At 44.3% G+C, this 255,916-nt stretch overlaps 2 protein-coding genes and 2 long non-coding RNA genes across 51 annotated transcripts; 1 reads left to right on the top strand and 3 right to left on the bottom strand.

The window, feature by feature from the left end:
* Nucleotides 1-12,463: 12,463 nt before the first annotated feature.
* RBM44 (RNA binding motif protein 44) lies at nucleotides 12,464-56,921 on the bottom strand. 4 transcript variants are annotated; one of them, XM_021924192.2, is made up of 16 exons: nucleotides 56,456-56,921; nucleotides 41,488-41,578; nucleotides 36,585-38,194; nucleotides 36,259-36,317; nucleotides 34,880-35,041; nucleotides 33,953-34,136; nucleotides 33,842-33,864; nucleotides 33,380-33,476; nucleotides 31,677-31,791; nucleotides 30,821-30,949; nucleotides 27,913-27,992; nucleotides 27,735-27,808; nucleotides 25,735-26,020; nucleotides 21,055-21,200; nucleotides 20,770-20,915; nucleotides 12,464-13,413 (listed from the first exon to the last, which is right to left on the bottom strand). In XM_021924192.2, exons 2-15 carry the CDS (start codon nucleotides 41,558-41,560, stop codon nucleotides 20,792-20,794), a joined length of 3,162 nt encoding a protein of 1,053 aa, XP_021779884.1. In that variant the 5' UTR covers nucleotides 41,561-41,578; nucleotides 56,456-56,921; the 3' UTR covers nucleotides 12,464-13,413; nucleotides 20,770-20,791. The 4 variants fall into 4 exon arrangements, with proteins under 4 accessions (XP_021779884.1, XP_021779885.1, XP_031507496.1 ...); XM_021924193.2 differs by having other exon boundaries at nucleotides 33,380-33,464; XM_031651636.1 differs by having other exon boundaries at nucleotides 56,427-56,507.
* A 9,065-nt stretch (nucleotides 56,922-65,986) lies between these two features.
* Nucleotides 65,987-233,652, bottom strand: LRRFIP1 (LRR binding FLII interacting protein 1). 45 transcript variants are annotated; one of them, XR_002516323.2, is made up of 27 exons: nucleotides 233,494-233,604; nucleotides 146,269-146,355; nucleotides 140,226-140,243; nucleotides 136,393-136,440; nucleotides 134,630-134,674; nucleotides 133,386-133,436; nucleotides 130,615-130,653; nucleotides 125,955-126,014; nucleotides 124,024-124,086; nucleotides 121,799-121,876; nucleotides 120,391-120,435; nucleotides 118,900-118,965; nucleotides 115,016-115,093; nucleotides 105,427-105,462; nucleotides 104,509-104,634; nucleotides 102,563-102,634; nucleotides 100,353-100,523; nucleotides 97,684-97,776; nucleotides 96,332-96,424; nucleotides 95,070-95,162; nucleotides 93,684-93,825; nucleotides 84,098-91,307; nucleotides 83,924-83,973; nucleotides 81,737-81,854; nucleotides 80,983-81,062; nucleotides 79,341-79,445; nucleotides 66,159-67,053 (listed from the first exon to the last, which is right to left on the bottom strand). XR_002516323.2 is itself a non-coding variant. In XM_009183441.4 (26 exons), exons 1-26 carry the CDS (start codon nucleotides 233,587-233,589, stop codon nucleotides 66,943-66,945), a joined length of 2,064 nt encoding a protein of 687 aa, XP_009181705.1. In that variant the 5' UTR covers nucleotides 233,590-233,614; the 3' UTR covers nucleotides 65,987-66,942. The 45 variants fall into 45 exon arrangements, 5 of the variants coding, with proteins under 5 accessions (XP_009181705.1, XP_003908191.1, XP_009181706.1 ...); XR_002516324.2 differs by lacking the exon at nucleotides 233,494-233,604 and adding an exon at nucleotides 162,741-163,101; XM_009183441.4 differs by lacking the exon at nucleotides 84,098-91,307 and having other exon boundaries at nucleotides 65,987-67,053; nucleotides 233,494-233,614.
* LOC116269218 lies at nucleotides 108,947-111,088 on the top strand. Its single transcript, XR_004176677.1, has 3 exons — nucleotides 108,947-109,016; nucleotides 110,484-110,602; nucleotides 111,004-111,088. It is a non-coding gene; the product is annotated as an uncharacterized LOC116269218 (long non-coding RNA).
* Nucleotides 156,799-161,420, bottom strand: LOC110740957. The gene is made up of 2 exons (XR_002516365.2): nucleotides 159,804-161,420; nucleotides 156,799-157,342 (listed from the first exon to the last, which is right to left on the bottom strand). It is a non-coding gene; the product is annotated as an uncharacterized LOC110740957 (long non-coding RNA).
* Nucleotides 233,653-255,916: the final 22,264 nt, after the last annotated feature.

Genomic DNA, 255,916 nt, shown 5'->3' with positions numbered 1-255,916 from the left:
ACTTGCAAGTAGCTGAGAACAGCAGTTGCGTATCTCCCTATTCCCCCAAGAAACAAAACTAACAAAAAAGAAGTGAAAAATAAATTCTATATAAAACTGTCCTCAGCATTACTTGGAGAATTCTCCAACTGCAAAGGAACTGAGTAATAAGGAAAATCCCACTGAATCCCAGTACACAACTTGCACTCCTATACTACCCTCAGCCAGCCGCATGCTTAGTGTGAGCAAAGGCAGACTGAGAAAAATCGTGGAGCCAAGAGGGAGGGCGATGAACAGGCCTAAGGGTGATATGAAACAGTCTCCAGAAAGACGAACTCTTAACACTCTAGACATGAAAATTGAAAAGCACCCCAATACCATAGAGACAAACAAGAAAGTCCATCCAGAGCTACTGCAGAAAGCCGGGACATGAAATGTCACACATACAGACTGAAGGAACCCCCAACCTCTAGGAGACTATATTACAAATGTGTAACATAGCCACCCTGAGTGGATCAGGAATAAAAGACATAACCTAAGCACATTTAGACAGAAGAGCAAAAGACAAAAGAACTGTACACAAATGATATACTCCAGTTAGTAAATCTGTTTCTCACAGGGCCATGGTTTAGCAATGATTTTACGTGTATAGTAGGATTGATCAAATAAATAAATAAACAGTGAATAACGTGAGCCAGTTTTCTCACTATTGGTCTAAGGTAGAAATAAGGGACAGAAATTCAAAGTATCAGTATGAACACACACACATATAAGGTGCTGATGACTAGCTGTAAAAATACAGGGACAAATATAGGTGTGTCTATTTGCTTGGATTAACACACACACACATATTTCCCAGCTATATCTACTGAGCGCCTAAGACCAACTCCAACAGCAACAAGCAAACCTACTGACCAGGTCTTCGTTTCTAAATACTATTCTCCAATAAAAGGAAACAGCTTGTTGAAGTGGTGGAGTCCAGTGCTGGGGCAGGGAATGTACAAGATGAGCCAAAAATATCCTGAGATGCCAGAAAATAAGAACTTAAAAAAGAATGGCTTTTTCAAAAGGACACAGACCCCAACCTGAAGAAGCTCCTAATGGCTAACGCTGGAAAAATGTGAGCAACAAAGTAAGAAAAGAATAGTATTATAATGCACAGAACAAAATAAACATCAAGTGCATACTGATATAAAACACTGAATAAACAGAGAAGGTGTGGCTCCTCCTTACAGAAAAATTCCAAGTAATAAATATAGAAGGGATGAGAGACATACAAAAATCATCATTAAGCAAACACCACAAGAGTAACTGTTTCAGCCAAGATCTGATGAATACTAGAACCAGTGAGCAAATGTTTCAGGAGCAGCATATTTGTATACTCTCAAAGAGCTCCCTCAATTACAAAGGAAAACCATTAACCTCATAGTGCAGGAACCCAGCAGAAGTCACCTTAACAAAGTGATCAAGGATAACATCACCTGTAAAAGATACTATCCCCAGGTATGATGTACTAAGAAAGAGATGTTATTTCCGTGGTACTCATAAAAACGTATAGCTCAATCTAATCATGAGAAAACATCAGATAAATCCAAATGAAGAGGTAATCTACAAAATAATTAATACTCATCAAATGTCAAGATAAAACAATTCACTACCACGACAATAGTCATGAAACTCAAGAAAACACTGAGGAACTGTCACAGATGAAGGATGGAGGATGAAGAAAACACAACAACTAAATGCAAGTGGGCTACTGGATTGGATCCTAAAACAGAAAAAGAATATTAGGAAGAAAATTGGTAAAAATGAGTAAGATTTGTGGTTAATAGTATTGCACCAATGTTAATTTCCTAGTTTTGATAATTTTACTATGGTTACAGGAGTTGTTAACATTAGGGGAAGCACAATGAAGGGCAGACATTAACTTCCTATGGTATTTTTTGCAACTTTTCTGTAAGTCTAAAACTATTTTAGACTTACTTAAGACTTATATAGACTATATTTTAGACTAAATGAAAAGATCATATATACCTAACTTACTAGCAATAAAACTATTGCTAAATAAAAAGGTCAAATAAGCAGTCATATACCCAACTCTTAACATTGCCTGTGCCCCTACTTCCCAGTAATTCTTAGTGAACGCTGGAACCATTCCTAATTACTCAGGATATGTGTGTGAGAGAGGCATAAACGAATCCTTCACATCTGAAGCATCTGATAGTGTTGGCAGCATTTTAGAAAGTCAAAGCTAGTGACCTTACTGTGAATGTGTTTCTAAATTTTGTATGTATACATATATATCTGCATATGTTTATGTATACAAACATAATTAAAGTCTGTATAACAAAGCCTTTGTATTATAAAATGAGGGAAAAATGCCTCCTGCTTATTCTGCTTCTCTCTGGAGAATCAGGTTTCCTGTTCTCTGGCTGCCCTTCACTTCATGGGTGTTTGTGGAGCCCAGGCCCATCATCTAGGCTTGCCTAATCAGAGTCCTCCCCGGGGTTTTGCTGGAGTTACACGATTTTTTTCTAGAATTAGTAACTCAAAGAATTACATAAATTAGATAAACCTAGATAAACCTGTTAGTGGCCATCTTTGCCCTCATGTGTGAAGAGCCCGATGCCAACCCAGAAGAAAGCATATCCAGCTTCACCTGAATACATTTCTGCAGTATTCAACTATGTAAGTTCATTTCCATTTTCTTATACTTTTGCTAGTTTACGTTTCTATCATTTGTAATTAAGTGTCCCCTGACTAGCAAGCCGACCTATGGCCTGCCTTATTTTAATAAATACTGAGGCAGGTTACAGACATCAATAGAAGAGGAATAAAAATAAATTAAGAAAGTAGAATGAAGTAAAACGAGATTATTACAACGAAGTCAGGGTAAGGTTACTAACAAAGATGCATCATGACACACTGCTAGATGACAGCACTACCAGCAGCAGCAGCAAACCTTGACTGTGCCAAACACCGTGGTAAATGCTTCACTCTAGGCCTGTGCAGTAAAGCTTTAAAGAAAGCCCTTCAGAGCCTGCATTCTTAAATAGCAGATATTAAAGATGAGCCAAGCTGGGCATAGTAGCTCATGCCTGTAATCCTAGCACTTTGTGAGGCTGAGGCAGGTGGATCACTTGAGGTCAGGAGTTTGAAACCAGCCTAGTCAATGGGGTGAAACCCCGTTTCTACTAAAAAAAAAAAGGCTGGGCATGATGGCTCACGCCTGTATACTAGCACTTTGGGAGGCCAAGGCAGGTGGATCACCTCAGGAGTTCGAGACCAGCCTGGCCAACATGGCGAAACCCCATCTCTACTAAAAATACAAAAATTAAATGGATGTGGTGGTGCATGCCCGTAATTACATCCTAGCTACTCAGGAGGCTGAGGCAGGAGAATCGCTTGAACCCAGGAGGCAGAGGTTGCAATGAGCCAAGATCATGCCACTGCACTCCAACCTGGGCATCAGAGTGAGACTCCATCTCACACACACACACACAAAAAACAAAAAAAAACAAACAATTAGCTGAGTATAGTGGTGAACGCCTGTAATCCCAGCTACTTGGGAGGCTGAGGCAGAATTACTGGAACCCGGGAGGTGGAGGTTGCAGTGAGCCAAGATTGCACCACTGCACTCGAGCCTGAGTGACAGAGCAAGACTCCGTCTCAAAAAAAGAAGTCTGACAGAACTCACTAGACTAAAATCAGGGTTTCAGCAAAGCTGTATTCCTTCTGGAGGCTCTAGGGAGCCCATTTCCCACCTTTTCCAGCTTCTGGGGGCTGTCCACTGGCTCTCAGTCCCTTGTTCTGTCTTCCAAGCCAGCAGGAGTGTGTTGAGTTCTCACAATGCCATTTCTCTGGTTCTCTCTTCTGCCTCCTCTACCACTTTTAAGGACTCATGTAATTAGATTGAGCCCAGCCAGATAATCCAGGAGAAGGTCCTAATCTTAAAGTCGGCTAATTAATAATGTTACTTGCATCTGCAGCCTTACTTCCCTTTGTCATGTACAACACATCACAGGATCCAGATGACAACAGGACATTTTAGGTCATTGTTCTGCCCACATGTTAAAACATGTTACTACTACATGCCACATATGTCAATGGTCAATACTGAAAAAGCAGTACTTAAGCCCATATATAGATATTACTGGTTGAGATCTCTTTTTTAAGAGAGAAATTACTTGTTATATTGAGCTTCTGAGTCACACATATTATCTCTCCTTTGACCAGTATAGATTGGCATCAGGCAGAGCCAACTGGGAATTTTTAGTTCCACTGTTTTTGCTGATTATCTTATGGTATTTACAACTTTTCAAATCTCTGGTTATCTCCAAACATACTAATTATCTATATATTCTAGTTGATATAGCTAAGTGCTCTTTGGTATCTAATACAACAGCGTGAAAGAAAAATGGTTTTGAGCACTAATGTATGTTAAATTATCTAAATTTTTGCTAGTGAAAATATATGAAAACTTGGACAATTTGACCAGTCTTTTAAAATTCTACAATAATTTTATCCAATTATCTAACATCAAGTTAGAGATTTTACAGAATAAGATAAACAGAGATTTTTCACTTGAGTTTCCAAAAGATTCATGAAAAATAACTCAACTTTCTAAATTTAACTAGGGAATCTTCGTAACAGCTGTCAATTTACTGGTCACAGCTGAAAGCCCTTTAATTTACAAAAGCTGCCTGATTTTACCTTTAGATTTTGGATAGGACTTTACTTCAAAAAACCTGAAGGTTAGAATTACTTTCCTCCCCATCCTACCACGCTGAGATGTTGCCCAGGATAGAGTTCAGTGGCATGATCTCAGCTCACTGCAACCTCCTCCTCCTGGGTTCAAGTGATTCTCCCACCTCAGCCTCCAAAGTAGCTGGGATTACAGGTGCATGCCGCCATGCCCGGCTAATTTTTGTATTTTTAGTAGAGAGGAGGTTTCACCATGTTGGCCAGGTTGGTCTCGAATTCCTGACCTCGTGATCTGCCCACCTCAGCCTCCCCAAAGTGCTGGGATTACAGGTGTGAGCCACCGTGCCTGGTGCTGAAAATTAGATTTCAAGTGACTCTATATTTTCCCCAAATCAAAGGCAGTAATTTTGTCTCTATGTATTCTAGAATGGAATTCTACTTCATCATTCCTCTGAGAAACAAACGATTAGAGATATGCTTCTTATTTCTAGGAGTATGTTGAAAATAACACCTATTCCATGTTGCTGCTTTATTCAATGCTAACTCTGAATGTAGCCTTTTAATATAAATAACCATATAATTAACATACAGGAAAAATCTCCACAATTTTAGTAAAATTTAATTAGTAAAATTAGGATTTTAGTAATTTAATTAGTAAAACTAGGATTTTACTAATTTGTTATATGGCTAAAGCCAATGATTTTCATGTTTCATTAAATATAGTCCTTTTAAATTATTGTTATTTTTACTTTCTGGAACCCAATTCCTGGTAGACATTTGGAATGGATCTGATAACTGGAGACAAATTAATATATGAAATAAAACTTTATTCTCAAATATATTAAATTCTTTTATAAATCCCATAAAAGAGGAAACATTTGAAATCCAGTATTTTGATGTATCGCCTTACCATTCATGTATATCCCAGGTCAACACTGGTAGGTTACTTTATACTTGGAAAATGCCAGACAGAGGTTCCAAGATGGCCGAATAGGAACAGCTCCAGTCTGCAGCTTCCAGCATGAGTAATGCAGAAGACTTCCAGCATGAGTAATGCATTTCCAACTGAGGTACTGCGTTCATCTCACTGGGGCTTGTAAGACAGTGGATGCAGCCCATGGAGCAGGGCAGGGCATCACCTCACCCAGGAAGTGCAAGGGGTTGGGGAATTCCCTTTTCTAGCAAAGGGAAGCCATGACAGATGGTACCTGGAAAATTGGGACACTCTAACCCTAATACTGTGCTTTTCCAAAGGCTTTAGCAAATGGCACACCAGGAGATTATATCCTGCGCCTGGCTTGGAGGGTCCCACACCCACGGAGCCTCGCTCACTGCTAGCACAGCAGTCTGAGATTGAACTGCCAGGTGGCAGCGAGGCTGGGGGAGGGACATCCGCCATTGCTGAGGCTTGAGTAGGTAAACAAAGCAACTGGGAAGCTCGAACTGGGCAGAGCCCAGTGCAGCTCAAGGAGGCCTGCCTGCCTCTGTAGACTCCACCTCTGGGGGCAGGGCATAGCTGAACAAAAGGCAGCAGAAACTTCTGCAGACTTAAACGTCCCTGTCTGACAGCTTTGAAGAGAGTAGTGGTTCTGAAAATGGACAGACTGCCTCCTCAAGTGGGTCCCTGACCCCCAGGTAGCCTAACTGGGAGACACCTCCCGGTAGGGGCTGACTGACACCTCATACGGCCGGGTGCTCCTTGAGACGAAGCTTCCAGAGACAGGATCAGGCAACAATATTTGCCGTTGTGCAATATTTGCTGTTCTGCAGCGTCCACTGGTGATACCCAGGCAAAGAGGGCCTGGAGTGGACCTCCAGCAAACTCCAACAGACCTGTAGCTGAAGGTCCTGACTGTTACAAGGAAAACTAACAAACAGAAAGGACATCCACACCAAAACCCCATCTGTATATCACCATCATCAAAGACCAAAGGTAGATAAAACCACAAAGATGGGGAGAAACCAGAGCAGAAAAGCTGAAATTTCTAAAAATCAGAGTGCCTCTTCTCCTCCAAAGGAATGCAGCTCCTCACCAGCAACAGAAGAAACCTGGACAGAGAACGACTTTGATGAGGTGAGAGAAGGCTTCAGACAATCGGTAATAACGAAATTCTCTGAGCTAAAGGAGGATGTTTGAACCCATCGCAAAGAAGCTAAAAACCTTGAAAAAAGATTAGATGAATGGCTAACTAGAATAAACAGTGTAGAGAAGTCTTTAAGTGATCTGATGGAGCTGAAAACCATAGCACAAGAACTACGTGACACATGCACAGGCTTCAGTAGCTGATATGATCAAGTAGAAGAAGGGATATCAGTGATTGAAGATCAAATGAATGAAATGAAGCGAGAAGAGAAGTTTAGAGAAAAAAGAGTAAAAAGAAATGAACAAAGCCTCCAAGAAATATGGGACTATGTGAAAAGACCAAATCTACGTCTGATTGGTGTACCTGAAAGTGACGGGGAGAATGGAACCAAGTTGGAAGACACTCTTCGGGTATTATCCAGAACTTCCCCAACCTAGTGAGGCAGGCCAACATTCAAGTTCAGGAAATACAGAGACCACCACAAAGATACTCCTTGAGAAGAGCAACTCCAAGACACATAATTGTCAGATTCACCAAAGTTGAAATGAAGGAAAAAATGTTAAGGGCAGCCAGAGAGAAAGGTCAGATTACCCACAAAGGGAAGCCCATCAGATTAACAGCGGATCTCTCGGCAGAAACTCTACAAGCCAGAAGAGAGTGGGGGCCAATATTCAACATTCTTAAAGAAAAGAATTTTAAACCAAGAATTTCATATCCAGCCAAACTAAGGTTCATATGTGAAGGAGAAATAAAATCCTTTACAGACAAATGCTGAGAGATTTTGTCACCACCAGGTCTGCCTTACAAGAGCTCCTGAAGGAAGGACTAAACATGGAAAGGAACAACTGGTACCAGCCACTGCAAAACCATGCCAAATTGTAAAGACCATCGATGCTAGGAAGAAACTGCATCAACTAATGAGCAAAATAACCAGCTAATATCATAAAGACAGGATCAAGTTCACACATAACAATATTAACCTTAAATGTAAATGGGCTAAATGTTCCAATTAAAAGACACAGACTGGCAAATTGGATAAAGAGTCAAGACCCATCAGTGTGCTGTATTCAGGAGACCCATCTCACATGCAGAGACACACATAGGCTCAAAATAAAGGGATGGAGGAAGATCTACCAAGCAAATGGAAAACAACAAAAAAAAGCAGGGGTTGCAATCCTGGTCTCTGATAAAACCGGCTTTAAACCATCAAAGATCAAAAGAGACAAAGAAAGCCATTACATAATGGTAAACGGATCAATTCAACAAGAGCTAACTATACTAAATGTATATGTACCCAATACAGGAGCACCCAGATTCATAGAGCAAGTCCTTAGAGACCTACAAAGAGACTGAGACTCCCATACAATAATAATGGGAGACTTTAACACCCCACTGTCAACATTAGACAGATCAACGAGACAGAAAGTTAACAAGGATATCCAGGAATTGAACTGAGCTCTGCACCAAGTGGACCTAATAGACATCTACAGAACTCTCCACCCCAAATCAACAGAATATACATTCTTCTCAGCACCATATCACATTTATTCCAAAACTGACCACATAGTTGGAAGTAAAGCACTCTTCAGCAAATGTAAAAGAATGGAAATTATAACAAACTGTCTCTCAGACCACAGTGCAATCAAACTAGAACTCAGGATTAAGAAACTCACTCAAAACCGTTCAACTACATGGAAACTGAACAAGTTGCTCCTGAATGACTATTGGATACATAACGAAATGAAGGCAGAAATAAAGATGTTCTTTGAAACCAATGAGAACAAAGACACAACATACCAGAATCTCTGGAACACATTTAAAGCAGTATGTAGAGGGAAATTTATAGCACTAAATACCCACAAGATAAAGCAGAAAAAATATAAAATTGACACCCTAAACATCACAATTAAAAGAACTAGAGAAGCAACAGCAAACACATTCAAAATGCCTTTTAGCAGAAGGCAAGACATAACTAAGATCAGAGCAGAACTGAAGGAGACAGAGACAAAAAAAACCCTTCAAAAAATCAATGAATCCAGGAGCTGGTTTTTTGAAAAGATCAACAAAATTGATAGACCACTAGCAAGACTAATAAAGAAGAAAAGAGAGAAGAATCAAATAGACACAACAAAAAATGATAAAGGGGATATCACCACCAATCCCACAGAAATACAAACTACCATGAGAGAATACTACAAACACCTCTACACAAATAAACTAGAAAATCTAGAAGAAACGGATAAATTCCTGGACACATACACCCTTCCAAGACTAAACCAGGAAGAAGTTGAATCACTGAATAGACCAATAACAAGATATGAAATTGAGACAATAATTAATAGCCTACCAACCAAAAAAGTCCAGGACCAGACAGATTCACAGTTGAATTCTACCAGAGGTACAAAGAGGAGCTGGTACCATTCCTTCTGAAACTATCCCAATCAATAGAAAAAGACAGAATCCTCCCTAATTCATTTTTATGAGGCCAACATCATCCTGATACCAAAGCCTGGCAGAGACATAACAAAAAAAGAGAATTTTAGACCAATATCCCTGATGAACATCAATGCAAAAATCCTCAGTAAAATACTGGCAAACTGAATCTAGCAGCACATCAAAAAGTTTATCCACCACGATCAAGTTGGCTTCATCCCTGGAATGCAAGGCTGGTTCAACATACACAAATCAATAAATGTAATCCATCATATAAACAGAACCAAATACAAAAACCACATGATTATCTCAATAGATGCAGAAAAGGCCTTTGACAAAATTCAACAGCTTTTCATGCTAAAAACTCTCAATAAACTAGGTATTGATGGGACGTATCTCAAAATAGTAAAAGCTATTTATGACAAACCCACAGCCAGTATCATACTGAATGGGCGAAAACTGGAAGCATTCCCTTTGAAAACTGGCATAAGACTGGGATGCCCTCTCACACCACTCCTATTCAACAGTGTTGGAAGTTCTGGCCAGGGCAATCAGGTAAGAGAAATAAATAAAGGGTTTTCAATTAGGAAAAGAGGAAGTCGAATTGTCCCTGTTTGCAGATGATATGATTGTATATTTAGAAAACCCCATCGTCTCAGCCCAAAATCTCCTTAAGCTGATAAGCAACTTCAGCAAAGTCTCAGGATACAAAATTAATGTGCAAAAATCACACGCATTTTTATATACCAATAACAGACAGAGAGCCAAATCATGAGTGAACTCCCATTCACAATTGCTTCAAAGAGAATAAAATACCTAGGAATCCAACTTACAAGGGATGTGAAGGACCTCTTCAAGGAGAACTACAAATCACTGCTCAACGAAATAAAAGAGGACACAAACAAATGGAAGAACATTCCATGCTCATGGATAGGAAGAATCAATATTGTGAAAATGGCCATACTGCCCAAGGTAATTTATAGATTCAATGCCATGCCCATCAAGCTACCAATGACTTTCTTCACAGAATTAGAAAAAACTATTTTAAAGTTCATATGGAACCAAAAAAGAGCCCACATTGCCAAGACAATCCTAAGTAAAAAGAACAAAGCTGGAGGCATCACGCTACCTGACTTCAAACTATACTACAAGGCTACAGTAATCAAAACAACATAGTACTGGTACCAAAACAAGAGATATAGACCAATGGAACAGAATAGAGCCCTTGGAAATAATACCACACATCTACAACCATCTGATCTTTGACAAACCTGACAAAAACAAGAAATGGGGAAAGGATTCCCTATTTAGTAAATGGTGCTGGGAAAACTGGCTAGCCATATGTAGAAAGCTGAAACTGGATTCCTTCCTTATACCATATGCAAAAATTAATTCAAGATGGATTAAAGACTTAAATGTTAGACCTAAAACCATAAAAACCCTAGAAGAAAACCTAGGCAATACCATTCAGGACATAGGCATGGGCAAGGACTTCATGACTAAACACCAAAAGCAATGGCAACAAAAGCCAAAACTGACAAATGGGGTCTAATTAAACTAAAGAGCTTCTGCACAGCAAAAGAAACTACCATCAGAGCGAACAGGCAACCTACAGAATGGGAGAAAATTTTTACAATCTACCCATCTGACAAAGGGCTGATATCCAGAATCTACAAAGAACTTAAACACATTTACAAGAAAAAATCAAACAACCCCATCAAAAAGTGGGTAAAGGATATGAACAGACCCTTCTCAAAAGAAGACATTTATGCGGCCAAGAGGCACATGAAAAAATGCTTATTATCACTGGCCATCAGAGAAGTGCAAATCAAAACCACAATGAGATACCATCTCACACCAGTTAGAATGGCAATTATTAAAAAGTCAGGAAACAACAGGTGCTGGAGAGGATGTGGAGAAATAGGAACGCTTTTACACTGTTGGTGGGACTGTAAACTAGTTCAACCATTGTGGAAGACAGTGTGGTGATTCCTCAAGGATCTAGAACTAGAAACACCATTTGACCCAGCCATCCCATTATTGGGCATATACCCAAAGGATTACAAATCAAGCTGCTATAAAGATACATGCACACATATGTTTATTGCAGCACTATTCACAATAGCAAAGACTTGGAACCAACCCAAATGTCCATCAATGGTAGACTGGATTAAGAAAATGTGGCACATATACACCATAGAATACTATGCAGCCATAAAAAAGGATGAGTTCGTGTCCTTTGTAGTGACATGGATGAAGCTGGAAACCATCATTCTGAGCAAACTATTGCAAGGACAGAAAACCAAACACCTCATGTTCTCACTCATAGGTGGGAACTGAACAATGAGAACACTTGGACACAGGGTGGGGAACATCACACACCGGGGCCTATGGTGGGGTGGGGGGAGGGGGGGAAGGATAGCATTAGGAGATATACCCAATGTAAACGATGAGTTAATGGGTGCAGCACACCAACATGGCACATGTATACATATGTAACAAACCTGCACATTGTGCACATGTAGCCTAGAACTGAAAGTATATATATATAAGTGTGTGTGTGTGTGTGTATATATATATATAGAGAGAGAGAGAGAGAGTGGTATGGCACTATTCACAACAGCCAAGACACGGAATTAACCTAGATGTCCAACAACAGATGAATGGATACATAAAATGTGGTACATATACACAATGGAATAAAAAAGAATGAAACCTGTCATTTGTGGCAATAGATGGAACTGGCAGACATTATGTTAAGTGAAATAAGCCAGGAACAGAAAGTTAAACACTGTATGTTCTTACTCACGTGGAAGTTAAAGAAAAGTTGATATCATAGAAATAAAAGGTAGAACAAAGGATACTAAAGACTGGGAAGGGGAAGATAGGGAGAGATTTGTGGGAGAGATTTGTGTAAGGATACAAAATCACAGCTACATAGGAGGAATGAGTTCTAGTGTTCTGTACCACTATAGGATGGCTATAATAAATAACATATGATATAATTTCAAATAGCTACAAGTAGGATATTGAATGTTCCCAAGACAAACAAAGGATAAATGCTTGAATTGATAAATATGCTAACTACTCTGATTTGATTACAATACATTATATATATGAAAACATTACTATATGCCCCATGAATATGTACAACTACTATTTGGCAATTAAAATAAATAAAATAAAATAAATAAAGAATATTTGTTATTCTGGGAAAAAAAATGCCACTGAACCCAAAGAAAGCATTAAATTGACAGTGGTACTACAGATTAGATGCCTTTATTAAATATAAATACATCAAATATAAACGTTAAATGGCTAATTTTTAATCAAGTAACACCAACTAAACATTGAATGTTATAAACGTTTAAAACATTTAAAGAAAATGCAGACTTAAATGTTAACCTTACTATTAATAAAAATGCAACTTAAATATTATATTACTTTCAAAAAGTAAGCAATTAAAGAACCATCTATTCTATATTTCTATCAGATAAGGCATAAAATTAGCCTTTGAAAATTGTTGTAACAATACAACAGAACTTTTCACAAAATGAATGCAAGCACTATAGGGAACATTTAAATTTAAGTACCAAAGCACATACAAGTTTACCCTTCCCAGCGAAAATGGCTAACGCACCTGAATGTTTTATACTGAAGTCATAAAAATGCATGAAATGTATCATGACGTAATTTAATTATCTTGGAAGCCTGAAAGTATACACATTCCAAAATGTTGTATGATTCTGAATGTACCTATACAGTTTATCTGTTATCCTATAATCCAATATAAGAGTCTTAAGATAAAGTTCAGGTAAATTACCTTTTTTTATGTATGGAAATCATTTCACAAACATTGATATAACAACAAACCTCTTTCTTGGTCAGTATATTTTAAAAGTGACTAATAAAGGTTTTTAAAATGGACAAGACCATTTCTTTAGATCCCAAATACACACCTTGATGTTCTAAACAACAAGATTGAAATAAAAAATTTTAAAACTTATTAAAATTATATTTTAACTTTAAACAAACAGAGATCTTAATATTGTATAGACAACTGCTGCTCGATTTTAAAGGAGGGCTATGAAGTAGAATATTTTAACAGCTTAGCCCATTTACACAACCTAATTACATCATCTTGTTATTACTGCTTTTTCCTAAGTGCTGTAGAACATTCTCTGAAGGAGGAGACACACTATCCAAGGAAGTTCTAGAATCAAAAGAAAGGAGAAATCAACAATGATTGTTGAGTATCTTTTGTTAAATACATTCCTAGGCCCTTGTTTTTAATGGTACTATAATATCTTTTAACAAATTTCATTTTTCTTACATCATGGATAGTGAGAATTGCAATTAATTTTTGTGTACTGTCTTTGTATCTAGCAATCATTTTAACTCTAATATTTCTTTCACATGCCTCTAATTTTATTTTGATAAAGAAAAATAAGATATTTTATTTTAAACTTCTATTTTAGTTTCAGGGGCATATGTGCAGGTTCATTATATATAGATAATTTACATGTTGTGGGGTTTAGCATATAGATTATTTCATCATCCAGTTAATAAGCGTGGTACCAGACAGGTAGTTTTTTGATCCTCACCATCCTCCTACCATCTACCCTTAAGTAGGCTCCAGTGTCTGCTGTTCCCTTCTTTGTCCATATGTACTCAAAGTTTAGCTCCCATTTATAAATGAGAACACGTGGTATTTGATTTTCTGTTTTTGCATTAGTTTGCTTGATAATGGCCTCCAGCTTCATCCATACTGCTGCAAAGCACATCATTTCGTTCTTTTTTATGGCTGCATAGTACTCCATAGTGTATACATACACTTCTCTTTATCCAGTCTACCACTGATGAGCATTTAGGTTGATTTCATGTCTCTGCTATTGTGAATAGTGCTGTGATAAATATACACATGCATGTATCTTTATGGTACAATGATTTACATTTCTTTGGGCATATATTCAACAATGGGATTGCTGGCCCGAATGGTAGTTCTGTTTTAAATTCTTTGAGGAATTACCAAACTGCTTTCCACAATGACTGACCTAATTTACATTTCCACCAACAGTGCATAGGCATTCCCTTTTCTCTACAACCTTGTCAGCATCTGTTATTTTTTGACTTTATTTAATAATAGCCATTCTGACTGGTATAAGATGGTGTCTTGTGGTTTTGACTTGCATTTCTCCAATGATTAGTGATACTGAGCATTTTTTCATATGCTTGTTGGCCAGGTGAATGTATTCTTTTGAGAAATGTCTGTTCACGTCCTTCACCCATTTTTTAATGGGTTTTTTTTTTCCCTGTTAAGTTCCTTACAGATTCTGGATATTAGACTTTTGTCAGATGCACAGTTTGCAAATATTTTCTCATATTCTGTGGGTTATCTGTTTACTCTGTTGACCGTTTCTTTTGCTGTGCACAAGTTCTTTAGTTTAATTAGGTCCCACTTGTCAATTTTTGTTTTTCTTGTAATTGCTTTTGGCATCTTCATCATGAAATCTTGGCCAGAATGTAATTGTCCTACTGTCCAGAATGGTAATTCTTAGGTTTTTCTTCAAGGGTTTTTATAAGTCTTAGACTGTACATTTAAGTCTTTAATCCATGTTGAGTTGATTTTTGTATATGGTGTAAGGAAGGGGTCTAGTTTCAGTCTTCTGCATATGGCTAACCAGTTTTCCCAGCACCATTTATTGAATATAGGGAGTCCTTTCTCCATTGCCTGTTTTTGTTGACTTTGTTGAAGATCAGATTGTTGTAAGTGTGCATTATTTTCTGAGTTTTCTATTCTGTTCCATTGGTTTGTGTGCCTGTTTTATTTATTTATGAGATAGTCTTGCTCTATCACCCAAGCTGGAGTGCAGTGGCGTAATCTCAGCTCACTGCAACTTCTGCCTCCTAGGCTCAAGGGATCCTTCACTTCAGCCTCCTGAGTAGCTAGGACAATAGGTATGTGCTATCATGCTTGGCTAATTTTCATATTTTTTGTGGAGATGGGGTTTTACCATGTTTCCCAGGCTGGTTTTGAATTCCTGGCCTCAAGTGATTTGCCTGCCTCTGCCTCCCAAAATGTTGGGATTAGTGGCGTGAGCCACCTCCTCCCCAGCCTATTCTGGGTATTAACCCCTTATCAGATATATGATTTATAAATATTTTCTCAATCTATGGGCTTCCTTTTCACTCTTTCGATAGTGTCCTTTGATGTTCAAGTTTTTGATTTTGATGAAGTCTAATATATGTATCTTTTCTTTTGTTGTCCATGCTTTTGTTGCCATATCCAAATCAGTGCTAAATCCAATGCTGCGAAAGTTTTCCACTGTTTTCTTCTAAGAGTTTTATAATTTTAACTCATGTTCAAGTTGTTGATTCATTTTAGTTGATTTTCGGATATGGTGTAAGGCAAAGGTCCAACTTCATTTTCCATATGCTTTTGAAAATTGTTCTTTTAGGGCCTGGGCACAGTAGCTCATGCCTGTAATCCTAGCATTTTGGGAGGCCGAGGCAGATGGATCACGAGGTGAAGAGATCAAGACCATCCTGGCCAACATGGTGAAATCCCGTCTCTACTAAAAATACAAAAATTAGCTGGGTGTGGTGGCGGATGCCTGTAGTCTCAGCTACTTGGGAGGCTGAGGCAGGAGAATCGCTTGAATCCGGGAGGCAGAGGTTGCAGCGAGCTGAGATCGTGCCACTGTACTCCAGCCTGGGCGACTAAGCGAGACTCCATCTCAAAACAAAAAACAAAAAACAAAAACAACCAACCTCCCCCCCCACAAAAAATTGTTCTTTTAGTAATTGCCCCCAAATTTACAACATGGATTCTTTGTTCTGATATCAACTGGCATATGTGTAGAAAAATAATTAATGTAGCAGTCCTGAGACTGCCATCCTTAGAAAGACCTGCTTGCAAGGTTGGCCCCTGGCTGGTATCTAGGAACTTGGGATTTTGGGGTGGGGGTTCCCACCATTTCCAGAAGTGATGAGTGCCTCATTATACTAAAACTGCTATACAAAGTGTGGTTTATGCTGAATTGCTGCTCCCTGACAGCCTGGAGCTACAGTATGTGCTAGGCAGAGGGCAACTACATGACCAACCCCCAGTAAAATCCTTGGGCACTGAGTCTTCAATGAGTTTCCCTGGTAGACAACATTTTATAGGTGTCACAATTCATTGAAATTAAGCACATCTTGTGTGATTCCACTGGAAGAGGACTCTTGGAAGCTTGTTTCCTCCAGACTTCACCTTATGTACCTTTTCCCTTTGCTGATTTTGCTTCATATTTTGTTGCCGTAATAAATCATAGCCATGAACACATCTATGTCCTGAGTTACGTGAGTCCTCCTAGCATATAATGAAGCTTGGGTGGTCTTGAGTACCCCCAACACAGAGCATCTTACTCTCTTCCCAAACTGCAAAGTGTTTAGAATAGTAAGAATACTTAATCCCCTCTCAACTTATGTATTAGTATTATCATGTATTTTAATTACATTAGAACCTATAAAAATCATTATTTTTGTTTTCTACCGCCAATATTGATTGAGACCTACCACATATTTACTCTTCGTTGATCTTCATTTCTCCTGTACCTCTGACCTTTCATTTAAAATCACTTTTTTCCCAGAGAACATTCTGGTATTTTCTTTAGAGTAGGGCTTCTTCTAAAGTAACAAATTATCTTAGTTTTTAAAATTTGCATGATAATTAGTTATTTTACATTTATTTTTGAAGGCTCTTTTCCTGGGTCTAGAGCTTTGGGCTTGGAGAATTATTTGGTGACTTCTGTTGAGTGGGAGTCAGCTGTGAATCTAACTGTTGCACTCTTAAGGTAAACTTTATCCCTCCAGCTGCTTTATAGTTCTTTTAGGCTTTAATTTTTCAAGCAGTTTTTCTCTGATGTACTCATGTCATGCTGAAGGCTGGAGTGGCTGTGGCAACTTCTTAAAATAAGACAACGATGAAGTTTGCTGCATCAACTGACTCTTTCATTCACAAAAGATTTCTCTGTAGCTTGAGATTCTGTATGATAGCATTTTACCCAGATTAGAACTTCTTTCAAAATTGGAGTCAATTTCCTTAAACTTTTTTTTAAAACACCGAATGGGTACTTAATCCCCTCAAACTTTGCCACTGCTTTATCACCTAAGTTTATGTACTATTCCAAATCCTTTGTTGTTATTTCAACAATGTTCACAGCATATTCACCAGTAGTAGACTGCATCTCAAGAAAGCGTTTTCTGGGCTGGGCACAGTGGCTTACACCTGTAATCCCAGCACTTTCGGAGGCTGAGTGGGAGAATTGCTTGAGGCCAGAAGTTTGAGACCAGCCTGGGAAAAATAACAAGATCCCATTTCTACAAAAATAACAAATAATAAAAAAAGAAAGTACTTTCTTTGCTCATCCATAACAAGGAACTTCTCATCCATTCAAATTTTATCATGAGGTTGCAGCAATTCAGTCATATCTTCAGGCTCCACTTCTAATTTGAATTGTCTTGCTATGTCTACCACATCAGCAGTTACTTCCTCCACTGAAGTCTTGAACCCCTTAAAGTCATCCATGAGTTGGATTCAGCTTTTTCTAAACTCTTGTGAATGTTGATATTTTTACCTCCTCTCATGAATAATACATATTCTTAATGGCATCTAGAATGGTGACTCCTTTCCATAAAGTTTTCAATTTACTTTGTCCAGATCCATTACAGAATCAGCTATGGCAGCTATAACCTTATGAAATGTATTTCTTAAATATTTAAGACTTGAGTCAAAATTACTCCTTGATCCATGGGCTGCAGAATGGATGTTGTGTTAGCAGGCATTAAAAAAACCCATTAATTTCCTTCTACATCTCCATCAGAGTTCTTGGTGACTAAGTGCGTTGTCAATAAGCAATAATATTTTGAAAGAAATCTTTTTTTTCTGAGTAGTAGGTCTCAATGGTGAGCTTAAAAGATTCAGTAAACCAGCCTGGGTAACATGGTAAGACCCCATCTCTAGAAAAAAAAAAAATTATCCTGGCATGGTGGTATGTGCCTGTAAACCCAGCTACTGAGGGAGGCTGAGTCAGGAGGACTGCTTGAGTCCAGGGGTTCAGTAAACTATGCTACAGGCTAGGCTCAGTGGGTCATGCCTGTAATCCCTAGCACTTTGGGAGGCTAATGTGGGAGAATTGCTTAAGGCCAGGAATATGAGACCAGCCTGGGCAACATAGGTGAGACCCTGTCTCTACAAAGAGTTTAATTTTTTTTTTTTTTTTGAGATGGAGTCTTGCTCTGTCGCCAGGCTGGAGTACAGTGGTGCGATCTCAGCTCACTGCAATCTCTGCCTCCCAGGTTCAAGTGATTCTCTTGCCTCAGCCTCCCGAGTAGCTGGGACTACAGGCGCCCGCCACCATGCCGAGCTAATTTTTGTATTTTTAGTAGAGACAGGATTTCACCATGTTGGCCAGGATGGTCTCGATCTCTTGATCCGTCTGCCTCGGCCTCCCGAAGTGCTGGGATTACAGGTGTGAGCCACTGTGCTCGGCCGAAAGGTTGAAATTTAAAAAGAAAGTAGCAGGGCGTGGTGGCGTGCACCTACTGTAGTTCTAGCACTTAGGAGACTGAGGCAGGAGGATCTTTTGAGTCTAGGAGTTTAGGGTTGCAGTGAGCTATGATTGTGTCACTGCACTCCAGCCTGGGTGACTGCAAGACCCTATCTCTAAAAAAAGAACAAAACCCAAAAAACCTCCATGCTATAAACAGATGTGTTGTCATCCAGGCTTTGTTGTTCCATTCATAGAGTGGAGGCATAGTAGATTTAGTGTTAATTCCTAAGGGCCCTTAGATTTTCAGAATGGTAAATGAGCATCAGCTTGAACTTAAAGTCAACAGCTGCATTAGCCCCTAACAAGAGAGCCTGCCTGTCCTTTGAAACTAGGAATTGACTTTTCCTCTCAAGCTGTGAAAGTCCCAGATGGCATCTACTTTCAGTAGATGGCTGTTTCTTCTACACTGAAAATCTGCTGTTTAGTGTGGCTACCGTCATCAATTATCTAACCTAGATCTTCTGGGCATCTTGCTACAGCTTCTCCATCAGCATTTGCTGCTTCACATTGTACTTTTGTTACAAAGACGACTTCTTAGAATGATACATTAGACTTTGGGGACTGGAAGAAAGGGTGGGAGTGAGGTGAAGGATAGAAGACTACACGTTGGGTATAGTGTACACTGCTCAGGGCTTGGGTGATGGGTGCACCAAAATCTCAGGAAAAAAAAAAAATAGATGGCTTATTTCTTTAAACCTCATGAACTAACCTAACCTTCTGTTAGCTTCACACTTTCCTTCCTCAGCTTCCTCTCCTCTCTCATCACCTTCAAATAATGGAAAAGAGGTCCTTGCTCTGATTAGGCTTTGGCTTAAGGCAACGTTGTGGCTGCTATGATCTTCTATATAGACTACTAAAATTTTCACCATATTGGCAATAAGGTTGTTTCACTTTGTTATCATTCTTGTGTCCACTGGAGTAGCGTTTGTAATCTCCATCAAGAACTTTTCCTCATTGGCTTCACAACAATGAACCACGTGGCTAACTGGTACAAAAGGCCTAGTTTTCAGCCTGTCTTGGCTTTTGACATGCCTTCCTCACTAAGCTTAATCATTTCTAGCTTTCGATTTAAAGTGAGCATGTGACTCTTTCTTTCACTGGAATACTAACAGGTCATTGTAGGGTTATCAGTTGGCCTAATTTCAGTATTGTGTCTCAAGGAATAGGGAGGACCAAAGAGAGGGAAAGAGATGGGGAAACAGCCTATGAATAGAGTGATCAGAACACACACATTTATAAAAGTTGCTGTTTTATATGGGTGCAGTTCAAAGTCCCCAAAAATAATTACAATACTAACCAAAGATCACTGATCACAATCACCATAACAGGCGTCATAAAAGAGTTTGAAATGTTGTATGAATTACCAAAATGTGACACAAAGTGGGTACACATTGTTGGAAAGTGGCGCTGATAGACTTGCTTGATGCAGGGTTGCCACAAACCTTCGATATGTAAAAATTGCAGTATCTGCGACTACTGAGGGTAGATAATACAAGACAATGCAGCTTCCATCTTGCTCTCTCTCTCTTGCTTAGGGGAAGCCAGCTGCCATGATGCAAAGACAGTTGAAGAGCCTTATGGAAGAGCCTGTGTGGTGAGGAACTGAGGCCTCTTGCCAACAGACATGTGAATGAGCCTCCTGAGAAGCAGATCCTCTGGTCTCAGTGAAGCCTCTGAATGACTACAGTCCAGGCCAACATCTTGACTACAACATGAAAAACCCTGAGCTAAAACCACCTGACTAAGTCACTCCTGAATCCTGATCTGCAAAATGTGAGTTTATGAGTGTTGTTTAAGCCAGTCAATTTTAGGGTAATTAGTTTTGCATTAGTAGTTAATTACAGTATGCTTGTTTTAAAACTTCATGTTATTTTGTGATATTATTATTTTAAATTTTTTTATGTAAAAATAAAACGAAATCAATAGCTTATAAATTTTAAGTAATATTCAAATATGAAAGAATATGGTTGTTTTACCTCTTTATTGTTTTTTGAATTCCTAACTGGAAGCAGAGTTTTTCAGAAGAGATGAAGTCATCTCCACGATAGTATTAATAGATAAGCCATTCAGAAAACCTTTATGTCTCATTCTCACTTCCTGAAGCGCATTTATAATATGGTCTCTATGCAAAAGGAAAACATACATGAGTATTTATTTGTCTTTTCCAAAAGAACACATTCTGAATATATCTAAGTTATTAACTTGAACTGTATTTTTACACAAAAGTTTTAAACCAGTTAAAATATAATTTTGGTTATTACCTGCTGACTTCTGGATGCAGTTCAGCCAGTTTCTTTATGATCTTGGTAAAGCTACGAAGGTTCAATGTATTTGGAGGTATGAATTGAACAGGTGTATCAGGTAATAATTTAGCAGATTCAATCTGCTTACAATTCTTCTTGACACCCTAAATAAGCATTTAAAAAGTTTTCTTAAAATCAGTAAGGACCATTACATAAAGACAATACAACTTATTCAATAACAATATATTTGAAAATTAAAATAATAAAATAAAAACTCCTTAAAAGTTTACTTTAACTTGGGATTATTTGTATCAATTGCATTTACTTGGGCTGTGTTTCAGGGCCATATACTACAAAACACACCCAACATTTTTTCTTTCTGATAAAGTATACGAGGTTATGTCTAAATAAGCCTTTCTCAACCAGATTTCTCATCTGAACCATAGAACACAGAAAATGATGTAACTACTTTCTCAATTCTCCCAAAGATAGGATATAACTAGTTTCATTTTAGATACACAGGAGAGAGATTCATTCATTAAATAAACGTTTTAGGCTTAGGGCATTAAGGCTTAATTCTCTTAACCAACCTAAAAAAGGCTACACAGTAATTAGAGATATTTTACATCATATTTACTATATGCTGTATGTAATGAATACAAACTGTATGCCCAGAAGTGCAGTATATGCTGCGTGGGAAAAACTATAGTGATATAAAACAGAGCCCTCTCCATTTGCGAAGAGACAAAATTGAAATGACCAATTAGTTACTGTTAACAATGCAAGTAGGCTATAAATTGTAGAAAACCACTGTAAATACCATAAGAGTTCAACAAAGGAAGGATTCAGACTTTAAAGCCTTGATGAAGTCAGGGCAAGACACATAATATACTGGACCTTTTACATCAGAACATTATATCTTTCACTTGCTTGTTTATTGCCTCAACTCCCTCACTAGATTTAAGCTCCTTAAGAGCACAGATTTTTGTCTGTTTTGTTCATTGTTGCTTTCCCAGTGCCTAGAATAGTGTACACAGTTGGTATGTAATAACTATTTGTTTAATAAATAAAAAGTCCGGGATACAATAGTTTAAGTGACAGTTGAAGTAAGTGCTCTCCAAGAAAGAATATGCTCTCCAAGAAAGAAGTCAAATTATTGGTAAGTAATAACAACAACAGCTAATGTTTTCTGGGTACATCTACCAAGGTAGGCACTGTTCTAAAAATTTTCCTGTGGTAAGCTCATTTAAACTCATCAACATTTGTGAGGTAATGGCTCTTATCTCCATTTTACGATAAGGAAGCTCAGAAATGGAAAGGTTAGGTTGCTTTTCCAGAGTCACATGGTGAGTAAGTGGCAGAGCCAGGTTATGAATCTAAGAGTGTTTATTAATCACTATGATTCTGCTTCTCATTGTAGATAATCAGTATTTTCTAAATGAATGAATAGAATAAATAAATGTGGAGAATCAGAAAAAGAACAATGGAACAAGAAATTGCCAGAAATGAAAGAGAACTTGGAGTATAGTTTAACAAAGATGGTTACAGGAACTTCCTGATCCACATACTCCTACCAATAGACCGTATGGCCCTCTTTATAACATCCCTCTCCCAACCCCATGGCCCACTGCCACAGCTGACAGGATCAAGAGTGTTGCTGCCTGAGCTAATGAACATCAAAATCACAGCCTGGATCAATTCAATTTCCTGTCTAAAGCAATTCAATTTCCTGAATTAGCAGTGTGTGGTGGCTCACGCCTGCAATCCCAGCACTTTGGGAGGCCAAGGTGGAAGGATCACTTGAGGACGGGAGTTTGGGACCAGCCTGGGCAACACAGCACGACCTGGTCTCTACAGAAAAATACAAAAATTAGCTGGACATGATGACACACCTGCAGTCCCAGCTACTTGGGAAGCTGAGGTGGGAGGATTGCTTGAGCCCAGGACTTTGAGGCTACAGTGAGCTGTGGTTGTGCCACTGCACCCCAGCCTGGTGACAGAGTGAGACCCTGTCTCAGGGAAAAAAAAAAAAAGACTGAAATTAGAACATGAAGCAAATGAATTAATCAGATCACAGGGACTTGAATTGAACATGTAGAGTTAGAATCAAGCAAAACAAAGCCAAATGGGGGAAGAAAGCAGTCATGAGCAGAGAAAAGCAGTGTGTAGAGAAAGGGGAATAAGGAGAATAAGCACACGGAGAGCAGAGGCAGGAGACCACATGTGCTACACAAGGAGGAAAGCGAGAGCCACAGATCCCACACCTACAGCTCAGGGCCACACACAGCTTCGCTGCACTTTGTTTCCTTCCTTCCTGCTGTAGATTGAGGCTATGTACCAAGTAAATCAATCCCACACATGAAGGGTCACTGAGATGAAAGGAAAAGTTTCAAGAAAGGGATGAACAGTGTCAAACAGGCAAAGTAGTCAAGAGGAAGGCAGATGAGGGAAAGACAAATAAAAGGTCACTAGTGCCTTATGAAAAGGGCCGTTTAGGTAAAATTTTAGAGACTGAAGTCAGATTATCAGGACAACAGAGAAGAAAAGAAACAGACATTGAATATAACCTACTTGATTGAGAACTTTGGCAATAAAAACATAGGACAGGCTGGGTGTGGTGGCTCAGGCCAGTAATCCCAGCATTTTGGGAGGTCGAGGCGAGCAGATGACTTGAGGTCAGGAATTCAAGATGAGCCTGGCCAACATGGTGAAACCAAATCTGTACTAAAAACACAAAAAAATTAGCCAGGCAAGGTAGTAGGTTCCTATAATCCCAGCTACTCAGGAGGCAGAGGAAGGAGAATTGCTTGAACCCAGGAGGCAGAGGTTGCAGTGAACTGAGATTGCACCACTGCACTCCAGCCTGGGCGACAGAGTGAGACTCTGTCTCAAACAAACAAAACAAAACAAAACAAAAAAACAAAAACAAAAAACTCCCCAAAAACAAAACAAAAAAAACCATAGGACAAATAAGGATGGTAAAGTTAGAGGAATGCAAAGTCAAGTGAAAATCCTGTCAGGATTAGGAAGGGCTGTGCCTGACTTTGAGTAGAGGCTAAGGTCTGTGAGTGGAAGTGGAGTTGCTAATGGTATAGAAAAGGAATGTGGTAACTCCAGGAATGAGGAAAGGACTGGATAAAGGACACAGTTAGAAGAGATCCCTTTCTCTTATTAAGGGAAAAAATTATATTCATTTATTCAACAAGTATTGATTCTTGTGCTGATCTATGGATTCAAAATAATCCCAGCAAAAATCCAAGTAGGATTTTTTTTTTGTGTGTAGATAGGTGAATTATAAAAGTATACAGCAAGGCGAAGAGACTAAATAGCCACAATAACTCTGAAAAAGAATAAAGTTAGAGGACTCATTCTACCTGATTTCAAAACTTACTATGAGGCTACAGTAATGAAGGCAGTGTACTACGGGTGGAAAGAGACAAAACAGTTCAACAAAACAGTTCCAGTCTAGAAATAGACTCACACAAACATGGTCAATTGATTTTTGACCAAGGTGCAAAGGTAATTCAACAGAAATAGGATCATCTTTTCCACAAATGATGCTGGAACTATTCCATATGCAAAACAGAAACAAATGCAAATAAACAATAACTACCTCAACAAATACTAGAAACAATATATAAAAATTAACTGAAAATCTCTGTGACCTTGGATTATGCTAAGATTTCTTAGCTACAACACTAAAAGCATACATTATAAATAAAAAAATTAATAAATTATACTTCATAAATACTAAAATATCCCTATTCTGAGAAAGACACTGTTAACGGAATGAAAAGACAAGGCACAAAGTGAGAAAAATTATTTGCAAATCGCCTATCTGGTAAAGGACTCAAAATCAGAATATTAAAACACCAAAATTCAGTAATAAAATAAACTGAATAAAAATGGACACAACATGAGCAGGAATAAAATGTCAACATACACAACAACATGGATCAATCTCAAATGCATTCAGTGAAAGAAGCCAGGCTAACAGGGCTACATAGTATAATTTCATTTATATAATGTTCTGAAAAAGGTCAAGTTTTAAGAATAAGAAACAGATCAGAGCACCAGGTAATTTTTTGGAATGATGGAACTGTTCTGAATCTTGATTATGGTGGTGCTGATTTGCCTATATGCATTTGTCTAAAGCTACAGGCACCAAAAAGTATTGAATTTTACTGTATGTAAATTAAAAAAAAAAAACATATGGAACACCTATGGGATTCCAGGCAATTTGCTGAGCAGTGGAGAGAAAAGACTGAACGAGGCAAACTTTACCACTTTTCACAGGGTGTTTACCTCAGTAACAGAGACATGAGAATATATGAAAATAAAATGACTACACTTTATGGTTTTAACAATTATGAGATAAGGTTAGCTGTGAAAGAAAAATCAAGATGAAATTATAATTAGTTACTTATAGAGTAGTAATAAAAAGACAGTGAAGGATTGGCAAAGAGCCTAGTTAAAATGAGTTTTTCGTTAGCTCGGTCTACAAAGATCTAGATTTCCCCCCAGGAACAACTGGAGTTGTACAAAACCAGGTTAGGGTGGATTCAAGGTTAAAAAAAATTCAGATTAATGCTGTCATTCCCATTTCAAGACTGCATATTGAAGTTATTTATTCTACAAAGCTACTTACAGCAATATGACATACAAAGACCATCTAAGGGATCTATCAAAAACACTAACCTGGTTGGAAGGGAAAACCTCACTGTCTTGCTCAGATCCCAGCTGCCGTGGTCTAGTTCTGGGCAATCTAGAAATGGAGAAGGCTGAGTGGATTTCTTTGTTGGTGCTTTTCTCTAAATTATTCGAACTAATTCTATTCCCATTTTTGGAGGAAAGTGGTGATGTATATTCTCCAAGAATTTTAACAGGCCGCACATTTACTGACTTTCCATTTATTTCTATCCCATTCATTTCTTTCACAGCTATCTTTGCATCGCTGTTTTTTGTAAAAGTAAGAGATGCATATCTAAAACATAAAAGCAGAAAACCAAAAGGTTGTTAATGACTTCAAATTACATCAAACTTAATTTTGTAACTACGGACACAAATACATTTTTCACAAGAATAACTGCTTTTAAAAATAAAAAGGTTGCTGTACTTACCTTGGGATTAGGAAGAATATTTATTTAGGATAACTAAATAAAAACCAAGTTAAAGATGGGAAATAGAAGAAGAGTATTTCTTACACATTATCTCCTATTAATTTTATATTAAAATCTAATGTAAAATATGTGCAAAGCTAATATATGATAGAGTTGCCGAGATTAGTGGTCTGGGGACATCTGATTATCCATAACTAAAAAACCTTAAAACTAATCCCTATGTATAAACATAAACTTCAGATAACTTAAAGGCTTAAATGTGAGAGGCAAAATTTTAAATATTTAGCAGAATATGCAACAGTGTATCTTTATGACCTTGTAGTGGGGAAATATACAGACAAAAACAAAGAGTTGGAAAATCTAATCAGAATTTTAATTATATACACAAGAAAGTTGGGCAATAGCTATTCCTATAAAAGCATCAGCCCTAGACAGTGTCAATGGAAGGATATACACCAAATCCTGGGAAGAGTGGCTGTTTTCAAATGATGAGACTATGGATACATTTTTATAAACTCCTTGTATTTTTGCATTTAACTGTATTTTCTAAATTTCTACACAGAATGCAAAATACTTCAAGTAAGAAAAAAACCATAGTTCTTAAAAAGTATTCAACAAGATACTAAAAGAGTCTTTCACATGAAGTAATGCTCCTAAGATTACAATACTACTTTAATGAAATGTATTAACATCATATCAACAGGTCAAATAATTACAGCTAAACAATTATCTTACAATTATATGACTTCATTTAAGACACACATTTTTAATAAATTGCAACCCCAACTACAAATAGGATCCTTTTCTTAACTGATAAAAATTTTATATCTGAAATAAACAGCTATCACTTTTAATGATAAAACAGTAAAAAAAATTCCATTAAGCTATGGCCATTGTTATTTAATACTTTTGAATCATCTGGCAATGTCACAAAACAGAAAGTAGCAACATACATACTCAAAGTAACTATATGTAAATGAGGTAGCTGTCTACCTAAAATATATTGAGTGTCAACTAAAAAGTAATTGAAATCAGAAATAGTAAAATGAAACACAATTTTCTGAGCACCTACTATGTGCCAGGCTTTATTCCTAGTGTTTCACATATTTTACTTGTAATAGTTTCACAGCAATGTTGTGAAGGTAGTATTATTATGCTCACTTTATATACAAAGAGGCTGAGGTACAGAAAGGTTAAGTAACTTGCCTAAATTTATTAACCAAGTTGTTGACAGAGCCAGGAATTGAACCAATGTTATCTATTTCTGGAAGCTGTTCTTTTACCTAATGTGCTCTACTTCCCTAAGTAATGGCATGTAGCAAGATAAAGCATACAAAAATCAATAACCCTCCTGTATACCATTAACAAGTTACAAAGTATAATGAAAAAAAAGATCTGGTTAAGAACAGTATCAACTCAAGACTGCAGCTATTTGTCCATGTGTCCCCTTTCCTGGCCTGTGAAACCCTGTGAGAATAGCCCTTGACTTTGTCACCACTGTGGCTGATATCTGGTATAGAACCTTTGGCAAACAGCAGACACACAATAATGCACATTGATTAAAGTTGGGAAACACACCTGTAATTAGTAGAAGAATCATAAATTGAAATTTCAGAAACTTGGTATTTTTGGAAATGAGACCTTAAATCGGCCTAAAAGAAGAGAAATAAAAGTTTGTGAAGGGTAGAAAAGTACAACAAAATATGAACAACTAATAAATTTGAAAATGAAGCTCAAAAAAATAATCCTGGTATACCTCAGATACTGAAGGGCAGAGGCCACCAACATGTATCAAATAACCTTTATCTCTTTGTGAGGGTTCAACATTCTTCATTTCTGCTTAGAGAAAAACATGTAACAGAAATGATCCTTATTGTACTGATATGTTTCAGAGAAAATGTGAACGCTGTTACATATTTTATGCTTCCTTTTTACTAACCCAAAGTTTATTATAAAGTTATCAGCAACCATCAGCACTTCTAGACTGAGGACTAATAGCCTGCCGTAAAGATTTCTGGGCCTTAATCACATCATCTTAAAAACTAAAGAGGTTGGGTTAGTTAAGTCTCTTGTAGCTCAAAAATGGACAAATTACATCTAAACAAAGTAATCAATTACTGTAATTGTTGTTCCTCAGTATCCCTGGGGGACTGGTTCTCAGACCCCAAGGATGCTCAAGTCCCTTATGTAAAATGGTATAGTATTTGCACATAACCTACACATATCCTTCCGTATACTTTAAATCATCTCTAGATTAGTTATAATACCTAATAAAATGTAAATACTATGTAAATATTTGTTATACTGTATTGTTTAGGTAATGAGACTCCTAAAAAGTCTGTACATGTTTCGTACAGGCTTCTAAAAAATATTCTCAATCTGCAGTTGTCTTTCATTTGTCTTTGGTTCAGAGAAGTGCTATCTAGAACACTGGACACACACAGGATTTTAACTCCCTAGTGTTAATGCTGGCTAGAGCTAGTGGTCTGAGAGCTCTCATTATGCAAATTCCCTTGCTGGGGAAACATCACGCCAAGAAAACCTTTTAACTGGACAAGCAAGGATCAATAGCAGGTATTATAATATATAGCTTGTAATAATGGTAAGGGCACACAAGAAAAAAAGCAGGGAGACAACTTGAGTTAGAAAGCATGATTTTCCAAACTACAAATACTAGGATTAGGGATAAATTTTTTTCTTGATAAAAAATTTCAAAATTCTTAGAGTACATTTTCATAGTCTCTATTGTGAAGAGAACTTGAAACAAAAAAGGATCCACTGAATAGAGATTCAAATTACTAGCAAATCCCATACCTGGCACATAGGGAGAACACAAATATTTGCTGAATGAATCCTTAAAGTAGCTTTTATTTATATGCTTTATAATTTTTATATAGTAATAGGCGATATGGAAATTTTATTTTTCTCATTAAATAATAATATATAAGAGTAGCCTAACACTTATCCAGTGTTTCTGGTGCTCCAGGCAATATGGCAAGCACTTTATACACATCATCTCATGTAATTCTCACAACCACGCCACAAGGTAGCTATTATTATTTTCATTTTGCAGATAAGGAGGCTGAGGTCTCAGGAGTTTAGGTCACAAATATAGTAAATGGTGGTGCTGGAATCCAGGCACAGTTTGTCGTCGTTAGGTAATAATACCCAACGTTCATTAACTTATTTCATTTGTTAACCTCTTTGAATCATGATGTATTCTATAGAGAAAATAGCAAAACCACCTACCTTTATATTTTTACATTGGAGGAGGGAATAATGAGCTACAGTATAGTAAAAAAGGGTAAATAAGAATCAGAAGACATACATTATACCCATCACCTCACCTTTCACTACTTCAACACAAAATAGCTAATGAACATCCAATGGGCTGCATGCCGTACCTGGCACTGGAGATAGGGAGTAAACAAAACATATAAAAATCCCTGAGCTCACTGAGCTAATGAGAGGATGAGAAGGCAGTCAATATATCAGGTAAGCAAACCATACAGTGTTGTGATAAGTGACATGAAGAAAACTAATGCAAGGGAAGAAAAAACAGAATAAAACTAGATGATATGGGGCTGGGTGCAGTGGCTCACGCCTGTAATCTCAGCACTTCAGGAGGCTGAGGTGGGTGGATCACTTGAGGTCAGGAGTTCAAGATCAGCCTGGCCAACTTGGTGAAACCCTGTTGCTACTAAAAATACAAAAATTAGCCAGGTGTGGCGGTGGGCACCTGTAAGCTGAGGCAGGAGAATCACTTGAACCCGGGAGGTGAAGGGGTGCAGTGAGCCAAGATAGTGCCACTGCACTCCAGTCTGGGGTGACAGAGACTCTGTTTCAAAAAACAAACGACAACAAAACCCCAAAAATAGATGATATAAAGCTATTTACTTTAAATTGCACGTGTGTATTAAATATATACATAAGAAAATGCATAAAAATAGTCATTAAAATATTCATAGTGGTTATTGCAGGTTGGAGAAACCAGTTAATTTTAATTTTCCTATATTTTAAAATGTTATTTAAAAAACCATAATAAGCATTATTTAGACAAGCAGGAAAAAAACAATAAAACCAATGCTGATATGGAAAACAAAAGAAAAATCCATAGAAGATACAAAAAAAAATAAGGAAAGGTAGCATAAACTTACCTAGAAATGATAGAAGGGCAATAATCACAGGTACTAGAGAAAACTATAACTATTCTAAGCAATTAAGGACTATCTAAAAATGAAAACATCCCTAAAATTATTGAAATAAGAGAAAGCAAATAGTTTTCATCATTAACACCAATTTGATAGATTAGTACTGGCTGCCTGGTGGTAACTGGGAAGCTGGTTTTATTCACCAGGTACCCACGCCTGGAAAGAGGAAAACGATGCCCTGCAGGAGTGCTGATGTTGGCCTTGAGCAAGAGAAAGAATGCGGGTATCTACCTGTTAACTAAATCTTGGATTTAAGCTTTTAGCAGTTTTTTTCCTCTTTAAAAAACTGACCTCCAACTGAACCATTTCCTCATTTTTTTATTTATAAAGAAAAGCCAAAACAGGAATAAAATATTAGAACAACTCAGTTGCCCATCACAACACAGAAGCAGGTAAGCACTATTTTACAAATAATCTAGGTTAGGATTTCTCAGTAAATTCTTGAGAACCAACCTAGTGTAAGATCCAAATTCCATCTGTCTTGTTCTATTTGATTTTCTTGTGTTCCTGAGATGTCAACTCCTGTCAGGTTCTCTTTAGCATCAGACCAGTCTTCACTCATCTCTTGGTAATGTCTGCAGTCTAAGACATTAAACACAATGAGCTATGAATGACATATAATGTCCAACACACTGAAAAGTTATCTAAAAACCATGGATGAATCAGCATGATGATGACTACTAGAGTTTTATGTATAAATCTAAAGATAAATATTAGCAAAATAAGAGAACCAAGCACAAAGATTCTCTGAGGAGATTTTCAGTAGTCCTTGAATAAAAAGTTGCTTTCAGTCTGAGTGATCTGTTTCCTAGTTTTCCTTTAATTAAAACACTATTCCCAGCTTATTGAAACCCTTAATTTTCAGCATTTTGAATTGTCCTTTAGTGAAAAAGACATATTATCTTTATATATGCAATAACATGAAACATCTTTGAAAGAATTAAGCTGCATTGCAGCTCTTTATTTCATTACAATTAAATTAATAATCTTTTGGAATGATCACAATCTCTTTTCGTGTGCTAAAAATGCACAATTTAGAGATACAAATTAGATATAACAGAGAATTTTCATACTAAAAACATGAACCAAAAGAATAAGAGTCCATATAATTATTTAGCATTGTCAGCTATATTAGGCAACCTTAAAGATGTCAAATAGCAATAAGAACATATTTGACATTTATAATCAGAATGATGCCTTTCTGTCAATTAAGAATATTTATTTTTCTTTAATGAATAAACACTACCAATACTTTAAACCTTATTTTGTTTTCCAGCAACTATACAAGATAACACATTTTTATACTAACCTTTATCATCAAGTTTCAGTTGACTAAAGTCTGCATTTATATCACCATTTTTAAAGTCATCTTTTTTGGGTGATATGTTTTGTGTAGCACGACTATTGTCAGATGATAAAGACATCTGAGGATTAAGATAACAAAAACAACAATAAATAAGAGCAAATAATTATTATGCTCTTACTATGTGACAGGTACTCTTCACTGGCATTATTCAGCCCTTACAGTAATGAGGGCTATGAAAGCAAAGCATTATCAACTTGACCTGACATGTGAGAAAACAGAATCTAAGTAACTTGTTGCTTCATGTTACACAGTTAACAAGAATTACAATTTGAATCCAGTCTGTGTATAATGACTGTGCTAACACTACTATCTGGCAAAGTGTGGCATACACACGAGAAGTAATCGAGATAATTTTTGGAGGTATATATATATACACACAAGTATTTATCACATTAACCTTTAACAGTTATATATTTAATTTAGTGTATGCCTATGTATATCTTTTATTTATAAGTAGTAGTATTTCTTTCCTATATGTAATAGTTATTATTTACATTTAAATTTATGTAAAAAGGAGAATCATTTAAAGACAAAGTAATATTATAGGTAATACAGGGCTATGGTAAATTGTGAAGATGGTACATGAGTAGCTGAAATTTAGAAACACAGTATACTGAGTTTCATGCATTACCAGTTAATTTAATGAGACAGGAATTAAAACATAATCCCAACTTAAAATAAATATTGTTTTGTAGCTAAAACCAAGATTATAAAGAACGACATCTTCATCTTGTTCTTTAAAAAATAATTTATTGTTCCCTCTAAATAAACAGGTTATACCATTCCTACCATTAAATACATAAAAATCTAGTTTTTGACCTGTTAATTCTTTGTGGATAACTGAGATTTTTTTAAAAAAGAATTTAACAATGGAATAGACAATGTTAAAGTAATTTAATTTTACTCAATCAAGTATTTGACTTTTAACTTTGGAATTCATCTTGGGGGATTAATATTACTCAAATAAAGAAAATCTCAGAGTTAAAACCAAAGTCAGAAAAGCAGACTAAACCCCAGCCTTCCTATTCCATTGCCTCCTTGCTCAATAATGGAATATAACCAATGTTTCCGTAACACTTTGTAATTTTCAGAGTGTTCTTACACAGATTAAATATTCCTTCTCGGTTGTCATCTGACAAACATTTTCTTGGGGGAACGAGAGAATAAGAAAACCTATGACAGGCATTTAAAAATGATTTTCATCATTTCAGTAAAGAAGAAATTATAACTTTACCCTGTCTAAAATGACTGAATTATTACTTTATCTCATGAGATGAAGGTACAAAATGTTAGTTTTAATTGAACTGGCTTAACATGATTATGGCACTAAATTATAGTTTGCCTAGGACAGTCCAGGTTTATACTGACTGTCGTAGAGAATTACCATTACGCTCTTTCAACTGCAAAAGTCTTCTGGCGTGGTGTAAATTATATGGTCACCCTACTCAACATATACGGTTAACATCTGTTTGATCAGGATTTGACATAAATATATCATTATAATCAGTTATATCCATCAAATAGTAGTACACAAAGTAAGCCAGCTGAGTGAAAAGAAGGATGTCAGGGTTTCTGAAAATTATGGTTTACTTTACTTAAACCACACAATTAAAGGTTTACATTGATGAACTTTCAAGGACCCTTACTTGAGAGATTGTCTTTTTTAGGTTCGAAGAAACATCAAAATCTTGAGTCCTCTGATCATCTCGTTCAGCATCTGCTTCTGAAAAGCTAAAAGGAACACTTCAGAAGAAAAACCATCTAATGTTTGACAGCAGAGTAAGGTGACTATAGTTAACTACAATGTATATTTCAAAGTAGCTAAAAGAGAGGACTTGAAATGTTCCTAACACATAGAAATGACAAATACACAAGGTGATGGATATCCTGAATATCGACTTGATTAGTATACATTCTATGCATGTAACAAAATATTACATGTACCCCATAAATTTGTACAATATTAAATATCAAGAAAAAAGATAAACACTTCAATAAAACATTTATCAATGTTCTAAATAGGGAACAAAACAGAAAGTTTAAAGTTAACTGAATTAAGCAAGTTTTAGGATCTAATGAATTATAAATCAGATGAAACCATAACTCACACATGTGTTTCTTTTTTCATTAGCTGGAAAGAGAAAAGGAAAAAAATCTTTGTTTAAAATGTTTTGTCTAAATGAAGTAAAATTTTTAATTTCTAAAACATATATACATACCCTGGAAGCAAAAGTAGAGAAGGTAGATAATAATTTTGATTCTACTGACAGTGGGGGCAGCTCTTCCAGTGGTATGCCTTTGTGTATTTTTTCTTTCAAAGTCACATATCTAACTTTTAAGTCCCCCAAAAGAGACAGTAGTGCTGATCCCACTTCCTTCTTAGCAGAATTACTTGATAAATTCCTGTTCAAAAGTTGAGTGCACAAAACTAAATTATTTCGGCCCAAGTCATCCATTTAACACTAATATTATATTATACACTTGGTTCTTGAACTCCTGGGCTCAAGCAATCCTCCTGTCTCCGCCTCACAAGTTGCTAGGACTACATGTATGCCACAATGCCCAGCTAGTTTGTAAAACAATGTATTGTAGGGATGGCGGGGGGGGGGGGGTCTCATTATGTTGCCCACATTGGTCTTGAACTCTTGGCCTTAAGTGATTCTCCTGCCTCAGCCTCCCAAAGTGCTGGGATTACAGGCACAAGCCACCTTGCTCAACCCCACTTGGTTCTAATTTTACTAGAACTCTAAATATTTTCTTTTAAATGTTGAGTAAAAGAAAAAAATGAACCACAGTAAATGTGTTTTTCTAAGGGCAGTACAAACAACTGTCGATACATAAGCCAGAGAAAGTGTGGTAGCATGTCATGCAAAACCCTCTAACTTCATCCTTACTTGAACTTTATAAAGAAACAACAAATCTATGTTTTCCCTGGATTTGTCATGCCAACCATGCCTGTGGCCCCTCCATGAAACTCAAGGATTCTATTACCCTTAGGCTAACTAACAAACCCAGTAACAATCTACTCCTTACTTTACTCTTCAAAAATGAAAATTAAAGAAACTGTCTAGAATAAACTTAAAGCTAGTGACAAATTCCTAAGAAAAAACAGATTTAAAATTAATAAACACATATTTAATCCTTCCCTATTTTCCATTACAAGTTTGTAAATATCACAACAATGGCGACGACACATCTGATAGTGAACATTTAAAAGGTGCAGCTCTGCGTTTATGGCTCTCTGCATTATTTTCTGACAGCACATTGATGGCAAATCCTTCTCCGTATCTTTAAAAAGTTGAACTTCCCTTTAAAAATAAAAGATAGGATCAGGTAAGATTCCAAACATTTTTCTATAGTAATAACATGCCTCCAGAAACAGATTTTAAATTTTTTATATTTCCTTGTCAAGTTTAAATCAATTTATACTGAGGTTGAAGAGGCTGTAGGAATATATAACAACTTCAGAAAACAAGAAGTTAAAGCTTAATATATTCATTCTAGAAGTCCAGGAAGTAAACAATTCTCAGATTCATACTTTCAATACCAAAAAAGGAAGTATGAATTTGAGAATTGTTTATTCTGGAGAATTGCTCATTCTGGATAAAGTCATTTTGGTAATGACCTTATTTATACAGAACCAATGGATTTTTTTCAACCTAAATCAAACTTTGGCCAAGATTTTTTAAAGTTATAAGTATTTTTGATGAAACTTATTCTTAAAACATATTATCTTTTTAATAGAAAATAATTTACATATTTCTTAATAATTAAGGATCATTAACATAAGTAAATATTTTGCAGTACTATTATATCAAAAAGCCCCAAGTCACTGTTTTTTTGAGTATTAGTAGTTTTTGGAGGTCTTCTCTTATTACTAATTGCCACTTCTAGCTATTCTCAATAGTTTTGCTTCTAGAAACCAATTATTCTATTTAATTTTATAGAACTGAAACACCAGATTAAACATTAGAAGAATGAGTAACAAGTGAAGGAAAAAGTAAATGACCTCAGAGTATGATAACTAATTTGGCTTATCTTAGACTTTCCCTGTTTCTCTCCCTCCCACTTCCTGGTTCTCCACTGTGTTCTGAATTACAAGAGTATCTAATAAATGCAAAGCAAATTACACAATGAGTTAAAATCAAGATTAAAATGCTCCTGTGAAAGTAGTTATTTACTTCTCCAAATAAATGACATATTCCAAAGGTGCTAGTTTGTTTTGGTCTACAGGCGAATAAAATGAAAGGAAATGGAAAATTAAATCAGTATGGATTTGGGTTGAACAAGTAAAGATTAGATGCCACAAGTTTCTGAAGAAATTGAGACTGAAATCTCAGTAAGCGAAGAGCTTTAATATTCTATATTGTTTTAATATTTATTTGAAGGCAAACGGTTGAAACAGATGATTTCTTGAAGTCCATTTTAGCTATTATTCTATATGGGTAAGCATGCTATACAGAAAGCAAATACTATTTTGATTTTTTCTTCCAGATGTATCTGTAAGCATATATATATGATGTACCTCTCAGGATGTTTCTTTAGGTCTGTGATACCACATGGTTTTCTTAATTCCAGAAAATCCTGAAAATATGATTTAAAATTAAATTTAAAAAAACATATGTTACATCTGAAATTCCAAACTAGTAAAATGTATAATTCAATTTCTAATGGACTTTGTGGGAGAAGCTGCCATGAGAGGAGGATAGAACTGGTGGTAATTTACAAACCTTTCCCCTCATCTAGCATTTTCTCACAAAAGCCCTAATTCAACAAACCAAAAACATTTACGTTAGCATACACTGTCTCTTTATAAAGTCTAAATTTTATTATTACTCATATTGATTTTACCTTATTTAGAAAATTTCCATTAGGTTTTAAACTGTCAACTGAGGGAGATTTTCCTGATCCTTTTGTCATAGCCATCTGTGTATCTATACAATCTTCACTGTATGACCAATCTGTACTACAAGCCACACTTTTTTGTTTCTCATTTTGCCATTCATCAGGTCGTTTTTTATTCATCATTGTTATATCTGTGTTGCTTGATGTAGATACTACAGAAGGTCTTGCACTCGTTGCCCTGCTGGTTGTGAAACAAGCCCTAAAATCAGTGCTAACATCCACTGTCTGATTAATTGTGACTGTACAACTTGCTGCATCTGTCAGTGAGTTAGTACATGTTCCTTCTGTATTGTGAAAGCATGTTTTCTTTGTGGTACTGCTATGAGCAACTTTTAGGCAAGTATTATCTTCTATTGCCTGATTATTTCTCACTGCAATCTTCGGTAGCATAGCAGAAAAATCTAAGGCTGAGTCAGGGGTGTTTTGTAGGCTTTCATAATGTGAATATCCACAGGCAGAAATTATTGAATCATCAAAAACAGAGGTCCAGGAAGTTTGACAATCTTTACAGGGTTGGGGTAATGTCTCTAAAGCTTTATCCTGTGGTAATGTGCTAGGATTTTCAAGGTGCAGTAATATTTTGTTCTCAGCAATTTTATTTCCACAAAAATCTTTACTTTCATTTATTTGAGATTTCATGTGTTCAGTATAAGTTTTCATTTTTAATACTTTTTGAGGGCTCAAGGAACCACTCTTAGATTGAGATTCCTGGTTTCCTGGAGAATTGCTTCTTAGTACACTGCCATCAAATACAGTGTGGTACACTGAACTTGTCTCTTTTTCCTTACACTTTTCATGCTTTAGGTCATGATATTCTCTTAACATAACAGAATTCTGAAATTTGGAGACATGAAGTGACTCTTCTTGTCCATAAACATCAAATGAATCTGAAGAGATGATAGAACCACTTCCCGAGTTAACATGATTATCTTCTACATTGCTAGCACATTTAACTTCATAACCCAAATTTCGTAATTCAACAACTTCTGGATTAGATATACCTAATGTTTTTGTTTGGTCAAAAGATAAGTGGTTACTTATGTATTCTTGTTCTTCAGCACTGTGATATTCCTGCTGTGAGTCTTCATCTGTATCATGCTTTTGTGTATCTTCAGCACTTTCTCTATAATTAGCATCTGAAATATTGTAGATTCTTTCCAAGCCAACAGTCTTATCTTGATGTTCCAAAATATCAAAAAACACCTCCTCTTTTTTCTGCACTTCAAGATCTAACTCTGAACTTAAAGAAATAAGACTTTCCTTCTTTAGTTTTGACTCTGGGTAATGTATAGAATATGTTTCATTCAAGAAAGCATAGTCAGTACTGTCTTCAAGTTCACTTGACTGAAAATGAGTACTCTCTGTGTTAGTATCTTGACTCACTGAAAAAAATGGCTCTAATAAATCCATCTTGTCAATATTGTTGATTTCTTTATTATTAGCTCTTTGCTCTAGTGTTGAAGAATCCCAGTCATCATCAGGAAAAGTCAATTTGACTTCATCACAACCATTGGAGGATAATAACAAATTTTCTTTCTTTGGATTTGAAGGTTTATCTGATTAAAAAAAGGATAAAAACATTAACAGCAACATCATAGAATCTAAACACTAGAAAAACCTTAGACATGATCTGGTTTAAGCTCTTCCCAATGCAGAATTACTTTTTACATCTTCCATGACAAATATCCCTTTTAGTAGCAGCTAAAAACTGAACCATTTCCTCCCAAACACATATGTTGAAGGCCAGACCCATGTGTTGGAAATGGGGACTTTGAGAGGTCATTAGGTTTAGATGTGGTCATGAGGGCAAGACCCTAATTATAGGATTAGTGTCCTTTCAAGAAGAGACCAAAAGAGCTTGCTTCCCCCTTCTCTCATGTGAGGACACAGCAAGAAGGCAGCCATCTACAAGCTAGGCAGACACCCCTCACCAGAACCTGACCATGCTGGCACCTTGATCTCAGACTTCCAGCCTCCAGAACTAACAGAAAATAAGTGCCTGTTGTTTAACCCACTCACTGTATGGTATTTTGTTATGGCAGCCTGATCTAAGACAACAGCTAAGATTTTCTTGAATTCTTTCCATGGCAAGGAATTTACTGTTTATAGGGCAGCCACTGTTTGTAAAATGGTCTAATAAGAAACTTTTTTTCTTATAAATTTATTTAATAAATCTTTGGATGCTTCCTAGTGCTAGCCCTAGGCACTGTAAAAACAAAGGAAAAGAAGACACAGATGCTGTCCCCAAGTGCTTATGGTTTTCATAGGGTCATAAGATAAGCACACAAAAATGTAATTTTAAAACAGTGCTGACAGAGTTGTGTTGATGGAGCAGGTAAATTTTTGAAAAAAAGGGAAGCAGACTTCAGAAAAATTTTGTATTTCAAACGTGTTTTGAAACAAAATAGACAAAATTATTTTAGGTAAATCCAACACAAGTACAATCAGCTGTGTGAAAGAACATGGCATTTTCAGGAAATTGTAAGACAGCTTGTCTGTAGTAAAAGAACTCTTATGAGTGTGACAGGAATTATGAACTGAAAAAGGCCTTTTATGATGTGCTAAGAAGTTTGGCTCTTATTCTAAGACAACAAAAGACCACTGAAAACTCATTAAAGGGTAGTAATGTGACTGGAATTAAGTTGTGGTCATTCCTGGCAATAGAAAGACTAAAAACTTGAAAGAGGAGAATAAAGGCAGGTATCAAAAGTGTACAGAAGTGGAACTAAAGAAGAGACTGGCACGAAAGTTCCACAACTGACATGTCTTGGTGGCCAATTAGAGATGACAGTAACAGGAAGAGAGAGAGAGCAGTGGTTTTCAAAAGATTTTTTTTTTGACTAAGACCATAATCGGAATTACATTTTATATCATGACCCAGTACACACATACGTATATGTATGTGTATTAAAACAAAAATTTTACCCATGTCCAGTGTATTCTGGTATTTTCTATTTTATTCTATTCCATTTCTTTAAAAAAAAAGTTGATCACAATCAGCTAAACTGATGTTATGACTTACCAATTGGCCAATAAATACCTACTTAAATAGCACTCAAAGATAATGCTTACATGTTTACAACTTGGTACTATAGTTGAATGGGAATATTCAGGGCCAAAGAGATAGGGACTGCATGAAGTGCAGGTTTAGAAGGTAGAGAGGAAAAATGAGGAGGAGGATAAGGATAATGAATTCAATTCTGGTCAAGTAGAGACCCAGATGTGAATTGTCTGTCCAGTAAGCTGTTATAAATACGTGGTTGGAGATGACAGAGTTGTTTAGAAGTCTTTTATACATTCTAGATACTAATTCCTTGTTGTTGTTTTTTTTACATTTGTAACATAACTGAATTTTCCTAGCTTATTGCTTGTCTTTTATTTTTTAAAAATTATTTTAAGAGACAGAGTCTTGCTGTGTTGCCTGGGTGCTAGACTTGCATCAAACAATCTTCCTGCCTCAGCCACCCAAGTAGCTTGCCTGGCTTTAACTTTTTATAGTATCTTGTCATATCAGAATTTTCCAGGTTATTTAGTTAAATGAATCAGTCTTCTGTAACTTCTGGGTTTTGTGTCTTTGGTCTTCTCTACCAAGTAATTATAAAAATATTCTCCTATAATTTAATCTAATTGTGTGTGTGTAGGTGGGGTGGAGATTAACACTTAGTCTTTTTACACTACACAGAGTATTATTTTTCTCTTTAGCATAGGTAGGACTCTAACTTAACTTTCTTCCAAAATGAATGGTCAATTTGTCCTAATACCATTTGCCAAATAATCCACTGTTTTCCTTCTGAGCTGAAACAACACCTTTATCATATTCTGAAGTCTTCCTGTTTCTGTTTCAAGATTTTCTAAGAATTTGTTTCTATTTATTCCATTCCATTAACCTATTATCTTTTTGTATGACTGTATTACTGTTTTAATTATTATAGTATCACAGGTTATTTTTATATCTGGTAAGTTTTTTCCTGTATTTTAAAATTTATTTTACATTCTCTCCAACAGATTTTTTAAAGTTTATTTTTTGGGGACCATTTTGAATTGCATAAAATATCCTATTGGGATTTACTGAGATAGAGAACCATTATCATGTCCAATCTCCAGCAGCCTTTCCCTAGATTTCCAACATTTAATGTATGAATACAAAGTATACTGTTTATTCCATTAGGGTTCATGACTGACATCTTCATTGTATAACTTTATCATTTTAAAATGACCCTCTTAATCTTTTCTGCATTGATTATGCTCTTTATTACTATCACCCCAAATTTTTAAGTTAATTTGTTTAACTTGTTCATCGTTTTATCCTAAACTTTTCTTTTGTTTTAAATATGTCTCATGAACAACATAGAGTTTTTGTTTTAATCTAGAATATATATATCTTAATAGTTTAAGCTACATATAGTCATAAGCACATAAAGTTTAGTCATCTTGCTTTTTAGACTCTTGCCGTTTCTTATTTTCTTTCTCCCGTGACCCAAGAAAAATACATTTCAGATTTATGGGAAGAAGAAAACATACACAACTTGGGCAGTAGAAGTCAACCTGCGCACTTTCTGCTTATCACCCTGAAGGCAACTATACCTGTCAGCAGTTCCTGAAAGGCTGGCTGGACAGAAATCCTTTCTTCCTGCTCACTTTCCCTTTCCTAAAGATAGGTCCTGCCTAGACTGCCCTGATCCACCAAAAATCACCTGAGTCAATTTGGCAAGTTAAAAACATACTGAGGTCTTACCACCTTAGAGGGAGGAAGAGTTAAAAAGCAGCAACCTGAAGGGCAAACTGTCTGGCACAACACATTTAACACCCTTCCCCACCAAGAATAAGGGTAAGTGGCCTAGACTCTTACCTTTTTGGAGGTTGCCTCCATTACTGTGGTAGCCTTTACCAGATGCTGTCTCCACCACTGCAGTGGCCTGCATCACTCAAAGATATATAATCTAGAAAAGGTATAAATATTGAACTATTATTATATTTAAAAAGCATAAATTGACAACTACATGAAGGACAGAAAAGATATGTTCTTTTAAAATTTCCAAGGAACATTTTTAAAAAAACCAATGTGTTAGGTCACTAAAAGAAGTTTAAATATAAAAAATAGAGTCTTAAAACCAAAACATCACCCCATTTATGTCAAACCTAGATAAAAAGTTTCCAAGATAATTGGTACACTTACTAAAAACCAATGACGTGGCAAATCCATACAATGGAAAATCTTTCAGCAACAGAAAGAAATAAACTATTGATAGATGTTACCTTATGGGTTAATATCAAAAACATGCTGCATGAAAGAAACTAGATAAAAGAGATCACCTATTGTGTGATTCCATTCAAGTAAAACATCCACAGAAAGCAAATGTGTATAGAGAAAGTATACTAGTAGCTGCCTGGGATAGGCAGCTAGACGGGAAGAGAGATTAGCTATAAATGGGCATGGGGGATAAAAATGTTCTAAGATGGGTTTATGATGGGATGGTTGCAACACTTGATAAGGCTATTAAAAATCACTGAAATGAGTAAAATATAACTCAACAAAACTGTTTTAAAAAGGTAATAATGATGATTTTTTATTGATACATATTAGATGTATATATTTTGGGGGTACATGCGAAAATGACTCTGAACCCAGCTGCCACATGAAGCAGCCCAAGCTAATTACTGGTAGAACACCCCAATGGACACATGAATGATCCCAGAGGCAACAAGCAGAAGGAAGTCAGCCAACTCACAAAATCATTTTGAGCCTCTGTCCCCTACTTATCGTCACTGTCCATACCCCTAAAAGCTGAGTTGTCTACAGCAGAATTCTGGTAATCAAGTGTTATGAAGGTTCCTGATGAGTTTTTTTTAAAAAAAAAAAGGAATTCATTGTGTTTTAACTCTGAATTATTTCAATCACTGATCCTGAAAGAAATCATCTAAATGTACTCTCTCTGTTCTATAAGGAGAAGATATTAAAAAGCAGATCTCATGTCATGGAGACAGCCTTGTATCCTGACTTTGTCACTTAGTAAGCTGTGTGGACTTTGATAATTAAAATAAATTAATGACAATAAGAACACAGACTACCAAAATCTACAGGACATGGTCAAAGTTATATCCAAAAGAAGTCACAACTTTAGATGCTTATTATTACATAAAGCTAGAAATAAATGAACACTCAACTCTCAAGAATCTAGAAAAGATTAAAAATAAGCCAAAAAAGTTGAAAATATAATTAGTTAAGACAAAAACAGAAGTGATCACTTTAAAAACAGTAAAAATGGTAACTAAAATCGATAGCTATTCTTTTAAAAGACTAATAAAAGTAGGTAAATAACAGCTGGCCGCAGTGTCTCACACCTGTAATCCCAGCACTCTGGGAGGCTGAGGTGGGTGGATTGCATGAGCTCAGGAGTTTGAGACTAGGCTGGGCAATGTGGTGAATGAGACCTTGTCTCCACTAAAAATACAAATAATTAGCTGGGTGTGGTGGCGTGTGCCTGTAGTCCCAATTATGTGGGAGGCTGAGGCACGAGAATTACTTGAACCCGGCAGATGGAGGTTGCAGTGAGCTAAGATTGCACTACTGCACTCCAGCCTGGGTGACAACGTGAGACTCCAAAAAAAAAAAAAGTAGATAAAAGACAAGACAAATCTTGTTAAGAGAAGACTGAAACAAAAATGAGCATTGAGAAAAGGAGCATTTTAGCAAGCAATAAAGAGGTACTTTTAAAAATTGAGAATGCCATGTACGCCACTGAAGGATAATTTTAAAATTTAACAAAAATAGGCAATTTTCTAGGAAATTTTTATTTTAAAAAAGACTCAGAAGCAGGTGAACAGAGTATCAACATGAAAAAAAATGAAAAGGCCATCAAAGATACATCTTATATCAATTCCTATCAAACCACAGAGCAAAGAGAAATGGTGGCTGGGCACGGTGGCTCATGCCTGTAACACCAGCACTTTTGGAGGCTAAGGTGGGGAGATTACTTGAGGCCAGGAAGTTTGAGACCAGCCTGGGTAACATGGCAAAACCCTGACTCTACAAAAAATGCAAAAATTAGCCAGGCATGGTGGCGTGCCCCTGTAGTCCCAGCTACTTAGGAGGTTGGGGTGAGAGGATTGCTTGAGCCTGGCAGGTTGAGGTCCAGCGTGAGCTATGATCATGCCACTGCACTCCTGTCTGGGCAACTGGAAACCCAGTATTAAGGAAAAAAAAAAAGAAACAGTAATTCCTCAAAAATTAACACAAGAAATAAAGCATCGAACAGATAAAGGAATACTGATTTTTGTGGATATGTATTTGTATGTGAGGAGGAGAGGTTTATATGTTAAATAAGGTAGTCCAGGTGAAACTGAGGGGTTAATTTGATCAGGTCTGCCTGCCCTGTTTGCCTTTGGTAGCTTTCGTCTTGTCATTTTTTTTCTTTTCTTATGAAGCTGAAGGCTGCAGAAGCTGAAGGCTGTGACATTCAAACTTAACCTTCCCTGGCTACTTTATAGATAATGTTCAAAGGTCACCACAGTAACGGTTGCTCGGTTTTTCAGAAACTTGGGCCAGCTTCTGTCCAATTCAAACTGGTCGAGACAACGGATCCTTCAACTGGGCCAGTGCAAATACCTGAGAGGTGGCCTTTTGATGCTGGAGGGTCAAAAATGCCACCCTCAGATCCTCCTAAGCATCCTATGAAATGCCATGAACTCTGGCTAGGTTTGTGCAGAATAAACCTGTTACTTCCTTTTTACTCCATGCCAATTACCTTTCCTCATGCCTTAGACCACTCTACTTCCCTAACCCATAAATATCCCTAAGCCTTATCTTCTTCAGGGAGGCAGATTCGAGAGCTCTTCTCCCTCCCTCCTCCTTGCTCAATGCCCTTGCAAAAAAATTTTTCTCTTTTGCAAAATTCATGTTACAGTGATTGATTTACTGTGCATAGGCATAATGGATCTGGAGCTGGCCAGTAATGAAGGAATACTTCTCTGATAAGGTGAGACTTGGAAAATAAACTGAAAGAGAAGAAAAGAACCATGCAGATACCTAGCCAGTCAGGATGTGATAGCTGGGACCACAGTGACTGCAATAGAGGAGATAAAAAGTGATTAGATACTGGATCTACTGAGGTTCAAACCAAGAGGATTTGTCTTTGTTAAAATGAATGCACATTGTAAGAGAAACAGGTATCTATTTGACATTCAAATGGAGATATAAAGGTCTGGAGATCAGCAAAATTACCTACAGCTGCATTGAGCAGCAGCCACACGTGGCTATTAAACACTTGAAATCTGGTTAATCTGAATTGAGATGTTTTGTAGTGTAAAACACACACCAGATTTCAGAAACTTCATATGAAAAACATATAATATCTCATTAACATTTTATTTGATTACATGTTGAAATATTTTTTATATACTGGGTTAAATAAAACATTAAAAATAACTTCACCTCTTTCTGCCTTTTTAAAAAATAATAAAGGGGCTGGAGTATTATCATGAAGGTTTGCCATTTTTGATTTATTCTTCAGTCAAAAGGTTTTTTTGTTTTGTTTAAAGAGAAGGGGTTTGCTCTTTTACCCAGGCTGGAGTGCAGTCGCACAATCACAGCTCACTGCAGCCCCGAACTCCTGGGTTAAAGTAATCCTCCCACCCCAGCCAGCCTCCTGAGTAGCTGGGATTACAGGCATGAGCCACTGTGTGTGGCTACTAGAAAATTTCAAATCACATATATTGCTTGTATTGCATTTCTGCTGAATAGCACTGACCTAGTTAGTGATACAAATTCGGGAATCATCAGAATAGAGATTTAAATCTATGAACTTGAATGTAATTACCTACTGCTTGAATATAGAAACAGGCAGAGTAGAGACTCAAGAATTAGGTGCTTAGGCATTCCAAAGTTGAAAAAGGTTGAAGAGATAAAGAGGAGCCAACAAAGGAGAGTGAGAAGGAGCAATATGTGTGGTAGGAGAAAGACCAGTAGATGCAGATATGGAATATTGAAAGATGCCTTTCTTGAGTAGACTCACAAGTAAAAGAAAGAACTAGAGACATTAAGTATACACATTTCATTCAAATTTCTTGCTGTAAAAGGAAACAAAGGAAGGAGATAGTCGGGGGGTCAAGAAAAAATTTTAAAAAATAATTAGAACCAAGAAAAAGATTAAACAAAATGATAAACTCAGGAAAATTATTTCAAACAAAGAGGTAATAGACCTAATGCATAAAGTACTCCTGCAAACTAGTAATATACCAAAAGAAAAGTATATGAAAGTTATGTTTGGACAATTCATAAGACTTGAGTCAACTATATTAAAAAGATATAAACTAGTTACTGTCAAAAATGCAAATTAAAATGGATGGATTCTTGATTATCAAATTGGTAGAGACTGATCATACACTGTATTATTAAGGGTCATGAAATGGACATTCATATATAATGAGAACTGAAATTCTTCCAACCTTCTGAAAGATGATTTGGCAATGTTGGGTACATATTCCTTGACCTAGAAATGATTTTTCTAGGACTATTCCTATGGAAAAAAGCTGACATATATGTTTGATGATACGCACAATTATGTTCACTGAAGAATTATTTTTTAGTAACAAATTTTAAAACAGCCAAGGAGATTGCATCAAAAAGTATAGCGTTTTAATATAATGGAATACCTATCATGCAGCTTATAAAAACAAGAGAGGTAGATTTTTATTTATAATATGGAAAATGTTTATAAAATACTGGGGATTTCTAGAAGTAGTTTCCTTTATAAGACTCCAGTTGAACTTATTTAGACCTTTTCACTGTATCTGTCACATCTCTTGCCTTGCTTCTGTATTTTTTCCATCCTTTTGTCTCTCCATGCTTCAGTCTGGATAGTTTAACCTTCTATTTCACAAATTCTTTCTATAGTTCTAATTTTGATGTGAAACCCATTCATTGAGTTCCTAATTGACTTGAAATTTTTTAGTTCTAGAATTTTTACCTAGTTTTTTTTTTTTTTTTTTTTTCTGTTATGCTTTTTTGGCGGGGAGAGGGTGAGGGGACAGGGCCTTGCTCTGTCACCCAGGCTGGAGTGCAGTGGGGCGACCATGGCTCACTGCAGTCTTGACCTCCCAGGCTCAAGTGATCCTCTCACCTCAGTTTCCCTAGTAGCTAGGTGCAAGCCACCATGCCCAGCTAATCTTTGTGTTTTTTGTAGAGATGGGGTTTTGCCATCTCTGGCTGGTCTTGAACTCCTCGACTCCAGTGATCTACCCGCCTCAACCTCCCAAAGTGCTAGGATTACAGGCCTGAGCCACTGCACTCGGCCCTGTAATGCCATTTTTAATGCATGATTTGTAGTAAAACTTTTAACATTAGCTGTTCTCTTCTGAAAGACAGTAAATAGTCATTTTACAGTCTGTATTTAGTAACTCCAGTAACTGGAATCTCTGTGGATCTGTTTGTATTGTCTATTATTGTTTTCTGGCTCATTATGTCTTGTCATTTTGGATGTCTGGTGATGTTTTAATTATGTTCTAGAACTATATTTGGTAAGTTGTATATATAAATAATTTGAACCCTAAAATGGTGTTATTGTCCCTCAAAGAGAACTTGTTTGCTACTTCTAGGTGCCATAGGGAATTAGTAATCTGGAATCTCTTTAACTGAAATTTGAGATATTCTAGGCTGCACAGAAAAGTATAGTCTGAGGAAGGGCTGGTTTACTTTAATTGTAAGGCACAGCCCTCTAGGATCCTAAGCACATTGGATCCCAAGCCAAATAATCTATTCCTTGGGTCTCACCTCTGATCACCTGAAGACTCTGACTCTTGTCCTCTTACTGCCCTAAGGCTGTCAAAAGCACAGCCTATCCTCTCATTTCTTTTAAATTCACAAATATTTTCAGGGCAAAAGTTGTTTGTAATGCTAGGCTTACTTCTTAAGGTTCCCATTCTTTCGCAAATTGTGACCTGGTAACTTCTTATCTGACGAGTTCTCAGATGCTTTTGAGAAGATTTTAAAAAATATTTTTCCGGGACTGGGCACAGTGGCTCAGGCCTGTAATCCCAGCACTTTGAGAGGCCAAGGTGGCGGATCACTTGAAGTTAGGAGTTTGAGACCAGCTTGGTCAACATGGTGAAATGTCTCTACTAAAAATATAAAAAATTAGCCAGGTGTGGTGGCAGGTGCCTGTAATCTCAGCTTCTAGGGAGGCTGAGGCAGGAGAATCACTTGAACCTGGGAGGTAGAGGTTGCAGTGAGCCAAGATTGCACCACTGCACTCCATCCTGAGCAACAGAGCAAGACTCCATCTCAATTTTTTTTTTCCCCTAGGTGTTTAAATTGCCTTCAGTGAGTAAGAGGCCTGCATTACTTAGCCTGTCATTATCCTTATTATTAAAAATTTAAATGAAGTTCTTACATGACACAAGTGAAATCTCTTGATTTAAAGACAAACTATTAAAATGATACATTTATCTACTTATAAATGAAAATACGCAGTTTTAGAGAATTTATGAAAAAGATAATCTTATAAAATTGAGAAATCTTAAAAAGTAGATATTGTGGCAGTGACAGTGGGACTTACTAAACTCCCTGTATCTACCCCCACCCATTTTCAAAACTCCTTGCCAGGTGGGCAACTTCTGAGCAGAATGCTCTGGGTAGAAGAAATATACATTAAGGTCAAAGCATGTGATAGCTTCATCAGCAGTTTGTAACTACAAATACACATATTAGTGTTTGACAAGTCTTAAGGAGGGAGTCCCCCTGCAGATTTCTGGAGCTTTTCTTCTATATATCTCCCTTCTCTCAGGAACACTGTCCTGCAATTTCTAACTGCTTTAACCTTTCTGAACTCCAATCTCTAGCTCAACTCAGGGAGACTTCTGCTGTGCTTGAAGTCCTTGTTCTTTTTCCATGGTATGCAATGTGCTTCCAGGCAGGAAGCCAGGCTATAATCATAGGACTCACGCTGGGTGTTTCCTTTCTCTCAGAAATCACAGTCCTACACTGTGTCATATAATAGTTTTCTCACACAGGTTCTATGTTAAGAAACTAGAAAAAGCAGGAATATTAAGCCCAAAGAAAGTAGGATGGAAACAATAAAAGAGGAGAAGTAAACAAAATAGATGAATAGATAAAAGTTAATAAAACCAGAAACTGTTTCTTTAAAAAGACTGACAAAATTTATAACCCTTCTTATGCCTTTCTTAGACTTACCTAAGAAAAAGAGACAACACAAAATACCAATGTCATGAATAATAAAGGAACATTACTATGGGATCTACAGCCATTAAAATGACAGAGGATATAATAAACAACTTTATCTGCCAAATTCTACAACTCAGATGGACATACTTCCTTGAAAACCACCTTCCAAAATGAATACAAGAAGAAATAAATAAGGCTGATGTCAAGAAGAGTATTTCCTAGGTTGTCTTCTAAGATTTTTATAGTTTATGGTCTTACTTTTGTTGTTGTTGTTGTTTTTAATTTTTTTGAGACAGGGTCTTGCTCTGTCACCCAGGCTGGAGTGCAGTGGTGCCATCAGAGCTCACTGCAGCCTTGACCTCCCAGGCTCAAGTGATCCTCCCACCTTAGCACTCCCCCACACACCCCCTTGAGTAGCTGGGACTACAGGTGCACAATACCATGCCTGGCTAATTTTAAAATTCTCTGTAGAGGCAGGGTCTCCCTATGTTGTCCAGGCTGGTCTCAAACTCCTGGGCCCAAGCAGTCCTCCCGCCATGGCCTCCCAAAGTGCTAGGGTTACAGGCTTGAGCCACTGCACCTGGCCTTGAGGTCTTACATTTAAATCTTTGATTCATTTTCAGTTAATTTTGGTATATGGTGAAAGGTAGATGTCTATCTCCAATCTTCTGCATATGACTAGACAGTTATTCCAGCACCATTTATTTGAATAAGGGAGTCCTTCTCCCATTGCTTTGGCTCTTCAGGCTCTTTCTTGGTTCCATATGAATTTAGAATAGTTTTTTTCTAATTGTGTGAAAATAATATTGGTAGTTTCATAGGAATAGTGTTAAATCTGTAGATTGATTTGGGGAGTATGGCCATTTTTACAATATCTATTCTTTTTATCCATGAGCATGGATTTCATTTATTTGTGTTGTCTGATTTCTTTCAGCAGTGCTTTACAGTACTCCTTGTAGAGATCCTTCACCTCCCTGGTAAGCTGTATTCATAGGCATTTCATTTTCTTTGTGACTACTGTAAGTGGATTGAGTTCTTGATTCCACTCTCAGCCTTGTCATTGTTGGTGTATATAAATGCTACTGGTTTTTGTACATTGATATATCCTGAAACTTTGCTGAAGTTGTTTATCAGATCTAGGAGCTTTTAGGCAGAGACTATGGGGTTTTCTAGGTACAGAATCATACAGTCTGCAAACAGAGACAGTTTGACTTCCTCTCTTCCTATTTGGATGCCTTTTATTTCTTTCTCTTGCTCAATTGCTCTGGCGAGGACTACAATGAAGAAGAGTGGTGAAAGTGAGCATCCTTGTCTTGTTCCAGTTCTCAGGAGGAATAGTTCGAGCTTCTGCCCGTTCAGTATAATGTTGGCTGTGGGTTTGCCTTGGCAAAGAATGTGTAAGTCCCCAAAAGCAATTGCAGGAAAAAAAAAAAAAAGACAAGTGGGACCTAATTAAACTAAAGAGCTTATGCATAGCAAAAGAAACTATTAACAGAGTAAACAGACAACCTGCAAAATGGGGGAAGATATTTGCAAATTATGCATCTGCTATCTATAGATTCTGGCCTAATATCCAGAATCTATAGGGAATTTAAACAAATCAGTAAGTGAAAAACAACTTTATTAAAAAATGGTCAAAGGACATAAACAGACACATCTCAAGAGAAAACATATGAGCAGCTAACAAATATTTAAAAATGCTCAGCATCACTAATCAGAGAAATGCAAATCAAAACCACAATGTAATACCATCTCACACCAGCCAGAATGGCTATTATGAAAAAGTCAAAAAACAACAGATGCTGGCAAGGCTGTGGAGAAAAGGGAACTGTTGGTGGGAATGTAAATTAGTCCAGCTACTGTGGAAAACAGTCTGGAGATTTCTCAACTTAAAACAGAGCTACCATTCGACCCAGCAATCCCATTACTAGGTATATACTAACAGGAAAATAAATCATTCTACCAAAAAGACACATGCACTTGTACATTCATCACTGTGCTATTCACAATAGCAAAGACAGAATCAACCCAGTGCCCATCAGTGGTAGACTGGATAAAGAAAATGTGGTATTCGTCAGGCATGGTGGCGTACGCCTATAATCCCAGCACTTTGGGAGGCTGAGGAGGGTGCATCGCCTGAGGTCAGGAGTTTGAGACCAGCCTAGCCAATATGGTGAAACCCTGTCTCTACTAAAAATACAAAAATTAGCTGGGCATGGTGGCACACGCTTGCAGTCCCAGCTACTTGGGAGGCTGAGGCAGGAGAACCCCAGAAGTTGCAGTCAGCCCAGATTGCTCCACTGCACCCCAGCCTCGGTGACAAAGCAAGACTCTGTCTCAAAAAAAAGAAAAAAGAAAAAAAAGTCTAAGGCATATTCAATAAATGGTACTGGCACAAGTAGATTTCTACAATCTAGATTTTTACCTGGAGGGGAAAAAATGCCTGGACCCACACCACATCACACACAACAATAAAAGGGAGATTAATCATATTTTTAAATGTGAAAACCAAATTTATAATGCTTCTCAAAACACAACAGAATATATTCATGACTTTGGAATAGGCAAAGATTTCTTAGAACACAAAAGGTGTTAATTTAAAAGTTGTTGATTGGGATTCTGCAAAATTAAGAAACTTCTCCTCATCAAAAGACATTACTTAAAAAATGGAAACACAAGCCAAAGACTGGAATAAAGTATTCACAATCCATATATCCAAAAGAAGATGCTTATTCAGATTACATAAATAACGTGTACAAACAGATTTTTTAAATTGCTTATAGGTATGAAAACATGCTCAACATCATTAGTCATCAGGGAAATGCAAATTTAAACAACCACAGTACCACTTTGCATTCATTAGAATGGCTTAAAATTTGTGTGCGTGTGTGTGTCTCTCTGTCACCCAGAGAGAGAGAGTGTGTGTGTGTGTGTGTGTGTCTCGCTCTGTCGCTCAGGCTGGAGTGCAGTGGTGTGATCTTGGCTCACTGCAACCCCTACCTCCCAGGTCAAAGTGATTCTCCTGCCTCAGCCTCCTTTGTAGCTAGGACTACAGGCGCGCACCACCACACACAGCTAATTTTTGTATTTTTAGTGCAGATGGGGTTTCACCATGTTGGCCAGGTTGGTCTTAAACTCCTGACCTCAAGTGATCCACTTGGGTCCTGAACTCCTGAGCTCAAGCGATCTACCCGCCTTGGCCTCCCAAAGTGCTGGGATTACAGGCATGAGCCACTGCACCTGGCCAAAATGGCTTTTAAAAAGAGTGCTAACACCAGATATTGGTGAGGATGTGGACAAACTAGAATTCTTAAACATTGCTTGAGGGAATACAAATTGTTAAAACCATTTGGAAACTGGGCAATTTCTAATGATGTTAGATAATGTCTACCCTATTACCAAGCAATTACACTTCCAGTTTCAGGGATGAATACCTTTATTTGGAGAAACATTCTTCAATACATTATTCAATAATTACTGAGCCTGTGTTTTCTAAGTTACATGTTAAGTGTTGAGGACAAAGAGGTGATCAGTCACTGGCTCTATGAAGCACAACAGGCATACAATTTCCAAGAGGGGGATGCATGCACATAAATCTTCTATAAATTTAGAGTACGTTTTCCCAAACTTACCTGATATAAGAATCACTTGGGGCGCTCATTAAAAATATAGATTCAACAGCCTAATTTGGGGCTCAGAAACAATACTTGAGGACAACAGTCTACAACCTTTTTGGTACCAGACACCAGTTTTGTGTAAGATAATTTTTCCACGGACCGGAGGATTGGAGGTAGGGTAGTGGCTTTGAGCTGAAACTGTTCTACCTCAGATCATCAGGCATTAGTTAGATTCTCATAGGTAGCACGCAACCTAGATCCCTCACATGCACAGTTCACAACAGGGTTTGAGTTCCTATGAGAATCTAATGCTGCTGCTGATCTGACAGGAGGCAGAGCTCAGGCTGGGGGTTGGGAACCCCTGCCCTAAGAAATTCCTACAGTCTGGATATTTTGAGAAACACAAGGTGCTATGGGAAATATTCAAGACTTAACCTAGTCTAAGGATTAGTGAAGGCTTTTCAGAGAGTTACTTAACCTCAGATCTGAATGATGAGTAAGAGCTAGCCATTGGGGGTAGGACTCCTTTAGTATTGATTTTGACTGAAAGGATAAAATGTAACATGCTCAAAAATGTATTTGGAGTTTTTCAAACTGCTAGTTGTTTTTAAAAAGCAATTAATTTTATGTTCAAATCCTTGCTAGAAAAAAGGATAAAAAGAAATTAAAAACTAAAATTCTGACCAAGAAAAATATAACCTGTACCTACTTTGGGATTCACAAAGTTAAATAAGACAATTAGGGGTTAAATAAGACAGTTACATAGACAATAATTGTATAGCATGGTTGCATTAATAAAGGTAAGGGCCGGGCGCGGTGGCTCACGCCTGTAATCCCAGCACTTTGGGAGGCCGAGGCGGGCGGATCACGAGGTCAGGAGATCAAGACCATCCTGGCTAACACGGTGAAACCCCGTCTCTACTAAAAATGCAAAAAATTAGCCGGGCGAGGCGGCTAGTCCCAGCTACTCGGGACTGAGGCGTGAATGGCGTGAACCCGGGAGGCGGAGCTTGCAGTGAGCCGAGATCGCGCCACTGCACTCCAGCCTGGGCGACTAAGCGAGACTCTGTCTCAAACAAATAAATAAATAAATAAATAAAGGTAAGGAAAAACTTATCAAAAAAGTAAATGATGGTCAAGTAGGGGCTAGCCAGGCTAAGAAGCAGGAAAGGGCATAGAGCATCCCAATGTAAAAGGAGAAATAAGGAATGGCTCCAAGATGAGTCATTCCTTCTTCTTAGATGATAACTAGAGTTATTATGTATGAAAATGAACTAGTCTGGCCAGGTGCAGTGGCTCACACTTGTAATCCCAGCACTATAGGAGGCCGAGGCAGGCAGATTGCTTGAGCTCAGGAGTTCCAGACCAGCCTAGGCAACATGGTGAAACCTGTCTCTAACAAAAATATAAGAAATTAGTTGGGCATGGTGGTGCAAGCCTGTGTTCCCAGCTACTTGGGAAGCTGAAGTGGGAGGATCACTTGAACCCAGGAGATGGAGGTTGCAGTGGGCCAAGATAATTCAAACACATATATATTTGATACATCTGATTGTTCAAAATATTGTATATATATATATATATCTAGATCAGGGTCTCACTCTGTTGCCCAGGCTGGAGGCTGGAGTGCTATGGCAGCAACACAGCTCACGGCAGTCTCAACCTCCCTGGGGGGTTCAGGTGATCCTTCCACCTCAGCCTCCCGAGTGGCTGAACTACAGGCATGCACCACCATGCCTGGATAACTTTTTTGTAGAGACAGGGCTTCACCATGCTGCCTAGGATGGTCTCCTCGCTCATGGGATCCACCTACCTCAGTCTTCCAAAGTGTTGGGATTATAGGCATGAACCACTGCACCCAGCCAGCTCTTCATATTCTTAAAAAGTATTGAGAACCCTGGCTGGGCACGGTGGCTCACGCCTGTAATCCCAACACTTTGGGAGGCTGAGGTGGGTGGATTACTTGAGGTCAGGAGTTTGAGACCAGTCTGGCCAACATGGTGAAACCCTGTCTCTACTAAAAATACAAAAAATTAGCTGGGTGTAGTAGTGGGTGCCTGTAATCCCAGCTACTCAGGAGGCTGAGCCAGGAGAATCACTTGAATCCGGGAGGCAGAGGTTGCAGTGAGCCAAGATCACGTCATTGCACTCCAGCCTGGGTAACAAGAGTGAAACTCTGTCTCAAAAAAAAAAAAAAAATTGAGAGTCCCAAGGAGTATTTTTTTTATTTGGGTAATATCCATCAATACTTACCATATTACAAATTAAAGCAACATTTTCAAATATTTATTAATTTATTCTTAGAAAGTACATTCATTACTTAAGTAAAGTTTTAAATTAAAAACACATTTTCAAAAAATTGGTGAGAAAAGCAACACTATTTCAAGCTGGATTCTCATTCACATCTGATTCTACACTCAAATCTGCATTTACTGAAATCTGCAGTGTGTTGCAAGCTTCATTCTTAAATATGAAGACACCCAAAGTTAAAAACGTTTGCCAAAGAGAAAATTGTAGTATAACGAAAGTACTTGTAGATCATGTATGCCCTAGAGGTCTATTATCTAGAATATAGAAAAAACTCTTACAACTGAACAATAAAAAGGCAAACAACCCAATATTAAGAATGAGCAAATGACTTGACAAAGAGGATATAAAAATAGCCAATAAACACATGAAAATATGCTCAATTTATCAAGAGTCATGGGGGAAATGCAAATCAAAACCAAAAGATATCACTTCACACCCACTAGGATGACAGTAACAGTTAACAGTAACAGTGTTGAGCAGGTCATGGAGAAATCAGAACCCTCATCCATTGCTGGTGGGAATGTAACACGGGGCAGCCACTCTGGAGAAGTATGGCAGTTCCTCAGAAAGTTAAACACAAGATAACCACATGATCCAGCAACTCTACTCCTAGGTACATGCCCATTTTTATTATTTTCTTTTAGTTCTCACTTACCAAACTATTTCCTCCAGTGCACCAAACTCCAGGGAATGGTATCGCCAGAACTCAGCCAGAAATCACAGGACTCGCCCTTGACACCTACCTCCCTTATCCCTGAGGTCTTGTCAATTTTAACTCCTGACTCTCACAACTATGCAGGCAATCATCTCACATCTGGCCAGAATCATCTTTCTAAAATGCTTATCGAATCAGTTACGCTCCTGCTTAAAACTCAGCAACGGACTGTCACTGTTTTCAGACAGATTAAAATCTGAATAAGCCCTGTAAAACCCAACAATGGTCCTCTGTGTTAACCTGGGCACTTTGTGTCTTCCAGATACACCCTCCTTTCCTTTTCCTTAAAAAGTCAGGCCCTGGCCGGGCGCGGTGGCTCACGCCTGTAATCCCAGCACTTTGGGAGGCCGAGGCGGGTGGATCACGAGGTCAGGAGATCGAGACCAAACCCCTAAAAATACAAAAAGTCTCTACTAAAAATACAAAAAGTCAGGTCCTGTTCGTTCTCTCGCCTGCCCACTCCCCACCCCACCTTTAATTCACGCTCAACTTCAGATCCCATCTTAAATACGCGCTTCTTAAGGAAATGGTCCTGGCCCCTCACGCTAGGTCAGGAGCTGGTGCCTCCTCCAGGGCGTCCGACGCGTCCTCAAGGGCACACACGCCTGAGTACAGAATGCACCTCGCGTCCCCCTGTCGCTAGAGTCCCCGCCACGCAGCAGAGGCTCCACCAGTCTCCGCGGCAAGAATAAGCATACGCGCGAATTTCTAGCTTTCCCCAGGGACATAACCGCGTTTGAGTGACCGACCCCCCGCGACTTCCTTCGAGACCGACTTTTGCGGTGCCGGCACTCCAGTGCCGCCCGAGGAACGCGCCAGTCCCCAGCCCGCCTAGCTGGCCTCGCCTACACCGCCGTTCGGAGTCCCCGCGTGCCTCAGCGGGACGGGCCTCGCCGCCGGGACCGGCCACACGCGGGGTTCGCCATCCCCAACCGCTCAAGCCCATGGCCTCGCTGGCCTCGCCGCCCGACCTGCCGCCCCGCGTCTCTGTCCGTCGCACCTCGGAGCCGCTAGATAGCTACCGCCGCTGCCCTCTCCAAGGGCCGGTGCCCCGCTCTCTGCAGCCGCCTCCGAGCCAGTGGCGTCACCAGCGCAGCCGCGGCGCCTGCCGGGTAACGGTCCCCGGCGGCCCGCCCACCGCCTGTTGGTCAGTATGAAAAGCGCGGCACTGTGATTGGCCCAGCCTGTGGGCGCGAAAGCGCGGGAAGGAGGCCGCGTACTTGAATATTGCATGACGTAGAAGAGATTGTGGGCGTCTGGCTTGGAGCGCAGAGCGCCCTCGAGACTTTCCCGCTTTGCAGCCTGAAACCCTCTTCTGGACCGTGCAGCTCTGCAAAGCCACCATATGAAAATACTTGGAAGCGCTGCTTCTGCCAGCAGAGGCCGGACTGCCCCTCGTTTGGGTCTGGTGCAGGCCGAGTCCTCCGCCCTCCGTGGTGGGACGGGGCCCGGCCTCCTTGCCGAACTGTTTCCCAGGCCGCATGGTCCCTCCTGGTGTTTGGCTTGTCCTCTGCCCATCTTCTGGAAATGCCGTTAGCAGGGTCGGGCCGCGGCTAGGATGAGGCCAGTGAGGCATTTGTCACGGGCACAGGAGTTTAGAGGCTGCCAAAATCGCAGCAATCAAGATAAATAATATTTTAATGCAGTCTCTAAAAAAGGTCAAGAGTAATGAAAAAATTCAGTCCTATTTTTTTCCTTTCACATCAGACTCTTAAAATGGCTCCACAGGGTACATTGTTACTGGTCCTGTCTTTATTTAAAATTTGAATATTCCAGGCCGGGTGCGGTGGCTCACGCCTGTAATCCCAGCACTTTAGGAGGCCAAGGCAGGCGGATCACCTGAAGTCAGGAGTTCAAAACCAGCCTGGCCAACATGGTGAAACCCTGTCTCTACTAAAAATACAAAAATTACCCGGGCGTGGTGGTGGACGCCTGTGATCCCAGCTACTCAGGAGGCTGAGGCAGGAGAGTCGCTTGAACCCAGGAGGTGGAGGTTGCAGTGAGCTGAGATCACCCCGTTGCACTCCAGCCTGGATGACGACAGAGCGAGACTCCATCTCAAAATAAATAAAATTAAATTAGATTTGAATATTTTATTATGGATTTTTTGCATTAATTTCGATTTTTTGAAAGACTGCATTAAAATATTAGATTACTGAGTTTTTGCATCCCACCCTCCCCCCCCCCATATTTTGTGCTTGGTGTCATCCCTGATAGGGAATTTAAACCTGTACAAAATGATACAGTCCTGAAGGGGTGGGGACAGGATAGCGCTGCAGATGACTTCATTTGCTTATTAGTCTAAACATGCACTTGATTGTTGAGCCATGGGGGACTTTGGATAGGTGGCAGATAGAGGAGGGGCTCTGAAACTGCACCTACCCCCAAGTTGTCCCCTCAAATGAGGCTGCAGCCTCTGAAATGCACTTCATTCATTCATTCATTCATTCATTCTGCAGATTGCTCTTGGCCTGCCAGGGGCCAGGGGCTGAGGGTGCAGGGGTGGACAGTGGACCGTGAGCATGGATCTTGAGATGATGTAATACACTTATTGCAAATCTTGCCGTTACCGAAAGTGCTTTCAAGTGTCTTTTAAAGTGATATGGCCTATCCTTTTACGTGGATTTCATTTGGAAGTCCCTATATCATTTGAAGTTCACACCAGTGGCTGGAGAGGGCAGCCACGGCAGCAGCAGGCCAGAGCTGCTGATGAGATTATGAGGTCTGGCCTCTGTTATAGAAAGGGGTTCAGACTGAGGCTCACATTAGGAGGCTGGACACTCTCCCCTGGGCTGTTGGGCAGATGGCATCTAGAGCAGGACTGGGCCATGGTGACCCTGGAAGGGGTGGCTCTGGAAGTGTGTCCGTGGGCCATCAGCCCTGATGTCAAGACAGCTGGAAACCACATTCTACTCTAGGCCCTTGGTGTTTCTCCTTTGACTGCTCCAGCACTGTTAGAATTTTGAGAAATTCCTCTGCTGAACAGACATTTGCCAAATGCTTATTTCACTGTTGGTCTCTTCTCCACCCTGTGAGTGGGTACAACACAGAAAGAGTCAAATCTTTCATATGTCAACCTTTTAAACCATCAAAGACAGTGCTCATGCCCCTTAGGGAGGATTATTGGGATTCGGGGAATAGAGATGAGATGTTGTGTTATGAGTGGACAGGCTGAGCACAGATATCACATGTGTCACCAGGCTACAGAAGAGGTAAGCTGTGCTGGACAGTGATGCTGTGCTTACAGGCAAGCCACCGAGCAGGTGGCAGGAGGGGCTGCCGCGTGTTGGCAGGGAGGCGGGTTGAAGGGCAAATGGGCTGTTTGCATGGGACACACCAAGCCTCCTGCTACTGCAAGGGGAAGAAACATTCCCACTTAAGTGACCTCAGCTGTTTTTGTGTAACTGTGGGATCCAGTGTCCTTGTTTTGCCTTCCTCTAGGCTCTTTGAGGTGTTTAGTTTTGTTTTTTGAGACAGCCTTATTCTGTTGCCCAGGCTGGAGTGCAGTGGCACAATCTCAGATCAATGCAACCTCCGCCTCCCAAGTTCAAGCGATTCTCCTGCCTTAGCCTCCCAGTAGCTGGGATTACAGGTGCCTGCCACCACACTCAGCTAATTTTTGTATTTTTAATAGAGATGGGGTTCCACCATGTTGGTCAGGCTGGTCTCAAACTCCTGACCTCAAGTGATCCACCCGCTTCGGCCTCCCAAAGTGCTGGGATTACTGGCTTGAGCCACCACGCCTGGCCCACTTGAGTTTTTTTGACACTGTCTCCAGATACTCCCCATTGGCCCTATGGCATGGGACCCTTGCTCCTCTTGGTCCGAGTTTCCTGTGTCTGTGTATGGAGCTAGTGGTTCTGCCTTTTCTGCCAGGGAGCTCTACCACGTTTGGACTTAAGTAATTGATTTGGGGATTATATTGTTTTGATGTGAAATTTTACATTTGTATTAAATCCATCAGTCTCTTTGTCTTTATTTTCAGTGATATTAGAGATTCTTACTCCAGCTCAAGTTCAGAATAATCATATTCAAACCAGTTTTTGTTTGTTTTTGAGACATGGTCTTACTCTGTCACCCAGACTGGAGTGCAGTGGCACGATCTCGGCTCACTGCAACCTCCGTCTCCTAGGTTCAAGCCATTCTCCTGCCTCAGCCTTTCGAGTAGCTGGGATTACAGGCTTGCACCATCACACCCATCTATCCTTTTTAGAGATGGGGTTTTGCCATGTTGGCTAGGCTGGTCTCGAACTCCTAACCTCAAGTGATCTGCCTGCTTTGGCCTCCCAAAGTGCTGGGATTACAGATGTGAGCCACCATGCCCAGTCACGCAATAACTTTGATTTGTGCCTTTTATGATTTGATTTTTTACACTTAATTTTTTCCTTATCACTTTGAAATATTTTAACATTATTAAAGTCACATGTGTTTAATGTAGAAAATGCAGAAAAGGGTGAAAAAGAAAATAGAAATCTCCTATAATCCTGTTTCTCACAGAGCCTCACTGTGGCCGTTTTCGAGGAGCTGTCTATAGAGAGAAACCATGGAGCTGCTCTCCCACATGGACTGTGATGCCTTTAGACATTTTTAACCTCTCTATTCAGGAGCCGTTAGAATTTCTTATTCCGCAAACACCTACTGAGGTCTTGCTCTGCATCAGGCAGGCCATGGAATGAAAAGCTTACGGCAGTTCTTGAAGAACGTACAGTCTAACTGATACCACACAACTTACTGGGGGCTAAAATGTGTGGAACAGACAGGATGCAGAAAAGGGCGCTGTGTTTGTGGAGCAGTCTCAATAGCATGGAAGCCACACCCTGGGAATCCTCAGGGAGTGCAGAAAATAACGCAGAGCAGAGCAGCTGGGCCCTTTTGAGCAAGGCGGGGTTGCCCCATTGCAGGGACCTGTCTATCCTTGCACCTTTGTAACACTGAAAATACCTGGCAGAGGCCCCCTCAACTGTTGTTTTATCAAAGTCATCTAGTCTGGTTGCAATTTTTTTTTTTAAACTTCCAGGTGAATATTAGAATAATTTTGTTGTTTGCCGGGCATGGTGGCTCATGCCTGTAATCCCAGCACTTTTGGATGAGACAGGAGGGTTGCTTGAGGCCAGGAGTTTGAGGCTGCAGTGAGTTCCGTGTACTGCAGTACACACCACTGCACTCCAGCCTGAGCGAGAGTGAGATCTTTCTTTTCTTATAAAAAAGAAAGAAAAAAAACCCAATAATTTTGTGAGATTACCTCCCCAAAAATCTCAAAGGGGTTCTCATAAGAAATGTATTAAATCTGGTGCGGCGCAGTGGCTCATGCCTGTAATCCCAGCACTTTGGGAGGCCGAGGCAGGCGGATCACAAGGTCAAGAGATCGAGACCAACCTGGCTAACATGGCGAAACCCCTTCTCTACTAAAAATACAAAAAATTAGCCAGGTGTGGTGGCGGGCACCTGTAGTCCCAGCTACTCAGGAGGCTGAGGCAGGAGAATGGCATGAACCTGGGAGGTAGAGCTTGCAGTGAGCCAAGATTGCACCACTGCACTCCAGCCTGGGCAACATAGCGAGACTCGTCTCAAAAAATAAAAATAAATAAATAAATAAATAAAATAAAATAAAAAATAATAGACAAGAAATGTGCTAAATAAATATGAAAGTTTTATGTTTATGATATTTATTCTTACCATACATCTTTCTCCATTTTTTTTGTCTTGTATCTCAGCAGAAGGTATAAATTTCCTCATGTAGGTTCTTCTGTTTCTTAGGATTATTATTATTGCTTCCGTTTGTCGGGGAGGCTTTTTTTGCGTAGGTTTTTTTTTTTCCCCCGTCTCACTCTGTCCCCCAGGCTGGAGTGCAGTGGCGCAATCTCGGCTCACTACAAGCTCCGCCTCCCAGGTTCAGCCTCCCAAGTAGCTGGGACTACAGGTGCCAGCCACCACGCCCAGCTAATTCGTTGTATTTTTAATAGAGATGGGGTTTCACCATGTTAGTCAGGATGGTCTCGATCTCCTGACCTCGTGATCCACCCGCCTTGGCCTCCCAAAGTGCTGGGATTACAGGCGTGAGCCACTGTGCCTGGCCTTTTGTATGGTTTTTGTTTGCGATTATGAGATCCTAATGAACTAATCTTTAGTTAGATAGATTTCTAAATCTAACTGGTAAGTTTTGATACATAGGAAAGCTATTGATTTCTGAACATTAATCACATATCCTAGTATTTTAAGGAATTCTCATTACATCATCTGTAGTTTTGCAATTGACTACAAACAATACATATGTTGCCAGTTTTCCAATATTATATCTTATTACTATTTTGTGTTTTGCTGTGCTGTCTGAAACTTTACAGTAGTGCTAAACTTAAGGGCTTCAAGGCATCTTTTTTTCTTCCAGATTTAAATGTAAATGTGTCAATTTGCTGTTTTTCTACCAAATGTGATGTTAACTGTTTGAGATAGTATTTTTAACAATATTGCAGAACTACCCTTCTATTTCTGTCTACTTTGTCTTTATGAAATCTTTTCGGGATCTATAGTTTCCCATCTATATTGATAAGTAAGGCTGGGCTTCAGCAGTAGTAGACCATCAAAACTCTTCCTGTTCTTCACCCTGTCCCCAGCCCCCATAAACATATTAATAAGTTTGGTCAAAAACATGCTGAAGGCTATGACCAACCAAATCAATAACATAATGATTATATTATTCTCATTTATGAAAGTTTGTGAATCAACCCTTCTGCTTCTACCTTCATATATTTGGATAAACCAGCTCCTGAGAGTGGAGAACATAGAGCTCTGAAAGTAGGAAAAGTGGTAGAACAAAGAAATCTTGATGAAGAGGGTAAGGCATGAGTAGTTCAGTGAATGAAGCTATAGTTTTGCTTGTCGTCTTGAAACATAGTGGCCACACCTAAAGAACAGCTGAAGACCCTCCTGGGTTTGTCCTCTTAAGCAGACATGTGCCTCATATGCCATCTGCAACTTCCAGGGCTTTCTGTAGTGAGAGGAGAATAGAATTTTGCTCCCTGGACTGTAAACAACATTGTGGGGAAGGATAGCGGGGGTGCACCTGGAGGCAGGCTTGGGAGTAGGGACTCAGGCTAGGAGTGTATATGCCTGTGCCTGACCTTGAGGCTAGAAGTGCATTTCCTAATGTGTTCTGCAGAGCCCTGATCCCAGAAGGCTCTGTGAAGAAACGGGTTCCATGTTCAAAGTTTGTGAAATGTTATCTAATCTGTCTCCCTGTTAAGGAATCCCAATGACAGATGCTTCTCAACGAGTAAACTCATCACCTGTTTAACTGTTACCACAGGCTATTTACTTAGAACCCCTCCTAACATTCCTAGAAATTCGTGGTTCATGATAAAACATGTTGGGAAACACATGACTGACAGTCACGACAACGAAGACAAACCATCAGCTATCTCCTCCTGAGCATCGTGTACCAGGTAGTGTTGTAAGCACTGAGCCATGGTGCTGAGCAAGACAGACACGGCTCCTGACACCACAGTGCAGTAGAGTGGTTACAACCAGGGCCAAAATAATATTAATGTAGGACCCTCCATTGTGCCCCCTTTATTTATTTTCTTTTCTTTCTTCATCTTTTTTTTTTTTTTTTTGACAGGGTCTTGCTCTGTCCAGTCTGGAGTGCAGTGGTAATCATTGCTTGCTGTAACCTCTAACCCCTGGGCTCAAACCATCCTCCTGCCTCAGCCTCCCAAGTAGTGTGTGCCACCTGCCCAGCTAATATTTTTAGTCTCCTCTTTTATAAAATGGAGGTATAAGAGTACCCACTTCAATGAGTTATTGCAAAGAACAAAAATGATTATAGTTGGAGAGGGGGTAGTGACATAATCAGGTTTTTTACAAGTGAGTTTCATGGGTTGGAAGTGTGAACAAGATTGAAACTGGGAAGACCAGGGAGGACGGGTTACTAATGATGATGGCCTGGTCCAGGGGCAATGGCGATGGTAATGGGAAAAGGACAGAGAGTGGAGGGGCGATGAGGGAGAGGAAAGGGCCAACAGAACACTGAGGCTTCTGACCAGGCTGGTGGCGTGAATGAAGGTGCACTTGTATTACTGAGGATCTGGGGAAGAGGAGCATGCTTGTGGGGGCAGGTGGGAGGGAGGCACTGAGTTCAGTTTATGTCAGAAACCTTGGCTTTGTAAGCTGCACTGGTTTTGTATTTTTACACTCTCTATTGCCTTTTGCATCTCTTAGTATGTAACCCTTTGCCATCATCCTCAGTCCCCTTTCCTGGCCTCTCCTCCTCTAATCCCTTTTAGATTGTTCTAGGTGCTTCCTGTGCCCTCTACTTAGTTACACCCTCCCCCTAAGAAAGTCTAGTCTCAAGATTTGAAAGTTGCGTCTTTGCTGGCGACTCCTAATCTACATCTCCAACCTGGTTCTATTCCCTGAGTTCCACACTCAGTTCCCTACCATTGACCATGGAGCTTCCGTTCCAGCAGGGGACGAGAGGCAGTAAAGAAAAATTTATTGTATGTTAGACAGCGCTAAGGTGAGAAAAACACATCAAGAAAGGGGACAAGAATTGTTGAAAGATTGGAATTTTATTGTATTTTATTGAGGCAGTCTCACTCCGTTGCCCAGGCTGGATTTTGGATAATGAAAGGTACTATGAAAAAAGTTGAAAGCAGCTAGTGGGATAGAGAGCGAGCTAAGGTACGTGTGGTCAAGAGTGTGTACGTTTGGGGAATTTGCTGCTTTAGCTGTCTGGTTAAGAAAGGCTTCACAGAGTGACATTTAAGCTAACACCTGAGGATGAAAAAGTCCTGGCCATTTGAATGTCTAGAGCAGCACTGTCCAATAGAAACATAATATGAGCCATATATGTAATTTTAAATTTTCTAATACCTATATTTAAAAAAATAAACAGATGAAATTCATTTTAACAATACACTGTATTTAACCCAATATATCTAAATTATCGTTTTGCCATGTAATACACATTTAAAAATTGTTAATAAGATATTTTATGTTCTTTTTTTTAATAGCAAATTTTCAAGTCAGTATATACTTTATATTTACAGCATATTTCAATTCAGGCAAAGTTTTCATCATAAATACTTGATCTGTGTTACTATTTCATAAAATTAAATAGAATACCAAAAAATCATTTTTTTTTTCTTTTTTTTTTTTTGAGACAGAGTCTTGCTCTGTCACTGGCTGGAGTGCAATGGCGTGATCTTGGCTCACTGCAACCTCCGCCTCCTGGGTGTTGGGAAAAGCCCACGGTGCAGGGGACAGCCACCCCAGCCACCAAGAACGACCCAGCTCCAGACGACCGTCGTCCTGAGGCTGAGAAATGCTAGGTTGCAAGGATGAAAAAAGCCAGCAACAATTTCCATTAGCTACATCTGCAAAAAAAAAATTTTATTCTACTAAATAAATTTAAAAATCGTGTTCCAGCTTCCTCTGGATTAGGAAGTGTGTGTAACATTGGTTTGCTGTTTCCAAAAGAATTGGTGGGAAAGGTAGAGACTGAAGGCTTGACTTCCTCAGAGCCACTGATAGGGAAAACGCCATCTTCTCAGGGCAGTGAGACACCTGGGAATCGATGCCTTGCAGCCCTGTACTTACCAGCTGGGAGACTTCTGGCCAGTTCACCTTCCTGAACCCTGGTTCCCTCATCTGTAATGTGGATTTAATAACAGCATCTACCTCATAGAATTTCTGTGCAAATGAAATGAGTGGAAATATGTGAAAATTACGAGTGAAAAATACCTAAAAGCGTCAGCATGCTGCCGAGCATGTCTGCGTGCTGTGCGCGTGTTTGCTACTGGTGTTATTCGTGAGTGACATAGACATTTTCCCGGTTAAACATGTTTGTATTCAGATGTTGTGGAAGAAACCTGAAGGATGGGACAATGAACTGAACATCTCCCCTTTGCTGATGGGCCCAGCATGGTCAGGACAGGGTCCCCGAGGGGCTTCGTCCAGCTTCCTTCCTCCTTCCTGTTCATACAGCGCCTGGGTGTGCAGTGTGGGTCTCCCAGTGGTGCCCACCTGCCAGCACGTTTTGCTTACCTGTCCTTACCCTTGGTTTCCTACTTGCCAGTGTTGGCCCCCAGCCTCCTATAACTTGTCTGCCTCCCAATGGGCAGTGGCAAATATCCTCTGCACAAGGAGATACAAAAATCTGTGTATTTTAATAGAGATTGCATCTCTTTCTTAATGGAACGCAGCTGTGTATATCCTGGATCCATACAGTTCTGGGGGATGGACGCTGGTGACTCCTAGCATTACTCTGGGAGTGTTTTCTTAATTATACACCCTGAACTCACAACCCTCACTCCAGCATTCTCCGTGCGTTAAGACTAGATTAGATATGGTTTTGGATGATACTGATGTGGTTTCCACTTGATAATGTCCGGAAAAGCTGGCTGGCTTCACCAGCCATATTTGAAATACAACATATATGAACAGTCACTAAAAATCAGCAGGTAGCTAAACGTTTTTACTTTTGTCCTTGATGATATCGCCATCATCTCTACCGTTACCTCCTTCTTCACTTCACTTTTTAAGTGCACTCATTCTGTGAAAACACCTTTTTTTAAAAAAAATAGGGAAAGAAAAATGAATTGATTTGATATTCTTAAAAAATAAAAAAAAGACCCAAAATATACAGAACCGTTAATATGAAATTAAAGATCTTCTTTCTCAGTGGAAAAAAATTAAAACCACATTGCTGAAGTCTCTCAACATTTCACTTTTAATTTTTCTAATAGTACATTCTTTAAAAGAAGTTAACAACTTCAATTCCAAATATAAGGATTAAATAATGCAAATGAAAAGCTGTCATTTTCAGTGAAGCTTTGCCTAATTACCCTGGAAAAAAGTATTCCTATGACTGAACTGATGCAAAAATCCCTTAGAAAATCTTCATTTGTTGCCTGTAAAGAGTCTTCTTAAGGTCACTTTTACTACTAGACTGCCCCCTTGTTTCCAGTGAAAGAGTTTTGCTTGGTAATGGCTTGTGGTTCCACAGTGTTTTTGTGTTATGAAAAGCGTAGACTAAGAGATACTACTGAAGTCGCTCAAATTGTAGATTCTGCCATGAAAGGAAGTCCCAACACTGTAACATTTCCCCTTAATCTTCAGCAAGACACATGAAAAAAAAAAGAACTCAAGTCCCAACTGAATCTTTACTTTGATCACCATTTCCAGTGGCATTCAGAGGCTGCTGTGCGGTCAGACACAGAGCTCCCTCGAGGCCCCCATGTGCTTATGAAGTACCTGCAGGTTCTGAGCGTCGGCCCCAGCCCGGGCCAGGGGTCTGCACACAGAGGCACCTGGTGGCTGCTGGGGCTTCCTCGGGTGAGCCATGGCACGGGAGCCCCTAAGTGCTAAGCTTGCCACGGTCGTCTTCTCTCAGAAGGCAGGGGAAGAAGCAGCGCTCCCAGACAGGACAGAGAAAAGCCTATGAAACAATGCTCTCCAGTCACCAACCAGTTGCCTGTTCAGAGCTGGAATTTACTGCTGGGACAACAGTGCACTCCGATTTGCTTTCATTTTTTCCAGACGCTTCACTAAGTGGCCGTTGCTCACCTCGAGCTCTTCTGTTTTATCCAATGCAGAGCGGAGCTGGGAACAGAGGAAAAAGCAATGAGCTTTGAGGAACTTGTTTCCTCCAAACATAACAGGGTTTTGTGTTACCAAAATTCCAATCCTACTGAAAAATAAAATAACTTGGACCCTGGTCACTCATGATGCCCTTCCTCTGAAACAACTGGACTCCAGAGAGGGAACACTCCTGGGGATCCTGATGATTTTTTCTTTTTTTTGAGACGGAGTCTTGCTGTGTCACCAGGCTGGAGGGCAGTGGCCCAATTTTGGCTCACTGCAACCTCTGCCTCCCGGGTTCAAGCGATTCCCCTGCCTCAGCCTCCTGGGACTATAGGTATGCACCACCACGCTCAGCTAATTTTTTGTATTTTAGTAGAGTGGGGTTTCACCATGTTGGCCAGGCTGGTCTCAGTCTCCTGACCTTGTGATCTGCCCACCTTGGCCTCCCAAAGTGCTGGGATTACAGGCATGAGCCACCACGCTCAGCGCCCCACGCCTCCCCCCCCTCTTTTTTTTTTTTGAGACAAAGTCTCACTCTGTTGCCCAGGCCAGAGTACAATGGTGTGATCTTGGCTCACTGCAACCTCCGTCTCCTGGGTTCAAACAATTCTCTTGTCTCAGCCTCCCGAGTAGCTGAGACTACAGGTGCACACCACCACACCCAGCTAATTTTTTGTATTTTTAGTAGAGACTGGGTTTCACCATGTTGGTCAGGCTGGTCTGATCTACCCACCTTGACCTCCCAAAGTGCTGGGATTACAGGCATGAGCCACCACGCCCAGTGGGGATTCCGATGGTTTCACAAAAGGTAAGTGAGGCATGAGGTAAACAAACACAAACAACAAGAGCTGAGCCTGGACTGCATGGAGGAGGTGGTCCCCATAGCCCTGGCAGCCAGAGTCCAAGGCAGGAATGCCTGAGGCCAAGATGGCCACATCTGGGAGCCAGGGCCATGGAGCCTGAGAGTCAGGCAGAAGACAAGCTATAGAAGTCACATTAGCAGGACATCATCTGGCCCCACAGGCAGCATGGCAGAGTGGGGGTGCCCTAAGCTGGGAGAACATGGTTTTGCGGGGGTCACAAGAACAGGGTCTACAGCTTTGCTTTCAACCCAAAACACTCAAGGAAGGTTGTCTGGTTCCTGGGACAGAAGTCCCGCCCCCATCTCACCAGCAGAGGCAGAAGCAAGCCCTTTTTGCAGGAGGTTTCCACAAGTTAAGCCTGGAGTATTCCTACAAATTAAAATCACGCATAAGCTCACAAAACACTAAGGTGACAAACCATTTGAGTGAGAGTCAACAGAAGCAATAAATGACAGAATTAGACCCCCAAAGACTGAGCATGTTTCAATCATCAGATATAGAAAATAGAACAGCTGTGTATGAAATATTTAAAGAATAAGAATACAATTTAAAAAGAGGGCATACATGAACATGCAGCAAGAAACTATCAACAATGAAGATACTTTTTTTAAAAAAAGGTGAACTGGATAATCTTTGCAAAAACTTTAGGCATTACGCAACAGAGAGAGGTAAGGAGATAGAAAATATGAAAGAGAGATGGTTAAAAAATGTGGAGACAATGAGAATTTCTAACATCCTCTGATTAGAGTTCCAGAGGGGAAAGTGGAGAGACTAAAAAAGAGGAATTATTTAAAGAGTTAATGGTTGAATATTTTCCAAAATAAATTTTTAAAAAGACTTCATAGATCCAAGAAACACTATATATCTCAAGCAGAAAGATTCCAATAAACCACATCTAACAGTAAAACCATAGAAAATCGAAGACAAAGAACCTGAAAGAAACTAGAGAAGAAAAAAAAAAAAGGTCCCCTACAAAGGACCCACCGTTAAAACAACAGCTTTTTCAACAGCTCAATGGAAGCCAGCAGATGGTGGCATAATGGCTAAAATCATTTGAGGAAAATGACCACCACACAGAATTGCATGTCCCTCAACACTACTGTCCAAGAACAAGGATGAAACAAAAACATGTATAAACAAAAACAGGGAGTTCACCACCAAGAAGTCTGCTCTAAAAGAATTTCTACAGTAAGTACTTCATGGAGGAGGAAAATGATTCTAGTAAGTCTGAGACACTAATATGACAGACATATAAAATGGCCAATATGTAGTTATGTCAAACAAACATGGGCAATATAAAACAACAAAAACAACACAACAATAGTATTATCTGAGAAGAGGGATTTATGAAGGTCAAAAGTATTTATGTGTGGATGTACATATATACATACACACACATATACACATATGTGTGAGTGTGTGCATGTCAGGCAGGAGAGTGAAGCTAAGGTGCTCAAAAGTCCTTCTATTTTACAGGAGGGGAGTAAAGATAGTGTTCAACTTTAATTTTTTTAAGTTAAATAAGAATACCCAATATGTGATCACTGAAAAGAATAGAAATTGAATATAAAGTTTATATTTGGAGAGAGAAAGAGGACACACAAAAGACAGGACAAATGGTTATCCGCAGTCAGATGGTGAAAACAAGTCCAAATATACCAATAACAATGGACTAAAGGCTCTATTAAGACGGGCAGATCACGAGGTCAGGAGATCGAGACCATCCTGGCTAACACGGCGAAACCCCATCTCTACTAAAAAATACAAAAAAAACGAGCCGGGCGAGGTGGCAAGCGCCGGTAGTCCCAGCTACTCTGGAGGCTGAGGCAGGAGAATGGCGTAAACCTGGGAGGCGGAGCTTGCAGTGAGCTGAGATCAGGCCACTGCACTCCAGCCTGGGCAACTGAGCGAGACTCCATCTCAAAAAAAAAAAAAAAAAGATACGCAGTTTTCAGATTCAATTAAAAACCACCGCCACCTAGCTATGTGCATCTAAAAGAGATCATCTAAAGCATGACAACACAGGGAAGACTGGAAGCCAAGGGATGGAAAAATCAGAAGTGGACAAATATTAACCAAAAGAAAGCTGATGCAGCCACGTGAATACCTGACAAGGTCAACAGCAGCAGGGACCAAAAGGGTCACTACAAAATGACAAAAAGTTTAACTCATCAAGAAGATATCAGAATTTTAAACACCTAGTATCAATAGCCTCAAAATATATAGGAGAAATAGGGAGAATGAGAGAAATCCACCCTGATCTTATGGAAGAGCTTGACAAGTCTCTATCAGCTACTGAGAACTTAAGCAGACAAAAGAAATCAGATCTGGGCCGGGCGCGGTGGCTCAAGCCTGTAATCCCAGCACTTTGGGAGGCCGAGATGGGAGATCCGAGGTCAGGAGATCGAGATCATCCTAAGCTAGCCACAGGAGGTGAAACCCGACCTACTAAGAGAGAAATACAAAATAGCCGGGGAAGTGAGGTGGCAGGCGCCTGTAGTCCCAGCTACTCGGGAGGCGAGGCGGAGGGCCGTGAACCAGGGTGAGCTTGCAGTGAGCTGAGATCGGCCACTGCACGCACTCCAGCCAGCGCCAGACTCCGTCATCAAAAAAAGAAATCAGATCTGAATACACACTTCACAAGTTTGATCAGTGGACGTATACAGAATTTTGCGTCCATAAATCAGAGACTATACATTCTTCCTAAGCAAATCTGAGACATTTAATTTACAAAAGCGAATCATGTATTGGCCATTAAGCAAGTATTGACAAATTTCAAAGACCAGATATAACAGGAACGATGTTCTCTGACCATAGCAAAATTAAGCTAGAAAGTTAAATGGTCAGGGCCTGGTGGCTCACGCCTGTAATCCCAGCACTTTGGGAGGCCAAGGCGGGTGGATCACCTGAGGTCAGGTCAGGAGTTCAAGACCAGCCTGGCCAACATGGTGAAACCTTGTCTCTACTAAAAATATAAAAATTAGCTGGGCATGGTGGCAGGCACCTGTAATCCCAGCTACTTGGGAGGCTGAGGCAGGAGAATCGCTTAAACCTGGGAGGTGGAGGTTGCAGTGAGCCAAGATTGTGCCACTGCACTCCAGCTTGGGCAACAGAGTGAGACTCTGTGTCAAAAAAAAAAAAAAAGAAAGGAAAAAAAAAAAGTTAAATGAAAAAATTTTACATTTTAAAAAAGTAAAGGAGGGGGGTGCCTAAGATGGCCAAATAGGAACAGCTCCATCCTCCAGCTCCCAGCATGAGCGACACAGAAGATGGGTGATTTCTGCATTTTCAACTGAGGTACCAGGTTCATCTCACTGGGGCGTGTCGGACAGTCTATGTTGGTCAGTGGGTGCAGCCTGACCAGTGAGAGCTGAAGCAGGGCGAGGCATCGCCTCACCTGGGAAGCACAAGGCAGAAAGGAATTCCTTTTCCTAGCCAAGGGAAACTGAGACATACAACACCTGGAAAATCGGCTATGAAGAGAGCAGTGGTTCTCCCAGCACAGAGGCTGAGATCTGAGAACAGACAGACTGCCTGCTCAAGTGGGTCCCTGACCCCTGAGTAGCCTAACTGGGAGACATCCCCCACTAGGTGCAGACCAACACCTCACACCTCACATGGCTGGGTACACCTCTGAGACGAAGCTTCTGCCAGAGCAAGAATCAGACAGCAACACTCGCTGTTCAGCAATATTCTATCTTCTGCAGCCTCCGCTGCTGATACCCAGGCAAACAGGGTCTGGAGTGGACCTCAAGCAAACTCCAACAGACCTGCAGCTGAGGGTCCTGACTGTTAGAAGGAAAACTAACAAACAGAAAGGACACCCACACCAAAACCCCATCAGTACGTCACCATCATCAAAGACCAAAGGCAGATAAAACCACAAAGATGGGGAAAAAGCAGTGCAGAAAAGCTGGAAATTCAAAAAATCAGAGCGCATCTCCCCCTCCAAGGAATGCAGCTCATCGCCAGCAACAGAACAAAGCTGGATGGAGAATGACTTTGACGAGCTGAGAGAAGAAGGCTTCAGTCGATCAAACTTCTCAGAGCTAAAAGAGGAACTATGTAACCAGTGCAAAGAAACTAAAAACCTTGAAAAAAGAATGGAAGAATGGATAACTAGAATAATCACCGCAGAGAAGACCACAAATGAACTGACAGAGATGAAAACCATGACATGAGAACTACGTGACAAATGCACAAGCTTCAGTAACCGACTCGATCAACTGGAAGAAAGACTATCAGTGATTGAAGATCAAATGAATGAAATGAAGCGAGAAGAGAAGTGTAGAGAAAAAAAGAGTAAAAAGAAATGAACAAAGCCTCCAAGAAATATGGGATTATGTGAAAAGACCAAATCTACGTCTGATTGGTGTGCCTGAAAGTGACGGGGAAAATGGAACCAAGTTGGAAAACACTCTGCAGGAGACAACCAGGAGAACTTCCCTAACCTAGTAAGGCAGGCCAACATTCAAGTTCAGGAAATACAGAGAACAATTCACAAAGATACCCCGAAGAGCAACCCAAGACATAATTGTCAGGATTCACCAAAGTTGAAGTCGAAGGAAAAATGTTAAGGGCAGCCAGAGAGAAAGGTCGGGTTACCACAAAGGGAAGCCCATCAGATCAACAGCAGATCTCGCAGAAACTCTATAAGCCAGAAGAGAGTGGGGGGCCAATATTCAACATTCTTAAAGAAAAGAATTTTCAACCCAGAATTTCATATCCAGCCAAACTAAGCTCGTGAAGTGAAGGAGAGAAAATAAAATCTTTACAGACAAGCAAATGCTTAGAGATTTTGTCACCACCAGGCCTGCCCTACAAGAGATCCTGAAGGAAGCACTCAAAACATGGAAAGGAACAACTGGTCCCAGCCATTGCAAAAAAATGCCAAAATGTAAAGACCATCGATGCCAGGAAGAAACTGCATCAACTAACGAAAGCAAAATAACCAGCTATCATAATGACAAGATCAAGTTCACACACAACAATATTAACCTTAAATGTAAATGGATCTAAATGGTCCAATTAAAAAGACACAGGACTGGCAAATTGGATAGAGAGTCAAGACCCATCAGTGTGCTGTATTCAGGAGACCCATCTCACATGCAGAGACACACATAGGCTCAAAATAAAGGATGGAGGAAGATCTACTACAGATGGAAAACAAAAAAACAGGGGTTGCAATCCTAGTCTCTGATAAAAAGTAGACTAAACCACAAAGCATTGCAGACAAAAGTAGCGCTCTTGCTACATGGTAAGTGGGAATAATTCATCAGGGAAGAGCTAACTATCCAAATATATATACACCCAATACAAGAGCACCTAGATTCATAAAGCAAGTCCTAGAGACCTACAAAGAGACTCTAGACTCCCATACACAATAATACGTGGAGACTTTAACACCCCACCGTCAACATTAGACAGATCAACCAGACAGAAAGTTAACAAGGATATCCAGGAATTGAACTTAACTCTGGCAATCAAGCGACCTAATAGACATCTACAGAACTCTCCACCCCAAAACAACAGAATATACATTCTTCTCAGCAACTATTACTGCACTTATTCCAAAAATTGACCACATAGTTGGGGCAAAGCACTCCTCAGCAAAATGTCAAAGAACATAAAATTAGGAACAAACTGTCTCTCTCAGACCACAGTAACCTAAACTAGAACTCAGGACTAAGAAACTCAATCAAAACTGCTCAACTACATTGAAACCGAACAATCCTGTTCCTGAATGACTACTGCGGGCTATTAACCAAATGAAGGCAGAAATAAAGATGTTTTTGAAACCAATGAGAACAAAGATACAACATACCAGAATCTCTGGGACACATTTAAAGCAGCATGTAGAGGAAATTTATAGCACTAAATGCCCACAAGAGAAAGCAGGAAAGATCTAAAATTGACACCCTAACATCACAATTAAAAGAACTGGTGAAGCAAGAGCAAACATCGCTCAAAAGTTAGCAGAAGGCAAGAAATGTAACTAAGATCAGAAGAAGAACTGAAGGAGATAGAGACACAAAAAACCCTCCCCAAAAAATCAATGAATCCAGGGAGCTGGTTTTTGAAAAGATCAACAAAATTGGATAGATCGCTAGCAAGACTAATAAAGAAGAAAAGCAGAAGAATCAAAATAGATGCAAATGTAATACAAAGGGATATCCCCAAATCCACTTCAAAGAAATACAAACTACCATCAGAGAATACTATAAACACCTCTATGCAAATAAACTAGAAAACCTAGAAGAAATGGATAATTTCCTGGACACTTACACTCTCCCAAGACTAAACCAGGAAGAAGTTGAATCCCTGAATAGACCAATAGCAGGCTCTGAAATTGAGGCAATAATTAATAGCCTACCAACCAAAAAAGTCCAGGACCAGACGAATTCACAGTCAATTCCTACCAGAGGTACAAGGAGGAGCTGGTACCATTCCTTCAGAAACTATTCCAATCAATAGAAAAAAGAGGGAATCCTCCTTAACCATTTTATGAGCCCAACATCATCCTGATACCAAAGCCTGGCAGTATATTAATATCAAAAAAAGAGAATTTTAGACCAATATCCCGATGAACATCGATGCAAAAAATCCTCAATAAAATACTGGCAAACCAAATCCAGCAGCATCAAAAGCTTATCCACCATGATCAAATGGGCTTCATCCCTGGATGCAAGGCTGGTTCAACAGATGCAAATCAATAAACGTAATCCAGCAAATAAACAGAACCAAAGACAAAAACCACACTTTTATCTCAATAGATGCAGAAAAGGCCTTTGACAAAAATTCGACAGCCCTTCATGCTAAAAAATCTCAATAAATCGTATTGATAGAACGTGATCTCAAAATAATAAGAGCTATTTTATGACAAAACCCACAGCCAATATCATACTCAATGGGCAAAATCAAAGCATTCCCTTTGAGAACTGGCACAAGACAGGGGATGCCCTCACCACTCCTATTCAACATAGTGTTGGAATTTCTGACTACAGCAATCAGGCAAGAGAAAGAAATAAAGAGTATTCAGTTAGGAAAAGAGGGAGTCAAATTGTCTGTTTGCAGATGACATGATTGTATATTTAGAAAGCCCATCATCTCAGCCCAAAAATCTCCTTGCTGATAAGCAACTTCCAGCAGCCCCAGATACAAAATCAATGTGCAAAATGACAAGCATTCTATACACCAGTAATGGTAGACAAACAGAGAGCCAAATCATGAATGAACTCCCCATTCACAATAGCTTCAAAGATAATAAAATACCCAGGAATCCAACTTACAAGGATGTGCTAACTTCAAGGAGAACTAGCAAAACCGCTCAGTGAAATAAAAGAGGACACAAAAACAAATGGAAAGAACATACCATGCCTCATGGATAGAAGAATCAATATCGTGGAAAATGGCCATACTGCCCAAGGTAATTTCGGTAGATTCAATGCCATGCCCATCAAGCTACTCAATGACTTTCTTCACAGAATTGGAAAAACTGCTTTAAAATTAATATGGAACCAAAAGAACCTGCATTGCCAAGACAATCCTAAGCCAAAAGAACAAAGCTGGAGGCATCACGCTTACCTGACTTCAAACTATACTACAAGGCTGGTAACTAAAACAGCATGGTAATTGGTACCAAAACAGAGATATAGACCAATGGAACAGAACAGAGCCCTCAGAAATAATACCACACATCTATAGCCATCTGATCTTTGACAAACCTGACAAAAACAAGAAAATGGGGAAAGGATTCTATTTAATAAATGGTGCTGGGAAAAATTGGTCAGCCATATAAGTAGAAAGCTGAAACTGGATCCTTTCGCTACTCCCTTATACGCAATTAATCAAGATGGATTAGAGACTTAAATGTTAGACCTGGAAAACCATAAAACCCTAGAAGAAAAACCTAGGGCTACTATTCAGGACATAGGCATGGGCACCCCTATATCTAAAACACCAAAAGTAACGGCAACAAAAGCCAAAATTCGACAAATGTATCTTACCAAACTAAAGAGCTTCTGCACAGCAAAGAAAACTACCATCAGAGTGAACAGGCAACCTACAGAATGGGAGAAAAATTTTTGCAATCTACTCATCTGACAAAGGGCTAATATCCAGAACCCATGGAAGAAATTCCTCATCACACAAATTTACAAGAAAGAAACAAACAACCCCATCAAAAGTGGGTAAAGGATATGAAGACACTTCTCAAAAGAAGACATTCATACAGCCAACAGACACATTTGAAAAACGCCATCATCACTCTTCGCCATCAGAGAAATGAAAATCAAAACCACAATGAGGTACCATGCCACACCAAAGAATGGCAATCATTAAAAGTCAGGAAACAACAGGTGCTGGAGAGGATGTGGAGAAATAGGAACGCTTTACACTGTTGGTGGACTAAATAGTTCAACCATTGTGGAAAAACAGTGTGGCGAGCCAAGGATCTAGAACTAGAAATACCATTTGACCCAGCTATCCCATTACTGGCATATACCCAAAGGATTATAAATCATGCTGCTATAAAAACACATGCACATGTATGTTTATTATGGGCACTATTCACAATAGCAAAGACTTGAATCAACCCAAATGTCCATCAGTATGACTGGATTAAGAAAATGTGGCACATATACACCATATGGAATACTATGCAGCCATAAAAAGGATGAGTTCGTCCTTGTAGGACATGGATGCAGCTTGAAACCATCATTCTCAGCAAACTATCGCAAGAACAGAAACCAAACACCGCGATTTTCTCACTCATAGGTGGGAATTCGAACAATGAGATCATTTGACACAGGAAGGGGAACATCACACACCAGCCTATTGTGGGGAGGGGGATGGATAGCATTAGGAGATATACCTAATGTAAATGATGAGTTAATGGGTACAGCACACCAACATGGCACACGTATACATATGTAACAAACATGCACGTTGTGCACATGTATCCTAGAACTTAAAAGTATTAAAAAAAAAAAAAGTAAATAACTCCTGGGTTAAAACCATAAATCATAATGGCAATGTGAAACATTGCTAACTGAAACAGTCTACATCAACACATCTGGGCTGCAGCAAGAGTGGCACATTGAGGGGTGCACCAGGGAAGCAGAAGGAACATCTGGAGCGTGGGAAGGGCACAGGAGCCGCCACTGGGTCCCACTCATGTGGACAGATGCACGAGCTAAGCTGCGGGTGAAGAACCGACTCCCAGGATCTTCAGGAAAATGATTTTCTAGAATGGGCAAAGGGTCAGTACTACCATCCAAGAACAAGGCTAAAACAAAAACAGGTATAAACAAAAATGGAATTTACCACCAAGAAGTCTGCTCTAAAAGAACCTTTACAGTATGTACTTCAGGGAGGAGGAAAATGATTCTAGTACAGTCCGAGACACTAGCTGGAAAGACATATAAAATGGCCAATATGTAGCTATGTCAAACAAACATGGGTGATGAAAAACAACAACACAATTGTATTATCTGATAAGTGGGATTTAAGAAGGTCAAAAGTATTTATGTGTGTATGTACATGTATATGTACACATATACATGTATGTGTGAGGGTGTGCATGTCAGGCTCCAAGGAGGGGAGGGCCCGAGGCTCTGACAGCATTTTCAAGGGGTTGCACACTTTGCTGGTGAGGGGCTAAGAACTGAGGTGGCATGGAGGGGCATGTGGGTGAAAAATGATTTTTAAAGAGGAGAGAAGGCCAGGCGTGGTGGCTCATGCCTGTAATCCCAGCACTTTGGGAGGCCAAGGCAGGGGCCAACATGGAGAAACCCTATCTCTACAAAAATATAAAAATTAGCCAGGCATGATGGTGGGTGCCTGTAATCCCAGCTACTCGGGAGGCTGAGGTGGGAGGCAGAGTTTGCAGTCAGCCGAGATGGTGCCATCGCACTCCAGCCTGGGCAACAGAGTCAGACTCTGTCTCAAAAATAAAATAAAATAAAATAAAGTAAATTTAAAAAACAATAAATAAATAAACAAAATAAAGTGGAGTGAAATGGCATCTTTGGTTTCTCTCCATAGTCCCTTTCCTATAGTTTAAGTACAAAAGGAGTGATTCTTTCCTTTTTTTTTGAAACAGGGTCTTACTCTCTATCACCCAGGCTGGAATGCAGTGGCACGCTCATGGGTCAAAGCAGCCTTCACCTCCCAGGCTCAAGGAATCCTCCTGCCTCAGCCTCCCAAGTAGCTGAGACTACAGGCACAGGCCACCACACCTGGCTAATTTGTTTTTGCACTTTGCTCTTACGAGGCCCCAGGGTTTCACCCCATGTTGCCCATGCTGGTCTTGAACTCCTGAGCTCAAGTGATTTGCTCACCTCGGCTTCCCAAAGTGCTGGGATTACAGGCATTGACGATGTGACACAGTGATCCCCTAGTGAAACAAATCATAAGCCCTCCTTTGCTTAAAACTCTGCAGTAGCTCCACTTCCTGCTCACAGAGGAGGCCCAGTCCCTTTCCACGTGGCCTCCACGGCCACCTCCATGGGCTGAGGTGCTCCTGGCTTCTCCCCGCCCCTTCACCACTGCTCCCGCTCTGGCTTGTTTCTTGATAAAGGCAGTGCCTTGCCCCAACTCCCCTGCCGTGCTGATCCTTTCAAGTGAGGCTTTCTCCCAGGTCCGCCTGGCTCACTCCCTGGGCTGTTCAGTCCTGTTCTTACATGCCACAAGAAGGAAAGTCTTCCTTGGCCACCTACCTAGAACTGGGCCATTCCGCACCCCCGCCCCTCTGCTGCCTGTGGTCACTTTTATTGACCTCCCTCTTCCAGAGCGTAGGCTCTATGGAGGCAGAGACTTCTGTCAAGGTCACAGCTGCATCTCCAGCACCTGAACCCATGCTCGGCATGCAATGGATGCCGTAAATATTTGTTGAACGAACAACTTTGCCAAGTGTCTTCAGTAACGTAAAATATGTGTTTTAATTGGGAAGCATGGTAATTTGGGAGTGTGACCAGCAGGTGGAGTGACAGCAGCTCAGTTTCTCAAGGGCACTTTCCACAGGGTGACCTGAGGCAGCTGTGGCCTGGCCCTGGTGCCACACCCAGCTCTTGGCCACAGCGGGCCCATGGGCTCCTGGCTCCTCTACTTGGGCTCATTCTGCATGACACAAAAAATATGCGGAGCATAAGAGGCCTGGCTACTCCTTTATCTCATTACCTTGATGTTTATGGACAAGACCTATAGGAGATGCTCAAAACTGACAGGTCAACTAGTTGATGCCAACAAGGGTCTGGCCTTAAGCACTAACTGGCTGAGTCATGCCTTCCTTTATTAAGACGCCAGCACTGCAGAGTGGTGTGGGATGATCTGACAATGACCAGCCCAGGGGCAGATGTCACAGTAGTGAATCCTCCCTGTACTGTTCCCACTAGAGAAATACTTGCAGCCATTCTCTTCCTAGAAATTGCCTAGGAAATTTACCTCTCTTTGGAGTTTCCGTTTTTCCGCCTTAAGTTCATCTTCTATTTTTTCTGCATTTTCAGCCGCTGATTTGTAACGTGATACTTGACTTTCTAACCTTATTACCTAAAAGGTAGAAAAAAAACATACGTATCAATTGATAGGCCTGTTTTCTTTCTTCAGTTTCTTTACTTTGAGATCAAAGGGTGTGATTTAATAAAATGGGAGAATACACCATGTAAATACTTATAACATTTTGGACTATGGTGTGGGTTTGAGCCAAGCAAGCTATTATTAGTTCTTATTTCTGGGCGACCCCGTGTTGACACGATGGGGACCCATTTCCTCTGACCCCATCCACCAGGGTCGTTTCCGCAGTGCTGGCGCCTTGCTGCCTCCTGCTTCTCCCACTGTGTGGGGCTGCTCTGTTGGAAACAGAACAGTGTGTCCAGGCAGAATGGTGCTGGTAAGGGATGGGTTCCACCAGGACCTCAGCTCCAGTCTAATCTCTCCTGGGGTGGTGGGGGTGGGAGGAGGAAAGGACAGGGTGAGGAGTGAAAGGAGGAGGCTTAGGCATGGCATTCCCCAGCCAAGATTCTGAGATGAGAGACCGCAGCAGCGAAGGCCTGCCAGACACCTTCATTCTGCTGCAATCAAAAGCACGCATCATCTCTACATGAGCTGTTCTCATTTTTGTTTCTATAAACATTCCAAAAAGTTCCAGCCAAGTATACCCTGTTTTTTTCCTCTCTTTCTAGCTAGAACAAAATTGCCCTAGGGCCCAGTGTGCTAGAGGCAGGAGTGCCCTACGTCTAGACACCAGGGAGAGCTGGCCTTGCTGCAAGAGACAGGCTAAAAGCCCAGGCAAGAGGGACGTCCCAGATGATGTGGTTTGTTAATTAGCTAAATTATTTATTTATTTATTTTATTTTTGAGACAGAGGCTCGTTCTGTTGCCCAGGCTGCAGTGCAGTGGTGTGATCTCCGCTTACTGCAACCTCAGACATCCCAGTTCAAGCGATTCTCCTGCTTCAGCGTCCTGAGTAGCTGAGATTACAGCCCCTTCACCCCCTGCTCACCGCTCTGACTGTTTCTTGACAAAGGCAGTGCCTTGCCCCCAGCTCCCCTGCACGTGCTGATCCTTTGCGTGGAAGGCTTTCTCCCAGGTCTGCCTGGCTCACTCCCTGGGCTGTTCAGTCCTGTTCTTACATGCCACCATGCCCAGCTAATTTTTGTATTTTTAGTGGAGATGGGGTTGGCCAGGCTGGTTTCAAACTCCTGACCTTCATTGATCCACCCATCTCAGCCTCCCAAAGTGCTGGAATTACAGGCGTGAGCCACTGCGCCCGGCCAATTAATTACATTATTTTTAAAGAACAAAATTTTAAAACACTCCCAAGCCACATTAGCTATTTTCTACAACTAACTGTTGTTGATAAAGGATTAGTATCTATTATAACAACTTAAATTCTAAGAATTCTTTCCTTCCTACTTGTTCTCTGTAAGAAACGGATGGAAAGACTTGCTGTCCTAACTTATCCCTCTCAGGACATTTTTTGGTTCTAAAAATCTTGGCTTTTTTTGGTCCTCAGCCTTTCAGGGCTATTTCTAGCAAGTAAAACTCCAGTCAATCATCAGTTCTGCCCGTTGTTGCTTACACGTACATTTTGTTCTAATGCAGTTATCTCTTGCTCAGATTTTGCAAGTTTAAATTTGAGGTCGCTGATCTGTCTGTTGGCATCCCCTAAAGGTTGAAAGAGAAGGAAAATCTGTTAAGCTCTTGGGCTTTTCAAATATTAAAACAATAGTTACTGGGAACCAAGCCCTTACTTTGTAATCATCTTGCAAATCTGTTAGTTCTGGCCCTGCCTCCACAACCTCCCAGAGCTGAGAGTAGAAGGCACTCTCTCCCCATGAACCCAGGCTGGGAAAGTGCCTTCCGCCCCTGTGCTTGGGGCAGCAGACCCCAGATAAGAGAGTGCCTGCCTATGAGTAAAGAAAACAAAGAAATGGTGGTGGGGTAGGGAAAAGGGGGGAGAGAGACTGGGCATAATTTTATCTCCCTTAAGACTGTTTCTAGTTTATTGGCATTAAAAAAGCCTTTCTTTTTTCTTTTTTTCATACAATCAACAGATCAAAAGATGGCTGTATCCAGCAAAGTAAATGTGGTTTCCATCAGCACAACATGTGGTGCTATCTTGGCGCACATTTTTGGGCACCTGTTCTATTTCATAGGGTCAGAGAGAAATAGCATTGTTCTGTCCACCTACCCATCCTTGTGCTTCTATTTTCAAGGGCTTTTGTGGGGATGAGAGGGAATGAGGGCATTTTTTGCCGTGACAGTTTTCTCTGCCAGCACAAGTATACTAAAGCAGCACATATGAAAGCATTTACTTCTACACAAGAGTTGACATTTACTTTGTAGGTCCATTACATGCATGTCTGTCCCGTTTTCCAAGACATCATCTTCAGATCGAAGATTGTCTAGTTTGCCAATCTTCTGTCTCTCCTCCAGCTGCCCTTTGAGTTTCTTAATCTGAAAACACCCGCCAGTAAAACATGTTAATTTCTCTATTCTGAATGAAACCAAAAAGCTGAAGTTAGAGCCCATCAGAAAGGAAGCAGCATGTCAACTGACAGAAGGAACTTTCTGTCCATCAGTACTCTTCTCAGAAATACAATTCAATGTACAACGAATGAAAAATGAGTTACACTGTAACTCTGGGAGAAAAGTCATTTCTAAAGTGAAATTCTTCTAGGACTCAGGAGGAGACTGTACATGAAATACCTGCAATGTTTAAGACTCAGTGAGTCACCGTGCTATTCACTTTCTCTTTATTTACTAAGAAACCAGAAAGGGCCACTTGGAGCCTTCTGGGCTCCGATATATTGTAATTAAGTCCCCCAAAAGTCGAGTGCTTTCTCAGAGTCCAGGCAAGCTGCAGGTGTGTTCAGAGGCGGTTTGTCAGCTTTCAGGGAGGTGGCCTCCAGCTAGCTTTCCCTTCTCTAAAGAATCAGGTCCAGTCGTCCTTTGGTATCTGTGGGAGATTGGTTCCAGGACCCCCCCAGACACCAAAATCTGTGGATGCTCAAGTCTCTGATGTAAAATGGTGCAGTATCTGCAGAAACCTACATGAATCCTCCTGTACACTTTAAATCACCTCTAGATTCCTTTTAACACCCAATACAACGGCTACAACTCACTTCATTCGCGTGGATTCAGTGCAGGACTCCGTGCAGGGCAAATTCAAGTTTTGCTTTTTGGAACTTTGTGGAATTTATAGTTTTTTTTTTTAATATTTCAATCTGTGTTGGTTGAATCCATGGATATGGAACCCATGGATGTGGAGGGCTGACTGTATAGTTGGAATTGCAGTTAACAGTCAGTGACTGCAGAACTTTCTGGCATCTAGTTGGTGGGGTCTCCGGGGGCTTTTCATGTTTAACTTTCAATCTATGAAAATTGTTGCAGGTGATTGCCTGCCTTCCTACTCCACACATCAAGCATAGGAGACCCCTAATTAAAAACAAACCAAAAGTGCATGCTGCTTTAAGGAAGTAAGTATAGAACTCATGAACGCATATTTTCAAAAGATCATAGGAACTTCAGGAGAATCTTCCTACCATCTTTAGTGCTTTCTCCAATTTTCGGAGAATCTTCAACAGAATGGTAGAAAGTAAGGCAAATATATTTGATTAGGCTTATGAGGAGAAATTAGAAGAAAGTGGTTGTAGAGTGATGTAATCACTATCCTGCATATGAAAAGATCCAAAATAGGACAACTGTTCAGTATTTCTTTGTTTTTGAGATGGAGTCTTGCTCTGTCACCCAGCCTGAAGTGCAGCGGTGCAGTCTTGGCTCACTGCAACCTCTGCTTCCTGTGTTCAAGCGATTCTCTTGCCTCAGCCTCCTGAGTAGCTGGGATTACGGGCGCCCACCATCACGCGCGGCTACTTTTTGTATTTTTAGTAGAGATGGGGTTTCACCATGTTGGCAGGCTGCTCTTGACCTCCTGACCTCAAGTGATCCACCTGCCTCGGCCTCCCAAAGTGCTAGGATTAGAGGTGTGAGCCACTGCACCTGGCCCGCTACTTCTTGAGGTAGGAGAGAGCAATGAAGATAAACATGGTTAAAACAATTTTGTTGAGCTGTAACAAAGAAATACCGGTGAGAGAGGGATGCTGCTCACCAAGAGTACAAACCTGACTTTTATGGACAAACAACCCATATGGACAAGGGAAGTGCTATTTGGAATGACTCAGTAATGCCCTTGTCTCTCAATGGTTAATCATTAATATTATTAATGATTGATATTTATATTTATTTTAAGTAGCAATTCAGTAAAATGTACCAAATTCAGTTCCATGGCTTTGGGCCTTTGAGACATCCTCATTAAACCTCGTGTGACTCAGGATGTTCTCTTTGGATGAAAATATTAACTCTGATGTTCTATTTGGATAACAATCTTAAGAACACCAGTTGGCTTGATAATGACTTTCAGGCATGATTAACTTCGGGGTTTTCTGAGTAAGCAAGAAGGAAGGATGGGCAGGTGGTTTCAGGTGCCCTGTTCAAGAACCGGTAAAGTAATAAAAGATTGTTACCTGTTCCAATAAGCATTCCCGTTCATCAACCAGCTTTTTCAACCTAATATCTAAAGAAATCAGAAAGACACAGGTTTAGGTGAATCCGTGTGCCGCGCCTTTCAGCACATTGCTAAACTGAAGAATGATCGTTCAGGTTAGTGAAATGAATGATGGAAGTAGTTATACACGTACCACGGTGAATGAGGCCACAGACAGGACGGGGGAAGAATTCAGCCAAGGGGGGTTGGGTCAACCTCCCAGAACATGCTTCACGTCAGGGGCAGCATCCGGCTGCATGCAAACAGGCTGCTAATCTTCTACCTTAGGTTAGCATGCAAGAACGCTAGGGCCAAACCACACTGCAACACAAGATCTCACAGGCTTCATGGTTTAACATCATTAGCAATGTACAAACACTGAGAATCACAGTTCAATAGCACCAACATTTTGAACAGCCTCGCCTTTCCAAGTTTACATCCCAGATTTCTTTATCTTTCTAATGTCTCTCATAGACTCATCGATGTCAGTGCTGTGACTATCTGTTTACAACCCTAAGTCCACTAACACCTCTGCTAACCCAGTTATCAAAGGTGTTCTTCTTTTGAGGAAGAAGGCAGTAATGGTTTAAGTGTCTGTAATTCCTCCCACCCCTGATATATAAAGATGCATAAATGTTAAGTGTCTATAAATTACCCAAACATCTCTCTGAAGGAGGGTCAAGTACTACGGTCTTCGGACTGGGTGGGGGAAACCACAGCTTGGGGAGGGTTTAGAGGTTTGGGCAAAATCCCACACTAGTGTAAAGGCACAGTCAGAATGCTGGAGTGATGACAGTGATAACATATGCTACACACTCACTCTGACACAGGTACAGTTCTAGCAGCTTTGACATCATTAGCTTGTTTCAGCCCTGGAAGCCCTACGGGTGGGCTTCATTACAGCCTCCTTCTATAGATGAGGCTCAGAGGCCCAGAACCACTAAGCAATTTTCTTAAGGCCTTGCAGCCCAACCACAGGAACATGCCCCTAACGGGCACCCACTATTTTTCCAGATCTAAACTCACACCTCTGAGTCAGACCCTGACTCAAAGCTCTTAGCCCACTGGGACGCTGCTCTCACGCGGCCTACCTCCAGATTCTTCGCAGAATGAACAACTAACCTTGATTAGCCATGTGAAAAGAAAATAATTCATATAAAATGCATCTTCATTTTCATTTAAAAAATCATCTAGCCACATGCTAACCCAAGTTACATTTTTCTCTAATTATGTTTTCTGAAGATCCTAAGTTGTTGTTTTGAAAGGCACAGTAAAACACCAGATAATATTAAGCACAATATAAATTAAATGTATCATCCTTTTGAGTTCTATTTTAATTTATAGTCAAATTACTTCTGACAGATGTTTTACTCTTTCCCTCCCGTAACCCACCCAACACTGAAAAAAAACATTTTTGCAGTTATAAACCTGATTCTTTTGTCCAGTATCACTATTCATTTTCTTACATGTTTTAATACTCCTACATACAAAAACTACAGGCATCATAAGAAACACTGAATATATCAGAATGTGATCTTGAAGCTCAAGTATCTATAGTAAATTATTGTTTTCTTCTAGAAAACTTCAAATATTCTAGATAAGCACTAGAAAGTAACTGTTAAAATGTAATAAGAGCGCAAGCAAAATCGATATAGGTAAACTGACATTGAGTTGTATAGTGAGAATATTAAAAATAGAGAGAGAAGAAACTTTTAAGGAAGAGAAATTTTAAAGGAGACTTGGAGAAGAAAACAAGAACGAAAGAGTTTGAAGAAAACAGAAAAAGAAATGAAGCAAAATAATTTGACATGAAGAAAATAAGAGTACTAGTTTTCACAGCGTTAAAAACCACCAAGTCCAATTTGTTGAATAAATAGTGGCACATCACTGGTAGACTTATAATGTCTGCATAATTGGGAAATTTTTCCCTGTATGAGCCACCAGCCATTCACATGTTGAAAAATATTTAAGAGAGGCAGTAGATAGGGACAAAGAGAACAAAAGGATTTTCTTCTTGAAAGACAAAGTTTTGTCCATGTACAACTATCACACTGAACAAGTACATATTCTGAACATAATACATGTGCACACAAACACCCCTCCCTTTCCCTTAGGGGCCCAGACGTCTGGAACAAATCTTACTGTTGTGTTCCCTTGACGGGTGGCCATGGGTGGCATGCTGTACAGGGTTAGGGGGTGGTCTCCCAGAAAGGGAGTCTATCAACAGAAAACAGGAACCCCAAACCATCTAAACTCCCCAGAATTAGCATTCAGGGTTCTAGTGATAGTGGAAACTTAAGTGTCAGGTCATTAGGTCTTCTGTTAACTGCAAATATTAAAAACTATGGAAAGCGACCAAGGTCATACATCTCTTTTAGGGTCATTCTTGAAAACTGTTTAAAAACTTGATTGCTGTCCAACCTTTGTATAACAACCTATAATTCAAAATCCATCTTCCTCTGTATTTTTGACAGACACACATAATTATACTTAATTATACTTTTGAAGGAAGATTTACATTTATATATGGGAGCTATGTTCGGGTTTGGGACTGAAAAATATCCATGCTTTTTGATTTCAGGTGTCAGTAACCAATGTTTTTCTCTATTTTGTATGATAGTGAAACCCCAGTGGTCTAGGTTCCTCTGGGGATATGGCTGGAAGGCAACCTTTCGATTCTTTTCTGAGTTTGAATCTTTTGACGCTATAATCTTTCTAAATTGCCCTATATATTTCTATACCTTCTTACATGGAGTATAGCTAAGTCAACTTTCTCTTTCTTTTCTTTCATTTTTTTTGAGACAGGGTTTCACTCCATTGCCCAGGCTGGAGTGCAGTGGTGTGATCATAACTCACTGCAGCCTCGACCTCCCAGGCTCAGATGTTTCTCCCACCTCTGCCTCCTAAGTAGCTGGGACTACATGCACATGCCACCATGCCTGGCTAATTGTATATTTTTTTTGTAGAGATGGACTTTCACCATGTTGCCCAGGCTGGGCTTGAACTCCTGGGCTCAAGTGATCCACCTACCTCGGCCTCCCAAAGTGCTGGGATTATAGGCATGAGCCAATGTGCCCGGCCTTAACCATTTCTTGGTAAGTTAAGAGCCTTCACAGTAATATCAATTACTGTGCTTGGCTATAAAGTCATTACACTGGAGAGCAGATAACTGATGCTCAGAACGAAGGCTCTGAAATCATCGAGAAATGGCTTGGCTCCTCAGAAGTCTTTCTTTTTCCTTCTTTTTTGCTCATGGATTTTCAGCTGCCCATTCCCTACTGGAGGGCTGGGTCCTAGCCGCTTGTTCAATGGTACAGTGCCTTCCATGTACAAAGTGATCAAACCTGTTTATTAATTAAACAAATGAGTGGTGAATCACTGAGACAGCTGGATGGCTGAGCTGAGGGATGTGACGTGTGCCCAACGTCCTGCAGGGTGCTGGTGAATAACATGGGAAAGAACTTAAAATGGCTTGATGATCTCACCATTTAGTAACCTTGGTTGTTGAACTGCTTTCCAAGAGCCCTTTAAAGGTAGGAATGAGAGCTGTTTCCAGTATGCATTCCAATATGAATGCAGCTTTGCTAAAGTTAGAGACATAAACTAAAACCCTGTGAAGTCCTATAGAGCCCTTGGACTTGATTTCCTAGCAAGCATTTATCATCCCTACCATCCTCCACTTCAGGACACTTGAGCAGAAATAGTCAAGGTTTTTTCCATTTTCATCATACTCTTCAAAACATTCTAAGTACTGGTGCATTCAAGCACAGCAACAGATGAAGACCGTTTTCAACTGAGGCTGCACATTAGAACCACAGATCACAGGAGATGGTGCGGGACGATCGTCTCAATTCTCCCAGTAATGCTCATGCTAGCCCCAGGCTCGATGCCAGGAGGGAAGTGCATTCCTTACTGAGGACGGGCATCAGGTGTGGGTCTTCCACAGGACCCCAATGGGAATCAGCAACCCGCAAGCAGGTATTACTGGAAAGGTGGTATTACATACAACAGTAGTCAGACTCAGACTTCAAGCAGCCCAGAGAGTGGAACCACAGTCTTGTACAATTATAAAATGTTTTTATTTCAGTTACATAATAACACTTACGTTTTCCTCAAATTTTATTGAGGTTTTGGTCTTTTTGCATTAAATTCTATCTTGTAACAGTAATATGAATCCACATAATTTCATAAAATGTCAACATTCATAAGGTACATTCCTTTGTGATTTTATATTTTACAATTTTAAATCTAACTTTACAATTATTTTTTAAATGTTTCTTTATATAGAAAACAGATATTTTCTTCAGGCAGATCAAAACACAAATTTTCCAATAAGAATACACTGGGACATAACAAATGAAAATATTTATACCAAAATACCAAAAGTGATTCAGCTCTTTAAAATATTCTACTATAGTCTAATTAGTAGTTTGTACAAGAACAAGTAACCTTTTTTACTGCTCTTTTGAATGATGATTAGAAATTCAAACAAAGAGAAGTAATTTTAAGGTTCAAAATCTTTTTTTTTTTTTTTTTTTTTTTTTTTTTAAGAGACAGGGTCTCACTCTGTCTCCCAGGCTAGAGTACAGTGGTGCAATCATAGCTCACTGCAGCCTTGAACTCCTGGCCTCAAGTGATCCTCCCATCTTGTCTTCCCAATGTGCTAGGGTTACAGGTGTGAAAACATTGTTTTGTGTTTTTTTTTTAGACAGAGTTTCGCTCTTGTTGTCCAGGCTGGAGTACAACGGCTTGATCTCGGCTCACTGCAATTTCTGCCTCGCGGGTTCAAGCGATTCTCCGGCCTCAGCCTCCAGAATGGCGGGGATTACAGGCACCCACCACCACGCCTGGCCAATTTTTTGTATTTTTAGTACAGACAGGGTTTCACCATGTTGGCCAGGCTGGCCTCAGACTCCTGACCTCAGGTGATCCACCCGCCTCGGCCTCCCAACGTGCTGAGATTACAGGCGTGAGCCACCGCGCCCAGCCAAAAACATTTAAAAAATGACTGTCCCTGCTCAAACACTGCAGTAGGAAATGTAATTTGACATATATCACTACCAGAAAAAAACTTTAAATCTTTCTATAAAATGAAATTGATACATCATCAGCATGAAGTGAAGTTAAAATCTCCTACAGAGTAAATTCAGGTATATCAACAATGAGATCCAAAAGCATTGGTTCAAGATCAAAGACTTCTATGAGGTGAAGGCCAGCAAAGCCCCTCGTGCTTTCAGACGTTTACTTGTTATCCTTAAAATGACTATTGTTCTAAGGTGCAAATCTTATCATTCAGTGACCTATTTGCTATTTGGCTGTTTATCCCCTTTAAATAAAATACCATACAGGTTATAATGTACATTTAAAAATCAAATATGAAAATACACATATGTGAACAAGACATTAATTTAAATATCAATTATATTCATAATACATAAGTCTAAGAATGCTATTTGGTCATTTCAACTAGATGCTGATATATTTGGTCAAGAATATCCACATTCCTATGAGCCTAAGGCAAATGGTAAATGCTTCTATTTTTATTAAGTGGACTATAAACAGTAGACATTATTGTTTGATACTACTGGAATGCTCTCAATTAGAACATACACTGATAACAAATATGTCTTTCTAATCTGGGTGATAACCTCAATGATTACATGGAAATCTACAAGTAACAGTCTATAACTTAAAGCAGTAGATCACCTGGTGATTGGCATACAGCGCACCTCTATGAACTTATAACATTCTACTTACATTGGCAGTGGAGAAAAGAGCCCCTCACACTCAGACTTCCTGGGCACCACACCTGCCGCCTGCCTCAGCTTAGGACATGGTACAGTCTTCTTTGCTTTTGCCCTTCTCATTCCCTCCTCTGGTATCTTCTCTGCTTTCTGGATTGAAGTCCCCCGGCTCTCCTCCCGGTGCCGACAAGTCATCATTTTCTAGGCTACTGCTGTCTAAAGCTTTCCTGACAGTCTGACTTGGATGTTCTGACATCCCACACCTCTCTGTACTTTCTGCTTCACAGGCATCGCTAATGTCCTGTGAGGGACTTTCATTTTCGGGCAGGGCGCAGCTATCTGCGTCTTCGCTCTCTGCTTCTAGGGGACTGCTTTGAGTGGCACCATCTGTTTTAGCATTATCTTTTGCAACACCGTCATCTAATTCTTCACCACCAGCCCTCGGGCCTAATGATTGAACTGTGTCATCCTCAAAATCTAATGTGTCTCCATCAGCTAGTACCACCTCAGCTGCTGTTTTTACATCATCGCCTTCTTGGTCAAGTTTTCCAGCCAACTTAATTTTAGGATTCTCTGGACAATCAGCATTTTCACTGCTTTCTGCCGCAATTTTCTGTTTTGGATTTTCAGGCGCCTCGTTTTGGGCTTCCACTGCGGACTTTCTGTCAGTAGACTTTACCTGCTCTTCTTCCTTAATTTCACTTAAATCTGTGTTCTGATAAGTTAACTCTTTTTTAACATCTTTAAGGGTTTCTACAGGTACTGGGGATTTTTTCTTCTTGTTTTTCTTTTTCCTGTTCTTTGTCTTCTTCTGCGATGAGTCCAATGCCTCTCCCTGTTGGTCATTCTTTTCTTCCTCAGGCTCTTTCATATCTAAGGATTCACTTTGAGTGTCTACTGTACTCGGACCTGTCGCTTCCTGACCATTGCTCTCAGTTCCTGCTGGAGAACCAGGAACTTCTGTCTTGATTGGTTTCTCATCCCTTAATACTGTTTCTTCACCCTCTTCTTCGTTGTGATCCCTACCTACTTCTGTACTCTGCACTGGAACCTCCTTGGGCTCAGCTGCTTCCTGGTTGGTGAATTCTTTCTCTAAACTATGCCCTGTGCTTGTCTCTAACTCTTGGGGGACCTCTACTGTACATTTGTCATCATGATAAACTGTGTCATCACTATGCCCTAAAGGACATGAGGCCACTGTGCCTGCCTGCTCTCCAACCTGAGTCGCCGCTGCCTCTCCCACATTCCCTGTGTGGTTCCCGCCATCTAAGTCATTCCAACAGCTGGATGGCTCAAGGGGAGTTCTGGTCCTGTCATCTGGTGCACCCAAGACCTCATCTGACTCAGCCTGTGCTGTGTTTTCAGGGAGAGAAGTGCTCTCTAGAATTTGGTTTTGAACCTGTTCCTCATATGTAGCACCTGCTAAGGTTCCTAGGAATGGGGCAGTGTCTTCAGAGGATTTCTGGTCCTCGGTATTCTCTCCAGCAGGGAATACCTCTATGTCCACACAATCTTTCACTGTGTCCTCTGTGTGTTGTTCTTTCTCAGTATTGTGCAAGATTTCTCTTTTCCCCACATTCGCCACGATTTCATTTTTCACCTCCACTTCACTGGCTCTTCCTAAAAGACCATTGAGAAAATTGAAGGGACCCCATGATGTGGCGGCCACATAATTTACATTAGAATGTAAATACACGTTCTAAATCCCACCCACCCCTATTCCTAAAGAGAGTCATCAAAGAGTCATGAGAAACAAGCCTTTGCCAGTTCTGTGCGGCAAAGCAGCAGTTGCATTAGTAAATTTTGGGTCAGTGAGGGCCACTGCCACCACATCAAAGGCCAGAGTGGCTGCTGGTGCCATCTTGTGTGGACAGATTTTTAAAGGTGAAGTTAAGTTTTGACAAATAGAAAGAACTCTGGATCAGGCAGCCAAACAATCCACAATGATGGGTTTAGGAACGCACTGAAGGTGCAATTCCCCACTCTCACTTCTCAACACACAACTTGACAACTTGTATTTTTGCAGCTGTCAAACTGCACTGCATGTCACACAGCCCTAAAAACAGCTTGCAAGTAATTTTTTCAAAGAATATTCAGTGCACTTTTAGAAATGCAGCCTCAAGGTCAATCTCAAGGAAGATGCTTTTGAAATAGCTCATATGAAAAGAAATCTAGCTTCTGCCACTCAACCATTGTCTTCCTGAGAAAACACCCTGTGTCCGTGCCCTGATACCTCTGCTCCGTTCCCTAAGGGACTAGGGAGAGAGGACCAGCAGGAGGCAAATGTTGAAAGATCAAGATGACCACTAAATTAAACAAATTATTCATCGTCTAAAGAACATCAAACTGTTTTGGAATTTTTGGATTCTCCAAACAAAACCGCAGCAGATTAGATATAGTACTATGTTACTGAAAGTCAAAGCTAGATAATTTTATAGCCCAGTGGTCTCCATAGTGGGGTGCCCGTATCCCAGGGAACATGGAGGAAATATTAGGAATTCTATTTAGAGTTTTACTCTAAAACTTCTTTGCATATGTTTTTATATGCTTTATAATGTACATTTTATACTAATGAAATAGTATACATATATAGATTTAAAATAAACATATATATTGGAAAGTTCCTACAATTATTTACTGAAGGAATGTGTGATCAAAAGTCATTTGAAGGCCACTTTCAAAACTGACATTTCTGGTTCTTTAAACATCTCACAATGGTTATCAAAGATTTAGTAACAGCAGCATAATCAAATTCCTAGCTGTTTGGGTAGCTCATATAAAGGTATGATGGAAATTAATTTATTTATCTTTTTTCAACAATAGCATACAGATATTATATATATATCTAGAGATGGAATCTTGCTATGTTGCCAGGCTGGCCTGGAATTCCTGGTATCATATGATCCTCCAGTCTTGGCACCCGCAGCATTGGGATTAGAAGTGTGAGCCACTGCACTTGGCCACAACTTTTTTACACAATTGAAAAGAGCTGTGTTTCTTTAATAGTCATAAAGATAATGAATGAGGTATCTCCCTGGAATACAAGTCCTGAGAAGATGGGGCCTGGAGGTGTCTACGTTTCCATAAATAAAAAGAAGTAAGATGAAAGTTTCTAAATTAAAACGAAAAGTCATGGACCCTGACCTTATTCCAGCCTCCTTGTGAAACACTGGCACGCAGAGGGTGACCAGTGACAGATGAGGCCTCACTTGCATGCTGCAACTTCAGGTTGCACGCCAGAATCTGAAGGTTCCTCCCAAAGCCAACTCTTATGACAAATTATGACAAATCAGGTCATTGAAAATGGTATAAGATACTCCTCTAATCTACTGGATTCCCCAGTTTTATATTCTTTCAGAAGCAAACACGTGGCACACAAAGGAGGATCTCCTCTGACAAAGTGGGCATACTCAGACTCTCAGCACGGCTACACCCCTACCACGGCCGCCCGCCCGCCTCGAGCGTGGCTTGAAAATGGCAACACAGATGGACCTGCTGTCCACAGGCACCCCGTGCCCTCAAAATGCTGAATGCTTTCCAGGATGTCGAGGTTGGCTTGCAAATATGGCCAACTTACTGACTTGACAGCCTCGACTATTCTGATCTTTTGATAATTCTGTCACAGAATCAGTTTAAAAAGCCACACTTTATATGTACAGATGTATATGTGTCTGAGGAAAACCAAATAGTACTCTCCACATTGTTACTTAATTTTGAGACTACTTTCCTTGCCTTCACAGTCTTGCTTGGTAGCTTTGAGCAGCAAAAGAAAAGATATACTTGAGCCACTGATGGTGCACTACACAGAGATACATGCCAGACAACACGTGGATGACCACACCGGTGGTAAGGAAATTACCATGAAGTGATGAAACAAATGGCATGCCGGTGACTGTTAACCCAGCAGTGACAGTGGCTTCAACCCCAACAGCGCATGGAGGGTGAACCAATGCTGAGTGGAAAGGCGGAAGAAGCCGAAGGAAAGCAAATACTTACCTAGGGTCCCATCCCCTGTCGACTTGAGGGCATTTAACTCTTCTTTCGTCATCTTGGTAGGACCTTGGTATCCAACATTATTGAGAGTGTCAGAAGTCTCTCCATTGGTAGCTATTTCTGAATTTAGGATTATTCCGTGTTTCTGGGAACAAAAATAGGCTCATCGTAATATTTACTCAGTGATATTAGATTAAACTCTGCTTTAATACAACTAACAAAAAAGAAAAGAAAACCATTTTTTCCTGAAGTACAGGGTAACTCCACAGAGACAGAGAACTGCTAGGGCGCAGCGCTCGTAAATATTCGGTCAACACACACAAATCTGGGATATCGTCCTCTAAAGGCTACTTCTTTCTCAGATGTTCCAATCCATGCCTTCATTTGCTGGTGACAAGCTACTTCCACCAGGCATCCTTTTCAACTACAGGTAGTGGCCTGTGGGCTGCCCCCAAGCGAAGTGGAGCGGTAAGCAAGTCACTGTCATGCAACCTTTCATTTTAAAACCCTGGTTGCATTCTTTAAAAAGAAGAGCCAGATAAAGAAAGAAATATATACATGTTCTGAAAGGCGTATATGAAACTTACGTTAAAGAAGGAATTAAGAGGTGGCTAGAACGTTCAGTATATTCAAAAGAAACAGAATTCACTGAAAACAGCGGCACTTCGCAACTGCAGACATCACTCACCCACGCCCTCCTGCCGCCCGCGTCTCTCTCCCTTGTGTGTGAGGAACTCCCCTGTACTGATCGCCTCTTTGAGGAGCAGAATTACGAATCTTAGCTCTAAGCCTGTACCTGGCTGGCTCACTGCTCTGGCTTTGACCCTGGAGGCCAAGCAGCAGATGGTGACAGTTCAGGAAACCCCCACCCAGAGTGCTGTCATTGGCACTTCACCTGTGTCAAGCAGCCCATGAAGACGCCTTAGCATGGCCCACAAAGGACAGGGAAACTTCTTCCACCTGTAATCTAGTAGGTCTCAAAGTCTAATTAGCGGGATCCTTGCTCAAACCACTTACCCAAGTCACTGTTCATCTAGAGAAGTCCTTAAATTGGGGGTTTTAATATAAAGAGGCAAATTAATTCTCTAAGTCTGAGTAATATCCTGGAGAATTTACTAATGAGTATGAGAAAAATTTAGATAATATATCAAAAAATTCTTGCGTTCAAGATCAGCTATGTTTATTAACATCAAAAGACCTTGGGCACCACCCACTGAATCTACATTTATTTTACATCTCATCGGTGTCAGTTAACCCAAGATATGAATTATTAACAGAACTAAGCTCAATGACATAAAATTAATTATGTACACACATATTCACAGAATCCCAAAATTTGCTGTTGTCACTTGGATTTTTTTTTTATCAAACTGTACTTTGGCTTCATACCTTTAATTCCTCTTTCAGCATGACTACTTCTTCTCTAAGATCATCCCGTTCACTCCTTACGGAATCAAAGAACTCTTTCTGCCTCTCTAACGCCTGAGTGTGCAGCAGAGTCAAGAGAAAGAAGATTTGCAGAGACGAGCAAGTTACTTCAGAAGCGGGAACCAGAAGGAGGCTTCTACCATCTAAAACACTAGTGGACTCTAGACGTTAAAGAGACTCTGCCTAAAGATACTAACAAAATCCAAGTATTAAGCTTTTCACTTAGTATATATAATCCAAGAAATGTTACTGTTCATACTCCAGGAAAGACATGCGCATTCTGAAGCACACAAACACAGCACGGGGTCCCAGAGGTTACTATATTTGCATCACTTTCTAGCGTTGTCTGCGTGTTCACAGCTGCGTTAGAGTTAAGCAAAGTCTCCACTTGAATGAGGGATCAATAAAGAAAAAGGATTGCTTAAGCACCTCCCAGAACAGCTGTTGCAGCCATTTAGACTATTTTTACACATTGATTCTTGGTATCCATCATCTCAGATAAACAAAGTGGTCCTAAATTGTGCATGCGTGCACACACATACACACAATCCTAAGTGCTGATGAGCACGACAGTGGAAACACGGTGTGGCTTGTTGAGTCAATGTGCCGACAGTTTGTACAAGTATCTCGACGTCTTTATCAGAGCTGGGTGTATGAATCACTATTTTGGGGAAACCATTTGTCATTATGAATCACAACAGTTACTTTGTGGGGTTCTGTTCCCCCTATTCTTCAATTCTAAGTGTAGAACTGCCTCTTCTCTTCTTGTGCAGGGAGAAGGGTATGTGGAGGCCTTCCCTGGGGAAGATTTCAAGGTGGGGATATCTGCCAGGTGGTGCTTAGATTTTTTTCTCAAAGCACCGCCAGGCAGTTAATCCCAAGAAGTCTGGCCTTGCACACATCAGACCTCCCCAGAGCGCCCTCCTCACTCCAGGTGTTTCAACAACCACTGGCCCGGCCCACCCACGGGGCAGGCAGACAGCATGGCTACGCATTCACAAGACCCTCCGTGGACGGACCATGTCACATTCCAAGTTCATATCAATTTGGATACATTAGTGTATTCACTACGTAATAAAATTAAATCAATTAATACAACTTTGTGTCATGTGGGAGTTGCATGCATACTCAGACAAGCGGTTTTGCAAACTAAAGACTGAAAAAACTCTATTTGCTAAGCAGGCTGCCCATTCGAGTAGATTTTCAAGACTTGAGAATCCTACCCCTATCTTTTTGTCTTTCCACTCTATTGTTTCCTGAAGATCAGAAATCTCCCTGATAGAACTCGCCTGTTTCTGCTGTAGCTGTCGGATTTCCTGAGGAAAGGAACAGATAGAAAGCAGATAAAGGGTTAAAGAGGAAGAAAAACCCCAGCCCAAGAGATAACCTGAGAGCTGGGACAGTGAGTGAGGCCACAAGCACCCTTTTACCTCAACAACCCTGAATTCATCGTCGGCATTCTAAGATTTTTCTCCTTGTCCTACTCCTGGCTTCAAGTGCAGGAAGAAAACCTGCTTTGGGTGAAACTCTCACTTCAGGGCAGCAGTTAAAGAATAAGACAAAAAATTAAAAACCAACCCTGTATTAGTTTCTTATTGCCATTGTAATGAATCACCATAAATTCAGCAGCTTAAAACACAAATTTATTCTCTTGTAATTCTAGAGGTCAGAAATCCAAAATGAGTCTTATGAGCTAAAAATCAAGCCTTTCTAGAGGCTCTAGTGAGAATCTGTTTCCCTGCCTTTTTCAGCTTCTAAGACTGAGTTACTGTCCTTGGCTCATGGCCCCTTTCTTGCATCACTCCAACCTCAGCTTCCTGTGTCACATCCTCTACTTCTGCCTTTGACTTGCCTTCCTCTTAGAAGGACCCTTGTTCCATCAAATAATCCAGGATAATCCCTTCTCTCAAGGTCTCTAATCACAACTGCAGGGGCCCTTGAACCATGTAAGGTATCATATTTACAATTTCCAGGGATTTGGATGTGGGCAACTTTGGGGGACCATTATTCTGTCCACCACACCTCCGAAAACAAACACCAGATCACCAAAGAACAGGAATGTCCACCAACGAGAGGGACTGTTTTGTAAATCTAGGAATGGAGAGTTAGCCTAAACGCTCAGTTTTAAGAAAACTGAAAACTTCAGTAATTGCCATGAATGAATGGTGTCCCTCTAAATTGATCTGTTGAAGCCCTAATGCCCAATGTGGCTGTATTTGGAGATAGGGTCTTTAAGAAGTAATTAAGGTTAAATGAGGTCATAAGAGTGGGGTCCTGATCAAATAGCATTAGTGTCCTTATATGAAGAGACATCAGAGAGATTGCTTTTTCTCCACCATTTGAGGAAGGATACAGCAAGAAGGTGGCTGTCTGCAGGCCAGGAAGAGAGGCCTCACCTGAACCCAACCTTGATCTTGGACTCCCAGCCTCCAGAATTGTGAGAAAATTAATTTCTGTTGTTTAAGCCATGCTGTGTATGGTATTTCATTACTGCAGCCTAAGCTAAGATAGTCATGGTCTGACAAAATGCTCCAAAGGGAAAAAAGGAAAAGAAAAGCAGGAGAATGCTACCTACCTCGAGCATTTCCTCTCTTTGCTTCAGGGCCTCCTTGACTTCCGCAAACTGAAATTGCAGTATACTGTGGGCGTGTTTTTCCCTTTCAAATTCCTGTAAAGGAGAAAAACAGCACTGAAGCAGTGGAATCCCATGTTTCTGGCATGCCACTTCAGGTTCTCACGATTGACAGTTTCTCTGGAACAAATCACCTGCTCCTAGGTCATCACAATCTTCAAGGTCTTTTATTTGGTTTTTTATTTATATATATATTTTGAGACGGAGTCTCACTCTGTCACCCAGGCTGGAGTGCAGTGTTGCGATCTCAGCTCACTGCAAGCTCCACCTCCCAGGTTCAAGTGATTTTCCTGCCTCAGCCTCCCAAGTAGCTGAGATTACAGGCGCCCGCCCCCAGGCCTGGCTAATTTTTGTATTTTTGGTAGAGACAGGGTTTCACCATGTTGGTCAAACTGGTCTCAAACTCCTGACCTCAAGCGATCCACCTGCCCCAGCTTCCCAAACTGTTGGGATTACAGACATGAGCCACTGCGCCTGGACTTCACGGCCTTTGAAACAACACGAACAGATTCCTCTGGACTTTACAGATGATGTATGATGACTTACTGTCAAATTAACCTGATGAGATGATACAATCAACAGGGGTTTCCTGATTTCTTATCTACAGTGAAGCAAGAGGCAAGGAAGGGCCCCCCCAGGGAGCCTGATGCCTTCCACAGCACTGCAAGGACTTACCATAAAATGGCCCCTGCTGAAATATGACAAGGAAGACTCTTTGGGATAAAAAGGAGATAAATATGACCTACTTAAGCATCTCTCATGAACATCTGGTGGCCAGCTCTGTGCTTCGGGGGGCTGCCCCTTAAGGGACAAAACAGGAGAGTTTGGGGGAGCAAGTGAAGAGCCTGCAAAACCTAGCTGCTCCTCAGGCCCCGCCTCCCCTCCCGAGGCTCAGCCCAGGAAGCTGGCAGCTCGGCTCTGCTGTTTTCCTGCCCAGTCACAGCAGCGCCATCCCTGGTGATGGCCTGGGACCCAACTCACTTTGCTGAAAGCTTATAGGCCTGTAGGATGCCCCTTCCCTAGACCTGTCAGGCGGGTGATCTGAGATGGGATCTGGCCTGAGCTTCTGCTCACCCTAGCACTTCTGTTCACCCACTTCCTTTAGCTTGGGGGTGGCTGGTGCCCTCCTGGCTATGACAAGGGCCCTCCTGTGGGGCTTTGCATAGCCCCTGTGTCCATCTCGGGACAGCATTCTAGCACCATCCAACTTCTCTGGAGTGAGACTCGAGAGTTCTCAGTCCACTGAATGATGCCTAACGACAGCGTTGCAGGAGGAGTGCAAATGCATTACAGGCCCCCACCCGAGGCGGGTTGGGATGTGCTCTCCACTCCTCTGTTCCCACATGACATCAGTCTTGTGAAAAGCTTCTCCCCTCTTTCAGAGTTCAGCTATCAGGAACTCTGGGGTAAAATCTTCAGCTTCCAACTCAATTCTATGGCAGTCAAAGAAGCAGGCCTGAGGGTTATCAAGGGTACCTCGGTTTTAACACTTCGGATTTAGAGGATATCAGCCAGTTAAAAACAACAACAACAACAACACCCACACATTACATTTTCTGTTTCTCTCAGAATCTCCGAAAAATTGGACAATTCCTAAAAACATGAAAAAAGTATTCCTTGCTTTCTATCTAAAGAACATCCGAGCCCAGCCTTCATGGAATCAGTCTGCTGTCATTACTTATCTTAACACGTGACTCATGCTTGAGACTCACACTAGAAATTATATCTGATATCAGCTATCAACAAACTAGTTCCAGTGGTTCTTACTGAAAGCTCAAATAAGACTGTCTTTCTCTGAGCTTGATGATATATTTAATTCTTCAGTGGAGTAACTGTGTCTTTTCCCAATCAGCAGGAAATAATATAATTTTCTTAAAATCTTTGATACTCATAACTATTTCTCTATGGTGTTAAGAGAGAATAAAATAAAAATCAGAAAATATATATTAACAGGAAAATCCTGAGGCATCTGATCACACCTTATTTGAGCATGGTGGCTCTTTCATAGGTATGTTTTTTCACAGTTTGATTTTAGCTTATATGTTCTCCTAGAAAAACTGTCTCTAGTTTACATGTTGAAATTATACGTATCAATATTTCAAGTCACTTGGCAAAGAGTATGGTACATTTATTCTCAGATGTTTGGATTTCCTGGATAACTGGAGAGCCATTGTTTAAAAATACAAAAATACATAATGTAAATTATACATTATATATACATACACACACATGATATATCCACACATACATATAAACACACACACACACCCCACCACTCTTTTTTTTTTTTTTTTTTTTTTTTTGAGACAGGGTCTTCTCTGTTGCCCAAGCTGGAGTGCAGTGGTGTCAACACAGCTCATCACAGCCTCAACCTTCCAGACTCAAGTGATCCTCCCACCTCAGCCTCCCAAGTAGCTGGGACTACAGGCATGTGCCACCTGGCTAATTGTTTTAATTTTTTTAGAAATGATGTCTCGCCATGTCGCCCAGGCTGGTCTCGAACTCCTGGGCTCAAGTAATCCTCCCACCTTGGCCTCCCAAAGTACTGGGATTACAGGCCTGGGCCACTGCATCCAGCCTATCCTAATATTCTGCATCATACTAATGCTTACTTTGTTTTTCTCTTCGTACTGCCGCCTAGATTCAGCCAGCTGTTCTTCAAGCTCCAGCAACATATCTTTTAGGGTATCAACCTGGTACATGAAGTTTGTCTTTTCATTGTCTAGCTGAGCATTGGAAACCATAGCCTTCTTGTATTTCTCTTCAACTTCTGCTAGAGAGTCCTGTGGAAAGCAGATCATATTTTTGAAATTGCAATAAAAAAGTCAAAACAAAGAATCATTCAGTATTCTGTTAAAAGAAAACCTCAGTCCTAAACTTAGACTATATTTCTTAGAGCAAATGGATCAGAGGAAGAAACACATGGCAACTCCAAATGCACGGAAATTCCCCTTTTCAATTTGGTCAAATTCTCATTGCTCAGAAAATTCGCTAGTAAAAGCAATGTACACACTCATTAGAACAAACGAGGCACCAGTTTGGAAAGGGATGTTGTCACAGAGGCAGCAGAGTCTCTGGCTCCACTCGGTAGCTGGGGAATCCTCCCAGCATGGTGTCTTAGGGCTGGATGTCAGGCTGTTCAACAGATTTCTGAAGAATCACTAGAGGCGTGTGACCAGCCCCTGTGAAAGAGCCAGTGTGTGATGGCTGAGATAATTACTCAGGGCCACAAGCCACAGTGACCGCCAACCAGCCCTACTCTGGCTTATGAATCAGGAAAGGAGCAGTAGTGATTTCAGATTTTTGACCCATAGGAAAATGGCATGCAGATCTCACTGGGCAAGTCCTGGAAAGACAAAGGTCATTCCCTTTGAAGGACGGTCCAGAGAAAGAGGCCTGTAAAATATGCATCATAATGCCCTCACTTGCCTCACACTCTTGCAGGTCCCCAACATGAGGAGGCTAAGGCGATTCCAGAACAGAGAGAGCAGAACCGTCAGGGCGCATACGTGAAGAGCTAAAGGCAGAGGCAGGAGCTGCCTGTTCAGGTGCAGCAGAGGCTACGAGGGGGCTGGAGGGACCAGTGCTGGTCTAGCTCTGCACCTCCACACCAGGACAGCTGTTTCAGGTGGGACCAGTGGGTCTCTGGTTGCTTCAGTGGCTCCCCACCAGCTTTAATTTTTTTTTTTTTTTTGAGACAGTGTCTCACTCTGTCACCCAGGCTGGAGTGCAGTGGCACAATCTCGGCTCACTGCAGCCTCCACCTCCCGGGTTCAAGTGATTCTCCTGACTCAGCCTCCCAAGTAGCTGGGATTACAGGTGTGCGCCACCACACCCAGCTAATTTTTATATTTTTAGTAGAAACGCGGTTTTGCCATATTGGCCAGGCTGGTCTCAAACTCCTGACCTCAGGTGATGCACCCGCCTCGGCCTCCCAAAGTGTGGAATTACAGGTGTGAGCCCCTGCGCCTGGCCAAGGGGCTCCCTTTTTCGCATGAATTGAAAGCCAGAGTCTTATTTTTCCCCCTTTCAGGAAAGGTGACAGATATGAAGATAATGAATTAGTCATGACTGATGTCACCTCCTCTGTCTGGTGCCCTTTGATATTAAATTCAGACGATCTCTCAGGTACTTTCTAGGGGGCTGAAAAGGGAGTAACAGATTTGCCACCTACTTCCAGATCCACAATCTGCGCCTAATGAAGACAGTCACTGAGTGCTCACCTTACTGTCAAGGAACAGGGCAACCACATCTCCTGGCTGGTGCAATGAAGTCACTGCACACTCTAAAAGCAGTGTGCACATGCTCCAAGAAAGCCAATGCCACAGTCAGTCTTTACTTCAATTAGCAGCATTTTACAGGACACAAATAACTGGGATGTTTCAAAAGTGTGGCATGTGAGGATAGCCTTATTAGTAGACATCAGATATTTTGAGAAGCAAATCAACCTAAGCATTTTTGTATACAGCTACTACAAAAAGTGAAGAAAACCAAACCTTCTTCAAGTGTCTGGTACACGCCTATGGGAAATAAGAAACTGGTTTGAAGCCTTAGAGAAGGATGGTGAGTACAAGACATGCGTCAGGGAGTATGTTAGTAACCTTTTCTACTGCGGAGTTACATTTTCAAGTCTTGGTTCAAACAATGCATTTGGGAAAATGGTGAGTGTACACCCATGCCGGCATTCCTGCCATTGTGAGTTCTTCTACAACCTGGAGCCTCTTTACAGTAAGCATGCACTTTGAATTTCTTCTTTAGGATTTTGTTTTTTTTAAGTGAAGTTGGGTTAATATGGTGAGACCACACTTCTGTGAATTGGTACCTTCATCTCTTTCAACCCCTGCATGTATTTGCCTTCTACATCCTGAATCTGGTCCTTTAACTCGTTGAGTTCCTGGGGGAAATGGCAGAAAAGGCAGATGATGTCAAGGAAAAACAGGTGACTCCCTAAATCTTTCATACTTCAGGGTACTTTCTACTTGGGTAGTCTGAGCACCCAATTTTCTTTTTTATTAAGTGTTAAAGGAAAATAAACTTCAATATTTAAAGATTAAAGTTCAGGTGTATCCCACATGATATTTTTACATGATTTTATGCAATCCTGGTGTATCTCATATGATTTTACACAGTTTAAAAAACAGGCAAAATAGAGCTTCTGAAAATGGTACAGGTTATTTCAACTCCTATTTAGTAATTCATTCAAGCACTTGGAGTTCCTACTCTGCAAGATACAGTGAGATGCTAGAGGCAGAAATCAGCAACACTTTTCCCCTGCATTTATGGAGCTCCAAGTCTCTACTTTGCCAAATTATTGGTGCCTGGAACAGCACCTGGCATGAGCCAGCCTCTCAGTAAGTACCTGAACAAATGAACGGCACGCACAACCTAAGGGCAGAGAAACATCAGGACTGCCACCAAGTCTGCTGTAAAAAGGGAAACAACAGGCCAGGCACAGCGGCTCACGCCTGGAATCCCAGCACTTTGGGAGGTTGAGGTGGGTGGATCACCTGAGGTCAGGAGTTCAAGACCAGCCTGGCTAACATGGCGAAACCCCATCTCCACTAAAAATACAAAAATTAGCTGGGTATGGTGGCAGGCGCCTGTCATCCCAGCTACTCAGGAGGCTGAGGCTGGAGAATCGCTTGAACCCAGGAAGTGGAGGTTGCAGTCAGCCAAGAGTGTGCCACTGTACTCCAGCCTAGACGGCAACAGCGAAACTCTGTCTCAAAAAAAAAAAAAAAAAAGAAAAGAAAAAGGAAAAAAATGGAAAGCAATGAGGAGCTGCAGGTGGCCCAGGGGTGGCATATGGGAAACGGCTCTTCTGGTTTTGTAAACTTATAAAACATAGGTGTTGGACGCACCTCCAAGGTGACCCCGGCCAACCTCTGGTGGATGCTTAAATCCCTCTCTGTCCTCCCTGGCAAATGGCCACGCAGCTGCTCAGACATCCCCAGTGGCAGCTGCTTCTCTTTTAAACTTGGTTTAAAGCACGAGAAGATTCAGAAACAGTCGATTCTGGCTCCTTTCAGCTGCTTCTGTCTTGGTTCTGCTCCCTGGAGGACACAGGTCTAGTCACCTCACCTTCCCTTCCAGCCTTCAGGTTTTCAGATGCACTGACCCTAGTGACTTTAACAAATAGCACCGTGTTTCTCTCTAACACATGGAATGCTACCAAATGCCTGGCACTGTCCTGGGTGCTGAGGATAGAGCAGAGAATACTACCTGTACTACAGCGGGAGAGAAGAAATCATTAAAATACGAAGATGAGGTCTACTAAAGGCATATTACAAAGAGAAAGGAAAGGGCATGTTCTAGGCCGAAGGGGAACATACTTAGCGGGGAAGGTTGTGTGAAAGTAGGTAAAGCCGTCTGGTGTCCAAACATGTGGACTGAATGTCTACGCAGACCAAGCACACAGAGACGATGAAGCACACAGAGACGACCAAGCACACAGAGACGACCAAGCGCATCAACACAACGTGCCTAGTGCTCTCACTAAGGTATGCCCTGGGTGCTGAGAGGCGCAGGGGGCCGGCACACAGTCTGCCCTGCTGGGGGGGTCAGTGAGTAGGATCAGATTCCTGCAGGAGACACTATGTGAGCTGGGTCTTGATGTTAGGAGAACACCATATTTTAGGGGAGGTGAGGGAGATAGGACCAAGAAGAAAGATCCAGAACTTTATGAATTAAGTTTTTTTTTTTTTTAATCTAAAGACTGATTTTTACAAAAGGTTCTCTCAAGTCGTGAGTAAGAAGAGAGCATCTCACCTTGATTTCCCTGATGGACGCCTCGGTGTCGATGGAGATGGAGGTGTCTCCGCTGCCTCTCCGAGAGGAAGTCCCACCCAGAGAGGCCAGCGTGGCTGCAGACAGGCCTGGCATGTTACGAGACCCCTGGAACGTTGAGAGGATCAGATGCTGATATGGGTGTCCCCACCCAAATCTCATCTGGAATTACAATCCCCATAATCCCCACAGGGCGAGGGAGGGACCTGGTGGGAGGTGACTGGATCATGGGGGCAGTTTCTCCCATGCTGTTCTCACGATAGTGAGTGGGCTCTCAGGAGATCTGACGGTTTTGTAAGTGTTCGACAGTTCCTCCTGCAAATGTTCTCTCTCCTGTGGCCTTGTGAAGAAGGTGCCTGCTTCTCTTTTCACCATGATTGTAAGTTTCCTGAGGTCTCCCCAGCCATGCGGAACTGGGAGTCAATTAAAGCTCTTTTCTTTATCAATTACCCAGTCTTAGGAAAGTTCTTCATGGCAGTGTGAGAACGGACTAACCCAGATGCGATTTTAGACAAAACCAAAACTGCATGTAAATCTAACATCACAGGACTGTTACTTTAATTCCATTTCCAAATTGGAAGCTCTTCATGGACTTATGCTAAGCTATAAGGAGAGGATCATTTCCAGGCACCTCCTGGATGCTCTGTGGTCAGCTGGATTAACCCTAAACTCCATGGTGGGGCCCATCATAAACGCCTCCCTGCTCTGCAGGGTCTAACGCACACTGGACAGGACTCCCGGTGGCCTACCTACAGGGAGGTGATGCCAGGTTAGGTGGGCCGCTTTCTAGTCCATTCCCTCACTGGAGAACATCTTTATTAAAAAGACCAAGCAACATATTTTCTTATCAATTTCATCCACAACTTTCGGGACCCTCTAGGTTTATGAACGATTCCTTACCTTCTCAGTAAAATCTTTTTCTGGTCTGTCTTCTACCTGTAGAGGAAAACGGACAACACATTAAATAATTTAAAAGCGTTAAATGGATAACATGAAGATAGGGGCTAAGAATGATTAAAAAAAAAACCAAAACCCACACACACCCAAAAACAAAACATTCGCTTCCTTTGTAATTTAGAAGCAGAAAAGTGGGATCCTCCAAATTTGGCTTTTCCCACTTCTCCTACTTGGACGTCTGTGAGGCCCCTTCTTCTCCTGTCCTCATTTGGACGTCCCTGAGGACCCTCTTCTCCTGTCCTCAGGTAGGAGTCTCACTGGGACCCACAGCAGGCTGTGGAACTACAAGAGGGGGTGCACATGAGGAATGGACCCTGGAGATGGCCCTGCACCATGAGGATGTCTCAGGACAAGAGGCAGAGGCTGGTAGTGGGGTTACTTCTTTCTTGGCTCAGGACCCAACAAAAGACAGGTTTATTTGTTTCTCTTTCTTTTTTTTTTTTTTTTTTTTTTTGGGGGCATGGGGGGGGGAAGGGTTATTTTAAAAAATTTTTTCTCCCTGGGTTTGTTGTTTTTTTTTTTTTTTTTTTTTTTTCCACATTGAATGTTCTTAACATAAACCCACTGGGAAGGTTACCAAGATTGAGTTTGTCTCCAAACTCTCTGGGAAAAGCTGTCAACTAATCATGGTTTCCCCCATCATGTCTTCAACCCAGCTTCCTGTAGCTCAGAACTTTTTCACTTTGGTTGTCAGAAAATCAGCCAAAGACATGCCCGGCAACTGCAGACCATAGGCTTGATTCAGCAGATCTGAGCGGTGACCTGGGACTCTGCAGTCACCCTTGTGAGCTCACACAGAGATAATTCAGAATGAAGCTTGAGAAATCCTGATGGAGAGCTGCCAAGGCCACGGCTCACCAACATTTGATCTGCACAGACGCTGGTGCCGGGGACCAGCAGCTCAGTACAGGGGTGCAGGTGCTATGGTCAGGGTGCCAGACTGATGATGACCTCCAAATGACCACTTTCCATCTATGGCCCGAGTCCACGCTGGACCAGATGCCCCTGCCCTCACCATCCGGCCCCACCAGGAAGGCTCACTAACTGCCACCTTCCCTCCTGCAAACTCCTTGTACCTTCAACTTCTCCAAGGACACCTGGAGCAGCACTAAAACAACATAACCAGGAGTCACAGCTGGTCAGCCAGTTAAGGGATCAAATGGAATCCCACAAAATACTCGGTTAATCCAAAAGAAAGCAAAATCGAAGACCAGTGCTTAGCTCAGGGTAGCCATGTTCAAGGGTCTCCTACTCAACAGATCCAAGCTAAGCCCTGCGGCCTGGCTCCCAAAGCCATCACACGGTCTCACCCACCCACCCTACACCCGGGTCTTCAAAAATAAACTTTCTACTCTCATTGAACCAGTCTCCTGTGTCCCAAGAGCAGGAGCGGAAATGGGGGCAGAGAGGCCACATCTTTCAGGCCAGTAGGATGCAGCCAGGGGCAGGCTGGCCTCTCTCTCCTCTTTGCTAAATAAGCCCTTTGGGCAGGGTGGTGGTGGGGTGGTCCCTCTGCCCACTTAGCCACAGCTGCTAAGGACCCACCCAAGGCCCCGTTTAAGACCATGTGTTCATGGGAACTGTCCACAATCCCAGGGGCTTACAGCTCTCCTTCCTGATGTCCATTCTCACGCTGGGTGCGGCCCAGCTATATATACTGCAGTGAAGACGGCGCTCTCCAGCTGTGGCCCACACCACCTGCATTTGCTGACGTGTCAAAATGCACATCTAGAGTTATTTTTTCAGATGTGCATGCCACATCAGCCTAACTGTGTACTTGGAGGCACCAAGGGCACCCCCACCTAGATGGCACCAAGGAAACGTCAGATGCCGAGTATCTAAGGCAGACTCTGATCAGATGGGTACAAGACAGACTCTGATCAGACGGGTACCAAGGCAGACTCTGATCAGACGGGTACCAAGGCAGACTCTGATCAGATGGGTACCAAGGCAGACTCTGATCAGATGGGTTCCAAGGCAGACTCTGATCAGATGGGTACCAAGGCAGACTCTGATCAGACAGGTACAAGGCAGACTCTGATCAGATGGGCACCAAGGCAGACCCTGATCAGATGGGCACCAAGGCAGGACTCATCAGATAAGAATTCAAGGCAGAGACCTCATCAGATGGGCAATTCATCTCATCCCAGCAGGAGCCCCAGAAGTCCTGCAGCCATGTTCGGAGGTGTGAGGATGACTGGAGCAATTCAAGTGTGGTTCTTCTCTTCACATGGGAATACAAATATTCCTGAAATGTTTTTCAAATCAAACTTTCAAGGCCAAGCACGGTGGCTCATGTGTGTAATCCCAGTACTTTGGGAGGCCGAGGCGGGCAGATCACTTGAGGTCAGGAGTTGGAGACCAAGCTGGCCAACATGGCGAAACCCCGCCTCTACTAAAATTTACAAAAATTAGCTGGGTGTGGTGACATGTGCCTGTCATCCCAGCTACTCAGGAGGCTGAGGCAGGAGAATCGCTTGAACCCAGGAGGCGGAGGTTGCAGTGAGCTGAGATCATGCCACTGCAATCCAGCCTGGGCGACAGAGTGTAACACTGTCTCGAAAAAAAATAACAAATAAAATAAAATAAATAAAATTTCAAATAACAAGGAAATGTGAACTATCTAGCACTTAGTTTCCTGGAGAATAAATTCATTAAATCTCCTGGGCCCAAAGCCTTTATTCCTTAGAATAAGTGAGTTTGCAGAACACATATTAATAAGATGAAAATAAAGAGGCTAGCTTAACTCTTGGTGGGATGGGAAAGTCCAGTTTAATAGGCTGCCAAGTGACCACTGAAAAGCCTGCGGCATTTTTCTCCGCGGTGTAAAACGAGTGTTTCTGGCTGCTGGTCAGCGATGGATAAATATTGTGGAGAAATAAACGAAGCTCAAGGAGCGCATTCGTTCACCTACAAAGATATCTGTGCCCGTAAAAGAAGGGCCTACCCAAGTCTTTTTTTCTCTCTGGTATTTCTTGCAAGAAAGCTGAGAAAGAACAAACAGGGGGTCCGTACACTTTGATTTTGGGAGGACACGGCTTTAACACATCTTTGTTCTGCATGGTTTTAATGAAAACTGTCTACATCTATTGTTTTTACAATTTGTAAAGTATCAAATAAGGGGAAAAACCCCAAAAACCACAGTTTGCTGTTTCTATCATTTTAAAAAAGTCCTTGCTCCGAAGAACGTGACGGACTCAAAATAAAATCTGGGCATATTTTTAAGTAGAGACCATGCAGAGAAAAATTAAAAATTAAGCTCTTGATGAAAGGCGATGGCAATGAACGTTTAACCTATCTCTGTTTTACACAGTAGAGTAAATTTCATTTTGTGTGTCTTCCGAATGAAAAAGGAATTTGTCAGCTTTCCCGAAACACAGGAAGACTGTTCAGCCCCATGGAAAGCCACGCAGCCCCACATGCGTCCACCAGATGGCGGTGTGTCGCAGCTGCAGGGGCCAGGCCCGGACAGAAGCTGCAGGCAGCGGAGCCCACCTTAACGAGCCCACTTTCCTAAGCCCCAGCAGAGCCAGGTAAGGAATCAGGTGTTGTGTTTCATCTTGACATAAAGCACAGCACCTCCTCCCTAAAATGACTAAGAAATCTAAGACAGGACAGGATTTTAAACACTGTCACAGCCTCTGCACGGCATGGTGTGGGGACCTGGAGGAGGTGGGCATGGTGCAGAGAAGGGTCCAGAGGACACGGTGGCTGCAGGCGGTCCAGGCTGCTCTGCTCACCCACCCTAGCCCAGGACAGGAAAGCACCGGACCCTGCAGACAGTGGCCTCCTGCACGGGAAGGGCAGCAGCGCCGCACACATTGCAGCCTGTTAGCTTCGTGACTCGCGTATTCTGAGTGATACTAAACATTTCAGGTCAGGGTGAAAACTTCACACTAACAGGTTTATAAAGTATGTGTGTCATATTTTATAGTCACAGCTGAGTGTATACAAAGACATCACTGAAAATCTGGAAACAGTCACTTCTAAAACACGTCTGTGGAAGTTTAGTTTACGTCAATTTTCCTTTCAAAAACAAACGCTTCAAGGAGCACATTAAATATTTTATTAATTCCAAACTTCTAACATTGTGTCTAAAGGAGTTTACTATCTAGACTCCTGTACACACGATGCCTGGTAAGGCTAAAATGCCAAGTTTTCCATGTTCCAGCTGCCTGTCCATTTTCCTAGAGAAAGAATATGTGGCACCTGTTCACATACCCAGAGAGACCCTACTCAAGGGCCCAGGTACAAAAAGAACCTGTCCCCAATGTCCAGCCAGGCAACACCAGACTTGGGTGGAAAAAGGGATCACCGAAGCAACATCCTTGTGAGGTCCCTCTTGAGACACAAACTAATAGCAAACACTGCTCAGAAAACACTGATTTTAAGGGTAAATTTCTTTCACATTTAAATGATAGCACAGTCCATCATTAGGGTGACAGTTTTTGGTTATAAATCCAATAATATGTACTTTAGCCTGAATGACTTATCTTTGAACTCTGGTGTTTATAATTCAAGACCCGTTTTTCCACCTGGTCCCTGCCCCTGCCTCTCTGTGCAACAAAAAACATGAGTCAAAATAGTGCTGTTTTTCTAGTTCAAACGGGCAGAGATCTGAGTTCATTGCTCCTGTTTTCTCTGAGTACACAAGGGAAGATATCGACCCGGGCTCCCCTCGGGACATTACTGATGGATGTTTCAGAAACGTGGTGGCTTCGCCAGGTTCCCAGTGGGATTCTGGGGCCTGGATGACCCAGACCTGTTGGCTTCACCAGGTGGAGTCACTCTGCTTGGGTATGGCCCAAGCCTGGGCCGTCAAACCTCCGGATTCCAGCTCTCTGGAGGCACCTTTGCCTCCCCTCACACCCCCGCTGCTGGGCTTCACACCATGTGTGATCACCCGATGAGCTTCCATCTGCCCTCTGTCTGTGCATCCCATGAGGGCGGGGGCAAGTCTGCATTTCTCATAAAACGGCCCTGTTTCTGGAACATTCTAGGTGCTCAATAAACACTCAGTGAATGAGTGAAACACAGCTTCCTCAAGGAGAAGGTCCTGGCCGTGCTGGCGAGGAAGAAAACACAGTTCATCCACAGCATGGACGAAGATGAGAATGAGGTGAACAGTATTCTATGTCTGTCTTGGCATGGGGCCGATGCCCTCTCTGCTTTCCCAAGGACCCTGGGAGGACCAAGCGGGTGGAGAAAACTTTAGGTCTTGACCCTGGTGGTGGTCTCTGGACACTGAAGCATTTTCATTTTCTCGAAGTGGGACAGGCAGTCACTTCCTTCTTTCTGGTTACTACTGCCCTTTAATAGCACTGCCCTCCCTCCACCCCTCGGGGGCACCAGCCCTCCCTCACCTCTAACGGGCGTGACATGCTCACCTGTGCACCTGTGTCTCCCAAACCCAGGGCGGGACTCCCTACAGAGCCTACAGGGCTGACCCTGTCTGACTTCACATTTTTCTTGTCTTCTGTCCTCACTCATACTGGCCCTGGATACATGTTCCTGATGAAGTCACCGGCCTGGGAGCATTTCCCATGAGCCCTCGCTACAACAACCGTATCCCATCCCTGGCTAACCCCAGCCAAGGAGAAATAAAGTAACCGTGTGTGTGTGTGTGTTTTTTTTTTTTCCTTTGTTTTTTTGTTTTTACTTTTTGAGGGAATCATGACCCCTCTTTCCAGGGGAGGCACAAGAAGTTTACATGGCCAGCTAGATGTCCCAAACCAGGAATGAGAGCTGCGACATTTGAACCCGGGTTCTGAAACTCCCTGCCTCAGAGCACTGCCTGCTCCATGTGACCCCAAGGAAGGCCAGACTGGAGGGTCATTCACCTTTGCCACCACGCTTACTCCAGGCCCTGCCCAAGACCTGCTGCTCGTGCCTCCCAGGTAGAAGGACCAGGGAGTCCCATCCAGGCCCTCCTGGCTTCTTCCCATTAACAAGGCCAAATACACCCACTAGCACTTTCTGTTGTCCCAGGAGATCCAAAATATACCAGCAATGGTGTTAATGTCCCAAGACAGAAAACAGAAATGGAGCCGATTCAGTATAAGAGGACCACGAGTTTTAGAAATTATGGAAATGAGCTAGCTTAGTTCTGTCTCCCAGGCTCTCTTCAGATACCAGGGATGCCGCCTGTACTCACCGTTCTTCTATCCTCCACACGATCAATCAAGGGATACCATAACCACATCCCCTAGGGAACTGCCCTGCACTCTACAGACACCCCTCTGCATTCTAAGAACCACATACAGGAGGTGTCATCAGATGTGGGGTCCCCAACCGACATAAGGCACCCAGGATGAGGAAGGGGACAGCCCCGTCCCTCACTGCAGGACTGACCTTTGTTCCCTAAGCGTGTCAACCGCCCCACAATCAACTGACCTTTGTTAGCTGAGCAATTGATTCAGGGAAGGAAGAGCAGATATAAGGAGATCACCCACCCCCATCAGCTCCCAGGACACCCAGGAAGGCTGAACCCACATCTCTCTGTTTATGATCATCTACTATACCTGTGAGTAAATTTTCTGCAAATTTAGAAAACACATGACAAAGAAATTTGTATCATTTCAATCTCTTCAGTCAGTTTCATATGACAAAGAAATTTGCGTCATTTGAATCTCTAAGTGGCTATATTGAGCCCTGCTATTTTATGACCTCATCATATGATTGAATAAAGACAATGCTTAACAAAATCCAACTGTCATATCTCACTGGAACCAGGCAGAAGGTACGGAGGGCAATGGAACCAGGCGGAGGGTATGGAGGGCATTAAGGGTGTTTGGGATTCACTGAAAGTAAAGCCACAACATTCTTCTGTCAATTGTAAATACTTATATATATTTTTTTGCTTTTCTTTTTTTTTGAGATGGAGCCTTGCCTTGTCACCCAGGCTGGAGTGCAGTGGTGTGATCTTGGCTCACTGCAACCTCTGCCTCTTGTGTTCAAGTGAGTCTCCTGCCTCAGCCTCCCAAGTAGCTGGAATTACAGGCATGCGCCACTACGCCTGGCTAATTTTTGTATTTTTAGTAGAGACGGGGTTTCTCCATGTTGGCTAGGCTGGTCTCGAACTCCTGACCTCAAGTGATCCGCCTGCCTCGGCCTCCCAAAGTGCTGGGATTACAGGCGTGAGCCACCGCGCCTGGCAATATTTGTATTTTCTTTTCTGAAAAGTGAGTGTGAGAAGACAAAGCAATTCTACATTAGATTTATTATGGAAAATGTTTCTTCCTGGTAGTTTTAAGTGATCACGTAAGTTAGCTTAGGTTTATTGCTCTATATAGAGCATGAGATAATACAGAGATCCCAACTTAAAGGAAGACACAGCCGTGGGGGCTGGCCAGGCTTACTGAGTCTGTGATCTGAAATGTCTTAGTTCACAACCATTTACTTTCGGTTACTTGAGTAACGGCATCAAGACCAACTTGTCAGGTTTGAAAATGGGAAATCGTATCATAACGAACAGCTGAGGATCTTCCTGTTATTGCCTGATGCACTCTGGGGAGAGACTTACTGGGGGGCGGTGTGCCCCTGGAGTTTGCACGGTAGCTGCTGCCTCGCACTCCCTGCACACATTTGCCTTCTCTCACTGCTGACTGCTGGGCTCTGGGATGGGGAGGGGTGGAACACAAACTCAAATGCCTGTGAGGCCAGCTGGGCAGAGCCAAATGCGTGACAAGATTGGATGTCTGCAACTTATACAGAGGGGAGAGTCCTCCCCCAGAGAAACAGGCACTGCTGTTGTAATGCCCGCCCCTCTTGAACTCTGTTTTCCTGCTCTCCACGGCTGGACGGAGGAAACATTCCTCTAGTACAGGAAAGCCATGCTGCACAGTGATGAACGGCACCTGGGCCGTGGCCTCGGGGTCATGAAAATAGTGGGTGGCGTGGAGGCTGCGCAGTTCTGCAACATAGCCTCAGAGTCAGTGGCCAGAGACCCTGGGTTTTCTTCCCCCAAAGAAGCTGATACTTGCATTTGCTGATACCTGAATGCAGGTATCAGGTGCGAGGTAGGAAACCTCACAGTTCTAAAATACTGCATCTAATTTAAAACACAAATCACCAGCACCATAACAGGAAAAGCCCGCCAAACAAGGTACATCCACGTAAGCGGAGGTCTCAGCGCTGCGACTTCTTGGTTGATTACTAGGAACGTTACGAAATTGTAGGGATCAGCATGCTGAAGTATGGTGTTCAGTAAGTCACTTAAGAGCCACATTTTAATTGCTCTATGGCTGGGAGAAGTTTTTGTTTTTGTTTTCTAGAGACAGGGTCTCACTCTGTTGTCCAGGCTGAAATGCAGTGGCGCAATCATAGCTCATTGCAACCTCGAACTCCTGGGCTCAAGCGATTCTCCCACCTCAGCCTCCTGAGTAGCTGTGACTACCGGTGCGTGCCTCCACACCTGGCTAACTTTTTTCTTATTACTGTTTAGAGATGGGGAGATCTTCCTATGTTGGCCAAGCTGATCTCCAACTCCTGGCTTCAAGAAACCTCCTTCCATGTCCACTACTTCCTCCACCACTCCAGGCTTCATTCCCATTCTCCATTGTTTCATCCACCCATCTTCCTTTCTCCATTCCACTGGCTCTTCCCTTCCTTCCATTCCTTGTCACACCTTCCTCCATTCCACCCCCAAACCACTGTCCTGGGCTTCCTAACCACCTCCCCTCCATTCCACACCCCAGGCCCAAAACTTTCTGAGGCCCCTTCCCTGACCCACAAACCCACCTCCCTCCTCCATTTCCACACCCCCCCAGACCCGAGCTAGTCACTGGGCCCTTCCCTGGCCACAAGCCCACCTCCCCTCCTCCATTCCCACACCCCCAGGCCAAAACTGTCCTGGAGCCCTTCCCTGGCCACAAGCCCACCTCCCCTCCTCCATTCCCACCCCCAGGCCAAAACTTGTCACCAGCTCTTCCTTTAAAAGGTGATATGCAGCACAGTATCAGATCAGGTAAAACCGTATCTAAAATTCCAACAACCCAGGGAAAAACACATAATAATGAGACTTCACGAGCTGGAGATGACCTAACAGGGCTCCTATTTTCTGAAACAAAATTTGGGCCATGCTGAGTGACAAACAGGATGCAGGGCTGTAAATCCACACATTTCGAAGGATCTGAGAACCAGCAGGGTAACGAATGACTGGGGCAGAACTGGGAGCGTCCCGGCATCTATAGGTCACGCTTTACCTTAAATGCTGTCTGGGTTTGATCACAGGTAACACTTCAAGCAAAACATTAGGAGTCAATACTACAAATTTTTAATCATAAAAAGAAAACCACACATCCGTGCACATGGCTATATTATTTTCTCCCTTTGTGTAAAGTTTCCCTCCTTTAAGATCCCCATCTCTAAGCACTGCTAACAATTTCATGGTCCTTGAAAAGTTGAGCAATGTAATCCTAATAATATCACCGCAGAGTAATATTCTAAATTTGGAGACGTTGGAAGAGGAGGGTAACGGGAAGCGGGAGGGAGGATGACGCTGAGTAGGAGCAAGGCCAGCAGGCCAACTTACCACAGGGCTGGCCCGGGCCGAGCTGGCCCTGGAGGAGGCGCGGGAGCTGGAGTTGAGGTGGCCGCTGTACTCCGAGGGCTGCCCACACAGCCGCCGTCAGGACACGCAGCCAGAAAGAAAGGAACAGGGTCAGCAAAGGAGCAAGGAGAACAGAGGCCGACAGAAAACATGCTGCGTGAGTGGTGGAGGTTAGCCACGCACGGCAAGGAAAAGAGAGTTAGGGTTAGACAGCAAACGCATATTCAAATCAGTGCTCGCTAATAAAAAAAAAAAATCACATTATCAGAGGAACACAGACTTTCTCAGAGTTAGGAAGAAGAAAATAACACAAAGCATCCATTCAGTTGGGTGTGCAGTCGCACCCAGTGGAGACACAGAAAGTCACCTCGTGGATGTGGAAATGACTGTTTTGAGAACTTAAGCTGCCTTCCGGCACAGAAACTGAAGACTCGGACAGGGTGCTTGGCGCCTTAGCAAGGGAACATTTTTGCTTCTCCACTATCTTTCCAAGTGGAAGCAAAATGAGATTTAGGGTTAATACAAAATTATGTATGGCTTTTTAAATTGCCAGATTACCTTCTACCTGAGTGGTTGCTATGTACGAATCTGTCTATCCATTTATCTGAACTTTCTCACTTCTGGTGAAGGAAAATACCAGCAACTCCATTATCTGGAAGCCACGCCCTTGTAACTTTGATTTATAGTCACATCTGCTGGTCTTAGGTACATTTTCACGTTCTTATAAACATTCTCATATTCTTCTCGAGCAAGGCATGGAGGGGCGGGGGCAGGATTTGAACACTATTTAGGTTCCGACACGCCCGGAGGAGACCTTCAAGACAGACCCATGCAGCACCCTACAGCGAGCCCCGCCACTGCTGAAGTCCCCTCCACTCCAGCCCCTGGACACCCTGCACTGTGCCGGGCACAGACCCCTCTGCTGGCCTCACAGGCTCTGCTGGGGACCTGCAGGGAGTGCCCTGCTTGCGAATTGTAAGGAAGCCCAGATCTTCAGGGGTGCTCATGATCTCATCTCAAATACCATCTTTTAGTTTGTTTCCTCACCAGGGCTAGTGATCAGATGAGGCCTGGCAAACTCAAGAAACACCTGTTGAATGAACGAATGATTTCAACTGTAGACTAAAATAACCATCAAATGTCAATTGAAAGCATTAAATGTTGCACAGGGCTGTGGTCAAGATGGGCAAGTTCCCCAGACCCATCCACCTCTATTTTATTTGATACATGTTTACTATATACTTACACTTAGGTGCAAGGTGTTGCTTAAGATACACAGATAATAGTGCTGTGTTCACACCACATGTACAGCATCGATGCCATATTCGAGATATTCAAGAAAATCGCCAGTATTCCTAGACTCACTTTTTGGCTTTCTTGTTGAAAATAAAGGAAAACACTTAATGTCAGCACTTTAAAGCAGAAGAATTTTGCCTGAGGGTTTCCTGATATGAGAGAGGAAAACTTCATCCTGCAGCAAATCCTTCCCCATTCTATGTCATCCATGCCCTGGGTTATGGTGCAAAGACACAGTGAACTGTTGTGAATACAGCTTACTGCCCACCCAAGCTTCCCTAAGCAAAAGCAGTTCTCAAACCTTCCAACTCGACCTAATCATGCAGAAAAGAACAAAGTAAAAGTCTTTTATCGCCATGGTCCACGTGCATCTTATGCTTAGGAGTTACGTGGCTACCGTGCAGCTAATGCAAGTCAGAAAGCTTTAAGTCTGAATCACAGCTCCATCTCTTCTTGGCCATGTGGCTGTGGAAGTTCCTTAGCCCGTCATCTGTGACATGGAAGTAAGGACGTGGGCCACACGGAGGAGCTGAGGACTAGGAAGTGACATGGAAGTAAGGACGTGGGCCACGCGGAGGAGCTGAGGACTAGGAAGTGACATGGAAGTAAGGACGTGGGCCACGCGGAGGAGCTGAGGACTAGGAAAGGGGGTACATGTTGGGCTTCTTCTGTTTCCACTTTCTGCCAGAAATAACTTCCTCGGCTCCTGGATCAGATGAGGCCGCTGGTGATGACTATGTCCCAGCTTTGTCACAACACTGAAGAGAGTCACTTCATACTCAGGAGCTGCACGGGGGCAATTCCTAGTCCTCCAGGGGCAGGGCAAGTCCTCCAGAGTAGGAGCAGGGCTGTCTGTGCAGGCCTGGGGGCAGCCTGGACCCTGAGGTCATGACCACTTGGGGCTGGGACCTCAGGCCTGGGCACCGGGGCCACTCTGGACACCATCCTGGGCCGCAACCTCCCTACACGCTGGACCGAGAGCAGGGGTGGCTCTCTCCCAAGGCCCTCCTGTAAACATAAGGAATGGAGGATCCACTTGGAGGGGAACTGTGAGGGTTCCAGGGAAAAGATGGGAGAGGTTGGGAGGTCAGGAACTTCCTTGCCCTTTCCCTCTTCCTCACGATGCTAATTTGCTACCCAAGCAGAGCTGATCATCCCTATTTTAGGCAGTTGTGCTGCCAGGACAAGATGACCTTCTGTTTTCTTAACTCTCTAAGGCCATCACTCCCAGGCAACTCTTGTGGGGGCTAAGAGCACAGAAATCACTGCTCGCCGAAGAGCAATAAGGGCCAAGGACCTAGGGCTGACGACTCACTAGGGCTAGTGACGCAGTAGCATCTAGAGAGCATCAGGAGCCCTCTGTCCTGCCAAATCTTCGAGTCCCTACTTAGGACACCAGAAAACCAGCTGGTGCTTGGGGGAAATTTCTCTTGAATTAGTATGCTCCCTCTTTTATGATAAAAGAAAATCATTTAGTTGTGCTTTATCCATCACATCACAGGCAGGGCTATTTCATTCTTCACGCATGGTTTATGAGCTTTCTAATGGCCTATGAAAATGTTTACCAACTGGGAAACATATGTTGTATAGTGCGCTGCAAAATACTGAACAACTTATGCAATATAAAAATTGATAAATGTGTAATCAGTTGTCGACAAAAACGAATGCTATGTCAACTACTGGATTTAACATTCATAAATTACATTTTAAAGAAAACTGTAGGTTAGACTGGCTTACATCGTAAGAATTCATGAATATTCATGATGGCTGGACCAAATGGCACAGTAAGTCATAAAACTGGATTTAGCCAAGTAAGTAGCTGATTAACTTCAAAAGCAAAATTATAAAAGCATTTCAAGTATTTCTTAGTAAATAATTCTATTTCCTGGAAGCTTGAAGCCATTTTTATAGGATTGGGGAGGAGCCTCTGAATACAGGTGCATCCACCGCCAGGGAGCACCGATTAGCACTGAAGGCTCCCTTTCCACGGGTCCCTGGGACATGCAAACTCGTCTCCCCACTTCCACAGATTCCATCTCACTTTTCTACCTTGTTGCTTCTCTCATTCATTCATTCACAAATGTTTATTGTGCATCTACTACATTTTTACTCTCATAGCTGAGCCTATCATTTCAAATCGAAGAAAGAGGTAGAGAGACAACAAAATAAAAACAGGGAATGAAATATGCGTAACAGTCCAACTTTTAAAATTTGTTCCTCTTCCTCAACTATTCAGAGACGAAAATGATGTGTGGCCTGCCAAATTGCCCTTTTTCTGTTTGTATTAGTTTAAGATGATTTCACGACCTGTTAGTATTGTTGGCGTGCTGCAAAGAGAGCAGATGAAACTCAGTGCAAGTGAGTCTCCCTAATGAGTGAGGACATGAAACCAACAACCAGAGGTTTCCCGATTCACATTATTCATGACCTTCATTATAATGGAAGGTGGTGGTGAGCCCAGTGACTCGGTGCTTCCTCCTGAGGATGGCCAGTCACCCCCCTGCCCAGCGAGCATCCCCAGGTCATGCAGCAGGCAGGGGGGAAAGGCGGTATCACCCAAAGCGCCTTACAGCACGGGAGCCACTGGTGCTGCCCCGTCGGACCCCACCGAAGCTGCCTTCATCCAACACAGACGCCTGCGACCAAAAGAGACTGTCAGGATGGGCACTCTTCCTTTCTCCGAGTGCCCAGAAAGTACTGAAAACGTAAGCTGTGAAAAACTGACACGTGCCAGGAGCATGACCTGAAAAGCATGCAGGGGAGGCTCAGAACCACCTTTCCAGCTCTTCAAAGGGTTGCAGAGTGCGACAAGGAAACCAGGAGAGACGGGTTTTAGTCGCTGTCAAGCGGCGTGCAATTTAATCTCCAACAGACCATTTAAATCCATTATTTTGAAAAACATCCCAGGCCTAAGTAAAAATTTGTTAATCCGGGTTAAAATGAGCAGATAATTCTCACATCCTGAATTCTGTCATGGCATTCTCATACTTAATGCTTAGAAAATTACTTTTATGTGAAGTGACTTTGGGATAAAATATCAAATAATGTTAATTACAGTTTTAATGTTAAATATTTTATAACCCTTTAAAAGTTGCTAAGTAGAAGAAAGAGTAATTGGTTAACTGGAAAATGCTACTTAATTAATCAATGTGGGTAAACAGGAGCTGACACTGCCACAAATGGTGATGTCAAACTGTGCCCGGTGTAAAGGAACTTTAATTTCCCTATTTTCCCCTGAGGACATACTAGTTTGCTCAGTCATTTATTAATACATCTAACACATAAGTATGCAATCTGATGCAAATTCAGAAAGTTATTAATGGCTGGGTGCGGTGGCTCACACTTGTAATCCTAGCACTTTGGGAGGCCGAGGCAGGCAGATCAACTGAGGTCGGGAGTTTGAGACCAGCCCGGCCAACATGGTTAAACCCACCTCTACTAAAAATACAAAAATTAACCAGGTGTGGTGGCACGTGCCTGTAATCCCAGTTACCTGGGAGGCTGAGGCAGGAGACTCACTTGAACCTGGGAAGTGGAGGCTGCACTGAGCCTAGATCATGCCATTGCACTCCAGCCTGGGTGACAGAGGGAGACTCTGTCTCAAAAAAAAAAAAAGCTATTAAGACAATATAGGTACTTTGAGTATTTATTTACATTTTTTGCATAGCATAAGTACTTATATTTAAAACTGGAAATTTCCAAAGTAATAGAGTAACATGGATTAGTATCTGTCCAGGATACCAAAGCATTAAAAAGCCACCATTCTTTCCGCCAATAGGTAAAGTAAACATTGCTGTTGTTCCGTTCCTAACAATCCCAGCAAACACAAGGCTTCCTGGAGACGGAGCAGTGTGGCAGCTGCAGTCAGCAATCGGGGGAGAGAAAACCCAGATCCGGCCAAAGGGGACAGACATTCCCCACAGGCACATGTAAACTCCACCTGAAGGTGCAACTTCCCCCAGGGGGCTGGAAACAGGCACATCCACAGCTCTGGGCTTGGTGGGGGCGGTGCATGCACAGTGGGAGTGGGTGCGGAGAAGCAGGGCGGGCAGCACACGCACCCGGTAACTTCCCGAAGGCCGGGCAGCGCTGTACAGACAGGAGGGCTGGAGGATGAAAGCAAATGGCAGGTTTTAAGAGCCTTGAAAAAACAGCAAGAAATGACAGTGAAAGGCACGATAGTTTCAAATGACACGATAGTTTCAGCATTCACCACAGCCAACTGCTGGACAGTGGTTAGATGGAAACAAACGGATCAAGGCACTGTGTTTTCTGTAAATTTGATAGATGCAAATCCAAAATTTACAAGAAAGATAAATGAGATGATTTTTAACTTTGAAACAGTAAATTTCCCAGCATCTTTAAAAACAAGATCATTTCTAGTCATCTCAGGCATTCCTGGAAGAAAGAGTCAGGGGATGAGACAGAATGGTGACAAGGTCAACACACTGACAGCAACAAAACCCACAGCTCAAATCCAAGGTTAACGACACACTTGGCAGTATGCAGTACGCAGATGTCCAACATGTGAAGACAGGAGCAGGGAAAGTCTTTATTTCTATGCGAGGGGCCCAGTGACCGTCTTCAAGACACAAAGGGAGTCGCTGCAAGGCTGCCTCAGCTGGTGTGGGAGGCACCCCCAGAGGGGCCGCAGTCTATCCCTGTCAAAGGAGAATCCTCAGGGGGAGGCAGTGCTGGTGAGGGGACAGGCTGGGACACAAAGGCAGCTCCAGTGTCAGAGACTGTGCCACGGGACAGAATCCAGACTCATTTCCAGGGCACACTGAGCAAGTCAGGCAAGGTGCACAGCCAGGTGGTGATCACTCAGCAGCTCCGGTCGACATGCAAGGGAGAGGAAAGTTCAGCCTCCAAATAGGATGTGTACTTTCATCCCTGACACCGACCTCCTTGGATTAGAATGAGACTCGATACCTATAGCTAACAGGCTGAGCACCTCAGGGCCGGACCTAAACCCCACCTTGTAAAAACAGGAAACAGAGGGGAGACCGAGCCAAAGAAATAACACTGTTCTGTCCACTTCTCAGAGACCAAGGAGGCAGATTATGCACAAAAACCTTCCAAATTGCTTCCTGGACACATTTACAAGAGAAAAAATATTTTTAAAAAAAACAAATGAAAGCCCAAATGGGGAACAATTGCTGGAAAAGGAGGAGAGACCCAAGAGACCAATTTTTTGGACTCGAGTTTTTGAAAATACGCATTTAATAAAACCCTCCTTTTCCTTAAGTCTCCTTTTCTATATTAGGTTCTCAACTATTTGACAAGCATTTTTCTAAAAGATTGACAAAAGTCTTAGCAAACTAGTCAAGCCAATTAAAACAGTTGCTAAGCTTTGCTCTTGTGACTTTGTGTAGGAGGCTGAAGTATCCACTAAATGTAATCAGCAATTAAAGTGATGCACAGAAGGAAAGGGAAGGAGCGACAAAGTGATGCAAAAAGGAGACAGACCCAGTTTCCATTTGGGGCAGAGAGGGGTGTGGGAGCCAAGCCACCACCGGGAAGCCCAAGGTTGGAGCCGGAGAGTCCCTGTAATCAGAGCAAATGGGCAGCAGAGAGGGGAGAGAGGCTCACACCCCTCACGGCATTGCAAGGGTGCATCAGTCCAGCGACCTTATACAACCAAAACAGTAAGGGGCATGCACTCACGGGGGAGGGAGAGAATGCGGGTGGGAAGGAAATAAAGACAGCTGGGCCAGGCAACTGACAAAACTAGGAGATTGGGCCAAATTAGGACTTCTGAGTTTATACACGGAAAAAAAGATTTAATTCATATTAAATAATGAAATAAATTTTAATTGATGTTAGGAAGAGTCATCAATACTACATTCTATGCTGATACCTTTCCATTATCATATTTAAATAAAATTGAATGTACCACCTACTGGGCAGGAATAGGTGTCTACAGAGCGCAATTCCCAGAAAGGTTCTGAGGGCCGGTGGGGTGGGTGAACCCAAGAGCCCTCAGGCAGCAAATGATGGGCACCCAGGGCTCAGGGTGAGTTCTGGTGCGGCCCTGTTCGAATGAGTCGGCTCTCATTCTGACGTTTAACTCTTTGGATGTGGGTTATTTCTCTTAAATGGATTGAAGTGAGTCAGATGCAGGCTGAACTTGGGTGAATCGTTCATACCCAAGGATGAGATATTTATTGCCATCTTTATTTTAGAGCAAGTAACTCAGCTTATCAAAAATGAGTTGGAAATAAAGTTTTCTTAATGACTAAGTGCCTTGAAAAAGGCTTTGGGCATTTTCTTAATTCAAGGGGAGATTTTGCTGTTGCAGAAAGCACTTAGTCATTAAGTCTGATTTCAGTGGGGGAGCTGCTCCTGCGGTCACCAGGTCCACAGAATGGCCCCAACAGCACCCTGGGCTCAGTCACGTGGCGCCTCTCCTGGGTTCTTACCATTCTGCACAGCCTCCACTCTGCTCAAATGGCTACTCACCTTGAAGAGCTTCCCCTCTAGGCTCTACCTGGTTAGTTCCTATTCTTTTCATTTGATTGATCGATCGATCCATCGATGTATCTATCTATCTATCTATCTATCTATCTATCTATCTATCTATCTATCTTATTTATTTGTTTGTTTGTTTGTTTGAGATGGAGTCTCGCTCTGTTGCCCAGCCTGGAGTGCAGTAGTGCAATCTCGGCTCACTGCAACCTCTGCTTCCTGGGTTCAAGCGATTCTCCTGCCTCAGCCTCCTGAGTAATTGGGACTACAGGCACGTGCCACCATGCCCAGCTAATTTTTTGTATCTTTAGTAGAGATGGGGTTTCACTGTATTAGCCAGGATGGTCTTGATCTCCTGACCTCATGGTCTGCCTGCCTGGGCCTCCCGAAGTGCTGGGATTACAGGCGTGAGCCACCACACTCGGCTCTTCCTATTTATCAAGGTTCAGTTCACATCCTTTGTTGTGACATTTCCTGGCAAAACCAGAGTTTCCCTCTCATTCTATTTACTCATCTGTTCACTACTGTACAGGTCTCCGGTGCCAGTGGCTTCTGTTCTAGATGTCAGTGCCTGGAGAGCACCCACCTCCCCCGCTTATCTTTGTGATGATCCCAGGCCTGCTCGATTTTCCTACCTAAACTAGTCCCAATTTACTGAGTAAATCTGAACCTAAACAAACACCAACAAGCCTCAGCAATTTTAGGGCTCTTAAACAATGTAGAAATTATGTTTATCAAGACTGATGCATGTTTGTAGAGAATGGGAAGGAACTGTTGTGTAAACATGTGGATTTGGATGAGACTCTGAATTTTCCTTCCAAGTCGAGTCCATGCCCAAGAAACCACCAAAAAGTTTGCATGTACTCTTCAAAGTAGATCTGTTTTCAGAAACTCAAGAATTCAAGAGCATTCTTCTTATTTTTTTTCCTTTTGATTAATTCTAATTAGAAAACATACACAAAAACACGTCCTTTCATTGCAGCCAGCTGAATGCCACAATTCACATTCAAGCTGGCGTGGTCAAACGCAGCACACTGGAGTGCATCTGAATGAAGGAGCTCATGTTAACTACTGCTTTTCACGTCATAACGCAGCTACCCAAACAAAAATCCGTCAAACAGACACTGAAAGAGAAAAGTAGAGCTGAATCCACACACACAAGATTGCATGCTACAAAACCTGCGGTTTCTGAAGGGAGGATGTGAAAGATTTAAATGGAAACCAACCAACTTCTCCTCCCTGGATGATGACAAAGTAGAGAATCTGCTGTCACCGCTGTAGCTGGAATTCTGAGCACCAAAGAAGAAAACATGTTTCAGTGACAAGCACTTCCTTATGACTCCAAAGCGCCCCCATCCCATTCAAAAGGCGAACATGAAACCGCACAACCGAGTCAATACTAGGAGCCCAGGAATGCTAGTTTATCTAAAGACGCGAGGCACAAACAGTACAGCAGAGATTCTGAACAACTAGAGATTCTAAGCTATATTTTCTATTTCACTGTTTATGTCTTGGTGACGCCAGGGGTGTATCTAGTACTGCTTTTCACAGTCTCACATCTTCTAGCACAATTCGTGATTACTGTGTGATTGCTGTGTTTCCCACTGTGTTGTCAGACTCCTAGTCTGAATTATCCTTGTTACTTATCTCCTTAGGTAACTAAAATTCCATTTATTGCAAAATTTTCAATCTTTCTTCAGCCCAGCCCACCTGCAGGCTATAGCTCAGCCCTGCGGTGCCAGAAAGGTGGGTGGAGTACGACAGCCTGCTGCCACCCGCCCACTGGAGAGCCCTTATCCACACAGGGAAAATGCCCTGCAGGCCGTCTTTACATGTCTTGAGTATACATTTTAAAAATGTCACATCCAGCCGGGTGCAGTGGCTCACGCCTGTAATCCCAGCACTTTGGGAGGCCGAGGTGGGTGATCACCTGAGGTCAGGAGTTCGAGACCAGCCTGGCCAGCAGGGTGAAACCCGGTCTCTACTAAAAAATACAAAAAAATTAGCTGGGCGTGGTAGTGGGTGCCTGTAATCCAAGCTACTTGGGAGGATGAGGCAGGAGAATCGCTTGAACCCGGGAGGCAGAGATTGCAATGAGCTGAGATCACACCATTGCACTCCAGCCTGGCTGACAGAGCAAGACTCTGTCTCAAAAAATAAATAAATATTAAAGTGCATGCAATGCCAAATAGGTAAACAGGAATGATAAAATAAAAACAACTTGATCAGCTGGCTTCAGAAAGCTAAAGACTGGTTTGGTCAGGGAGAGGGAAGAAGGTAAGGGTGGGTCACCCATTTGAAGCCCAAAAGTATAATTTAAGTGTATACATGATATCTTAATATAACATAATTAAGATAAATGAAAAGAAATATTATTTTACACAATTAGGAATATTACTAAAAGAAAAAAAAATGAAGCATAAGAACAGGAAATTTTTAGGCCATTTAACATGGAATGGACCTATGGGATATTGTGAAGCTTGATGGAAATGTATCCAGTGCAACCTTTTAAAATCCCCAATGACCTCCTATCCTTGAAATCCAAAGCGCTCCCCACCCCTGTCCGGACTCCCTAATGCCCCTGCCACTGGCACCACTCCCTCTCTCTCCCCCTAGAGTATCACCCTTTCCTTCCACCAGCTCTTCCTGCCTCCCACCCCTTAACTGGGAGCCTTCCAAGCATCTGCATTGTTTTCTTCTCCTTTTCCTCTCCAGAAAAACACAGGTTCTTGTATACATGCCTTTAAGGCAAACATTAAAATTACAAGTGACAGATGTGGAGACTGCAAAAATGTTGGATTTAATATCTTTGAAAGCTGAATACACTTAATACACACATTATATACATACACCCAGGGGAATACAGTAATGAAAGAGCTAATCTTTAATTTCAGATCTTTTTAAACTTGAGGTTCTTATCAATATCTACCCCTTATACTAACAATCAGAATGGTGGAGGGCTAACATTCTCAGAATGTTTGCTAGTTGAAAAACATTATCTTTCATTCCATCATGTGCTAGGAAAAAAAAGACAGACCCATTTTAACATTTAAAAACAGCAAAGAAGCTAAACTTAAATTTAGCAATTAGTTTTTAGTTCTAGAAGCTTTGAAACAACCTATTTGAATTTTGAGCCATGCAAATTTACTATACTAACCCTGCCAGATCTTCTATTCAGGGACTGTGATCCATACAATTCTCCATCATAACCATTTGTCTGTTTCAATGAAGAAAAGAGAAAAACTGACATCAGTACACAAATGAATTCACAGGTACAAATCAGCAGGGACGAACCAGCCAGGTATAAGGTGAGCTTACTTGGTGGAGTGGGTGAATGACCAGCCCAGGACTGTACAAGTCCTAGCAGCTCCCAAACTGCATCCCTGCCCCCATCCACTCCCCCACAGCTCAGGAGAGAACAGCAGTCAAGCTAACCAAGTCAGTAGGCTTCCCGTCGCATGTCACTCTTAGTCTTAAAGCAGCACCAAGTCCCTCTGCGGGGTGGAACATTTGGGCTTGGCGTGGCTGTTTCCTTGTCAGGCTCTGTTTCTGGTTTTATGGTGGCGCTGTGGACATTCTGCTAGCAAGTCGCCACATGCCAGGCCGATGGGTAGTGATTCGGTCTGAGTCAATGAGTTTTCAGTTCCTGGTTCAGGGAGGGTCTTTGAAAATTATGGCACATTGTGATGCTATGGGCCATAATTCAGAAGATTCAGAAATCATTTCTTTTTTTTTGAGATGGACTCTCACTCTGTCGCCCAGGCTGGAGTGCAGTAGCACGATCTTGGCTTACTGCAATCTCCGTCTCCCTGGTTCAAGCGATTCTCCTGCCTCAGCCTCCTGAGTAGCTGGGATTACAGGCGTGCGTCACCACGTTCTGCTAATTTTTGTATTTTTAGTAGAGAAGTGGTTTCATCATGTTGGTCAGGCTGGTCTCGAACTCCTGACCTCATCATCTGCCCGCCTTGGCCTCCCAAAGTGCTGGGATTACAGGTGTGAGCCACCGCGCCCAGCCTCAGAAATCATTTCTAGTCAATCTATAGTGAAATGCAAAAGTTCATCGTGGGGTATAGCCTCTACACTAGTTTTTCATTCATCCAGCCCTCCCACTTTATTTTTCTAAATGAAATCTGAACACATATTTAATACTTTCATAATGTGTCCTCCAGAATAAAGGAGAATGATTCTATTAAGTGGATGCCTATCATCCCTCTCTTCTCAGTTCCCAGCCCAGGTTCCCTTAAGTCAAAGCAAGGGCTTTCTAAACATCCCTTAATTCATCCATAAGGAAATTTCTGCCGATTCAAAATAAGAACTGTCAAACATCAGAGACAAAACCAGCTCTCGGGACAGAAAAAGGAGGAGCAGTCTACACAACTGGTAAAAATGGAAGGAGACGCCATCAGGTTCTGGGCATGAGGCCAAATTCCAGACAGAAGTTCTGTCATGTGACCTTAAGTAATTATTTAATCCACTCGAACATCTGCTTTCTCAGCCGTGAAAATGTGCATAATAATAAATACATTACAAAGCCATCGTGAGGATTAAACGAGATGAAAATGAGTATCTCAAGCACCTAGAACAGTGCTCTCATGAAGCATGTGCTGACTGGGCGGATACCTGAATATACATGGAAGGGGCCCGGCACGTGGGAGGTGCTGAACGTGGTTCCTTATTCAGGGGATGGGTGCTGCATAGCACATGTTTTCCAGCCATGACATTAAGTAGACAAAAAAAATTGAATTTCCAAACAGATTATAAATCCAGATTCATGAAACTTTGACTATCAAACTATATATTTATCTTTGCTATTAACTCAAAACAAATCAAGAAATCAATTTGAAGTTTTGAAACAAAACAAGTGTAGAAATCCTTCCACATTAAATTTGAGAACTCTATGAGTAACATTAAAACATTTCTGAAATAAATTTAATAGTAAAAATCTTTGGAGGTTGGCAAGAGTTTTACTCAGACTAATTTCCTCTCATGTCTTCAGCAACAAGATTATTTGACATGAAATGCAAGGACTTGCAAATTGTAGATCTCAATCCCTTGTTCTCTCTTCAGAAACTAGATTCCAAAAGAAATTAATATAACAATGAAGGCTAACGTTAATCAACTTTAGATGACTTTGACTTTACTAATAAATGAGGAAATGTATGACATAAGCAAGGCCTCTGGCTCTCCACTGCTGCTTAGGAAACACACAGCGCTGCAGAGGAACCCTGCCCTTTGCACTGCAGTTCTCCAGCTCAGCCTGCAGCGATGGAGCAGAAGGTGGGCAAGCCGGAAGCATGACAGTATCCTCTCGTTTGTCACCTTTCCACTTACAGGCTTCCACGAAAACCCGGGAAAAACTGTTACTTTGCAGGAAAGCCATGGAAAGCAGTTTCCATGACCACGTCTGTGGTAATGGAATTCTATCATAAGGAATCTATTCCCGGGCTATATTCCTTGAATGTATTCCCAAATCTATAGGATCTTGTTAACTATATCTCCATAGGGAGAAGAACTTTGACCTTCTTAAAGAACACTGCTAACTTGCTCCTCTTGGATGGTGTTTTTGGTGCTGTATTTAGATGGGTGGGGCTATTTTTACGTGGCGTAAAAGGGCAAGGGGCATTGACAGTTAACTGAACAATATTAGAACAAAAAGTCCACAGTCAGCACATTAACTTCATCTTAAGTTGGGTCTCTGATGTTCAACAAGCTTTGCTCTATTGTACTGTGTGGCTTTAAGTGGTACATAAGCTTGTTCACTTTGCTGGTTCCATGCTCCAAGACTGGGTCTCAGAGGGGAGTGCGCAGACCACCTGCTTCCTGGTCACCTGGCATGCTTCTTACAAGCAAGGGCCCCTGCCTAGGGAATCAGGATACTTAGAGAAAGGGCTCAGGAATATGCATTCTAACAAGCTCTCCAGAAACACTGCCATAAGAGAGAACAAAATAAAGAGGACATACATAAGTTAGTATTTTCTAATACAGAATAAATAAAATACAAGGGTAAATGCCCTATGAAAACGGTAACTTGTGACTAGTCCGAATGCTAATGACTACCACGCAGTGTTATCAAAGCGTCTGTCACCTTCCCATTGGACCATGCAAAAGTCCCCTGCCAACTTTTTGGATTAATAATGTTAGATGTCTTTTCTCCACGAGTCAAAAGACAGAGCACATGTAAAGGGCATTAGAGATGGAAAACAAACAAGGAAGGCAACGTCAAAACTCTTGAGTTCGATCCCTGATGGATTCTATTGAATATTCAAAAAGAACACCGAAAAAGAAATCCAAAATGTGTTCCTGACCATTGCTAACACATACATTTATCCCACTGGGGGTTAGCTCTTAAATAAAATTAACTTTGAATTTAACATAAAAAGAGTAATAATCTAGATTTACGTTGCTAATACATTGAATTCCTTAAAGAACAGGAGAGTTGCTGGAGGTACAGTGTCACGGAAATGCTCTCACCTGCCAGAGTGACTTGAAGTGCTCTGTAGGTAACAGATACTCTGTGAAGAGCACTTTCTGAATCTAATGACCTGTCTTTGTGCTTTCCCCTGTCCTGACCCCCAAGCTACTCACTCCAGCCTGCATCTGTTAAGAGCAGAATAGACGCCCCACAGGAGGCTCACGGCACCAAATATGCTATGCAGATGTATGTTACAATTTATTCATTATAATTGCAAACACAAAAATACATTTTTTTTTTTTTTATTTTTTTTTGAGAAGAAGTCTTGCCTAGAGTGCAGTGGCACAATCTTGGCTCATGGCAAGCTCCGCCTCCCGGGTTCATGCCATTCTCCTGACTCAGCCTCCTGAGTAGCTGGGAGTACAGGCGCCCACCACCATGCCTAGCTAATTTTTTTTTTGTATTTTTAGTAGAGACGGAGTTTCACTGTGTTAGCCAGGATGCTCTCGATCTCCTAACCTTGTGATCTGCCCACCTCAGCCTCCCAAAGTGCTGGGATTACAGACGTGAGCCACCGCACCTGGCCAAAAATACATTTTTAAAACAGGAATTTACTAAATAATTTTGAAATGCACTGGAACAAATGCAGCACAAAATGCTTTTAGGTAAAGTCCTTCAGGTGAAATAGTACATAATACGCTATAACAACTTTAGTATCAAATCACTTTAATGCTGAGCTGTACTTTCTGGGGAGAACTTTTTCTTCCTTGAAGTACAACACTGACAGACTTTTAGAAAGCATAAGGCACAGAAACTGTCAGATACATATAAGAAGAAGTAATTCTGAGTTTAAGTCTAACACCTTAGTTTTTGTTACTGGAAGTGGGAGCTTTCTCAAAGAGTATTTCCTGGCAAAAAAGTCAGATTGTACATTTAATTTGAATGGATATAGACTGGAAAATAATGGATTTTTCATTAGGTAAAATGACTTTACATTTAATCGTTTAAAGGAAATTTAGAGGCTTTGGGAATTCTTGATCTGATTTGAATTCCTTGAAGGCAGACACTATCTTTTTCATCTTGGTATACACAGCTGCTAACACAAGGCATGGCAAACAGCTGGTGCTCAAAGGCCATCTGGTGAGGGAGTGTTCATGCACAGATGCCTGGGGTCCTCCCTCCGGCAGGATCAGGGCTGCACCCAGGAGGCCCCAGGAGGAAGACTACTCACTCCGCAGGGTAAGCCTGCCCTCCTGGCCTCACAGCCCCCCAGGCAAAAACTAGAGACAAAGATGTACTTGGTTTTTTAGAAAAGCACCCATGAGATTCGTGGAAATAGCATAGGTTATTATATGTCACACCACACAGTTAAGGTCACACAGCAAAGTATATCCGACCATCTCACCCAGGCGTAGGGACCCCCATACTCCAAGTCAGGCTGCGACTGTCAGAAGAAAGATAGCAGAAAAAAAACAACAACAGAAAAGAGAGTTGCCAAAAGTAAATTTAAAAGCTAAGTAAAACATAAATACAAGCAATCTTTAAAATCTTAACAAAAATACATTTTTCCATAATCTCTAGGATCTAATACGTACTTACAGAAAGAATTATGTCAGAATGGTAGCTACCATAGAATCCAGTAGTATTAAATAAACTTCCATGGAAAAGGTTGCTATAATTCAGAAAGTCTGAAACAGTTTGATAAATCTTATTTCCTCTTCTGCATAATCCATTTTAGTTACATAAGGGAAAAGGTTATCAGATGCATTGTCGTCAGTTTTTCAAAAAGGAAAATTAAAAATCTAGATTTTTCCAGAAAATCTAAAATCTAGAAATTCTAGAAAATCCGAAATCTAGATTTTCTGAGGAGGCATCCATACAAATGCCAGAATAGTATAAATCACCTCCCCACCTTTTTTAGGGTTTATCATCTTTTCTAGTTAAATGAAGAAGGCCTGTGTTTTCAGAGTCAATAAACAAAAGATACGATCTTAGAATCAACAATGTAAAAAGTTCATAATATTAAAATACATAAAAACAGTAGAAACTGACCCTGCATAAAAATAGAGCGAGATGAGAGTCCTCACTCTGGGGAGTGCCCTGCTCGGTGGTACAAAGGGGCAAGCATAGAGCCCAGGGCACCCAGCACATGGAGGGCACGCAGGCCACCAGGCCTCTGAGCAGCAGGCATTGGCCTTGTTCCTAAGAACTGTGACCCCAAGCAGGCCTCTCACCACTCTGGGCTTGTTTGGTGCCTATAGACATTAGGAGGTTTGACTCTGATCTCCAGGATCCAAGTTCTTAAGTTCTGAGGAATCTATTTCTTTAGATCAAGTACATGATGGGGAAGTGTCATGTGACTGAAAATGAAAATCCCATCCACTTCCTCCCCATCTTATGTACTGTCCTAATGATGAATCTCCCATAGGAAATTTCAGCTCTTAAAACAAATATACTTGATATCTTGGCAAAGAGTGGTATCCAGCAGAAAGATGTAACTTATTTCTGGTTAAAAATCATTGAAAATGAAATGAATGCTGTTACATAACACCATCATACTCGTTCATATTGCAATTGTTTTCAACTCTTTAGGGTCAGGAGACCCTCTGAGAATCTTAAGAAAGTGAACATACTTTTCCCAGGAAAATGTAAGTGCATACCTCTTGCCTATAATTTCAGGAGGGTGTGGCTCTGAAAATGATGCATTTTGAGAGAGAGTCTGGGATTCTGTGTCTCTCTCCTCCTATTCTCTCTTGAACGCATATTAACCAGGCTTTGCCCTCAACATTTCTGTTAAAAGTTCTCCTGCCAAAGTCACCGACATCCTCTACGCTGCTAAGTCTGAGTTTTCTCCTCTCTTGGTCACTCTCCCTTATCCTTGAAACAGCATTTTCTTCACTGGTTTCAAGGACTCAAGCATCTCCTGGGCCTGCTCAACAGCTATGATGTCTGGACCTTGTCTACAGACTTTGTTAATTGAGCTTTGTTTTATTATTTGTGAACCCAAAATTTATTACATTTTGGGTTCATAAATCTTCCCTCTTCCCGGGTGAGTAGTGTTAGAGGGTCCTGAGGTTAACAGTTACAACGGCATCCCTGAGGCTACATCTCAGGAGAAGGTTTTAAGCAGCAAGGAAGCCCTCAAGTGGGCCTCACATTTGAACCACAGCTTTTTGGCAAAATCACTATGGATCTGCTTCTGGCACTGCAAGGACAGTGACAAGGGAAGAGTTGCTTCACAGCGCAGCAACCGTGTTTCACCTCTGCATTTTATCATTACAAACGGCCAAATTACACACACACTCAGCACATGTAAAAGTCAAGGAGTAATAGGATTTACCTGTCACAGTGAAGTAAAACAAGCTTTCAGCTCTATGGGGTCCCTAAGGATTAATAAAACGGAGTGGCTGCTTTGAGACTTATTTATTACTAGTGGTGAGATATAATTTCAATCCTGTGGTAAAAGAAACTGACATGCTCAGATTAATCCACTGACTTAAAGCACTGGGCAAAATATAGTTTTTCTACTTTACTTCCCCCAAAACTCATACTTTTTTCAAGTGTAATTATTAAGGTTTCTGGAATGTTTAAGGAAAAGTCCATATTTGTGTTGATTGACCATTAAGCCTATCAGAGGTGAAGAGATCTAATTATAACTGATACAAGGAAAAGCGGCTGAAGGCAGATCTTACGGATCCAGTCCTGGTCCAGGTTTTCAGCAGGCTGTCTATAGCAGCTGTGTGAAAACACTGCTCAATAATAATTAACTTACAGCTACTTTAATAGAGGCTCCAATTTTACCAGAAGCATGTGTGTCAGTGGATACAGACTTACTGAAGGGCAGATGTGCCTTTGCATTCCTGTGGAACACCAATGTGCTGAGACCACTGTGCTAATCAAGGCTTGGGAGCTTTGTGATGTGGATAAGTATTGAAAAAAAGACGACTTCATCTCGGGAGAAAGAAACAACCAACGTGCCTATGCATATTAATAACCTCTCTACAGCAACAAAGAAACATCCCCCACTGATTTGATTTTAAGTAAGCATCTCATCAGTTAAGTATTGACTATCAGACCACGGGGATAATGGAGAAGAAATCAGAATGCAGGGATGAGAAAGTAAAGGGCTTGGACCAGGAACTGTGCCATGCAAACTCCATCATTCTGGTTACTGACCCTCAGGCTTCCACGACTACCCACTGACAAGCGCTCGTCTTCATCAGAAGCCTATTAAAAGAAAGGACGAGAACAACCATGAAGTAATCATACAACATATGTGAAGAACCAGTGCCCAAGTCTTAGGGGGACGCTGGGAACTGACCCCACCCCCAGCAGTGGGGGGGGTCAGCCGCCCCTGGACATCTCAGTGGACACCACAACTAGGTCCCCCACAACATGGCCTTTGTGGATCTCTGTCTGCTTATGGGCAATATGGATTTAAAGTAATTTCAGGGCCAGGCGTGGTGGCTCACGCCTGTAATCCCAGCACTTTGGGAGGCCAAGGCGGGCAGATCACTTGAGGTCAGGAGTTTGAGACCAGCCTGGCCAACATGGCGAAACCCTGTCTCTACTAAAAATACAAAAATTAGCTGGGTGTCATGGTACATGCCTGTAATCCCAGGTACTCAGGAGGCTGAGGCATGAGAATCACTTGAACCCACAAGGCAGAGGTTGCAGTGAGCCAAGATTGTGCCACTACACTCCAGCCTGGGCAACAGAGCAAGACTCCGTCTCAAAAAAAAAAAGTAATTTCAGGGCCAGGCACAGTGGCTCATGCCTGTAATCCCAGCACTTTGGGAGGCTGAGGTGGGCAGATCACTTGAGCCCAGGAGTTCGAGACCAGATTGGGCAACATGGGAAAACTCCACCTCTACCAAAAATACAAAAATTAGTTGGGTGTGGTGGCGTGTGCCTGTAATCCCGCTACTTGGGAGGCTGAGACATGAGAATCATTGAATCTTGGAGGTGGAGGTTGCAGTGAGCCAAAATTGCACCACTGTACTCTAGGCTGGGTGACAGAGCGAGACTCTGTTTCAAAAAAAAAAAAAAAAGTAATTTCATCCAAGTAGTATTATCTCACCGGTAATATAAATACACAGCATTGGTGTATATTACTATACAAATTATTTATGGGTATTCAGTGGCACAAAAAGCACTACAGTTGTTATGAATATATTAATACTCAAAAATTTCTCAAACACACTCTCCTTACCAAATTTAGGTCAAAATGCTAAAAGCTGAGTTCATAGTCTTTATTTAGGTAATAATATCAGTATTCCATCATCAATAGTGTTAGTTAATTTCTTTAAGAGATGACATAATCATTAAGATATTTTATATATTATATATACTTCAGTCACTACAAGTATAAATTAGAATTCAATCAAATTGCCTAAGTAATTAATGAACACGGTACTAACCGACGTGTTTCTTCTGGATCTACGAGAGTAGCGCTCACTGTCTTCCTACCAAAATAATGGAGGAAACAGTATGAAAATGTTAGAGACAGATGGACACAGGAAAAGTGCTTTAAAAAAGCTTAAGGTAGTCCCATTGCAACATAATACAGCAGTTCTGATCTAAATGTCAAATAAATATTTTCTCTGCCTTCGTTTAAAGGCTTCAATTAAACCAGTGGGTAAAAACGTTTTTTTCTGGGGTGGGAGGTTCTTAAGCACAAAAATAATTGGGATACTTCATTTTTGTTGTAAAAATAGTGTCTGGGGCAGAAGCTGGGCCTTAATTTTTTCTAACCTCTATCATCTGGTCCATTTAAATGAATCTACTTTCCCCCTTACTTTCAGAACCTTACTCTCTTCAGGAATCAGAAGACAAATCATTTCCACAAAATATTCGAAAAGGATGTCACTCTTTCTACTATATATCGTGGATTCTAAGACACACATGGTTTTTCACACTTAGACATCTCTGAAGCTGGGGTGTATCTTATAATCCAAGTTGTTCAGTTATAATTAGCATTTTTTTCTTTCTCAGTGGTATATAAAACGACGATACAACTTCAAAGAATGTCTTAAGATTTTTAAAATTTTTCTTTTCTTTTTTTCTCTTATATCACCATGCCTGTGGACAAAAATGTCTTAAAGTTTAACAAAAATACATTTATGTCATGTAAGCCTAAAATGATGGTTTGCCTAGGCTGAATGTAATCATATTTCCGATAGAGTAAGTGTGTGCTCTTTATATTTGAAGAGATAACCTCTTTTATACCCAGTATGTAAGATATTAGGAAATAATTTTGGATTTTCCTCAGATAATTTTATGTATAAGAAACATTTAATAGGACATTTCTATCCTAACCAGGTTCTCAAATGCTACAAGCATGTGATGAAGTCCACGGGGCCAGGCAATAAAGCAAAAGGGACAGGAAGAGGTGGAAGGACTCAGGTAGATGAACTAACGAGAAGGGCCAGGCCATGCTCTCTCGGGACCAGTGGAAAGCACACAGATTATCCCCCTTCCGCAGCCTCCCTATGTGGGTGCTGCTGCTTCCCGAGAAAGCCAGAAAGACAGGAATATCATCGGGGTGAGCTAGCTCTCCATTCACAGGATGGCAGAGGGGCTGTTCTACGAAGCAGGTTGAGAAGGTAAAGGAATTTTCTTACCAAAGACCAGTGGTTTCAGCAGGCACAGCGGACAAGATGAAGAGAGAACCCAACAGCAAATGCAGATAAAGTCTAAATGAGGGTGATGGGGCAGCTGGTCGCAATCATGAGTGAAGGAAATGGAGCATAATATACCTCTCAGGTTCCAACCAGAGCCTGGTGAGCTGCGATGCCAATGGGAATGTTCTCTGGAAAGTTCTCAAGCTAGGGGCGCATGCCCAGCCTGAGCCCTGGTGGAGGGCCCTGTGCTCAAGGAGATAAGGGTGGCTGTGGTAGTGGAGACCTCCCCAAACCGCTGGCCAGGAGACATCAGCAGTCAGTGGCTACTGAACAGGCAAGACCAGGACTGTTTCTAAGCAGGCTGCATTTGGGGATGTAAACAATCAGAGACCAGATGCAGAAATCCCCGGAAGAAAATCTCTCAGTATTAAATTATGGTGCAATAGGAATCTATCTACATAGTTAAACTACGTAAGAATTACATTATAAACCATTTAAGTCTCAACATTGTATTTAAGTGGGGAGGCAAGAGTAAAAACAAAATTATATTCAAGGCCTACCATCCACTGCTCGATGTCACCCCATTTTGTATCCAGCCCATAATATTTCTATAGACAGAAGGGGAAAAAAATTAGGCAAGAAGTGAAATTTCTTAAAAAGGCAGTTGTCTAAGGCACTGTTCCGACATGCATTTCCAAACCGCCATCCAGCCGCGTGGTGAAGGTAACACGCCAAGGCAAAGCAGTCAGCAACACACTTGGCTTCTACACAGGGAGCCGCCACCCGTGCAGTCATGCAGGCTGTGAGCTGTGAAGAGAGATCCTCCCCGCCCATTCCATCCCGGCAAAGCAAGAAAGCCCAGGACGAAGCTTCCCCCGACGAAGGGCCTCGGTGGAGAGCAAGACAGTAAAGCCGGCCCAGCAGCCTTCACGCCCCCTCGGTCAGGCTGCTCATGCCTTCAAAGCAAACACGATGAAGGAATAAAACACCATCTAAGAGAAGCAGAAGCTCAGAGCCATTCCTGTGTTGGGACCTCAGGGAAACTGAGAGAAGAAGGGGAGAAACTGTGTGCTGACACTTGTTCTAGCTGCCTGATGTCTATGCTGAGTCTAGGCCCATGAGAATTCAGACTTTGATGCCTTTGTAGCATGGATGGAGAGATGACTGCCACCCACAGAAGAGGTCTTTGTACAGAAGAAAAATATGCAGACCCACAAGTTACATATGTCTGGAGATGACGTTAGCTCAGAGGTGTCCAATCTTTTGGCTTCCCTGGACCACACTGAAAGAAGTGTCTTGGGCCACACATAAAATACACTAACGATAGCTGATGAGCTAAAAAAAAAATTTGCAAAAAAAATTTCATAATATTTTTAAAAAGTTTACAAATTTGTGTTCAGCTGCCTTCACAGCCGTCTTGGGCCGCATGTGGCCCGTGGGTTGGACAAGTTTGCTTTAGTTTATACTTCCATGTTTTTATCTTGTTCAGTGGTCCAAGTTAAAATGAGAAAAGCAGACTCAGAACGGCTACTGCTGTCACTGAACTGGGGAATCCCAAAGGTAGGTGGGAACCCAGGTCATGGGCCCAAATAATGGGGTTTTGCTTTTCTGCTTTTTATTTAATTTCCAGTAAGAAAATCAAGAAACAACTAACCAAACTTCCATATTATAACACAGATGCAAATTTTCTCTTTATACATTAAAATCTGATAATCAAGAGAAACAATCAGACGCTAGACATACAAGACCATTTTTGAAATTATTTTACAATAACCAAAACATGCTGTTGCTATGTTTCGTTTAGTTTCATTTCAAAGTGTGGTCAGATTTAAAAATATGCAGTTCTCAGATGGTCTTACCTCTTTCTCTTAGAGATGATGGTAAGTAGAAAATTGGAAGAGCAAAAATTAAGAGGGAGAATTTAAAATGCTTTTAAAAATTCGATAATACTGAACTCTACTATAAAAAGGACATGAGCCATATCTTTTTCTGTAAGTTATTCCCTTGGAATATAAATTCAGAAAGGAAATAAAAGCAAACATATCCCAAAGTCATGTCTTAACTTCAGTGTCAGGGAAATGCATCAGCTTAAAGCTATTTTGCATTCAATTAATGTTAGCACCTGTCAAGTTCCAGATTTTTCACGAGTAAAATATGATGCCATCGCTCCTCCCTATCTTGGCTCAACTAGAAAGAGGGAAGCAAAATATGTTTTTAGAAGGATGAGGGCTATATAAATTCACAATAAAATTATTTAAATTCCAAAAGAAATCTGTATTGTCAGTTTTTCTGTTTTCATAGATTTCTTTTTGCCCATTATATCTGCACACTCTATCTTGCTCTTTTCATGATGAAGAACCGGTATTGAAAATCATTCACCTTATTCATGGGTGGTCTTTTTCTTTTTTTTTATTGAGACGGAGTCTCGCTCTGTCGCCCAGGCTGGAGTGCAGTGGTGCAATCTCGGCTCACTGCAAGCTCCACCACCTGGGTTCACACCATTCTCCCGCCTCAGCCTTCTGAGTAGCTGGGACTACAGGTGCCCGCCATCACGCCGGGCTTTTTTTTTTTTTTTTTTTTTTTTTGTATTTTTAGTAGAGACGGGGTTTCACCGTATTAGCCAGGATGGTCTTGATCTCCTGACCTCGTGATCCGCCCGCCTCGGCCTCCCAAAGTGCTGGGATTACAGGCGTGAGCCACCGCGCCCGGCCAGGGTGGTCTTGTAAGTGTCTATGTAACTGCATTTCATGTCATTCCTGGGCAGAGAACGCCCCTAGTAACAGCAAGTGCAATTAACTAGTAGTTCCTGGGTTAGCCAGCAGCACTAGCACAGCAAATCCAGGGAGGGCAAACATTTCAAACGTCAATCGCTACCATGAGCCGGAAGCCATGCGGAGGGAAGCAGGAGCCGCACTACTTTCAGAAATAGCTTTGATCCCAGAGAAACTGTTCCGCAAAGCAGTTGGCTGGGCCGGAGGAGCAATCGCCGCCTCCTCTCCTCCCCAGACATCTCAGCGATGAGGAAAGCCTTCCCTTCCCTGGGCACACCTTTACCACAAGACTGTGCCTCTGCTCCTCCACTGCGGATTTCCGGAGCTCCTTCTAGCTTCACATTCTACACAAATTCATTCTGACAAAAGTTTTCACAATGTATCCCTGGCACGTTAGTGAAAAGAAACTAACGTGACCTAGCAAAAGAAAGGCATGAATGCGAGTGGAAACGACCAGACAGAGCCCCTCTTCCAGGTTCTGGATGAGAGCGTCCTGCTGTCAGTCACAGGCAGGGCTCCCCGCCCGGCCTTGCACCTGTCCAGTTCTTCCCGAGGCTCTCTGAGGACGACGAGGAACGCCAGCTGCAATATCCACTTCTACACTTGGGCCCTGGAAACACTAGCCAAGCACAAGAGATTCTGGCATCTACTTAACAAATTTCTTTGCACTCTTCGGGACAGCAGCTATGCAGAGTGCAGGGCGCCCCCGGGGAAGGCGATCCGTTCTGATGGCCAGCACAGGAATCCAACACGACAGGTCTTAAATTTTACCGCCCGTGCATTCCGAGGGCCTGTGTGCTCTAACCTCCGAAATTAAGTGATCTTATTCTGATTTTCTCATCCGCTCTAAGAGAAAAATACAGTTGTTGTTCATCTAGAAACTAAATAAATTTATAAAAGGGAACTATCACAGATGTTGTAAGTATCAAACTAAATTCATTTATGGGAAAGATTCCCTTGTATACAAATTCTATAAATTCTCAAGGAACTCGCTCACTTCTGACTTCATTTTTGCTAGATCTTGAATCACTGACTTGGTTGTCTTTATTTTCTGTGTCCGGCCTGCCCAGTGTATTTACTTCTGAACCTCAGCTGCTTCTACAAAATATTAGGAAACAGAGAGGCGCATTATTTTATGATCTCTGAGCATTAGGGATGAATGGCAGGTTTATTTTATATCATCACCGTCTTTTTACTCAGATTTTTAAGTCAATATCTAATACTCTCTCAATATGTGGTAATCTGCATGGATTTTTTAAGTTTTCTAATAAAATCATCTTTTTCTTTCAATACATAATTTCAGAAGGCTATCCAAATTCTGAAATATAATTTTATTTTGCCTTACAATTACTTTTCTTCTTAAAGAAACAATTTTTAAATTTCTTGAGGAAAATGCAGATGAGAAAAGCATTCAGCACACAGAAATGTGTCTGAGTGTGGCTTTGAGTGGGTCAGGATGAGGATCTAGGCAGAATGTTCAAACAAATTCATACACAAAGTAGTAAAATAAACAGTAAGAACGTCTATGTATCTTCAGTGCAAGGTGTTATTTCTGAAAGGTGACCAGGCCCTTGGCAAGGAAAAAACAGTACATGCAAGTTAGAAAATAAAGAAGAGCCTACCTTTTGGACCTGATAGATCTATAGAGAAGGACAAAAGAAAAAAGAAATGTAAAATCCAATTAAAGAAGCTGTAACATCAGAATGAAAGGTTCTCCCCATATGAATCAAAGCCACAATGAATAACAGTAAAATGTGAATAAGAAAACACGTGAGGTCCCACTGACAAGAGTTTGTAATTTTATCACTTACTTTACATTCCATTTTAGATACATCGGGGAAATAGGGGCATAGCCACACGAATCTCTACCAAAAATACTGCTATTATTCTAATACAGAAGTCTGTATAACCTATTGTCACTAATAAGAAAAAGTTCTTCCTTCATCTTTAATTCACAATTTCCTTTTGCAGTAATAAAAGTTTAACCAAAAAGTACAGAAATTTAATTGGAAAGTTAACTGGTCAAATTCACAAATAATGAAGAAAGAGGCTTTGATGTTCTGATTCACACAGACACATACAGAATAACAGGAAAATTCCAGCTAAATGGAGTGTTCATTCGAATGTAACAGAAATCTTCCTAAAAGAGGTTATTATCATACATTGACACATTTGTTTGCTTCAGAGGTTTCTCTTAATTTTGTAGTAATCACTAGATAAAACTAAGATAGCTACTCATTTTCATTCATTCTTCATTAAGACATTTGTCATATCAGGCGCTATTGAAGGCACTGCCAAAATTGCGAGACCAAGAAGTTGGCATTTCTAGTCTTATATGGGGGAACACATGTGACTATATCCAACAATATGACTGTAAGAAACAAAGCATCTCTAACCAAAATGTGTATCAAGTCAGTAGCAAGAAAAGAGATACCTCGATCACCATTTTTTCTATCAGTATAGATTCTCCCTAAGAAGTTCGAGGTTCACTTGAATTTCCCAAAAATATGTACATTATTCTCCCCTAACAAATCCATTAAAAAAGAGCTCACATCCTTTTAAACAGACCCTGGAATGCAGCTAGAGTAAGCTGTGGTGGGTTCTCGCCGTCTGTGTGCTGAAAAGAACCACCTCCACGCTTCCCTTGGGGGACACCAACCCCGGTCAGCTTCCTGCCCTTCTCAGTGTTCTCAGAGCGGCCCCCTCAAGAAAACCCTGAGCCTGCTCAGAAATGCCTGTATGCAGGTGAGATGGCTTTTGACCCAGATGAAAACAGGGATCAGGTTTCTCAATTTTTACACCGAAGTATCAACCCTACCCTTTAAACACTGGTCTTCCAAAACGTATTCATTTCCCCTTAATCAACAACTTAAAATGCCAGTGCCCCAAGCTACCAGATTGTATAACCTCCAATTGTGTTAACTGGTTCTAATAATAGCCAGGCCCAGAGACTTGATATGCAAAGAAGAGTGTGAGGCACCTTCCTAAATCCTCCAGGCACCGCCCGAAGATGGCCCTAAGACGTGCAAGCTCAGACCCCACTAGCTCGACTCCCTCTTCCCTCTGGATGCACACACAGATGTTCATGTGTGTGAGTGCACATACACACACATGCACACACGAATGTGTGCGCACACACATGGGTACACTCCTCCTGGCCTCTGCCCCACCCTTCGGATCACATAAAAACACAGCTAGGTGAACGGCTACTGATTCTGTATTTATAGAAAATTCTAACAAAATTGTCTATTTTATGTTTCATATTCCTGTGCCTCAAATTCCGCACCAAGGAGAACTTCAAGGCATGCTTCCACTTGGAAAGTGACTAGGATTATGTGGATCATTCTATTTCCCCCTCTGCTGTGGGTGCCAGCATCCTCAGCGTGAACTTCAACCCCATGGTCCACGGACTCACTCCATCCTCCACTCTTACTTGTTTTTATTTTTGGCTGCAGAACTGATTTCGAGACAGAGGGGTGTGCTAGGAAGACCACAGGCTTTGCATCTTGTCAAACCCGGTTTGAACCTTGGCTTGGCCATTTTCTTGGATTCAGGGAAAACTGTGTCTCCCCCTAAGGCCTGTTTTCCTCACCTGTAAAGTTCGGGAAGATGCCCGCCACCGACGGTAGGTGACAGCCCCAAGCCCACCTCTGCTGCACGGCAGGGGCCCTGAGATGACCCCAATCCCAGGCTTCTCTGACTAGTAACAAAATACACATCTATCTTATTTAAGATCTTTCAATCCTTCTTTTGAAGAAGCAGACATAAACTTTAAACAAGAATGTCATCACCTTGCAAAGGCCCTAAATTCATGAAGGCAGTGTTGCCGTCGTTAGGAACGCGTGCTGCGCTGGGCTGACTGGGCCGGCCCTTCCTCGTCTGGCTCTCGTCTCCCAGGGCAGCTTCCTGTCTGTCACATCCATCCTCTGCTGCCACAAAGAGTGGCTTTCTCCTCCATAGAGCTGCTTCACTCCATGTCCTCACTCACCATCTTGGCCACGTTCATTTCTCTGCCCCTCCTGACACGTCTCCCACCTTCCCAGGCTCTCGTTCCACAACCTGGTAAATTTGGGTGGCTCTGGGTCCTGGTCCGTGACCAACCCCAGGCAGGAGTCTGCAGCCACGCCCACGACACCCGCCCTGTGTCATAGCCGCAAGCCACAGTCGTGAGGGCAGAAGTGCAGGCATCAGTGATGAGGAAGCTGAGACTGCAGATCCACAGAGGACCGTGCAAAAGGTAACGTTGGCCAAAGGTGCTGCCTGCAAGGGACACCATCCCCTCCTCTGGTCCCTGCTGTCTGAGAGCACAGACCAAAACCACCACTCTTGGTGGAGGACGTTCCACCGAATTTGCAACAGGACGAGATATTTTGACCCCTGTGGCCCCCTGAAATATCTTTATGATAAAACCATGCTGCAGGGAGAAGAATTTCAAAATCTGAATGCGATCTACTAAGCAAATGACATCTGTACACGTGCTGAAGAGGACAAACCATGGAGTTTTACATCCGACTTCCCAGACTTCATCAGATGTTCTCTGCAAGGCCCGTGCTCATCAGAGGCGTCAGCGAAGGCTGCTCTGCACCCCCTTTTTACGATACTAAAATTAAATGCCCAAGACTTGGTTTCCCACCTGGAGTAGCAACTACTTTTTATATTTCGACTTTTTGAAAGAGATGGGGGTCTCATTATGTTGCCCCAGTGGGAGTGCAGTGGCTACGCACAGGGACAATCATGGCCCGATCATTGCTTCAGGCTCCTGGGGTCAAGCAATGCTCCTGCCTCAGTGTCCTGAGTAGTTGGGATTACAGGTGCATGCTACCACGCCCGGCTTATTTTTTATTTTTCTTCTCGTGTGGCTTGGAATATTACAACAGAGATGCGGGAGTCCAGCAACAGATTGTCCTTACGTTGTACAATTAAAATGCAACAGAAAAGGGCTTCCTTTGAATCAAAGGAATAAAGGGATGCTTTGCTTTTAAAGGAGGCCATTCACATAGATGATTGCTTGCCTTAATTCATCTTAGTTATTTTTTAAATCAAGAACTTTTGCCCAACAACTTTGTAACAAGCTGCTTATATCAATATGTATATATTTAAATCAATTCTATCCATAATTAAGGATATAATATGGGGCAGGTGCGATGGTTAACGCCTGTAGTCCCAACACTTTGGGAGGCTGAAACAGGCAGATCAAGAGGTCAGGAGTTAGAGACCATCCTGGCTAACATGGTGAAACCCCATCTCTACTAAAAATACAAAAAATTAGCTGGGCGTGGTGGCCGGCACCTGTAGTCCCAGCTACTCAGGATGCTGAGGCAGGAGAATCGCTTGAACCCAGGAGAAGGAGGTTGCAGTGAGCCAAGATCGTGCCACTACACTCCAGCCTGGGCGACAGAGCAAGATTCTGTCTCAAAAAAAGATACAATATATTTTTATCTAAATGTTTAATTTGGAAGATGTACGTACATACTATATAATTCTTTTTTCACCTTGATTTTGTAGAAATCCTAGGTTTGTATTCTTGATGAAAGTAACTTTCGTTACATCTACTGTACAAGAGAAAGATGAAGAAAGGATGACGGATGCTATCATGAAGGCCGAGTAGGGCCCACTCACAGCTTCATGGCCATCTGCATCCTTTGGGCCCTTGGCTCTGCTGTAACAACAGAGCTGAGACACAGGAACTATGAACAGGGCAGGGGGCCTTAAAATCCCATCAACCATGCAAAACCTGCCAGAACAAAAAAATATTTGGGGAAATTCTTTTTATAACTCTTTTACAACCTTAATAAAAAACAAAGACTGAGGTCCTATTGGGGAGCCAGGCAAAGTGAATTAAAGTCGGATAAGCCTCGGAACGCCAGCATTAGCCTGAGGGGGTGGCTTCTGGCTCTGGAGAAAGAGGCGGCCGTCCGCTCACACAGTGGTGTGTCCTAAGAAACAGTGGCCACTGCCCGCCAAATTAACCACCTTGCCCACCTGCTGCCGTTAGGTTTCTAAAACAGATGGAAGGGGCCAGCAGTGTCGTGCACACAAGGAGCTTGAGAGTGTCCACTGAGGTATGAACAGACATTTCTACAGAGACACTGATACTGGGCCGTGTGAAAAAGCACTTGAAATTGTCATTTAAAATATATATATGTAAGCCAGGTGTGGTAGCTCATGCCTGTAATCCTAGCACTTTGGGAGGCCAGGAGGTCAAGGCAGGAGGATCACTTGAGATCAGGAGTTTGAGACCAGTCTGGCCAACATGGCGAAACCCCGTCTCTATTAAAAATACAAAAATTAGCCAGGCATGGTGGTGCGCACCTATAATCCCAGCTACTCGGGAGGCTAAGGCATGACAATCGCTTGAATCTGGAGGCAGAGGTTGCAGTGAGCGGCGCTTATGTCACTGTACTCCAGCCTGGGCAACAGAGCAAGACTTGATCTCAAAAAAAAAAAAGAAAAATTATACATATACATATTTAAAAATCAGTTCAGAATAAAAGCACTATTCCTTCAGGTGGCCTCCGGCACCACTATGGATACCAGAGCTTGAGTGTGCAGGACGGTTCCCAGGGCTCGGTGACACTGCCCAGCATCTGCATGCAGGTTTCTACACGGAGCGGCAACCTCCTAGCAGCAGAGGGCAATGAGCACGTTAGACCGGTGGCAGGGCCCCAACCCTGCAGAGAATGTGGCCAGCTTGGTCTTTGCTGGGAATGTGGCGGAATCTACAACCACCGTAAGAGAATCTGGAAATTCAGGTTTTTATTGGAAATCTTACTGGTTTTAAACACTGGCTCGCCTTTTTACATTTGGCTATGTAAGCCAAACAAGAAAATCAACCCTGGGGAAGGCAGCTGGTTACTCCTGTCTAACAAAATACATTCAAATCTTCTTAAGAAGAAAAGCCCTTGGGGGTGGGCTCGGGTGTGGACAGTCCCTTGGCCCCAGGGCATGGCCCACAGGAGAACATGGACTGAGTGGGGTCTCAGCTTCTTTGTCTCTGAGGTCATAGAAAAGGTCACACCATAACTGTGAGTTAAAGAACCCTCATGCTGTCGGAAATGACTCCCAGCTCCAGCTCCAGATGATGAAAATAACTTGCAAATGGCTTGAGCAGGTGTGTCAACACATTGCTAGCCATTTTCCCAGGGAGGAATTTCTTCCCTGCCTGCTTCATCCACGTGTTCATTCCTGTCTCTCTATCACATAGGAGCTCTAGATATCCGGAAACCTGCAGCCCGTGTGTGACCAACACTGTACAAACCATGGGGGACGTATTTTTAAACAAAACAATCTGGCCAGTTTAAAAACTCATTAATCCATTCTTCTTTTCTACTTTAGTCCAGAGAATCTAGATTCTAGTACAACAGTTAGAACTTAAAGCTCAGACCCTGAACATTTTGGCTCCTTGCAGCTGGAAACAACGATCTTCACAGGCAAGAGGCTTCTAAGCCCCTCTCAGGAGCCAGCAGGTCTGAGCAGGCATGCCTGATATCCGTGCTATGTGCACTCCCGGCCTGACCTTGGGCAGAAGTCAGGCACAAACGCACTCTGACCGTGAGCAACGTGAGTCAGCCAGGTGCGTCTGCAGCAACAGGTGCCTGCCCTTGCACGCTGGGCCCAGAACGCAAATCACTGTGAAAAGACCCAACGAGGAGTCCCAAACGTTACCTCCTTCTGCTGCCGCTCCAGCTCCTTCATGCGGATCTCACGAGCCTCCGCGCGGGCTGCCCGTTTTGCAGCAAGCCGGGCCTCCGCCTGAAACAGATAGAATATCTTATTAGAGGACAGAGCAGCGGGCACCTTCCCAGTGGAGGGTCAGCAGTGATGACGCGGAAAGAAAATCTTGTTCAGAGTTTAACAGATATACAGCAATAACTTCCAGACTAATAGAGTAAAAAGGTGGTCACGAGCAACAGAAATAGTCCTTATAAGAACTGCTACCATTTATCAAGCCCTTACCACATGCTAGGCAGGAACTATTCTAAGAGCTTTATGGATATGATGCCATGTACTCCCTGAAATAGCCTCATTAGGCAGAGACTGTTACCATCCCCAGTTTAAATATGAGAGAACTAAGGCACAGAGAGGGTAAGTAACTTGCCTGAGGTCACACAGCCTGTAAGTGGCAGGGCTGGGCAGTCAGCCTCCCTCTGGAGCTCTGACAGACGCATGGAGCGGAGTGTTAACAGCTGGATGCTACTCCAGGTTTCCAGTTCAATCCCTCGCTTTACAGAGCAGAAAGTGGAGGCGTGGAGAAGCTGCCAGACCCATCTGAGGTCATAGGGCTGGCTGGCATGGAGCTGGGACTGTAATCCCAGCGAACTCCCATCCAGTCACCTCTCAGCACACACGCACTCTCAGCTTCCCCTTCAACACAGCCATGCCAGGAGTCCGTCTTTTCCCAACACAATGTAGATCACAGCAGAATGCTTCTAGCTGTTGGTAGTCCTTCCTTGCACTAAAAAATTAGCCTCCATATAAGTATTTTTCAACTTGTAGCTGTTCTGCCACATTCTGCTCCATGAGAACGTTTCAAATGCTTGAGCAGGAATGGACATGATGCTATCGAGCTTGGCATCTGAACTGTTTCTACAAACGACTTACAAAACATTTTACAAACCGCATGCGTATTCACTGTTTCATGTGATACAACAACCCAGTAAGCTCGATGGCATAAGTGTTACTGAATGTAGGTTTTCTGGTATCAAATAAACCCCACCCTCTTTCTACTTAAGTTTTTTTGAGAATACGTCTGTAATCCTTCCACCAATGGTTCTATAAACACAGTTTTCAGACGTCTTGCATAATGTTTTCCTTTTTTTCTTCCTTTTTTTTTTTTTTCTTTGGGGATGGGGTCTTGTTCTGTCGCCCAGGCTGAAGTGCAGTGTATGTGTATTCACAGGTGTGATCACAGCTCACTGAAGCCAGGAACTCCTGGGTTCTAGCAACCTGCCTCAGCCTTCTGAGTAGCTGGGACTACAGGTTTGCACCATCACAACTGGCTCCTAGATAATATTAAAATGAGACTTGCGAGGTGGCTAGCAAGCTCCTGGCATGGGGGTGGTCCTGACAGGGACATCCATCTCTCCCATCCTAGACTTACACTATATTACAGATGTATCTTCTTTCTCAATTTTAATCTAAGTTGCAAACTGGCCATACTTGATCTGTCGTCTTGAGGTTGCCTGGCTTGTGTCCTCATGAGGAATCTGTTCTATTGGCTTGGCTCCTTTATCAACCCACCCCATGTCTTTCAAATCAAGGGGTGTCAAAAATCACAATTGCATCAAGAGTTTGATACTTTGTTGCCATTTTCAATTTCCAAGACCATAATACATGGTGTGAAGGGCCTACTGGGGCCAGGCTAGGCATGGTGGCTCAGGCCTGGAATCTTAGCACTTTGGGAGGCCATGGCAGGTGGATCTCTTGAGGTCAAGAGTTCGAGACCAGCCTGGGTAACATGGTAAAACCCTGTCTCTACCAACAATACAAAAATTAGCCAGGTGTGGTAGCACACATCCGTGGTCCCAGCTACTTGGGAGGCTGAGGTGGGAGGATCACTGGAGCCTGGGAAGTTGAGGTTGTAGTGAGCTGTGATTGTGCCACTGCACTCCAGCCTGGGTGACAGAGTGAGATCCTGTCTTAAACAAAGAAAGGCCTCTTGGGTCTATACAAAGATCTAGCAAAGAGGAAGGAGACAGAGAAGGAAAGGCATTAGAGTGACGTCCTACAGCCCTACCAATGGGCCAGCAAAGTGACCAAGGCCACGCCAAGGGCAGCCCTTCCTAGTAAGGCAGGTGGCTCTGTGCCATTGGCTCAGTTTCTAAGTCAGTTCAGAGCAGGTATGAGGTTTCAAAGCAGCCATAGCCCACCAGCTTGGGGGTTGGAGGGTGGAGGAACAGAGAGGAGGGGCCAGGAAAAGAGAAGGGAGGCCATACGGAAAGAAGAAGGGGAGCAGAGGGGTGAGATGTAAGAAAGAGGAAAGAGTTGGGGGAAAGAAGGGCACCAGAAGGGAACAGAGGGAGAGACAAGGGCAGTCGACCGAATTCTGGGTTGGTCTCCAAGACTCTGGTGTACACGTCCTGCATAGCCCTCTCCCACTGTGTGGGACCGTGGAATTGTGGGCTGGTCCCCAAGACTCCCACCACCAGTGTACCTGCCCTGCGTACCCCTCTCCCACTGAGTGTGTGGGACCATGGACATAATGGATGACACCACTGTAATTAGGCTGTATTACGTGGCAAAGAGTATTAAAAAATAATTAAGATCCTTCATCAGTTGACTGCCTTGCTCAAAAGAGAGATTATCCTGTGGGTCTGCCCTAATCAGGAGAGCCCTTTAAAAGACAGTCTAGAAGTCAGAGTGTCCTTGCTGGCTTTGAGAAAGCAAGTTGCCCAGTGGGAGGGACCTCAACGAGCTGAGAGCAGCCCCTGGCTGACTGATACCAGCAGAACAGTGACCTCAGTCCTACAACCATAAGGAACTGAATTCTTCCAACAAAAATGTGGCTCAGAAGAGGGGCCTGAACTCCAGAAAGACCCCAGAGTGGCCAACAACTTGGTTGTAGCCTTGTGAGACCTGAACACAGGACCCAGTAGGGCTGAGTCCAGGCTCTTTTTTTTTTTTTTTTTTGAGACAGGGTCTCCCTCTGTCACCCAGGCTGGAGTGGCGTGATCACAGCTCACTGCAACCTCCACCTCCCAGGTTCAAGTGATTCTCCCATCTCAGCCTCCCGAGTAGCTGGCACTACAGGGCAGGCGCCACCACACCTGGCTAATTTTTGTATTTTTTATAGAGACAGGGTTTTGCCACATTGCCCAGGCTGGTCTCAAACTCCTGGGTTCATGCCATTCGCCTGCCTCAGCCTCCCAAACTGCTGGGATTACCAGCATGAGCCACTGCGCTTGGCCAATGTGCCCAGACTCCTGACCACAGAAACTGTGAGATCATAACTATGTGTTATCCTAAGCCGCTGAATTGTGGATATTTATTACACACTAGCAGATAACAGAAGGAGAGGAGGCCTGAGGTGACTCCTGCTCTCACAGGGAAAGTATCTCTGTGAGCTGAGTGGGGTCCCAGGCACCTGCATGCCCACCCACTTCCCTGCCTGCCTGCCCAGCTCCCCACCCTAATCCAGCTTAGCTCTGCTTGGGTCTGGCCAAAGGTCCTTGCAGAGCTCGCCTGCCTGAGCATGCAGTACTCCACCTGGGGGCTCCCTGTCAGGCGTCCCCCCTCCAGACTCGCAAGACTCCAAAACAATGTCCTGTCAGACCCAGCTGCTCTTGGGGGCCCGCCCTCCACCAAGGAAAAGGTTCCCATCATGGCCCGCCTTCGGCCTAACAGGTCTACCCCCGTCCCTCACTTGGGGATAATGACATTTAAAGAATAAAAAACAGTGACCTTTGCTGGGAGGCACATGGGCTTGGGCTGACAAAGGAACCCCATGGATGAACCATGTTACGGCATCAATTCCTCAGGAGGACACGCGCCCACCTCCATATGGCGATCTCCACCTTACATGAGAATTCAGAAAGAAGTCCATTTGTCACTGAATACAATTCCAAATCCTTGCAACCCCCGCCTTCTAGAACATCTCCATCCCTTACGATCCTCACATGACTCATATGTGGAAAACAAAGCGCTGGCAATACCGGAAGTGGCAATTTAGTTTACTGGCAATTCTTGGAATCTGCCTGACTAAACACCAACAAACATATGAGCCAGCATTTAAACTGGCACAAAACCCATGCATGACCATCTTCACGAACACAAAACTACACACTTAGCCACAGAATAACTCTTGCCACTCGCTTAAGATGCCTGAAAGAAAATCTGCAGAGTTGGCCAGGCGTGGTGGCTCACACCTGTAATCCCAGCACTTTGCGGGGGCCGAGGCAGGCGAATCACCTGAGGTTGGGAGATTGAGACCAGCCTGGCCAACATGGTGAAACCCTGTCTCTACTAAAAATCTACTAAAAGTACAAAAAATTAGCTGGGTGTGGTGGTGGGTGCCTGTAATCCCAGCTACTCGGGAGGCTGAGGCAGAAGAATTGCGTGAACCTAGGAGGTGGAGGTTGTGGTGAGCCAAGATCGCGCCACTGCACTCCAGCCTGGGAGACAGAGCAAGACTCTGTCTTGAAAAAAAAAAAAAAGAAAGAAAGAAAAGAAAATCTGCAGTTTCGACAAAATTCTTCCCCAAACAGAGACACTGCGAAGAAAGGCACAGCAGCCTGACAGGGCACAGCAGATGACAGACAGTGGGGAGAGTGCTGACTGTGCAGACGCGGGTTCTCAGGGATCAGGGCACCTTGCGCCAGTGCTCCGGTGGTGCAGGACGAATCCTTTATTGACTGACACTTTGGTAAAATATAAAATCTCATGAAGGGCCACAGCCATGTCAGACTGCTTGAAGAGTTTCGGAACACGGCCTGTCACTTTCTGTGAGTAGCCTGTGGGCTAACCATGGCCCGCGGAGGTCACAGGAACGCACTGTGCTGTGAATGCAGGGTGGTGTCTCAGCACCGCTTGAGATGGTGGGAGGGATTTCCAAAATGCGGTTTAGGTGTCCAGTCTCCCGGGAAACAGGCAAAGCGCCTGGTGACAATGTACATGTGATGAGGACCACATGGGGGAAGAAACGGGCCGGGGCTGCTGTGGAGAACTTGACCCAACGCTGGGGGGCTGCGGAAGGCGTCCGCAGGACAGGAGCCCTAAGCTGGACCCTGAAACAGGACAAGCAGAGCCGGGTGGCTGCGACCAGGCGCTGGTGACGAGGAGTGCAGACACCTGGGGTGCAGACCCTCACCCTCAGCCTCCATATCTGGAACCTTGTCTTGAAAGAATTCAGAACCACTGAAGGGTTTTAAGAACACAGCGGAATCTGACTTTTGTTTTAGAAACAGGGCTCCGATAGAAACGTGGGGAGCAGGTATGGGGTGGGGAGAGCAACAGGAAACCCAGGAAGCGAGTTGAGAGGCTGCTTCCAGCATGGGGACAGGAACGGGCTGGGCTGCAGAAGATCAAGCCCAGTGGCAGAGTCCAGGCCCGTGGAGTTTGGGATACAAAGCAAAAACTGCACAGGGCTTCAGAGAACTCAGGAGACCAGACTGCGCATACCCCAAATGGCCTGCAGGTTGAGTCATTCTTTCACCCCGATCCGGGCTTGCTGGATCCTCCACTGATGAGATTAGAACAGCAGCTTCTTGTCATGGTCCTCACTAGTGTCGATGGGGGCTGGTCTGTCCCTACCCCACAGGAGCCAAGAGGGAAAGAGCGAACACTCATCTGTTCCTGGGGTCCTACACTCTGAAGCCTCCCTTCTCTGCCCATGCAATCTCTGCTGGGATACTAAAACACTGAGGAGTACAGTGAAATTATCTCCCTCTGACTTGTCTTCAAAAAACCTGGGTGGGGTGTAAATGGCTGGAAGCGAACAATTGTTGAGGCTGGGTAATGGGGGTACAAGGCTCTTTAAACTGTTGGCTCAGTCCCACCCCAGTTCTGGGTTCCCACAAGCCCCTCCCCCGGCCCCTCCTTGCCCAGCATGTGGGGTCATTCAAGATAACGGCGCCTGCTTGCAGCAGGCCCTGCACAGCTCGGTCTGGTTGCAATGTTTCATAACAAAGAGCAAAAATTTAAAAAAGAAAGAAAGGAAGGAAGGAAATGAAAGAACCCCAAAACCAAAACTCATGCTTTCTGCTGCTAGAAGGTGGCCCTGCTGCTGGGTTTTGCAGCGCTGCCCCCACCGTGTCCTCTCTCAGCTCCTGCTGCTGCCTGTGGGGTTAGGACGGAGCAGAGGGAGGAGCTGACTCGAGCTCCTCTGACAAGATCCAGGCTCCCTGGCTTCTCAGGAACGCCCACAACGGTTGGTCCAGGAGCATTCCTGTTCGGAGCACACAGCCCGGCCCTTTCCCCGGGATCCCACCCACCCTGGCCGGGGACCCCACAGACAGTTTTACAGGAACTGGGTCTTAGAGCAACATAGTCTTTGAGGGTGGGGGTGGCTGGGAAAAAAAGATTCCATTTACTATCAAAGTTGCCTCCTTGTCCTAATCCTAGAAAGCCGAACCTCGACTCCAGAATTGTACTTTTGTGTCTTATTTCACCATATGTGAATATGACAGCCCTCTAATATGGAGGTGGTGTGTATGGTGATAAGAGATCTAAAAATACACAAGGAAGCACAAGTATGACCCCCAGGGCCTCCGAAACAAATGGCTAAAAAGACAGCTAGGTTCTTCCAGCCACATCCTCGATGCCAGCGCCACAGCCTGCTGTGGAGTCCGAGTCTGTGGGGGCACCTCCATGGGAGCCCCATCTGCCAGGCGCCCGGCCCACAGGCCAGATGGGGAGACAGGCAACCAAAGTGACCCTTCTCCCCCTGCAGGGTCTTCTCTGGGCTGCACAGACCGTGCGTGGCATCTCGGGAGCCAGGCTGGAGTGGCCTGCGGAAGACTGCGTGAAGAAGTCACCATCCCCAGCCCGAGCCACAGATAAAAGCACATGTTAGGAAGCGCTTTGCAAAGGGATCCCACAGCATGCAGAGGGCCCTGAGGGGCTCTAGTCCTAGACAGAACCACACAGCAGAAACGGCTTCTGCTGGGGCAGGGCACACAGGGCAGTGAGGTAAATAGTTCAACTCACGCCTATTCTTCCAGGTCCCCCACGGGCCTCCTGCTCAGAGCCCCAGAGATTCCCAGCTGCAAGAAGACAGTCACTCAAAGATAATGGCCGTCCCATCTTCCGGATTAGGGAACTCAGGGACAGCCTGGCTCAGCTCCTCAGGGAGCTGAGGCCAAGGAGAACCAGAGAGAGAAGAAGTTATTGACCAGGACGCAAGGAGAAAGCCCCAGCAGAGTGCAGAGTGGAGAGCCCTCCCGCACGCCCTCCTGGCCTAGCCCACACGCGCTTCCATCCTCAGGTGGCCTCAGCCTGCGCTGGAGGTGTTGCAGGCAGTGGGGGTACTGCCTAAGGGTGGGGACAGCCCAACACCCTGAACTCCAATTCCAGTGGCGTCTGGACTCTAACAGCTCTAATGGCATTTGTATCCTTCTTCCGGCTCCTACCAGAAGATCATCACGCGGTCTCTTCAAAGAACAGAAACACAACCAACACTGGTGGGCCGGGGCCCTGACTGCGGGCAGAGGGACGGCAGGTGCTGCAGGAGGCTTGCTGGGCAGTTTGCTTAAAAAGCCCCACACTCCTTCAGGGGATCCTGGCGAAGCTCCTACATTTCCCGAGCATTGAAGCTTTTCTGGGATTCCAGCCTAGTGTGGAATGACAGATCCCAGGGCCTCTCACCCTGCAGTCACAGGAAACGTTCTTCCTCCACTGTTAAACTCTCTGGTGATACCCTGGGGCTCCAGAATTCTACACAGAAGCTGGAAGGGGTTTATGAGCCACAGCTTTAGGGCAGGCAGTTCCTGCGAAATGCTCTGACGTCACTCCTTCCACCCAGGCTGAGAAAGCCCTGCAGCTTGGAAAGCACCGCATGTGAACCGGAGGCCGGCGCCCACCTCCCCCCGCAGAGCCCGGGGAGACCTAGGGCACACGGCTCATGTGCAGATTCGTGGCTGCCATGCCCGCCGTTTGCCAGGAGCCTATTAGCGCACATTAGGGACACCCAGTGGGCCAATGGACAGAGGACTGGGCCATGAACAGCAGCTCTCCTCAGATGGCAGATGGAAATGACGCCCCACAGGGCTGTTCAGGGAGAGAAGCCGTTTGCCAGCGGTAAAGCCCTCCACAAACAGGAGGAAGTTCTCCAATTAATTACACACATTCATTTTAGCCTCCAGGTTTTAGCATCAAGCAGAGAAGTGAAAAAGCAGCAGCATTATTTTTCCAGGCCCCATGATATGTCACCAGTCTAGTTTATAACCTTTTTGGAAACGTGTTAAGGATGTAATTCAAGTTCACTCACGTGAATGTAACAGGAATATGATGCAGCCGAAGGCTGAAGTAGCCACAAAGGCCAGTTTGTTCACAGACAAGCAGGGACCTCTGTCCTTGTGCGATTCTTCCCCTGAGCTAAGAAGGAATCGAGCTCCTGGAGGGGCCGTGGTGTACCCAGGCTATGACACGGGATCCCTATCCTGAGCCACCTTGCTATAGGAAGTTGCCACAGCCACCAACTTTTGTTTTCTCTATAAACCCCCAACCCTCAGATGCAGCAGCCTCTAAAAATAGTTTGCTATTCACAGCAACCAAGTGGGCCGGGTGATGTCCTCCTGCACAGACATGGACAAGAACGGACAGCACAAGGCTAGTGCCTCCGAAACGCAAGGGAGGCTCGCCTCGACTCCACGTACCCATCACCCCATGTCCCCCAAAGGCCATGTGCATTGTATCTCAGTTCCAAAAGAAATGCTCATGTAGGCAATCTCACCAAGTCCCCCAGTAACCACAAGAGAGCCTTCCCTACGGCCATGACTGTGAGAACGATCGTTACCGGGCACAGGGCATTCTGGGGTGGCAGCTGGCCAGTGGCAGGAGTGTTGACATAGAGGGCATTTTGGAAATGTTGGGGGGACTGGGATGTCAGAAAGATTGGGAAGAAGCGAAGGGTATTGGGGCAGGGGGGCAGGGCCAAGTCGGCCAACCATCCCGCATTCAGACATGCCTGCAATGGGAAGAACTTTTCCCTCGACTGCTCAGGAAGATAGAAAAACCGCTGTTTTGGCCGGGCACGGTGGCTCACGCCTGTAATCCCAGCACTTTGGGAGGCCGAGGCAGGTGGATCATCTGAGGTCAGGAGTTCAAGACCAGTCTGACCAACATGGTGAAACTCCGTCTCTAGTAAAAATACAAAATTAGCTGGGCGTGGTGGCACATGCCTATAATCCCAGCTACTCAGGAGGCTGAGGCAGGAGAATCACTTGAACCTGGGAGGCAGAGGTTGCAGTGAGCCAAGATTGCACCATTGCACTCTAGCCTGGGCGACAGAACGAAACTCCATCTCAAAAAAAAAAAAAAGAAAAACCACTTTTTTAATTTTTGGATTTACAAACTTATTGCAACTTACATATAAACTCAAAATATGTTTTACACAGTTCAAATATACATGAAATATTCCAGGAATGCAATCGACATGGAAATTGAGGGAAGATGATACTTGGCTTCGTTCAGAACTTTCCTGAGAGTTAGTCAACTTTTCACAATGTCACATCATAGACAGCAACATGAGGGGTGGTGTGTGGGTCTCAGCGCAACACACCTGTGTTGGCCTCCCTGTGACACCAGGCACAGGTGTGTACAGGTCTCACCACTGCATTCAACTGCTGGTGTACCTGGTCTTGAGCATTTCTATATCAAAATTCTTATTATGTTACTATAAGCTATTTTATTTTTTACGGAAATGTTATATTGACTTGCAATTATGTGCACTGGTTGATTTTATCACCTATGCATTTCATTTCAGGTTAGTAAGGAAGTTAAGGAACTTGTAAAAATACAGGGTTGAGAACCACAGCTTCAGAACTCCAGTGTGGATCTGTCATCTCTCCATCACGCTCTATGAAGCAGCCCCGGCACGATTCAGAGCACAGGTCTGGGTGCCTGGTGCTCAGGCCATCATGAAGATTTGGACAGCATAAAGTTAGAGATCAAAGCTTAACTGATTACTTAACACCATGTTTCCATCAAAATTAACTCAGACAAATTATGGAGTAGACTGTGAAATTATCACGAAAGTTTACGGTAAAATGGCAGCCTTCAAAGAAGGCTTTAGCTTCTCTGGGGCCCACAGGCCTCAGGAGCCAGCATACTGTCCTCTGCACTCAGGGGACCTGGCAGACAAGTCCAAGAAATGCTGGGTGCCACCTGCCTCTCTCAGCTATGGCTGCACTGTTCTCGGTCTGAGTTTATGCAGGTGAGGACTGTCAAGAAAGGAGTCTGAAGACCCAGCCACAGCCTCCAGCTTGGGCTCTATCACCTACAGTTATGTGAGCCTGGATAAATTACTTGGTTTTTGAACATGAGCCCTCATTAAAGAAGTAGGAGGGGACATAATCTTTAAGAGCTTCCTTCCCCTCTGAAATTCTTTGTGTTTATGCCAGCGGTGAATTATTTGTACACTGAGATTGCCCACAGACTTTCTCTGTTTTGCTATTGGAAATCTCCAGGCTTTGCTTTTCAGAATAATAAGCTTCTTTAAAGTACTTCGCATACTAAAATAGCAAACATATTAATCAGGAACAAAATGATTGATGTTACTTTATTGATGACTTACACACTGACCTATTCAAACCTCACAACACAATCTTGGGCTTAGCAGCTACCCACACTGGCACTGAGAAATAAATACGCTCCACAGTATCTTCCCTGCAAGTGAACTTCTACTCTTGCTGTTAATACATTTTTTGCTTTTCCTGAGATGAATGAATCTTCATATTTCCTTCAATTGCCTCAACATGCTGGAAATACAAGAAGAACCATGACTACCACTAACAGAGATGTGTGGGACTGAGAGGCGAGGGTGGCTGGGCCTCCCCTGTGCCATTTCCTCTCCAGGTGACAGGTTTCCCTCCAGGCAGCGCATCTGGGATCCACTCCCTTCACCTTTGCCTGCTCTGCTCAAGATAGTCCGACAAACCCCAGACCTTTAGGGTTTCACAAAAACATTGAAATTGTTTCCTCTGAGAAGGCTGAAAGCTCTATCAGTACCAGGGTTCTCCCACTTGGGGCAGCACACAGCGACTGACGATCTTTCCTATATTCAGCGGATATTCCCTGGAACCAGCTGTAAAAGAAACATCAGCTGTCATGTTTATCCTCCATGAACCTGTCTACTTGGATGAGGTAGGGGAGGAGTTACATCACACCCAGAAAAATAAAAAGGCTTAAATCACAGCAGCTCTCAGGTGTATGCCGACATAAGTAGTAGTTAACATTTTAGCATGGTACAAAAATAGCAAAACAAGTTTCACAGCTATTTCATTTCTACCATTATTTTCCTTATGTAGAAAAGTAAAGTTCATTGGGTTGGGCGTGGTGGCTCACTACAGGCGTGGTGGCTCATCCCAGCACTTTGGGAGGCCAAGACGGGAGGATCACTTGAGGTCAGGAGTTTGAGACCACCCTGGCCAACGTGGTGAAACCCCACCTCTACTAAAAATACAAAAATTAGCCAGGTGAGGTGGCAGGCACCTGTAGTCCCAGCTACTTGGGAGGTCTGAAGCAAGCAGGAGAATCGGTTGAACCTGGGAGACGGAGGTTGCAGTGAGCTGAGATCATGCCACTGCACTCTAGCCTGGGTGACCAAGCGAGACTCTGTCTCAAAAAAAAAAAAAAAAAAAAAGAAAGAAAGTAAGTTCTTTGAATGCTCTCTTCTGTCTGGAAATTACCAGGTAAAGAACAGAAAAGTTTGATAGAATGAAGACTTCTCAGTATGCATTCAGGACAAGGACTTCTGTCCTAAGAGGCAGCTTTGGTAAAAAGAAATCCTTCAGCCCCAGTACTGGGGTATGAGACAGCAGGGCTGCAAAGAAAAGCTGACAACAGCGACAAAAGCAGCAGCAGTAGCCGTGGCAGCCACAGATATACCTGGCACATTTACTACCTGCCAGCCCCTGCCTGCAGCATTGTACACAGCGGTGACAGCTGTCAGTACCAGTTCCGAGTCAGCAGGCCTGGGTCTGAACCGGCTCCACTGCGGACTAGCTGTGAGGGCTTGGAAAGTCCCTGACATTTCTCAGCCTCAGTTTCCTCTTTATCTGAAAAACTGAGAGAAAACTATCTGCTCCCCACAAGGTTACCTCAAGGGTTAGAGAAGACCTTTGCATAAAACACCAGGGGGGCGTGGCAGGGGTTTGGTAAATATTAGCTACTTTCACTCCTTAATGTCTTCTTTGACAGCTACTGACCTCAGTATAAATCCAGTCCAGAGACCTTTAGCAGCACAATGAGAAGGCAAGCATGCTAAGGCACCCACTTAGTACAGCAGCAGGAAAAACTGGGGAAACTTCAGAGGAAGGGGACAGAGGTTCCCAACCCACAAGGAAAGCCCACTCCTTTCCCTAGGAAAATCACACAGCCACTTACCACATACAGTAAAAAAGACAGAAGGATCACAAGGGGTGTCGCTTTGATCATCTTCATTACACAAACATGTTAATGAAACATTTTGGTTAAAATTAAGAGTAAATCTTCATTATAGTGATTTAAGATAAATTACTTCTCTATTACAAAGTAGTTACACTTTAGATTCAAGGGAAAACTACTTATCTAGTTTTAAAGTTGTAAAGTTACAATACCAAGGAGAAACCACTCGAAACACTGGCCCTTTCCAAAATGAATGAATGAGTCTCAGAATACATATCATTGCCGGGTGTGTGTGTGTGTGTGTGTGTGTGTTCTGGTTTATTGTTTTGGAATCTGGCCTGGGGCAGGGGGATTATAGTAGTGGTCTATAATCAAATACATGGCACTTTTGAATGATTAAATCTTGCATGTAGTCAAAATATTTAATTTGGGAGAAAGAAATGAATTTACTTAATTGTATCTAGGTAGTCTGAATAATAAAAGTTCTAGTAAGTCCATTCCATGAAAACAAGCTTATTTAAAAAAACAAAACAAAACAAAACTCAAATTTGGGTGGATTTGGGTGGCCTCCAGTAAAAACAGTAAGGTAATAAAAATCCTCTTCTCCTTTCCCATGTCTAACATGTAGTGAGATTAACAGACTTACTGATTGGTGAAGAGGTTAGTAATCTAAACATTACAGCCTCCAGGGCTTCAAGATCACTCCTTTAAATATGAGCAGATATTTTGGAAGCACTGGCATATGAGTAACCAGTCATAAACAATTCCTTTGCTGAGTCACAGAGCCTGGTTTTTCGGGGATAAGTTCCTCTTGGACATTGCCTTTTGAGGAGCAAACACACTGCACCAACATTTAGTCTCTCAATTCTGTAGGGATTGGATAAGAATCTCGCTCTAATCAGGTAACACTCCAATCAACTTCGCTGAAACACCATTTTACAACTATAAATAACTTGGTTTCCTGTGCTCAGCATAAGTGGCAGTTGAGACTGCAGGGTTTTTTTGAAATTTGCTAAGGAGGCTTCCGCTGTGTGATATTAGTTCAGGCTGAACAGAAACTGACTCTTAAAGAAAAAGGGAAATTTAGTCTCCATCTTTGCCCCAGTAGGACACTCTCAATACTACTAGAAAAGACCTACTTTACTATATTTATATCTTACCTGCCGAGGGAAATGACATGCCTAAAACACACCATATGATTCCACGCTCCACCATCTCAGACTGAGCTAGAGCAGGGCCAGCCTGCCTCGTGCCAACTTCATCCCCACGTTGGTCAAGATTCCACTCTCCCAGACCTGGGAACCCTGGACCAGGTACCTATAATGAGATGGGCCTTGGGAGACTGTGTGTCCACGCTCTCCCCTAACAGCTCTTTCTTGGGACGGTGCTGGTCATTTAGAAGGGCTGCATGCTAATCAGTATGTGGAAAGACAGCAAGATGACACAAGCCGTCGCAAACACAGGGAAGTTACAAAAGCTGAGGAAATGCACAGTTTCTCCACTGTCCACATTGGACCCTCTCCTACAGCTCCAGGGCCGGTGCCCACTTGCTGAAGAAGCCCAGGCTCCCACTCAGATCCTGCTTTTGTCTTCTAGTTGAGGTGGAGCTTGCCAAATCCACTTCCTCTGACCGACCCAGCTCTGCTCTGCATGGGTGCGGCCCCCAGTCCCGCCTTTCCACAGGAGACCCATCCCTGAATCCACGGACACAATGCAGAACATGAACTAGCACAAACCAGTGTGAAACGCCCACTACCACTCTCCCATGGGTATACCCAGCCCATGGCCCAGGGCAGCCGCTGGCTGACGCCCTACCCCCGACCCATGATGACCCCCAATTCCCATCACCATTCAGCACATTTCCTTCCCTACCTGAACATTAACCTCTTAACAGGAACTGCGTTTTGCTTTTGTTCACCATGTCTCACTCTGATAAAGTTTTTGCTACCATTTACCAAGAACAGCTCCTACAGGTTCACAATTTCTCTCTGAAAACCCCTGGGGCCATGTTTCAGAATTCAGCATTTTTGGACATTAGAAACGTAGTAAGACGCATACACTGTATATTCTGGTACAACCCAGAGTAGCAGCCCTTAATCAAAGACATCAACAAGAAAACATATGAATATTCACACTAAGAGGGATAAATGAAGACCAAAAATAGCTCCCCCCCCCCTTGGTCAGGGCAAGTCTCACTGCCAAAATTCTGCCACAAACTTATAAAAACAAAACAAAACACAAACCTTCTGGTCTTCAGCGCTTATTGGGTTTTGGAACTGAGGGTGGGGGGTGGGGGGGGGAGGGGGACAGTGGGCCTGGGATGATCACAAACCTACTCAGTTGGACGCAGTCCAGACTTTCCCCTCCCTTCTTCCCAGCAGCATCTCAAAGTCATCTGAACCCAGACCCGCCCAGGAGGCTCCCGGCCTTAAGTAATAGACCCTGTAACCAGTGCCTTAGCAGCTTCAGGTGTGCCTCTACTTACTCCTCTGATCAGCCTGTCTCTGGCTTCCTCACATCCTGTTCTCAATGTTTACTCTTCCCTTCTCCAAGGACTCTCAGTCCAGCAGGCGGCTCTTCACCTCTACCCTGCTCCTGCGATCTATGGTGTCCCAGGCTGCTCCTCAGAACACCAACACCCTCAGCCACATTCCCACCTTCCTTCTTTCAAGAACCCTTCCCTGGCCGGGCGCGGTGGCTCAAGCCTGTAATCCCAGCACTTTGGGAGGCCGAGATGGGCGGATCACGAGGTCAGGAGATCGAGACCATCCTGGCTAATACGGTGAAACCCCGTCTCTACTAAGAAATACAAAAAATAGCCGGGTGAGGTGGCGGGCACCTGTAGTCCCAGCTACTCGGGAGGCTGAGGCCGGAGAATGGCGTGAACCCGGGAGGCGGAGCTTGCAGTGAGCTGAGATCCCGCCACTGCACTCCAGCCTGGGCGACAGAGCGAGACTCCGTCTCAAAAAAAAAAAAAAAAAAAAGAACCCTTCCCTGATGGTGATTCAAGAGTCTCTCTTCCCAGGCCCATAGGAACTAATTAGTTGAAGGGGTAAAAACCAGCTCCAGAGGGCTGGCCCACTGCCAGAGTTTTAAACGAGGTCACAGAAAAACCACACTAAAATGGACATTTAAAAAACAGCCACCATCTGACAAGCAAAGAACTGGCTTTTCAGTATGCGTTCATCAGCCTATTTCTACACCTCTCTCTGGCGTTTCCTAATAAGCTCTCCCAAGGTCAAGGCAGTCTGATTCATCTTAAATCTTACACACACACCCAGTAGATGATTAATTTCTACCTGATGAAAGAGTGATTGTTTGGGGCTCATACTTTTACCAAGATCCCACGAACATCTGATTAAGTGGAAAGCTAGGCTTTTATATTTCTTTTCCAAAGTGCACCCTTTCACTTTTATTCCCATTCACGTTCAATCACAAGCTGCATGAAAATGTGTATTTGCAAACCCTTTCCGCCTCATCCCCTGCCCAATTTTAATGCCAAACTACAGCCATAGTCCCACGACTGCATATTGAGCTGGACAACGGCAAAATCCTAGAGGCAGGAAACTGTCTGGGCTGGGCGGACCCGGGAGACAAGCCAAAGTGAATTTGGCGTCTGGGGTCTTCGGGGGAGGTGGTCCTCAGGTGCTGAGCGGGATGAGTGCTCCAAAGCACCCCAGCCACTTCACGGTGGTTCCAGCCCGCGGGTGAGGGCACCGGCTCTGGCCACCCGGTCCTTGGTGCTGTATTTTGTAAAACAGCAAACTAGCAGCTCCCTGTGACTCTAAGCCGGGCACAGACCTGGCCAGAGCCTGTCTGAAGCCCACCACCTCGGGCGGGGAGAGACCATGTGCCTTTTCGTCCTTAGAGGTGGCGTCCCACAATAAAATGTGCTTCCCAGCTCACGAGGGACGCCGCTCCCCGGGGCCACTCACGGACCCGCACCCACTGCGCCCGCTCCCACCGCGCTGGGGTCCCGCCCGAGCCCACCCCACGCCTCCCGGGCACCTGCGCCTGCCCTTGACCTCGAACAAGCTGGAAGCCCTGAAAGCCCGCCGCAGTCAGGAAAGAAAGTTTCGGAAGCGCTTTCCTCTTACCAGCCTCTGAGCTTCCGGGCTCAAACAGTCGATCTCCCGGCTTTGCGCGGCCGCGGGGCTGGTCATCCTGCCGGGCTCGGCCCGCTCCACCCGGCGGGAAACGCTCGGGGACCACGCCAGGAGCCCCTCGCGGGCCGGGCCAGGGGGCGCGCGTTCTGTCCGCGGAGACGGAGCCCCTCGCAGAGAAGTGAACGCTCCCGCTTCCGGGGCCAGGAGCCAGCCCGCCGGGGAGAGGCTCGCGGCGCTGGGCTCGGGCGCGGCCGGCAGGGGCGGGGCGCAGGTAGCCGCGGGCTGAGCACGGCAGGGCGTGGAAGGGCGCAGGGGAAGCGGGACTCGGGCGCCTCCGCCCGCCCCATGGCCAGCCCCGCCCCCCACGCAGCTCCGCCTCGGAGGGTCCCTCCCGGCCACGCCCGCCCCGTCCCCGCCCCACGCCCCGCCCTTCCTCGCCCCGCCCCCCGCGCCGCACCGCCTCGAAGGGTCCCTCCCGGCTCCGCCCCTTTCCCCGCCCACACCGGCTCCGTCCTACCCAGGCCCAGCCCCATGGCCCGCCCCGCCCCCCGCGCTCCGTCTCTGCGGGATCTTCCTGGTCTCGCCCGGCCCCTCCCCGCCTGTCCATCACCACCCCTCAGGCCCACGCGGGAAAGAGGACCGGAAGGAAAAGACCTCTCCGACCCCGGCCGCAGCTCCACCCGCAGGGGCCTGAGTCAGTGGCTGGAGCGCGAACTGTGAGGCCGTGGGAAGCCGGCGCTCCGGGAAGGACTCCACGCCCAGTAGGGGTCGACCCGAATAGGGGTCCCCTCCCGGGGCGGGGCTGCCCGGGGCCGGGCGACGGCTGCGTTCCCAGCTCCCCCACATCCCTCACCCTCAGGCCCCGCTGAGCTTCCCGGACGCGGAAGCCTAGGCCCCAGCCCCGCTGCACCTGCCAGCCGGGAACCCCGCTAACACGGCAACCCGAGACGGGCCGACTTCCAGGACGACGCAGCTGCGCGCACACAGCCCCCCTCGGCCCGGTGCGGCGGCCTGCGGGGGATAACGAGCTTCCAGGGCGCGGGTGCGAGCCGCTGGGGCCCATCCGGCGTCGCAGAGCCCGGGGTCCCCACCGTCCAGACTGCGGCCGCGAGGACCCTGCCAGGCGCCGGTCTCCTCCTGGAGGGCTCCAGCCTGCGCCTCCTCCAGGCACAGGGCGCCCTCCTAACTCCCAATGAAAGTCCTGCGGGAAACGGTTCCCAAACTCGCCAGGCTGGGGGCAGAAGCGACGAGATGACGCGGATTGTAATCGGAAGATCAGCCTGTCCAGGCCACGCCAAGGAATGTAAACTTTAAAGCACATGTACATTTTACAGCCCCCCAATTCCTAATTCCCTTTTCTCTGCACGCTGACCCGACTTGGTAACGTGAGCGCGCACCTGTGAGCACTCACCTTCCCGCTGTGACCCGGGCCCAGGGCTTCAGGGCAGGGGCTCCGCGGGCTGGAGTTGTCAGGAGGGTGTGCAGCAGGGAAAATGGGTGCTGAGGAGCCAGAGGACGACTTGGGAGGGATGGGGGCGAAGGAAAACAGGGGCCGAGCAAAGGCTTAGCGAACCGCTGGGGAAGAAACATTGAACTTAAGATGAACAGACGCCAAGCTGTCTTTGACTGAGAGCATCTCAGGCTCACAAAAGCAACTTTCAAAGATAATGAAACGCCTACCTTTTAATAGCTTGTTTTCTCCCTATAACACTTATTTAAATGTTGTTATAACAATTTTTTTTTTTTTTTTTTTTTTTGAGATGGGGTCTCGCTCTGTCGCCCAGACTGGAGTGCAATGGCGCGATCTCGGCTCACTGCGACCTCTGCCTCCCGGGTTCCAGCGATACTCCTGCCTCAGCCTCCTGAGTAGCTGGGATTACAGGCACCCGCCACCATGCCCGGCTCATTTTTGTATTTTTAGTAGAGACGGGTTTCACCATGTTAGCCAGGCTGGTTTTGAACTCCTGACCTCAAGAGATCTGCTTGCCTTGGCCTCTGAAAGTGCTGGGATCACAGGTGTGAGCCACTGCACCTGGCCTATAACAATTCTTGATTGTATAAACTGCAATTATTTGGAGAAAATAATTTTAAATGTTCTCTGGGAATTTATTGTAGAAAGCTGTTAGACTTTTACCAGTGGTCACAACTTCACTGATGAGAATGATAACCCATTAATAAAACAGCCCTCTTCTAGACTTGAGTTTGAATATTCTGATCTAGATAGGCAGATTCTAAAGCTACTCAACACCCGGAACCCTGTAACTGAACCCTGTGACCGCATCTCCCAGAGCAGAGTATTGGGACTGGCTTCGTTCCCTTGGCCTGTCCCTGAGGCAATGCTTGAAGACACCTGTAATTGCCACAAGACGCATTTTCCTAACCCCTAAGCCACCAGTCAATTGCTAGTTACCAGCTTCTGAAAACCATATAGGGAAGGGATTAAGAAGTGGGCTCTGGAATTAAGCCACCTCATTCAGTTCCTGGCCCTGCCACTCACTAAAGGATATTGAGCAAGTTACTTAGCTTCTGTGCCTGGAGTCTCACCCAAAACATGCCGGTGATAATAACAGTGCCCACTGTGAGGGTGAGAACCAAAGGCCCTAACATGGGGATCCCGCTGGGCATAGTCAGGGTGAGCTGCCCAGCTAGCCTGGTGCCTAGTGTCCTGGGAGTCCAGTAAAAGCAAGCCAGCACCTGCCTTGCTGCCTCTGGAGCCCCCTCTTTTCCAGAGAGAGTCTCCTTGGTAGGTGCCTCAACTCAAGGTGCCCAGGCCTCCTTCTCCTCCATAGCAGGAAGGAAGCTGGGCACCAGACCAAGAACTGGGATGAGCCAGGCAGCAAGACTGTGGGCCGTCCAGGGAAGAGAACAAACCCACTGCCTGCCACAAAAGCTGTGGGAGGGGGCTGCTGCAGAGGATGTAGGTGGCAGGGAGGGGGCCATGCCAGGACACTCACGGAGTAAGAAGCAGCGAGCTAATGAGTCTTAGTCCCAGGAACAAATGAACATTACCAGCAATAAAATAATGGCTGGTTTCTGATTCCGCTAAGTAGTAGCATATTAAAGAAAACTGCCATCCTGTCACCCTTCTAGATGAGAGGATGCTACATTCTGACTTGGGTTTCAGGCCAGCCAGTCCTGTGAGGTGGAAGTCTCAGAACCATCCCCAGCTCAAGGGCAAAGTCTGTACTGTAAGTTGAATGCTAATACATCTTTCTTGGTGTTTTTAGATCCCAGAGCCCAGGAATAAAATGTAGAGGGTCTACAGTTGCCTCCCAGTTTTATTAGGATGGTGCAAAAGTAATTGCAGTTTTTGCATTAAAATTAACAGCAAAAAATGCAATTACTTTTACACCAACCTAAATAATACAGATAACTTTAATGTTCCCTTCTTGAAGCCCCCTTCTGAGGCAGTCCTCCCTCCTACCCCCAATCTTCTTTTTTTTTTTTTTTTATTTAACTTAGAGCAAGGTCAATTGTGAGGGTGGTGAAAGGGTGATTGGAACCCACAAATTTGACACTGGAAGGTCCAGTCAGAAGTCAGGGTGTGGGTGTGGCTCTGAAAGGTGGCATTTTATAAAAACATGGAGGTACACAAAATGTGCATCCCAGTACTCACAGCTCTAAAGATGGCTTGGCAGAGTAACATTAAATCCTTCACCTTGAAGACAAAACTCAAAACCCGAGGGCACCTTGGAAAGGTCTGAGCTGGGGGTGGGGGGTTTCCTCGGAAGAGGGTGCATCTGGGGCCGGGCATGGTGACCCACGCCTGTAATCTCAGCATTTTGGGAGGCTGAGGCGGGTGGATCACCTGAACCCAGGCATTCGAGACCAGCCTGACCAACATGACAAAACCCCTTCTCTACTAAAAATACACAAATTAGCTGGATGTGGTGGTGCACATCTGTAATCTCAGCTATTTGGGAGGCAGAGGCATGAGAATCACTTGAACTCGGGAGGTGGAGGTTGCAGTAAGCTGAGATCATGCCACTGCACTCTAGTAGCCGGGACAACAGAGTGAGACTCTGTCTCAAAAAAAAAAGAAAAGAAAAGAAAAGAAAAGGGTCCATCTGGACCATGCCAGCATGATGCCCAGGGTCTTAACTAAAGAGCTGTGAGGTCAGTGACCAAGGCTTGACTTCCTCCTTCTCTTGGTAAGGATGATCCAGGGACAGCCCCTTCTAACAAGTGCCTTGGAATTTACGGCCCCTTCCACACTGCAGTTAATGGCCTGTAGACACACAGAACTGACCTCCCGACATCACTGGTTAAGCCCAGAATCCCTGCACTGAGAGGGTACTTTGGGTTTTGTGACAGGTCTGACGGCCTCAGAGGGCATCCTTAAAAGTTGCCAGGCCTGTGATATAATTTTGTCTTCCTCTGTGCCCTCTCAATGAAGATTACCTGTCTGAAATCTAAAAATTCATGTTCATAAGTATAGGAGACTCCTGAGAAAAAAACAAAAGGCGAATAGCATGGTCTAATTTTGTTCTAGGAACATCAGAATCATAGCTAACCAGAAAATGCCAGAACAGTTAACCAATTTGGGGCCACACCCAAACATGGTTTACTTTGTCTCCATGGTGTTGGTCTGTTGCTTGGTTCACTAGCTGTGCCTCCCGCTGTGGTTTGAGGCTACAGCGACAAACCCTTACAGGGATGACAACACAAGGCTGAGGGCAGACAGGGAGGACACAGTGGCTCTCAGCCTCCCCATTAGTCAGATAACTAACATGAAGTCATTTTTCTAAATCAGAGCCCTAACATCTGTTTTTCATGAATGTGAATCACTAGCCATACTGATTACAGCAGAATAAATGTCAGTAAATTACTTCTACAAACCATGAGCTTACATTCATGTTATTGCTTTGGATCGCCTCCTTTTTTTTTTTGAGATGAATTTTTGCTCTGTCACCCATGCTGGAGTGCAGTGCCATGATCTTGGCTCACTGCAACCTCCACCTCCCAGGCTCAAGCAATTCTCCCACCTCAGCCTCCCGAGTAGCTGGGATTACAGATGTGTGCCACCACGCCCAGCTGATTTTGTATTTTTAGTAGAGATGGGGTTTCACCATTGTTGGCCAGGCTCGTCTCGAACTCCTGACCTCAAGTCACCCACCTCACCCTCCCATAGTGCTGGGATTACAGGTGTGAGCCACTGCACCTGGCCTATTTGGATCCCTTTGACTGATATCTAAAAACACATCTATTATACGTGTGGCTCATGAAATGCTCACTTGAAATTTACACAGCACCTTTCAGCTTACAACATACTTTATCCACACACTGAGGCTCACAAAGGTTATAGAACTTGTCCACAGATGCATGTTGGAAGAGTGAAGCTAGGTTATCAACCCAGGTCCCCTCAGCCCTTAGCACATGCTGATGGAATGCACCAGCGGCATGCCGCCTGATGCAGAGCTGCTTCCTTCCTCCCAGCCATCCAGAGGCCTCACTCAGAGCAGACAGTCATCACATGGACTCAACGAATGCCCTTAGCTGTCTTCCTGGTGGACCAGTGACCACACCTCCCACTCCAGGGGCACTGGCAAAGCAGGGTACACACCCAGGTCAATGCCAGATCTCCCAGCAAGACTAGGGGCATTGGTAGGAGCATCAAGCAGGGGAGCCAGACCCTGCCTGCTGTCTGCAAAGAAGGTGGTACCCCATGGCCAGCTGGTCCAGCTCAGGCGCAAAATACACTTGGCCCTCAGGCCAGGGTCCTGACTGCCTCCGGTGGACAGACGAGCAAGAGCGTCTGGAAAGCAACAGTGGGCTTGTCTCTAGCATCCACAACAGCTCCATTGCCTGGCTTACATATGGCAGCATGCTGCCTTCCCACAGCTGCCCTGTGACCTGGGTACTGAATCTCTCCCACCACCTCCCTCAGCCCCCACTGCCAGGTTATGAATGGACTCTCCCGATTAAAAGCATGTTCTCGCCGCTTGGAACGTGGTAGGCGCCTTATAAATGATGCATAGGTAGATGGATAGATGGATGAATGGTTTTCCTAACAAAATGGAGGACTTTGATGAGTTGTCATTAATTCTCATTGATCTTCAGTATTTTATACTTTTGTAGCAATTGGGAATAGAAACTCTCTTTTAAAAATGACATGTCTTTAGGATATTTTTTTCATAACTGATTGTACCCAGCAATTCATCACACTTATTTTTCATCTAATGGGGTTTTTATTGTTTTTGCTTTTTAAATCCCTTTAGATTTTCTAAGGAAGGTGATGGGTTTGATTATTGATTGAACCGAATTTGAATTGGAGGCAGAAAGTTTCAGTGGAGGTGACTAACGGGCACCTCAGCACACACTACCGATTAAAGGTGATGATAAAATCAGGCAGCACGCATAGAACAGAAAGGAGCCTGCAGAAAGGAACCTTGGGACACCTACATGGGAAGGATAAGAGGTGTGTAAGAACAAGTCAAGACAGAGAAGGGGTAGTTAGAGAGTCAGAAAATAGAGACGTCTGCTGGAAGCCACAGAGTGAAGAGAGCAAGGTCAGGAAAGACTTTAATTTGCAACTAGAAAAACACTGGTCATTACATTCTGCCATTAAAATTTGGCAATTAAACATTTTCTGTGATTTGTGCATGTGTAATAAATGGTAGACGGCAGCCTTGAAGGAAGGCGGGACCAAGGAAAAGACTTTGCGTGGGGGAGATTTATTCATGATTTGTTGGTTTTTAAGTATGGAAGAGACGTGAGCCTATCTGGAGGCTGAAAGGACAGTGAGAAAAGATGGAGTGGGCGGGGTGAGGCCTCAGAGGCTGCTGACCAAAGGCTGGGTGTGGAGAGCGGGGAGGGGAGATGCAGGCACTGGCGCCTTGTACTGACTCAGGAGTTGATCCGATTGTGAGCTCCATGGGAATGAGAACACCACAGTGGCCAGGAGAGGGCAGATAACTAGAAGCAGAGGTTCCTGTGCAGGAAGAGTGGATGGCAGAGTTGAGGGAGGATGAGGAGCAGGAGGACCCAATGTTGAAGGACCTGCCTCAGAGCTGTATGAGTCCCAGTCAAGGTGCACTGTACCGGGGCTCAGAGCCCTTCCATGGTGTTACATTATGTCATTAAATGTTGCCTTGGGATACACTCTGAGGCATACTTAAAATAATTTCTAATGTATTTTACTCTGGAATTAAGCTCATCTCAAAACGTGTCTAGGAATAAGTCTATAGCAATCCTAAATGTATCCGTTTTCCCAGTGTGTTCCACAGAATTGATGATTTTTAAGTCCGTACCACAGAAACCTCCTGTATACACAGTAGCCAAGGAAATGGCCACAAACACCTCCAGTAAAGCATCTCTAAGAAAACCAGTTCTGAGTTTTGGGGTTTTTTTGGGGGGCATGGGGAGACAAGGTCTCACACTGTCGCCTAGGCTGGAGTGCAATGGCACATTCTCGGCTCACTACAACCTTGATTCACTGCAACCTTGTCTCAAGCAATCCTCCCAACTCAGCCTTCCAAGTAGCTGAGACTGAAGGTGTGCACCACCACACCTGGCAATTTTTTTTTTTTTTTCAGAGACAGGGCATCAGCATGTTGCCCAGGCTGATCTTGAACTCCTGGGCTCAAGCAATCTGCCCACCTTGGCCTCCCAAAGTGTTGGGATTACAGGTGTGAGCCACCACACCAGGCCCAATTCTGTTTTTCATGAAGACAATGCACTGCAAATATCTACCAATTACCTTCTAAAAACACGACAGCTAAAATTCATTATGTATTTCTCAGTCTTATAGGCACAAACTCTGAAAAGTCCTCCTAAGGCAGCTCTCCTGTGAAGAAAAAAAAATCTATACATGCTCTCAGAATAGTTCATTTAAAATGTTCAGAATAGATAGAAAATAAGCTTTATCCTCAACAACTGCATTCACCAGCTAACAGTATACCCCACTGAGAAGAAATAAATCAAATGCTTCAATATATACTTAGGAATAGAAAATGGCAATTTCTTTTCTTTTTCTTTTTTTTTTTTTTTGAGACAGTCTTGCTCTATAGCCCAGGCTGGAGTGCAGTGGTGTAATCTTGGCTCACTGCAGCCACCACCTCCTGGGTTCAAGTGATTCTCCTGCTTCAGCCTCCCAAGTAGCTAGGACTATAGGTGTGCGCCACTACGCCCAACTACTTTTTCTGTATTTTTAATAGAGATGGGTTTCACCATGTTGGCCAGGCTGGTCTCAAATTCCTGGCCTCAAGTGATCCACCTGCCTCAGCCTCCCAAAGTGCTGGGATTACAGGTGTGAGCCACCACGCCTGGCCAAAAAATGGCAATTTCTGTACAAAATAAAAGCAATATGTTTTTTCCAGAGATTCCCTCATTTATTTGGCTTTGCCTCAGTAATCCTGCCTATGAGTTTAACATTCTAGAAAAGACATTCTAGAAAATTCTAGAAAAGTTTAACATTCTAGAAAAGATGTTCTCTGATAATCAGAGCCATGAAGTAAATCTTTATGCTACTAGCTGAAAACTTCAGAAATCAACCAATTACAAATGTCATTGATAAATGTCATTCACAAAAAAAGAAGTGTGGGGAGAATAGGACTTCATAATCTGAATTCAAACAGTACCCATAGCATACAGAGAAGTTTAAGGTACTCAAGATGTATTCAAAGGCTTAAAAGTAAAGCCCTGCCACTAAGCAGCTTGGCTTGCAGACGGCCTGACTGAAGGGCAGACAAACGAACATCAGGAACAGTGAGTATCCTTCCAGCTGAAGGTACAGAAATCCCTAAAACAGCATCCCCAAATTGATCTTTCCAAGCAAATGCATTTCCATAAAGGAAAATAAAGGCTAAAACACACTTCAGCATCACACTAAAAACATAGACCCACACTCTCATAGAAGGGTTTGCCCTTTTGCACTTTGGCCCTTGAGATATAGCTCAAAGAAAAGTCGTCAACTATTCGACTACAAAAAATGTTCTCCATGTGTACAAATTGGATATCTTTAGAGAAGACTTGGACATAGAACAGACAAGCCTCACCTTTGAAGAATGAAGATCTTAGATGAACTTCAGGGGGAGCATGAAGAACGCCAAAGAGCAGCCGTTTGGAGAGACATGCTTGGCATGAGAGTGGAAATTCTGGAAGAACTGGAGATCAAATAGCCACTCCTGACCACGCCACCTTTATACCCTGCACCTCACTGGGCAGCTGCCTTGGCATGCCGAGGGGGCGTGGTCCCCTAAACGCACTGGAGGCTTTCCAAACGCTTCTCTCACCTGACCATCGGCTCGATTTTAGTTGCTGAGATTACACTGAAGCCCCTGCCCCTTGCCTCCACCCTGTTGGTGGCATCTGTATCAAATGTGGTGTCGGGCTTTTTGGGAAACCCTGGGATTAATAAAGAGCAGGGTCCCTCGACATTTGGAGTTGCACAGTTCCTTGTTGTGGACAGCTGTCCTGTGCATCCCAGGATGGCTAGCAGCATTCCTGGCTCCACCCACCAGATGCTGGCAGCGCTCTCCACCCCAGCTGTGACAACCAAAGATGTCTCAGACATTGCCAAGTGGCCCTGGATCTAGAGGGGCCCATACCTGCATCCGAGGTGCCCACACTGTGTAAGCACATTCATGTCTCAGCTTACGCAGCTGGATGGGGCCCCAATAGATCCACAGAAAAGCGTACACAGAAAGAATGGTCAAGATGGGAATATGTGCACACAGCATCTAACATCTGTTGCCTTCTTTCATCCAGTGAGAACGCGAAGGCAGGGCTGCTTGTCAGGGACTGCAAGAAAGTCAGCGCCAGGAGCACTGAAAGATGGGAGGTGCGGGTCACTGGGTGGAAAGTGGGGAGTGGAGATTTCAGATGTGGTGTGGTCACGCCAAAGGGTGTAATTCTGGAAGTTGGCTGGAAGAAAGAGCAGCTGAAGTGAGAAGATCAAAGAACTGGGTTTTGCTTCTCGACACCTCTGGGAAGGCCCAATCCAAGAGTAAGCCGACGGGAGAGCAAGCAACCCTGCACCCCTACGCAGAGAATGCAGTGACCTGTGCAGAAGCCCTCAAAGCTCCAAAGCAGAGGTTTGGCAGATAATCAGGCTCCAGCTCCTGCTCTGCCATTCACTAGCCTGTAATTTCAAGGAAATCCCCTGACCTCTTCCAGCTTCCTACATAAAGCAGGGAGACACAGCCAGCAGACAGGACTGCCCGGAGGACTGCAGGTAACAGGGGACCTGAGTCTGGCGTGAACAAGTACTTTGTTCTGTTGCACTAGCAACAGATTCTCTCTGGCAGCTCATTTCATCTGTTATTTGACCATACACAGATTATTTTTTCCTGCAAAACAAGGGGCTCTAGAATTACAATTTACATCCAGATTAGAGAAGTTGCGGGAAGGTCTAGTGTCGCTCAGTTAGCTTGCACTAGGTTTAAAACTTCATCAGTGCTTTTGGCACACGCAGGGAGCTTCTGCCCTCTTTCCTCTTTCAGGCAGCTGTCCCCCTTCGAGCCCAGCGCTGTGTTGTTGCTTTATGGCTATTCCGAAAGCCAAGCTTGCGGTGTTCTTAGTCCTCAGACAAACACAATTAAGAATAGGACTGCGGCCGGGCATGGTGGCTCACGCCTGTAATCCCAGCACTTTGGGAGGCCGAGGCGGGCAGATCACCTGCGGTCACTAGTTCAAGACTAGCCTGGTCAACATGGTGAAACACTGTCTCTACTAAAAATGCAAAAATTAGACAGGTATAGTAGCGTGGGGCTGTAATCCCAGCTACTCAGGAGGCTGAGGCAGGAGAATCGCTTGAACCCAGGAGGCAGAGGCTGCAGCGAGCCAAGATCGCACCATTGCACTCTAGCCTGGGTGACAGAACGAGACTCCATCTCAAAAAAGAAAAAAGGAATAGGACTGTGCAAAAGACATAGGCACGCAAAGACCAGAAGGACACACAGAATAAACACAGGGCTGCTCGCCGAAGTGGTGGAACTGTGGGAATTTTAAACATTGCTGTTTGAATACCCTTGGGTATTGTCAGAATGCTCTTTTTACAATACGTAGGTTAAAGAACTTGGGCTTCACTCAGGAAGCAGTAAAGGACCCACCAAAAGTATTTGAACAGGGAGGTGAGATTGTGTTTGAATAAAGAATCTGTGGGCTACAGATACCATCCGTGTTATGTTTTATCAAAAATTTCTTGGCCAGCCTCTCCATTTATTCTTCCAGATTAATTCAGGAGTCTATTTGTTTTTTTTTTTTGTCATTGTTGTTGTTGTTTCTGACACAGGGTCTCACTGTGCTGCCCAGGCTGGAGTGCAGTGGCATGATCATGGCTCACTGCAGCCTCCACCTCTTTGGCTCAAGTGATCCTCCCAACTCAGCCTCTTGAGTAGCTGGGACCACAGGCATGTGCCACCACGCCTGGCTAATTTTTGTATTTTTGTAGAGACGGGGTTTCACCATGTTGCCCAGGTTGGTCTCCAACTCCTGGGCTCAAGTGATGGGCCCACCTCAGTCTCCCAAAGTGCTAGGATTACAGGCATGTGCCACCATGCTGGCCTAGAGTCTATTTGTTAAGCTTTCAACCAACCTTCCCCTCTAAACTGAGATTTTATTTGAAATGCATTAGACGGTTGTCCCTCAGTATTCAAGGGGCATTGGTTCTAGGACCCCCTCCAACCACTGGGGTATCAAAATTGGAGGATGCTCAAGTCTCTAATATAAATGGTGGAGTATTTGCACATAACCTACGCATATCCTCCTGTGTACTTGAATCATCTCTGGGTTCCTGTTCATACCTAATACAATGTAAATGCTATGTAAATAGTTGTTAGACTATATTGTTTAGAGAATAATGACCAGAAAACGTCTGTACATGTTCAGTACAGAGGCAACCATCCATTTTTTTCCAAATATTTTCTTATTTTTTTATTTTTATTTTTTTCGAGACGGAGTCTCACTCTGTAGCCCAGGCTAGAGTGCAGTGGCCGGATCTCAGCTCACTGCAAGCTCTGCCTCCCGGGCTTACACCATTCTCCTGCCTCAGCCTCCCGAGTAGCTGGGACTACAGGCGCCCGACACCTCGCCCAGCTAGGTTTTTTTTTTTTTTGTATTTTTTAGTAGAGACGGGGTTTCACCGTATTAGCCAGGATGGTCTCGATCTCCTGACCTCGTGATCCGCCCATCTCGGCCTCCCAAAGTGCTGGGATTACAGGCTTGAGCCACCGCACCCGGCCCAAATATTTTCTTATTTACTTATTGTGATGGGGCCTCGCTGTGTTGACCAGGCTGGTCTTGAACTCCTGGCCTCAAGTGACCCTCCCATCTTGGCCTTCCCAAGTGCTGGGATTGCAGGCCTGAGTCACTGTGCCTGGCCAGCCACCGCACCAGCCTTTTTTTTCCCCAAATATTTTTGATCTGAGGTTGGTTGAATCCATGGATGTGGAACGCACAGACACAAAGGGCCAACTGTATTTATCAATTATTTGGGGATGGATCTGTGTCTCTTTAATGTGGAGTCTTCTTGTTCAGAGACAAGGTATCACTCTCTGCAGTTTTCAACTAACTGTGTCCTTCAGTAAATTATTATGGTCTTCATATAGGCCCTGCATATTTCTTTATTCCTATATGCAACTTTGAGTGGGATCTTATCATTTTTTCCATTATTTAAAAATCAGGCTGGGCGTGGTGGCTCATGCCTATAATCCCAGCACTTTGGGAGGCCAAGGCGGGTGGATCACCCGAGGTCAGGAGTTGAGACCAGCCTGACCAACATGGTGAAACCCTGCCTCTACTAAAAATACAAAATTAGCTGGGTGTGGTGGTGCATACCTGTCATCCCAGCTACTCGGGAGGCTGAGGCAGAAGAATCATTTGAACCCAAGAGGCAGAGGTTGCAGTAAGCTGAGATCATGCCATTGCACTCCAGCCTGGGCAACAAGAACAAAACTCCATCTCAAAAAAAAAAAAAAAAAAAAAATCATTATAGTAGGATATAGGAATGCTTTGGTTTTTGTTTCTGTTATTACAAACTATCTTACTGAACTCTCAGTTTGAGACTGACTTTTTGGATTAGACATATACATAATCTGCAAGTATTTACAAATTTTATCTATACCCTTTCAGTAGTTTTATTGCTGATTTCTTTGTTGGGTATGAATATCAGAACTGCCATTATCATTATAATTTTACAGTTATCGCTGATCTATTCCTTCTTCCTTAAATTACTCTACAATTAGAGAAATAATCAGGACACAGTAGCTTTGTGAGTTAGTGCTTGCTCTGTAATCACACAGTACAGAACTCAGGCTTGTCAGAATTTAAATAGCATTTAAAATTGCTTGTAAGATAAACAGAGAGTTGTGTTGCAAAGCACCTGAAAGGAAACAAATTACTCGTCTCACAACAAGATACTCTTGCCTAAAGGCTAGAATCAAAGTTAGACCAATGGAAGATTAACTTGGAGAAGGAATAATACTTAAGTCAGTGAAAAGTTATTTTTATTGTTGATGTTGGAGTACAATTGTCTACTGTGGTGACAGGGAGCACAGATTCTAGGGACGCTGTGCCTGGTGGGAATCTTCAGCGCTGGGCAAGTTACATATCCTCTCTTTGTGTTTCAGTTTCCTCATCTGTAAAATGGGAGTGATAATGGTACCCAGTTCCCAGGGTTTATAACAATTAAATGAGTTGCTATTGATAATCATTATTTAAGTAAATACAATACTAGAGATGTAAGTGCAATGAAGGTGTTTGATCTATATAATGCAATCTACAAAATAGTTTGAGGGGCCAGGTGCTGTGGCTCACAGCTATAATCCCAGCACTTTTGGAGGCTGAGGCAGGCAGATCACTTGCAGTCAGGAGTTTGAGACCAGCCTGGCCAGCATGGTGAAACCTTGTCTCTACTAAAAAATCCAAAAATTAGCTGGGCTTGGTGGCAGGTACCTATAATCCTAGCTACTCAGGAGGCTGATGCAGGAGAATTGCTTGAACCTTGGAGGCAGAGGTTGCAGCGAGCTGAGATCACTCTACTGCATTCTAGCCTGGGTCACAGAGTGAGACTCTGTCTCAAAAAAAGAAAAAAAAAATAGTTTCAGGATAATTTAATCTAAATCTGATGTACCCAGTCACACTTTACCAAGGGATCTGGGAGCTGACATTTGTCCCTGACACACCAGCCCCTCCCCACCCACCTTCCTGCACACCCCAGGGCCTCTACCTCACTCCACTCCACATAGCCTGCTGTGTACACCCGCTGTAAGGAAAGAGGTGTGCCTGTTAAACACACAGAACCCCAACAGTAACTGGAAGTCTACATCTTGTGGCTGTAGTAGGAGTAACCTTCCCACTTTTCTAGAACAAGAGGCCTGAACTTTGCGCTGGTTATTTTTGTAAGGCACCCAGCTATTTCCTAGTTGAAAGTTATGATCTAGACAGCTGGACTTGAACTTCGAGAGCCAGATAAGGAGCTATGACTGTGCCTCTGAAGAATGATATTAGGCAATGGAAGCTCATGAACTTCTCCTTTTCGGTAAAGAGACCCTCCCATGGTGTAGGTTTTAGAAAAAGGGGAAATGATCTGCCCGTGGAGATGCGATGGACTCAGAATATTAATGAGATAAATAGATTTTTAATATAAAGCATATTAAACCTTTTTAGCTCTAACATTCTATGATTATTTAAAATATATGTCCTACATTTAGAATATGATATTAGAGCTCCAACTCTAACTTGCAGCATCTTCGTCTCTGGGGGAAGGCGAAGGGACCCAGGCAGTGAGGAAAGCAGAAAAATCAGGCAGACACTGATGTGACTGGGAGGGTGGCCTCCTGGTACCACAGGTAAGCTGTGCTAGAGGTTTCATGGTGGCTCAGTAATATCTGATAATACAGTGATAAGAAGGGGTCTGCACTGAAACTTCAAATAATCCACATTACATTAATTATGTAGTTTTTAGTTTTTTGGGTAGAGATTGGGGTCTTGCTATGTTGCCCAGGCTGGTCTCAAACTCCTGGCCTCAAGGGATCCTCCTGCCTTGACCTCTCAAAGTGCTAGGGTTACAGATGTGAGCTACTGTGCCTGGCCTTCAAATACCTTATATTAAATAGACAAAATAATTTGGTCTTTTGTAGGTAGAAGCAACCCAAGTGTCCACTGATGGCTAAATGGAGAAACATGCATGGTATATATACACAGTGGAATGTAACTCAGACTTAAAATGGAAGGAAATGCTGTTACCTGCTACAATGTGAGAAAACCTTGAGGACATAATGCTGAGTGAAATAAGCTAGTCACAAAAGGACAAATGCTGTATGATTCCAGCTAGATAAGGTACCTCATACAATTCATCAAGACAAAGTAGAATGGTGGATGCCAGGGCTGGGTGGAGAGGAGAATGGGGAGTCAGTGTTTAAGGGGGCGGAGTTTCAGTTCTGCAAGATGAAGAAGTTCTGGGTATGGCCGGTGGTGTCGGCTGCACAACAGGATGACTATACCTGATGTCACTGAAAAAATAGTTAGGGTGGCAAACATTGTTATGTGTATTTTAGCACAATTTAAAACTAATTTTTAAGAAAACAATTTACCCTTTTGTTTATGCAATCACAAAAGGAGGAAGACGAAAGCCAGTGCAGTTTCCCCAGAAAACAAGCCAGATGGTGTGAATCCAACAGACTCCACATCAAATCAGCCACACCAAAGGTCAGGAGATCTGTGTGGAGATAAACTTTCAGAGAAGGCAACCAGGGCACATCTCTGTTTTAAAACCATCTCCCAGGCCAGGCGCAGTGGCTCACGCCTGTAATCCCAGCACTTTGGGAGGCTGAGGTGGGCAGATCACTTGAGGCCAGGAGTTTGAGACCAGCCTGGCCAACAGGGTGAAACCCCATCTCTACTAAAAATACAAAAATTAGCCCGGCATGGTGCACGTCTATAATTCCAACTACTCAGGAGGCTGAGGCACGGGAATCGCTTGAACCCGAGAGGCGGAGGTTATCATGAGCCGAGATCGCGCCACTGAACTCCAGCCTGTGCGACATAGCGAGACTCTGTCTCAAAAAACAAAAAACCCAAAAAGATAAAACCATCTCACTACCATGAGCCCTCCACATTTGAAATTCATGAAAATGGACAGCTGTCATGCCCCCATATGAATTTTCAGGTCTCACTAGAAAGATAACCTCAGGACCGGCAAGATGGGATCCAACAACAGTTGCTGGTCTAATTTTTTAAAAAGGAGGAAAGGAGGCAGGCTGGCGTCATGCAACACTGCTTGCGTTAAAGTATATACATTTAAATGATGTACCTTGAACTTTTATTGGAAAAGCGAAGCCCAGTAGTAAAAATTTACATTAGGCCGGGCGCGGTGGCTCAAGCCTGTAATCCCAGCACTTTGGGAGGCCGAGACGGGTGGATCACGAGGTCAGGAGATTGAGACCATCCTGGCTAAACCTGGTGAAACCCCATCTCTACTAAAAAATACAAAAAACTAGCAGGGCAAGGTGGCAGGCGCCTGTAATCCCAGCTACTCGGGAGGCTGAGGCAGGAGAATGGCGGGAACCCAGGAGGCGGAGCTTGCAGTGAGCTGAGATCCGGCCACTGCACTCCAGCCTGGGCGACAGAGCAAGACTCTGTCTCCAAAAAAAAAAAAAAAAAAAAAAAAAAATTTACGTTAATCAAATTCATGGAGACAGAAAGTAGCATGGCAGTTGCCAAGGGCTGGGGAAAGCGATGCCCATTCCACCTTCAGCTCTGTGGATCTGGGGAGTCAGTGTTTAATGTGTACAGAATTTCAGTTTGGGAAGATGAAAAAGTTTTGGAAGTGGATGATGGTGATGGCTACACACTAGTGCACTTAAAACCACTGAACTGTACACCTAAAGGTGGTTAAAATGGTAAATCTTAGGTATATTTTATCACAATAAAATTATGTTAAAAGTTTTACATTAAAGAAAAGGGCCAGGTCAACCTGCTACTTTATAGCATCCTGTCCAGCTATAAAAATAGTGTTTATGACAAGTATGAAGTAGAATTGGAAATGCTTATGACAAAGTTCATGACAATTATGTCTTTGCAAAAATAAACAACACCAAAGGCCCTAAGGAAATACATCAAAATAGAGCCATGGGTGTTTTTATGTCACAAAGAAGATACAAATTTTTTTTCTTTACTTCTCTTTTCCAGTGTTTTTTTTTTTTTTTTTTCCATGAGCAGGTACTACTTTTAAAGGGGGAAAATAACAAAGTTCATTTTCTTCCATAACTTCATTTGAAAAGAAAGGGAGGAAGAACAGAAAGAAAACCCTTTATGTTTTGTGTTCCTAGAGGCTTTTAAGCCCAGCTCAGGAAAAGGGCAATTAATCAGGCTGGCAACTGCTTTCAGCTCTCTGTTTTTTTGTGTAGTGGATCCCCCAGACAGGCTGGTGAAGCCTGTGGGGCATTCTTGGAATAACATTTTTAAATGCATGTAACAAAACATAGGGTTATGAAGGAAACTGATTATTCTGAAACACGTTGTCAAAAAATATTTTTAAATCCTGATACAGTATATCAATCAGAGCCAAGTCAGGAAAAAAGAAATGACAGCAGTGATTTCAATAGAAGCAGTACAGGGAGCCCCTAAACAGGTGTTGCATGGCTGAAAAAGCAAAGGAGGTCTCATGCCACAGAGGCCTCATCTCAGGAACAGCTAGGGCTGGAGACAAAGACCGGGGTGATGGTCTCAGAAGGCTTGGAGTGGGGACCCGGACCGCGGGGGCTCAGGCGGGACTGATGAGGGTGGTCTCTGGGCGTGTGAAAAACACTACAAACGGAACCAACAGCTGCTGCCAGGGTGAAGTCCCGTTGCTGGGGTGACGCTCAGAGAAACAGGAAGCAGGCAGGAAGCAGCGTGCTCCAGGCTCCCTCCTCCCACTGCCCAGGCTCTTTGGCCCTCCTGGGGGCAGGGCCCGATAGGGCACAGCTCTGGCCCTGCCGTAAGGAAGGGAGGGTTTGCAGTGGAGAGGCAACAGTTCAACAGCCAGCACATGTATGCACGTCCTTATTCTACCAAATACCGACGGTGATGCCTGCCAACCATTTCCCCAGCTCTCAGCAACAACCCTAAAGTGACAGAGAAATATCTGTGGTTTCTATTGGTGCTGAGGTCACACAGACTTCTAATGCTACTGAAGGTTTTTGCCGGCATTCATAATGGAAGGTAATGCTACCCTTTTATTCCTATTCAATTTCGGGGATCTCTGGAAATCTATCCAAAGGCCCTTGGGGGAATTCTTGGACCCAAGGTGAAGAATCCCTCTGAGCCTTTCAAGGTGTCAAGTACAGTTCTTTTGTCTTCCTTAATTTTTGCATTTGAAAGTCACAGAACTGACCATTGATACCAGGGTTTTAAAAAATGTTTTTAAAGCAAAAATAATAAGAGGGCAAACACATGCCATTCTGCACAGCTCTCATTTAACGGACACTGATGGCCACTCCTGCAGATAGCAAACAGTCACTTTTGCAGAGTGTATCACATTTTGCCTATTTCTGAATGTCACAGAAAAGAAGGAAAATGCACAACTGCTCTTGCGTCCTTGCCCCTGCTCATCTATCGGCGCAGGCTAGGATTCTGGAGGGCTGCAGAGCTCTTTCCTGTAACACCCCACCACCCACTTTGACCATGACCTAGATGTTGATGGGCACCCAGTCCATATTTCCAATAATGACTTCTCCAAGCCTCAGCCCTGGCCATCTGGACACCTCTTCCTGGAAGCCCCAGAGGCACCTCAAATGTGACACATTCAAAGCAGAGCTTCTGCCGCCTCCTGAGTCCTTCCTCTGCATTTCCTTCCTGGGGGCACCACCAGTGCCTCCTAGCAGGCTTCACTTGAAGTCCCTGTGCCCAGACTCGTGTGTAAAGGAGAGACAATAATAGCGACAACTTTATAGGGGTGGTTTTTGTGAGGATGAAACGAGACAATAGACAGTGTTTGTAGACGACGCACTCTGCACAGAGCCTTAGTGTCAGGAAACGCCCACCACTCACTACCAGCTGCTGGCGCTCCCGAGACAGCCTCCGCCCACCTCTCCGCCCGTCATCGAGTCAGCTTCCTCTCTCAATGCCACTCCGTGCCCTCCCACGGCTGCTGTCTTAGAGCAGGCCTCTGCATGTGTCCTCAGAATGATCTGAATTGTCCCCAAACAGTCCCCCGCCCCCCCGGCCACTGCCGCCAATGTGACTTCCTTCATTCACACGTTGATTCATTCCATCAACAAACACGGACCCAGGGCCTCCCCTGTGCCAGATACCACACCAGCTACAGACAGAACGACCGACCAGGGGCAGCTGCACCTTCTGGGGAGGACTGATGTCAGATAACCACACACCCAGTGAGGATAACTGTGAGGAACCACCCCACACCATGCCCGGCACTGGATGTGCAGACAGGAAATCCAGAGAGAAGCGCAGAGGCGCAGGGAGAAGGTGAATCTGACCCCTCAGCTCTCTTGGTGAGACCCTGGTGAGGCTTCACCTTGAGAATGGAGTAATGTCCAAACTCCTCCCGGACGCCTACTGAGGCTTCCTGGCGAGGCCCTGGCATCCTACTGCCCACGGGCCCTCCCAGCACTGTCCCGTCTTTGTCCCGTCTCCTACAGACCAGGGACAGAGAGGTCTGTTATGCCGCCTGGTGGTGACTTAGAGCCTTGGAAAGGGAATTCCCATGTTTATTTTTTATTTTTTCAGTGAAACCACATATAAAGATGCAGCAGATTTGTAATAAAAGAAGACCCAGCCCTCAGCCGAAGAAGTTAGGCTAATCCGTGTGGCGGTTTCATTTCACCTGAAGAGAAGGTCCCTCCTTCACTGTCTCACAAAGTGAAAGAAAGCACAATGTGTGGTGAGTCTGTTCTTCACCTAAAACGATGGTACACTGCCACCGTATTGTAAAAGAATTTCTCATGCTTTGTGAAGAATGAAACACTGCAACCATTTATATAAGACACCAAAATTCAGTATTTTGTGACTTATCTATAGCAATACCTGGAAACACAGATGACTCAAATTGAGAGGTTATGTTCAGAGCTTCAATATCAGGGACATAGTTAAAAGGATATATCATCCACATTTAGATACTGTAAAGTCTTATTTCAAAATATGATAAAGTAGATACTCTCTTAGAACAATCAGAAGGAAACCAAATTTAGAACGTATCAACAGCGGGTGCCCGGGTGAAATCCTGGCAAGGACAAATATTGAAAAAATAGTTCAATATTTTTTCAAGAACAAGATAAACTTTGTGTTGAGGAGTACAGAAAATTCCCTGCTTTCTTTCCATTTTGACAGAACCATTTGATCATAATGGAAACCTACGTTTTAAGATCTTTTATTTTTTATTTTTCAAATATTAAATTCTCCTTGAACACAAAACACTGATTCTCTTGCATAAGAACCACATTCCCCACCTTGATTTTAAGAGATTCATTCCTATTGCCAGTAGATAGCTATATACCGTCTACTACTTTTTAAAAAGCCACTAAGGAAACAAGAAGTTGGGGCACTGATCCTTACTCTCTAAAGTTATTGTAAAGTTGGCCGGCTGTGTGCGCTCAAGGAATTCTAGAGACCATGAGAAGGAACTGAAGGAAGGTGACCCAGCAAGGCAGGTTCTGCTGTGGTTCAAGCCAGCCATGAGGAGGGTCTGAGTTTGGGCAGAGCAGAAAGGGGTGGACTTCGAAAACCTTTTAAAGGCAGAGTTCATGAATGGGGCAGTGGACAGATTTGCAGGACCAAAGGTAGCCGGAGGTGGCCAGACTGGGCATTTGCAGAAAGCGGCTACAGTTAAGGGTAAGCTCGTGTAAAGGCTAGTTCTCAGGGCCAAAAGATAACTTCAGCTCATGAGTAGCTTATGCTTTAGTGAGAAATCACATAAAGTGAAAGTCAAGAGATCAACACATGTGGATGGGAAGAGAAGTAGAAATTGCTACGCTGTTTTTTGTTTTGTTTTGTTTTGTTTTGTTTTTTTGAGATGGAGTCTTGCTCTGTCACCCAGACTGGAGTACAGTGGCGTGGTCTTGGCTGACTGTAACCTCCACCTCCCGGGGTTCAAGTGATTCTCCTGCCTCAGCCTCCCAAGCAGCTGGGATTACAGGTGCTGCCATCACCATGCCTGGCTAATTTTCGTATTTTTAGTAGAGATAGGGTTTCACCATGTTGGCCAGGCTGGCCTCCAACTCCTGAGCTCAAGTGTACCGGCCTCAACCTCCTAAAGTGTTGGGATAATAGGTGTGAGCCACCACGCCTAGCCAGAATTCATATTCGTAGACCAGAAAGTATCACTGAAATGTGGGCAATTCAAGCGTCACGCTATGGTGGAAATTTTAGAAGGAGAGGCTCATTTGATCAGCCTAATAACAAATGTGTGGCCACATGCCATCTATAATCACAGTACCGCCACATTTGGAGTCTACCATGTGTGCAAGAAATTCCTTGGTAGCATTTTGCTGAATCAATAGGAAGTTACCTTTTTTATTTTTCTGAATACAGGTGCTTGGTACAGGCCAATATTTTATATGATGCAATATTATATATTTTAAAGGATCTAGACAGAAAGGAAAAAAACACAATTTTTTCAGAGATAAATGCCATGTTAAACTACTTCTACCTAAGTAATTATCTGCTGAAAATAACTATTTACTGAAACACTGAATTTGAAAAGAATGATAATACTGTATTAAATCATATCATTTCCTTAAAGATGCAAAAGCCAAAATAAGGAAAAGAAATCCTCAACCTGGTGAACAGTGAAAAAGCATTAAGAAAAGATGTTGCCAGATGGTTTAATTACAGCACTTAAATGTGATTTACTTAGAGAGGGCATCTAGTAAAGGAATACACAGACACACATGCATGCAGGCGCACACACACACGTGTGCACACACACATGCAGGCACTCACACACCTGCACACACACACACAGGCATGCACACATGTGTGCAGACATAGGAGCTATCTATAAGTGGCGGTCCAGTCCCTGGCCAGCTTCTCCTGAAGGGACACAGACATGGGGAGCAGGGGTGACGAGCTGCCCACTGCGGGGTGAGAGCTCCTGAGCCTCACCTGAGTCACTCCTTGCTGCCCCAGCTTCTGTCCCCTTACCTGTCTTCCTCATCCCTGTCTTCCTCATCCCTGTGCCCCAGCTCTTCCTACCACAGTTCCCTTTAGTTGCTAGAAAACAAAAGGCTCACATGATATGAAACGTATTATTGCAATAGGTTCATCTCTGATTTAAACATCTCCAACTTAAAAGTACCCAACCTATAAGCCAGTAAGAGAGCATCTATTCTGTGCCTCCTGGGTTTCTGATGTGTGACAAGCAAATTAGCATTCGTGGGATCATGGATGTGCCCCGATTTGCTTTCATAAGTCGAGGTGAAGCGTTTCAGAGCCTTAGCTGGTTTGAAAGGCCTCTGGCTCTCAGATCTGTATGGCTGTGGCAGCTTATAACCACCTACGGACACGTGTAGGATATGTGTGTAGTGCAGGTTATCACACGAGGGACACAAGTCCATGGGTCATCACTTGGAAAGGGAACTTCTGGGATCATCAACGGTAATGGCCATTCGAAGCTGAAGGGGTTCCCTCGTTCAAAATCTCCGGACTCTTCATATGCAACAGGCCAGTTCTCCCCAGGGAGAACATGGCGCTCCTCAGATGAAATGAGAGGGATGGAATGGAACTTTCAAAGTGGGGCCTTGGGCCGCCCCACACAGCTGTTAGTGCCGGCAACCTCTGCCATCCTCACAGCCTCTGTGGGACTCCCAGGGAAAATATTTCTAAGAGGAGGAGAGGGAGAAGGAGACCCTGCCGCTGAGGATGTGCCAGACGTTGGGAAAATGCCTGGCACGCTTCCATGTGCTTGCTTCTCATAAGAGCCCCCTGGGGAGGAACAGTCACGCTTTCTAGCTTAGATGCGGAAACTGAGGCAGGCAGGAGACAAGCCCGCCGAAGTCCCACAGCCCTGAGCCGCGCAGCTGGAGCTGGACCCAGGCAGGCAGGACCTGCCATCTGGGAGCGCTGTGATAGACATTCCTTAGACTGTCACCGAGTGCTGGCTCTGCAGGCGCTGTGTTGGGCACTTTCTTAGCGCAGGTAAGCCTCAACAGCCTCGCAAAGTCCATGTTATTATCTCCACAGCACCAGCGTGGAAATTGAGACCCGGTGAGTCACCTACTGTAGTTGAGGCAGCTTCAGTTCAGCTCGGCGGGACCTCCAGCTCAGCGTGATGGGCTGTCCGTGTTGCTGGCTCTGTCCTCCCCGACCCCTGGCTTTCACAAGACAAATAAACATTTTCCCTTCTTCTTAAAATCACAGCCAGGAAGGGGCCTCCTAGTACATCTGGCCTAGGGCCATGCTTCCCAGCAGACCAGTGTCATTATCTCAAGCTTGACCAGTGACCTGCCCAAGGCCACACAGCCAAGGGACACACCGAGGTGTCGGGGCACTAACGTCCGCAGGACGACCTCCTGTTGACCGATACTGCTTTCCCCTCTGCCAGCTGTGTTCTCATGACAGCAGATAGCTGTATTTGGGACATTTCAGACGTTTCCCTCTCTGCGAAATATCCAATTGACAAATCATCATGAGAATATGCATTACGTTTTCCTTTCTAAAATTATAACTATCTCCCACCATTTGTCAAATGCCCAAGAACACAAGAAAACCGACTCCTCCCAGCTGGTTTTCATTAGATGATTTGGTGTCTAATATTCAAATTTGTCCAAAGACGGTCCCAATCTTCTGCCAGAAGCCGACTCAAGCTGATCCTCCCCAAAGCGATGTGCGAGGCTTTATGTCACGTGCACACATCCCACACATGGACGGAAATGGAGACCTGTCAGGCGTCTGCTACTCAGCCACTGTTTCCTAGGAATGAGCTCATGGAACAGCTGGTCCATGTTTAATGACACTGTCATTTTTACAGGGAGGAGTGTGGTTAAGCATTTACCCAGGGTGGAGGCATCACTGTGGTTCTACTGAACTCCAGCTTTTAGCACTCACTCCTCTGCTCAACAAACCATGACGGCCTCAACATCATATAAGAGAAAGCCCAGCAGAAATCTCCATTTTAGGGTTATCAAGCACCTGGGCAGGCATATTTCTTTAAAGACATGAGGGAGATATTCAGTTCCTAATCTAAACTGCTGAAAAAAATATTTGCAACAGCTATGAAAAAGGTTAATAAGCAAACCACAAATCAACAAGATTATAAATATCAGCACTCACTCTAAGACATGTTTTGACAATTTGAAAAAGAACTTCAGATGACTAAGAATTAGTTAGCTGCCAGTTTTTAGCTGTCAAATTTACAAAGCTGAGATAATCACAGTATTTAATCCTGTGATGAGAAAGACACTCTCAGACAACACAAATGAAAGTGTAAACTGATACACCCTTTCAGGAAAGCGACTTGGAAACAAGCTCCTCATAACGGTCCTTAACCGTGTTTATATGCTTTGTATTTAAATTGCACTTCTAATATTCTAATTTAAGGAAATAATTTAAAGTACAAAAACTTCACTCTAAAAGATGTTCGCTGCAATGTTATTCACCATAGTAAACAAACACAAAAGCCTGAGTGTCCAGCAACACGGAAATGACGACGTGATGGTGTGTCCTCAAAGCTATATTGTGTGGCCACTAAAACATTTTTACAGAGCATTTGATGCAAGAGTTACATTTATTTCTTTCCTTAAAAAAAGAAGATTTAAAAATGCACTATTTAGAGACACATAATTGAGACTATGTTAAAAAAAAAGCCGCAGATAAAAGAATGGAGAAAAACAAAACCAAATGTTAACAGGTATTATGCTTGGTCAAGTATGAGGCATAATTTTTATTTTCTACTATTGCCTGAATTTTCCTTATTATTTTTCTATAATAAACATGTATTACGTTTAATATAATAAATTAAATATTTTCTTTCAACAACAATTACCCTTGTTGCTGATTTCTTCATTTATTCAACAGAAAAACCTCTTGTAAGCCAAACCTCAGGAAAAATGCTGTGAGGATAATAAGCAGCTAGTGCAAATGTTCCTACCCCGGCCGAGGAAGTCAGGGAGGGCTTCCTGGAGGAGGGAGAACTGAGGCTGGAAGGATGGAAAATGATGGGAAACACTGTTCAGGAGCTCAGTATGACTGGAGTGTAGGACCGCCACGGGAGAGAGGCAGGAAGGAGGAGGCTAAGAGGCCCCCAGTGCCATGATATGGGTTTAAAATGTATCCTGTAAGCTATGGGAGTCGTTAAGGATGGTAAGGCAGGGAACCATAGCATGAGGGTTGTGTTTTCTTTCTCCTTTTATGAAGATGGTAAGGCAGACTTTATTCCAGGGGGCCGCGATGACAGGCACAGGGATGGCTGTGACGGGGCCTTGCCGCAGGGAGAGAGGCTGTTTTCAATCCCAAGGCTGGCGTGTCCTAGGATCACTAGGACACCAAGACGAAGATGCAGGTGCGGTGGGGCCAATCTTGGAAGCAGATGGACTAGGAGGCTGCCGAGGTCACCATGCGAGGGGAGGGGCCTCAGCCAGGTTCACGATTCCACTGAAGATGGGAGGGGAACATGCTGGGGGGAGCCCTGCATCAGGCAGCTCTGAGTAGGGGGACGAGAAACGCAGGAGAAGCAGCTGCTGGCAGGGTGACGAAGAGTGTTGGGGGAAAGGGGGGTGTCAAGTTGTCAGGTGGAGTTCAAAACAGGGGTCCGGGCAGGACATGGGGGCATCCAGGGGTTGTAAAGTCATAATGTGGCTGCAACTGCAAAAGAGTGTCCTGTAAATACAGCAAAGGAGAAAGATTAGGAGCAACACCATCACCCGAGGGCAAACTGCATGAAAGCAAGTGGAGAAGCCCAGGAACCCGGGGAAGGCTGACGGAGCCTGAGTGAATCGTGTTAGGGAAGCTACAGGGCTTGGGGGCTGGGCCAGTCCTCTGCCGGGAACACAACTGCCACTCCACCCCGGTTAGGCCATTTCATGTCAGGATCCCAAATTAATACTGTGAAAGTCACACACAGGGAACGATCAATGAATGAACGAAAGCACGCTCCACACTTTGACGCTGTTGGTGGGAGTGTAAACTAGTTCAACCATTGTGGAAGACAGTGTGGGGATTTCTCAAGGATCTAGAACTAGAAATACCATTTGACCCAGCCATCCCATTACTGGGTATACACCCAAAAGGATTATAAATCATCTACTGTAAAAACAAATACGCACAATATTAAGGCCTATTGCAGCACTATCCACAATAGCAAAGACTCTGAACCAATCCAAACGCCCATCAATGATAGACTGATAAAGAAAAATGCACATATACACCATGGAATACCATGCAGCCATAAAAAAATGAGTTCATGTCCTTTGCAGGGACAAGCCAGCTGGTGGCCAACACCTCAGCAAACTAACACAGGAACAGAAAACCAAACACCACACGTTCTCACTCATAAGTGGGAGTTGAACAATGAAAACACATGGTCATAGGGAGAGGAACAACACACACCAGGGCCTGTCGGGAGGTAGGGGGAAAGGGAAGGGAGAGCATTAGGACAAATACCTAATGTATGCGGGGCTTAAAATCTAGATGACGGGTTGATGGGTGCAGCACACCACCATGGCACGTATATACCTATATAACAAATCTGCACGTTCTTCACACCTATCCCAGAACTTACAGTGAAAAAAAAAAAAAACTAGAAACAAGCGATCTGTGAAAATGCTTTGTGATGTGGATTTAAGTCATGAAAGAAAGAAAGAAAAAGAAAGAAAGAAAGAAAGAAAAAGAAAGAAAGAAAGAAAGGAAGGAAGGAAGGAAGGAAGGGAGGGAAGGAAGGAGGAAAGCAGGAAGGCAGGGAGGGAAAGAAAGAAAGAGATGAAAGAAAAAGAAAGAAAGGAAGGAAGGAAAGAAGGAAGGAAGGAAGGAAGGAAGGGAGGGAGGGAGGGAGGGAGGGAAAGAAAGCAAGTGCACTCCAATCTATGATGTCAAGGACACGTCTCTTGGCTCCATGCGGCTTCTGCAGTACCAGCAGGGTTTGCTTCACTCCTCTCGTCTGCAAACCCTTCACCACCAAGACCTCTCAGGGCCTCCCTTTCTCTAGGAAAAGATAAAAATCCCCAGGCCCAAGAAGAGGGGCAGAAGAATAACATACCAAAGACATGTTGGCTTGTTGGTACCTCTGGGAACCAACTCATTCTTAGGTGAAGAGTGGATTCCAACTCTGACTCTAATTAAAACCTTTGAGAAAAATTGGGATCCCTGGGTTTCACAGGTATAGATTACTTCAATTATACATATTTTGTTCAAAATCACAGCACATACGTCATCAAGGACTGCTGGTCATTTTAAAAGAAACCTAAAAAGAATTTAAAGGAAACCGAAAACCAAGAATATCTTGCATTACTGCACAGGACTGCCAATGCGCCCATTTACAGACAACTGAGGTGCTCGATTTGGGGGACGGAGCCCGACTCAAGAGCTTTCCATGTGCCAGGCACTGTGCTGAGTGCTGTGTGTCGATTCTCTTATTAATTCTTACAACACGCCCACAAATTAGACCCATTTTCCAAGGAAGGCATAGAAAGGCCAAATAACCTGCTTGAGGTCGTGTGGACAATCAATGGTGCAGCCAGGTTGGGGCAGTCCATGCCAGAGCCCATGCTTGTGAACAGGACCCTGGGACACCCCTGGGGAAGGCCATGAGCACCTGGGTGCTTTGAACCAAAGGCACACAGGTTAAGGGATCACTGAAGCAGGACTGCAGTTGCCATGGAAACAGCATTTACTATTCAAAGACCTTCAGAGGTGTTCTTGCAAATCAAGACAGCAAGAAAGAATCCTTCCACAAATGACCGCCATGTTGACTGCAGCTTGAGGGTCTTCAGAACAGCACAGGACACCCATGTTTGCTGCAGGGAGGTGGCACTGTCTATCCAGACAGTAGAAGTTTCACGTTCAAAAAGAGCCAACTCAACCATGCTGAAAAAATGTTAACACACTCTCCCTACATAAACACAATGTCACTTCCACACGGTGTCCAGTTTCCATATTAATAACATTTTACAAAGAATGTAAATTCGTTTCATTTTTGTAGTCGTTTTTGGAAGTTTCATAGCATGAAATGAATTACTCAGAATAAAACCCCAATTTTAAATATTGTGCTGATAATAAACAAGGCATCAAAGTAAGATGTGTTGACTTGTTAGTATCTCTGGAAACCATCTCATTCTTAGGTGAAGAGTGGATTCCAACCCTGACTTTCTAATTAAAACCTTTGAGAAAAATTGAGATACCTTTTTCACAGATTATAGATTACTTCAATTATGCATGTTTTGTTCAAAATCACAGGCTCACAAATTAACATTATTTCAATATGTGATATAAAAACATCTTGAGAATTCACAACAGTAAATAAGAAAATCAGCATTTTTTTCTTTTTTAAACTAAATTACTATTGTATTTTACCTTAACCTTAGAATTTTTTCTTTAACCTTAGAATTTTAGTTCCATTAATTTTTTTTTTTTTTTTTTTTGAGACAGAGTCTCGCTCTGTCGCCCAGACTGGAGTGCAGTGGCCGGATCTCAGCTCACTGCAAGCTCCGCCTCCCGGGTTCCCGCCATTCTCCTGCCTCAGCCTCCCGAGTAGCTGGGACTACAGGCGCCCGCCACCTCGCCCGGCTAGTTTTTTGTATTTTTTAGTAGAGACGGGGTTTCACCATGTTAGCCAGGATGGTCTCGATCTCCTGACCTCGTGATCCGCCCGTCTCGGCCTCCCAAAGTGCTGGGATTACAGGCTTGAGCCACCGCGCCCAGCCAGTTCCATTAATTTTAAAAAGCATAAGTAAATGAAGTAAATGGTTTATTTCACAATAAGAAATTATTTAATAGTAAGAAGCTTATTTATATGTTTTCATGAATAAGTAAAATTATAAGTATTCTTAAAGTGATGTGAAGAACTTACAAATTCTTCAGAATCAGCACAGTGCAATGGTCTGATGACAAGCCTGAAGTCATCTGTTGGCTTCCAAAGAAAACCCTACATTCAGTTTTATGAATGGAAATTCTTGGCTGTCACTGAATTCTGCAGTGTAATGGAACACCAGATGAAGGAGGCATGGAAATCTGGATGCTCCAGGAGTCTTAACAAGTGGTCATCATCCTCTGAACCCAGCAATTTGCCTTCTAGCAACAATCAAAGATGAGTACGAAGATGATTGCCTGTGGATGTTCATCCCAACGTTCTTTATACCAGAGAAGGATGGGGCTTAGGTACATCAGCTGTGGGAAGCAGAACGCTACGCAGCCGTAGAAAAAGTACACATAGAATGATTATAAAAGGCGATTTGCTCAAAATTTAAAAACTCACAGAGAAGTTCAAAGGTGGCAGCAAAAACACCCTTGCAGAGGCCAGACCCTTCACTTCAAAAAAAAAAGTCCATTCAGTCTTGGAGCAGCACTCCTTGCCGGGGAGTTCTCTTCACGCCTCCCTGGAGCTGTTACCCCTACACACAACAAGGTGGCTTTTCTGTTCCCGAGGCAGCATGCCAGCAGCTGAACACACTGCCAGACCGCCGGGGCCCGGTCATTTGCTGATGGACCTCAGTCCGGTCAGAGGTACAATCCAGATCTGAATAACAGCAACCAGCACAGCTGTGGACAGGCCGGGCAGCAGGCGCACCTGCGGACAGAAAGGCAGTGGAGAACCGCCCAGCCTCTCTGCCATGAACTCAATCTCCTTGGCTTGGGCCCCCTCCTCTCCACTGCCAGTCCCACTGCGGCCCCGGTCAGGACTCAGTCCTCTGTGGTCCTTCCTCCCCACGACTTCACTAAAATGGCTCTGGCTGAGGTCGCCAGGACCCTCCCTTTTGCAAGGTGCAAGTGACATTCTTCCCCGTGTCTCCCTTGGGTCTCTCTGCAGCACAGACACTGCTGTTTCCCCTCTGCCCCCACCCCTCACCCTGCTCCTCCCTCCCAGTGCCCTGAGGGCGAGCCTTCCTCTGCTCACCCCTTCCTTGCTTCTGAGGTTCCCAGGGTTCCACCCTGAGCACTCTGCTCCACTGGCCTACTTAGGAGACCTCATGGAACTATGTGACTTTGACCACCCTGACCACTGATGGCTCCCCTCTCCCATACGACCCAGGCGAACTCACGTGAACCTTTGCCAGACCTTTCCCTGTGGGTAGTGCTCAGCTGCCTCAAGGCAACATTTCCAGAACAGAACTGAACTCTTCCCCGGGTCCCCACTCCACCAACCCAGTCAGTTCCACAGTGTCTGAGTGATAATGCAACATCACAGCATCCTCCCCGAAGCACCCGGCCAGAGGCCCGGAAGTCATGCCATGTGCCTCATCCATTCAGGCTGAGCTGTTCAGGCTGCTGTAACAAAAGGTCATAGACGAGGTGGCTTATAAACAACAGAAATTAACTTCCCCCAGTTCCAGAGGCTGTGAAGCCCAAGATCAAGGTGCTGGCAGATTCAGCGTCTGGGGAGGGCCCCCTTTCTGGTTCATAGAAGGGGTGAGGACCCCCTTCCCATTGTGTCCTCACATGGCTGGAGGGGAGGAATGAACTTCCCGGGGTTTGTTTTATAAGGGTACTAATCTCATTTACCCTCATACCCTTATCACCTTCTAAAAGCCCCACCTCCTAATACTGTCAGCTCGGTGGTTAGGATTTCAGTACACAGACGTTGGACTGCAGCACCTTCTTTCACTCCGCGTCTCACAGAATGGTCACAATCTTACTTCTTCTTTAAAAATTAAAAATTCTAATAGTTTAGTTAAACTGATGCAGGGCAGGTGAGCCCTAAAGTGGAGCTTAGCCCAGCTGGGTTCTTGGCTTTGCTCAGGAAAGAATTCAAGGGCAAGCCGTAGGTAGAAGAAAACAGTTTTACTCAAGTGGCAGTGTTCCAGCTCCCTGTCAGCTCCTGCAGAGCAGGGCTACCCCGCAGGTGGAGAGCAGCACCTCAGGGCAGTTTTGCAGTCATGTTTATACCCACTTGTAATTGCATGCAGATTAAGGAGCGGTTTATGCAAGGAAGAAGTAGTAATCACTGGGTCATGGTCATGGAAAGGGGCAGTAATGCTTGGGTGCTGCCATGGCAACGGTAAATTGACATACATTGGTGGGCGTGTCTGATTGAAGACTGCTTTCCCCAGCAGGACTGTTTTACCTAGTCCTCAATCTAGCCTGGTGTCCAAGCCCCACCTCTGGGGTCAAGTCCCGCCACCTATCTCAGAAGCAGTTCCAGTTTTTAATGTTAACCAACACAGAGAAAGTGAGGTTTCACTATAAATAGCCACATCGAGAATGGGAACATAAAACTGTCCCAGTTATAGGTATTATTAATGGATTTTGCTGCAGAACAAACAAGTATTTCAGGTCAGTTTATGACATATTGTTATATATCTTTGAATCCTAAGAGAAAGAAAAAAATATATATTCAGTCATTGGACCTGAAAAAAAATAATTTTCCTTATCTTTTCTAAGGGGTTAAGAGCACATGGCACACACCACACCTTAGCACCCCGAAGAATAAAATAATATATGTGATGGTGAGAATGTAAGAACCCTGCGCTGGGTTCAGTAACGTCCCCCAAAAGTTCACGTCCACCCAGAACCTGTGGATGGGGCCTTATTTGGACACAGGCTTTTTGCGGGTACAATCAAGTTAAGACGAGGTCGTACTGCATTAGCGTGGGCCCTCATTCAATGACTTTCTTATAAGGAAACAGAAATTTGCACACAGAGACACAAATACCCAGGGAGACGGTCACGTGAAGATGGAGGCAGAGCCTGGTGTGATGTGTCTACAAGCCGAAGAGGGCCGAGGGCTGCCAGCAGCACCAGAAGCTGGAGAGACGCCTGGAACACCTTCCCCTCAGAGCCTCCAGAAGGAACTCACCTGGCCCATACCTTGACTTTGGACTTCTGGTCTCCGGAACTGTGAGAGAACACAGTTCTGCTGTTTTAAGTCACCGAGTTTGTGGCACTTTGTTATGGCATCCCTACAGACCAACACATGCATGCTGTCATGGGTCACCCTACATGCACGAGGACTCAGCCTTCAGCCAGATTTTACATTTTATCCAAAGGAACCTTGGCAACACCTACTCTGGGGGCTGATAGGTACCTGAGTCAGGAGAGCCTATGCCACACAACTGGGTCACATAACTACAGAGGATGGATTCAGGAAACAGGAGAACATTGCCCTCTCTCTTTCTGGAGCTGTCCCTATGCCCAGCGCAGAGAATGTGTGCCCACTCCCGTGTCGCACCAGGGACACAACTGTCCCCCTGGAATGTGCTTTCTGAACTTGCATGGCTCTGGGACAGATGTTAGGTATCACTGAAAAATTCCATCCACAGTGAGGACAAGGATGGTTCCATGGATAAGGACAGAGATGCACATAGGGCGGTTTGCCCTGGGCAGGAACAGAAGGTGAACCGGGGCTGAGAGTAAGGTGGAAGGAAAGGGATTTGCTCACATCTGGAAGGAAGGAGGGAGTCTGGGGAGGGCAGCCCAGCCAGCTGGAGGGCTTTGGGGAACAAAAAGTTTCCACTGTCCGGGAGCATCAGAGGGCTTGTGCTCTAAGGAGGAGAGGGACTGGCAGGCATGGTGACATCTGGGTGGACTGGACACATAGTCCAGTCTCCATTGTGTGGCCCAGTCCACTGTGTCCTCCAGAATTGGCAGCAGCCAGGGGAAGCCAAGCCTCCAAGGCAGAGGGAGAATCATCAGAGGGCCCAGGAATCAGCTCAATCACTTCAGGGGCTTCTGTCCAGGATCCCCCAGGGTCTCCCTGCATGGCCCCAGACATCCTTCCCTGTTTGTTCGCAGTGCTGATGAGGCACGCACTGTAGCAAGGCCTCTCCCCGCAGCTCAACCCAGGAAGCGGTGGGAGAGCAGAGACGGCACGTTAGTTTCTCGGGGCACAGGGACTGCGTGCCTCTGGAGCCAGGCTGAGCAATGATCTCGCCTCTTCCACAAGAGATCCAAGAGCTTCCTCCTCCCTCTCCCAGGATGACAGTGGGTCCTGCAGGTGGCCAGGTGTCCCGACGGTGTATATTGAAGGTGATGGAATACACAAACTCAAAAATGCATGCTTTCTCCCTTTTACTGTCACACACATGTAGCATCGTGTGCTGTTCTGCCCTTGCTTTTTTCACTGAACTTATATGTTGAGGCTTTCCTTGCTAAACAATCTAGCTCAGAGCTCCTTCCACAGGTGCACAGGAGCTCGTGGCACTCCTTGTGTGGATGGCAACAGGTTTGACCAGTCCTTTATGGCAGACAAATCGGGTTGTTTCCACATGTTTGCTGCTACAAGCAATACTGCAGCGAATGACTTGGAATTTCATATCATAGGAGTAGAGGTGCAAGATAAATTCCCAGAGGTAGAACTTCTGGGTTAAAGAGCACGAGCCTTTTGAAGTGGACAGATACTGGCCAGCTGTATTCTGCAGAGACGGCTGCTGTGCACTCTCTCATCTGCACTGTGGGGTCCCTGTGTCCCCAAACCAACACTGGCCAGCTGTCCTCTGCAGAGATAGCTGCTGTGGACTCTCTCGTCAGCATAGGGGTCCCTATGTCCCCACACCTACACTACGCAGTGAGTTGCCAAGCCATGTCCTAATCCCTGCTAGCTAGTGTGCTGGGGCGTGGGGTGGGCAGACGGTAACCTAGAGTAGTTTTAATGAATACTTCTAATATGCGTGAAGTTTGGACCTTTCTGTTTGAGAGCCATGTGTAGTTCCTTTTGTTTTTAACACACTATTTTATTTCTTTTGCCTATTCTCGCACATTGTTGGCCTTCTTAATAACTTTTTAGTCTTCCTCTTGTGAAAATCAGTTTTAGTGATACAAGTTGCAAATATCATATTTTTTCCCTGTTTGCTGTCTTTTGACCTTAACATTGGCTTTTGCCTTTATAAATATTTTCATGTCGATGTAAGACAAATCTAAACATCTTTTCTTTGGTAACTTACGGGATTTGTAACTTACATGAAATGTTTTCTAATATTATCTTAAACTTCTCGGCCAGTTGCGGCGCTCACGCCTGTAATACCAACACTTTGGGAGGCTGAGGGGAGAGGATTGCTTGAGGCCAGGAGTTTGACACCAGCCTGGGTAATATAGTAAGACCCCATCTCTACAAAAAATGAAAATTAACTGGGCGTGGTGGCACATGACTGCAGTCCCAGCTACTTGGGAAGCTGGGGAGGGTGGACCCCTTGAGCCCAGGAGCCTGAGGCAGCGATGAACTATGATTGCACCACTGCACTCCAGCCTAGGCAACAGAGCAAGACCCTGTCTCTAAAATACACATATACATATATATATAAAATATATAATATACATTATATAAATATATTATAAACATATATTATATAAATACATATAAAATTATATATAGTTTTTTTGGTAAAATTATATATAGCTTTTTTTGGTAAAAAAAATCAAGAAAATTGATTTCTTCTTGTTGTTTCGTGGTTCCATTTGCCGACTTTTGACTTTCTTGTAATTTATTTTGGTATGAGGTATGAAGCATTAACTGATTTTATTGTATTCCACATGGTTTGCTCTCTGTCCCCAAAGTGTTATTTAATAACATATCCTTTCCCGCCTGGCACAGTGGCTCTTGCCTGTAATCCCAGCACTTTGGGAGGTCAGGGCAGGAGGACTGCTTGAGGCCAGGAGTTCGAGACAAGCCTGGGCAACATAGGGAGATGTCATCTCTACTAAAAATAAAAAAAAAATTTGCTGAGTGTAGTGGTGTGCACCTGTAGCACTAGCTACTTGGGAGACTATGGCAGGAGGATTGCTTGAGCCCAGGAATCTGAGGCTGCAGTAAGCTGTGACTGCACCACTGTACTTTAGCCTGGGTGAGAGAATGAGACCCTGTCTCATTACAAAAAAGATATAATAATAATAATAACTTATCTTTTCCCACTGGTTTGAAATGCCCCTTTTACTGTATATAAAAGTTCATTATTTATTTGGATCTACTTCCGCATTTTCCGTTTTGTACCATTGACCTGCCTGTTCATGAGATGTGCTAGTACCATATAGTTTGATTAATTACAGACTTATAATATTTTCATACCTTCAGGCTAACCATACTGATATGGTTAGGCTTTGTGTCCCCACCCAAATCTCATCTTGAACTGTAATCTCCATAATCCCCATAATCCCCACATGTCAAAGGAGAGACCAGGTGGTGGTAATTGAAACATGGGGGCAGATTCCCCCATGCTGTTCTTGTGATAGTGAGTGAGTTCTCATAACATCTGATGGTTTTTTAAGGGGCTCTTCCCCCTTCACTCAGCACTTCTCCTTCCTGCCGCCTTGTGAAGAAGGTGCCTTGGTTCCCCTTCATCTTCTGCCATGATTTTAAGTTTCCTGAGGCCTCCCCAGCTATGCTGAACTGTGAGTCAATTAAACCTCTTTCCTTTATAAATTACCCAGTCTTGGGCAGTTCTTTATAGTAGCATCAAAACAGATTAATGCACACCCCTCTACTAATCTTTTTTTAAAAATTTCTTGATTATTATTGCTTGTTAATTTTTCCATACAAATTTTAGAACCAGGCTATCTGGTACCAAAAGAAATTCTATTAATATTTTTATTGGGACCTGCATTATGTAGATAAACTTGGCGAGGTTTGATATTTTTAGAGTGTTAACTCATCTTATCCAAGAACATGGTATGCCATTTCTGCTGTTGAAAGTTTTGGTTTCTCGATAGTGTTTTAAGGATTTCTTTATATAAATTGCACTCATGCCAACCTTATTCCTTGGTATTTTTATATGTTTTATAGCTATTAATATGAAGCCTTTTCTTCCATTCTGTCTTCTAACTGGTTATTGCATGAATATATGGAGGCTATTGATTTCTGGGCAGTAGTTTATACCCAGCTGCCTTCCTAAATCCTTGTACTGTTTGTCACAGTGTTTCAGGTGGTTCTCCCTGGTTTTAGGGTTTCCATGCTTGTCTTAGTCCCACAGTTAAATAATCCTCGTTGCCTGTTCTCTTGTTTACTTATTTCACTTATCTTTTGGTTGCACTGGTTCTGCAACTTGGGGTTTAAAACAGTATTGATGATTCAGTGCTGTCACTGGAGCTTCTAATTTAACTCATACAGGCTGTGGCCTGAGCCCACAGGTTCATAAAGGATCTCGGCGATTCCACGGAACACTGTCAGATGGAAGACATTGTCTCCAATAGTTTATTTAAGAAGGAATTGTGGGGACAATATTCCTGAATCCTTGTATTTTTTAAAAATGGAATTCCATTTTCTTACATATCCTTCCAGGGAAATTATATGCCTGTATAAATGAATACATAACAAATACATTTTTTTCCTCTTTTATTTTTGAATGACAGTTTGAAGCGTGAACAATTCTGTCACACTTTCTTTCCTTAAGGTTTTGTAGGCATTGCCTAACTTTCTTCTACTAGTGAATGTTGCTGTGGAGAAATCTGAGGCTAGGTTGGATATTTTCCCATTTGATCTTGATGGGTCTTTTGTTATTGTTGTTGTTGCTGTTGTTGCTGTTGTTTGCCTATCTTCTCAAGAAACTCTTCATGACGGCTATCTGAAAACACGATTAAACTGTTTCAGTAGTGACTGTACTGTCTCTGTGTTTTCTTGGGCATGGTGGAGATTTCACTCTTCTTTTCTTTTCTTGTTTTTTGTTTTTGAGACAGTTTTATTACTCTGTCACCCAGACTGGAGTGCAGCAGCGCGATCTTGGCTCACTGCAAGCTCCGCCTCCCGGGTTCACGCCATTCTCCTGCCTCAGCCTCCCGAGTAGCTGGGACTACAGGCGCCCACCACCATGCCCGGCTAATTTATTTTTATTTTTATTTTTTTTACTTTTAGTAGAGACGGGGTTTCACCATGTTAGCCAGGATGGTCTTGATCTCCTGACCTCATGATCTGCCCGCCTCAGCTTCCCAAAGTGCTGGGATTACAGGTGACTCTTCTTTATGGAAAGCTTTATTAATTCATATGTAAAAATATTCATTGTTTCATTTATTTTGGTTTTCCTCTTAGAATACTCCAATTTTACATATGTTGCCTTTGCCTGTCTACTCTCTGTTAAATCTTATCCCTCTCTTTACTTCTCTTTCATTTTGCTCATGTTTCCCATTTCTGTCTTCACTCCCCGGCCTGGCTGGTAGCTGTATCCTCACATTTGACCTGTTTCTGTGATTCTTCATCCAACCTCAGCTCCGCTGTAACTGAAGCCAAAATGGTGCAGGGGATGCCCCCTGCCACTGCCAGCCTTTTCCACCACTGCAAACAAGGGTTTGGGGGTTCTTCTTCAGAAAATGCCCCTTCATGGATAAGTTTACTTTGATGATTATGAAAATGTTAGAACAGCGGTTTTCTATCATTATTATGCTATCTTTGTAACACTGTAAAATTCCACAGACTGTTACATTATATTAGTGGACTTCCATTGACATAGAATTTCATTAATGTTTTTAGGAGCAGCTGCATTTTATTAATCACAAATAGCACTTACAAATGTTTAAAAAGTAAAAATATATACTGGTACAAGGCATATTTAACTTTAGTTCTCTGAAGTGAAATGCATGCTCTTCTGATTATATTTTTTGCCTCTTTAAATTTACTTTTGTTTATGCTGTACAATGAATTAACTTCTGTTGTGGTAGTTAGTCTATGTGTAATTTATGAATAAATAATCATACATGAGTCACATGGATATTCCATAAAATACTTGGTGCTCTGTCCTAGACACTGCTGAGTGTGCATGCAGGAATACCAGGCACTGTGTTCTCGAGAGTGCTCAGGGCCACAGCTAAGAACCACTGCTTGGAAATTTAGACAAAATCCTGCCTATACAGTTGCTCAGTAAATACTAGTTAATTTACCTTCCTCAGCAAGTATTTAGAGAGATATGATAAACCATATATTTCACAAATTTGGCAAAAACAAATGCATACATATGATTTGGATGTATTGAAAATACATCTTTAAACTCATGCCCTACCCCTGCTCAGTATAATAGCTTTTGACATTTTCTTTTAATTTTTCTCACTGTAATCCTGAATTGCATAAAGACAATGACTATAATCCCAAATAACCAAAGAGAAATTCTATACATAGCACTGATTTGCCTAGACAATCTTGGTGTTGTTTTATTTAGTTTTTTTTTAAAAATACATATATGCATTGCCACTACATATACACACACACATATATAAAATATATATGTTCACATACATATATAAAATGTATATATGTTTATGTTACATATGTAATTCCTATCAGGAGACACCCCTTACCTTCCACTCCCCAATTATAGTTTCCAGAAGTTAAGGTCAAAATCAAAATGAAACAAAATGAAAATAACCCCAATGAAAAGATTGACAGCTGATTCAGTGAATACACCTCAAACTGGGAACCAATAACTCACATTTCAAAAAATAAAAGTAAACCAGAAAGCGATGTTCACCCTGTTTGTGGAATTATGAGTCTTTTTCATTAGCAGCCTAATAAGAAATAAAGCAGTATTTCTCTTGGTTTGTCTTTAATTATCTCCATTGAGGGTTAACATCACTGGGCTTTTCCCTTTTTGTTTATGTGGTTGGGTTTCAGTCAACACTGGCCTGTCGTGTTGTTTTCTACAGAGAATACAGAGAACTAGTTTTGGTTATATCATATTAGGGAGTTAAAAAATGTCTTATATATATCCAATCACAAAACAAGCACCCAAATCAGCTTTAATGGATTCAGGAGATTTCATCAATCTTCCCCACGCGCTTTCTTTTTTTTCTTTTTTATTATACTTTAAGTTCTAGGGTATGTGTGCACAACGTGCAGGTTTGTTACATATGTATACATGTGCCATGTTGGTGTGCTGCACCCATCAACTCGTCAGCACCCACCAACTCATCATTTACATTTACATCAGTTATAACTCCCAATGCCAACCCTCCCCTCTCCCCGCTCCCCATAATAGGCCCCGGTGTGTGATGTTCCCCTTCTCGTGTCCAACACGCTTTCTAACTCACTTCAGATATGACGGATTTGTAGCTGACTTTCACAGTATAGGAACTTCACTTAGCACTCAGCGATGTGAGATGGGAGAGTCATCTATATTGGCACCATAAATTCTGTTTCTTATAAAAGTTACAAATGTCAATCCTTCTTTTATAAATGAAAATTATTTCCATTAAAAGATGAGTGACGGGTGGGTGCAGTGGCTCATGTCTGTAATTCCAGCACTTTGGGAGGCTGAGGTGGGCAGATCATTTGAGGTCAGGAGTTTGGGACCAGCCTGGCAAACATGGTGAAACCTGCCTTTACAAAAAATACAAAAATTAGCTGGGCATGGTGATGCATGCCTGTAGTCCCAGATACTCGGGAGGCTGAGGCAGAAGAATGGCGTGAACCCGGGAAGCGGAGCTTGCGGTGAGCTTAGACCGCGCCACTGCACTCCAGCCTGGGCTACAGAGCGAGACTCCGTCTCAAGAAAAAAAAAAAATGTGTGACACTGAGAAGGCAAGGCTTGCCTTGAGTCTTCTTAAATGAAAAACAGACTAAAGTAAATGTAACCTCTTGTTATGCAACTGTGATTTTTTTTTTTTTTTTGAGATGGAGTCTTGCTCTGTCGCCCAGGCTGGAGTGCAGTGGCACAATCTCGGCTCACTGCAAGCTCCGCCTCCCGGGTTCACGCCATTCTCCTGCCTCAGCCTCCCGAGTAGCTGGGACCATGGGCGCCCGCCACCACGCCCAGCTAATCTTTTTTTATTTTTAGTAGAGACGGCGTTTCACTGTATTAGCCAGGAGGGTCTCAATCTCCTGACCTCATGATCCGCCCACCTTGGCCTCCCAAAGTGCTGGGATTACAGGCTTGAGCCACCGCGCCTGGCAGCAATTGTGATTTTTTAAAAATTATGTTTGGTTGTTCTGCCCTAGAATAGTAGTTCCTCTGGAGATCTGTGCATAAGAATATGTTTTTCAGTCATAGGGATGCTCAAGCCCTGGGGGAGAGACCTAGGAAGCAGTCTCCGAGCATGAGGTTCCCAGGAGCGACTCTCCCAGAGGGACGGTGTCTCAAAGCCATTGTCTGCTGCTTTTCAAATTAAGTGACTCACACAGCAAAATAATGACTAACATTTTAAAACGCTTTTTATATGCCAGATACCCATAATTTTAAAAAAGTTGTTACTGGCAAACACTGAAAACCAACTAAATATCTAAAACTACTAGACTACGTGGATAACATAGTCTATTTGGGCCAACACAGTTTTAGCTCAATCAACTTCTCTCAAGATTGAACGATTTTACTTCCGCTGTGAATCACAGGCATTCATTGATTTCCTAAAATTGTTCGGTTGCTTTTATCATGAATGTGTAAACCATCTCTGCAACGAACAGACGTGACTTGCTGAAGTTAAAGGGCAGCAGATTGTAAGAACCTACTGAGTGAAGTATCCAGATAGAGTAAGAAGGGGATGTGGGGCCGAGAGGGCTGAGGACGGGGTTGTATGAAATCGGCCCTGCCCCATGTGCTGCTGGGAGACTTGGAGCAAGCCTGAGTCCTGGCAAAGCGGTTGTATAACCTTGGGCAAGTCACAGACCCATCTGAATCTCATTTTCAAATGACGGAAACGGGATAGAGATAATTTCCTTAAGATTGTCCTATTTAAGGTTATTAATCTTGGAAAGCACTTAGCAATTGTCCCTGTTGATCTCAGTAGACAGCCCAGTGATGCTTTTTTAATGTGTGATCTTTCATGGAGTCAAACCCTGGCAGACAACAGCTGCTCTCCATCGAGTCCTAAGTGGCACCCCCCACCTCCCCAGCCCATCTACATGAAGGGACAGCCTCTGCCATGTCTGCCCTGAGAATGTGCCACTTAATAAAAGCCACCAAGTCCAGCACACCCGCATGGCAGCCACAGGCTGAGTGACAAAATCCAAAGGAATGAGGTGATGAGTGAATCTAAAACAAAAAGCCCGGCTCAGAGTTATTTCCAGGCAGACAGCGTCTGAAGGCCACTCCTCTGGAGAAGGCCCACACCCCAGGCTGGCAGAGCTGCCGTGTGAGTTTCTAGTGGCTGACTCAAGCCTGGGCACAGCCAGCTGTTCCTCCGACTGCAGAAGACATGGGCAGCCGCATAGAAATGTGAGCCCCAAGGCGGTCCTGAGTGGCAGGTGGGGCCTGGGGAGATGAGGCCACCCTCCCATCCTTGCTCCAATAGGCAGCGAACAGGCAGTGAATGTGGCTGGAAGCCAGCATCCCGTCGTGTGCTGGAGTTGCTTTTACGGCCCCTCACTTGGGGGAAGCCCATAAGTAGAGCGGAGCCTCCCTGGGCCACTTGGGGAGTCATCTCTGATGAGGTCACCACGTCTAGATTAAAATGCTTTCAAGTTCCAAAATTATGACAGGACCTGAACAGATGACGCTGCCAGTGACACAGCTCCAACACTTCCATTGCTCTTTTCATGGTGAAATGGGGGCAGCTGGCAGAGGGCAGGGAGACTGTGAGTAAGAGACAAGCAGGGTTACAGGGAAGCAGGAGTGTGTGTGTATGTGTGTGTGTGTGTGAACAGCTTTACCGAGGTATATATAATTTACATACCATAAAATTCATCCACTTTACATGTATAATTAAAAGATTTTTAGTTTATTTACTGAGCAGTACAACCATCACCATCATCTAATTTTAGAACATTCCATCACCCAAAGGTATCTATTTTATGTAATCTGTTCTGTATGATCCGTTTTGTAGAATGGCTCCCTGGAAGTAGTTTCAGCCTTGCCTAAAAGGTATACTGTATCAAGAGTGTGCTGGAGTTTGTTGAGGCCTCCAAGTTCATGGTGAAGTAGCCAAAAACAATTGCTTTCTTTTCTCTTCTTTTTTTTTTTTTAGAGATGGAGTCTCGCCCTGTCACCCGGGCTGGAGTGCAGTGGTGCGATCTCGGCTCACTGCAACCTCCGCCTCCCGGGTTCCCGCCATTCTCCTGCCTCAGCCTCCCGAGTAGCTGGGACTACAGGCGCCCGCCACCACGCCCGGCTAATTTTTTTTGTATTTTTTTAGTAGAGACGGGGTTTCACCATGTTAGCCAGGATGGTCTCAATCTCCTGACCTCGTGATCCGCCCACCTCGACCTCCCAAAGTGTTAGGATTACAGGCGTGAGCCACTGCGCCTGGCTTTTTTCTTAACTGTGTAACATTTTTACATGTCTGGCCCTTGATCTCCTGTGCAGTTAAACTTCTTCACGGCATGACTTCTCCCTTCTCTCCTTTCACATTTTTTTCTGGTCCCTGCTCCTCATCCTCATCTCCCATCTGGGACTCAGACTCTACTGTCCACCTTGTCCCTACAGCTCAACCCTGCCTCGGTTTCCCACTCTTCCCTCAACCCTTAAAAAATTGTAGTAAAATACACGTAAGATGAAATTGGCCATCTCAACTATTTTTTTTTCTTTTTTGAGACAGAGTCTTACTCTGTTGCCAGGCTGGAGTGCAGTGGCACAATCTTGGCTCACTGCACCCTCCGCCTCCCAGGTTCAAGCGATTCTCCTGCCTCAGCCTCCCGAATAGCTGAGACTACAGGTGTGCGCCACCATGCCCAGCTAATTTTTGTATTTTTAGTAGAGATGGGGTTTCACCATGTTGGCCAGGATGGTCTCCATCTCTTGACCTCGTGATCCACCCACCTTGGCCTCCTAAAGTGCTGGGATACAGGTGTGAGCCACTGTGCCCGGCCTCAACTATTTTTAAATGTACAATTCCGTGGCATTAAGTCCATTCACATTGTTGTGCAATCTTCACCACCATCCATCTTCAGAACTTCTTCATCTTCCCCAAACTGAAACTCTGTCCCTATGAAACACTAATTCCCCATCCTCCTTTCCCCCAGCCCCCGGCACTCACCAGTCTATTCTCTGTCTCTGTGAATTTGACTACTCTAGGGTCCTCCTATAAGTAGAATCATACAGCATTTTAATAATTAGCTTATTTCATTTAGCATAATGTTATCATTGTTGTAGTATGTGTCAGAATTTCCTCTCTTTTAAAATAATGTTCCATTGTATGTATACACTACATTTGGTTTATCCATTTATCCAGTGATGACAATCTGAATTGTCAAGTTGTTTTTACTGCTTGGTTATTGTGAATAATACTACTGTGAACGTTGGAGTATAAATATCTCCTTGAGACCTAGGTTTCAATTTTCTAAAAGAATTTATTTTTATTTTTAATTAAAAATAAGAAATTATGTATTTTTATGGTGTGCAACATAATGTTTTGATATATATATTATGGAATGGCTAAATCAAGTTAATTGATCTGTGCACCATTTCACATATTTATCTGTTTTGTGGTGAGAACATTTAAAATCCACTCTCAGTAAGTTTCAAGCATACAAGTATAATAATTGTTATAATTATTTAGTAATAGTAATTGTTATTAATGTTATAATTAATAACACTGTTATTAATTGTAGTCAACATGATGTACAATAGATCTCTTGAACTCACCCCTCCTGTGTAACTGAAATTTTGTGTTGTTTGACTGACATCTACCCAACCTCCCCATGCCCCATTCTCTGGTTATCACCATTCAACTCTCTGTTTCTTTGACTCTAACTTTTAGATCTCACATAGAAGTGAGATCATGTGGTATTTGTCTTTCTGTGCCTGGTTTATTTGACGTATCATGGTGTCTTCCAGATTCCTCCATGTTGTTGAAAATGACAGGATTTCCTTCATGTTTAAGGCTGAAGAGTACTCCACTGTGTCTCGATACCACATTTTCTTTATCCATTCATCTGTTGTTGGACACTTAGGTTGATTCCACATCTTGGCTATTGTGAATAGTGCTGCAGGGAACCTGGGAGTGTAGAAATATTTTCAACAGGCTGGAAGTGGTGGTGGCTTATGCCTGTAATCCCAGCACTTTGGGAGGCCAAGGCAGGGGGATCACTGGAGGTCAGGAGTTTGAGACCAGCCTGGTGAAAAACCATCTCTACTAAAAATACAAAAATTAGCCAGGCGTGGTGGCAGGTGCCTGTAATCCCAGCTACCTGGGAGGCTGAGGCAGGAGAATCGCTTGAACCTGGGAGGCAGAGGTTGCAGTGAGCAGAGATAGCACCACTGCCCTCCACCCTGGGCGACAGAGTGAGAATGTCTCAAAAAAAAAAAAGGAAATACTTTCAACATACTGATTTACTGATTTCATATCCTTTGGAGACATACCGAGAAGTGGGATTGCTGTATCATATGGTAGTTTTCTTCTTAATTTTCTGAGGAATTTCCATACTGTTTTCTATGATGGCTGTACTGATTTACATTCCCACCAACAGTGTATAATGGTTCCCTTTTCTCCACATCTCCTGTGACACTTGTTATCTCTTGTCATTTTGATAATAACAATTCTAACAGGTGTGAAGTGATATCTCATTGTGGTTTTAATTTGCATTTCCCTGATGATTAATGATGTTAAGCATTTTTTTTTTCATGTATCTATTGGTCATTTGTACGTCTTCTTTTGAAAAATGCCTATTTGGGTCCTTTGTCCATTTTAAAATCAGGTTATTTGTTTTCTTGCTATTAATTTGTTTACATTTCCTGTTTATTTTGGATATTAACCACTTATCAGATGTAGAGTTTACAAATATTTTCTCCCATTTGGTAGGTTAGGTTGTCATTTTACTCTGTTGTTTCCTTTGCTGTGCAGAGGCTTTTTAGTTTACTGCAATCCCATTTGTCTGTTTTTTCTTTTGTTGCTTGTGCTTTTGAGTCATATCCAAAAAATCATTGTTTTGGAACAATATCATGGAGATTCCTCCCTATGTTTTCTTCTACTAGTTTTATGGTTTCAGGTCTTAATTTAAGTCTTTAATCCATTTTGAGTTGATTTTTGTATATGGAATGACATAAGGGTCTAATTTCTTTCTTCTGCATGTGGATATCCAGTTTTCCTGAGCATCACTTATTGAAGAGATTATCCTTTTCCCATAGTGTGTTCTTGGCATCTGTGTCAAAAAACAATTGACTGGAAATGTATGGATTTATTTCTGGGCTCTGTAGTCTTCCGCCGGTCCACCTGTTTCTGTTTATGCCAGTACCATGCTGTTTTGATTGTTACAGCTTTGCACTAGATTTTGGAATCAGGTAGTGTGATGTCTCCAGCTTTGTTCTTATTGCTCAAGATTGCTTTGACTATTTGGAGTCTTTTCTGATTTGGTACAAATTTTAATTTTTTAAATATTTCTGTGAGCAATGTCATTGGAGTTTTGATAGGGATTGCATTGAATCTGTAGATTGCTTTGGGTAGTATGGGCATTTTAACAATATTAATTCTTCCAGTCCATGAACATGGGATATCTTCACATTTATTTGTGTCTCTTTCAATTTTTTTCATCATGTTTTATAGTTCTTAGTGTACAGATCCTTCACCTCCTTGGTTAAATTTAATCCTAAGGTGCTTTTTTTGTAGCTATTGTAAATGGGATTCTTTATTTTTCTTTTTTGAGACAGGGTGTGTTAGTCTGTTCTCACACTGCTATAAATAATTACCTGGGACTGGGTAATTTATGAAGAAAAGGGATTTAATTGATTCACAGTTCCACAGGCTATACAGGAAGCATGGCTGGGGAGGCCTCAGGAAACTTACAGTCATGGTAGAAGGGTAAAGGGGAAGCAAGCACCTTCTTCACATGGTGGCAGGAGAGAGAGAGTGAAGGGGGAAGTGCTACACACTTTTTAAACAACCAGATCTTGGGAGAACTCACTATCATGAGAGCAGAAAGGGAGAAATCTGCCCCCATGATCCAATTACCTCCCATCAGGCTCCTCTCCCAATACTAAGATCATAATTCAACATGAGATTTGGGTGGGGACACAGGGCAAAACCACATAACAGGGTCTCACTCTGTAGCCCAGGCTGGAGTGCAGTGGCATGATCACGGCTCACTGCATTCTCAATCTCCGAGCTCAGGCAATCCTCTCTCCTTGGCTTCCCCAAATGCTGGGATTACAGGTGCGATCCCACAGTGTGGCCACTGTGCCCAGACAAGATTGTTTTCTTGATTTCTTTTTTGGATAGTTTGTTGTTAGTGTATGTGCTGCTATGAACACTGCTATACAAGTATCTCTTTGAGACATTGCTTTCAGGTCTTTTGGGTAAACACTCAGAAGTATAACTGCCAAATTATACGGTAATTCTATTTCACTTTTTTGAGGAATCTCCTCTCTTGAAACTCTCCAACCAGGCGCTAACCCCATTACTCCACTGAAACAGCTCTCATCAAGGCTGCTGTAACCTTTACATCCACTGGGTACTTCTCATCTCACTTGGCCTCTGGGACAATGTCCAACTCCTTTTGCTGGTTCTGCATCTCAGTGACCTCTCAGCACTGGCCCTGGTTCCCTTGGTGATCTCATCCAGCCGTGTTCACATCATTGACACACTGACAACTCCTGAATTTATATCTCCAACTCAGATCTTGAATTCCAGACTCAGATCCAACTGCCTAGTTTACTTCTCCCCTTGCATGTCAAATAGGAACTTGAAATGTGCTGTGCCAAGTTGGGACTCTTAATTCCCTGACTTCTCTCCAGTCTTCTCCATCCAGAGAATGGGGGCGCCAGTGCTTTCCTGATGGACAAGTTTATGATGGAAAGATCCGCCATCACCACCTGCACCTACTTTTCACTAAACATGGGACGACCAGAGGGCCTCCCAGTGCCATGCAACAGGAAGCACACAGCACCACCTAGGAGCAAAAGGTACACCAGAATCTGGTGAAGCCGCTGGAGCTGCACAGCCCAATGCAGCCACGGGCAGCACCTGAGCCTGTGAACTAAAGCTGAGAGGCTACCTGTGCAGAGTACATGCCAGATTCCAAAGGCTTAATGCAATAAAAAGAATGTAACATCTCTCATTAACAATTTTTTATATTGATTACATGCTGAAATACTCTTTTGATATATCAAGTTACATAAAATATATTACTAAAATTGATTTTACCCATTTCATTTTTTAAAAATGTGGCTAATATAAAATTTAAAATTACATATGTGGCTCATATTACATTCCCAACAGCACTGTCCTGGAGCTAATTTTCACTCACAGGAAGTATGGAGGAGAGAGGAACAAGTGAAATGACACTGGAAGGAAGCAAGCAGCCAGACTGTAGGGTGTTCTACTGATCCAGTGCCTTGGTTTCCACAGCAACGTGGCAGGGAGGGAGCTTCCCAGATGGAAGGAGGTGTAGGAGGCAGAACACCCAGACATAATGTGTGGATTCTGTAGATCCTGATTCAAACCAACCAATTGTAATATGATACTTTTTGACATAATTGGAAAAAAGTTTATTATGTTTTAGATATTAGATGATACTAAGGAATTCAAGTTAATTTGATTAGATGTGAAAGCACTGTGGTTGTGTGAGAAAATAGTGCTGCTTTAGATGCGCACACTGAAGAGCGAGGTGACCCTGCACCTGGAATGTGCTTTAAAATACTATGAGCACGGACACCCAGAAAAAGAGACAGCCAGGTGAAGCAATATGGTAAAATCTTGTTGAATCTGGGTGACAGATGTATTGGTGTTCTTCGTACTAGTCTCTCTAATTTGGGGTATGTTTGACAATTTTTAAATTAAAATTCATTTTTAAAACCTCCAACTTAAAGAGTATGATACATGTTGCATAAATTAATTTTAGTCTACACCTTAGGGGCTGTGAATGAGCTACTGAACTTCCCTAATCAGAAACCCATGCCCCAGAGTGACCCGATATGCATTTCAAGGAAGATGTGGAGGACAGAGGGCAGAGTGCTCAGCAGAGGCAACCAGGTTTCCCCCCAGAACCTGACATTTACCCAGCTTCCCACACTGGCACAGGTCAAACCTCGACATCCACTCTGGTCATGCAGGGGAAAACCCTGGGACCATCTTTGATCTCTCTCTCCCATCCCATATTCAATCCATCAGCAAACCCCACAGACTCTACTTACAGAAGGCATGCAGAATACAAGTTCTTCTCTCCACCTCTGCAGCCCACGGCTCCACTCTGGTCTGGCAACGTTCTTCTCTCCTGTGGTCACTGTGCCAATGTCCAGCCTGGTCTCTGGCTTCTGCTCTTGCCCCTGCTGGTCTGCTGCTCCTACAACCAGCCCCGCCCAGGCCGTGATGGTCATTCACACAGGAATCAGTGTGAAGGGTGCTCCCAGGGCTTCTGCAGTGTGTAACCTGCCCGGCCATCCAGGGCTATCCTCCACACAGTGTGAGGAAGAATCCTCTTAACACAGGCCAGAGCAGCCAGGTTTCTGTCAGAGCTGTCCAATAGCCACCCCTCTTGCTAGGGTGAAAATTCAAGTCTTACAGCTGCCTAGACAGCCCCAGGGAATCTCACTCCCAGCTGTCTCCCCTCCCTCATTTCTCCCCACTCTGCCTTCAGATCTCTCTGCTCAGCCACAACAGCCCCCATGCTGAGCGTCAGACAGGTCAGGCTGGCATCATTCATCATTCTCCACTGTTGCACCTGCTGTCTGTCCCACGGCCATGAACATCGCCTTGCCCAGGAGCCCTCCTCTGGCACTCCACAGACAACAGCAACCTCTCCACTTGCCCTCCTTGCTCCTCTCTCCACCCCATTTCCTCTGGAGCCCTTTCCAACACTGGGGATGTTACAGAGCTGTCTGTTCAGCAGTTTATCTTCAGGGTTACAGAGGGTGGGGACTTTGGTTTGTGCACTACAGTGTCCCCAGTGTCCGGGCAAGTCCCCAGCACAGAGAATGTGCTAACTAAAAATCTGCCCAGTGGATGGATGGACACTTAAAAGAATAACCTTTGAGATGAGGACTCATCTCTTTTGAAGGCTGCAGTATATTAGGACATGCCGGGGGTAATCAAAGATTTCTTTGTTGAATCAGAGGAAAAGTGAATACATAAAAGAGTGAGTAAATGAACTCAGCCCGAGTGGCACAACCAAGGGCTGGTGAGGCCTGAACAACACTGGCCCCCGTGGAGCTTGCAAACTGTGGCAGGGAGAGAGGAGGCGATGGGGCGAGGACTCAGGTGAGAAATGTGACATGTGAATATCCTTCACAGTCTGCATGGACAGCAACCGGGAAAAGTCACCTTCTTCTCAGAAAAACAAAACACCGTGAAAGTTATACCGGGGATGCACTCAGGCTGACCCACAATTGCCTCTCCCACCACAGAGTTCTTTTTTTTTTTTTGAGACAGAATCTCACTTTGTTGCCCAGGCTGAAGTGCTATAGCACAACCTTGGCTCCCTGCAACTTCTGCCTCCTAATTGCTTAAGCAATTATCTTGCCTCAGCCTCCTGAGTAGCTGGGATTACAGGCACCCACCAACATGCCTGGCTAATTTTTTTGTATTTTTAGTAGAGATGGGGTTTCACCATGTTTGTCAGGTTGGTCTCTAACTCCTGACCTCAAGTGATCCGCCAGCCCCGGACTCCCAAAATGCTGGGATTATAGGCATGAGCCACCATGCCTGGCCTACAGTGTTCTTAGCTGGGCACAGCTGTAGGAGGACAGGGAGGGGCTGCTCTGGGGCCAGGCTTTGACCCAGCCAGGTCACAGCTAAGGGGGCTCTGAGGCTGGCACCACAGGAGCTTCCAAACCATGGTCCAGCACCCCCTCTAGCTCCAGGGGCCAGCCAAGACCCAGGGCAGCCTCCGTGCTAACCACAGATGGGAGGTAATGAAGGATGGTGACAAGGACGCCTCTTCTCATGCCAGCCATGCCTGTTTCCGGAACTCCTTCAAGGCAGCGAAAACAATGGGACTGATACATGCATTGCAATATCACCCCAGCAAGGAAGCAGAAGGAAAACTTCCTGAAAAGACGGGAGTCTTCCAGGAACTTGAGAAAGTGAGGTGGGGTAATCAATCATTTTTCCTTCCCCTGAGGAGTCTTGTCATCACTGCCTGCTTTGAGGGGAATCCTTGCCACACAGTCACACAGGCTCTGGCCTCCTTCCTGGGTCTGGGCTGCTCGGGCTGGGCTGAGGGTGGGTGGGGATAGTTTCTGGGAAGATGGTTTCAGTCGCTCATCACAGGCAAGAGAGACAAAGAAAAGTTGAGTTTATGTAACTCCCCCAAGTTCACAAAACAAATACCTGAACTGCATGAACTGCGGTATCTTTTTTGTTTTTCCTTGTAGAGATGGGGGTCTCCCTACGTTGACCAGGGTGGTCTCAAACTCCTGGCCTCACGGGATCCTCCCACCTTCACCTCCCAAAGAGCTGGGATTACAAGCAGGAGCCAACAGCACCTGGCCATGAGGCATCTGGTTATACCAGATTACAATGAACACCCCGGACACTTGTAAAACACTTTTGATGTGTGCCACGTAATTTCAGCAAAGAACAATCCCTAAATTAGGGAAAGAGCAGCATTAGGGTGTTGGGAGAGAATCAGCAGCTGTCAGGAAAACACGCTCTGAGTCGCAGCTATTTCTAGACTCCTGCGTCCTTAGAACACAGGTGCTGAGTTGCCTGCTAGGGGAAGGGCGAGGGCTCAGGGCTGCCTGGGTCCACAGCTGGCTGAGAAGCACTAAAGTCATTCAAATGGAACTTGAACGTGGAAGCCACGTGAGTGGAGTGTCAGAACCCAAGTAAAGAAAGCAAAGCAAAACCAACCAAAACCAAGCAAAAAGACCCGTGGACTCATACGCTGCCTCTGTTTCCGGTTCGGAGGCCGCTACTGTCGGAAGTTGTACTGATGGTTCAGAATATCAAAAGTGGTAGTTCTTTAGATTCTGGAAAAATTCACACGCAGATGTGGTTCCTGCTTCAAGAACGGTTTGAAATATGCTGTCTTGGCAGCAGCCCCCACCTCTATGGAAATGCCATGAAGATATAAAGAACCTGGAAACCCGGCGTGCAGTGGCGCCCGGCCACAGAAGCGTGGCAGCCTGCCCTACTCCCTCCACCCTGCCTGCAGTGAGTGCCCGGCCACAGGGCGACAGGGCGCAACCCTGCCCCTGCTCCCTCCACCCTGCCTGCAGTGAGTGCCCGGCCACAGGGCGACAGGGCGCAACCCTGCCCCTGCTCCCTCCACCCTGCCTGCAGTGAGTGCCCGGCCACAGGGCGACAGGGTGCAACCCTGCCCCTGCTCCCTCCACCCTGCTGCAGGGGGTGGGGGGACACCCATCTGAGGGAAGGGACACCCCTCTTCTCCCAGCCCTGCACCAGTGCGTGGGCTCTTTTTCCCCTTTTCTGCTTTGCACAAAGGCCCTCACATTGGCTAGAGGAGGCCACCTGGCACCGTCCCACCATCTGTGCCCAGAAATGATGTGTCACTTCTGGGCAGAAGTGTTAAGAGCCAGTGAATGAGTCTGCGCTGACAGCAGAAGCCATGAGAGCCATGTCCCGCTGGGCAGGGACTGAGACTGCAGTGAGCAGAGGCCCTGCACACCCCTGATGGCCTCCAGTGTGCCCAAGAGAGAAGCCGTGGTCACTGTAGGCCTCTGGGTCTTTAGAATGTTTGTAACAGCATCAGACTTGGCCTATCCTGCCTGACACAAAGGGTTTCAGATGCTAACATTGGAGAAAGGAGAATTCAAAGTGAAAAACGTCAAATGAGGAAAAGGGAAGCAGAGGATGCTGTTAAGTGGGGAAGTTTACAACAAACCATCATGGTCAGGAGCCTTTAAGAACTGAACATTACAGTAAATGTAGAAAGCAAAACTATTAGAAGGAAAAATCAACAGAACAACACGGCAAGCGACCCCTTTCCATGATTCAGTCTCTTCAATTTTCATATGGGAATAATAGTATCTGCCTGTCTCAGTCTGCTCAGGCTGCTGTAACAAAACACCACAGACTGGGTGGCTTAAACAACAGAAATGTATCTTCTCAGAGCTTTGGAGACTGGAACATTCCAGATCAAAGTGCCAGCAAGCTCCTGGCTTGCAGATGGCTACCTCGCTGTGTGCACACACGGCCACACTTTGTGTGCATGCCGAGGCAGAGTGAGCTCTCTGGTGTCTCTTCCTACAAGGACAATAATTCTATCGCATCAGGGCCCCACCCTTACGGCCTCATTTAACCTTAATTACTTTCTTAGAGACCCCATCTCCAAATACAGCCACACTGGGGGTCAGGGCTTCAAAATACGAATGGGGGCTTGTGGGGGCAAACATTTAACCATTTAATGAGTTAAGGAAAGGGCTTCCATTATCCTCAGCAAACTAACGCAGAACAAAAAAGCCAAACACCGCATGTTCTCACACACATGGGGGCTTGCCGGAGGGTGCGGTAGGGAGGGAGAGCATCAGGAGGAATAGCTAATGGATGCTGGGCTTAATACCCAGGTGATAGGATGATCTGTGCAGCAAACCTCCATGGCACACATTTACCTATGCAACAAACCTGCACATCCTGCATATGTACACCTGAACTTAAAATAGAAGTTGAAGAAAAAATATATAATATATATATTTTTAAAAAATGAAAGGAGGAAAATAGCTAGTAAATTTTCATCTTCCCTGATGACAATAATTGTCCCTGTAAACTAATCAGAATATTTAGTTTACATTTTAAATAAATATGTTAACAATTTTAAAAAAAGAAAAATGAAAAGGGCTTAGACACAGGGTGCATATTAACTCCTTCACTGCCGCTACTACGGGCTCTGTTGTTGTCTCTTGTTATCCAGAGTCCCCACGGCGAGGAACAGAGCTAAGGAAAAGAAAAAAGTTAACTGTCTCACAGGAGTGGAGAAGCAGGCCAGAGCTTAGGGACCAGTCCATTTGCAGTGCTCCCTAGAACCCAGTGGACAGGACTTTGTAAAGATTTAGTGTTGATATTTTCGAGGGAAAGGTCACCCTTCTCTGCAATCCAGATGTTTCATCTTTCATAGTCTGCCCTGCATTTCTTTGATCTTTCTCACATTCCATTGCTCACCCTTGTTTAAGATAATTTCTAAAAGGGAGTAACTGAGTACATCATGAAGAGTGACATTGAGTTAGGATGAAGAAAGTCGTTATTCTTTCCATCCATTATAAAACCTTCATTCAAGTAATGATCTAGTGTTTAGCCACCCCACCTCCCAAAAGAAGACAAAGTTAACGAATTATCTCCCAAGCATATCTTGTTTTCATCCATGTCAGGGTCCAGAGCACAGAGAGAGCTCCCGCAGGAGCAGCTGTCCCTGGCACCTCCTTTGTCGCTACTGGCTTTGGTGGTGGCAAGCTGGAAGAGAGGGGAATGGTGAGGGGTAGGAAGGTGTCAGAGTCCACATCCCCAGCAGTGAGCAGAACACTCAAATGTGTTTGTGAGACCAGGGCACAGCAGCATCTTGGCAGCGAGGAGGGAAGGAACACAGCCAGGAGCACGGGGCTGAGCCACGACCACTCCAGGGCTTCCCAGTCCCTGCTCTCAAGTCCACTGGTTGCACTGAATAACTGCTTTTGATATTCACACTAAAAGAAGAATGACCTATCCACGGATGAATACTTCAGGGTGACACAGGATATCTGCATAGCCTCTGAGTATCTCTCTCCAAATTTACTAATGATGGTGATGGTTCTAACCTTAGGAACGCTAATTCTTTGATCCTCCTCCTGTCAGGATGGGCAGCCGGGGTCCACTTCCCTGGATGTGGGCTGCACTTAGTGACTTGCTTCCAGAGCAGGGAGAGGGAGAAGCAGTAACTTTATAGAGGAGAAACCCACAGACACCATCTCAGCCTGGTGATCGAGGTCAGCATCCCCAGTAAGAAGCCACGTTGGTGCCGTGCATCCCTGTAGGATGTGAGGGAAAGGGCGCTTCACCTCTATGCGATTCTTCCCCCAAATCCAAGACCTCAGTCTAATCAGACAAATCCAAATTCTACAAGATACCTAACAGCTACTCTTCAAAAGCACCAGGTCGGGAAGACAAGTAAATACTGAGAAATCGTCACGGATTGGAGGAGTCCAAGGTGAACTGATGACAAAACGCAACGTGGATCCCAGATGGATCCTAGAACAGAAAAGAGACATTAGTGGGAAAACGGGGAAAATCCTGTTGTCAGTTAAAAAAAAGTTGCTGAGAACATGTTACGTATTCTCTTAAAGATCATTCTAGCTAAGCTTTCCGGTTTCACAAAACACATCTCCAACATTGACTCATTTTTATTTCCATCTGAATTCTCCAGCCCGCCGCCTGCCTCTAACCCATGAACACCAGCATAACTCTCCTCCAGAGGTTTTCAGTTACTCCCGGGGTGTCCAGGGCTCCTGAGAAGCATGGAGCTTAGTTGAGGTTAAGGTCAGGCAAAGGTGGCTATTTATTGCACCTGGCAGGGTGTATTAATACACCTAAATTCCTCTGGCCCAATCCCCCTGCCCCAACAGGGAAGCCACACAGAGCATGTTCTACAAACTTGGTCCAAGTGACTTCAGCCCCTGGGCGTGTGCCATCAACCTAGCAGAGTTTTCCTGGACACAATGATTGCCTTTTTAGGGAGTGCGAGCTCATCGTGCCGGCAGTGTGCAGTGCAACCCGATCGCGCACACGACGCCCAGTGAGGCCAAAGCCCCATCGCTAGGATCATTCAGAAGATTTTTTCCAAGTGCATACATTGCAACAAAAGCCAGAGGAGAAACACAAGGGAGGAAAAACCATAAAAACAAGGAACTGGAAAGAGGGAACAACTGTCAGAGTAAACAGGAAAAGGATTTGGTTTCTTGCTTTAATTTTCCCCTCCGTGTCTTATGACATGAAAGAGGGGTAAGGTCGCAAACCACCCTGGCCAGAGTGAGGGGGAATCAAAACGAACATTTCTGAGAATCCACACCTGGCCAAATTAAATCCTGCTTCCCTAAACCTTCACTTATATGTAAGTGACTTCTGACAAGCCTTTTCAAATCTTGTTCTAGTTTGAAAAGAATCAGAATTTCCAAATGTTATGGGAAGTCAGGCTAAGTTCATTCATTCATTCACTCATTCATTCATTCTTCATCCATCTGTTCCTTTATTCATTCACTCACTTTTCTGCCACGAAACCCTAGCGATCCAGGGTCTGCTGTGTGCCAAGTGCAGACCCACAGAGCTGGGGGCCCTGGCCAGGCTCTCCCCTGGGAGAAGGGAGGGAACCCTCTGAGAGGGAGCAGATCCTCAAATAGCAGCTTCGTCTAGCGGGAAGGTCACAGCAATGCTAACGGTTATGACCAAAGTTATTCACTCCTCAGCCATCTGAGCAGGAAAAAGCCACCCTCTGCTAATCAGGAACATCAGAGTAAATGCATTCTCCCATCTCTATAGCCAGATACACCAACGGCATCCATCTACCAAAGGCAGAACTTCTGAAGGTGAGGGTGCGCCCGAATCGTCCAGGGGTGTGTCAGAAGCCCAGATGGCTGGCTCCACCTCCAGAGGTTCTGAGTCAGTAGCACAGGTGGGGCTCAAGACCCAGCATTTCTAGCAAATTCTGGGTGGTGTAGATCTCCTCCAATTGCAGGAGAAAGCAATAGCATTGCCAAAAGAGGCGTAGCGAGTGCGCGGTGCCCCTCTGGCCCGTGAGCACACGGCTCCATGTTCAGAAGCAGCTATAAACTAGCCTGAAACATCTGAGTGTTTAAGAATTTATTTTAAACTTTTCTGACAATAATATCACCACCATCTCGCAGCTGCAAAGCCCTTTAGGCTTTATGTGCATCATCTCAAATGTTTTCTCATTGGGACCTCATGTGAACTCTGTGAGGTTAGCAGGCAGATTTATCCCACCTTACAGAGGGGGAGGTAAAACGAGGGTGGACTTGGCCCTGCAACCTTTCCTCCCTTCTCCAGGTAGCCTGGAGCTGGTGTACGAGTCCAGATCCTGCAACCTGGAGCCTAGGACTGAAGACCTAGAGTTCAGAACCTGAAGCCTGGAGCCTAGAACCAGGAACTGGGAACCCTTAGCCTAAACCTGGGGCCTGGAACCTGAAACCCTTAGCCTGGAACCTGGAACTGGAAGCCTGGAGCCTGGAGCCTGGAACCAAAACCCTTAGCCTAGAACCTGAAACATGGCCTAGAACCTGAAGCCTGCAGCCTGGAACCTAGAACTGGGAGGACTTATCATAGAGCCTGAAACCTGGACCTGGGAGCCCTTAACCTAGAACCTGGAACCTGAAGTGTGGAGCCTGGAGCCTGGAACCCAGAACCTGAAACCCTCAGCCTAGAACCTGGGACTGGGAACCTGAGGCCTGGAGCCTGGAACCTGGAGTGAAGCTGGGGGCAGAAGCCGGGCCTCAACCTCTGAGTCTGAAAGTCTTTGAGCACAGGTGGCAGACGGGGCAACTGCACACACACGGTTCTTAGCCAGCATGATCTCTGAAGGCCCATCCTAAGGCCTCATGTCTGCATTGCCTCATACGCTCCTCACAGCCACCCAGTATTGCCTCTCCTTGCCAGGTGGAAACACTGAGACTCAGAGATGCTTGCCGCTTGTCTGAGGAGGTCTCCCGGCCACAGCACCCAAGGCTGACCCTCTACACTGCACTCTCCCTGGGTCCCCCAAAGATTCTCTCACGAGTGTGTGAAGTGTCTCTAGTCATGGGAGTTAGGAGGAAAACTTCACACCAAGAGAAACCCGAACCCTGCAAGGGCCCAAGAAAGGAAGCACACAGCCATCTAAGACAATACCCAGGAAGTCCTCCCAAGGATCAGGAGTATCCTTATCTGAAATAACTTAAAAAATTTAAAAGCAGGACACAAAACTGTACAATATATTGTGCATGTTATGTGTTACTTTAACCTGGTATACTTTAACACATTTTTAAAAATCTTTTTTTAAAAAACAAGCTATTGGTAATACAGAGTGCAACCTGTTGATCTGCAAGGCAATCCTCCCACCACACATATATTCAATATAATGTATTAACTATTGTGTTCTATATAGGGAAAAATTGGAAAAGATATTTAGGAAAGAAAAATAGATTGAAATTTTAACACCAATCACAAAAACAGAAATCCAAGGAAAAAAGATTGATTAAGCCTTAAACCAAAGGGAACATGATTTTTCTTCTTTTCTGAGATGGAGTCTCACTCTGTTGCCCAGGCTGGAGTGCAATAGCATGATCTCAGCTCACTGCAACCTCCACCTCCTGGGTTCAAGCGATTCTCCTGCCTCAGCCTCCCAAGGCACCAGCCAACATGCCTGGCTAATTTTTGTATTTTTAGTAGAGATGGGGTTTCACCATGTTGGCCAGGCTGGTCTTGAACTTCTGACCTCAGGTGACCCGGTTGCCTCGGTCTCCCAAAGTGCTGGGATTACAGGTGTGAGTCACTGCACCTGGCTTTTTTTTTTTTTTTTTTTAAATAGAGAAGGGTTCTTGTTATGTTGTCCAGGCTATTCTCAAACTCCTAGGTTCAAGCGATCCTCCTGCCTTGGCCTCCCAAAGCGCTGGGAGGAATACCATTTTTAAAAAGAATATTATTGATTAAACCAAATGGAATATTAAAGCTGAATTTTCAATCAGTGAAAGGGACAGTGTATGTGTGTGTTTTCCTTTGCAAATTGTACATAAAAAAGGAAGCAAGAGGTAGAAACCACAGAGCTGAATATGCTGGAACATTCACATGGTTAATGATCCCTTCCTGTCTCATCCCAGCAGGCTGAGATGCAAGCCTTTTGGCCAAGGGAAAAGAGAGCCCAGGGGTTGGAAGGGGGAGTCTTTGGGTAGACACTGCAGGTTCTCGGGGTTCTCTCGCTGCGAACAGGAGTGGAGGGGCGGGAACCACACAGTACTTTCTGAGATCAGTTGAGAGGTGGTGAGGAGAGTGTCATGCAGAGAGCTGCGGAGACCCAGGGCTGATGCAGCAGGGGTTCCAAACAAGACAATGATCTGGTCATCTATTTTAAGAAGTTCAGCAATGTGCTTTTACAGGAGATATGGGGACAGTTTTAATCCTGTGGAAATGTGGCAGTCACTGATCTTTCTGTTGTCCAACATCCAGTCCCCCTTCTCATCCTGGGGGGTGAAGGATGAATGGGTCTCCAGCCCCACCCCCATAAGTGAGACTAAAGCTGGGGGTCTTCCCCGTCCCTTCTTCTGCAGCCACATGTGGATTTTGAGTAATCTGAAGATGCAGACAAGAGGTGTGCGCTGAATGTGCCAGCACTTAGGTCTTGGACTTCCTGCCTCCAGAACGGGGAGAGATCAACTTCCATGCTAAAGCCCCCAGTCTGTGGTATAGACTTGGTATAGACTGTCCCCAGCCCTGCCATCAGCTCAAGCACAATTCTAAAGCACAGCAAAGTGTAATCACATTGGCAACTCATGTCTCCATTCCCTGAGCCTGCAGCTGACTTCTAAAATGGCTCCATCTCAGCTTCCAGGGTATGTGGCCCCCTCTGTACTAACTTTCAGGAGGTTTAAATGGAGGAAATGCCAAGAATGTGATGTGGTCAGCTAGGGCTTTCTACCCTCCTTGCAGGAGGGCAAACGGTTGTAGCCACTGCCAGACCCAGGGTTCTCTAGCTGAGGGGAGTGGTTAGAGCTCAAGGTACGAACCCAGCAGGGTGGCAGGGGAAACCTGAAACAGAGATCCTCATTTGGGTATCTTCTTCCCCATGGGCCATTTGACAATGTCTGGAAGCATGTTTGGTGGTCACAGCTGGGGAGCGGGGAGCTACTGGCGCCTACTGGGCAGAAGCCAGGGATGCTGTTTAAAATCCTATAATGCATAGGACAGCACCCCCCAGGAGAGAGAATTACCCAGCCCTAAATGTCAGTAGTGCCCAGATTGAGAAACCCTAACACAAGAGAAAACAAAGAAAAAACTTTGGATACTGAAATGAAGAGTTGGAAAACCATGTGGCCATCACCTCGTCTCAACTCATGTGGCAATTCCTCTGGAGCTGGCTCTAGGCATTGGTTAAAAATAGGCGGGTAATTTAGTAGGTTCTAAGAGGTCAGATAAGCCCAAAGATAAACAGTGCAGAACAAGGCTGGGGTGAAGTGGCCCATTATTTCCGGGAAGCCAACCAAAGACCCGGGCACCAAGGCTAGGATGCTTGATGGTGAAGCAGCTTGAAAAATCTGATGGCATCTTACTGTCGATTCTTGAATTCAAGACCAAGAAATAAAAGTGACACTGACTGTCTCAATGCCAAGAATGGTAACACGCTTCAAACTTATAAGAAGTCCCCAGGGACACTGACACTAAAGACACACATATTTACAGTGACAGCCATTTGTGCTTTTATTCTGAGTTCATTTAATCAGTCCCAAGGGCCGTCTGTGTCCCTCTTAGGCATGGGAGATCATCTTTCCTGTATTTTTCTCACATGCTCCACCCAACCCCCATCTCAGCCCTGGGGCACGTCCCAACCAGTCAAGAAGCACGACTGCCTCCTTCTAGAGCTAACCACAGCCACCTGAAGGTAGCAAAAGACCACCACCATTTAGTTGCCACCTACCAGGTGCCAGGCAGCACGCCCTGCAGCGTGTGGGCTGTAGTTCATTACCACGACCGCCCCACATGACAGCATTCCTCTTCCTCAGATTAAAAAAAAACAAAACAAAAGAAACAAAAAAAATAGACTGGGTTGCATTCACTTGCCTATGGTCACACAACTTAAAAAGGCTGACCCACAGGTCCTGGAGACCACAGTCCCACAAAGGTTCCAACCTGCAATAGATCAGTCCATCAGTCAGTCCGGTCCACCTGCACTGCTCATGAGTGGTATGCAGCCCCATGTGTAAGTAGCCAATAAATATCCCACATTGCAGAACACACCTCTATTACAATGTATTTCCACAAAGGAATTGCTCTGGAACTGCACTGGCCAACATGGCAGCCCCAAGACTTCTGTAGCTCTTTACATTTAAATGCATTGCAATGAAGTTAATTTGACATGCAGATCCTCAACTGCACTGACCGCATTTCAAGTGCTCAGTAACTACAGAGGACTAGTGGCTACCACAGTGCACTGCACAGATACAGAGCACAGAGTCCTATAGACAGCACAGCTCTGGGTGATTTAAAAATATGCTGGGGGTAATTTAAAGCAATATCTTAGGGCAGAGGTCCTCTACCCCCAGGGCACAGACTGGTACCAGTCTGTGGCCTGTTAGGAACTGGGATGCACAGCAGGAGGTGAGCGGCAGGCGGGTGAGTGAGCAAAGCTTCATCTGTATTTACAGCCACTCCCTATCACTCACATTCCCACCTGAACTCCACCTCTTGTCAGATGAGTGGCAGCATCAGATTCTCATAAGAGTGCAAACCCTACTGTGAACTGCACATGTGAGGGATCTAGGTTGTGCGCTCCTTATGAGAATGTAATGCCTGATGATCTGTCACTGTCTCCCATTACCCCCAAATGGGACCGTGTAATTGCAGGAAAATAAACTCTGGGCTCCCACTAATTCTACATTATGGTGAATTGTATAATTATTTCATTATATGTTACAGTGTAATAATAATAGAAACAAAATACACAACAAATGTAATGTGCTTGAATCATCCCCAAACCATCCCCACACCCTGGTCAGTGGGAAAGTTGTCTTCCACAAAACTGGTCCCTGGTGCCAAAAAGGTTGAGGGCTGCTGTCTTAGGGAATACAGGGTAGAGCCATGCTAGCTCAGCATGGAAGCCCCACTTCCATAAGTGTCAACCTGGAAAACCCTACATCTTCCCAGATGCCTAAGGAATGTCATCAAAGAAAGTGAAAAATAAAAATGAAAGAAATCAAGGACAATGATGGCAAAATTGATAAACCTACATGATGGTTAAAAATACATGAACAAATTTAGATCTCCTGATTTCTTTATGTTTAAATATGATCATGACCACTATGTGATTTTTCATTCACTCCCCAAGCCAAGAGTGGGTGGAGAGTTTGTAAGATAATATGCCAGTGGAGGCACTGAACAGATCTGGCTCTCAGAGACTTGCTGATCCAAGGGTTTACCTGCTGCCAAGGCCATATCACATTCTGCCTACCTCAACTCTCCAGGTATTTTATTTGTTTTATGGAAAGTATATCTCAGATCTTAGAGAACTTTCCAAGCAAATAAATGAATTATTCCTTTTCTTTTTTTCTTTTTCTTTCTTCCTTTCTTTTCTTTTCTTTTTTTTTTTGAGATGGAGTCTCGCTCTGTTGCCCAGGCTGGATGCAGTGGCGCGATCTTGGCTCACTGCAACCTCTCCCTCTCTGGTTCAAGCAATTCTCCTGCCTCAGCCTCCCGAGTAGCTGAGACTACAGGTGCATGCCACCACACCTGGCTAATTTCTGTATTTTTAGTAGAGATGGGGTTTCACCATATTGGTCAGGCTGGTCTTGAACTTCTGACCTCAGGTGATCCACCCACCTCGGCCTCCCAAAGTGCTGGGATTACAGGCATGAGCCACCATGCCTGGCCCAATTCTTGATGCCTGAAGATATGAAAATCTCTTTTTTTTTTTTTTTACTATCTTTATTTGCTCACCTAATTTGACATTTTATTTCACTCTTAGTAAAAGAATACCATAATGATGCGTTCCCTTGTTTGGGCTGTGTAGACACTAGAGGTTAGCTCTTCTTCCCTGGCGTATGTCTCAGATTAATTTTCAGCTTTCTTTTCCAGCCTTACTAGTCCCTTAATCAAAAACAAAACTCCATTTGTAGGCACCAAATTAGAGAAGTCTGACTTGTTAACATTAAGCGATGTTTCCTCCCAACACTGACATGGTGGTCAAGGGCACTAGCCTCAAAGGCAGGAGACTGGGTTCAAATCAGAGCTGCACGCCCCTGCCTGAGGAACCACTGTCTGGTACCAACACTTCAGCCGCCCTGTGTGGCTTCCTGTTCACACTTTGTGACATCTCCCTTCCTGGCCTTTGCTCAAATTGTAGTCACGATGTTTAGTGCCTCCCTCTAAAATATGAAAGGGTAGCCAAGGATCACCACACATCTGGGAAAGGCTCCAAGATGACAGAGGCCAAAACACACAAAGGAGCAAAAGAAACAGGAAGAAACAGACTAAGATGCAGGGAACAAAAAAATTTTCAGGAAAACCCCCAAATTAAGTGAATTTGCTAAATATCCTTAGAGTAGTAAGAAAAGGTACTGCATTAGTGAGTCAAGAAAGGATGCTATAAAGAAGAAATAAAGAACAATAAAAAAAACCTTAGAAATTAAATATAAAACAGGCAAACTTAGTAGGAGTGGAAGGTAAAGTTGAAGAATCTTCCATGAAGTATTACCAAAAGACAAAAAAAAAAAAACAAAAAACAAAACAAAAAAGAAAAGAAGAATGAAAAATAACTTGATGGGGATAGGAAAAAAATTCAAGAAAATTTCCCAGAATTTTAGGATACAAGTTTCCAGATTGAATGAACCCAATGAATGCTCAATAAGTGGGGGGAAAATCGAGAATTCTGAGAATAAAGAGAAGATCCTAAAAGTTTCCAAACTTTTTCTTTTAAATTTTATTTATTTATTTATTTTTATTTGAGACAGAGTCTTGCTCTGTCAATCCAGGCTGGAGTGCAGGGGTGTGATCTCAGTTCACTGCAACCTCTGTCCCCTGTGCTCAAATGATCCTCCCATCTTAGCCTCCCAACTAGCTGGGACCATAGGCACAGGCCACCATGGTTGGCTAATTTTTGTATTTTTAGTAGAAAAGGGATTTCACCATGTTGTCCAGACGGTCTCAAACTCCTGAGTTCAAGTGATCCACTCTCTGGCCTCCCAAAGTGTTGGGATTACAGGTGTGAGCCACCACACCCAGTCACTTTTTCTTTTCTTTTTTATGGAGATGGGTGTCTCACTATGTTGCCCAGGCTGGTCTTGAACTCCTGGGCTTAAGTGATGCTCCTGCCTCAGATTCCCAAATAGCTGGGACTACAGGCATGCACCACCATGCCCAGCTAAATTAAAAGAATATATTTTTAGAGGAAGGGTCCTACTTTGTTGCCCAAGCTGGACTAGAACTCTTGGTCCCAAGCTATTCTTTCACCTTAGCCTCCTGAGTTGCTGGAATTACAGGTGTGAGCCATATGCCCGACTCCTAATTTCACTTTTTTGATATTTATTAGTTTATTTTATTGACTAGGTAATACAGTCACATGGTTCAAATATCAAGAGCATGAAGAGTGGCACTTGATAACCTGCTTCCACCTGCATCCCCACAGTCCTTTCACTGTGTTCTGCCAGTGATTTTTATGCAAATGCAGGAAAATTGCAGGCTTTCTCACACAAGGAACAGCATACTATTTTTATTTTCTGTATATTACTTTTTCCAATTAACAATACTTACTGGAAATTATGCCAAAGAAGACACAGAGTTCTTCATCATACTTTGGAAAATTATTTTTAACCTAGAACTCTATATACAACCAAAGTATCATTCAAGTATGAATGTAGAATAAAGACATTTTCAGACATGTGAATACTTAGAAGAGGCATTCTTACTCCGAAAGCTACTGAAGGATGTGTTTCAGAAAAATAAGATAGCAATCCAAGAAGGAAGAGAATATGGAATCCAGAAAACAGGGACCTAACAACAACAATAAAAAGCGGGTAAAAGAAATTCTCAGAATGGTGGCAGAGGGAATGGCAGGTGCAGGAAACCCCCAGGAGAACACCCAGACCAGACTGGATCTAGAGGACAGAGGTCTCCAGTGGGTAGATTTCCATGGGATAACAAAATGGAATTGATAGATTATCTGATTTGTTTAATCATATAGAACATAGCATTTTGATGGGTTCTGTTGAAAACTTTGTGGAGATATGTAGATATATGGATCGATAAGCTAGATGGGTAGGCAGATGAGCAATGAAAAAGAAAATAAATCATCAACTCTAGAAGAAACAGAAAGTTGTATAAGGAAAGAAAGATTATAGTACACTGCTTGGCTCTGCAATTGACATTATTTACATAGCCGGCAACATCATCATCATTACCAGCATTTACTGAGCATTTACTATGTGACAGACACTGTTCTGAGGTATTTTTGTGAAAGATCTCATTTACCCTCATAACTGCCCTGGGTGAAGTATACTCCTAAAACTTTCCCATCTTACCTATGGGGGAACTGAGGCACAAAGTTGATAAGTAACTTGCCCTAAGTCATGGTATAAGGGACAGAATGGGGATTTGAATCCAGGAAATCTGATTCTAGCACCCATACTCTTAAGCAGTCTGTTCTGTCAGTGAATATTCATTTAGCCCCACACTACAATGAACTATATAGTGTGATGCAGAGAAGGAAAGTAGGGAGCCTGCCTGAACTGGGCCCATGCACACCAAGTTCTGTCCTTCAATGCAGGAGCCAGTTGATAGCATCTACAATTGATAAACTAATGTGTAATACATATGCATGTTATTTATAAAGAAGGAGATCATTACCAGATCATTTAGGATCTTGTAGGTTGTTTAAGGACTTGGCTTTTACGGAGTGATACAAGACACCCTTGGAAAGTTTTTTATCAGAGAAGTGACATGATCTGACATATTTTAAAAGGACTGCCCAGCCTGCTGTGTGGGGAACGGCCTGACGATATGGGGTCAGGGTAAAAACATATATTACTCTGATGGAAAAAAATTAAATTTTTTAAAGGTGAAAGGATGGAAAAAGAAGATGAGAGACATAGTGAGGCAGAGACAGACATGGGACTCTCTCTCCTGAAATGTTACCCCTGGTGGTTCAGAGGCCAGTGGGGGACAACATGTGCCAGGGATAGGAAGAAGGTGGCTTGCCTGCAGGACATGGCCTGAACTGGGTCTTGGAGGGAGCTGAGGGGCTGATCCAGGAAGCAGCCTGGGCCATGAACTAGCAGCCCCTAATTAACAGGTGGCCTCAGCCATGTCCCACGCTGTCTCTGAGTCTTTTTTGTCTCTGTCAGACACAGAGACTCTGAACCCTTTTCACAGGATATAAACAAACTATGGGAGTAGAGCTTCCAGAGTACCTGGCACATCTTGGGCCTTAGAAGCAACCTCCGTTTGCCCCTCTCTCCTTTCCTGTCTCACACTCACTGGGGACGGGCAGGGCTCACAGGGGACCGGCAGGGCTAGAAGCCAGGTCCTGGATTTCCCTTATCCACACCGCCTCTCATGTCCTCCACACACACATCCCAACCCTGAGTACCAGGCCAACGAGTGGCTCAAGAGTCACCCAGAAAAGGAAGAAGGGAGACAGCTGGCCCTCTGACAAAAATAGCTGTGGGGTGGGGCCCAGGGCCATCGGGGACCAGCAGGCCTGTCCACAGCTGAGTTTTCTGCAAACTCAGAAACCCAGAAGCATCTTTTGGGAATCGCACAAACAGCCCAAGGTCACAGGCGCAGTGTTCGCGCCCTCCAACAGCTCAGACTGTCGGTAAAAATCTGTCTGGAACGCCGGTCTTGTCACATTCCTAAAACCTTGCAGACAATCTGCCAAGATGGTGTTTGGCTTAGGAGAATGAGCTGCAGAGTGGCCCTCAGGGCCTCCACTGCGGCTGGGCTACAAATGGAGGCACGATGTTGTTCAGGCTGGACAGTCCTATGTCCTGCCGGGCACTGAACGTCCCTCACCTCTCCCAACTCCTGTGGAACAAAGGGGCAGGGGCCCGACCCCAAAGGCAAACCAGTGTCCAGCAGCGTCCAGTTGGTGTGAAATCTGCTGGCCAGCCTCAGAAAAGCAAATTCATAGAGAAAAAAGTCAGGAAATTCACTTTCAAATCAAGTGAAATAGGTTGTAGGGACAAGTCTGACATCTTGGTTGCGTGCAGGTGAATGCCGGCCCCAGGGTCACCTCACCTGAGGGCAGGGGACTGCATTGGGGACCCAGATTTGCATCTTGGCAGCCGGCCTCAGTCCTGGACTCTCCACCCCACAAGGCCCAGGTCAGGGTAGTGCTGGAGACAGGTAGAGCGAAGTTTTCTCACTGAACCCCATTTCTCGGCTGTTCTGGAAAAGAACACGTGCACCCCACCCCCAGCTTGGTTCTCCAACAGCCTTGAGGAGAAGAGTGACAGGCTCCCTCCACCCAGGCTGATAGAGGAGGGCTATTTGGGAAGGACAGGGAGAAAAGAGGAATGAAAGGGGGACTTAAGATGAAAAGACCCAATATTTATGAACTACCCGAAACGAGGGGCACGGCTTTATGTTGGGTTCCAGAAGCAGAGCCCATGGCAGGACTGGATGTGAGCCCCGTCCCAGCAGGGGCATGAGGGAGGCGGGCCGGTCAGTGAAGGGCTGGGCGGGGAGGTGGCCTCGGCAGGAGTCAGCCTCAGCCTGGCCCGCAGAGAGCTCCAGAGCAGGAAACGCACCGCACAGTTGGTTGCACCTTGAAACAAGGCTGGGGGACATTTTGTGTCCTCACAAAATGGTTACTTGATAGCTGCAGGCTGCCTTGGGGGCAGCGTGACCCCTTCTCCACAACTAGACTCCTTGGGGGCAGCGTGACCCCTTCTCCACAACTGGACTCCTGTGTGGCCACGGCTTGAGTGAAAGACGGCGGCTGTGAGTCCTGAACAGCCAGCACCCGCAGGCCCACAAGTCAACTTGGGGCCGGTGAAGGGGAGCCAGGTGGGGCAGCAGTGCCCCGTCATGGATCAGGGCCCAAGGCCACAGGCCACAGAGGGGCCAGCTCGGAGAGGAGGCTGCAGAAACAGTTATGGGCGAGAGGGGCCCCGTCCTGCTGGGTGAGGAAGGAGTACCTACCACCAGGACATAATAAGCTCACCGCACTGTCACAAGGCCCCACGGTGAGTTCCTCATGCAGCCTGCGCAAATGACTGTTCCTGTTGGGAAAAGCACCTTCATTGGAGAGCAATACTCAGAGTCGCATGGCGGGACCAGTATCACTTTACTCAGCCGCAGAGTGCTGAATGAAAAGTTTGGGATGCTACCAAAATGCACCAGCTGAATGTGAAACGTGGCAGGAGAGGAAAATCTGTCTGCGTTGGAAACACCCCTCCCCAGATGTGGGAGGCGCAGCTCATGCCTTTGGTGCTAATGAGCTTCTCCAGTGCGTACTGAACCTTTTTCCTGACAACATCCCGCCTGAATTCCACTGCAACAAGAGAGTGAGGAATAATCGACTTGTGATAATAGAGCATTTGCAAATAAGTCTCTTTACTATACGCTTGCCTAGAGTTTAAACCATAACATGGACGCAGGACATCAGCTGCAGATGCAGAAATGTACCCTCCAAAGGCTGCCCTCGCCGTGAGTCCTGCTTCTACCCAGAAGAGTGCAAAGCCCTGCGCAGTGGAGCCTAGCTCTTACCCTCGCTCCAGCGGAACTGGGACCCACATCTCTGCAAGGTGACTCAGGCTTCCCAATGACCTCGGCCCAGAATATTCCACTTACTTTCTAGAAGGCATGTTCTTGGGTGCCAGACCCAAGTGCCAGCTCACTCCTTCCCACTTTCTTGAAGGCTCCCCAGTTTCCTTTCAGGCCCCCACACCTTTCCAAGTATTTCAGGGAGGCCGGCTCTCCCCAGTCCTAGGACCAGCCTGACAGGTCACAGGGTAGACCCACCCACCTTTGCCACAGGCACTGAGCCCCTAAGTCCATGGTCCTTGTCACAGAACTTGGTGCAGGAGTGGCCAGGCGGACACATGGAGGTTTACCAGGGAGATACTGCTAGCTCTCTGGAGCGAGCCACCAGAAAAGATGGTGTGTGGGCTCCACAGTGGCAGCCCGGGAAAGCCAAGGCCAGTGGCCTTCATGAAGCAAGTCAGCCTGAGGATGAGGCTGCCCACAGAGGATGGCCCAGCCCAACCAGCTGCACAGGTACTGTGGGCAAAAGAGGCCTGAGCCACTGGTGAGGCTGGCGGGGAATCCTACCCTGCCTCCGGGCTTGCTGTGCTCCAGCCAATATGCTTCCCCTTGTCAATGCCAGTCCAGTCAGGGTTTCCGTCGCAGCAGCCAAAGCATCTTGACTGGTTGATACAGCCTTCAAAAACTCAAAATGCCACTTCCTCCAGGAAGCCACTTCTGACACCACTGGCCTGCTATAATTCTCTCTGTCCAAACCTTCAGAGCATTGTCTACGCCCTTTTTATATCAGATCTCTTCCTGTCTTCTGTTAGTATTATTGATCTACAGGTGTCAACCCCTTTCTGGCCCAACTCCTGGCCCAACAAAAAAACACAGCAGGTCCTTGTCGGGTTCCTCCTTGACTCTCCAGTCTCCCCAGGACAGGAATTTGGATACTATGACTTGTATCTGTTGAGTCAATGAGTGAATAAGAAAGCACTGAACCTAAGACAATTTTTTTGATTTCTATAAGAACCCCGATGAATTCAAGGAATAGATATTTGCCATTTGAATAGTGATTTTCATTTTCACAGTTGGGAAATAGAATTTAATTTGTACTAAAACATAAGATGTCACACCTGCTCCCTCCAGCCCTGTCAATCTGTGCTACTCAGCACTCGTAACAGCTGCATCTACGGCTGGGTTTTACAGAGAGGGGTGTGTAAGGAGCTCTCATATTTACCCACCGCCTAGTTACATACTTTACGTTGCTACCCACTTTCTTTAATCCTGACAGCCAGGGGAGATTTATTCTTCTCCATTTTAGAGATGAGAAAACAGAGGCTCAGAGGAGATTGAGTAACTCACCTTCCTAGGATGGCACAGCTAGCAAAGAACTATGTCGTTTCAAAGCCCAGCTCTGACTCACAAGTCTATCTCTGTAACTCCAACTACATCTTCCCGGGTGGGAGGCAGGACCTGGGGCTCTCAACCCAAGGAGTGTTCCCTTGCCTTTCTTTTCAATTTCTTTTATAAAAAGAGCAGATAGGCTGGGTGCAGCAGCTCATGCCTGTAATCCCAGCACTTTGAGAGGCCAAGGCAGGCAGATCACTTGAGGCCAGGAGTTCGAGACCAGCCCGGCTAACATGGTGAAACCCTGTCTATACTAAAAATACAAAAATTAGCCGGGTGTGTTGGTGCGTGCCTGTAATCCCAGCTACTGGTGAGGCTGAGGCAGGAGGATCTCTTGAGCCTGGGAGGTAGAGGTTGCAGTGAGCCGAGATCACACCACTGTACCCCAGCCTGGGCAACAGAGTGGGACTGTGCCAAAAAAACAAAACAAAACAAAACAAACAAACAAACAAAAACACCAGTGGATAAAAGGCAAACTCTGGGAACTTTCATTCTTCTCATTCTTTTGCCTCATAACCACTGACATCAAGACAAGACTTGCGATTCACTGGCCACCTCTGGCCCTTGCAGGGAACACTTGTTAGGCGCTGTGGTCAAATGCATACATAAATGACTGTCTTCACAGGAGGGAGTTATACTCAAGCTACTATATTTAGCAAATGTCTATATTTAGCCAAAGGTCCTTTAAATGCCTTGTACTTCTTTTGTTTATTAATTAATGTAACAGACATTGATGAACACCTAGTATGTGCCTGGCTCTGTGCTGAGCTCTTGGGATACAAAAGTAAGATATTTCCTGTCTGGGTGTCACCTTCTACAGGTGAACAAATAATGATAAAGTACTCTGACTGCCATGCCAGGTGTGGGCACGCCATGGAGGGCCATGGAACCAGGGAGACTTAGGCCTGGTGCGATATGAGAGGGCTGAGAGTCTGGAAGGTCTCCTGGAGGTCACGGTGGGCTTCCAGCAATGAATAAGGGTTTACCTGGAAAGCCCTTTTCTGTATCATACAGAGAGAAACAGAAGTCTATTCACTCAATATTCAACAAATACTGATGGACTGCCACATGTCCGTAACAGCAAAACCAGGTATTTACAACTACAAACACCTAAGGATTGGTTACAGAGTTGATCCCCCAGAATATCTGACGGATGCAGCCAGACACCACAGTCCAAATGGCTTGGAGGTGTTTCCTGTGGGAAGAATCACATGTGGAAAAGCTCGCCATCATACCCAACACGGAAGAGAACCTGTGAGGCGGGCTGCAAGGCAGAGACTTTCTTTGCGTTCATACACCCACCTGGCAGAGTTCAAACGGTACAAAGGGAACACTGTGAAAAATTAAGCTTCCTTTGTCCTCCTGGGGCCGCAACCTATTGGCTCCCCTTTTCCCAATGGGAAAAGCCGTCCCTGTACGACTTTCTGGATGTCATGTACATTCTTTAGCCTTAAGGTAGAATTCTTGCGGGAGGAAAAAAGAAAAAAAGGCATTTGTACAAATACCCACTTCTAGTGTGCCTTCAATTAGTCACAGGTAAAGTTAATCACCAAACATGATCTTAGTTACAATAAACTCTGCCCAGGAAACTTTAATGAAGACCTTTCAGTGTGCCTGGACCCGTTTGCAGGCTCAGTCCTGAAAGAAAATTCACAGTGATCCCCAAGTTCATCTCTGAGCTGCACCTTGAGTGACATCGATGGATGGATGACAAATGGTCACCTGAGCAACTCGGCCATTTCGGCAGGGCCATGTGGCCTCCGGAGACCGTCCACTGCCTCCAGGTCGGGCCTAAGCCCCTGCCTCCTCCCGTGCGGCACAACAAAGCCGGGAGCTCGCCCCCGCCCGGCCAGCCCGGGCCACCTCGCGCGCTGGCGGCGCCCGGGTCCTCTCCGGAGGGCGCAGCGGCCAACGGGGGCCGGGGTGGGGGAGGGCGCACAGCGTCGCGGGCTGGGCCCGGGGCTGGAGGACGGGTGCCGGGTCCGCAGGCCGCCGAGATCGGGGCCGGGGCGCAGCGCCCGGGGATCAGCGCCCCGGCGCGCGCCTGCCCGGCCCACCCGCCTGGAGCCGGACGCGCAGTGGCACAGACGCGCAGCGGGACAGACGGACGCCGGAGAGACCCTGACAGCCGCCCGGCCCCCGCGCCCCCCGGCTACCCGCCCCGCGCGCTTACCTCCCGCGCGATCTGGTTGAGCGCGTCGTCCTCCGCCGTGAGCCGCTCCCGATTGGGGAGCCGCTTGCGCCCCGAGCCCTGGGTGCCCATGTCCATCGACCGCGTCGCCCGCAGCTGCCGCGGGGCCCGTTGCTCCAGCCGCTCGCGCCGCCCCGGCCCGGCCCCGGCCCCAGCCCCTCCCTCCGCCGCGGCGTCATGGCGTCAGCGGGCGCTGGGCCGGGGACGCGGGGACGCGGGGGGACGGGGGCCGCGGGGACCCGGGGGAAGCCAGAGCCGGAGGTCCGCAGCAGGGGCCAGGGACGGCGGGGACCAGCGACGGCGGGGCGGGGCGGGGCGGGGGACGGGGGTGGGGGGCGGAGACGCCAGGTGTCAGGGACGATGGGGGTCCGATACCACCGGGACGCTGGGGATGCCCAGGGCCGGGCACGCGGGACCTGAGGGACCGGGAGCCCCGGAGGGTGGACTCCGCGGGGACTGTTTGGTGGGCCGGTAATCGCGGAGCGACGCGCCTCAGGGCGGTGGGCACAGGTTGAGTGGGGACCTACCCACCGGAGAGCTGGGGGTAGGAAGGCTTTAAGGGACTTGGGTTGCCTTGAGGTGTTTGCATGGAGGGGTGGGCACAGGATATGTTTCGGCCTGACGCTCCCCATTCCGCGGGGAGTCGGTGAGTCGGGGTGGAAGTCCCTCGCCGGGGTGAGAGCTAGGCTCTGGGGTCAGGCCGAGATGTGCTCGGATCCGCCCGCCACCACCGCCGGCTCCTGTGACCTTGGCCAGCCTCCTGGGCGCCGGCTTCACAGGCTCTGGGAATATGATGTGGATGTGTGCGTTTCTGTCTTTACACGCGTGTTCTTCGTGCTGGCATCCATCCTTCTCCCCGCTGTCTGCCCCCTGAGATCAAGGACTTGTCACTTCTCTCGTGGGTCTACAGCCTCTAGGATCGGGGCAGGTGCATGGCAGCTCTCTCCTACTTGTTGAAAAAGTAATGAACTTACTTGCGCTCTCTGAAGCTCACAGTCAATGCTCCAGAGGTGGATTTAAAAGTAAATCAAATCGGAGGATTAGGTAAAGGTTAAAAACCCCTGCTTAGGGCACCGCAGGAGCACCGGGTGGGAAAATTACTGGTGTGTTTGGGGTATGGGGAGAACTTCAGTGTGGCTGGACCTGGGGAAGAATGGGAAGAGGGTAGTGATGGAAGAGGAGGGGAGGCTGTACTGAAGTCACCTGTGAGGTTTTTCCCCCAGTGTTAGGGACAGTTAACATTTTGGTGTATTTCCAACCAAGTGATGTGTCCAGATTGCTTTGGGTTCTTAGGGATGTAGCCTGGAAGCTGTATGGAGGTGGGAAGAGGAAGGGGGCCCCTCCACCCGCAGTGATAGTGGCAGCTGTTGGAGGTTTCATTGCAGGGAAAAGACAGTGAGTCCGGTGACATGGGAGGGAGGGCAGATCCAGGTGACATTGCTCTGGGTGCCTGAGCTGATGCAGGTGAGTTGGCAGGGCTGACTGTGGCCTCATTCATGGTACTGCACCTGCACATTGTAGGCACTAAGGAAATAAGTGTTGACTGAATCTTCCAGGCCATATTCATATTACTTCAGAGGCCATACTCCTTAAGTGACATGGTCCTCCTTGGGGGAAACTTTGAGCCGCAGCCTCTTGTGTTGCCCTGGTCTTGCTGGTGGCTGCTCACTGTTTCCTAACCCCTGGGGCACTGTGGCGACTGCGCGTCTCTGCTGAGACTGGTTCCTGTGAGTTCACTCATTCATGCATGCACACCTGCTGCCTGCCAGCTGCTGAGCTGGAGGCTGGGGCATAGCTGTCAGAGAGGCAGACATGGCCACTGCCTCCCAGGGCTGACTTGAGATGCCTGGAGCTCCTTATCTAAAGCCAAATCCAAGTTCCAACGTCTCCTTTCTAAAAGATGTCTCCCTTTGCTCCCTGTCCTTCACTGGAACTTTGAGCCACTTTTTATTAACATCTAAATCCTCCATCCTGATCTGTTGAGGCCAGGAGGGCAGGCACTGACCCCATCTTCCTCATCTTTAAGCCTTCACTGGGGATTGGCTGTGCCAGTTGCTTAGTGGAGTGCAGTGGTTGAACCTGTGGAACAGAGTTCAGTTCCCAACCCTCCTCCCGACTTCTCCTGTCAGATTGTTGTCCAGAAACAGGAGATTCACTGCTCCGGGATAAAAGTGGCCAGAGGTGTGTCTGAACAGCTCCCGCTGGTAGACGGTGTTCTCTGACACTGTGGTGAATTCAGCTTCCTGCCCCTCCCCCATCACCTGTCCGCTTCCAGAAAAGAGCCACTTTTCAGGAATCATCAGAAACAACATTGCTGGGTCCTCCGATGGCCCCATGACATCACAACTCCCTGGCTACAGTCCTCTTCCCCTGGCGATGTGCTCTCAGAGTGGACTGGTTCTCACTTCAGAGTCAGTTCCCACCTCTAAATGGAAATATGGGTGCCCACTGTCTTAGTTCCTTTGTGCTGCTACAACAGAACACCTTAGACAGGGGTCATTTACAAAACCACAGAAATGTATTGTTCACAGCTGTGGAGGCTGGGAAGTGCAGCATCAAGCCTCCAGCAGAATCAGTGTCTGGTTGGGGCCCATTCCTCACAGATGGCACCTTCTGTGTGTCCTCTCATGGTGGAAGATGGGCTCCCTCCAGGCTTTTGTGTAAGGGCACTCATCGCATTCATGAGGGCTCTGCTTCAGGACCTGGTCACCTGCAGGCCCCACCTTGCATTGAAGGTTAGGTTTTGACATATGAATCGGGGGGGGGCACCACCATCCAGACCATGGCCTCTACTTTGTCGGGGTAGGGACAGTATTCTAGGCAAGAGCCCTTCCAGGGCTTCACACACAGGCAATCAATCAATCATCCTTGCAGCTCCTGTCCTCGAATGCCCAGGTCTGGAATGAATAGTGAACAGCAGTTCCTGTCTGGGCAGAGGGGAGGTAGACAGAGACATTACACAGCTTGGTGGGTCTTCTCTGTGCTTGGGGTGCCTCCTGGAGGAAGATAAAGATCTACAAGACTCCATCATGCTGATCCACGGGTTCACCAAAAAATTGTGGTGTTTCCTCCACCCTCGACCCTCGGCCCTCCCTGCGTGGATGTGCATGAGCCTGTTTCCACTGAGAAGACTGGCCTCCGCCACCAGCACTACTGACCCCTACCGTGTAGCCCTTCTCCTATTCCAGATGATGACACTGCCCACCAGGGTTTACTTCAGAGCAGGAAATTGAGAAACTATATCACAGATCTGATGTCCAGGGCCAGAGAATTAACATGTTCATCTCCAAGCCTGGTATCAAGTCCCTTCACAAAAATACAGATGCCACCTTCAGGAAGCCTCCACGAGAAAGCGGAAGCAGCCAGGGAAGCCTTGGCAAGGGAAATCACACAGAGGTGCCATCCCCAGCACAGGTTTGCCTTTGTTCAGGAGCTCAGTGGGCAAGCCCTGTGGGCTGGCTGGGAAAGGAAGTTGATGAGCAGCTATGGAGGGGCGTCCAGTCTGCATGAGGACTCAAGCTTCTCAGGCAGAGAGCCATCTGAGCCATCACGTGGGCCATAATGTGACTCACTCTGGGTCCACTGAGAGCATCATCCACGTGGGTCTACCTCAAACCTCTTTTACCAGCACTCCAGTCTTGCTCTTCCAGTTCCCAGAGGATGGAAAGCCCTGCTTTGGATCACAGCTGGAGCAGGGCAGGAGAACTGCAGCCCTCCCCAGGAATGCTGAAGGACCTATAGAAGAGAGCCATCTCTCATGCATGGAACTTGGAGCCAGCACTTTGCCCAGAAGTGTGGCTGGCTGAGGTCAGGGCCCTCGTGATGCTCAGGAGGTGAATGGCGTGTCTCCTTTGTCCTGCTGGATGTTTTCAGGTGCATCTTTCAGTAGCTCAATCACAGCACTTCCAAAATACAACAGTGGATGATGCCTGCCCCAATAAATGCCTCTTCCTTCTCAGGACACCACCACTTCCAGTAACTTTTTCATGTTTCTTGGAGTAAAAACTTTGGAACCATTTTGAAATCCTTTCTCCTTTCTCTACTAAATCCGATCAAATGCCCAGTTGGTCTTTTCCTTCATCTCTATCTGATCATTTTGATCCTCCTTTGGTATGTTTGCTGATACCACCAAGGTCTGCAGCTGGCCCCCTTTATATGTCATTTGTGGATTACTAGCATAAGTCACCTTCTGGACTTGGTGTCTCCAGGGTAGGGTGCCTGAGACAATCTATGGGGAAGGGGAAGCAAATATAGAATTTCTGTTATATATATCTTCAACTAAACGTCAGAAATCCAATGTTACTAATTTTTGATCTATAAGCTCATTTCAAGCAGTCACTCAAGGCATTTCAGGGGCTGGCAGTGGCATGCTCTCTCATTATATCATTTTTTGCATATTTTGATGTATTTCGGTGGACCAGGTTAAATGGATTTATGGATTGCATAATCTAGTTTTAACTAAAACTCAAAGAGTAGATAAATGGCTTCAAAAGATTTAAAAGATTCCCAAAAGCCACAAATAAACAAGAAAATGAGAGACTTGTTTCTTAGTTCAGGTAGGAGCTCTTCACTGGCCTCAGTATAAGGTTATCAGACAGGATAAGAACATTTAGTAACCATCAAAACTATTTACATATGAATTTACGTTTCCTATCATTAATGATTAACTTCATTCTAAGTGGATATTGTGCCTTTATTAACTAATGATGATAGACTAGGAACATAATTTATATATAAATATGCAAATGCTTGTGGGGGGTTAAAAATACTTACGGATCATTTCTATTATCAAAAACATCTGGGTTCTAAGGCCAGGTGCCTGGCTTACACCTGTAATCCCAGCTACTCAGGAGGCTGAGGCAGGAGAATCGCTTGAACCCAGGAGGCGGAGCTTGCAGTGAGCTGATACCGGGCCACTGCACTCCAGCCTGGGAAACAGCGAGACTCCCTCTAAAAAAAAAAAAAAAAAAAAAAGTTCTAGACCAGGAATGTGAGTGTGTGTGTGTGTGTGTGTGTGTGTTGGCAATTAAGAAAGAGTTTAATTGATGCAAGAATCTGATGAAAGTTGGATTCCTCTTACAGTGGGGAAAATGGGCATCTGAACATGAAATTTGAGTCCAATTTTAGAGGGTGATATTTTGAAGTCCATCCATGGGCTATCTGAATTCCCATTCTACACTGTCCCAATTTAATCCACTATCTACAAAAGCCAGAATAATCTTCTGCAATACGCTTCCATCATGCTGGCGTCAGAACTGCAGAATGGCTCTCGGGCGGCTGCTGCCGCAGTTCTGGAGGGTACCAGCAGGTGTGAAAGGCATCAGTTCGCGCGTGATTAGTGATAGTCACAGTGCTGAAGTTTGTGAGATTATTTGCTTTAAATGTTATTGTCATAAAATTTCATGTTCACTAAGTGCTACTGGGTGCCAGGAATTTTGCAGCAGGAAAGTGCCTGGTAGGAGGATGTCAGGCTTGGGACACATTGGGACACGCCATGTGTGCCTCTGGGAAACTCGCTGAGGGTGGCGGGTCCTTGGTACACAGTGCCAATTCTGTAGCCAAACCCCTAGAGCACCTTTGAGTAGCTCTCTTGGGACAGCTTCCTGAGAGCTGGGACCAAGATTGCCTTTCCATCCCTCAGAGAGCCTTATTCTGGATTACGGACCCATGGGTGCTTAGAACATGTGGCTTGACTGAATGAAGAATCCTTTTTTAAAGTACGATATCAAATAGGATGTGAAAACCAATTTTCTTTTTACTTGGGGAAGAGTAATGATGCAAATGTAGGTACTTATTGACTAGCAATGTAATCAATTTTCACCTAACATGGGATTTATTAACTATTAATTCAATTGGATTAAAAAAAAAGGTGACAGGACTTTCAGCTACAGGACTTTCAGCAATAGGGTAAACCTTATAGGAAACTAACCCTCCTTCCAACAATCATGAACCTCAAACAAAGTCTAGAAAACAGCCCTCTGGAGGCTCTGGGGAGTAAACAAATACACACTGGGACTGGAGTGGACACAACCTTTGAAGGAAGAGAAGTAAATAGGAAGATGTCTGCTTTCCCAGAGGACATACTCCAGCCTGCAAGGCACTTTGGGAGGGCTTGAGAATGACTCGACCGAGGAGTTAGATGTCTGGGTCTGGGGCTATAAGTGCAGCTGGAAATTGTGGGAAGATCCCAGAGAAGAGGGACCATAGAAGGTTGGGTCTCAAGATTTGCATACTAACTTAACCAGAATCCATAGCTGAGTCCCGAACTACACATGTGTGTGGTGAGATGCCAGGACATGCAGAAGGAGGCAACAGCTGGAAACATGAAAAAGCTGAGCAGAGATTTCAGCCCAGTGCTGGGGAGATAAACTCAGGAATTCAAGTCCTACCAAGTTAGAGAGTCTTTCCATTGAAATCTCAGAAGACTGACTTAATAGTGAGACACAGGACTAAGGGCTATGACAGAAAAACCAAAATGGGCCCGGATGCGGTGGCTCACACTTATAATCCTAGCACTTTGGGAGGCCAAGGTGGGTGGATCACCTGAGGTCAGGAGTTCAAGACCAGCCTGGCCAACATGGTGAAACCCTGTCTCTGCTAAAAAATACAAAAATTAGCTAGGTGTGGTGGCAGGCACCTGTAATCCCAGCTACTTGGGAGGCTGAGGCAGGAGAATCGCTTGAACCTGGGAGGTGGAGGTTGTAGTGAGGCGAGATTGCGCCATTGCACTCCGGCCTGGGCCACGAGAGCGAGACTCCATCTCAAAAAAACACAACACGACAAAACAAAATGAGCACAAACCTAGAGCCAAGTCTCAGTAAGACGAAGACAAGACGCAGGATGGAGGTGTGTTTATTAAGTGCCTGCTTGAAGCAAATTCAACACGCTTCAGAAGAAGAGAACAGTCCATAGTCCAGATCCCCTGTAAAGCGTTGCCTACCATGTACAGCACAGACAGAGACTTCCTAGACAAGAAGAATCAGGAAAATGAGACTTGGGGCAGGAGGAAAAATAGTCAATTGAGAAATACTCACAGATGACCTAGATGTTGGAATTAGCAGATAAGTCATATAAAATAACCATGGGAAAGATGGATATAATTGATGAAAAGAGAGGGAATGCCAGCAGAGATCTGGGAATTTTAAACATGGAAATTGTAGAACTATAAAGTATAATATTTGAAATTAAAAATTTATTGAGTAATATTAACAACAGGTCGGATAACATAGATGAAAAGATCCGTGGACTTGAAGCCTGGTCAAAAAAATTACCCAAACTGGAAAGAGAGAGAAAAAAAACTGTTTTCTTTAAAAAATTTTTTCAGGCTGGGTGCGGTGTCGCCCGTAATCCTGCAGCACTTCGAGGCCGCAGATCGTGACCCGGATTTGCGGTCGTGGCGATCTGGTAATCACTCCCCGGCTAATCACCCGTGGTGAAACCCGCCCCTACCGGCACACAAAAATCAGCCAGGTGAGGGTGGTGCTCGTAGTCCCAGCCACCGGAAAGAGGCCGAGGCATGAGAATAACGGCATAAACCTGAGTAGCGGAGTTTGCAGTGAGCTGAGAACCGCACCTTGCAGCGCCTGGCAGTGCGAGACCCTCGGCCTCCCAAAAAAAAATTTTTCTCGGGCTGGGCGCCGTGCTTCCTGTTTGGTCTCAGATTTGAGGCTGGAGGCGAATGGATGAATAATGAAGATCAGCCTGATGGTGTTGGGATAGAGAGCACCTACTAGAGTTGTTGATAGAGGATGCATCTACTTGAACTGAGGCAGGAGAAGACATGGAAGATCACCGTAATCTTGCCCAAGGCGTGACAGGGCAAGTGAGAGACCTCGAAATCAAAACAAAAAATAAATAAATAAAAACTCCACAATCCTTGAATGGAAGCTGGGAAATCAGGAGAAACAACAGTGAAACCACATTTTTTCAGACCTGGTGCCATCTCCTGAGCTGCCCACGGAAAGTGCAATGGCAGCTGATCCTCAGCTTATTGCAGGTCTCCACCTCCCAGGTTCCTAAGTGGATTCTCCTGGCTCTCAACTCCTCCTGAGTAGCTGGGATTACAGGCCTGCCCCCACCACCCTTGGCTAATTTTGCATTTTAGTAGATGGGAGCTCTCTCACCTGCTGCTGGCCACAGCTGGTCCTGAACTCCTGACCCCGGATGATCCTGCACTTGCCTCAGCCTCCCAAAGTGCTGCTGCTGGGATTACAGGTGTGCTCTTCCTCCTTTTCTTCTCCCAGCTGAGAAACAGTATTTTTTAAAAGAACAGGTTCCAGGGATTCAGGATCCCACAGTGGTCAACTGAATTTTGACAAGTCACCAAAATAATTCCGTGGAGAAAGAAAAGTCTTTTTTAGTAAATGAAGCCAGGACCATTATGTGACAGAAATGAATTTTGATGCTTCCTCCACAATATACACAATAAGTAAATCAGGATGCTTATTGTGTAGAGTATTAAGTTTAGACCTAAACTTAAAAGCAAAAACTATTAAGTTTCTTGAAGAATATGTAGGAGAATATCTTTGGAACCTTGAGGTAGGCAAAGATTTCTTGGATAATTAACAAAAAGCACAATCACAAAATACAACTATTTATTTATTTATTTATTTATCTCCAAGACGGAGTCTCGCTCTATCACCCAGGCTGGAGTGCAATGGCGTGGTCTTGGCTCACTGCAACCTCCACCTCCCAGGTTCAAGTGAGTCTCCTGCCTCAGCCTCCCAAGTAGCTGGGATTACAGGGGGCCACCACCACGCCCAGCTAATTTTTGTATTTTTAGAGACAGGGCTTTCCATGTTAGTCAGGCTGGTGTCAAACTCCTGACCTCAGGTGATCCATCTGCCTTGGCCTCCCAAAGTGCTGGGATTATAGGCATGAGCCACTGCGCCCAGCCATAAAATACAAAATTGATAACTTGAATTTCATCAAAATGTTAGAATTCTGCCTTTTACAAAACACCATTATGAAAATGAAAACACAAGCCACAAACCGGGAGAAAATATCCACAACATGTGGATGTGACCCAGCACTTGTATCCAGAATATAGAAAGACTTCCCAAAAGTCAATTAGAAAAAGATAAACAACTCATTTAGAGAGTGGGCAAAGGACTTGGAGACTTGAGTAGACACCGCATATAAGGAGATCTACAAATGGCCAAGGAGATATAAAGAAAAGTGCTCACCATTTTTATCATCAGGGATATGCAAAATAGAACCACAGTAAGATACAACTTCACACCCACTAGAATGTCTACAGTTAAAAAGACTGACAAGACCACATGTTGGTGAGGACACGGGGCAGCTGGAACACTCACGCATTGCTGGTGGGAGTGGAACATTGCACAGCCAGCCTGGAATGCTGTTTGGGAGTTTCTTGGAAACATAACCTACCCTATGATCCAGTCATTCAACTCCTAAGTACTTACCCAAGAGAAGCGAAAACATGCCCGCAAAGAGATAGGTACAAAGATGCTCATGGAAATCTGATTCACAATATCCAAAAGCTGAAAACAACCCAATGTCCATTAACAGGTGAGGGGATAGGCAAATTATCCTAACTCATGGATGCCATACTATGTGGCAATAACACGAACCCCTAATACAGGCAACAATGTGAATAAATCTCAAAAACGTTGTGTTGAGTGAAAGAAGTCACTCACAAAACCATATGTATGGAATGATTCCATTTCTATGATATTCTAGAACAGGAAAAACCTAAGCTATGATGATAGAATTTAGAAGAGGGGTGACCTTTGGAGGGTGGGTGGGTTGGCTACAAAGGGGCACAAGGAAATTTTGGGGGTGAAATCTTCCGTATCTTCAGTGAGGTGCTGGTTGTGTGGGGTAACCACATGCAGTTTATCTGGCTGTAAGGAGCTTTCTGAAGGATGGCACTTTAGTTTTAAAACTGGGCACCTCACTGGTGTGCATGTACACGTTTGCCAAAAGTCGCATGTGCAAGTGCACACTTCAAATGTATGCCTCTTACTACGTCTAAATCATACTTCAATTAAAAAAAGAGTATTTTAAAAATCACGGTGGGAAAACAACCAAACCAGTGAAAACACAAGCAACACAAGAGGGTGTTTGCCTTTTAGGTGTCATATTGAACTTACAGTTTTATTATAACAAACATTGAAAGGTCCATAACTTAGGGGGCTGCCTGACACATCGCTTCCTCCAGGCTGTGGAGACCCAGATGAATCGGTGCTGGATAAACAGGTGCTCTGGAGGCATATTTAGTGTTTTGCATAGTTGACTCCCGTTTTCTAGGAGAGCTTGGGGGTTGGAGTAGTTCCATCTATTTGCCCCTTCTCCATTTTCACGGGGCCTCAGATACCCATGGCATTCGGTTCTCCTACAGAAGAACCACAGGTAAGGATCATCAGGACTCGAAGATAAGGAGGTGACTCACCCACAGTCCCAGGTTGGCTTTACTGTCTCATTTGTGAAAAGGATCATGAAGCTCGCTTCTTTCCCTGCCCCTTTGCCAGTTAATCACAGTTAATCCCATCGCCCGTGGTGGTTAGGAGCCGTTCTGCACTCCTGGCCACTGACTGAGTGGCTGTAACCCAGAAGGCAGAGCCAGGGTATGTCAGGCTGGGTGTGGATTTTGCTGCTGTTTTTCCATGAACTGCCACGCAGGTGATTTTCGCTATAAGGTGGTTCCTGCAGCCTTCAACAGTTCACACACATCCCTACATCCTGTGGGCATGTTGAGTATGGAATCACGATGTTCCTCCACCATTCCCATGTAGCTAAGCAGCTTTTCCCCTTGAGGAATCACTGTCTTCATGAGCAAAACAGCATCCTTATCAATCACAAAACCGCAGTCCTCCAGAACGGAAATGTAGCACAGATGTTTCAGATCTCTTTCAATGTTATAGGAAGATGCTTACCATATTTTTGGCAGTGGCTTTTAAAAGCACTCTATGTCCTTGACTTGCCAATTTTAAAATAGCACAAACATTTCATCAAGTTTTTTGTTGTGCTGAATAATGCTCTGAAGACTTTTTCATGAGAAAATCACTTCAGATTTCTCCACATTGAGATAGCACCCAACAATTGAACACCTTCTGGCGAGGCCTGGGCTTTGCCTAATTTTAGTCTCAGCTATAAACGACGCTTAAGGGGACAGGCCCATCTGAAGCGTTCTGCGCCAGCTTCCAGTCTATTTTAGGAACATAATAGGAAAATAGTTTGCCACTTACTCATTTGCATCCTGTGCTCAAGTAGAATTCTTTCTATCAACATCCCCAGACAAAGAACAGTTCATAAAATTAGCTACAGTTTATAAAATCCAGGCTGGCCTCAAGCAGAACAAAGATGATATGGGTTTTCTTCCTATGGAAGATTTTTCCTACACTGAAATGTGATCACAATGCAAGATAGGATCATCGAAAGGATCAAATGAAATCACCCCGTCTAGTACATTGGCACAGAGCTCAGCACCGCTGTAAGTGCACAATAGGGCACCTACTGTGTGCAGTGTGTGGAAGGAGAGATACTGGGATGAATGAGGCACAGTCCCTGCCTTCAGTAGTCTCAAGATGTCAAAGGAGCGATGAATGTGTAGATCGCCAATCCTGTGCAATGGATGCGTCTTGGTGGGAAAATCAGGAAGGAGCCCTTGCTGTAAGGATGGATATGATTTCTTCCCACAGGTAGAAATTGTAGCAGAGGAGAGTCCAGGCAGAGGAAGTCTGACCCTGCAGCCTCCGTTTCAACTGCCATGGTTTCACTGTGTTAAGAGTGGAAGTTCTAAACTGTCTCTGCATCCTCTTTGGGGACTCCCATCTGTACGCTCTCAGAAGGGGAGTCAGGATCCTTGCTCAGCAAGAGACCTTAGCTGTTGACCAAAGCTGCTGTCTGCCGTGATGGAACAGAGATAAGATACTCCTCCCAGAAAGAAGCAGGGCCTCTGGCCTTGGAGTGGAGAGGAGGTGGGATGGGTCAAGGCCTGATCCCAAGAAAGAGGACGGCCCTCCAGAGCAAGCCCAGATAAGGGGACAAAGACTAAGACGTACCAGTGTCTGGCTGAGAAAGGAGACAGATATTTGTGTGTGTGTGTGTGTGTGTCTGTGTGTGTGTGTGTCAGAGAGAGAGAGAGAGAGAGAAGAGAGAGGAGACAGAGAATGTCAAGTAGCTCATTAACTTTCTGCTTCCCAGTCTCGGGCTAGAACTTGCTTTGGTCTTTTCCTGCTGGTTGATGAAGGGTTTGAGGGAAAAGCCATTGGAACAGTATACTCGGATTGTTTCAAACTGTTTCATTTCCTAAAGGGATGTGGCAGTTCCTGCATTCACATAGCTGTTGAGTCCTGTGCTGGTCCCTGTGTGCTCCAGGTGGGAAGCCTGACCTTTTTGCTTTTGTATTTTTCATTTACCCACCCATTCACTCACTCAACTCACAAATTCAACCAATATTCACGGAGTGACCATTGGGAATAAGAGAAGTGGTGCATTCTTCTTTGGCTGAACTCAAGGTGAAAGAAAGTCGCCTCCAGGATACTCGAAAGGCCCTCCTTTCTCTTGCTCCATTATAGCATATCTTGTGGTTATCCGGGCTCCCACAATTGTCATCCTTGGAATAAAAACCCTTCCTCTGTGCAATCTCACTCCAGCTTCCCCCCAGTTCTGCCTCCTTGGAAAATGTCTTCTGGACCCTGCTATGTTCTGGGAGGATAATTTTCTGCTCAGGCTTCAGTATTTAGGGAGAAGAATCCTTCCCAGTGAACCTGGATAGGAGAAAAGATAAATGGAAGCAGACCAGGTTTCTGCTTCCACTTGCCTGGTTTCTAAATTGATATTTTCTTCCAGTGCATCCACAGCATTCCTGGGGGTTGGGGTTGGGTGCTGAGTGCTTCCGATGATTCTGGTGGCCCCTTATGTCTTAGGGGCTTACCATCTGCTGTTATCACAACACTTCTTCTAATGCTGATGTGAATAATTTAATTTTTATATTGTTATTTAACTTGCAAAACTCCCTTTGGGCTCCTTGATAGACAACAAGCTCTCTGAGGGCAGGGATTGTTTTCTATTTTGGTGTGGCCCCACAGTTCCTGGCACAGTTCTGGGAGCTTGGGAAGGTTTCTGATAAGTCCTTAACAAAGGACGAGATCTACTATGCAAGAGAAGGGGTGCGTTGACTCCGCCCTGTGCTGGTCACGTTGCTCCTGAGAGTTTGGTTTAGTCCTGGGAGTAAATTTAAATGGGAAATTCACAGAGTGTACAGAAGAGCAACTGGGGGTTAGATGCTGTGATGAAGCTGAGCAGTGTGGACTGTCGGGATTACCAAGGGTAAAGGAGGAGGCCCCAGGCAAGGTTCCCAATGCAGTGGGAGGACGGCTGCTCTCAGAACAGAGCCTGAGGGTGGAACGGGGTTTCTTGGCAGCACAAGGTGTCAGGACAGGATGTGCTGTCAGAGACAGCCCAGAGGAGGTGCTAGTGTCAGGCAGTGCTCGTTCCAGGGCATGACAACAGGTGTTTTATGAAAAACGCATTTCCACTGCAGTACCTCTGGGGAATCCTTCAGTGAACAAAGGTAAACAGGTCTCACCACCGGGAGGCTTCTGAAGGTCTTTGATTTGCAATTGTGCATTGACTCCCCGGAAAGGAATGCCAGGAATGGTCATTCCAAACCCACTTGACCCCTTCTCTTGGAAACACATCATACAGGTTGAGAATTCACAGAGGCCAGTTTTGGAGATAACAGAATACAGGGTCTGTCTGACAACACATGGGCCCAGGGCCTTTCCCGTTGTAAGTCTGCAACGGAGTGACCCAGCCACTGAGCCGGGCCCCCTATTTGGTGCTTCCTGTGGCTTTCTGAACAGCCACTGGTGTCTTTCCCTCCCGCCTGGAATCAGAATGCATATTAGGTACATTTGTTCTGATAACTTGAAATAGTACATGACCAGGTAAGTCATCATGCTTTGGAGTTTGCAGGCAAGGCATGGTTTAATGATGAGTATTAAAGTAACAGCCATCACTTTGTGGGATCTCTGTTCTGCTTATGAGAACTCCTCTTTGCTCAGAACTTCCTCCTTCCACCATGTTTGTTCATGTGCTTCCCGCTCCTCCCCCCACCTCCCCAAGCTTCCCAGCCCTTGATGACCCCATGTGAATTTGGGATGGGGTGGAGTGACTGACAGCCTGGTAGGGCTGGTCCCCTCTCAACACCTGAGCTGTGACTGCTGTAGGCACAGAGAAGCAGAGCAGCCAGACAAAAGACACAGAGATTATCCCCATCACAGGGATGACAGCTCTCCCCTTACTGATTCCAGGCCCAGCTGTCCCCGGTCTCCATGATCAACCTCAGCAGACATCTAATAAAATCTCCTTTACTCCAGCTACCTTGAGTTGGTTTGGTAAATTGCAACCAAAGAACTTTTCAAAATACACTGTTGAGACTAGGCACAATGGCTCACACCTATAACCCCAGCACTTTGGGAGGCTGAGGCAGGAGGATTTCTTGAGTCCAGGAGTTCAAGACCAGCCTGGGCAACAAAGCGAGATCCCATCTTTAAAAAAAAAAAAACGTACACCGTTGAGTTACTATTGCCAAGCTCTGTGCATACCTGCTCTCAGGAGGTTCATTTTCACACCCTCCCACAGGTTAGGCCCAGATTTATCTGACTTTTACAGATAGATGCACTGAGCCTCTGACAGATTGAGTGAACTTCACCCAGCAGCTCATTCCAGCAAGGAGTGCAGTGAGCTCCAAACCCAAGACCATCAGGACAAGTCTGATACCTCTCTGTGCTTGCCAAACCTACCTCGCTGTCTGCAGGATGGAATGCCAGGTGGGGTCCAGACTGGCCTTACTAGGAGCAGATGCTGGGGGTTCCAGCTGCAGAGGGGAGAGAAGGGGGCTCTCTTGTTCTGAGAGCTACCCTGGAGCCCATGCTGTCTGCAGGGCTGGAAGACCAGGTGGTGGCTGGGGAGTGATCCCCACACGAGGGCCTCTGCTTGGAGCCCCGTGCTTCTATCACCTATGGGGCTTTGCAGTATCAGCTCAGCCCCCTTCTACCCAGCTGCAGCTTCCTCAGCCCCTGTCCTTCTTCAGCTGCAAGGAGTGATGGGGACTTTCCTGTTGGGGAATTCTAGCTATAGCCTAGGTCTCATGGGAGCCAGCCTGAAGCAGTTCAGTTCTAGGTGCCAAATTATAATCCACGCCCTCTCTAGAGTGTCACCGCAGTCACAACCCTACTATCCTGTTCCTTTTCTCTGTCTGTCTTATTGATTTCTGCTGTTGTGGCCAAATGCTTTGCCAGAAAATATGGTGGTCCAGTTGGTCACTTGGAGCACAATACTCAGCACACGGTGACCGTGCATTTGTGTTGTGATCATTATCGATGTTGGTTACACTTGGTGCCGGGTACTCATCAGCTGGGGCTGGGGTGGGGGAGTCTAATGCAGGGCCGACGGCACAGGCATGTCACCCCTGCAGTCCCTCGGGGCCTGTGCACAGAAGGACCCAGCCTGGGTCAGATGTTCTGTGTTAGGCTAATAACCTCCCAAAGGGCATGCGTTAGGTTATGTTCTGTGTTAGTCTCCTGGGCTGCCATAAGACCTTACTACAAGCTGTGTGGTGTATAACAGAAATGTATTGGCTCAAGTCTTGCAGGCCAGAAGCCTGAATCAAGGTGTCGGCAGGCACGGCTCCTTCTGGAGGCTCCAAGGGCAAATTCATTCCTGGCCTCTGGTGCTCCTGGTGGTCCTGGGCGCTGCTTGACTTGTGGACCATCACCCGATCTCTGCTTCTGCCTTTCCATGGCCTCTTCCCTCTGTGTGCGTTTCTCTGTCCAAATCTCCCTTTTCTCATGAGGAAGCCAGTCATTGGACTTAGGGCTCACCTGAATCCAGGATGACCTCATCTTAAATCATGTTTGCAAAGAGTCAATTTCCAAATAAAGACACATTCTAAGGTGCCAGGTGGACATTAATTTTGTGGGGACACTCTTCAACCCAGCATAAGCTCCCAGAGTATAAAATCTTCCCATATGGCTTGGGAACTCCCAAAGGACAGAGCCTGGAGTAAATGCCCAATTTGCTTCTTTTTTTTTGAGACAGAGTCTCGCCCTGTCGCCCAGGCTGGAGTACAATGGTGTGATCTCGGCTCACTGCAACCTCTGCTTCCTGGGTTCAAGTGATTCTCCTGCCTCCGCCTCCCGAGTAGCTGGGATTACAGGTGCTCGCCACCATGCCCGGCTCATTTTTGCATTTTTAGTAGAGATGGGGTTTCACCATGTTGGGCAGGCTGGTCTCAAACTCCTGACCTTGTGATCCACCCACCTCAGCCTCCCAAAGTGCTGGGATTACAGGCCTGAGCCACCGCGCCTGGCCCATTTGCTTTTCTTTTAAGAGACAGGGTCTTGCACTAGCACCTAGGCTGGAGTGCAGTGGCATGATGTCAGTTCACTGCAGCCTCGACTGCCCAGGCGCAAGCAATCTTCCCACCTCAGCCTCCCAAGTAGTTGGGACTACAGGCACACACTACTAATCCCAGCTAATTTTTGTATTTTTTTTGTAGAGACAAGATCTCTCTATGTTGCCCAGGCTGGTTTCAAACTCCTGGGCTCAAGTGGCCTTTCCCCGTTGGCCTCCCAAAGTCCTGTGATTACAGACATGAGCTACTGCGCCCGGCCAACCAATTTGCTTTTCACAGAGAAAGATCTCCATAAAAGGCTGACCTTGTCATGAATATTTATGACCTCTAAGGCATTATGGGTTGAACTGTCTCTCTCTAGAATTCATATGTCCAAGTCTTAATCCCCGTACCTCAGAATGTAATCTTAACCGGGGAGAAGGTCTCTACGGGTAGGTCACCAGGATAGGCCCTAAACCAATATGATGGTGTCCTTATGAAAAGGGTAAATTTAGACACACAGACATACACACGCCATGTGACATGAAGGTGGCGATGGTGATGCTTCTACACCAAGAATTCCCAGTGAAGGAACAGATTCTGCTCAGAGCTTCCAGGAGGATCCACCCTGCCGCCTTCCGGCCTCTTCTTGGGCTTCTGGCCTCCAGGACTGTGAGACAATCAATTCCTGTTGTTTAGGCCACTCAGGTTGTGGTAGTAGCCCTGGCAAAGTCACACACAGGGCTGGGGGCAGCACTGTTTTTCTGCTTTTTTTTTTTTTGAAATGGAGTCTAACTCTGTCACCCAGGCTGGAGTGCAGTGGTGTGATCTTGGCTCACAGCAACCTCCACTTTCTGGGTTCAGGTGATTCTCCTGCTTCAGCCTCCTGAGTAGCTGGGATTACAGGTACGCGCTGCCACGCCCAGCTAATTTTTGTGTTTTTAATAGAGACGGAGTTTCGCCATATTGGCCAGGCTGGTCTTGAACTCCTGACCTCAGGTGATCCACCCGCCTCGGCCTCCCAAAGCTGGGATTACAGGCGTGAGCCACTGTGCCCGGCCGTTTGTCCATTTTCTCTGGGAGATGGGTTTTCCACATGTTTGGACCTTCCTGTGGGGCTGTGAGTGAGCATCTCACACGAGGGCCCCCCACATATCCCCCACGTATTTCGCCCACGGTGGGGAGGTGGGTCCAGCAGCCTCTGGCCTCGGTGTGCTTGCTTCACAAGGAGTGGCCCCCATGTGGCCCCCTCCAATGAGCCTCCAGGCTTGGGATGGGCCAGGTGCTGGAGGAGGTCCATTTTAGAGCTTGGTTCTTTTTAAAATTACTATATATATATATATATTTTATAGACAGAGTCTTGCTCTGTTGCCCAGGCTGGAGTGCAGTAGCGTGATCATAGCTCACTGCAACCTTGAACTTCTGGGTTTAAAGGATCCTCCTGCCTTAGCCTGCCAAGTAGCTGGCAGCTAATTTAAAAAAAGCGTTTTTTTTTTTTTTAAAGATTTGGGGGATCTCACTATGTTGCCCAGGCTGGCCTCGAGCCCCTGGTCTCAAGCCATCCTCCTGCCTCATGATCCCAGAGTGCTGGGCTTACAGGCTGAACCACCATGCTGGCCAGAACCTGGTTTTTAGTGGGCCAGTCAGGCAATTTCAATGACAAGTGAGGAGCCAAAGAAAGAGGAAAAGGAAGTTGAAATAGGTTGGGGCTGAGATAATCCTTAGAGATCAACATCTCGGGTCTCAGGTGTTTATCTAAACCGAGCTGAATTCCAACCCCCACCTGCACCTCCTGTATTTTTCTGGTGCTCTCAGTTTTGCTTTTCCAGAACGGTTTTCACTGTGTATGTTGCTGCTGGCTGAACGTGAGGGTGAGTGATTTTATTGGCGCGTCCAGTGTAGCCCAGAGCGACAGATGAACTCCGGAACCGAGTCACTTCCTGGATTCTGCTTTCCGAAAGTTCCCTTTCTTGATGTGCAGTTGCTGAGTCGAAGGCTATGTTGTCGTTGAATTCATTGCTACACATCCCAGGTTTGCCCTCCCAGAAAACTGCACTGCCGGACAGTCTCTACAGCGGTTGGTGGACAGTCTCTATGTTTTGCCAAAGCCTGGACGTGAGGAGGCTTTGCTGATCTGACCTCCGTGCTGACCGGCGTCCGCACGCGCTGGTGAGGCTGAACGCTCCTGCTAGCGCTCCCCACACACCTGGGACTCGCTTTCAGCGAACTGTCTGGCTGTGCCTTTGTCCATTTGTTGCTGATTTATAAATCAAGGATTTTAAAGCCACATGTTTGTGGCAGTTACAGTCCCAGCATTTTGTTTCATCCACATGCTTTTCTTGATATACAGGAGGCTTTCATCTGCAGTGGTCATTATTTCCTCCCTCTTAGGGTCTGGTTTTTGCATTTGACTCTGGGGTAGGTTAAGAAAGATGTGGATTCGAATCCCCGCTCAGTAGCTACATAACTCTGGGGAATGTACTTAATCTCTCTGGGCCTCAATTTTCTCATCCATAAAATGGGGATAACAATATCCACCTCCCTGGTTTGTTGGTGTGTATGGAAAAACTCAAACCACGTTTTTCCTCTTTCACACCACCACCACCACAATCGTCAACACAGAAGATGTCTGTGACCACAGGCGTGGGGGTTTGCCCCCCACATTAAGCAGTGGGGCCCAGCTGGGTGTTCAATTCTGACACTGTCCACCTGGAGATAGCACCAGATCCCACTGGTGTGGGGGGTCATTCCCCACGACTGCCACCCACCCCCGACACCAGTCACAAGCCTGGGCCTCTCGAACTTCTGACAGATGGGCTTCAAGTTGGGGTTCCCATGACCCCCTCTCTGGGTTGATCAATTTGCTGCAGCAGCTCACAGAACTCAGGGGAATAACTATGTTTGCTGGCTCATTGTAAAGGATGTTACAGAGGACACAGATGAAGAGAGGCATAGTACGAAGTATGAAGGAAGGGGCAGGGGCTTCCTAAGTCCTCCCTGGTCACATCAGCCTCTGGGAACCTCCACGAAGTCAGCTCTCCACGGCTCCCTGAACCCAGTCCTCTTGGGTTTTTATGGAAGCTTCATGTTGTCAGCATTCCTTCCCCTGTGGTGTGAGGCGGGACCCGCCCCGGGGAGGGTGTGAAGACCCACAGTCAGCAAAGTGAGGGAAGGTTAGAGTCCTGCCTTGTGGCAGGAAGAAGGAAGGCAGGAGAGGGTCAGAGAGGTTCTGTTACCTGAGGGTGGCCCCCAGGACTAGCACACCCAACATTCTCACAGGAAACTGTAACAAGGGCTATGGGAATTATGAGCCAGAAACTGTGGATGAAAAAAAAAAGTATATTTATATGAACATCCCAGTTGGTCATTTTATAATTTATGTAAACACTGGGCAGGGAGTGTAATGAGCACTTAATAAATGATACCTTTCCATATTCCTTGATTTTAAGTCGACAAATGTGATGTGGTCCATCAGCTACTATTTAGGTATCTTGAGAAAGGCAGAGGACCTCACGACACAGGTCTTGTCTTAAGGAAAGGAGAAGAGAACCCTTTCTGGGGAGCGTGCGCTGCACTTAGGCGACCAGCAGGATTGGAGGGGCCATCAGTGTGGCCCTGGAGGAATCCATCAATGGAGGATTTGCCCATGTAAACTGCAGGCCTGATCTGTTGCTCCCACACGCCGTGCACCTCCGGTTAAGCCCTGCAGCTTATCACCTCAGTGGAGAGACAAAGCAGTGCTTTGGAATGTGACCCCTTTGCTAGCTTGAATGTTGCAGGTTCCGCAGGGGCTTTCATGCCGGTCAGGGGACAGTGGAGAGTGGCAGCATATCAGCTGAATGTGGGGCTACCAAGTCTTGGGCCAGGCAGGACTTGAGCAGCTTGGGGAGTGGCCCGGAGGAGGGATCCTGGGGGTTGCTGGCCAAAGCCAAGCTGGTTAAGATAGGTGGCCAGTGATAGCTGCCAAGGCTAGGAGGAACAGGACTGCGCTATGTGTTAGACAAGGGAGTTATGTCCAGAGTCCAGAGGGCAGGAAATAGGAACCCTAATTAGAGGACGGTCATCAGGCCTCAGTCGGTCGGGGAAGGTGAACCCCAGGTCCAGGGCTCCAGCAACCACAGAGCCCCGTGCAGACTGAAGGCCTTGAAATGCTCACTCATTAAACGATGACAATCGACAGTGACTGCAAAGGGAAGGGACACTGTTTATCACACACTCACCTGTCACGTGCCAGGCTCTAGCCTCCACGATAACCTTAAAAACCAAGGAATATTATTTCCTCTCTGAAAGGGGGAGACTAAGGTTTAGAGATGAGCTAACATGACCACACTCACTGCCAGTCAGCACTGGACCTCGGGTTTGAACCCAGGACGGCCCGACCTCTTTCCTGGCTCTTTACCATAGATGTGGCGACCTCTGCAGGGCGAGAGGACGGCTGGGGGATAGTCTACAAGGGATAAAAGACAAGCACAAAGCTTGGCTGGACTAGGGGATGAAGAGGCAGGGCAAAGAACAACTCCTGCAAAACACGCTTTTACCTTCTTTTATTTCCAAACTCTTTCCTGGGGCTGGGACCAGTCATGAACTGAAGCCAGAGGAAGTCCACTGGCAATGTGACTCCCTTCTAAGTGCTGGGGGAGAGGAGATGGAGAGAAAAAGACGGTTTCGAGAAATCTTTCAGAGGCACAATTGGGAGGACTGGCTAATGGGTTGGATGCAAGGATTGTGGACCGAGATGAGTCCAGGGTTTCTGGCCTAAATCACTGGACAGTTCTTTTTCCTGGAAGGAGGGAGCTTAGGGGATGAGCACATTTGGCCGGGAAGAATCAGGGTGTGGTTTGGAGCACGCTGAGTTTGGGGCATCTGTGAGATGACCTAGAGGAGATGCTGTGCCCTGGCCGACCTCAGCAGGTTCATGTTATGGTTCCACCTGCTTGCAGTCCCTAGGCCTGCACGTGGGCCACAGATTTTCCCACCTCTGCTCATGCTGGTGTTAAACAGAGCCACCAGCACTGCCATCTCTGTCGCCTTTTGTAGGATGAGCTCCAGTTGGCTGATACCCCACGGGACTGTGTTCACTGTCTGCCCAAGGCAGTGAGGCTGACCTCAGAGCAGAAGGGGACCCACCCCACAGTCAGCCATCTGTTCTGTTCACTAGGAGGGCTCCAGAGCTCTGGCTGCCTGCCTTTCAGAGAACAGGGATCATTCACAGAACTGCAGCTTCTGCTAGAGGCACAGACCGGTCTGCAGCTCAGAGACCAGTCACTGATTTCCAAAACGGAAGTGAACATAAGCCCAGCACTTATTTTAGGAGATTTGCTAATCAGAGTGGCTGAGTGCATGTGTAAAACGTGCTGTGAAGGAGTCTGTGTATGGAGGCAATCTCCCAACTTCTAAGTCGGCATTTAACCTGGATAAATCCCAGGGCCCCACATGGCCCGGTGGCAGCGTGGTTTCACTTTTAAAGAAGTGCAAGCCAACCACTAAAGGTAATGTTAAAAATGATTCCAGGAGAGCTCCAGTGGTAGTAATGCTGCAGAAGCATGGATTGAACTAATCTCCCATGAAGAACAATGATAAACTCTAGGTAAGATGTAAAGCAGTGTTGAGGAACACTGGACAGAGGCCAAAGAAGCAAACTGACCAAAAAAGCAAAGGATGGAGAGGACTCGACCCTTGAAAGAAAGGAACTGCTCTGGATGAAATTCATGCTAAGATGGCTTTCCTCCGAGGCCCCTCTCCAGGCTGCTTGGGGCAGGGTGGCTGGAACGTAAGGCCTAGGAAGTCAGGGAATGGCTTTCAGGTTGCCGGAGTGGCTGGAAACTGAGGGCGAAGTCTTAGAAAGAAGAGAGATTGAAGGAGACAGTCCAAAAATATTGCACATTAATTCTATTTTTTGTTTTTTAATTTTTGTAGAAACAAGGTCTTGCTGTGTTGCCCAGGCTGGTCTTGAACTCCTGGACTCAAGTGATCCTCCCACCTTGGCCTCCCAAAGTGCTGGGATGACAGGAGTGAGCTGCTGTGCCCGGCTCACAT

The sequence above is a fragment of the Papio anubis genome, chromosome 10 (assembly GCF_008728515.1).
Source record: "Papio anubis isolate 15944 chromosome 10, Panubis1.0, whole genome shotgun sequence".
Classification (NCBI taxonomy): domain Eukaryota; kingdom Metazoa; phylum Chordata; class Mammalia; order Primates; family Cercopithecidae; genus Papio; species Papio anubis.
Note: the sequence above shows the minus strand (reverse complement) of the source record. Positions and strands in the feature narration are given on the sequence as shown.

Bases quoted from the DNA above. Each gene is read 5' to 3' on its own strand.
- LRRFIP1 (XM_009183441.4), bottom strand. From the start codon at position 233,589: ATGGACATGGGCACCCAGGGCTCGGGGCGCAAGCGGCTCCCCAATCGG. The intron at 100,524-102,562 runs GTACCAATTCAC...TGCTTTCCACAG, and splicing joins AGGGGTTGAAAGAGATGAAG to GACTCTCTAGCAGAAGTTGA. The intron at 93,826-95,069 runs GTATGAAGCCAA...TTTTGTTCCCAG, and splicing joins TGCTGAAAGAGGAATTAAAG to AAACACGGAATAATCCTAAA.
- RBM44 (XM_021924192.2), bottom strand. From the start codon at position 41,560: ATGCAGGCCACTGCAGTGGTGGAGACAGCATCTGGTAAAGGCTACCAC. The intron at 36,318-36,584 runs GTAAAATCAATA...TCATATTTTCAG, and splicing joins ATGGAAATTTTCTAAATAAG to GATTTTCTGGAATTAAGAAA. The intron at 34,137-34,879 runs GGAAGGATTAAA...ACTTTTGAACAG, and splicing joins AAACTTGTAATGGAAAATAG to GAATTTATCAAGTAATTCTG.